At 45.5% G+C, this 226,684-nt stretch overlaps 5 protein-coding genes across 24 annotated transcripts; 4 read left to right on the top strand and 1 right to left on the bottom strand.

Moving 5' to 3' along the window:
* Positions 1-21,943: 21,943 nt before the first annotated feature.
* zranb3 (zinc finger, RAN-binding domain containing 3) lies at positions 21,944-85,121 on the bottom strand. 4 transcript variants are annotated; one of them, XM_035393575.1, is made up of 21 exons: positions 84,814-85,121; positions 82,769-82,956; positions 72,838-72,856; positions 71,760-71,938; positions 68,835-69,066; positions 66,700-66,785; positions 64,607-64,778; positions 62,279-62,413; positions 55,663-55,782; positions 53,425-53,544; positions 51,343-51,522; positions 49,541-49,705; positions 46,339-46,795; positions 40,852-41,115; positions 37,520-37,617; positions 35,407-35,508; positions 32,165-32,307; positions 30,878-31,015; positions 27,766-28,102; positions 23,308-23,439; positions 21,944-22,095 (listed from the first exon to the last, which is right to left on the bottom strand). In XM_035393575.1, exons 2-21 carry the CDS (start codon positions 82,915-82,917, stop codon positions 21,997-21,999), a joined length of 3,327 nt encoding a protein of 1,108 aa, XP_035249466.1. In that variant the 5' UTR covers positions 82,918-82,956; positions 84,814-85,121; the 3' UTR covers positions 21,944-21,996. The 4 variants fall into 4 exon arrangements, with proteins under 4 accessions (XP_035249466.1, XP_035249467.1, XP_035249465.1 ...); XM_035393576.1 differs by lacking the exon at positions 84,814-85,121 and adding an exon at positions 84,698-84,773; XM_035393574.1 differs by lacking the exon at positions 84,814-85,121 and adding an exon at positions 84,266-84,403.
* A 116-nt stretch (positions 85,122-85,237) lies between these two features.
* Positions 85,238-147,296, top strand: LOC118214077 (R3H domain-containing protein 1). 16 transcript variants are annotated; one of them, XM_035393562.1, is made up of 27 exons: positions 85,238-85,389; positions 111,648-111,862; positions 112,823-113,027; positions 114,275-114,307; positions 114,888-114,977; positions 117,309-117,441; positions 118,289-118,367; positions 118,628-118,687; positions 118,967-119,113; positions 119,308-119,416; positions 120,371-120,466; positions 120,720-120,802; positions 120,970-121,187; positions 123,816-124,091; positions 126,925-127,097; positions 127,742-127,843; positions 129,369-129,614; positions 130,073-130,196; positions 135,308-135,465; positions 136,266-136,417; positions 137,817-137,920; positions 138,202-138,243; positions 141,998-142,167; positions 143,730-143,874; positions 144,280-144,377; positions 144,627-144,711; positions 145,712-147,296. In XM_035393562.1, exons 3-27 carry the CDS (start codon positions 112,863-112,865, stop codon positions 146,086-146,088), a joined length of 3,465 nt encoding a protein of 1,154 aa, XP_035249453.1. In that variant the 5' UTR covers positions 85,238-85,389; positions 111,648-111,862; positions 112,823-112,862; the 3' UTR covers positions 146,089-147,296. The 16 variants fall into 16 exon arrangements, with proteins under 16 accessions (XP_035249453.1, XP_035249454.1, XP_035249452.1 ...); XM_035393563.1 differs by having other exon boundaries at positions 114,272-114,307; positions 118,973-119,113; XM_035393561.1 differs by having other exon boundaries at positions 114,272-114,307; positions 127,742-127,840.
* A 5,135-nt stretch (positions 147,297-152,431) lies between these two features.
* On the top strand, positions 152,432-160,920 carry LOC118214577 (UBX domain-containing protein 4-like). 2 transcript variants are annotated; one of them, XM_035394657.1, is made up of 13 exons: positions 152,432-152,615; positions 153,149-153,251; positions 153,433-153,461; positions 154,410-154,528; positions 155,212-155,407; positions 155,682-155,814; positions 156,166-156,220; positions 156,931-157,095; positions 157,833-157,960; positions 158,582-158,684; positions 159,019-159,150; positions 159,511-159,713; positions 160,249-160,920. In XM_035394657.1, the coding sequence occupies exons 1-13, from the start codon at positions 152,534-152,536 to the stop codon at positions 160,385-160,387; spliced, it is 1,587 nt and encodes a 528-aa protein (XP_035250548.1). In that variant the 5' UTR covers positions 152,432-152,533; the 3' UTR covers positions 160,388-160,920. The 2 variants fall into 2 exon arrangements, with proteins under 2 accessions (XP_035250548.1, XP_035250547.1); XM_035394656.1 differs by having other exon boundaries at positions 152,433-152,615; positions 159,508-159,713.
* Positions 160,921-164,653: 3,733 nt separating this feature from the next.
* Positions 164,654-169,278, top strand: nmi (N-myc (and STAT) interactor). The gene is made up of 10 exons (XM_035392660.1): positions 164,654-164,812; positions 164,963-165,007; positions 165,144-165,191; positions 165,300-165,458; positions 165,627-165,743; positions 166,223-166,385; positions 166,681-166,787; positions 167,325-167,511; positions 167,884-167,987; positions 168,170-169,278. The coding sequence occupies exons 2-10, from the start codon at positions 164,969-164,971 to the stop codon at positions 168,359-168,361; spliced, it is 1,116 nt and encodes a 371-aa protein (XP_035248551.1). The 5' UTR covers positions 164,654-164,812; positions 164,963-164,968; the 3' UTR covers positions 168,362-169,278.
* A 14,943-nt stretch (positions 169,279-184,221) lies between these two features.
* On the top strand, positions 184,222-196,586 carry LOC118213629 (rho-related GTP-binding protein RhoE-like). The gene is made up of 5 exons (XM_035392633.1): positions 184,222-184,511; positions 184,886-184,973; positions 194,156-194,265; positions 194,596-194,730; positions 196,196-196,586. Exons 1-5 carry the CDS (start codon positions 184,362-184,364, stop codon positions 196,445-196,447), a joined length of 735 nt encoding a protein of 244 aa, XP_035248524.1. The 5' UTR covers positions 184,222-184,361; the 3' UTR covers positions 196,448-196,586.
* The last annotated feature ends 30,098 nt before the right edge of the window (positions 196,587-226,684 follow it).

Below are 226,684 nucleotides of genomic sequence, written 5' to 3'. Positions count from 1 at the left end.
TATAATCCTTCCGTCCCTCCCCCCCTTTTCGCACCGTCTGTGACTATAGAATTCCCTTCAAAAAAAAAAACAAGAAGCTCCCCACGCAGGTCATCTTCCAGCATTCTGAAGAGATTCTCAAGTCAAAGTAGACTCTCATAAAACGGGGGGGCAGAGGGTCAGAGAGCTTCAGATAGCTTGAAGTACTGAGGCTGCGTGAAGTTGAAGGCGTTTCGTAATACTCCAGCTCCATTGTGAGGAATGATGTGCGTCTGGCAGATTGAAATTTGTCACCTTTTTTCTTTTTTTTTCCCCCCTTAAAGCGGCCTTTTTTAATGAGGGTGGAAATTAGCGGAAATGAGTAGATGCTTCAAAGCCAGTCTCTCTGTTGCCACGGATACCTTTTCTGCAATCGCGAAGTCATTACTGTCTGTCTTAAAGAGAGAACTTTCCTCTTTACTCTTTCAGTCTTCATTTTCTTTCAGGAAGATTGCGGGCTGTCAATGTTGAATTTACTGCTTTAATCTAACGACGTTCTCCTTAGATAATGCTATTAGTCAGATGATAATGCAGTTTCGCTGAGGTAACCTTCCGCTCCTTAATTGTGCCCGTGTTCACAATGCACACGAAAAGGAAATCCTATTGTGTTCTGAATAAGTTCTGAATGACATTTCAGGAGCATTTCAGAACTCTTTCAGATACGCCTGGCCATTGCTGTGGTTACTGAAACCTCCAAAGACTGACTTCAGTTTTGGAAGTGCTTACTAACAGTCGTGTGGATGTGTCTGTAGGGCAGTTCACCAAAGTCTGCCTCTTATCAGACCCCCCCCCCCAAAGGAAAACAGACTGTTTAGTGTGCTGACAGGGAGTCAGTGGGTGTGATGAAGAGTGCGCAGTTGCAAAACATCCTACTGGATCAGCACTATGTGAACTTTAGATGGTAAATGGACTGCATTTATATAGCGCTTTTATCCAAAGCGCTTTACAATTGATGCCTCTCATTCGCCAGAGCAGTTAGGGGTTTGGGGTTAGGTGTCTTGCTCAAGGACACTTCGACATGCCCAGGGCAGGGTTTGAACCGGCAACCCTCCGACTGCCAGATAATCGGTCTTACCTCCTATGTCGCCCCACCTTTAGGTTCTCCATTATACAGTGTAATGTGTTTTGTGTTGTTGGAAAGCCGATGTGATGGGGAGCAAGTTGGTGTCTTGGTGGTGGGGTGCTGACTGAAGATCTTGATGCCTAGGGGTCAGGGCCCAGCCAGATACAAAGGTTAGCCAGGTGTGATATGCGTACAGAGACAGTGCAAGCAGGATCGTTGATCTGCACTGTTTCGTCATGATTGTGTCTTTGTTTCATGATATTTTTTGCTTATATCTTTTAGGGTATATAACGGGAAACGTCAGCTCGTCAACGCGGTCTCCTACGCATATGGATCTAGCCATTCAGCGCCACACACTTTTGCACCATTGTATACTGCCATAATTAGCATGCTGTACAATAAATTGCATTCAGTTTAACATGGCATTCCTCTATGGCTCTCACCACTGCACACCTGGCAGGTTTAAGATCCTAACATGCACACAGAACTCGGGATATCTGCGCCGCACAGTCACTCGCGTGTACACTAGTGTCGTTTACATGTCCAGTGTACAGAAAAATGCAACGTTCCTGCCTCTTTTTTTGTAAGGCTGACAGACCTCACACACCCCACTATCTGTTTTTCTCACTCTCAAGACATGTTTCCCAAAGCTCGTGTGAATATATGACTATATTCAGTTTCAGGTGAATATATGACTATATTGAGTGTCAGGTGAATATATGATTTTCACTCAAAAAAAGATGAAGGTGACCACAACGTCTTTGCAAGAAAGAAGTCTATGTGAGATCAAAGCATCATCGCATTTTGTGAACGACGTTGTCCTAATAAATGCGGACTCCTAATGGAACATGGTATTAATGCTTCAGGAACACATTTGACTGGAGTTTTTAAAAAAAAACTGAATTTTAATTTATGCCAAATGATTGTAGGGGTGGGTTTGCCGGGAAATTGGAGTTCAGTGAACCATTGCATCTATTTCAGCTTTTGTCTCCCTAAATTAGCATTTAGTTCACAGAAAGCAATCTGTTTATTCATCGCACTTTTTAGTTTTTGTATTGTTTTACCTGCACTCATAAAACATTTCTGTGGAAGTTTAATGGAGGGAATGAATGAATGTAGGTATTTCTTCAGAAAATGTTTGTTTACAGTATGGGATTTATAAGTCTCTACCACACAAACCAGGTTTGACTGAACGGGCTGCTGTCACACACGCCTAAATGAGTAATTTTGGGTGTGATATCTTTATTCACCCAGATGCTCCACGCTGAGTACTCAGCCCAAAAGTGATTGGTCCAGACGCGCACACCGAGAGAGTGAATGGATTCTACTGAATGGGAAAATCACAACAGTCTGTTCCGGGTGTGACTGGATATTCTATGAGCCTGTGTGAACTCTTCAAACTGTGCTGTCATGAGACGCCTGGTAAAGCAAGAGCTTGGGAGAAGGAACGAGAAGAACGGCAAGCAGTGGGACAGTGATAAATAATTAGGGTCCAGTAGCACAGGGGAAAGCAATTGGCCCAAGGCAATGTGTTATCCAAACTGACAGCTCTGAATGGAGGCTGTGGTCCGGTTCTCCATGTCAGCCAGTGTGGTCCACATCTACAAGTGGAACCATCAACACTGCCATGGGGGGGGGGGGGATCTCCTTTCAGCAATGAAGTGTTGAGCGCCATCTGCTGTTCGGAGGTCCTCTATGCATCCTAGCTACATTGACGTATAGTATTGGACCCATGTTCGCTTTCCATGACTCTATTAAGCCCATATCCCATAGGTTTTCATTCAAAAATAGCATTTTATTAAATCTGAGTTTTTATGTGATACTTGCTCATCACATTATTTTTATGACTGTATTATGTGGTTTAATGGGTTTTCATGTCTGGTGCCTGTCGTACCATGTAATTTCCCTACTGGGGATCAATAAACTATTCTTTCATAAACATAAACATGACAATACATTTTGTGAATTGAGTTAGGTTTTTCTATATGATTACTGGGGAAGTGGTTTCTCTTCATCATTTCTGGGGCTGTTATATTATTGTGTCTGTACAAAGATGAAATATATACTTGTGCGATTTGCCTAATGGAAGCAGATATTGTAAATGTGGAATAGCTGGTGCAAATGCACATTAAGGTTAATGGAAACGTTTGCAACTCTTTGAAAGCATTTAAAAAAATCGGTTCATCTGCGCCCAGGTGATTCGATGCTCGCTTAAATCACATGGTTCCAATGGGCTGCAGGGTGGCTCACTCCGTTAAGGCACTGTTCCAGTGTGTGAACGGTGGTTCAGTGTTGAATGTGGACGGTGCAAGTGTTGACTCTGGCTGGCAGCCTTGGAAGGCGATGCACAGCTGGGTGTAGGGTTGCCCAGGAAAGGAAGCGTTTCAGTCAGTTGTGATGACAATGTCTCATTAGACACTAGTGACCCCCTGTTGGTGTGTCAGGTGCACACGGTCAGCCTATTTAGCTGAAGAGACGGCATCCTTGTCTGTGCTCTCCGAAATTGATAGCGATTATGAAGACATTTGGGAATTTGAAATCAGGAGAAATAAATATTTATTAAAAAATTGTACAGCCGTGTGATATTTTATTTTACAATTTAACTTAATTAAATTGTACTTTGTACTTAATTTAATTAACTCTGTACTGCACATAACAATAATGAGGATTAAATAATAACAAAAGATCATTAAAAAAAAAATTTTTTTCCCAAAATTCAGCAGGCAGAGGAATATTATCATAATAATACTGCGGTCTGAAAGCACGGTCAGCAATTTCTTGACAACTGTTGAGAATTTCGGCAGTTGGCGGAGCAGGGCTGAGAATGCTGACCGTGGCGGAAATGAGTGTGACGTGTGACAGGGATAATGGATGGAACGGGTCACCCTAAAATCAGAGCATTAAAATGACGCCCATGCACTCAGAAGCTAATGGTAAATGGTAAATGGACTGCATTTATATAGCGCTTTTATCCAAAGCGCTTTACAATTGATGCCTCACATTCGCCAGAGCAGTTAGGGGTGAGAGGTTAGGTATCTTGCTCAAGGACACTTCGACATGCCCAGGGCAGGGTTTGAACCGGCAACCCTCTGACTGCCAGACAATCGGTCTTACCTCCTGAGCTATGTCGCCCCTGACGCGCAGGTTCCACAGTGGCCGCTGTGAATGGGCGTGTGTTCACGCTTCAGGCACTAGCTCAGTGTTATCCGCCGAACAGCCCGGCAGCCGTGGACCGTCCACCGAAGAAGAAGAAGAAGAAACCAGGTCCATTTCTATCAAATCGTGAGATCTGAGAATATATGTGATGAATATTACTGGCTTGAGGAGAAAGATGGACAGGTGAGTGGGCCAGAATCCCGTGCTAGGTGCTTACCCGCTCAAGGTCTCTTCCCTAGCGAAGATAAAGCAGAGAGCCAGGCTGCTCAGTCGGGCTGTAGCTGCTCCTGATAAATATACTGTCAATCACTTTGTTGAGTTTATTCAACTGACAGAATGAATTGAAATTCAGATTATGAATTGAACGATCATCATAGAACACTAGAGGCACTTTTCAATTCATGAAATTGAAAAATATTTCGTTTTGTGAATTGACTGAACCAAGTTAACCCCAACATGTTATAAAAAACATTTATATTGGAAATAACTTTGTAAATCTGACAAAGTGTATGTACTTCTTTGCTATTAAATAATAACAAACATGGCATAATGGTGAAAAATGTTATTACTACTTTATAAAACATTAACTACAAAATATAAGGCAGGACTAAAAAAGGAAGAAAATTGTGGCTGTATATAACAGAATCCAAAAGTGGAGAGACAATTCACTCCAAAAATTCACTCTAAAAACACAGAAACTTTGATCGGTGAGGCAAAGCAAGTTTGTTTTAAGGAGGAGAAACTATTTAGATTTAATTACAGTTCTTCGTCCCCCGCCTCACTGGAGGAGAGAAAGATACAGCATCACTTTCCGTCTGGAAATGAGGAATGATGGAGTATGATTGAAACCCACTGTTGGGTGTTTTACAGGTTCCACATTAATGAGTGCCCCCTGGCTGCTGTAACTAAGTACTGCATCTGCTAAGCCTGTGACTGTAGTGCGCGCCCTTGTCTGTGTCCTGGCCAGCGGTGTCCACGGCAACGTCTTTCCCTCACAGACCGACAGGCATACAGTTTCACCTGTCAGCTGTTCCTCTGTTCTGCATTTGATTGCAGAGTAAATGACTGATCACAGGATGATTGCTTAATGGGCCAGTGTTGGGTAATGTCTCACTAATGTATTTTCAGTTTCCTCAAGAGTTGGCTATCGCCCGATGTAGCCTTAGGCTTCAGGTGATGTGGTCACTCTCCCCCAGCGGGGGTGCTACCCCACAGGGATTCCTCAAGTTGCCGTGTTCTTGCTGGGGGGTCTGGAAGGGGGGGGGGGGGATTGGGGGGGGGGCACTGAGTCAGCGTCTGCTGCAGGCAGTGCTCCGGGGCCTGCAGTCACTCATCCAATGCCGTGCCTCACCAGAGACACAGTGGCAATAAAGACAGAGCGGAAAGCAATATCTTCCGGAAGGAAAGGCAGGCAGGCAGGCAGGCAGGCGGCCTCTCTGCCCGAAACTGCTTTATTAAGAAGGAGCGTCGCCGTCGCGGAGGAGCTGCGGACGGCTGGAAGTTCGCAAACTGCGGCGGACGGATGCCCTCGGCCCTCCGGAGCCAAGTGTGTGAGAGAGGACCGGATCGAGAACCGAGCCGCGTTAAGACTGCTGCTACTAGCGCAGTAATACCAGATTAGGCTGGACGGCGGGAACCGTCCTCATGAATTATCATAAATGAAAAGCGGAAAGCGAGATGAGGGTTTTTAAAAAAATAATTTTTTTTTGATAGCCTTGTAATAAATCCACTTATTTTAGCGCATTTGAGATTTCAGTGTGGGAGCTCAGGCTGCCGAGCAGGCATTGTGCTGGGGCTTGGTGTCGCGTCTCTAAGCTCCCCGGGTACGCGCTCTTAAGAAAAAAAAGCCCCCCCCTTTCTTTTTTCCCGCGCTCATTTCTGCCGGGGAGACTGCCAGTAAGTGTCACGGTTCCCGGCTCAAAGATGAGTGACGCGTCTTCTCCGTGTCCAACCACCTATCGCTTTCAAACGCTAAGGCACTTCTCTGTGTCCAACTGTCTCTCGCTTTCACACGTTAAGGCACTTCTTCATGTCCCTTCTCCATGTCCAACCACCTATCGCTTTCAAACGTTAAGGCACTTCTCCATGTCCCTTCTCCATGTCCAACCACCTATCGCTTTCAAACGTTAAGGCACTTCTCCATGTCCCTTCTCCATGTCCAACCACCTATCGCTTTCAAACGTTAAGGCACTTCTCTGTGTCCATCCACCTATCGCTTTCAAACGTTAAGGCACTTCTCTGTGTCCATCCACCTATCGCTTTCAAACGTTAAGGCACTTCTCTGTGTCCAACCGTCAGTCTCTTTCAAACGTTAAGGCACTTCTCCATGTCCCTTCTCCATGTCCAACTGTCTCTCGCTTTCAAACGTTAAGGCACTTCTCCATGTCCCTTCTCCATGTCCAACCACCTATCGCTTTCAAACGTTAAGGCACTTCTCCATGTCCCTTCTCCATGTCCAACTGTCTCTCGCTTTCAAACGTTAAGGCACTTCTCCATGTCCCTTCTCCATGTCCAACTGTCTCTCGCTTTCAAACGTTAAGGCACTTCTCCATGTCCCTTCTCCATGTCCAACCACCTATCGCTTTCAAACGTTAAGGCACTTCTCCATGTCCCTTCTCCATGTCCAACTGTCTCTCGCTTTCAAACGTTAAGGCACTTCTCTGTGTCCAACCGTCTACCGCTTTCAAACGTTAAGGCACTTCTCCGTGTCCAACTGTCTCTCGCTTTCAAACGTTAAGGCACTTCTCTGTGTCCAACTGTCTCTCGCTTTCAAACGCTAAGGCACTTCTCTGTGTCCAACTGTCTCTCGCTTTCAAACGTTAAGGCACTTCTCTGTGTCCAACAGTCTCTCGCTTTCAAACGTTAAGGCACTTCTCCATGTCCCTTCTCCATGTCCAACCGTCTTATCGCTTTCAAACATTAAGGCACTTCTCCATGTCCCTTCTCCATGTCCAACCGTCTACCGCTTTCAAACGTTAAGGCACTTCTCCGTGTCCCTTCTCCATGTCCAACTGTCTATCGCTCTCAAACGTTAAGGCACTTCTCCGTGTCCAACCGTCAGTCGCTTTTCTAACTCAAGGCATTTGGAGCAGAGAGCAACCGGTGGTGAGGAGGCGACCGAGGAGGATGCTGCTCCTGGCCCCAGCGCCTCCTGTGCACCTCCTGTGCCGTGTGCCTCCAGCAGTGGGTCGTCTCCTCCCATGATGCAGAGTCACAGACCCAGGTGACAGCGTTTCCACAAAATTGAGAGACTCTAAGTCCATTATGGCAGAGATTTCCCTTAGTTTGAAAGAACGAACTCCTGGCAGCTCACTGTTTATTTCACAGACTACACGTACATCTCGTGATCACATCGCAGCTGCACTGGGGCAGCATCCGGTGGGTCAGGGTGTGGATCTGGGTCAGTAGGTACGGTAGTTCTAAATAAAAGTAACTAAATAAAAGTAAGTTCTTGTGCCAGTGCTGAATATTAGAATTCTGACCACAGCTGACGGCTTGTCAAACCATACGAGTTGTGATTTGCGAACTGGGGAACTGGAGAGGAAGGGGCAGGATTGTGCATGCAGACCAGCACAGGAGAATGCGAGCAGAGACTGATAGTGGAGAGATTGTGATTGGGGTGGGGGTGGGGGGTTGGAGTGCGATTGTGGACCCCCCTGTTGAAAGCCCATGAGTTACACTAATTGGGGCAAGCACCCAACGTGAATCAAGAGTTAAGGGATTCATGGGTGAACCCTTAAGACTCAGGGGTTGCCGCAGATGTTCAAACACGACTGATATCTTTGTCAGGGGAGCAGGCCGACGCATCGGGAAATGATGGATCAAGTTTTCTGCATTTTTTTCCCCCCGGAAATAATGAACGGTAGCGTTTCTGCGCTGACCGGGCCGCCTCGCACCATCTGTCTGTTTCCGCCACCGGCCCGCTCACCAACAGAGCGCCACACCTCTACCAATCAGAGCCCAAGCAACTCTCCACAGCCCCCAGTGTACTTAAAGCACACGTGTGTGTGTGTGTGTGTTTGCATGTATGTATGTGTGTGTGTGTGTGTGTGTATGTGTGCATATGTGCGTGTGTGCGTATGGGTGTGTGTGAGTGTGCATGTGTATGCGTGTGCACATGTTTGTGTGTGCATGTGCGCATGCATGTGTATGCGTGTGTGTGCATGTGTGTGAGAGTGTGCATGTATGTGTGTGTGCGTGCACGTTCGCGCGTGCGTGCATATGTGCGTCTGCACAGTGTGTGTAAGAGAGTGTGTGTGGCCAGGGGGAGGGTAAGGCGGGGGTGGGAGGGGGGCATTGTTTTAAATTCATGCCACTTTCACTTCATTTATAATGAGGCAGATAGCAGCGCAGTCTCACCCTCTCCCGCTTTAATTAGTCTGGTGCTAAAGTGCTGTTCGCCGAGCTGCCCGTCCTATTTATACTCTCTCCAGAGCGCAGATAACGGCTCTTTGGGCACCGGTGATTCTTTTTTTTTCTATTTCATTATAACTTTCTTACGAGCCATTTATTGTTTCGAGTGCATTTTATACATTAGAACAGCCCGAAATAAGAACCCGGGACACTTGAAGATGCTACTTTATTGCGGAGACCCCCATATGACACTACGTTTTTTTTTTTTTTTTTTGGGTTGTTTTTTTTTTTTATTTTTTTTTTTTTGCCGTAAGACACCGCGGAGTCGCAGCATGTGATCTCTGACGGATAATGGCGTCCTGGTTCGGCGCGGGGGTGGCACGCCGGCCTTCTCTCTGTTCATTAAGAGTAATGGGCTCCGCGGCCCAGCATGCACCTCTGCGGCCCCGTGCTCATTAGCGGGCTGAGGGGGGCGCAGGGGGCGTTCAGACGCCTGCCAGTCAGCCCAACGCTGAGCCCCCGTGATGTGCCCCCCCCCAACCGCGCCCCGCCGCGCTCCCCCCCCCCACCCCGCCCCCCGTCCCCATCCCCGGCCCCCCCGCTGTGTTTATTAGAGAGCTGGAGCCTGGCAGGGCCTTCACCACTGTCACCCCGTGATATTATTTACTTCACTTCTACGGTTCTTCAGCTGCGTCCACGACGGTCGCGCACACAGTACGGCAGTTTGTGACGACCGTACTCACAGACGAGCGTGAACAGAGGCGGGCGCTCGCTGTACGCTGCGCACGTTTAACGGCAGAGCGAGCTAACTCATTATTCAGGTATCGTACCTAAAGTAGCAGAAGTCCCTCTCCGCTCCCGCTCTCGCTCGAGAACGCACGTAACCATAGCAACGTTTACTTTGGACCAAGATGGTGGCCCCGTTTTTTTTTTGCAAGCAATTTAAATGTCTTTTGACAGGAGGGAGGAGGAGGAGGAGGAGGAGGAAGAAGCAGTGTAGGAGTGTAGGAGTGAGCACAGAGCCTATGTCACTCAAGAACTCATTGTCCAGTGCGGTTCTGGTGCACGCTGCAGGCTGTCTGCAATCTGATCACTGATGGACGTGCATGCAAGAGAGAGAGAGCTGTACGCACACACGTGCGTGGACGCTCGCACACAGCGAGGCTACAGGGACTGGGAGCGGACAGAAACCGGAGCCCTGACAGAAAGGCACACCAGGTGAGGACACTGTCACCCCTCCCTCTCCCACATTAACACACCGCACGGTTTGTGACAGCTGTGTGTTCCATCCCACCATCACATTCCGACAGTGACATCATTTCCCCACGCAGGCGGCGATCGACTGTAAGCTTCGGAATGTTCGCTGCGGATTTTTAAATAAAGTTTTTACATTTCTCATGCCCCTTATGGAAATAAAGCAGGACGACATCACTTAGAGGCTTACGTTATTTTTTTATGGGATTGGCAGAGGTATTTTAATGGCTTTTGGTACAACATGCGTCATAATTATTTATTTTTTTAAACGATCGAGTTGGCTTTCAATACACAAAGAGGACACATTCTATTTATGTTGACGGCTAATGCCCTTTATGGCTCCACGGATCCAAGGATTTGTTTAGCTTTGCCACATCACTCACTCATTAGTTCAATTAATCGTGAACGCGCTGATGGAAGATGTTTTCCCTTCCCTTCTAGGGCAGAGAGTGTGCTACCACACATGCTTTGCGCTGTAAAAATAAATAAATTAATAAAATGTGTCACCCCCAGTCTGAATCGACTGAAGTGGTAATAGAGCCACATGAATAAATCTCACCTCAAAATGGACGACAAAATTGCTAAATTTATATACATTTATCTGTCACAGATCGGCTTTGTGAATTATCTTAAGTACCTTATTCTGTTTTTTTTTCTCTCTCTCCGTTTCTGTAACTGTCAGAATTCCTTGCATTATGGACCCAAACGCAGCCAGTGTCAGGTAACGAGCAGGTTTTAGGTTTTAAAAAACCTAAAGACCACATTCCGCACCACTTCCACACAAACTTAAATTTTTGAAGAAAAAAAAAAACATTCCAAAAAACCCACGGCCCATCTGGTCCCTCGGTGAGAGCACGCTCTCTCCTTCCAACCACACTTTTTTTTCCTCTCTTCCTTTTGCTCTCACATCAGCAGGGAATAGGAGTGAAATATGAGCGGTTTTAAATTTAGGGAAATTGTGCATAGGCAGGTACCTGCGGTAAATACTCTGCTCCTCTGCATGAAGATGGCCTCTAAATCTAGCCCAAATCCCGTCTTTTTTAATTGTGCTTAGAGAAGCATAATCTGGCATTCTGATTCTAATTACCAGTCCCCTCTGGGTAGAGACCGGAGTGTGGATATGATGAATTATACGACTTAAGAATATGACAGCCACCCCCGAACCTCCCCCATTCCCCCCCCCCCCACCCCACCCCCCCACCCCTCCTCCTCCACCACTAGTGAAGTTACTGCAGTGTACTGGAGTGAAAATGGCAGCCAGACCATGTTATAATGGCCCAGACTGTGTTTAACTCACGCCCCTTAACCCCCCCAGCCTCCCCGACCGCCCCCCCCCCCTTACATCGCCACCATACATCTGCCCTGTCATGCTACAGCGCAAGAAATGAAATGCTGTTCTCTCTCTCTTTCTCTTTTTTTTTTTGGTTTGTTCTTCTTTTTAAGGGTTCTTTTTTCCCTCCCAAAGATCATTAGCTCTCTCTCTCTCTCTCTCTCTCTCCACCGCCACGCTAATTATCCTCTGTGAAGTTAACCAAAAAAAAAGATGTAGACGTAGAGGGAGAGACCGGTTTAAAAAAAAAAAAGTCACTCTTTGAACGTAATTGAGATTTAGAGAGATTCGTCACCCGGTTCGTTAGCGGGGGAAACGTCTGGCACGTTCCCGCCCGCTCCTCGCCGTGCGCGGCTGGTGTACTTCCTGCCGTCTCCGCGCGGTTTGATAATTTAAAACGCGGCGGCCGGGCTGACCCCGCTGCACTACCGGCGGTTATCTCGCGATGAAAGCGCGGCCCTGAGAGCGACCTGCGCGCTTAATAAAATTAAATCAGAGACGCTCAGAAAGGGGGGAACGCGCGTGACACGTGTGCAACACGCCTCCTGGTCCTGTACATTCAGGGAAGTCGTTTTCCCCTCCTCTTGGGGAGGAGGGGGGGTGTCGGAGAAGGGAGGGGTGGGGGGGGGGGGGAAGTGTGCTGAAAGATGGCCCAATGCCAATTGCTCTGTGGGTGAGGACTGTGTGTGGCGGCATTCCTCGTGGGTGAGCTTGTGGAGATCAGTCATCAGAGGAAACGTCAGGAAAGCGTCAGAATTTGAAGATCCCAGTGAAGGTGCAGAAAGACTGAGGCCTGGGGGTGTTGCCAGAGTCCACCCAGGCATGCCAGCAAGGTAACGTGACCTTTCCATCATCACCGCGGTTGGTGACGTGTACAGTAGGGCTGCCCAACCCTGCTCCTGGAGATCTACCACCCTGTAGGTTTTTACTCCAACCTGAACTGAGCACACCACCTTCAACAGCTAGAGATCTCATTGAGCTGCTAATTAGTGGCTTAATTACTGCTAATTACAGGACGATAGACACAAAATGGCTGCCATGTTCACTATATACTGTACACCAGTGCTGGGCAGCCCTGGTGTACAGTATACAGTGAACACGGCAGCCATTTTGTGTCTATTACCATGATTTTTTTTTCAGTTTTGACACAGGAGAAATTAGTATTTTTCCCTTTACATTTTAGGTATTTAGTTGACGCTCTTGTCCAGAGGCTTACAACCAGTGCACAAAGGCCTATATTCATAAATCACCAACACAGAAATCTGCTGTATGGCCTTTACACTCAAGTCTTCCCCGTACCCTGTTAAACATGGCTTTGGATTCAGTGGGGCTTCGCCTGCACGTTCCCGAAACTGCTCTCTTGCGAGCGCGAAGGAAAGGAGGTAGGTCAGAACAGGAGGCATTGAAAAGCTGCGTCCCCCCGCAAGATGAGTCTGATCCAAGCTCAGGGAAATCTCGCGCGGCCCTCAAGGTCAAATTTACCCGTGTCCTTCGTCAGGATGTCAACCTCTCTAGAGGAAGCTCCAGGTACAGGGTTAAGCACAAATTAATTTGCTGATCTTTTGGTCTTTTTTTTTTTCTTTCTTCTTGCTCCAATAAGTCAGCTTATGAGGTGACAGAAGCGCGTGCGTTTTCCAGTCCTCTGATTGCAGCCAAGGTCACGGCCGTAAGTAGGTCATTTGGCTGAAAAGGCGATTTCAATGGCTACGGCTACAGGAGCTCGAGACACTGAACTGGCACCAGGAGAAAATAATATTTGCAGCCACGCGTTTCGTTATATTTGAGGACGGCTTTAATTGTCTGGCAGTCTTGGGTTTCTTTACCCTCCATTACATACAGATTACTTTAAAGTTACTTGGTATGCACTTCTCTTCTGGCAGTCACTAATCCCATTTTTCTTTATCTTTTTTTTGCGGCAGACAGAGCCAAAGACAGCTTACTCAAGGGCTCAAGTGTTTTAGATATTAAAAAACCGCTGGGCTCCTAAGACCACTGAATAAGTAGCAGCGTTTTTGTAGCTTCGTTTCTCTTTCCCAGGAAAAAAAAAGACAGAAAAGGGATTTGTTTGTAAATGAAAGTAAAAACTGCTCATTACACGCAGTCCTCCTCCACACAGGTCTGTGCGACTTGGCTACGTGGAAGCCAGATGACCTCATCTGACCCCTCCTACCGGGGGCACTGCCAACCTCGCTGTGAAGGAGAAAGGTGACCACTGCCCCATGGCACAGCAGTGCGCCCCCCTGAGGGTACTGTCAGTATTACTACGCTAAACATTCAACTCAAAATGAGCTCATTTTTTTACGCTTGGGAATCTTGCTTGTTGCAAAATACACAAAGGATGAGTGTTCTTGTGTAATATCTAAGTATGTGAAAAGTACATGTAAAAACAACTGATAACATATAATATAATTTAAAAAGAGGATGTTGCATACAGAATGGCAGAAATGCCATTTTACTTTGTAAGAAATATTTTTATCAAACTGATTGAAGCCTCTTCTTGTGTTTTAGCACAGCACAACTCGATAAATGCCGAAAGCAAAACTGTATTGTCCTCAGAATCCCCCTGACTGAGCACTTCTCCCACCAAAGCCAGGAAGGACATTCTGACAGTGGGTGTGGCCATCCAGCAGGCCACACCCCCCACACACCCAAGCCCCGCCCACAGGGAGCCAGAGGGGAGTGAAGGACCCGGGTCCTCATGCATGCAAGAGGACTGGACTGGGGTACTTGCTCAGGGGGTCAGACAGGATAAAAATCTCCAGCATGGAGCAGTTGGAGGGCGGAAACCAGACTATTTTGGGGGAAGAGAGAAAGTAATTAGATGTTTTATTTGTGAAGCGCTTTGTCCTGCACACTCAAGGTCCTGAGCAGCGCAGTCAGAGAGGACGCCGAAGCAGCCAATAAATACGCAGAGTTATGAGGAACGCTCTGCAAGCTGATGTTGCAATATAACCAAATTACAAACAAGCTGCGCTAGTGAAAACAGCAACCGTGGAAAAAATGGCTGAAGCAAAAAAATATATACTACTTAAAAAATACAACAGTGTTTCTGTTAAAATGTCCACTTGTGAATGACGCATTGAGAATGAATGCATTTCATATTACTTAAGAAGAATCTGACAGCTCCCTTCCCGGTGTTAATGGCAACTTGATTTTGGGTACCGAAAACAGTTTGAATGGCCACAGTGCATTGTCTGTTCCCATGAAACCATCCAGACTTGAATAAAAACATCAGTGAAAACAAGAACCCGAGACAGTGTGATTCCAATATAAGCACCACACTGCCCACCTCTGGGAATGCACCAGTCTGCTAGAAGGACTTCAGTAATTATATACAATTTCAAGTCAGCTCCTACAAGCTGATGCTTATCCACAGTGCAGAGTATTAGGGCCCAGCGTGAAGTTCCATTAGTTCGCGAGCGATACCGGCAGTGCCCGAATTCGGCTCACTCTGAATTAGTCAAATGACAGACAGGAGGTTCAAATCCCAGACCCACCACATCCCTCAGCGTCCTCTCCCCCTCCCCCCCCCCCATTTCCCCTCCTTCGCCTTCTCTTTTATTAACAAACACACCTGCTTTTTTTCCCTTTCTTTCTTTTTCTTTCTTTCTTTGCCAGCTTCGAAAATGTTCATCAAATGGAGGTGGGGTGGGGGGGAAAGGAAAACAAATCTGAATCCAGTTCCGTTCCCTCAGGCTCCCCTGAAGTGTCTCTGTCGCCTCTCTCTGTCCAATCAATATCGCTCTGTTTTCCCCCCTACATTATTAAAGTTTCTTCTTCTTCTTCTTCTTGGTGGGTTTGGGGGGGGGGGGGGGGGGTCCTGTGTAATAACAGATTGCAGATGGGTCCGGGGAGGGGCCGTAGGGGCCACGGGTGCAGGTGTGGAGGGGCTGGCACGCGCTGACGGGTGCGGCGAGGGCATGTCAGGAAGCTGCCAGCGAGACATCCATCGCTCGCCGGGGCTCTTAGTGCAGACACGAGCGCTGCAGCCGCCTTATTAAAAGGAGACCTGGGCCAGCTGAAGGGGGGGAGGAGTCCTTGTTTTATTTTAACTGTTTTTCTCCAAACCTTTTCTTCCCACCCCCCCTCCCCCCCCTACAAGTTCAGCGGGGAGGCGGGTCGGGTTCCAGCCGAACTGAAGTAATCTGAAACTAATTGTCAGCCCCCTTGATGCAACTGCAGCTCTAAAAAAAGTTCGGATTTTTTTTTTTTTTTTGTGAGAAGCATTTATCAGTTCTAAAACAACAGAAGAGAAGTTCTGTTGACTGTCAGTGTTCAGACGAGACATCTGAAGACTCATACCTGCAGTTTCATGAACGGTTTTGAACGGCGTGAACATCAATAGCACTATGACTGGGTTTGACTGAGCTTAAAACTCACTACGGCTTATAAGGCTGTCACCCCAAGGCACCTTCTGCTTTTTCTGGAGTGTCTGAACTTGTATGTGAAGGTTGCCTGAGCCAGCATCACCGATGTGGCATTTGATAAAGTTCTCTTGAGCTACTTCTTCTCAGGTTTGGCATCAGCCAGATGGAGGAGTACCAGGTGGGGCGTTGGTTACTGGAGGTGGGAGGGGTTCCATAGGCCCCATACAAGGGTAAACACGTCTCCTCTCTGGACCTGCACATCGAGTTAAGCCATGTTCCCGACAGAGAAGTTGGCAAAATGTCCCAATAGCTGATCTAGAGGCGAAGTTTTGATCCCGTAAGTTTTGGCCAAAGTTTGGAGAGTATGAATATAAACCTCTTGCCTCCCCCCTCGGTAAAAATGCATCGATATCACCCCCCCCCCCTCTTGGTAATGTGAATGCCTTTTTAAATGTGTGTGCCATAGTTTCTCTTAAACTGCACCCATTCTTAAACAACTTCGCCTGCTAGCTTGCCACTGCTAGCTAAACACGGTTGCAGCAAAAATCCTGTCAAATGAGCTTAAGTGGCAATATTATTACTCAACTTGCAGATTAGCTTTACATTTAAAATACTTTTTTAAAAAGTACCAGAACAGAACAAACTGACTTTGGCATTGATTAATAGCTGTATGATGGATAGGAACTAATGTGCTGCTATAAAGTGTATTCTCAGAAGTACCGTGTCCCTAAAATGCAATTTTATGAACAGGAAAGTCAGTGCTTGAGCTGTCCATAACGCAGTGCCCTACCAATTTTGCAGGGCGCCATGGTTTCCGCAATGCAGAGAACATGGCAGAACTGAAGTTATTCACAGAACCTGAGTGTGTTGTCATAAAATATAGAGCAAAAAATGTATGGTTATGATCTGTTATTAAATTATGCCATTACCTATGGCGCAAATACGTGGTTGGAAGTATTTTTCTGGTGTCTTTTCACCCACAGTCCCGTATATTCTCAACTGCATGTGATGTTTCTGTTTTGTTATATTCACCTTCTCTCTTCCTTCTTTCGCTGCTTCCATCCCTCCCTTTTCACAATGTTGGCAGACTGCACTAGGTGCCCCCCCCCCCCCCCCCCCAACCCCAACCCATTCACCCTCATCCTCCAATATGTTGTATGTACCTGGGGCAAGGTTACAAAATGATTCATTTACAAAGGAAAGTCGTTTATACTCTGGAAACGGCTGGCATGGCTGATTTCAGGCAACTGTGGCCAAAAGGGAACGGGGGACCTTCAATCCCCCCGGCACTCTTACACAAGCTTTCCGTTTCCTGTCCCGAGTTTGAGCGTTTCGCTTCCATTTCTTATGGGCTGGAAATGTGATTGAGACGTGTTTTTATTGACGTGAAGACTGGTGTATGGTCTTTCAAGAGTTCTTACTGCAGGGTTCCAATCCAAAGAGTCTCATATTTCACAATATTCACCTGCCCTGAAAGCAGGTTTGTTCCAGTTGTTTGAAGCATCCCTTATGGTTACTTTTTACTGCTGACACAGTGTGATGTCACTCTCCTCCAAGGCCCTACCTCAGGGGACGTCCTGTGGCCTAGCGATGGAAGCATTATGACTGGCAAGGGCCATCTCCCCAGACACCACCTGCAGCTACACCGTGCGCAAAATCCTCCAGGATTTCCCAAGACTCTGCTCCTGCGCAGCCTTTGAAATCAAGTTAAACTCCTTTGAGTTACCCCATTGCCCTTTCTGTCACTAACATGTTGAAAATATCAGTCAGAACAGGAATAGTGCCAGTTTTGCTAGCACTACTCTTTTTCCAAAAACATAACTGAAGTTCTCTACATCTCCAACTCTCGCTTCCATCTACATTTTCTGTGGAAAAAAAAGTGTTTGCCCCACAGTTTCAGTCCCACATGAATTCTAATCAGCTTTATGTGGTATTTGTGTCTGGATTCTGGCTCTTGCGCAGCACAGAAACTGCCCTAGTTAAGGCAGTTAGCAGCCATCTTACAGCTGCAGACCATGTTTCCTCTGGCGTCCCACAGAGGTCATTTTTAGGGTACATCATGTTTCCAATTTACATGCTCCCCCTTTGGTTGGATATTGAAGTGGCATTGAACTCATTTTCCCTGCGATGCCGACGACACCCAGGTCTACTCTAAATCTTACATTCTGCCCATCTCCATGTGAACAACTGTTTTGAGGTAATAAGGCCCAACGCCTTTCGAACAACTGTAGTAAGACTGAGGCAATGTCCATTGGTACTGTTAGAGCAAAACATCAATGGACTTGCGTATGACGGCCAGTGGGAAAAAAACACGACAATGAGATTTGAATTATCACTATCATTTGACACATATTAAGAGCATTTCATTTTTTAACTTTTCAAAATAACTGCTCAGGAGGGACTTTCCAAGAATGTGGGATACAGGGAAACTCATTCATGCTTTTAAGTCCTCCAGACTTCATTAACTGGAATACGCTCGACTGGCCTTCTTGCTAAATCCCCATTGAACCACTACAATACATTAACAGAGGTGCCTGGATGCCAACCAAAATAATCCCATATTGCCCTATCCTGGCCTCCTTGTACCGACAGTGGGGGGATACAAATTCTAAACTTCCAAGTGCACCTTTACAGCTGGTCCCAAAGCTGTTGTTCTCTGCTGATGACTTGCACCGCGGGAGAAGATCCCGTAAACGCATTTTCCTCTGTGAAAAAGGTTCTCTCTGCAGTACCCCCCTGAACTACAGGAGAGCGCTTGCGCTGGCTGGAGGGGAGCCGACTGTCACGAATGGCAAATGGGAGCGCACGGGCAACGGGGCGTGTCACTCAGAGAAACTAGCGTGGCAGTAACCCCAAGGTAACCTTGAGAACGTGGAAATGCTCTCCATCAATCAAAAACATCACAGGTGAGCTGACAATAGGGCTAGATGTCAAAAAAATACAAACCATTTTAATGGCTTTAATGGATGTGCTAAACTACTTTTTGAGTTGAGTATTCGTTGCGACCTCTAAATGACCGTTCAAATTCCATAGTGTTGTCAAACAAAAACAATTGATTAATGAACACTGCACTAGTAAAACATGTTCTGCAGAAGACACATCATCATTTTGTTCAAGGGATAGTTTGGGTTTTTGCCATCAAGCTCTATTTTCAATTCACCCGTGATGGTTTCGATTGACAGAGAACATTTTCATCAGTCCAGCCAGTTTGCTGGGCGTATGTCTCTGCAGGAGTTTCTGTGTGCAGTAAAGTGATACTTGGCAGCTCAATAAAAAGATTTAGCAGTAATTAGACCCTAAAAATTGAAATCACGATTAGAGACTGCTGTGGGATTCCGTTGGCTGAAGGTGCACTGTGGACTACGTTTAAGTGGCTTTGGAGCTGCATGAAGGTTGCTGCTGTTGACCTCTACTACTACGTGCAGCTCACTAGCAGGGGCTGGATGTGCGTTATGGCGCAGACTGAAGTATGGGACTGAGGCGAACATGTTCTCCATCAATCGACATCACGGGCGAGTTGCAAATAGGGCCGGACGTTAAAAATTCCGAACTCTCTTGAAACCCAGTGGGTGCTGATTCTACAAGCCTGCGGTCAAGAGGACCAGACCCCCCCGCTACCTATCCGCCTTAGCGGCACCTTCATTCTCCCTCGTGTCGCCAGGAGAACACCTCGCAATGTGTCTGAGTATGAATAAGGTGTCATACAAAAAAAATATCTCTTCTTTATTAATATCGTCGCTGTCTCCTTCGCGAGGCCTAATCTCCGAGCTGGGCTGATAAGATCGGTGGAACATCTGATATTATTACTGTCTGCCAGCTCCTCCGGAGGACCGCAGTGTACACAGCGTCTCCTTCCTTAACAACCACCAGGTCTCGGGGTCTGATTAAATAAATCAGCGGTATATATTTAGAGCCTTCCAGTCCGACGCAAAACAAACGGTGGGGATATTACATTCCGCCGAATGTTTGCGAAAGGACGGCTTCATATCGAAGCAATAATGACTTAATCATCAGCTGAATTATGAAAAGCCCCAGATCTACAGGAACAGAGGTATGCTTCTCAGCAGTAATGCCTATAAACTGTTATATAAAAAGAGGTTGTATTTTAAAATGCAAATCATGCTATCATTCTACCATTTCATTGTTTGACGTACGGCTCTCTGAAACCTCCACTTCCTGATTACTGATCCAACCAGCTCACTAGGATATTATTTTGTGCCGTTTTCCTAATTAATGCACTTGGATTACTTTATCTTGATTTTGAATGTGTAAGCGGGCAAAGGTTTTTACGCGAACACTAGCCGGCTGCAAGAACTGCATGTGACAAGTCCGTCACATCCCATTAACCGAACAAGCACACAAATTTACAACAGTTTTTTTTCTAAAGAGGTTATAATAGTCTTCTACAGCGATAGCTGAGCATAGTTGAGCCGTACTGGTGCTGTCAGTGTTTAGAAAAAGAGATGAAGAAGGTGCAAGACAGGAGAGAATAAACAGCGAGATAGAGAAAGCATGAAAGAGACAGGGAGAAGGAATTAAACAGACGACGTGAGAATGTGAGCATATGCATCCCCTATTATTTCAATCTGCAGTCAATACAAATTTATACGTTTCTCTTCTGAGAATCTGAACCCAGATCTCTGTCAGGCAGACATTCAACAGAGAAAAAAAAAAAACAATAAAAGCCAAGAACAATTATTTCCTTTATTCTCTGTAGGATGTGATTTTTCCAGCAACAAGGCAGGCAGGTTTCAGCACAAAGTGTTTGTTGTTTCCCTTTGAACCATGGGGACAGAGTATTCTGCTTGAATCTGTCCAAGGCCTATTTGGTTGTTTGTTGTCTCAGGGAAAATAATGAAGCTCTTCAAAGTTTGTGGGAAGTGCGCCTAGAGTCTCTCCACGCTGGAGAAGCTTCAAGAGAGGTGGTCTGAGCCAATGTAGGCTGCTAACTTGGAAAAGAGTCCTTGAAATGACTTGGAAAGCGCACAGGATTACACATCAATCCACGAACACCGCAAGTTTATCAAGACTGCATGTCTTTAATCAAATCCCAATATTCCCACACCTATCACCATTCTAATTAAGCCACAGTTAAAACTGGAATAGGAAGTGGAGAAAATTATATATTTTTTTTTCTTCAAATGTTTATCATTGATACGATTCTGTCACTTCAGCCCCAGACTTTTTTGTAAAGGAGAGAAAGACGAGTTGGAGCGTTGGCGAGGTGACGGTGACGTCGGCGGGGTAGCGGAGCCCGCCGCGGGAGGGCTGCTCGCAGTCTGACTGGGGCGCCGCTAGCCCGTCCTGTAGCATCGCTATAAACAGAAAGCGAGCCGCGAAACGACTTAATATTCCGAGCACGGCTTATCGCTCAGGTCTGTTTCCATAGTAACTTTCGGCTCTTTCACCCGTCGTCCGCCCCCCTCCCCCCCTCACCCCCCCCCCCCCCACCCCCCATCTTGAGTTTACTTGAGAGAAACAAACGTCAAAGTGTAGACGGATGTGCTAAGACTTGGTGCGCGAGCTTAAAAAAAAAAAGTTGCGACAGAACAACCGCCCGCCCGCCCGCTTGCTTGCTTGCTGCCGGAGAGGGTGCTACCTCACGAACCAATAATAATCCTCCGCACGCGAACGTCTCCTCAGCCGAAAGGCGGCTGTCGCCTGAAAGCCGATAGGTTAGCGCGGCGCTAACGAGCGACGTTCGCGTTTTCGGGGTGTGAGCGGCGCCGTCATGACGACAGCGAGGCACACCTCCGCGTGGCACGAGGCTCGCGTTCGCCCCCGCGTCCGTGCTCCAGGCGTCGGTTGGAAGACCCTCTTCTCTTGTTTGCGTTTCCTCTCCTCGGGACAGGCGAAAGGATCGCCCATTTTTCACCGCCCCCCCCCCCGAGACCCCCCCCCCCCTCTCCCGCTCGGACGGGTAAGCCGCTCGTAAATCAAGGGCCTGCCACGAAGCCCGACGCTCAAACGAGGAAGATCTGATCGTGAGGAGGAGGAGGAGGAGGAGGAGGAGGAGGAGGAGGAGGAGGGCCGCGGATTACGGGCTTTAACGCCGTCCCGCTCAGCGCTGCCCCCTCTGTTAATATTGCGCGATGACCTTCAGAGAGAGAGGCGGTCTGTGCCAAAGCTCCTCCACTCTCGGACCGCAGGCTTAAATGAGACGTGCGTGTCGGGAGACGTCCTGGTGGGGGGCCTCCCGGTGCCTCTGGTGGGGGGGGGGGGGGGGGGGGGGGGGGGGGGGGGGGGAGTGTGGCTGATATGTTCTCATGTTTTTTTTGCAACATTGGTGAGCGGTGAATTGGGGGGGGGGGGGCATGACAGCGACAAATTCTGTACTGGTGACTTGCAGGACACGAGGGAGGGGGGACCACGGCGGTGGTGGCGGCGGTGGTGGTGGTTTGAGGCGGGGGGGATGGGGGGGGTGGTTGCCATACCGGGACCGTCTCCGGGAATCCTCACTTCCTGATGAAGAATCGGGTAATGTCCGAAGCCACCTTGGAGGCGGCCACGCCCTTCCTGATCTGGCTCCTCTCCTTGGCTTGATGGGAGGTCCTCTGTGAAGCAGACAAGACACTGACGTACTGCAGTAACATCTGGAACAAAGATGGTGTGTACTGTGCTACTGTATTTCCTGGACTGAGATGGATGTCATTGGTTGAGGTGTTTATATTGCATTACTGCATTGCATGAACTGCAATGGTTTATATTGTATTTTTTTTGTGGATCGTGATGTCCTACCACATATTACTGTATTTTCTGGATTTGAACAGTGAATATTATGTGACTGAATTTCATGGATTTAGATGTTTACGTACATAGCATAGCATTATTGGTTTTTTTATGGATTAATACGGTTTATATAGCACTTCCGTTGATTGTGATGGTGCATGTTGCATTGTTGTATTTTATGGACTGAGATTATAAACACTGAATTATTGCATTTCTGACTGAAATAAGTGTGGGTGGCTGTTCCTACCGCTTAAGGATCCTGCGCCTCCCACTGCACACCCTCAAGATAATCAATTTGTGATGATGAAATGTCAAATATTCTTGCACCATTGTGGGCTGCAGCCCACACATGGCACGCTCACACACTCGATGCCACTTCATTTCAGAATGTTGGATTAAAAGATTATTCCGGTTCCAAACCGGAATATTTAAAGGTTACCTCAGGTCTTAAAAGGCGTAAGACTCCGCTTCGTGGAAGAATCATTGCATCATAATAATAATAATAATAATAATAATAATAATAATAAATGTAATAGTAATAATAGAATAAGAGATTCACAGCATAATAAATAAAGAATTCATAAAGAATAAGGAACAAACAGTCAAATAAAATAATAAAATCAATACAAACCAAGAAAAAAGCGTGTAAAATTAACAATTACATATTAATCTTAAGCAAGAATGTTTTCAGCCTTAAATGGTTGAAGCTTCCTTTACTGGACGACTCTGGGATGCTGGCCTTATAGGCAAAGGATCAAATTAAAAGCCACTACTGAAAACTGGCTAAACAAGAAAAAAAAGGTTAAAATGAGCAAAACAATCCAAAGATCTGGTGGTAGATGATTAGAAAAGAGTATTATGGACTGCATCCCAGAGTCCTCATTTCAAAGGGGCTTTGCAATTATATGTAAAGACTGAATTAAAAAAAACAGTTATTTCAAACAGTAACAGTAGTTTGTAACATTTTCAATGTCTTGGCTGTATGTTTTTGGAAAGGTGAAGGCCGCACCCAGGTGCGTGCAGGCGTGGGTCCTCACCTGTCTATGGCAGACGGTGCAGAGAGTCTGCAGGTTGTCCAGAGAACACTGCCCCCCTCCACTGTATACTGGCCGGATGTGGTCCACCTGCCAAAACTGCCCCTCCACAGGGGTACGGATCATCTCATTGAGCTAGGACCCAAAAAAAAAGAACGGGGAAAAAAAACAAAACAACGTCTTCTTAAATTCATAGCGGTATTTAATCAATAACAGGCAGGGCGTGTCATGTATTGTAATTAGTCGTGTGTGTAAAAAAATGACAAAAATTACTTAAACTTTGTGCTCAATTATAGTTTGTAATTGGTTAACTAAGTCGCATAGCTTTAGAGTAGACATATTAAATAATTAGCTGGCTTCCCAAGCAGCTTTGCTTTTTATCTTTGTGTGTACGCCTGGGAAAACTTCGCTTGTAAGCTCTTCGGAAACTGTTGTTTAACCGTAATTGCTGTGTTGCTAATAATCAGAAAGCAGCCGCTCGCATCTTAACCAAAACCAAGAAGAAGCGCGAGCGCATTACCCCAGCGCTAGCATCCGTTCGCACGGGCTAGCGTTTCAGCGCTCCCACGCACACACACAGCGAGCGGAACGCAGCGCGCTCTCCCAGTCCCTTAACGGTCTCATTTCAACCCGCGGGGCATTCTGTACAAAAAACTTCGGTCTCCTCAGCTGACCCGGTTTAGCATAACTACGCTGCTTCAGCCCGTTGCCGAGGACGACGAGGACGACGGATCGCTGGCGCCGCGGCCGTCGTTAGCATTCCCGCCGCGCAGCCCGTTAGCGTTCCAAGCGGTCGGTGTGAAGAGGGGAAACCGGAACACTCTCCAGCCTACGGGATTTCGGTTACCGGGGGTCGGAGCGCCCGTCAGACTAACGCGGCGTGAGATACCGACCCCCCCCCCCCCCCCCCCCCCCCCCCCCCCCCCCCCCGTCGCTGGCACGGATTTCCTGTGCCATTTGAGCGAGGAATAAGAGCGCGTGGGCTAAGTGAGCCGGGTGGAGGGACAGGCCCACAGTGACTCAAAAGGCTAAAAAAACGGCAAATGGCATTTCCATTTTCAGGCGAAAAAGCCGTCAGGGCTTTTCTTTTGCCTTTTTAGCGGGCAGCACCCCGGGGGGAGAGTTTGGCGACAGAAATCAATTGCCACTCCGGGGGCACACCCCCCCCCCCCCCCCCCCCCCCGCCTTAATTAGTCCAGCGCCACTGAAAGTGAGGAGGCTGGGGGGTTGGGGGGGGAGGCTGGTATACCGCCACTTCGCCTGTCGAACCGATCCGCCCCTCCGGGTCGATACTTATAGAACCAGCCTGGCCCCCGTCGGGCTGGTCCCACCCCGGGCTCTTGCTGACGCTCGGTGCCAGGCGTGTTTTATCGGCCGCTCTGCCAGCCGCAGCGGGCGAGGGGGAAGGCCCGCTCGCTCCCAGCACCCCCATTGATTCTGTGAGAGGTTTGGCGTCCGAGGGCTTTTGCAGAAAAATGGCAAACGGTATTAAAATGGGCGGCCCTGCCTGCCGGGGTCCGGGCAGCATTAAAATCAATGAGGATCCTTTGGGGGGGCCGCTGGGCTCGGTTTCCTCTGAGTGTGTCTGGAGTTCTGGGGTATCTCTACCACCCCCCCTCGCCCACCCCCCCCCCCCCCCCCCCCCCCTTCCTGCCCCTACCCCCCAGGCACCCAGATGAGCCAGCATCTCCACATTGTCAGGAGCTTCCAGGGGGAGAGCGTCCCACGCAGCTTCAAAATCGTTTATCTTGTGCTCACACAAAGCTGCAGATCTCAGGGAAGGGAGTAGGTGTTACCATTCCTCTGCCCGCCCCCCGCCCTTCGTGCACCCCCCCCCCCCCAATCCCCTGCCCGCCCCCCCCCCCTGCTGTTTGTCAGCTACACAGACGCCTTCTCCTTCTCCTGGGTCTGAGGGAGCTGTGGTGAAAGAAATGATACTCTGGAACAGAACGGCTAAAATACACCCTTTGTCATCAAGGCGCATGAAAGGAAATTGTGAATGATTTGGGGGAAGGCAACTGCACCTTTTGTACATTATAGCAAAATGTCAATTTTTTTGTCAAAGTGTATTAATCCCTTTGCTGATATACATTGTTCTTTGCATCAAGGTTCATGTGAAGATCTTTGGCTATGCTTTGGGGTCTTACTTTTTGATCCAGCTTGTCTGAATCCAGTTATTCAAAGTAAAACAAACATACATTTGTAACATTATTGAAATGGAAAGAAAGAGCCATTAAGATTTTGAGAAAGACAAGGAGACATAGGGACTCTTAATCTGTGTAGCCAAAAGGAAAATGAATGTTGCTCAGTTGATGCGGCTTCTTATATTTTGCATTGTGTAACTGTGATTGTTTTTGGAAACCAGGCCAAATGAATTACCCAGAATGCAGTATGAAAGTATCACTTCCTTTCACTCTTTCCTTGTGTGATGGCAAGGGCTGGATTCAATCAGGCACACTCAGCCCCGTTTAAGGGCATACGCTATTCAATCAAACCCCACTGAAGTAGTTTTGTATTCAATCAAACAGCAAACAACACTTCATGCCCTTTAAGACCAAACATCCAAAAAACAGGAAGAAATGTGGGCTGGAAATTAAGGTGCCTGGGCAGGAGATGAGAGCACTTTTTTTTAAAAGAGCAAGTCAGCCAACTCACAAACAAATATATTTGTCTGACTCCAACTACATAATCCTCACTGTCTTAACACAATTAATAAAATATCGTCAAAGAAGGAAGATTTAAAATAATTGAGTGAACCACATTTTACATAATTTTACTGTAAAATTCACAGATGGTTTTTGAAGTTGCTTGTGCCTGGTTAAAATGTTAGCTCCATTCTGACAAGTGTTTGTTTAGCTTCTGGCGCTACATGTATGCTTTCATGCCCAACATAGGATTCTAATAAACATTCCTTTTTTTCTTCTGAACACAACTTAATTTCCATATTTCATTAAAGCAAAGCAAGCCATAACCCACTGACTTTGGATCAGCAAATGACTAGAATACTAACACATGATTTAACCTCAATGAAATGAATAAAACTGCAACCATAGGGCACCCTCAAGATGCAGTATTCTTATTTTTACCAGGGTAACTTTGTAGGAATGACAAAGAAACCTCAGTCTGTAGATTCAGCGACACAGATGATTAAAAATAGTTAAAAATCAATGGCCTACTGCAACAGGAACACATATATGATTGACTGATATATGTACTGTATGGTGCTTTGGGTTATGGTGTTATATGATACAGGGCTGTCAAAAACAAGATAGCTTTCTGGAAGGGAATGAAAACATTTTTAAAACTGTGAAAAGAAGTGAAAAGAAAATCTGACAAACTCTTGTTTCTTTAAGCCGTCATATATTAAAGCGAGAAGCTATATTTGAAATGACCCCAAGCAGAGTTGACCTTCTCCTGGTGATTTTAATTGTAATCAAATGAAACCAATTAAACAAAATGAACGAATCAACTGATTAATTAGAAAACATAGATTGCCAGGATGGTAGAAAGTCATCTTGAAGTAGCAACAGTCTGTGCTCCCAGTTTGGTATCTGACTGTGTCAGAGAAAACAGATTGAGCAGAATAGAATGCAACATGCTTGCAAGAATTTTTGCACAAAAAGACCCACATTTTCAAAAGCGGTTTGACCAATCACAGCAGGGACTGTCAATCACTTGCTGAAAACTCAAATTTTTAGCGACAGAGAACCTCTCACTTCAGTTCGCCAGAACTGAACAAAGACAGCGAAGCAGACTTCACTGAGCCACTGGGCCAGGTGACTCCTCAGAGCCCCACTGAACTGCACATGCCCTTAAACCCTCTCACTGTGCTGGACTGCATCCAACCCAAAGGCCCTGCAATGCCCTGGCAGGACGGGCACGGATGGCCGTCGTGTTTCTCACTGTTACCTGTTCTCTGTACACTGTTCTCACTGTTGGGGTGGGGGGTGGGGGGGGCAGTGTAGTATAATGGGTAAGGATAATGGGGCTTGTAACCTAAAGTTTGCAGGTTTGATTCCCAGACTAGGATTCTGCCGTTGTACCCTTGAGCAAGGTACTTAACCAGCATTGCTTCAGTATACATCCAGCTGTATAAATGGATGCAATGTAAAATGCTGTGTTTAGCATCTGCTAAAATGCCTGTAATGTAATGTAATGCCTGTAATGTAATGTAATGCTGGTAATGTAATGTAATGCCTGTAATGTAATGTAATGCCGGTAATGTAATGTAAGGTAATGTAAGGTAATGTCATGCCTGTAATGTAACGTACTGTAACATAATGTAATGTTATGCAATGCCTGTAATGTACTATAATATAATTTATGTAATGTAATGTAACGTACTGTAACGTAATGTAATGTACTGTAGTGTAATGTAATGTAATGCCTGTAATGTAATGTAATGTAATGCCTGTAATGTAATGTAATGTAATGTAATGCCTGTAATGTAATGTAACGTACCTGTTTGAGAGAGAGCTGGGACAGCCAGGTGTTCTCCAGAAGCTCCTTCCTGCTGGCGGGCGGGGCGTCGCGTACGGACTGGTACAGCTGGTGGGCGTTGAGCCCGCAGCCCTGGCACACGCCCTGCTCCGCCTCCAGCACCCGCGCGCGCATGTAGGCCTGGCTGGAGCGCACCTGGAACTCCTCCTGGCAGCCCCGCCCGCAGAAGCGCCCGTCCCAGGTGGCGCTGCCCGGCCCGCAGGGCGCCTGGCAGGACAGGCACAGGGGGTTGCCCTCGCTGTCCAGGGCCTGCAGGTACCCGGGCTCCTCAGAGCACCCAGAATCCTTCTCCTCTCCGCTGAGAGAGAGAGAGAGAGAGAGCGGAGAGAGAGAGAGAGAGGGGGGAGAGAGAGAGAGAGGGGGGAGGAGGGAGGGGGAGAGAGAGAGAGAGAGAGAGAGAGGGAGAGAGAGAGACAGAGAGAGGGGGGGGGGAGAGAGAGAGAGAGAGAGAGAGGGAGAGAGAGAGACAGAGAGAGAGAGGGGGGAGGGAGGGAGGGGAGAGAGAGGGAGAGAGAGAGGGGGGGGGGGGAGGAGGGAGGGGGAGAGAGAGAGAGAGAGAGAGAGAGGGAGAGAGAGAGACAGAGAGAGAGAAGGGGGGGGAGAGAGAGAGAGAGAGAGAGAGGGAGAGAGAGAGACAGAGAGAGAGAGGGGGGAGGGAGGGGGAGAGAGAGAGAGAGAGAGAGAGAGAGAGAGAGAGAGAGAGAGAGAGAGAGAGACCTGTTAGAAGCTTTGACGATGGCCTGGTAGTGCATTGAGGAAAAGAGGAGAATATGAATGTCTATCCAGTGTTTCTCCTGAGTTAGCGACTGCTTCTCGAGTCAGAGACTGATCTTAGCCCTGTTCCTGTCATTTAGCATGCTACACTTTAAGACCCTTAAACAAAAGAGAGAATTTTAAAAAGAGCATTTTCAATACTTAGGAAGTCATGCAAAATGCATTTGAAAGACTCGTGCACACACAGGCACTGGCACAGAGCTGGCCTGTGTGTCCGGGTGCGAGGGCATGATGAACCCGATCTAGCCGCCACGCTGTGCCAGTGGGAGGATGTTGACCCGCTTCGCTGCAGTGGGTCCCCCTGCCCTCCCAGAAGCCCCTGCTGCTATTCAGCCGGACCTTCTGGACCCGGCATCGCCCGTATCAGTTCCCATGGCAACGTGTATCATCAGCCAATGAGGCGTCGCTTGCCTTCACTGTATGGATTAAGACTTCATCCTCGGAGATAAATATTCACAGGTTCCAAAACCCCGCCTTTTTTAGACCCTGCAGGCTTAAAAAAGCACATAGTCTGAGGAGATATCTATACCTCTCAGACTCACTTGATTTTATATTTAACTGACTGGCAAAAACCTGTGAAACCATGTGAATGCTTCATCAAACGAAACATCGGAAACATTTAAATAAAATACATGCACATGCACACACACACGGTTCCATTCTACAGTACTTAGTCTCAGTTTTTATCTGCAAATCTTTTAAAATCTTCTCAGTTTCAAACCATCATGGGTCCACTCCATTTCAAGGGTAAGACAGGGCAGGGTGTAAAGATTAAAAGACAGGGCAGGGTGTAAAGAGACAGACTTGTACTTATGTAGGTCACAGGGGGTCAGTACCCTTATGAATCAGGAGAACATGGACTGCCTTGCACACCTTTGGGATTACACCCAATCAAACTGTCAAGTGTGGGCCAAGGATTCAGCCATAAGGCTGCTGGATCAGAATCAAGTAGATCAGCTCCAGTGGAGGTTTTTTCGCTAGTAGTTTTAGCTAGTAAAACAGTAAAGAATGGGGTGGAAAAAAAAAAACCCCAAGCCCTTACCAAACATGGCATTAGGCTGAGTCAGGGATCGATTCTGTACAGGGGTAACTTTTCTCTCGCGCAGTCCAGACCCATTAGCGCCAGCCTTCTCCAGTAAGAGGCACGCTGCGATAAAACGACTGTTAAAAGCATCCATTATAATCTCTTTATCCGCGACGGAGCCCGAAACAGACGCGATTGGTCGGGGCTGGAAAAGGGGAAGGGTCGCTGGTCCCGTTCTCCAAAATGTCGCTGTCAGCTCCCGCCGTTCAGGAAATAAAGAGATGCTACCTCTTACATGGGACATGTATAGGACGGAGTGTAGCACAGTGGGTAAGGAACTGCGCTTGTAACCGAAAGGTCGCAGGTTTGATTCCCGGGTAGGACACCGCCGTTGTACCCTTGAGCAAGGTACTTAACCGGAATTGCTTCAGTATATATCCAGCTGTATAAATGGATACAATGTAAAATGCTATGTAAAAGTTGTGTAAGTCGCTCTGGATAAGAGCGTCTGCTAAATGCCTGTAATGTAATGTAATGTAATGGACATCTTCTTCTGAGCTGCCTGAAACTAGGGCAGTTAGCAGCGCTATCAGTACACCTGGGTAAGATACACCTGGCTAACACATAGGCTGTTTTCTCTACTGCTCCAGGGCTCATCGTTAGCCTTGACTCTAAAGTCTTCTAAAGGGTGCATGTTTGTCAGCCACAGGTACACTAATGTTTAGGCTCAGGGAAAGGGCTGTACTTCCAAATATGGATCGCCCGTTATCAACGTAACCACCCTAAAATTAAAGCTAACAGTCTGCACCCTTAACCTCAATTTTCACTGTTTTAGTTCAAATCCAACGTGCTGGAGCATGAGAGCCAAAACAACACAAAGCTGTGTGACTGTCCTGGTAATGTTTCATTCAACCGTAGTTTTGTATCTCCAACATGAGCTCGAAGGGCAATGGTTAACTGATGTCACAGGCAAAAAAACACCTCCGAGAAGGTTTGTGTGTGGGGTGCAGACGCAAGGCTCTGGCCTTTAATATCCACAAACAGCGACTCAGAAAGGCCCTCGACAGCCTTCAGACCAGCCTGGGGCGCCACTATCAGAGTGGAAACTACCGCCTCGCAGTCACAGACAACCTGTGAGCGCTACGGATGCAAGGCCCTGGCCTTCGACGTTCACAGACAGCGACGCAAAAAGGCCCTCTACAGCCTTCAGACTTCAAGCCTGGAGCCCCAGTATCAGCGTCATCTCGGCTGTTAAAGAGAAGGAGGTGACCCCACCTGTCCGGCACGGAGTCGGCCATCTTGGCGGGGGTCCTCTTGGCGAAAAAGGTCTCCGTGGCGACCGTGCGGACGCTGCCCCCGTCCTTCTGGGCCCGGTCCAGGGACGCCTGCGCCACGTCCTCTTTGGTGAGGAACCTAAAAAACGTTCAGGTTTGGGGATAAAGGGATGAGATGTGAAAATATATAAAGGGGGTGGGGGCGGTGGGGGGGGGGGGTGGAAATGCTGCTTCCGAACATCTGCATAAAAGAGAAAAGCTCATCAAAGAGCAGCACGCAGGGTGGGCAGGATGAAAAAGGAAGACATGAAAGACGTGTCCCGCTGACAGACAGGTTGGGTGGGATGGGGTTTGGGGGGGGGGGGGGGCGGCGGGCGGATGGGAGGGGTTGGGGGGTTTGCATGGTGCAAATCGAATTCGAAGAGATCCCCCAGAACGATCCTCAGGGAACAGGAAGCAAGTCTACGAAAAATAAAAAATAAAAAAAAACAGGACAGGAAATTCTCCAATAATTAATTGGCACTCTTCTCCATCGCTACGAGCTGCAAACGCGGAGAGGAGCTACTCAGCCCAAAGAGCCAGGAAGCTGGCTACCTTTCTGCGTGGGAAGCGCTTAACAATTAATCGTGTCCAGTAATCACTTTCTGACTGATGAAGTGCCTATTTTTTTAAGGAGAGTGGACAGGCCTTGGCTTTATTCAGACAATTATAGCGTACAGAGGAACGGAAGAGGGGGGGAGGGGCCAGGGCGGCACAGAGGCGCAGAACTAGATTGGAAACGGCCTCCACTGTGCATGCTACCGTGCGTATGGGGAAAACACACACATTTATTTACAGTGGAACACACTGTACACATCTCACCCACATGAGGGTCTTCTAATTGTGCCAGAAAAGTAGCATAGCAGTCCCACAATTATAATATTTGGACAATAATAAACACTAATGTATGGGATAGATGACCCTGCCCCTGGACATAGACATGGTTCAGGTTTCTATTCCATCTGAGGGTCATTGCGGTCCATAAAAAAAAAAAACAGGTAGGCCATCCAGGAATCAATAATGACCTGGGGAATCAAATTAGAGTAGAGAATGCAAGGCACTGTAGTAGCTAATCAGATGTGAGTGGGATGATTGGGTGGCCGGATGCAGATAAGACAGTTTTGAGGTGATTTGGGGTTAACACGCATACTCTTCTGAAAAGTCAGTAAAGCCAAGTGAGTCAGAGCTTCGGTTTAAAGGCCGAAAGGATGCGGTGGCTGCCATGGAGATGGGTTAGCGGACGGCTTGCCTCTTGGTGATGCTCTGCCTGCGCTGGTTGCCAGTGATGTCATTCAAGGCCAGGATGGGGCTGCAGAACTGGCGTCCGCTCCGTCGGACCACCCTCTGCTTCGTAGACGTCAGGGAGCTCCACTCCCGCACAAACTGCAGCACCTGAAAAGGCAAGATAGTGTATCACCACCTGCCCTACTCCATCTACAGGGCCCCACTGCCCTACTCCATCTATAGGGCCTCACTGCACTGATCTCCCTACAGGGCCGCACTGCCCTACTCCATCTATAGGGCCTCACTGCCCTGATCTCCCTACAGGGCCCCACTGCCCTGATCTCGCTACAGGGCCCCACTGCCCTACTCCATCTATAGGGCCTCACTGCCCTGATTTCCCAACAGGGCCTCACTGCACTGATCTCTCTCTACAGGGCCCCACTGCCCTACTCCATCTATAGGGCCCCACTGCCCTACTCCATCTACAGGGCCCCACTGCCCTACTCCATCTATAGGGCCTCACTGCACTGATCTCCCTACAGGGCCGCACTGCCCTACTCCATCTATAGGGCCTCACTGCCCTGCTCTCTCCCTACAGGGCCGCACTGCCCTACTCCATCTATAGGGCCTCACTGCCCTGATCTCCCTACAGGGCCCCACTGCCCTGATCTCCCTACAGGGCCCCACTGCCCTACTCCATCTATAGGGCCTCACTGCCCTGATCTCCCTACAGGGCCCCACTGCCCTGATCTCGCTACAGGGCCCCACTGCCCTACTCCATCTATAGGGCCTCACTGCCCTGATTTCCCAACAGGGCCTCACTGCACTGATCTCTCTCTACAGGGCCCCACTGCCCTACTCCATCTATAGGGCCCCACTGCCCTACTCCATCTACAGGGCCCCACTGCCCTACTCCATCTATAGGGCCTCACTGCACTGATCTCCCTACAGGGCCGCACTGCCCTACTCCATCTATAGGGCCTCACTGCCCTGCTCTCTCCCTACAGGGCCGCACTGCCCTACTCCATCTATAGGGCCTCACTGCCCTGATCTCCCTACAGGGCCCCACTGCCCTGATCTCCCTACAGGGCCCCACTGCCCTACTCCATCTATAGGGCCTCACTGCCCTGATTTCCCAACAGGGCCTCACTGCACTGATCTCTCTCTACAGGGCCCCACTGCCCTACTCCATCTATAGGGCCCCACTGCCCTGCTCTCTCTCTACAGGGCCCCACTGCACTGTCCTGTGTGTCCAATAACTGATATTTCCCCAATATTTCCCCTTAAGGAATAATAAAGTATTGTACTTAGAGCTCTATGGGATTTTGAGACCAATAACAATACCCACACAGATTACTGTTATGGTGGCCAATATAGGGCACCTTTTTCTGTGTGGATTTGCACCGATCTTGCACTGATATGACTATACAAAAGGTCCTACTCAGAATTCTGCTTTCTTAAATAACTTAAAGAATATTTTGTTATTAACATTATTAATGAACTAATAAGGCTACAGCACTTCACAGGCACTACACTTCCACATGGGGCTCAGAAATCACAATGGAAAAAAGAGACAGAAGGCTTGCACAGCAGGCAACTGCATCACCAACACAATACAACTGTATTCCGTACGTCTTGAAAATGTCTGCAGACTGAAATGTCGACCAGTCACGGATACGATCACCTGCTAAGCAAGCCTCCCATGTCTTTCCCCCCCATTGTGAACACTGAGAACATTATGTCAATCAATTTTACACCTATGTAAACATGCGTGTGTTGAACACCAATCAATTACTGACCATCAATACAGCCAGTCAATTAGTGACATTCTAAAGCAAGAGGCTTCTAAAACGTCTCTGCATGGGCACCTGCCAGAGAGCTCCACTCATCCACATAGAGCAGGGCTGCCCAACCCTGTTCCTGGAGATCTACCGTCCTGTAGGTTTTCACTCCAACCCTAACAAAGCACACTTCATTCAACAGCTAGAGCAGGGCTGCTCAACCCTGTTCCTGGAGATCCACCGTCCTGTAGGTTTTCACTCCAACCCTAACAAAGCACTCCTCATTCAACAGCTAGAGCAGGGCTGCTCAACCCTGTTCCTGGAGATCTACTGTCCTGTAGGTTTTCACTACAACCCTAATTTAAAAACACCCGATTCTACTAATTAGCAACTCAATGATACCTGACCGTTTAATTAGGTGTGCTTTGTTCAGGTTGGTTTATTTTGGTCTCATTTGTATGTAAAACTTTGTTCCGGAACTCTCCCAGGGCATCTTCGTATCATGGTGAATTCTAAAATGGCCTCCGGACTCTTGCTGCCGATGTTGAGTGGTTTGGGTCTTGCAGTGCAGCCTCCATGATTCTGCTCTTGAAGTCGTGTGTGTACGGCGGCTGGTGATATTTCCTCCCCCTTAAAGCTCTGTTAACAGCACCATTTTGCATTGCATGCTGGGAGCAGACGTGCCTTTAACTGCTCAACTTGCAGTTCTCTTGCTCTTTCGGTGGCCTATTTTGGCAGGAGAACTCATGTCTTTTCAGGGTCCACATTAATTCTGAACAACATGTGATGTTTGAATTACAACTGGTCTAAAAACAAACACACACGCACGCTCTCCGTCTCTCTCTGTGATACATCCACGATGAGATGAAACGATTGTGTAGATTTCCCGATTCATTTATTAACACAACCAAAAAAAAACCTCCCTTTCTCTCGCTTTCTTTCTCATTCTCACTCCCACTCCCAGTCGTTCATTCTCACCAACTCACATTCCCTCTCATTCACACTCTGTCCTATATTCTCTCATTCTCACTCTCGCATAATATTCTCTCCCTCCCTCCCTCCCTCCCTCTCTCGCTCTCTCTCTTGCACTCTCTCCTTCCCTCCCTCCCTCTCTCTCTCCTCCCCACCCCCACCCTCTCTCTCAGACCCCCACTCCCACCCCCCATTCCACCACCCTCTCTCTCAGCCCCCCCCCCCTACCCCCCATTCCCCCACCCTCTCTCTCAGACCCCCACTCCCACCCCCCATTCCCCCACCCTCTCTCTCAGACCCCCACTCCCACCCCCCATTCCCCCACCCTCTCTCTCAGACCCCCACTCCCACCCCCCCATTCCCCCACCCTCTCTCTCAGACCCCCCCACCCCCCATTCCCCCACCCTCTCTCTCAGACCCCCCCCACCCCCCATTCCCCCACCCTCTCTCTCAGACCCCCCCCACCCCCCATTCCCCCACCCTCTCTCTCAGACCCCCCCCCCCCAACACTGACCTGCCGCCTGTTTTCCCGCCGTTGGAAGGCCTCGGGCAGGTCCTCCCAGCTGTCCAGTTTGATGTCCATGGGGATGAAGTTGCAGTTCAGTGGGCTGCCCTCCTAACAGCAGAGGAAGAGGAAGAGAAATGAAGGGGCCCTGAAGTGCATGTAAAATCCCTCCATCCATTATCTACACCCGCTTATCCTGGACAGGATCCATCCATTATCTACACCCGCTTATCCTGGGCAGGGTCCATCCATTATCTATACCCGCTTATCCTGGGCAGGTTCCATCCATTATCTACACCCGCTTATCCTGGGCAGTGTCTATCCATTATCTATACCCGCTTATCATGGACAGGGTCCATCCATTATCTACACCCGCTTATCATGGACAGGGTCCATCCATTATCTATACCCGCTTATCCTGGGCAGGTTCCATCCATTATCTATACCCACTTATCCTGGGCAGTGTCCATTCATTATCTACACTCGCTTATCCTGGGCAGTGTCTATCCATTATCTACACCCACTTATCCTGGACAGGGTCCATCCATTATCTATACCCGCTTATCCTGGGCAGGGTCCATTCATTATCTACACCCGCTTATCCTGGGCAGTGTCTATCCATTATCTACACCCACTTATCCTGGACAGGGTCCATTCATTATCTACACTCGCTTATCCTGTATCCATGTAAATTCCACATAGAAAGGCAAAGGCCGGATTCAAACCCAGGACCTCCTTGCTGTGAGGCGACAGCGCTACCCACTGCACCACCGTGCATTTAAAACACACATTCAACCCAGGAACCATCTTAACAGCACAAAACTGCCCTCCTCGCCTTTTAGGGACACTGCTCACATGCAGTCCTCTCACCCTCCACCAGTCCTTACTTTTCCCACACAATGGCTCTTCCAGTCAATCAACAGAGATTACGACCGGCAAACATCGCGAACGGGATAAAAACGGAAACAATCACCGGTCCAGGGGGAAACCGACAAACATCCACCGCCGCCGCCGTTTAAGGATTCTTAATTAGGCTCAGCGGTACATCCGCCACCCGCGATCTAATTAAAAAACCCCTTTTGTTGAGACTTAAACCAGTAAGAGGCCGGGAAAGGAAAAGCGGCGGCGTTGAGATAATCTGACACCCGGTTTAGTATAAATCGCTGGCCCTTTTGTGCTGCGCGTTCGGAGCGGGCGCTTCGAGCGCGATCTCTCTCTGAGACGGCAAAGACTCCTCTCACGCCGCTCGCCTGATTATCATCCAGGCTGTCATTGTGCTCCACTTTTAAACCTACCCCCAGACGCTTTTTCCATGGCTGTCTAGACCCGGCTACGTTCTTTTTTCTTCTCTTGTTCCCACACTTTCTCTTCTTCTTCTTGTCCTTTATACACCTCCCACCGTCCTCCCATGCAGTCAGAAGTCATGTTTCATCTCACGCTTTCCCGATTTCACAGAACTTCAGCGAAATTCCCACACGATAATTATTTCCAAATTGACCACGCGCGTAAATGTGCGACACGCAATTACAGCATTTTTTTTAATATAAAAAAAAGAAGCCTTTGCTTAAATCAAATCTAGTCTGAGCTGCATTCTTCATCTCAAGTCTCACCCCCCCCCCCCCGGTGTCGTTTCATTACTGGTTCCCCGAGAGCGGCGTTTTCTTTAACTCGAGTGAAAGGCCTTGTTCTGTTCCCGCAGTGTTACTGCGTGAGCGCCCAATCAGAGCCTAACGAGGGCAGGGTGGGGCGGGTGAAGCGCGGCGGCGGGGTTTTAATGCAGAGAGCGGGGCGCACGGCTTCTACTGAGGACGGGCGGCGTGAACCAGACATGGGCATGGCTGACCCGTACGGCACTGCCAGACAGGGGCACTGCAGACTGGCACAGGCAGACAGTGCCACAGTAGACAGGTACTGCCAGACAGTGGCACTGTAAACCCATATGGCACTGCCAGACACTGGCACGGCTGACCTGTACGGCACTGCAGACCCATACGGCACTGCCAGACAGTGGCACAGTAGACCCATATGGCACTGCCAGACAGTGGCACAGTAGACCCGTATGGCACAGCACACCCATATGGCACAGTCAGACAAGCAGGGCGAGACGGCAGCTCTTCCGTACCTTGGTGTAGAGGTAGATCCTGTCTGAGTTGCAGCTGGCGCAGAACCTGAGGCCCTCGTACAGAGGGAGGCTGCTGTGGGCGGGGTCACAGACGCTCTCTGTCAGGGCCGGGGGGGGGGGGGGGGTCAGAGAGAGAGAACATCAACTGTTAACAGTCAAATGCCTGAACAATCAGTGCTACCGTAACTGAACATCAAACACAATGACAAAGCGCTATTTAATATCTTCTGGCTTCGATCCGCGCCACCGGAAGGGGCCACGTACTGTATACACTGTGTGGGCCAAAAAAAAAAACCCTCTTCCACTCCATTATACGCACGTCAGACCAGGTGCTGCGCTGGGCGATAGCAGCCGACACTCGATACGCACCTTCATTAAACCGCATCACACTGCCGTCTCCTCGCACTGTCTCCAAGGTGTGTAAGCATTTTCAAACTTTTTCAAAAAGTTTTTTTTTTAGTGAGCGCAATTTCAGTTAATTCTCTCAGGCACTCTTTGTTATTGCTTGGCACAATAATAGGGGGGGTCTTTTGCCCAGAAAGTGTACTAAAGCATTCGGGTCACCCCGGCAGTGAGGCTACATAAGTTTTGGGCATGGACCAGACCAGATGGGCATAATCTTTAAGTCCTTAAATGTACGCTATGCAGGATTATTAACCTTGGAAATATTATAAAAATAACCATGCTAAGGGATATCTGTGATATCAATCTCTGTCTTTATGCACTTTCGCCAAATTTGTGCACCTTCACCTGCATGTTATTCGGGATGTGTTCGGGACATTTCTGGGCTTGGCGCTCTCTTCTGTGTGGGCAGGGGTGGGTGTGGCTACTGAGCGTGTGGTTTGTGATCGGTGTTGGGCTTTGCTAAAGAACTGGAGTTATCCTTGGAATTGCTTTTCCTCGTATGGCGTCAGCTGAAGTTTGGCACGGGGATGAAAAGTGATGCGGGGTAGGCTAGTTATATAACGTCCCATCGACAGAACGATAAAACCGCTATTATGTTTAACATAATGGAATTAAGCTGAATTAATCGAATCTGCCTTCTTACCTTCGCTCACGGTCACTAATTTAACGGTACTAACGTCACCTATAGCTATCCAGCTAGCTACCTTACTTGGGGTACTAACCAACTTAAACATCTTAGCTTTAGCATCGGCTCGTTGTCTTTTATTCACAGTGTGGGGCAGTTCAGTGGTGTGGGCAGGTGGTTTTTGTAGCAAGAAACCATGGTCTTTAAATTTCTAGACATTGGAATCACTGTTGGCAGCTATATTTATTAGTATTCAGATATGAATACTTGTTCCTGTCAGTATGATCAGCTACAAGATGCAAGGTCATCTCGTAAAAAAACAATATGTGTTTTGATGCACAGTTGTTTTTATTTCCCCAAAGGTGACAAACTCGATCAAACAGCCAAAGTACACAAACATTTACCCATTCACCTTCCCCAATACAACGCGAGGCTTTGCTTTTTTGTAACTAGACACTTGAGCTACAGAGAGTAAACACCTGAGAAATGTGTTCTTCGACCAAAAATAAAGGAAAAACATCAGACCGGTGTACACAAAGAAGGGAACACAATAACAAGCGGCTCGGCGTGCCAGATTTAATTGAGCAGATCAAGGGGTCAAATCGATAGCCAGACAGAAATGTACCGAAGAAAATCTCTCGGCCTCGACCCAGGAAACTGTCTGCAGACGGTAGGCGCTGGCTAACGGAGGCGTGCGTACGGGCTAATACATAATTTATAAAAAGCCATGTAACATCCGGAGGGGAGAGGTGCCAGAGAGGAAGTGACCGGTATTGTCATTTCTGCCGCGAGGGAGTGTACCCGCGCGCAGCCCCCCCGGAGCTAAAAACGGAAGCCCGGCGAGCCGCTCGCGGTCTTCCGCCAACGACGGGGGGGCCGAAGTGGAAGCAATCAGCGCGCGTTTGCTGCTGATGCATTGTGGGTCAATTTTATTGGCCGGCCCGGCTACGTTCTGCATTAACAGACAACAACCCCCCCCCCACCCCCCAGAGGATAAAGAAAGCGCTGTCTGATTATAGCCCGCGGGGGGGTGTCACGTCGAAGAAAAAAAATCACACAGCGCTATTGTGCGCCGTTAAGAGGACCTCTGAAAGACAAATGCGCCAGCACCGCGCCGCTGCGGAACGAGCGGTGGAGGTGGAGAAGGAGGGAGAGGAGGAGGAGGAGGATGAAGAGGGGGGGGGAAAGAATGAGACGGCTTGCGTCTCTCAGATCTCGCGCATTTGCGTTTCGCTCTGTTCAGCGAAGCAGGCGGCGGCTGGCTTTTGGTGGAACGGCTGTTTGAAAGCATCGACCCGCCTGCTCTGTGTTGGGGTGGGGTGGGGTGGGGGGGGCGGGGTGGGGGAGTAGGGGGTTGGGAGGGGGGGGGTTCAGAGGAGCTGCGGTGTTAATTGGAAACGCTGCCCCGTGTTAGCTGTGCCCTTCCTGCAGCCGATCCTGGGTGGAGGTGCTTCTCTAACATCGGCCTACTGACTGCGGCTCGGTGGCGAACACGCCGCGCGCGGCGCTCCTACGACACGGCTAACGGCTTAGCGTGCTAACGGCCCATCTCCCATTACCCACCATTTTAACCTACTGCTCATACTGGTGAACCCTGATAGACACCTCTGACTTATGGATTGCTGGTAAAAGAGAAATAGCAGAGTAAATACGAAGGAGTAATCCATTCTCAACAGAAATGATAAATTATGAGGTATTCTTCCAGGGATGGATAATAAAATAAAGGACAAAGCGGTTATGCTATGCAGCAAATATCAGTTACAGTATATAGATTTTCCGCTGTTTATACATTAAAAATAGACACGTAAAATGCATTCTTTTACTGCTCCGTTCTTGCAGAGGGACTCAAACCTGTGAGACATAATCCCACTAAAACAAAATAAAATAAAACGAAATTAGAACAGGCCGCAGAAGCAGAAATATATATTTCGGGCTTTTTTAAAAACTCAGAGGACCGAGGAGGGAAGCAAGGAAACTGGCAATATCCTCCCAAACGATAGCGATCCATAATCCTGGCCGTGCGGAATACTGATGCATTTATTAGCGGTGAGGGCGATACGCCACAGGGTGAGAACTCACGCTGGGCAGGGAGGTGCAATTCGACAAAAATAAAAAAATTAAAATTAACACGTGTGTTAGCATGCATGCGAGAACGCAGAAAACGCAGGAACGGTCCTCAGACAAAGGGCTGCTGGTAAGACCAGGGGATATCAGGAAGTAAAAAATGTTTTTTTTTTTTTTTTTTAAATATATCACTGGATTGACACACAGAGAGGACAGGTGAGATTAAGGGGGGGGTTACCGTCAGCCTGGCTGTGCGATGGGGCGCTCTCTCCTCCCGGCGAGTCCTTTCCCTCGCACCCGTCTTTCTCCGGCTTCGCCCCTCCCTCCGCTTCCGATTCCGACGCCCCCGGCCCGGGTGCTATGGCGGGGCGGGCTGGGAGGGCGGGGGTGGCGGGGGGGCCGGGGTCCGGCTCCTCGTCCGAGCTGGAGATCGCCACGCAGGGGCTCGCCGGTGCCGGGGGTCGGCCCGTCCCCGGACCTCCGCTGGAGCCGCCGCTGCCAGCTGACGGGAGGAGACGGAAAAAAACAAAATGTCCGCCAAAGCATCGCTGAGCTCGCTGCGCGTATAATTACAGCACGTAAAGGCACCTGAAGCACCTCTGCTCTCCGCGCTGCAATTCAAGCGACCGAATGCACCAGAAGCCTCGCTGGAGAGGGCCTTCAACTGAAGAGGGAAAATGGAGAAGCGTCAATTAATTACTGCGCCATTATGTCTATTATACCGCAGACCTTGGCGAAATTGTCATGGCTAGCCAGTCAGCGTTTAATAGCCTGCATCTCGGTTACAATAACATTCATATCCGCACGTACGCTATGACACGTTCAGCATAACACAAATTGAACATAAACTCTTTGCAGTGAAAAACGTCTGGTTAATTTTTTTTCTTTTTTTGTTGCTATTCCACCACTTTTAAAATCCAGACATGACCAAGCGTCACGTTTGACTGCACAGGTGGCACAAAGACACATCACTCAAATAATTTTTAAAAAATACACCGAATTGCTCAGGCAATACCATGTCTTAGCCTCGGTGAACACACATAAATATAGCACAGGAAAATCACGGCTTGATGTCATCTGATACTAGCAGACGATGCATAATTTATTCGTCTCTGATCCGTCGCGGCTGTAACACGCGGCACAAGAGGCCCCGAAAAAAAACACGTGAGACGCTTTTCAGCACACCTCGAAAACGCCATCTTTCAGCTCGCGGCGTCCAGAAGAACCGTTTCCTCAAAGGTCAGCCTCGCATGGATTTTTCTCAAAATGGACGTCTGAATTCTAACCCCCCGCCTGGCTCTCTCAGAGAAAGGAGAGGACTCCAGGCGGCTCGATCTCCCCCCCCCTTGTTTGTTTGAAAGATTCTGTCTGTGAAAAGGCTCCTTCGATACGTTCCACCAATTCATAAAGCGCTACGGAACATGCTATGCTTGTGAATGAAGGGCGAACACAATACTGGAAACGGTGGTGCCAATCATGTCGATGCCTATATTTCTGGGGAAATAAAATTATTACATGCAACAGAAACCTAGTTTAAAAAACTGAGCAATTAAAAAAAAAAAAAAGAACATAGTCTATCATATTTTTTGCATAAAGTGTAGTTAATTATCTGTGTTGCTCATCTTCATCAAAGACAGCAATCATATTGGAGGTGGGCACACGACCGTATATAATGGAATATACTCTGGAGATGCACGTCAGCACACGGCACAGTGTCCCCATCGTTCTAATATTGGGACATGAGATTCGTGGCAGGACTGGAGTTGTAACCAAAGGGAAGGTCATCCCAACACTGGCCTATCAATGCTTTATCAATCAACACCCCTTCTGCTCTCTCTGACAGCCCTCTGTCTCACAGGTCACTCTGAACTCTTAATCGATCCCTTTTGTTAGCATCGCGCTACACCAGCTCCTCTGTGAGATCAGTCTCACCCCACAGCCAGCAGATCTGCTTTCTGCTCTCTCTGCGCCACTGGAAATGTGGCAGGGTGTCAAATTCCATATCCTGTGCGCCGAGATGCTAACGTACAAAATGTACAATGTAGAGAGAGAGGGAGAGGGAGAGAGAGAGAGAGAGAGAGGGAGAGAAATAGGGAGAGGGAGAGAGAGCGAGCAAGAGACAGGGAGCATGAGAGAGAGAAAGTGAGAAAGTGCAAGAGAGAGGGAATGAGAGGGAGCGAGAGAGAGTGAGCAAGAGAGAGCGATGGAGAGCACGAGAGAGGGAGCGAGAGGGAGTGCGAGAGAGAGAGACACTATTGCATAAAAAGCTTCATTCTAACAAGGGGCACTACATTCTTCTGACACTGGTATTAAGACTTTATCTAACTTTTTAATTAAAATGCTGGTATTTATACACCTTTGCCATTTATTCATGTGATTCTTGTTTTTCCATTAATCTCAGCACAGTCCTAGTAGATGCATGGCTCAACTATGACATAGAGAGAGAACAGTAGGCACTGTAAGGGCAATGAAGAGGGTCAATGAGCGATAAACACATCGATGTGCTGGAGGGTCTGTATCAGTCATCCGTCTGCAATAAAAACAGCCGTCAGCGCGAAGGTCCAAACTACGCTGAGATGCTCATTTCATCCAGCTGAGCGCAGAAATGGACAGATGTCACTCAGCTGTGAAATTGTCCCCGAGGGCCCAAAACTGGGAAGTGTGCGCTGCCCACTCTATGACTCGTCCCCCCTCCCCTTCCACAGGTACACCCCCCCCCCCCCCCCCCCAAACGGTGTCCTCGCCTGGCTTTTAAATCCTCAGGGCTCCAGCGCATCGTCACGGGTTGCGCTACGGAGACACGCGTTTGATCTCTTAAAAGCAGGCCGGTCCCCTTTCAAAAAAGGTTTAGTGAGAGTCCTGAGAGAGTCCTCAGCAGGGAATGAAATGGAAAACGGCCTGGTCCAATCAAAAGACAGACAGCGGTCATGTGTCGAGTCGCTCAGCTGTAAGTGCAAGTTTCCCAGGGCGATCCTGGCGTGGGGTAGGGGGATGGGGGGGGGGGGGGGGGGCAGGAGGGATCTTCACGAGCGGCGGATATACCGCGAGGGGGCGGGACGACGACAGGGAGACGTCACCATGGCGACGGACGGCTGAAGGGACGGGTAAGACCTGCCCGCGCCTTCACGGCGGGCGGACAGACGGGCGGACGGAGGCTGACGCCGCCGGGCCGAGGCGGGAGAAGGAGAAAGGGACGTTCTCCCAGAGTCTTATTAGACGATATCACAGGAGCAGACAGTGTGACAGAACGCCACGCGGCTTCAGGCGAGGGTGTTCGTCAGCTCCATAAAAAACCCAGGGAGACCGGGACACACGCCAAAAATCACACCGTGGCACCGTCACGGGACGGCCTGGCAGAGCCCCCGTTTCCCCCCCCCCCCCCACCCCCCCCCCCCGCCCCCCCCCCCCCCCCCCCCCCCCCCCATCATCATCATTCAACTTTTCAAAGGGAGCGCTGCTTTGGCTCAAAACTTTGCAGCAGCTGAGGACGCGTAGGATTCGCAGATCAGATGCTCAGGCATGGGCTGCACTTCTGCACTTCCTGAAAGCCACTTCACTACGGGACACGAGTGCAAAAACATTTTTTTATAGAGATCGTTATTCTCAAGAGTTCTTACAGTTTTAAGAATTTCTTCTTAAATAATCCTTATAATTTTATTCCCAATTATCTCCTTTCATATTATTAAAAATAAAAAAGGGTCACTATATATATATATATATATATATATATATATATATATATATAAATATCATCTCTGATAGGGTGACTATACAATATCTCATATACATGCATTTAAAAAATTGCTCAAACTGAAAAAAGAAATTATGTCTAAATTCAACCATATGTAATTTATTTCAAGTGACAGTGAAGTATGGAAATGATATATAATTCATTAAATGCACCCTATATTTAATATATTACCCAGGCCCTGGTGGTTTGCAGTTCCAATCCCCTGGCAAATACAGTGAAAATCGCAGTTTATTCTTACCTTTAAAATTTCAAAATGTCAACATGTTATATCCCCCATATAATAATGACCTGTATATGAGCCATTTACAGGGTGCAATTATTTTACCTGATGATCTATTATAGGAAAGAGGACATTTTCTGCCCAAGAGTGACATTTTGACATGAAGACAAAAAGAAAGCTATACAAAGTGGCCTGGCAAGCAAACAGAGCTTATTGGCACAATGCTTTTCTACTTGGGTAACAACAGCTGTAGCCTGGTAGCTACTGCTGGACTGGCTATGCTACACCCTGCTAACAGTTCTCTTTCCACACACAGCACTGCGCGAGTCATTGTGGCCGTGCGATACAGTGTCAGCAAAACCATGCGAACCATCGGCTGTGTTTAAATCTAGCCTACTTCAACATTATTTCAGCAACGGCGGTTCAGACAAACAGCCCAAGCAGCGAGCTCACGCACGAGGCGGAGGGAAAGCGCTCTGGTTGCTCGTGTGTGAGAGCACCCGGCGATGTGCTCCTGAGCGGCTCCGTCAGCTCGACTAGCTCTGTGCTAAAAAACGTGGGAACACTTCCAACATGGAGCGCTCGTGACTGAGGCAAATTAACACATCTCTTCCACCTCGCAATTTGACTCCGTACAACCTCCGTACAATTTATTCCTACTCTGCCATTATTCCTTTGCAGTCCAGAGTAGAAATGAAGGGATAATCAGTCATTAGGAAAACTCGGGTAGTGAACTGAATTTAACCATTTAAAGTGTCTTATTCCTCACAAGAACCCGGACCAACTGGTTATTGTGAGACAGTGATTTTACAGAAGTGGTTCCCAAACGTGTGTGTGTGTGTGTGTGTGTGTGTTGGGGGGTATGGGGCTTTAAAAAAATTACTACTACCAATGGTAGGTCTGACAAAAAAAAGTTTGGGAACCACTGATTTACAGGATATAGCAGAAGCTACGTTCATTTTGCAGGTTAATGGAGCCCATGATTCTGGTCCATTACTCAGACCGTTAAATGCTGCCTGGCTTCCATGGTTCAGAGCTTCACATTAGTGTGTAGTATAACGTAATGTTATGCTTCAAAAGTAACACGATGCCATATGGTCACAATATGCTTACCCAAACACTGACGGATACCAAATGTTGATGTCTAAAATCAACAATAAATAGTAGTAGTAGCAGCAGCAGTAACAGTAGCAGTAGTAGCAGCAGTAACAGTAGCAGTAGTAACAGAAGCTGCAGCAGCAGTAGTAGTAGCAGCAGTAGCAGTAGTAACAATAGTAACAATAGCAGCAGTAGTGGCAGCAGTAGTAGTAGCAGCAGTAGTAGCAGTAGTAACAGTAGCAGTAGTAGTAACAGTAACAGTAGTAACAGTAGCAGCAGTAGTGGCAGCAGTAGCAGTAGTGGCAGCAGTAGCAGTAGTAGTAGTAGCAGTAACAGTATCAGTAACAGTAGCAGCAGCACTAGGGGTATCAGTAGCAGCAGTAGTAACAGTAGCAGTAGTAGTAGCAGTATGAGTAGTAGCAGTAGTAATAGTAGCAGCAGCACTAGGAGTATCAGTAGCAGCAGTAATAGTAGCAGCAGTAGTAACAGGAGCAGTAGCAGCAGTAGTAGCAGTATCAGCAGCAGCAGTAGTAACAGTAGCAGTAGTAATAGTAGCAGTAGTAGTAGCAGTATGAGTAGCAGCAGTAGTAATAGTAGCAGCAGCACTAGGGGCATCAGCAGCAGCAGTGTGGTGAGGGGTGCAGACTGATACCCACCTTTATCAGGGCGAGGGGTGGCACACATCTCACAGTAGGGCAGCAGGGTGCTGTTGGCGTAGGTGCAGGCTCCACAGCTCCACCCCTTCCCCACATTCGCTGGGGGGGTCCGGCCCCCCACCGACAGCCGACGGGAGGCCAGGAGGGACGCTGGGGAGGCCTTCCCCGCCCAGGACCTCCTCTTCCTCCCCGCGGGCAGCTGGGGGCTTGCAACCCGAATCTTTTTGTTCAGGGGGGCGAAGTCCTCGTCCTCTTCCGGTCCGTCGGGACCAGGGCTACGGTCCCCCCCCGGGCTCTGTCCCTCTCGCTTCTTCACCTCCACATCCCCATGCTCCTCCCCCATCTCAGAAATCGGGAGGGGGGAACCTTCCCCCTCTGTTCTCCTCCTCTTCATCTTCTCCTTGGACGAGTTCGGTGAGAAAAACGTGCGGATGTCGTGCTGCTTGTCCTTCTCAAACTGCATGGGGGGGGGGGGGGGGGGGCGGGGGAATGGGGGGAGGGGGTAATAGCAAAGACAAGAACAATGGCAGCCATGCAAATAAAAAAAAAAGGGTTTTGACAGAGGACACATTAGCATCGCGAGTGTATTATTACGGTCATTATCAATGTTTTTTTTTTTTTTCCTTTTTTCCCCCCCACTCTCTAATGCGGCGGTTTCTATAGGTTACAAAATGGCTTCATTAAAAATACGGCTGATGTAGCTCCTCGAGAAACATTACAGCACTCGATGCTGTTAGCCGCGGCACTGAACGGGGGATTCATTTAAACGAGTCGGGCAGGTCAGAGAGCCTTTCACAGCGTTCGGCTTTAACTAATCTGAATTAGCATAACTCCCACGAGCACACAGCCTCGTCCTCCGCAGTTAAAATCCACCGCTGAATGTACGAGGCACAGCACAGGCCACCTGTCCTTGTACAGACAGGTCAGAGACCGTCTTCAGAGCGATGCAAGAGCACACTGCGGCTGTAAATGATCTTCCAGCCCAAATGCTGATAAATTCATTCACTCTTTGTAACAGAAAATAACAAAGTTTACATATATATATACACACACACATATATACGTATATACACTACCAAACCACAGGTCAGCCCAATTTTCCAAAACAAGTTTAATATCAAATTATGATGCATGAGTCTAGAGACCTTCTGGAATCACTTCAATAATTTCTGAAATTCATACACAGCAGAGGTCAGGAAGCTTGGTCCCTGGGACTCAATGCGTTTGATGGCTTTTGTCACAACCGATAGCATGATGAATTAGGGTTGCTGAAAAAAATGGACTTAAATTCTAACATAATGCACAGTGCCATGAAAAAGCATTTTCCCCTTTCCCGATTTCCTCTATTACTGCATATTTGCAACCCTGAATGGTTTCAGATCTTTACCCATCTCACCTATATGAAAAAGTTTTTCACGGCACCATACATTCACTAATTCCAGCACAACAGCTTGTAGCCATTTGCTCTGTAAATTAACTCATGATTTTTCACATCTTTCATAGTTTTAGCTTCAGTGACCATGTGACCACACTCCCACCAGTACCCCTATGAGCTCATCTGTCAGTCTATAATGGAATCAATTGTTACAAAAATATAACCTCTTGCTCTAAAGGAATTACTTGTCATACAGCACATAACAGAAAATAGAAGTATTAGTTGATCTGACTGATTAAGAGTTCTGGGATGTGAATGTGGAATGTATATTCTTCGTGACCTACATGGCTATTTCTGTGATATAATACGTGACCTTAAGCATGCAAATCACCCCTTCAGTAGACTTTAAGCGTCTTAATTAAGAACAATTAACAGCTCGTTACTCAGCTGCAATTAGGCAGCAATGAAAAGCGGCGTACGTAGCGGTTCCCCTGTTTGACTGCGTCTGAAAATGCTTTGGATTTCAGAGAAATTCATTTATCTATTGTTTTCCTTCCACGTGCCCGGGGAATTAGCATGGAACAATCGGAAACATACATGTCAGATTTGTCACTTTCCAGAATTACTTACATACGTGAGCCGCAGCAAAGAGTCTAGTTCGCCACTCGAAATGAACAATTACAGATTATATGGAAATGTGAAAAGCAGAAGAAGGGATCGGAAAGAAGAATCTAAAGATGTAATTTGGCTTGGTTACAACAGCCGTTTTGATGAGATGATTCATGCTGAAATGAAGATCCTTTCATTACGATGGCAGGTTATTAAAGTCTGCTTACAAAGTTCTCCTGTTTGAGAATGCAGGGTATCGGAGCCCGTGCTTTTATAACATTACAGTCAGCATGCTTTTGCAAATGGGAAATCAAGAGAAAATCTAACAAAAATTGCTTCCTCTTGTAATGATTTCTCTGTCTACATTTTATAATTATTATATTGATGTTCAGCACAGTTTTCTTAAAAAAAAAACATGCACACAAGATGGTTATTAAAACCACACTGCATTGTGGGTATACACAAGCAAGGTTGCACTAGTATTCCACATAAATACAAACTGTATAGCAGATGTAATGGCAGCTTTTCAAAAAGAAAAAATCACTATTAACATTATCCATATAAATACCTAGGTTCAGTAATTAAAACATGTCCCTACTTGGAAACTGGATTGCAAAATGAAGGTCACTGTTTGATCAGTTTTATAAACTGATCCACTATTTGTAATATGTATAGGATTATAGTTTAGTGTTCACAGAGTGAACGGGTAGATTTATCACAGACCAATGGCCTGAATCAGATCTAGTTCTGCTTCTCTCTGGCAACAGGCACCATTTCTGCCAAACCTGTCTGAAAAAAGGCTTTTTTTAAGCATGCTTTAGTAAAGCCCCCATTATACCACGGTAAAGTTCATTTACTAATAACTGCATTCTGAATCATAAAAATTTATTGCAGCTCAGCCACTCAAACACATTCCAGCAGCGATTTCCAGCAGAGAGAACCGTGCGAAAAAATATTACAAGGATATGTTGCAAATTATAATTTATGCCACCGCCAAACCTCCCCCCCCCCCCGCCCCACTCGCCCCCCCCTCCCCCCCCAATATTGGCCTATCCTCAGACTTATTTATAGACCTGACGAAATGAAAATTTTCATACCCAACATATGCTTTAATTCATGCTGTTGCTAGGTTTCCAGAATCCCGTTTTTTATGGGTTTCAGAGGTTGGCGGTACAGCGCGCGCTGGATTCATTGCGGGCGGGGCGCGGTCGGACTCACATGGGAGAAGAACACCTCGTCGTGGTCCCCGCATGCTTCCCGCACCAGAGCCTCGCCGGGCGTCCACGCCTGGGCGAAATTCAAGAAGTCCCACTTCTCCTTGTCCCCGAGATCGGCCTTCAGGTACTCCTTCCTCCCGTTCAGGGTGCTGCCAGTGACCGTTTCCTGAAACCATATTATTTTCGACATAAAAAAATGCCACATATTTAAACTTAAAATTTAATTTTGAAATCCTCTAATTAAATAAAACAGTAAAACAGCGGCGGGCTACCACAGGGGGGTACAAAACAAACATGGAGTGGTTTCAAGGGAGAAAACAGACTAAATTTACACACTGAATATTTGTTTGGTTCCCCAATTAATTCCCAGCGAGCATTCTAAAACGATTATAACGATTCTTGAATTTTGTGCATTCATAAAAAAAAGTTAGCTGCTCTATGTCATTCACACACAGGGCATGTTGCAGTATTACACAATAATGGCTGTGTGAGAACAGCTGGCCGAATCTTCTGAAGAATACCATCCTGGCTATGGTGCTCTGCCTTTGTACTTCTGAAAAGTCGGTAATGGAAATACAGCTGTACAGGCGATTGTGCTACTCGAGGCATGTTATCCTGCTTTTCAGCCAAAAGAATAATCCAAGTATTACATTGAAAACTGAAAACATTTTTCAACTGAGCTGTCCTGCAGTAAATCCACATCACATTATATACGTATATAAACAGTCCTTAATAAAGCTGGATATGGATATATATAATGTTCAGTGGTATTTCCACCTGGGGTGTAACGAACAAAGACTGTTGCTAGGTTTCACATCTGAAACGACCGTCACCCACGCTCTCATTTCCTGAGTCGAACGCATTTCCTCCTATTAGTTCATTCGCGTTTGAAATGACCTCGGGCACCGCTCGTGTCAACACAGAAGCCTAACTGAACACGTAACGGATCCGACAGCGGCTGACAGACGTGGATACTGTCTCCGGCATCGCCGGGCCACGACCGTTGCCGTTCGCGCTGAAGTGGAGGCGCGAGAGTTCTGGAAATCTCGCTCTGAAATTCCATCTTGTAATTTGCGGAGACAAAAAAAAAAACAGCGCGGTAGGAAGGGAGAGCCATCTGCAGCATTCACACTGCACGCCGCAGCAGACCCCGAGAAAAGCACCCGCTGCACGATGTCAAATTCGCACAGCTCCCAGTGCCAATGACGACAGACATATGCCTGCTTTCAATTAACATCCACCCTTGACTTTGACGTATACTTACATGTTTCTGATTATTTATTTTTTTGCTTAAGAAACAGAATCATTTGTAAAGTGCAGGAAAAACGTTGCATTTTTGAATCCAGTGCACAGTTCCTCACATGGAGTGCTGACCTTGAGGTATTTTCCCATATGTAGTCATGTAAAAGGGATTCAATGCTGGATTTTTAGCCTGTGTTTACATACAATCAAAGAAGCCTTCAATCTAGCCCGCTCGCTCCTGAGTAACCGACCGAGTCACAGACACGCAAATTCATTAGAAACTACCAGTAAATTTCTCCCATCAGTTACTCCGACCAGACATTAGGCTACATTGTCTGGTTGGGACTACCAAACTGAACATGTACAAATAAGTTGAAAACACAGGTGCACAAATTTGGCATAATGTGCACAAAAAGACAGGGGTTGCCAGTGCATCATAGACACACCTTAGCATGGTATTATTTTAAGACATTTTCAAGTTAAAAATCCTGCCTAGTACTCCTTTAAGTTATGCAGTATACAGTTAAGGAAAGGTCACACAGCTGTTCAGCCCTTCCCCACCTTCCTGTTGAGCATGCCCCACATGATGGTGTCGAAGGTTCCCTTGGCGATGAGGTAGTGGACGTGCACGGAGCTGGTCTGCCCGATGCGGTGGGCGCGGTCCTCCGCCTGCTTGACGTGACCTGGGTTCCAGTAGAGCTCGGCGAACACCACGTGCGTGGCGGCGGTAAAGGTCAGGCCCTGTGACAGAGGGGGAGGAGTTATGCGGTTAATGTGGGCGGGGTTCCAGTAGAGCTTGGCGAACACCACGTGCCTGGCCGCTGTAGACGTCAGGCCCTGTGACAGAGGGGGAGGAGTTCCAGGTTAATGTGGGCGGAGTTGAGTTAATGTGGGCGGGGTTCCAGTAGAGCTCGGCGAACACCACGTGCGTGGCCGCTGTAGACGTCAGGCCCTGTGACACATGACAGAGGGGGAGGAGTCCCACGGTTAACGTGGGCGGGGTTAATGTAAGGCCCTGTAACACATGACAGAGGGGGAGGAGTCCCACGGTTAACGTGGGCGGGGTTAATGTAAGGCCCTGTGACACGCGACAGAGGGGGAGGAGTCCCACGGTTAACGTGGGCGGGGTTAATGTAAGGCCCTGTGACACGTGACAGAGGGGGAGGAGTCCTGCGGTTAATGTGGGCGGGGACTCACCACCCGAGCATGTGCTGAAGTCACGCGCAACGCGCTATGCATCCCGCTATCCTATCCTAACACCGAAGTCACGCGTCAAATAGTCACGGAGTGGAAAAATCAGGCTTATTTAAATGTTAACAGTTCTTTCTTCAGCTCCACATTTGTGAAGATTCCAAATATAAGATCCCGTGTGAAAGTTCAGTGACTGCAAGTTTGAGCTGGCAAAACAAGGTGAAGAGACTGAAGTGGGGTAAAATACTTTTGCAAACAGTCAATTTTGTGCGGGTGCACATGAGGTATATTTAAATATAATTAGACTGATGGTAAAATTTACATTTGAGGGAAAAAAAAAACTGATTTTGCTGGGGGAAATAAAGAGTACAGTTAGGCACAAAAAACGTGAACTAAGAACATGACCCTTGAATGCTGGACTGACAAAAAGCTTGAAATATCCAACCAAGCATTGCCCATACATTAATTTTTACCCAGAAAACACCTCTGTGACGCTTTAGTTCACATTACAGCAGTTCTGCAGTGCACATTTCCTTCAGTACCTTACACTCCATCCCGTTAAAATCAAGTGCTCATTCCGTGGGAAGTCATTACTGCCGACGCTGTGCAAACAGAACCTTAAGTCTTAGAGCTGAGCGATGCATTAGTGAGACCATTTACAGCTTCGGGGGCGGTGGTGGGGGGGGAGGGTGGGGGGGGCACCGAAATGCCAGCGCTGTGCAGAAGGGCCTGTTCCAGGACTCTGGGCTTCAGCTCGTTTCTTAGTTACCGTGCGAACGCGCACTGCAGTTACGCGGGAGGGAGAAGAGAAAAAGAAAAAAAAACACATTTTCTTTTTTTTTTTTTTTTAACTTCTATTCCAAAAAGTGCCAACAAGTTCTTGATTGGCTCGGTTGCTCTAAGTGGTCATGAAGGACCAGGACCGCCTGAAGCGATGTTTGGAGATGGAAACATGCAAAGGAAGGAAGAGGCTCATCTCTAAGTAATGACTGAGCATAGCAGCTCGCTGGGGAGACCGGATAAGGACACGAGCCCAACGTGTCACTGGATAGAGCCACGGCTCCTCGTCCTCCACATCCCCACAGCGGAGCAGTTATTCCTGATTTGTTTCAAACTTGGAGAGTACCTGCGAACGAAGTCCACTAATTACGGACTCGTTTGCATACATGGCAGCTCTCCAGATCCTGTACTCTCGTTTCATATCCCTCGTTCACTGCTTTTATTCTTGAGCCATTATTCAAATGCCCGTTTCAAATTCCCTTCTGTGCCTTTATTTTAATACGCATTTCCACAATTTCCTATTTTGACTCCATTTAATATATTTTATTTTGTATGATTTTTTATGTAAAGCACATTAAACCCCTTGTGTTAAAAGCACAGCGGAAGTGATAATTATCCTTATTATGATGATGACCATCATCATCATCATCTTCCTCTGAATTCAGCGCATACCTGTCCCGCAGCCTGAATGCTGAGGATGGCCACCCGCGTCTCCGGATCGTTCTGGAAGCGGTGGACCAGGTGCATTCGCTCGGACGACGGGACGCTCCCGTCGATTCGGATGTACTGCGCCTGAAAAACACCACCGGGCACGGCCCCAAAATGGAGGAGATGTTTCAGGTCAGACCGAAAGACTGAGCCCTAATCAAACTCCTTCTTCAACAGAAAATTCATGAAGCTTAACTATCTGGTATTCATTTTCAGGACGAATGTAAGGATGAACGTTGATTAATCCAGGACATCTTGGGACTTTACAATGAACCATCAATGCCAGCCACAACCCCACTATACTCTTCCACTGCAATCATCTCATTATGAGCAAACGTCTGGTGATTTGTCGGCCATTTTGAGGAAGTGGTAAATACACTGCTGTTAAGTGAACACTATTACCACAACAGCCTTGCACTCTAAGTGACAGAAACTCCACATATTAACAGCAACTCTCTAAAAATATATAACTGAATGTCATGAAATGTTGTGTTACTTAACCCCTCCGAGTATATCCAAGAGTAGACTTTTACGACTGCATGACCTTTCAAAGGGGGTCTGTTAGTCTCACCTTTTCCGTGTTCAGCTCCAAGACAAATTATTGTAGATCACTGCACCGTTGAGAATGTTCAAGGTTTCTGTTTTTAGTCCAATTTGTGTTAATTGGAGAGGATGAATCCGAAAGTGTGACAACGTTACATTCACATGACGGGGTGTGATCGTGGGCAATTTGCCAGACACCCCCCCCCCCCCGCCCCCCCCCCCCCCCCCCCCCCGCCCCCACCCCCTCTTTTAACATCCCTGGCTTACTTCTAATGTGGCACTGTGAAGATTCATTTCCCCCCGAGTTGAGGAACTGTCTCCAAACTAATCTCGGAACCACGTCAGTAAGTTTTAATGCAAGTACATTCTGTGCTGGAGGTATACGAGGAGTTGTCACTAGATATTGTTTTCTTTATTATTCACAATGAGTGAAATATATCCAAACAGTCTGAAAGGTGTTTAAAAGCACAACAAAACAATGGTCTTGTTTTCATGTGCAAGAAAAATGATTGCGAATACAAACAAACAGGCTGTGTGCCTGTGATTTGACATGCTAACGTGCTCACTGGCACCAGCGCAAGCTGTGTGCCATTGGGGTGATTTGACATGCTAACATGCTAACTGGCACCAGCGCAGGCTGTGTGCCATTGGGGTGACTTGACATGCTAACATGCTAACTGGCACCAGCGCAGGCTGTGTGCCATTGGGGTGACTTGACGTGCTAACTGGCACCAGCGCAGGTTGTGTGCCATTGGGGTGACTTGACATGCTAACGTGCTAACTGGCACCAGCCCAGGCTGTGTTTGGCGACTGTCGGCAGCGTGAAGCCCACTGACCTGGCCTGTCAATCACTGCGGAAGCAGAATCCCGTCTTTTCTCAAACCCGTCTGCACGGAGGACTGATCCTCTCTTCGCTGCCTCTTTCCCAGGCGGAGTTAAGAAATAAATCCCTCCATTATCCGCCACGGAGCGCCTTTTCTGGGCCCGGTTCGGGGGGGGTGGGGGGGCATCCTGCTTCCGAAAGCTCTGGAGCTCCGAAAGCAGGTGTCTCAGCCCGGTGATCCACCTCCCCAATGCCCCCCCCCCGTCAGGATCGAACCGCATTAACGAACTTCGCTCAGGCAGAAAAGCGCGGCTCTTTTAAGTTGAGGCGAAGGCCAGCGTTTCCCATCTATAATGCGGGTGACCTGTACAAATGCATTGTGGGGCCTATTTTTAACGGGCGACTGGGAAGCGAACGCGCGGGCAGGTGCTTTGACAGGTTTGCGCGGGCGATGCGGCCGGCCCCGTGTAAAAGGGAAGGAAATGGAAAGACAGCGAACACTCTCTCTCTCTCTCTCTCACCCTCTCTCACAGCGAGCGGCGCTCTCTCTCTCTCTCCCTCTCTCTGTCTCACAGTGAGCGAGCGGCTCTCTCTCTCGCTCACACAGCGAGCGGCACTCTCTCTCTCTCCCTCTCTCTCTCTCACAGTGAGCGAGCGGCACTCCCTCTCTCTCCCTCTCTCTCTCTCACAGTGAGCGAGCGGCGCTCTCTCTCTCTCTCTCTCTCTCTCTCTCTCTCTCTCTCTCACAGTGAGCGAGCGGCACTCTCTCTCTCGGGCCGGGGCGCTGCTGCTGCTGATGGGGGAGGGGGGGTGACGGGAGACGAGGCGGTAATTACCTTGGCCTGGATGACAGCCTCGGTGCAGGCCTGCAGCATGGCGAGGTGGTGCGCGAACACCAGGAACTTCAGCCGCTCGTTCTCCAGCAGCATGCGGATGTAGTCCTTCACGGCTCCCGCCTGCGGAGGGAGAGAGAGAGAGAGACCGGAGCTGAAAACCCATCCGACCGGCGGCCCAAATGGGCCCGCACCCCGTCCCCCGCGCGCGCCAGTCGCCAAAAATGCACGACGCGACAGGGCCGTCCTGCAGTCACCGGCTCGGTTTTGGGGTTTGGTAAGGGGGGGGGGGGGGGGGGGGGGGAGCACCTGCTGTAGCCTCAGGTCAAACAACCAATCCTGTACACACTTGTCACATGATGATACCAACACACGCTCTGTCATTTTTTTCTGCCTGTGTAGTCACTTTAACTGACAAACCTTGGTAAATGGTAAATGGACTGCATTTATATAGCGCTTTTATCCAAAGCGCTTTACAATTGATGCCTCACATTCGCCAGAGCAGTTAGGGGTTATGTGTCTTGCTCAAGGACACTTCGACACGCCCAGGGCAGGGTTTGAACCGGCAACTCTCTGACTGCCAGACAATCGGTCTTACCTCCTGAGCTGTGTCACCCCTTCAATATATATATATATTTGGCTTAAGGTAAAAAAAAAAAAAAAAGAGATGGTGTAAAAACAAGTAGGCTAACGTTGCGTCCATGTTCCAAAACTCTTGCCTCCATCTCTCTCTGCCCCACTTCAGAAAGAAAGCTGCAAAAAAAACTGGCTAAAGCTGCTTCCCTCTGCAGTTTTTACAGCTCGTTTTTTTATTTAAAAAAAAAAAAACGACAAACATGTATATGTAGGGCAGGACAGTTTGCATTTACAGCTGGACTAGCTCAGAGAGAGACAGCAGCACACTGCAACACCAACAGCCAAACTAGTACTTCTACAACAGACTTCTTTTCAATTCATATTCTATACAGCACATTTGCCCCCCAAACACAAAAAAGAAAGAAAAAAACATTTCCACCATTTCACACCATTTCACACACCGCCTTCCAGGAAAGACCGATGGCATCCCTATACCCACCCTTAAATAAGCAGGATCAAGAAAAGACTGACTTTTTCCCGCTTATTTCCCCCGTACTCCCATTTCACTAACCCTGGTACCGCCCTGGTTCTGCTTGCACGTGGGTTCTGGACCGTGTCTTCCCGTGCTGTACCAGGCACTGCTGGGAAACCTTCTCACTGACTGATCTGGTAGCGTAGGCTTTGTGCCACTGGGGTGACTTGACGTGCTAACGTGCTAACTGGCGCCAGCGCAGGCTGTGTGACTTTGGGGTGACTTGACACGCTAATGTGCTCACGGGCTCTAGCGCAGGCTGTGTGCCGTTGGGGTGATTTGACGTGCTAACGTGCTAACCAGCGCAGGCTGTGTTTGACGATTGTCGGCAGCGTGAAGCCCACTGACCTGGCCTGTCAATCACTGCGGAAGCAGAATCCTGTCTTTTCTCAAACCCGTCTGCACGGAGGACTGATCCTCTCTTCGCTGCCTCTTTCCCAGGCGGAGTTAAGAAATAAATCCCTCCATTATCCGCCACGGAGCGCCTTTCCTGGGCCCGGTTCAGGGGGGTGGGATCCTGGTTCTGAAAGCTCTGGAGCTCCAAAATGCTGGCACCTCAGCCCACTTCAAGCTCACACTGACCGTGTATTAGCTTCCACGGGTTTTTTTCAAACCCAGCGAATGAGAACAGTTAACCTACCGCAACCGTCTTTGCCGGGTAAGACAGGACAGGGGATTAACACACATACACGGTATACGCTGGGCCTTCCGTAATATCTCATATCTCGCACACACGCACGGGAAATCAGTCACATCAGTTAAGTAAGGCATTACATTACATTACATTAGAGGCATTTAGCGGACGCTCTTATCCAGAGCGACTTACGCAACTTCTTACATGGCATTTACATCGCATCCATTTATACAGCTGGCTATATATACTGAAGCAGCACTGGCCCTGCCTCCGGGTTTAGCAAACTCGTGAAACAGGACAGGGCATTAGCTGAAAAATCTGAAAATCAGCCACATCAGCCAGCGAGGCAGTTATGGCTAGAACAGGCCCCCGCCTGCGGGGTTTTCAGCAAACTCATGAAACTTGCAAACAGGCCAGCTCCTATTGGCTCCCGGGACAGCGCAGATCTCAGCTGAGCACGCGGTCACACGTCCGCCGCGCTCTCACCGTTTTCTAGGCCACCTGATCCAGGATTTAGGCCACCTCCAGCAGATAAACTGGGCTTCTTACCCGGGCTGCAGGCAGGCAGCACCCCAGTGTGCTCTCAGGCACGCCCAGTAAAACAAGGGCTACCACTGGCTACTCTCTCTGGCGTATATATCGAAATACACGGGCTTGCATTTCAATGAAAATCCACCCTTAAATCCACCCTTAACTTTTACTCACAAGTACATGAAAGACTTGTATACTTTTTCTTCACTAACTCAGTTTGGCCGGTTGCTATCAGCGTTGAATTCGCCAAACTGTCCGTGAAGAATAAAAAAATTAATTCTTGCTTTTGATTGTTAGTCAAAATTGTGGACAAATGCTGACTGAATCCCAGCCATGGATTGTGCTTTCAGTCTCTAACGTCCTGTGTTAGAATGATTTTTATTTTTTTTTTAAACTTTCATCTAATAGTCTTAACGTCGGGAACAATGTAAAATCTACACATATATTATGCTAAATGTGCAATGACTTAATTAAATAGTGTGCACCTGTGTGCCTCAGTTTAATTAATGGTATGTTTTACGATTTACTGAATGGCTGTTTTTCTGTTTTGGTTTATCTCTTTTACACTCCCCTGTTCAATTTTGAGTGGTACCACTATGTACCCTTCCTGAGTAGCACACTATATACCCTATCTGAGTGATCAACTACAATCTTCATTGAGTGGTACACTATGTCCCTCAATTGAGCAGCATGTACAAACATGCTTACTTTCTCTCTCTCTCATACATACACACACACACACACACACACACATACACACAAGCATGCACATGCATTCACACACACACACAGAAACACACTCACATACACATGCAAGGTGCTTAAGCGAAACAGAATTGTTCACCGCACAATTGCAGCAGCCGCAGAACGGACAGGGGGGGTTGGGCGGGGGCTGTTGGGGCGGGGGCTGGTGGGGGGGGGGGGGGGATAATGACATTATCCAAACTTCAGCGTTCTTTTCTTTTCCCCTCCATCAGCGATTCTCCTCAACGCGCCGCTGAACACCAACATCCCCGCAGCTGCCTCGCCGCCACCGCCGCCGCCGAGCGCTTACCTGTCACCGCCGGCAACGGGGACGCTGCCGCGCACGCCCCACGCCACCCCAGCCCGCCTGCCAGCCCGCCAACCCCTCGCCTCGACATGCCGCTGGCACCGCTCGCAGGCGGGCTCTCGGCGACGGTCCAGTGCTTCTAATTACCCAGCAGCCCCGGAAGGTGAAAGGCGCGACCCGTCCCCGTGTCTAAAGAGACGCACAGCTCAACGCTTTCATTAGCGCCAGCGCTAAGCTGCGCTAACGCTGCCCAAAGCTCGCAACATGTCCTCTCCTCTCAAACAGTTTTACCTGTTCTTTTTCTCTATCTTTATTTATTTTTTTTTTAAAGGGTCGCCCACACACACCCACACACACACACACCAACACACCCGCACATACATCCACACACACGCGCGCACACACACACACACGCACACACCCACACATACACCCACACACACGCGCACACACCCACACACACACACCCACACACACGTGCACACACACACACACACACACACACACCCACACACACACGCACACACCCACGCACACACACACCCACACACACAACCACACACCCACACATACACCCACACACATGCGCGCACGCGCACACACCCGCACACACACACAGGCACACACGCACACACACACACACAACCACACACCCACACATACACCCACACACACCCGCACACACACACAGGCACACACGCGCACACACCCACGCACACACACACCCACACACACACACACACACACAACCACACACCCACACATACACCCACACACACACCCGCACACACACACAGGCACACACGCACACAGGGCCTCTGGGTAATTGGAGACAGATGTTGAGCGTGGTAAAAATACATGCCCGCTTCGATTCGGTTGCTCGCGATTCTCACTTTTAGAAGTGACACTAGACGTGCGGGCCAGAGACTCAATGGTGTGTGCGAAACCTTTCTTCACAAGTTTTTTTTTTTTCCCCGAGCCCCCCTCCCACCCCCCCCATCCCCCAGATCTCCGCAGAGCATACCGAGTTAAGAAATCAGAAAAGAAATGAAACCCAAAGCTCCAAAATTAAATGAAACAACAAAAAAAAAAAGATTATTAGGGCAAAGACAAACTTCTTCCTTAACCTCCCACTCTGGGGCACGCAGAACAGAACACCTGCTTCCCCGCCTCTTGTTCGGCAAACCGTCTAATTCCAGAGCTTATTAACGAAAGGACATACCACAGAGCTCATACCCAAACAGCGGTCTTATTCCACTGTAGTAATAAAACTAGATTGTCCTTCATGAACTCAAAAAAAAAAACTGAAAATGATGTAAGCTGGTGCAGTTTCTAAAGCTGGACTTCTGTAATGCTTCACTACCTGGTTAAAAAAAAATTTTAAAGTTAAAGTTCTAGCACACCTGCTAGAAAACGTGAAAATATGAATCCAGTACTCGTGTCTCTTCTTTGGTTTCCAGATAAATTTTAAAGTAACTACAAGGTTCTTCTGCTAAGTTATAATGCTTTAAATGGTCTCGATGAAGAATATTTTAGTGAATTTACTCAATCCCTCGCTCTTCACCCAAATCGGTCCGTCTACAGGACGCTCGGTATGGGAAAGCTGCACGACTGCAGGTGAAGCAGAGCGGGGGAGATGGGTCTGGAGCTCGGAGCTCCCGGTGCTGTCGCTCCTGGGAACGCGGGTTAGCGGCTCTGAGAGCGTTGGGGTGCCGTGAGTGTTGGGGTGCCAGGCGGCATTGTAGCACAGTGGGTAAGGAGCTGGTCACACTGACGTCGCACCCTTGAGCAATGTACATAACCTGCATTGCTTCAGTATATGTCCAGCTGTATAAATGGATGCAGTGTAAATGCTATGTAAAAAAAAAAAAAAAAAAAATTAAAAATGAAAAAAAGTCATGTAAGGCACTCTGTATGATAGCCCCCGAATCTCTCCTGGTTCAGGTCGAAGCCACGATGCAACCTTGAGGCACAGATGTATTACCTCACACTTCTGAGCTGCATATTAATATACGCTTGCTTAGACCGTCTGTTTCTGAGTCATAATTGGTCCATTATCATTTAGCCTAACTTTTATGGACACCAGTCCAGCCAGTGGAGGATGAGCTTCACCTCTCAGCCGGGTTCATCCCAAGATTCCTTTTTATTTCGCTGGTTTTCTGGGGGGGGGGGGGGGCTCAGACGCTGTGTTTTCCGATTTATCTATTTTGCTCCAGACCTTGTGACAGTGCCTCTGTAAAAAAGCGGCATACAAACAGAAGTGAGACGAACTGAGAAAGAGCAGGTTATTTTCTCCTGTTTGAGCCCGGTGTCAGAGGTGGCGAAAAACACTTCATATTTTCCCCCGTTTCTGCGCCGCGTTCTTCGCTCGAGTGTTTTCTGAAAGCGCCGTTAAAGTAAAGTCGAGTTCTCGCAGTTACCATGGAAACCATTTCACCGGGGGGTGGGGGGGGGGGGGGGGGGGGCGGGAGGTAAAAAAAAAGTTTCACTGCAACCTGATCGTGCAGAGGAAAGTTTGAGGAAAAACTGAGGAAATGAGAAAAAGGTTGCAGTTGCGTCCGTTGACACCTTCGCGGTGTACCTGCGCAAGTACCCCTGGAGGCCGCGTCCATGGTGACAGCCCAGCGTTGGGCGGATCTGAAACAGGAGGCCCGTTGCCATGGTGAATTTTCCCTTCAAGGCGAGTTCAACACAGAGGCACCACAGTGCGGAAGAAGAAGTTGAAACTGTTTGCTTAACCGGGAGAGTAATATACTCAGGGCTGGCAACACACTGTCAGCAGACCTATCAGCAGCCACCACAATCTGTTTAAATCTGCTTTCCAAATCAACAAACAATTATCTGTATTTTTTTAAATGTCTCTCTCTACATCCCCCAACCTCTGCTCTTTGTTTATGAATAAGCAAATACACTGTCCAGATAAATTTCTTACAAAAGCCACAAAACTAATTAATTAAGGCTTTTACTTTTTTTCGTTTTTTTTTTTTTTTACCAATTGGCCTCTGCCTCCTTTGAGAAAAACACAGCGCCTTCGCATGGGAAAGTTCTCCATTCTGCATCGTGTATCTATTTGACTAATTAATACTTTTATAAATATGTCCTTACATAACCAGGATGCCAACTCAGCACCGGAGAGCAAAATGAAGAGAATCTCATCATCTCTCCGTCTCTTCGGCTGAGAGCGGTCCCTCCCTACAGAGTGACAAGCCCCTGAGAACCGGGCGCCATGCCGCGCAGGGATAGGCCGGGAGGTCACTGGAGCGGCGCACCCGATTGGCCGCCGTGGCGCGGGTACCTTGGCGATGGCCGTCTGCTTGTACATGCGCGTGACGAGCCCCATGACTTCGCCGAAGGGGTTGGCGTCCGGCCCGGCCCCCGAACCCAGCCTCCTCATCAGCCTCTCCCATTCCTCGAAGCTGGCGTGGGCTTCCTGCGAGGGGCGAAGAAGAGGAACCGTTTTTATCCCCCCTCCTCCAATTTTCTCTTTTTCGCTTTCTTTCTCTCTTTTTTTTGTTTTTTTTTGTTTGAGCTATAAAGGGCAGAACAATTAATGGAACCGTGAATGTTGGCCTACTTTCCCTCCGCTCGCTCGCGAAAGAAAGAAAGAAAGGAGGGAGGGAGGGAGGGAGGAGAAAAGGGAGAAAGAAAATTCCCAAAGACGCTCGTCCTCTCGCACCGCAAAGAAAAAAACAAAAAAAAAAACGTCTGGTAGGTCACATGGCCTGCCCAATTATAGAACGCTTGTGACAACCTGGGGGCGAAGATGGAAGCTCTCCGCACCAGCACCATAAATCACAGGCAGATAGTTCGCTCTCTCAAGGTGAAACGCGAGGAGTGCTTAGGGAAGTCAGAAAGTCAGGAATTACACAGGAGGAAGTAGGCCATGGAATACCCAGACTGCGCAGAAACCCACACTGTGGAGTGGGAAACAGAGGGGGGAAAAATGCGCCGTGTATCGATCTGAAGCTATCGTTACACCGACATTACATTTATGTGCATGCGCTTGATGTGCATAAACACCACCAAAGTTCTTCATTTATTAAAAAAAGAAATAAATAAAAAAAGAACAAAGGAAAACTACTTAAGGAAGTGTCACGTCATTAGGTTTCAAAAATGTGGTAAGAGCAAGTTATTGAGTTACTGCTTTTGTGTGTAATTATGGATGGGTCCATTAGCGCAACACAATTATGTTTCCCTATGACATTATGAAGAAGGGTGAATTTCTGCGTTTACGGATGCATGGCCGTATGTGCACACATGCACGTGTGTGTGTACGTGTTTCTGTGTATATGTGCAAATCTACAGTATGTGTGCACACATGCACGTGTGTGTGTACGTGTTTCTGTGTATATGTGCAAATCTACAGTATGTGTGCACACATGCACACGTGTGTGTACGTGTTTCTGTGTATATGTGCAAATCTACAGTATGTGTGCACACATGCACACGTGTGTGTACGTGTTTCTGTGTATGTGTTTGTGTTTCTGTGTGTGTTTGTATGTGCAAATCTACAGTATGTGTGCATGTACGTGTCCGTGTGTGCATACGTACGTGCGCGCATGTGTGTGTATGTACGTATGTACTGTATCTATGCCTGCATGTGCATAATTGTGTGTGTGCATGTGTGAGTGTGTGTTTCTGCATGTATGCACAAGAGTGTATTTTTGCGTGTATGTGTATGCACGCAGGTGTACGTGTGTGTGTGCTTGCGTGCATGTGCGCTCGTGCATGTGTGTGTGCGTGTATGATAGTGTGTGTGTGTGTGCGCGTGTGTGCATGTGAGCATGTGAAATGACAGGCTGTGATTTATGGCAGGGGGGAGGCAGGTGAGCAGTGTTTGAGGTGCTGGGGGGGGGGGGGGCTGCTCGTTACCGTCAGCACACAGAACAATGGGCCGGCTGAGACAATGCTCTGTGCCCCGAAATAAATCGCCCAAAACTGCGCCTCTTCAGCACAGACCTGCACATTTAGGAAACCTGCCTACCCGAGGTCTGTCTCAGTACCCACTCGTGTTTCATTTCTTTGTGGACACACATGGCCCAGTCTGTGGTTTATCTCTGCACTGGTGCTAAGCAAACCTGGGATCCTGCATATGAGGGGGCGGATCAGGGAAAAAATGCATTTCGTTTGTTTTAAACCGCATTCCGAAATCCTACATTTCTATTCTATCGCACCTTCTCCTCAGTGCCAAACAAAGGTTTTTTTTTTTTTTTTTAAATGAATACATATGTTGCATGCTTCAAATTACTCAAATCTACGAAAAAAAAATCAACCTGCCTGTCAAGCACTGTAATTATATCCAAACGTGAAAAGCAGTGCATTTCTGTGATATTTCACTGAACAGGCGGTGAGCCCACAGACAGGTATTCAATGCAAATGATGAAATTGACGTTTTTGGGCTTTGAAAGGGAAAGCGAGAAAATGTCAGGAGCAAAAAAAAAAAAAAAAAGTGTGATAAAATGATAATTAGTGTTAATCTGATACCATTGCCTAGCAACAGAGAGAGGGCAGTAACAATGAGGTAATGGGGATCTATATTTAGCTGGCCCCCCCTGGTGCCTGTACTCCCGGGCACCCCGTGGAGGGGTGGGGGAGGGTGAAGTGGGGGGGGGGGGGCGCGTACCTTGGCTCCGTCTTTGGGAAGGTCGAACGGGATGCGCTGGCGGATTTTGGGGGGGAGCTGAGTGAGGACCTGGGCTTTCAGCCTGCGAATCATGATCTCGCTCAGGCGCTGGTGCAGCTCCTCCAGGTGGGACGCGCCCCGACAGTCCCACTGCCGCCGGTTCCCGAAAAACCTGGGGGGGAGGGGGGGGTGCAAACATGACACAACATCACCACCGAAATGGCACATCGGTCATTCGAATGGTAATCATTCTGAAAGGCTCTCTCTTTTGCTGAATTTTTAAAAATGTCGAAATGAAAATCCTTTATCCGTTCAGAAGGTGTAATCTGAACAGAAATGCTTGTGAGCAGCTCACAATTCATAACTTCATATCAGAAAATCTGACTAACTGACCCATTTACTCCACACTCATCAGAAGTATTACGTTTATACAGCTACAAAAACAGATGACATTGGGAAGGGGTGCAAGGCAACATGACATATGTACAGCTGCTACAGCTACGGAACAGGTGCACACGCGTCAGAGAGATCAACAATTTACGTGCGATTCAATTAATTACAGGCGAATTGTCGATCTTCGTGCAGATTTGCACCTGTGTTGTAGGCGTGTCAGCTTTCTAAAGTCCATGTCGATTATGGCTAAAGGTATTTAATCTGATTCACATGATTCATGAGGAGGTGACCAAGCCAGGTCAGGACAGTCGCTCTTTCTATTAAGAGGCCAGTCCGCACCCCAGAGTTTAATCCAGGCAGGAGCACAGCTGTTTCTTCCATGTCTGGATAGCGTAGCTTCCTCTGCTGCAGAGAGAGTTCAGCGAAGGTACGATTTCATTCTGCGGCGATTTCTAACAAGCCTGCAATTTTAACTATAAAATTATTGATTTAAAATGCTTTCCAGTACATGAAACATCAAACTACACAAACGAGTGTGCTGCATAATTAATCATTACAACTGGCTTATAATATCAGGGGTTGAGCTAGATTCTTAGATGTAATATTATGCCAAGATACTGGGAACGAACACAGACCTCTAATTGCACAGCTTGAATTTATTTTTTTACAAGATATTTGTTTTTTTAATAGTCCATTGTGTCCTAGTGTTCCTATATGTTGGGTATGAGTAAGAATATTACTGAATTAGAATCTGTTGTTGCCCACTGAGGATATGCTCATAATGTAATTCAGTGCAATGTGGCCATTTCTACAGTCACTGTATGTAACTGCACACCACCCTTTAGAGTGTGCCTCAGGCCCTATATCATTAGAAACACAACTGTAGCTTAATCTCAAATACTTCATTAAACTGTGAATGTATACATATCTAAAAACGCATATGCGGTATACAGAATACATACGTATCCATGCATGTACGAAGAACATACTGGTATTATCATCCAACTTGCATTGGTGTCTTAATGATTATGCAAACAACCATTCTGAATGTATATTACTTAAAGATTATTTTTAAAAAAGGGTAACTTATTTGTGGGTTACCCTTTCATTTAAATTAACAAAAGGTTTTTATTCAAAAGTTCAAATTCCATTTACACTACTGAAATGTACTTTTTTTAACATACACAACTACGTCAAGGAAAGAAGGTATAAAAAATAAATCCAGGTGCTCTGATGCAAATGAAATTTTCAGCTTTTCAAATATCACAGATTAAATGCAATACCCAGGTGAATTTAATTACCAACAACTTTTAAATCTGTTATTGAGAAAGTTCATCCCTCAGAGTTTACAAGTTGAATCAACAACTGATTGATGAATTATAACATTTACGCTTAATTAAATCACTGATCTCTTGATGGATCACATTCATTAATACTTGCTTACAGTTACAAAACATACGGGAAATGTCAATCAGTTTAACAGGGCAATCAAGCAATTATCAGGTCTGGTATGATGTCAAGTAATTCGTCAAATGGAAAGACTCACTGTGAGCAAACCTAATTTTTATAATATATCTATCCTCCAGGCAAAAAACAAAAAACAAAGTCAAAAGCGAGTTATAAATAATAGCTGTGAGAATGACTGCACACCTGGATATAAGGGAATGCGACTCATTCAAAGATAACGAGGAAATGTGTACCTGTAATGAGCATTACAGTATTTTTTGGCATAGTCCGACCACGTTCCAAATCTTCTGGGATACAGAGCGTCGATCTGCATGAAAAGCTTTAGAGAGAAAGACAACAGAGAAGTGACTTTAGGAAAAACTAAGACACAGAGAGATGTTTCTGCTATGGCACCGTCACTGAATTAACTCCAAAGCCTGAAAGTCTCAAATAGAATAGAAAGAAAAAAAGTTCTCTCTTGAAAAGATAATCAGATATTGAGTCGGCTTCAAGCAGCCTGGAATATCAAATGCACTCCTCATTTCTGTTTTTCCTTTTTTTATGGGGGTGGGCATGTGCGTGAAGACCTGCAGCTCTCTCTCTCTCACACACACACACAGACACACAGAGACATACACACACACACAAACACACACACATGCACAGAGACATACACACACACAAACACACACATGCACACAGAGACATACACACACACACACAAACACACACATGCACAGAGACATACACACACACGCGCAGAGACACACACACACACACACATGCACAGAGACATACACACACACACTCCACACACTCGCCGTGTGAACGCGTTCGCCTCTTGCTGAATCGGCTCCTTAAAAGAAGAGCTTCTCATACCTGAGGAGGCCGATTCATTGGCCACGAGCATTACACCCCTTTCAGACGCTGCCAACGTCTGGACAAAAACCAGCATTTTTCATTCGCACGAACTGAATTTGTTTGCCAATCACATCCTTCTTCCGCAAAAATAACAGGTGAAATATTCTGCTATAGAATGACATCGACCCACAAATATATATATATATATATATACACATATATATACAAATGATGGCACTCCTATGGAGTGTCAGCACCCATGCAGATAGAGAGATACACTTGATAACACACATTGCCAATGAAGAAGGTATTAGAGCTTGTACAGTAAGAAAAATGAGAGAGTAACATCTTTCTCTATCTTGATGCTCTATGGCAGCTGTAATGCCTTTCAACACGGGTCTTAGCATAAAAACTGGACTAAAAATGGAAGATCGCTGCACTACAGAATTGCACCCGAGAGGTTCACAGAGGTTAAATATATATGCCTATAAAATATTAAGGGAGACAAAAACACACATTGCTCATTCAAAAAAAACAAAACTGCCAATTTTATCCCCCCCTCCTGGCAAGATGCAATTTAAAACAGGTTTGCAAAAGCATTTAAAAATTCAGTGAGTAAGACAGCTTTAAATTGCATGTGACAATTTGAATACAAATGCTTTAAATTAGAAGCACACTATTCCAAATGTCATATGACTGCTCACGGAATTCAAATTTTATTACACTTTCTAATGTCGCTGTATACTTGCAAATTGCATTGCTCTAAATATAGCGAATGCATATGAAGTGTTAATTATTTTTTTATAAAAGACTACGTCAATTCAGACTAAATATGAAGTTTGAATAAATTGGGTAAATCACAAGGTTTAGGTGTTCTTGCTCCCAGGGATGATTAGATTAATTTAAAATGTTAGAAACAAAACAGAACTGCCAATAGAACTTTTTTGTTTGTAATATATGAAGACTTTTGCAAGTACTGCAAATGATTTAAAACGGTATTAAAACATCCGTCTATTTTTTCACCCTCTTATATTCAGGAAATTTTTTTAGTGCCTCACAGAACAAGTGTGAAAAAGCAGCTATGAAGGTCCATGGGAATACGACTTTTTGTGGAAATTAACCAAATACTTAATATACATTTCTCTTATCCGAGTTTTACATTTCAAACAAGTATCTGAATATTCAGATATACATTTACATCCCCAGAGTCCATGAACCAGAACTCACCACACTGCTCAAGGGATAAGAACTGGAACTGGCTACTTTCATCCCCGAGTCATTACAATAGCCAAAAAAATTAATCAAATAAAAAAAAATTTTCAAAACCCTGCTGGTCTCACTGTATGATTTGCCCGCTCCACTTGCGCTGTGCTGTTGATGTCAGCTTCAGTGAGCATGAGATATGTAATAATGACCAAAAAAAAGGAAAAACAAGTTTTTGGATAAAAGCACTATATAAATGCAGTCCATTTACCATTTAAAGCATTTTTTTTATTTTAAAGGCATGCTAACGTAGCGTGAACGTTACCTCTTCGGGACGCCCGAGCGCCGGCGTGCCCGTCAGCAGTATCGCCCGCTGCGCCCGCTGGACCAGGGGCACCAGGATCCTGCTGCGGGCCGCGTTCCTCGACTTCAGGTAGTGGGACTCGTCCACCACCACCACCCGGAAGCTCTGCCTGGTGAGGGCGTCCACCAGGACCTGGGCATCGGTGGTGAGGAGCCCGTACCCCAAAATAGTGACCTTACTGCTGCTGATCCCCCTGTGGGACGTCCACACAGGATCAGTGCCCCTCCATGTTTAGAGGCTCACAGGTTAAACAACATTGTTTATTTGTAGGGAAACGTTGAGCACTAAGGTGCCCTTTAGTGGTAGGAAAACGGCGAGCATTGTTGGGCTGAATGGCTTGTTCACATTTATGTTACGTTACGTCATGTTATGTTAACATGTAATTTAAAAGCATTTTGGCAGGATTTACTGGCTGTGGAAGAATGCAAGCGATGGAGTTCTCGGCATAATGTATGGAACTGTTGAAATTACTGCGCTATCCATTCCAGCATACAACTGAGATCCAAACTAAAGGTTACCATGACAGCGATCAGCAGGTCAGCTGTATTCGATGCTGAAATTCAGAGGAAGGAAGATTTCTATGGCAACAACAACACTCCTCCAATTTGTGCGATTCTTTCTTTAGAACAAATACTAATGCTTTAGACGCTGTAATAATTTGGACCAATCAAAGACAAGCAGCCACCTGAGAGCTTCCACCCAATTAATTTTCCTTTAACTGGCAGTTTATACAGAAAACACACCAGCTTCTAGACCACTTCATAATGCGGACAGTCTTATATGAACGATTTACACATCCAAACTAGGGATGTAAACAATTGTCAGTGGCAAACATGGTGAACGTTAAATTAAAATAATTTTTTTTTTTTTAATTTATTCTCAAACCGTTCAAAACAAAAGATCACCGTATGTTACCTAGGCTACGGCTCTGAGTGGGTAATAGAGGGGGTGGGCGGGGCTTGTTGTCACTCACTTTACTTTACTGTCGGTTGAAAAGATGGCCGGAGCGCTGTGCCGAATGATTTTAAGAAGCTCACTGAAAACACTGCTCAGTGCGAAACACGCGCGGCCAAATTCGCACACCACACGTGGACACCTATGCTGATAACCCACTTCCGAGCCATGGGATCAGAGCAAACGAGCACCCGACTCTAGAGTGAGGCCCCAGGGAGGCAGCGGTCGAGCTGAATCCATCATTTTAACTGCTGAAATGAATGTGAAATGCATACTCCCAGTAAGCGCGGAAAGGGTTTCGGGACCCACTAGCGCTTTCTGAGCCCGAATATACTCTGAATGTGTACTGTGGCGCGAAGAACCATCACAGCTCACGGCGAAGCGGCCGCCTCTCTCCGTACCATTCTATCAAAGTCTGACAACATTGTGATAACCATCTATGTGTGGACAGCGCAGACTGCTCAGCCTTACACTCTGAGCCTTATACTGAGACTGTAACTTGCCACTTCACTGAAGACCTGTGCAGTCAGTGAAGAAGCATTCTCATCTTTTTGTAAAGAAATATAGCAATGCTTATTTTTATATTTGAATCTGCACTGTGATCTGCGCTGATTTAGGCAGTGGTGTGTTTTTATTAGCGGTGTCCTACATCAAACGGTTATAAAAACCGATCTGTCGGTTATTTCCCTTCTCAGACAGCAGCTAGTCCACGGTCAAAAACGAGCGTAGTTCGCGTCCCCGATTCAAACCCCGAAATTCACACGATACTCGAAACGGTACTTTTCACGCCATTGCAGTAACATTACATGGAATCATCCTTGAAATTATACCAAAGAAGGATGGCGTAAGTGCATATCATTAAGCGCTCTTACGCAGTTATACGTCCCAGGCCGGGGCTGTGCATCCGATGCCTCCAGACTGGCTTTCGCATCGCTGAGGCATCGAGGAGAGGAGAGAGGTGTCAGATAGTTTTTTTCGGGGTGTCTGAGGATTTGTCTCAGGCACCCGGTTTCTCCCCCGCCCTCCGCCCCCCCCGGACCCCACAAAACAATTTCCTCAAGTAGCCGAACACCGCGCCGCACAGGCCCGCACGCCTCAGAGTCATAAAAAATTTACCAACCCACGACAACAACAAGAGATCGGGCTCTCTCTCTCTCTCTCTCTCTCTCTCAAAGGAAATGGCATGAAAAAGGGGGGATGGTGGGGGGGGGGGGGGGTATGAATTTCACATGAGCCTCCTGCGCCAGCAGTTTCAATACTAATGTCGTGCTTATATTTGTGACGACAGGAGCTCGCGGCCACAACCGTTAACATATCGAGGACAGGGGCACGTGAATGAGGACGGGAGAGAGGTCCCTTCTCCACTTAACTCGCTGCCTGCCTTTCACTCTCCTTTACAGGAGCACACAGATCCCGTATCGTTTAGGACAGACGCGTTCCCGTCTCCGGGATCCTCACCAGTCAGGCGATGTGACAATCGCAATGACACGCGCTGCGCTGAGATGGAAATTCAGCTCGACGCCAACGCAGGCAATGCAGACTGTTACCCCCAGCTCTCTGCGCACCATTCCTCCCATACCACGTCGGATTCCAGCACAGTGTACTGTTAGTGCTGGGTAATACGCTTACACAATGATACGCAGTAGATGCATTACAGCATAGACAGGAATAGATTTCCATGTAGATCTACATTTGCACGCAATTCAGAAACAAAACTTAGGTAAGGAAGTCAGGTAAGGCCGATTAAAATGCATTCATAATGTATGTGTTTATACCTACAAACTCGCATTGCAACCACCTATAGGAAATAGGAAATATAGCTTAAAAATAATAATAATAATAAACTTCAAATATTGAATTGTTTTCCCAAGAATGTTATCAACCCCGGTAAGTGAAGGAGTGAAATCCTCCAGTTTAAATGGGGACACTTACGACACGTCCATCTTGTTCTCCACCAGGTGAATGTCCCCTGGGCTCAGCTCGGGGATCCACTTCTCCATCTCCTCGATCCAGGGGTATTTGAGAGAGGAAGGGACCACGATGAGCAGCGGCCACTCCTTCCTGTACAGGTAGGCCACGGAGATGGCCTGGACCGTCTTTCCGAGCCCCATCTGCGATAACACAAATCAGTCAACCAATCAAAGTCCCATCTGTGATAACACAAATCAGTCAACCAATCAGGACCGTCTTTCCGAGCCCCATCTGTGATAACACAAATCAGTCAACCAATCAGGACTGTCTTTCCGAGCCACATCTGCGATTACACAAATCAGTCAACCAAACAAAGTCCCATCTGCGATAACACAAATCAGTCAACCAATCAGGACCGTCTTTCCGAGCCCCATCTGTGATAACACAAATCAGTCAACCAATCAAAGCCCCATCTGTGATAACACAAATCAGTCAACCAATCAGGACCGTCTTTCCGAGCCCCATCTGTGATAACACAAATCAGTCAACCAATCAAAGCCCCATCTGTGATAACACAAATCAGTCAACCAATCAGGACCGTCTTTACGAGCCCCATCTGTGACAACACAAATCAGTCAACCAATCAAAGCCCCATCTGTGATAACACAAATCAGTCAACCAATCAGGACCGTCTTTACAAGCCCCATCTGTGACAACACAAATCAGTCAACCAATCAAAGCCCCATCTGTGATAACACAAATCAGTCAACCAATCAGGACCGTCTTTCCGAGCCCCATCTGCGATTACACAAATCAGTCAGCCAATCAAAGCCCCATCTGTGATAACACAAATCAGTCAACCAACCAAAGTCCCATCTGCGATAATACAAATCAGTCAGTCAGTCAACCAATCAATCAACAAGTCTATAAAAACATGATCAACAGCCTGTTTTTACAGCCATTTCCTCATGTGTTATTCAAGGGAAGTCATGTTAACAGAATGTAACCAATGAATGCTAGTAAACTATATATGATTTTACATTGGACAACTTTAATTATTCACAGACAAATAATGAATAACATTTTAGTATGATCTTACCTCATCTGCAATCATACACCTGAAGAAAAGAAAAATGCATTTTTAATGCATGTGTCACACAGTATATTATATATATATATTATACAAGTGTCCTACCATACAGACAAAAATAACTGAAATAATTAGTTTATGTCTGTATAAAGAATTATCATACTGCAGTCTTTTAAACATAATACTTTTTATTTTTAAAACTGGCTAACAATTATGTAGCTTTGTAGATCTATGTATAAACATGCATACTTTGAATTTGTTTACAAAATATATTATTTGGTATTGATAGTGAAATTGTATCGTAAGATCTTACGCATATCTGTACATTCACATATCAAAAAATTGATACATTCAAAATCTTCATTGAGCAAAGATGGCTATTAAGTCAGCAGCTAGCGAGCTATACCAACAACAACTGCACAGCAACAATCTCCATAGAAACATGTAGCCACAGGGCTGTACAGTGCTCCCATTTCAGGAGCATTTAATGTGTGTCAAACTAAACACATTATTTAGGAGCTCATGTACTAATTGGGATGCGTTACTGTCCTCCAAAATTTTTCCAACTTAGGAGCACGTGTTCCTTGGAAAAAATATATATATGCGTGGAGCCCTGAGCCTATATGCATATATAAATATTAAAAATATATTGTACATAAATGAAATATGTGCATTTGAAAGCAATTATAATTTATACATATCCTCCGTTTTCAAATAATATAAGTTTAAGTGTTTCCTAATGGGAAACAATAGTCGTTAAGCACTGTTTTATTGACCTTTATACAAATCAATTATTACACATTTATGTATGCTTTTACCAGTGGCAGATCAATGTATTCTAGACCACTGGAACAATTCACTGACCATATGAGGAAAGAGCAAAGCTTCATAACAAACTACCAGTGCAAAACTGATGTCACCAGCCTTGCAATGGAAGTTTGTTTTGAGGCTGTAAAGTTGGATGTTAAGTTGTGGTTCACGTTAAAAGGCAAACTGTTCGCTTACCGTTCACAGGCACAAGCCAACACTGACTTTAAATATCAAGGCGTATTATCCCTAATGCGTCACGAATAGATATTGGCAAATATTTCCCTGCGAGCTCCTTAACAAAGGAAATAACTTCTATACCTCCTCCCTTTCCGTCAGGCTAATGCCAAATAACTCTAATCCATGTTAAGGTTAATTAAATGACAGAGAAAGAAAGCAATCTTGAGTGAGATTTCCTTCCTGAACTTTGGAATCCAAACAGTACAGAATGGTAAATGTCATCTTGTTCTCATATTCGAGTGTGTTCTTGCTTTTTTTTTTCTTCTTCCCCTTCCCCCCCACACCAAACCTCATAATTTCAGATACTAATGAGAAACATCTGATCTTGATCAGGTTTTAACTTTCGTCGGTTCCAAGTCTGCTTTATTGCAGACATTTTTAATAAAGCGAGATTTACAGAATTGTGTTTGCCATCGAATAGAATCGCTCCGTGCGCACCATAAGCGAGCTCAAGACACCCCCAGAAGAGGAACCTGTCAGTGGAGTGTGGGTGAAATTTAAAATAACGGAAAACTTTCAAAACCCCCGGGGGAGACTCACTGACGCCACGTAACTGTGAATAATATCCACTGTCTTCAGGAAGTGTCCCGAGGACACAGGAGAACGTTTAAATATTCCTTTGCAAAATACGTGATTATGTGAGAGGAGAAAAAAAAAAAGTTCTTCCCGTTACATTTATTTAGTCCACAGTAATCATTAACAATTTAGAGTATACAACAATAGGAAAGAGTACAGTGTATTATTAATAGACAAAGTACACACTCACATTCATGGAAACCATAGGATAGGTAACGTAAAGGAATAATATCGGTAATTAATCAAATATAAATGATCTGTTGATCGGAAATGTGTCCATTTCGACTGCAGCAGACGTTCTCTGATGGCATGCTGCCATAGTCGCAAAAATGACACTTTTTGGGGGAAAACCGAGGCGACGTGTGCCTTTTCCCGAGCCTGTGGCGGACACCCCCCCCGCACCCCCCCCCCCCCCCTCAATTAATGGGATTGAAATGACTGCAGGAGGACCGGGGAACAGGGGGAACTGCAGACACGGGACCGGGAGCCAATGACAGCTGCCTGCCAGGCACGGCTCTCCACAGGAACCCGCGCCCATCCTCCCATTAACGCAGCCGCAGGCCCCTCTCCACAGCCTACGGAAGGTTCCGGTGCTTTCGGTACATTCTGTCCATTTCATGCTGATGAAGGCACCGCGCGAGGAACACGTCTTAGACGGTATTTACATACCGTCATGAGCGATTTACAGATTAGAGATAACGGAACGTTGAAAAATAAAACGCATTAATGTGTCAGTAATAAGTTGAGACTTTTATTACGTTTTTGTGTTCCCCTTTTAGATTTATTTACAGTCTAGTCTATTCATAGTCAGTAATGAAGTCAGTCACTGCATTAAGAAAGAAACACATTTGGTTGCACATATCCAGGGGAATCACACAGTGGGCTACGAAATGAATAATATCGGCACTTAAAGCTTAAAAATTGGGCGTTTAATTACAGTTCTAGAAATTTGAGGTTTGATGGCTTGCGTAACTCGAAGCATCCATTTCTTTAGGAGTTTTCCTCTGGACGGAAACTCATCTCTCTAGCGGACCCATGATGCATCTAGTTAAGAATCCGCACAAGAACTCTGCTGTTCAGAGAAACTGCTCTTCAGATAAATATAGCTGGTGGCGGATATACGCTGTCAAACACTCAATTATATGCAACACTTGACCTGACCCTCAATCGAAAACCTACCCCAGCAGATCAGGGCGTATCATTGACAGGTAAATCATTTTCAATTAATATCAACACCCGAAGCGTAGTCATTCACAAAATCCTTCAGCAAACAAATTACATCGACAAAGATCTTCATTACAATTAGTTTTTTTTTTTTTTCCTCCCTTTTCAGTTTTGCAATTACGTTTCTGGCAGGGATCGGAAAATCAGAGCTGACAGTTTTATTAACTCCCGTTGCCCAGGTTACAACCTTGGCCTGTTTCATTTTACTCTACAGGGCAGCAGTGCTTCCTTCACCCCCACCTTTAAAGTTGTCCCAAACACAGAGGTTGGGCTGGTTTGGTGGCCTGAGAGAGCGTGTGAGTGTGAGGGTGTGTGTGTGAGGGCGTGTGTGGGTTTGTTTGTGTTTGTGCGTGTGTGAGTGAGTGTGAGTAAGTGTGCATGCGAATGTGTGTGTGCATGTGCGAGTGTACGTGTGAGTGTGTGTGTGTGTGTGTGTGTGTGCGAGAGAGTGTATATATATAGTGTGTGTATGTGTGTGTGAGAGAGTGTGTGTATGTCTGTGCGTGTGTCTGTGAGTGTGTGAGTATGTGTGTGCGTGTGTGTGTGTGTGTGTGTGTGTGTGTGTGTATGTGAGTGTGTGAGTGAGTATGTGAGTGTGTGAGTGTGAGCGCGTGTGAGTATGTGTGTGCGTGTGAGTATGTAAGTGTGTGAGTGTGAGCGCGTGTGAGTATGTGTGTGTGTGTGTGTGTGTGTGTGAGTATGTGAGTGTGTGTGTGTATGTGTTTGTGAGTGAGTATGTGAGTGTGAGTATGTGAGTATGTGAGTGTGTGTATGTGTTTGTGAGTGAGTATGTGAGTGTGAGTATGTAAGTGTGTTTGGGGGGGGGGGGGGGTTCTCTCTGCTTGATGGATGTGATTAATGTCCTCCTTGCTGCTGATGTTGTTTAATTGCGCCGGCGTTCTCTCTCTCCCTCTCTCTCCTGTCGTATACTGCAGTGGCACACCGGGCGAGCCTCCGTCAGGCGCTGGCCGTTTCTCCGCTCGCATTAATCACTCCGTTCTCCGCGCGGCCCGGCCGACTCGCGCCAGACGGCTCGCTCGCTCGCTTCCCAGCGGAAGCCACTCCGCCGTTGCCTAACGACGGCACAGAAAACTTTTCCAGAACGCCGATCTTCCGACACCCCCCCGGAGTCCGGATGCGCAGGCAACTGCGTGCCGTTTCTCTGGAAGGATTTTCCTGCCGCAGATTATTACACAATAATCCACAAAGGGTCACTCTTCTTTTCTTGTATCTGTAGCCCTATTTTAGATAGAACTGTATTACACGGGGGGGGGGGGGGGGGGGGGGTCTGAGAGGTCAATATTGGAGCAGCGTACCCCATTATATAAAATTGGATATGCAGCAGGGTCTGGTTTGAGGGCAGTTTCATTGGAAGATGGACGCTGGATAACGGTGTTCAGCAGCAGCTCTCCAGAGCAGCTGGGGCAGTTGGCCGTTAGTCAGTTGTGGTTCAAATTCTGTTTGAATATTGCAGGGCTGTCAACAGCGGCCAAAAATAAATGACGTTTGAATGTTCCGATCGCCCCAAGGAACCAGGGATGAAATGTTAAGTGCACTTTCATTTTCAACAGATGAGGCGTTAAAATGCAAGGTATTTATTTTTGGCTCAACACAACCCAAGTTGAAAGAAACACAGCTGCAATATAGACACGCTACATTTTTTTCCCCCTTTCATATCTGAATTTTAACTTTCACACTAAAATGTAATTTGCTTTTACAATTTTAATATCTAACAATTGATCAACAGCCCTAGAGTGTTGTTTTTCTTGTTGTTGTTGTTCTCATCATCATAATCATTATTATTAGGGAAAAGCTAGGCTTTTGTGCAATTCATGAGATATCTATGGTGAATACACTTACTGTACCTACAGGAAATGACCAATCATTATATACAGAACACAGAAAGTAAAAAAAACAGGTAGCTCAGGGTGAAATGTAGTTTTGCTTAACAGTTTATGAACCTAATTTTAGTTCAAGCAGTTTCCTAATTTGCCCCCAAAAAGCCAACTGGTCAGTGACTACATCCGGTCGTAGCCTAACCCCCCCCCCCCCCCCCGTTAGGCCCAGCCTGAAATAAGCTACACTACGCACTCGCCTGAGAGACACAAAGCCCCGTCGGACGTCTTCACACGCGTCTGAGAACCTTAAGCGGTTTGCACGACCGCGCGATTGATACCGCCACCGAAGCCTCTGTAGAAACGTCCTCGCGTAGCGTAGCGCCGTGCTAATTACGACCCTTTATCGCTGCTGACCCCCCAGGTGCGAGACTCGCCGCTCAAATCAGGTGTTAGGGACACCTCCCATTAACCCGGGTAATTATGTCAACGCGCAGGGATCCCATCAGCACTCATACGGAGTTCCACGTGGCCCTGCTGCATGATGGATGAGTTTGGGCGCTTCTCTGTAATTGCAGTGCCCCCCCCCACAGGCCACTCCCCCACTCCCCTCAGGCCACTCCCCCACCCCCCTCCTTCTGCTTCTGTTGTTTGTATTAACGCACTAGCGTCGAACACCACTGCAGATCCCGCCCCCCCCCCCAGCACCTTTAAAAATGTAACTGCGCGCTAGAGTGGGGGAGGCATCATTAACACTATTATGGATGAAACTATAATGAACTGTCAATCATTGAATTGGTTTGAACCAATCAAAACACTCTGTCCTCTGGAGCACCGAATGTATATGGACTCTTTAACACCATCATAAACTCTTAAGAGGGTTTATACTGTTTAATAAGGGGTGCAATGGGCTGGAATAATCAGTAGTCCCAGTTAAGAACAGTTAGCTTGCTTTTGTGTGGGGTCAAGCCCACTGCATGTGCACAGGTACAGTACAAGAAAAGATACGCAGGGCTTTCTTCTGTAATGGCCTTTCCACACGGTCTCAAAGGGGAAATCACAGCAGGCCGGAGACAAATCGATGGTTTTGAAAAGGTAAGGGGGCGGCCGTGCTCCTGAAAAGGTTTACAGAGCGGCCTTAAAATGTCATACCCCGTTCCCGTTCCCACTCCCAGCCCAATCAGCCACGAGGCGCGTCCGATGGCATCGAGACTGCGGTCACACGGGCGATGGTGAGCTGACCGAGGGGCTCGCGCGTGCAACACGCCAGTCTCACAGGCGACGTGACGCAAACTGCAAGGTTCACCCTCGGGGGGGCACCGCTTACTCAAATAACCGAGTACTCATCGGCACGCTCTTAATGACAGAGAGAAAAAAAAACGTCATAGGAAAAGCAGATTTTTTTTTTTTTTGTCGAATGAAAGCAACAAGGCACAACCGATGTACAAAAATGCATAAATAAAAACAGCTGACATCACATTGTGTGTCTGCGTGAATGGTTTCAATGTTTTTAAAAAAAAAATAAACATACTCGCGTAATCGCATGGACAAATCTGCTTGTCATCATGAACAGAAAATAGTCTCACCTCTACTCTAAAATGTCTCGCCTCTAGTTCACACACACACACACACACACACAAAAACACACACACACACACCGCAGTGCGTCTGTCCCCAGTCACACTGGCCAACACTGACAAGCATCAAATCTGACTTCCTACATTTCTGACAACACCAACATCTTCGCCCCGATTTCTCCTGTTTCGAGGCCTGCGTGGAACAACCATGTGATGTCCCCCCCCCCCACTGTCAGACAGTAACAGGGCTCCTCCATCTCCCCAACCTCCCCCAGCCCCGCACACACACACACACACCCCCCCCCCCCCCCCATCTACTTCAAAAGCAAGTCTCCACAAAATGGCTGTCAATAATCCTGGCTTGCACCGACTCTCTGCTCCCACTCAGGCGGCTGGCTGCTGCTGCCGCCGTTAGCCTCCGCTAGCCGCAGCAGGAGTCAGTGCTAACGGCTTGGGGACCGTAAAAACGGGGCGTGGCGTTTAGCATTAAGGAGCACACACCGCGCTGGGAGAGCAGGGCTTTTATCATCCTCCTCCCCCCCCCCAAACCCCCCCCCACCCCTCCCCGTGCGGTACGACGGAAAGAAAGCCGGGGCAGGAGTGGGCGGAGGACGTGGGCGCGGCCCCGCGTTCTTCGGGCCCCGGACCGGCGGCGGCGCGGGTGAGTCAGCGAGGGGCCGCGCGCTCATAATACGCCGGGGCCCCGATGCGCCGGCTGCCTCCCACTCACCCAGCGCCAGAGCCGCCTGACTGCGCGATAAGCGCCTGCCTCTCCGCCCCGCTCTGCGCGCAGGCCCCCCCCTCGGGCCAGCGGCAACAAAAGGCCCTTCGTCTCCGCACCGCCCGCCCGTCCTCCGCCCCTCCCGTCCTCCCCGTGACGCGCGCGACGTACGCGCCCATTCAGTCGGGGGGACCGGCAGCGGGGGCCAGCCAGCCAGCGCAGCCCCTGCCATGGGACGCTTCTTTTCTTTCTTTTTTAAAATTTTTAAACAAATCCGCTTACACGCTCCGACATCAGTGCCTTTGAAAACAAAAGGTTCCGTCGCATCGCCAGGTCGGATAACGATTCTGACTTCTTAAAATGTGGAGGTGGTGGAGAGAGTGAGGGGGACAGCTGTGAGGGGGGGGGGGGGGGTGTATGCGCCACTTAACACGATCAAAGAAAATAAATATATAATGCCGGTATTCAGATGAACACCACTCACTAAAAAAAGAAAGAGAAATACTACCACTTAACTGATTTATCCGATTAGCCCGCTCAAACTCTTGAAGCACACTGAAGGATATTTACTAAGAAAGCCCTCCCACATACAGGCCAGCATTAAAAAAAAAAGGTAGAAATGGGCCCAGCGGCAATAGATGAGAAAAGAAAAAATAACCAGAGGTGAATACCCTGTAATATACAGTTTCTGGGGACCGATAACACAAAAAAATGTAAAAAAAAAAAAAATGAATAATGCAGCAGAAAGCATCGGAGAGGCGTTGAGCTTGAGAGCACGCTCAATGGGGAACAGATTGCTCCATTAGCCAGACTGAAGCCACTTCAAATAAGAGCGGCCTCACCCGGCTCCCCAATTTCACCGGGAGATGCGCAAAGGCAGACACCATCCCAGGAGGGTTACCGATCAATTTGCAAATAAATCACGGGTGCAGAGAGAGCACCAGAGGAATGGCGCAGCCCTCCCACGTCGGGAGAACATTAAAAAAAAAAGAAAGCATTTTTTTAAAAGCCCATGTTTACACACTCGCGCATCTGGGGTATATTTAAGGTCAGGCGGATCAGAAATCAGATGCTTCTGATTTGAGCCAGGGAAACAACAGCCTTGGCACTGGTGGCTTTAGATTTTTCTGGCCATTAGTAGATCAGGGGAAATACGTATGGTGTCAGTCCATTGCTCTGCCATAAAAAATATTATAATAATCATAAAAATAAATTAAAAATTTAAACGGTATAGCCGATGACCTCCAAGGTGAGCCAGAAGCACTAAACCATATAAAATCTAAACATACCTTTAGCAGTATACCAACAATATATTATTAAGAATTTACATTTAAAGAAATTCACTTTAAGTCAATAAAACGCAGCTTTAGTCTTAGTCTATAGTCTCTGCCCTATGCATCTAGTATTCTTGTATTTTTTAAGTCCAGCCATTTTGTTTTTTTTTTTTTTTTGCATCCTCTTCTCTTATTTATCCCACCCCATTTTGCTATAATGTTGTAAAGAATCTTTGAAAAGTATAAAAATTCAATGTATTATGTATTATTACAGCTCTTCAGAGGATGATTAAAATATGGACTAAAATAAGGCTCAATAATTCAAGCACACTGTTTGATTTAAGAACCAAAATTGAGATTCATTGTCGCAATTAAACATGATATATTGGCAAATTAAAGTGTGAGTTTGTGCTTAACTAAAGCCCTCCCCGTCCATTTCCAGATCCTATAATTACTTTGCATAATTCCACTGCTGTTAGCCAGAGAGAGTTTTCCTTTCAGAAGATGGCTGCACACCTGTCCAGGGTGTATTCCTGCCTCTTGCCCAATGCATGCTGGGACAGGCTCCAGCACCCACCGTGACCCTGCTCAGGATAAGTGGGGTGTAGATGATGGATGGATGGAAGATGGCTGCCCACACATTGCAGCAGCAGGGAAAGTCTGTTTCGCGGGAGCGGTCTGGACCATCCATGACTGCTGCAGACAGCCCACGCAGCAGCTACACAGAAATAGCGGGACGTCACGTTGGCCCTGTCGCTGCACCAGCGCACACATCAGGAACGGTTCCCTCACAAACAGCGTCAATCGCTGCTACCGGCAACCTCTGAATGACCTGGGTCAGTGTACTGCGCTTTAACCCAACTAGGACATTCTAGTGCCGGTTCTTACCCCAAACAGGCCGTCTCCGTTGACCAGTCGGAGAGACGTTACCTGTCCTGAGAAAGATAACGAACGCTACCTGATCCTCGCAAAGCATGCTTATTAGCTCTAAACTGTCTTTGGAGATTTACAGGAGACTGTGCTAATCTACACAGGACAAAAATAGATAATTATTGAAGTTTTGCCAGTGCATCCTGTTAAATTTATAGTGGCTGGAACACGCCGATGACGTCAGGCTCCTACGATCAATACCCACAACGCAGTGTGCCCAGATTGCCGATGGCTGCTTACAGCTTGCCTTACCGGCCTCCAGGGAGAGCCCTGCTCGAATTCCAGCCGCGGCGTTTGCGTCACGCCAATTTCTCCCACTAACGGACGGGGTGACCCTGTCCAAACGGAGCAGCTGTTCCCGTGTCCCCCTGGATTGACTGACTTCCTCACCGCAAGACCCTCATGAAGACTTCCCCTCACCTCCATGCTCCCAAAAAAAAAAAACTTCACCCCAATAGAGATGGGGTTCATTAACAAGTCGAAGATTCCCTTACCACTCGACTGCCAAAGGGCTCTGGGATTTAGACAGCCCAGATGTAAGGCGAGGATGGGACGATGGGAGGATGGGAGGGGGGGTGGTGGTGAAAGAATCAAAACTGTCAGCAGTTTTATGACATTCAGGGGAGAAAATGAGCCGGTGTTTAAATGTGGTATGCAAGTGAAACTTCATGACGTGATCCCACACTGCTGACAAAATTGCTCCGAATGCCAGCTTCTCGTTCGCGTTCCGGTTCCCGTTCAGAAATGACGACCTACCGTCCGTTTCTGGCCAGCGCGAATTCGACCCCCTCCCTCTGGAACGGCATCAGCCGTTGGCGCAGTTTCACCGGAAGGCCAAGCAGCTGGCTGTCCTGCAGATTTTCGGGGCCGGCCTCCTTCTCACCCACAACCGAACCGGAACTCATACCTTCGTCTTCGCGCGCGTTGTGTAGTGATGGCTGCGTCTGCAGACACAATCAATTCAAGAGCAAAAATAAATAAATAAGTAAAGAAAAAAATAAAAGAAAACAACACAAAAAAAGAAAGAGTAAAAACTCCACTCTGACATGTGACAAGCCACCGCTCCAGCGCGATGCAAGCAGCCAGCTCCGCCTGACTAAAGTTGCTACCTTAGTCACCGCTGGCAGCAGCCGGCAGATTCACTTCTTCCCTTGTCACCTAACAATGACACTTTGCTAATAAAGCCAGGCACAAGCTGACTAGCCAGTCACGGAAGCACAAAAGTATCACCGCGTTGACTCTGAAGGCGCTGGCATGTGCTGCATACGCTTGCACTTTCCTGTAGGAGGGCTTCGGGCAAAACAAAAATGCATTTCACTTTTCTCGCCAATTTATTGAAACGGAAGGTTTCATGAGCCAGGACGTATTTGAAGTGTTATCCTTACTGCATAGGTGCGCGTGTTAGAGATAGACAGCGGAGCCTGAATTTAACTTTATGACGACCAGGTGTAATTGTGTGGGGAAAGTTGCGGTCGATAAGATCTACATGGTAACTTATACTCAGTAAGTTAAATGTAGATGGGCCGCCGCTTTTCCGTACTTGGTTCTCACAACGTAAACTATGACCCTCGAGGACTTTTCCACGTGCTATGTGGACCAAATGTACCAATGGATAGGACTGAGTAACTTGTAAATACAAAAACAACAACAGTATCTAGCTATCGATGTGTAACGACAGCTTACTGCGATTCAAACTTTACAACCAAGTGTGGGAGCCATTAATGTTACCTCACTAACAATCTACTGTAGCAAGCTGTACACGTCCACTTAACACAAGTATGAGCTGGCTAACAAGTTACAGTAATATCTGCCAACTGACATTGCGTGTTGTAACCAAGTGCCTTCTGATATTTTTGTATCTAGATCGCTAGCGAGTTGTCTACTATGAATTTTAATTCCGCAGTGCCCTCAAAATGATGGTTCTCCATGCTACCATATTAGCTAGCGAGCTAATGCTCTTGTTAATAACCAGAGTTTACACAACCAACTAGCTAATACTAGCGTTTGAGTCTTTTTTTAATTGAGTTGCATTCATCTTCAATTCAGCCCTAAACCGTTAGCATCCAAAACATTCAGCTAGCTAGTTGAGTCGCTAACGTAGCCGCTAGGTCAGATAACACGTTCTGTTACAATGTGAAAGGGGCTACGGTCATTCCAGAGAACGATTATATTTACCTACCTGGCTATGGCTACATTCAATTACTGACATGCATAAAGCTGAAAATGGACGCTACCAAGCTCAGATACACTTACCACTATATTCATAATCTTAGGACTGTCACGTTTGCTTCTGCAACTTAACAAGCAGGCGTGTTTTTTACATTTCCCGCGATCACGTCACTGGACTTTGTGCCTTTACGTCAATAAGATGCGGCTGTCAGCTGACCAAGTACTTGGACAGTGGTATGCTATAATGAGATTCTCACGTTTTGTAAACCTTACTAGACAATTTGTCAAAACTAGCGAGACTAAACGTCGAATGATTTAGTTAGTGCTGTCAGCTAAACTTTCATCAATAATACTTTAAATTTTAATATCTAATAATAGATATTAAAATTGACTGACTTTCCTCACCCACCGTTTTCCTCAGTTGCTTTTGTATTGTTAGAATGTCTTTATTTTAAAATAACCAGAACTTCTTTATAAACTGCAGTGAACAATTATTTTTTTACTTAAACATTTTACCCGTCACATTACTTGCTTTGAGAAAGTTGCTCCCGAAACATCCATCCATTATTTTCTGAATTTGGACTGTTTTGTTAATCGGCGGAGTTATGTATTGCTCTGTGTAAAGCTGTTACCTTCTCAGAAATAATTTAATGAATTAATGCTTCAGGCCCTCCCAACTGCACATGATAGACTGCTGTAGCTCAATCCCGTATGGCTATGCACACACCGCCAATAATCGGTGTTCACTTTATGAGTAGAAAGCATTTGGCTTTCTAAACGATTTCGTTTTCTAAAAACAGAAGCCTAAATACAAACATACGCATTCTCTGCAACAGTTATATTGGGTAAAGTCATATGATGATGGAACACAGCTAAATGTTATGCGTCTTTTTCTGTCTGCCGTCTATAGAGCACTATAAACTCTACCAAATTTTACCGCTTAAAGCCCGCCTCTTTAAATGTAGTCGGTCGTCAATTAAACCTAAAGCGAGCTCGGAATGGGTCTTTATCTGTGATTGTCCGCTTTGATTGGCCAGAGTGTCTGTCAGTTATGTTTCTTGGTGCCCTTCCTCCCCTCTCATCGAGTCCCGGACTCACTGCCTCTCATCGTCAAGCTCAGTGTTACTGATAGGCTCTATATAACGAAATAAATATATAAAGCATCATTTCTATTTTAGATTACAGAAAATTGACACCCTTACGCACCGGTAAGGATATTTTTTACGTTTTATTGCTGTTATTCGTGCGATGTGTTTGAAAAGATCTACGAATTATTTGCGTACACTAGCTAGCTAGCCAGCTAGCTACTGTAAGACAAGCAGATCCAAATGCAATGTTGACCAAGGCCTAACATTAATTATAGCTAGCTTAGCTAGGTGCTAACTATACTGTAAATACATGTGCGATTTTCCTGAATTGCAGTGTTTTTAAGCTACGATTCTCTGTATTTTAAACAATAGTATACTGGTTTACCTCACTGTAACTATTCTGTTTTGTTCATTTTAAGGGAATGTTTTACATGAAAACGCTATGTGGCAAGCTTGATGGCTAATGTCTGAACATGTGAAGGCCTGCCATAATCTCATTTGGCATTGTGTGGGCTTGGTGTGTTCGTTCTCAGGTTTGCTAGATTTTGGCTAGCCTTCTAGCTAACTAACGAAGAAGCTAGCTAGCTAACCACCATACTTTTTCTTAAGGAAAATGCTCGTTTTGACTTATGTTACCGGTGTAGTGTTTATTTTGGCTTATATTTTGTGTGTATGTCTACGTCATGTGAATACCCAACGTTAACTGAAGAACATATTGTAAGCGCTAGCTAGCAACCGTTAGCCAAGTTAGCAGCTAAAATTTGGCTAGCTGTGTCTGGGCCGAGCTAATTTAGCTAGCTACTCTGATTGTTCTGTCTGTATAATATCTGTGTAATTTATCTAGTTAACGCTAGCTGGCCAATATATATATATTAATATAATAGCAGTACGATATTGCATTCTCGAACTGGCTTGTCAGGTATAGCACTAGCTTGGAAAATATATTATTATAGACGGGGATTAAGTAGCTAAATGTAATTAAATTACTCTGATAAAATGGATGTGGTAACCTTATTTAACTTTAGCTAGTTTTATTAGGCTAATCGTGCGTAAATCTAGCTAGATCTAGCTGCGTATCTATCCGACTGTCCAATTGTTAGCGATGCACAAAGCGCTAAGCAAGTGGTGTGTGTTAACCATCGTTTTCAACCATTACAGTTAGCTAACATTAACTATAAAACTAATTTAAACTGCCATGACATGCAGTATCTTGAAAATCAAATCGGTTAACTAGCGGACCAAGTCTGCGCAAACTTTCGAACATTTGGAAATGGGCACTTAGGAATTAGTTTCAATTAATCCGATTCTGAAATAAAAACCACAAATTGTTGCATATCACCTTGGACACACGGATGTTATAGGCTGTCAATTTCCATTTTCAGGAATATATCGGAGAGACTGAGTTAGTTTTGTGCTGAAGTCCATATTTCGTTAGTTAGCATCTTCTGGTCATATTGCTTTATTTCTCTGACCCCCTGCATTGAGACTATTGGTATCCCCTAAAAATAAATTTTATTCAGGGACATTTTTGTAACGTATGTCCTGTAAAATATTACAGTGTTGTGAAATATTTCGTTTGTAAGAAATTCATATTTCTGTTCTCACCATTTGCCATCACAAGTTGAAGGGTGTCAACTCTTTTTGAGTATTTCATCTAGGAAATGATCAAAGTTTTAAATGCCCTCTTTCTTGCTGCTTTTCTCAGAAAATGTAAAGATTTTAATGTTGACCTCTACTGTCATTATTTTTATCGGACCATTGTACAGAGTTTGTATCTATGTGTAAAAAAAGACCAACTGAAATTAGAGAGAGTGGTCAGGCAGGCCAGTAGGATTATAGTTGTCACTTAAAAATGTGTAGCTAGTCTCTATTTAAAGCTGATGCATTATAAAGTAAAATAAATCATGGTGGACCCTAGCCACCCCGTTCATGGTAGCCAGTGTAGGTGTTGTAGGAGATGGGCATGGATGGCTGCTCCAGCATAAGATCAGATCTGAACGGCTTTTGTAGATCTTCTCTACTGGCTGCAGTCAGAATGTATGATGAATCTTTTGGACTGACTGAGATTTTACTTTGCATTTTCTGGCACTTTCTATTAGTGAAATTCTGTTAGAGGGGGGAGGAGGGAAGTGGTGGGATGGGAAGTTTTGTCTCTGAGATTCACAATTTAACATGCCAAGACGTTTTATGTTTTTAAAAAAATTATTATTATTATTATTTATTTTGAGTTTGTTACCTGAATTTCCCTTTGGGCATATGAGCCTGAACTTGAACTCCACTCAGACCTCTTAAATCTCTAATTATTCTATCTATAGTTGTTGTTGTTATTATTATTAACATTATTATTTAAAAGCCAGACTTTCACACAATATATGAGATGGTTGGTAATTTCCTGGAATTACCTCAACTAATGGGGAGATATGCTTTAATATTAGTACTTTAGTTTTTAATTTCGTGTGAATCTGTGACTCAGATGAGATGTGATGCGTCTTCATGGTTGTGTCCTGCAGCCATCGAGCACTAAAACTGAAGCAGAAGAAACATCTTCCCTGAAGTTCCCTGTAATTTGACTTGATATAGGCTTGGAACGCCTTTGTTTTCATTTGGAAAAATATCAAAATGAAATTTCAGTGTCCTGCCAGGAAATGTGGAATTTGGCCACTAAAGGGGTCTTTAATCAAGACAGCTCTCCCTAGCCATACCTCTGAATCAGCCAAGACAAGGTTAACTGATCACAAAATTTAGCAAAATGCTCCAGATTTGTGCCCAATTGTGGATTTTAATTGAAGAAGGCAGTCCATAAGTACAGACTGAAGGGTCTTGCTAAATTCTGTATGGAGGAATAGCCAGTGACCCCCCCCCCCCCCCCCCAGCATTTTCACCAGTCTCTTAAAACACTACAGAAGGCAACTGAGTCAATCAAGTTATCCTTTGCAAATGGAGGGGGCACATATTTATCGAGGGTGTGAGTGCTTTTTGAGAGCACTGTATAAATTTCATGACACCTTAAAGCTGATGTTATAACAGGAATATGCGCTTAACCATCAGAATTTCTGCGTATAGATTACCCGCCATTTTATTTCGTGCTTCTCGGTTTGACACTAATTGGTCGGTCACATCCCCGTAAAACAAGCGCGATGGAAGCTAAAATAATTTGCCCGCTGCTGACCGCAGGGCAGCCGTCTCTCCACCCGCGTGCGAGTCCCTCAGAGTGGACGTGGTTTGATCGTCGCCAACCGCACTTTCAAAGCTGTGATCCCATCTCTATCTGGGGCCCTTTCTCTTTTTTCTTTTTTTTCTTTTTTACCTGTCAAAATAAAACACAAAATACAAGAAAGGAGGGGTGCTCTGTCCACTCTCCTCAAAGAAGAAAAGAAATGGAAAATAATAACTTGACCTTTGGCCCGTCCCTTTGGTGCTGTACGCACAGCTTCGTGTGCTTCTGTAAAGTGTTCTCCAGTGAAAATGGAGGGCGAATCACCGCTGTGGCTTTGCGCGTTTCTGTGCGGGTGACTCATCAGCGTGTGCTTTTCGGGAGAGGTTTGTGCGGTCGAGGTCTTTCCCACCTCACCGCGCAGCAGTTGCCCGTCCGGTCGGCGGGACTGGAGCCCTGCCTGGGCCCGGCCGCGCGTGAGCCTGGCAGAAACGGCCAATCGGGCGGCTCGGTTTGAGGCCTGCTGGGTCAGAACATGCGCCTGTCTGAGGACGCGTGCTCGTGCGTGCTCCCAAATTTCGTAAAAGCCGTGGTACACCCAGTCCTGTCGCTGCAGGAGCGCACCAGGCTTACAGAGGGCTATTGGCCGTTCCAAATTAGGGAACGAATGAAGGAGCGGATGAAAAGTTGTTTCAGAAAGTGAAGGGTATGTAGAAAAATTCCAATTTTATATTTATACGCATATTTACTGACCTTTCAATGCGCAGAGGAGAGGATTGGATTTATTTAATGCGGTGATTGCTGTTCTTAAATTAAGTCTTACTTGCACTCCAAATGATTCCGATTGACCAGCTTTTTTTGCAGCTGCCGACATGCTGGCTGCATATTTTGGTTTTCTTCCCCTTCAGCTGCAATATTTTAAACGCTTTTGACCTTGCAATTGTGTCCGCTAATAAAAGCTCTTCCCCGGTGACAGCACGGAGCGTGAGGTTATTGTGGACGAAGCTCTGCTTGTCGATACTGTGGTCTAGCAGTCCACATTTCCAGAGTTTCAAGGGCTGTTTTAAAGATTTATTGAAAACAGGATTGAAGTCCAAATGTGCCCATTAGTGTTTCCACTAAAACAGAAAACTGTGCAAGTACCGGTATGATACCGGAGCTGAAATATTTTATTTTCCTATATATTGTTTATGCGCTGTCTTTTGTTTAAGGGATCAAGTGCTGGTGAAGTCAGCAGTTTCAGCTGTGTAGTCATACTCCTCCAAAGCTGCTTTGGATATTTTGCATTGCCTTGCACTCCTACATTTATACTGAAGGTTGATAAGGGATGAAATATTAAAGTGAAATGAGAGATCATTCTAGAACTAGACCGTTTTCCGCCTTGTATTAGGCCTATTTGAAATATGGGTGACAACAAGCACTCAGAACACACCAGTCCCATCAGAAGGTGATGCAAGTCCCCACCATACCAAAAAAAAAAATCAAAAAACATTGCAAATGGAACTTTTTGGAAGTGGGCCTGTTTTTTCGGGAAACGTTTTGCCTGCTTCCCCTGTCCTCAGTTTCTGTGGGATTTGGGATGCATCTTTCGTGAATCACAGCGAGATTGTCAGTGTGATTTGAAATCTATCGCGCGGATCATGTCGGCTGGTTTATCCTTCCCTGCCGAAAAACCCCCGCAGTGTACAGACAGGTAATGTCCCCCCCGCCCCCCCCCCCCCCCCCTTGCCCCCCGCCCCACACACACAGCAGCATTAAGGTCGAGGAAGCAGCCGCTCGGTGCCTGGTGACGGCTGATCGGAGAAAGCGCCCCCCTTTCTGAGAACCAGACAGGAAAGAGGGGGGGCGAGCGTGCCGTTCTCCTGCAGATGCGCTACGCGGCGGCCGCTGGAGCACGTTTCTCCGGCGGTCTGATCGCATTACCGCTAATCTCACCTCAGCATTGTTTGGCAATCATCTCTTTTCGCTGCCCTGTATCTGTCAGGGGGGAATATTAATAGCGCAAACACAACAGCGGTGCAGGGGGGTGGGGGGGGGGGGGGGGGGGGGGGTGGTGGGGGGGTGGGGGGGGAATGATGCATGAGTTTGGGGCGCCATCGGAACGCGGCGGGAGCCAGCCGCCGAGCATGCTGGGCCGTCCTCATCACTCCGGGGAGTTCTCACCTGGGAATACGGGGGCCGGGCCGGGCCCAGCGTTGTGCCAGCGCAGCGCTTTCCTCCTCTTCCTCGCTGTCTCAGTAACCCCGCGACACTCAAACTCAAACTCGCACCCGTCAGCTGTTTGCCCCCCCCCCCCCCGATGCGGGACCTGTGCCACCGGCCAATCGGCTGCGTTTCACTCCCGTTCTCCTCAGATAACCTCTTCAGATTCATAGATAGATTGTGCGTTCGTTTGCCGGGCCTTTATCGTGACGCACGCACTGTCGCTTCGTTGGATTCATCGACCCGTTTCAGGCTGCTTTGTTTGAAAACACGGCTCGTTTCATGGGGAGGGACGTCGCGGTGCGTTAGTGGAGAACCGCGAGCTTGGCAGTGATGGGCTTGGGAGTATGCTCAAGGAAATGAGTGCTCCTTATTTGGAGAAGAGTTTGAAGGTTTTGTTTGGGTGATGATGTGGTCGGATGGGGTACTGGTGGCCTCCTAAAGTAAACCACAAGGGCTAGTGAGTATTTTTGAGTATAATAAGAATCGTTGTAGCCATGTGGCATATCTGCTTTCTTTCCATATTTTTTTTAATTTTGATTTAGATTTTTATTGTACCTGCTGCGTGGCCATTGAGGGTCCGTACAATCACAGAGTGCGCATCAGATGACCTCACAGAAGCTGCATCGCTTTGTTGCTGATTGGTCGCCACATCGCCACCGAATCGATATGAATGGTGATTTAGGCTGTTCTATATTATAGCTGTAGTCTTTTAAATAGGCTAAATGAAAGCGGGTGTGCCATTTGGTGGCGATGATTGTAGTTGCACTCAAAAAATATTAATTAACGATTTACCGTCAAACTCTGTCGATGTGTGAGCCTTAATTTCCTTGAACAGACTCGAGAGTTTCTCCGTTTATTCACACACTTTTTCCATTTAGGAATCAAGAGCTGTGAATTAGACTACTTAATAATGATGAATATTTCTCTAAATAAATGAAAGAGCATGTTCTCGAAGGAAGGTTTATCTGATAGTTTGCGTGTGTACATTCTCTTCTTTTTGCGGAAACATTTGTCAAAAGAGTATCTTGTTTCTTTCAGCGGCAGAACAAGAATGATAGTTTGGGAAAGGGCACAGGCCCAGACCGGACGGTTCTTCACTTGACAGAAGACAAACATGGGCTTAAGAATGACATTCTCGTGATGGTTTTCTGTAAGATAAAGCTAAACGATGTTCGGAGAGAAATATTCAGTATTCACCCCTCAAAGCTCGGTCTCGCCTGTTATTTACTGAAAACGGGTGTGAATATTTGTGACACTTAATTTTCTGGCAAATAATTTATGATTGATAAGTTATTTGTTTATGAAGGGTGTGAGTAATCTTGGAGGTCTGCGTATAATAAGCATGACTTCTGTCCATTTCATGTGGTTCACTTATTGCTGATCCGTGCAGTTTATAACTGGGATAATGAGAGAATGAAACTGAGAGAAGAGCAGAAAAGCAGTGTGGAGGATAGTCTTCGATTTGGAACGTGTTCATTGCTGGGTGAATTGGGAGTCCCCCCCCCCCCCCCCCCATTAAAACGAATTGTGAGAAATGTCCCTACCGTCCCAAGCCGACGAGTTGCATTTCCACATCAGGCTGACGTTGAAGTTTTTCCTTCCGCGAGAATCTTATGCCTTCACAGCTCCTCAACCGAAAAATCTGTTTCACTCTGTAGGTCAGGAAACAGACGCATCAGGGCAATCCCATGGTAACCGGTGGTAAAAATGCAGGATATTTACGTGGTGAAGTCCGATACGGTTACATAATCGAGACTGATACAGTTCTTTCCTCCTGATGCTTGTAAAAGCTGTATTCAAGTTCACAAGTATTGGCGGGGGGGGGGGGCAGAAACAAACAAACTGAGGACACAAAGTGAAACACTTACAGTATTTGGCTAAATTATCGAGTGGACGATAACGTACAGTATAACATCCTGTTTTACTGTGACAGTCTATTTTATAGTGGCAGTCAGTGCTTATTACATTGAACCAACCACAGTAAGCCTTCTACATGTACAGGCATCTGTGAAGTTAAAACAATGATGTCATTCCGAATGTGTCTTTGAAGCAACGGTTTCGTTCTACGCAGTGTGTGTTTCAAATACAAACAGAGCTTGCTTGTGAGGTAATGAAACAGAAAAAATGATATATTTTCATGCTAGACGCACATGTTCAATCTGCTTTATTAAGCCCTACAACAACAGAAATGACTTTTTTATGTTCAGCATACATTGAATACCCAATTAACAGGAAGTGCTCCTGCACACTGCAGTACATACTGACTAAGGGCTCAGCTGGAGCCTGCTTGTCACAATGTGTAATGAGAAAATTTACGGGAGAAAAACAAAATCTATATTTTACGTTCAAAGTTCACTGAATTCTCTTTAGAAAAGAAAATGTGTGAATTTGCTCTTTTTTTATTTTTTATTTATTTGTCTGCTGCTATAGCACCATGTACCCTGCTGCTGCTGCATGGCTGGAGCTGAGAGAGTGGAGGCTTGGTCAGTGCCTGGATGGACGACCTCAGTTTTGTTCCCATTTTGATTTGCCACTGTGCTCTAGAACCTTTCTTGATGTGGGAACCTTTACTATGACTTTGTCTGACAATATTGATTGATTGATCACTCGGTCAGTTCTTGTGAAAGGATGTTGTGGCAAATGAAAGCTGCACTTAAAGGGATGCAGCATTATAAAAAAATAAAATAAAATAATAATAATAAAATGAGGTGTTTCACAAATCTTGAAATTATCTGTATGAAGTTTTGTTGCCTGAAGTCTGTCAGCCCCACAGTCTGTGACCAGGCAGAACTGGCATTGACCTCACTGTATACGAGGATGCGTCTTCTAAATGCACAGCAGTCAGTGCATGTCTTTATCAGTCACTGCTGGCTGAAGTTGCATCTTTCTACCTTTTTGCTCTGCAGCCGTGCTCACTCTTCCTGTTTCTGATCTCCGATATTACCTGAAAGGCTCCTCTGATTGCTAGAAGCAGGTTTTAATGTGAAGAAGCTCTCTCTCTCTTTCACACACACACACACACCCTCTCTATCACTTCCCCCCCACTCCCCTCAGTCTCTCTCTCTCTCACACACACACTCTCACTCACCCCCCCACGCTTCCCTCAGTCTCTCTCTCTCTCTTTCTCACACACACTCTCTTACTTCCCCCCCACTCCCCTCAGTCTCTCTCTCTCTCTCTCTCTCTCTCACACACACTCTCTCAATCACTTCCCCCCCTGCTCCCCTCACACTCTCTCTCTCTCATTCACACACACACACACACCCCGCTCCCCTCAGTCTCTCTCTTCGTTCTCTCTTTGCAGGGAAAATGTTATCACTGGATGCTGAATTGAAAACATGTTGACAGTTCGCTGTCACCTCCTTTCACGTGATGCGCACACAGATGCTCTTCCCTTTTCTCCTTCTCTCCTTTTCTCCTTCTCTCCCGCACGTGAAGCCGCCCCACGCCTCCCATCCCTTTTTCCCCCTTTTCGCTCTGTCTCTCTGCTCTGATGGCAGGTGACAGTGCAGCACTGCGGTGGGGAGAGGTGTAGAAGTCGCTCCACTGCAGAGCACTGCATTTTAATGCCTCCGCTTGCCCACATCGGTGTAAAATCTAATATCAGTTCAGCAGGTTATGCTAAGCGTTTGGGATTGGAAAAAAACCGAAATCTGTCAAGACGTCAGTGACACATTCTCTGCATTATGAGTTTGCTATCGGAATTCATGCCACATTCCTATGAACTGTTTATTTTTATGATCTAGCCTTTTTTTTTTGTTAAGGCAATGGCCAAAGCTGTTTCCTTGTTGCTCGAACATTGGAGAACAGCTTTGCCTGTCTTGTAAGCTTTGTCTGCCCGGTAAAATATGTAGGAATTGAATGCACATTTTCCTTAACTCTGAAATGATTTCCCAAACTGGAGGTGTTATTTATTCATTGCTGTGACCACCCTCGAACATTGGCATCGGCAGACTGTATTCTGGAAACGCAGGTGCATTGTAGCATTCGCTTCCCTTTCGATCTGAGAAATGTCAGGATTGATTCGCGAAAAACCTGCACCGATTCTGAGTGCAACCCACAAGCAGCCGGGAGCAGATTGATTGAAATGGCGTGCGTAAACGTATCCTAAATGCAAAGCGTTTACAATACACGGCAGGCTGATTCTAGCCACCCACGTCAACTGCAGCGGTTACAGTGTTGATTGACAAGCTCACTTTTAATTGTCGCCGACGGCATTTTTTTTTTTTTTTTTTGCTTTTGTCTGTGAGTATGTGAAACGAAACGATCACCAATCAGATGAAAGCTGAACATTTGGGTAGCGCTAGTGGGGAATGCGATCTTATGATCTGATGCAGACAAAGGTTTTTTTTTTTTTTTTTTTTTTTTAATGCTGATATGAAAGCTAGTTCAACCTCAGTATGCTAATATGCGAACGTATTTAGACATATTATGCTCCCAACCTTTCCTTGTATTCTCTTTCATATCTTTTTAATTTAATGGGGAGTTTCGGCCCCTGAGGTGAAGCCAGCAGCTTTTGTTGCATGATAAACATCCCCTTCACCCAGCCACCAGGTCACATCGAGCAGTTTTCACTGCATTGTGTTTGAAAAAGCCTTTTTTTTTAAATAATAATTTAGCTTAATTAGCCTAGTTTGCTTCAGCTCATTTCACTTTCTGTTTCCGTGTCATAGTTTCTGTTTCGCGTGAAGTGTGTTTGCTGCCTGACGGCACAGTGCCACTTCATGACTGGTTTTGTCGGTGAACGAGGCGGAGCGCTCTGTGGTGGGTGGTTTGGGATGTTTTATTTGAGCTATAAAATTCTTCGCTCGACTGGCATGCAGGCATTTTCAGAGCGACAGGGGATTGCGAAGCATAGCTAGTGGCCGTGGTACGTGCAGGTGCCAGTATTTCCATATGGGGAATTTAATAAAATGACAAATTATTGTTTTAACCCTTAAAAATCTGTAGTGCATTTTCAGTACGCCTGGTTCATTTGTTAGTGATGTACGATGAGCACACACTGACAACCATTTAAATACAGTTAGTAGCCTGTACACTAATAGTGATACTCAAAGCAGTACGTTTCACTTCAGTACTTTAATAGCAATATGGCAAGAAATTTTTATCTGTAAGGGTCATGTGAATACAAATGCATGCCAAGCACTCAACAAAAGGGGGGTACTGTGAATTAAAGACGGTAGTCATATTGTTTGCTTAGAAGAGCGAGGGTTTTATTTTGTTTGTTTGTTTGTTTGCTTGCTAGCTGGCGCTCGGTGCAAACCCCAGCCCTTGCTCTGTTGTGTGTCATGCGCTTGTGTGTGCAGAGCAGAATTTAGCATCTCCTCCTCTGCAGGTATGAAGCGCAGAGCGATCGGTGTGCTGCCCCTGGCCTGGCCTGACCCTGTTCGGTTTGGCTCGGCTCGGCTCGGCCTGGCCCATTTTCGGCGTGTGCAGTCACTGTGTCTCTGCAGTCTGTGTTCAGTGACTGTGTGCAATGACTGTCTCTGCAGTCCGTGTGCAGTGGCTCTGTCTCTCTAGTTCGTGTGCAGTCTGTGTTCAGTGTCTGTGTGCAATGACTGTCTCTGCAGTCCGTGTGCAGTGGTTGTGTCTCTGCAGTCCGTGTGCAGTGGTTGTGTCTCTCTAGTCCGTGTGCAGTGGTTGTGTCTCTGCAGTCTGTGTGTAGTCCGTGTGCAGTGACTGTGTCTCTCTAGTCCGTGTGCAGTGGTTGTGTCTCTGCAGTCTGTGTGTAGTCCGTGTGCAGTGACTGTGTCTCTCTAGTCCGTGTGCAGTGACTGTGTCTCTGCAGTCTGTGTGTAGTCCGTGTGCAGTGACTGTGTCTCTCTAGTCCGTGTGCAGTGACTGTGTCTCTGCAGTCTGTGTGTAGTCCGTGTGCAGTGACTGTGTCTCTCTAGTCCGTGTGCAGTGACTGTGTCTCTGCAGTCTGTGTGTAGTCCGTGTGCAGTGACTGTGTCTCTCTAGTCCGTGTGCAGTCTGTCTGAAGTGCTTGTGTGTGTTTAATGGCGTCTGCTCTGTCTACTGCAGGTGCTTTTCACTAATTGCTGTGGATCTTTCTTGGGGCTTTGTGAAAACCACGTTGATTAATTATATCTGTAGAGATAATAAAAATATTATCATCTTACAGCGCAGTAACAATCATCACCGCCATGCGGCAAATCGGCTTATTTTGCCTCCTTGTTCTGTCGCTGAAACGCGTTTTAAAACACTATTTTTTGCCTAAAAATTTTTCCACACATTAAAGAGCTTGTACATACAAGTGCTTGCTATAAGATAATCCTTCCTTTGAGAATGTGCTCTTTCATTTATTTTAAAAGTAATCATTCCTATCAAGTGATTATTTTTTCTGCGCAAAACTATATTCTGTCATTATCTCTGGTTTATTGCCAAGCCCAAATGCGTCCCCACAAAGATGTAGTTGGCAGCATACATAGCTTTACTATAGTTTTTCCACCTCTTCTAATTCTGATAAACGTTGGTAATTGTATGAAGCCCTTAATCCTCATAGGGTACTGTTATATACCACCACCTTTCACCATTCACCAAGAAAATACTTTTTAGTTTTTCAGATTTTTTTTTAGTCAGCCCTTGAAGGAAGTTCACTCGATGCACGGTGCTGTGCATCTTGGGATTTGATGGCGAGCGCTGCCCCCTTATGTGTGAAAGTATTGTGTTAGTCACCTCATGGTGCTGTCTGAACTACATGTTTTAGGGATCTGTGTGGCTTCCTGGAACAAGGCAAAAAGTGTTCGGCGTCTGAATCTTTCAGTGCTTCGCCACAAACGGCCTCCTGTCCAAAGTCTTGGCAAGAAGTCCTGGCTTTGGATCATTACAGAATCGTTCTGGAAGGCTTTCTACAGAATGCAGCGGCAGGACTGGATTGGCTTTAAACTCGCATTTAAGTGGGCAGCGGCTTTGTGTGAGTTCAGTGGAGGTGCCTGCTTTCCTGCAGCACTGATACAGGCTGTATCATCATATTCAGTGAGATGCAAGTTATCCTCAGCTCTTAGTATAGTAGTTGTGGCAGGGCTCCAAGTTAAGATTTCAGGTGCAGCTGTTTCACGGAAGGTTAGGCACGATTGACTCTCGCACCCGTCGCCGCGGAAGGCACAGACCCGCTCGAGTCTGCGTCTAAACACCCTGAGCTCGAGTCTGCATCTAAACACTCTGAGCTCGAGTCTGAACACCTTAACCCCCACCCCTTAACACCTCGACCTGTTTCCGAACCTAAAACTTCGAGCCTATCGCGTCGCGGTAAATTCGGCTCGCTGTAGGCTTCGCCGCGTTGGCGCATGACGGCGCCTGCAGACCGCTCGCTCGCTCGCTCGCCCGCCCACCACCACGCGCACCCCACGCCACGTCGCCACGGTAATGGCGTCGCGGGAGCGCTGTCAGCCTCGACGCTGCGGGGAGACAGCGGCTCGTCCCCCAGCAGCCCCTGGGACCTCATTAGGGTTCCCCTCGTACCTTTTTCTTTTTTAGGGGGGGGGTGCATATCGCGCCGGACCGGGATGTCCTCGGGGGAAATGGTAAATTATGGTGTTTTGTCACTTTCCCTCAGAGCGGGTTGCATAGCCGGCCTTAATTATAAAGCAGAGGCCTTACGTCTGCTGTGTTATGCAGATGGGCCGGAGGTGTGTGTGTGTGTGTGTGTGTGTGTGTGTGTGTGGAGGCTTCGTAGCGGGTGTGTGTGTGTGTGTGTGTGTGTGTGTGTGGAGGCTTCGTAACGGGTGTGTGTGTGATGCGCGGTGTCGGCGGGTGAGGGGATGACGGTGCGAGTTAAAGAGGGCGTAGCTGAAAGCCTGACGGATTTTTAAAAGTCAGGTTTAAGTGCATTTCAGCACCCTACCATTCGCCTCCTAGGTGGCAGGGAGGGTGGCTCCCGCTCTCCCTGAGCTGTGCTGCTGCTCAGCCCCCAGTCTTCGGTGTCTGTCCCGGGCAGAGGGGCTCCGAGCCGGCAGCCCGTGGAGGGCGTCCCGCCCACGAGAGCGTCCCGCCCAGGAGAGCGTCCCGCGGAGGGGCCGGGTGTTGGGCGCTGATTAATCGCCGAAGCGCTGACTTCCAGAGCCTTTGGCTTCAGGTCAGCGGATGGGTGCTTTAGAGAGCTGGACCGCTGCCCCACTGCCCCATTGCCCTGCTACCCCTGTCACCCCGCTGCCCCACTGCCCCTGTCACCCCGCTGCCCCACTGCCCCTGTCACCCCGCTGCCCTGCTACCCCTGTCACCCCACTGCCCTGCTACCCCTGTCACCCCCGCTGCCCTGCTACCCCTGTCACCCCGCTGCCCTGCTACCCCTGTCACCCCGCTGCCCTGCTACCCCTGTCACCCCGCTGCCCTGCTGCCCCATCGCCTCGTCACCCCGCTGCCCTGCTACCCCTGTCGCCTCGTTGCCCCTCACCCCACGCGCGTTGTTCAATGTGACGGCGGGTGCCTGTCCGTCAGCAGCGGGGGTGGGCAGGAAAACGTCCCGGATTGGCTGCTGTGGAAGGGGGTGTGTTTAGGTTTTTTTTACAAAGGGAGGCTTTCGCACATCGTGAAACGCCACAAAACCTGCTCTACACCTGTACCTGCATCCTTACAGTGACGGGCTGTCAGGCGCTGTCGTAGCTGGGGTACAGGCTTGTGACAGTGCACTGCACAGTTTTATTACCCATTAGCCTGTGGATAGACCTGCATTCACAAATCAAAATGGCTCCCATTATAGAGACTTCCTCTCCCCCTCTCCCCCTACCCCCCACCACTCCCCACCCCGTACTCCCACAAATTGATGATTAAATGCAATATTTCAGCTCTGCGGTGTCTTTTCATTAATTTTTGTGACATATGCTTCCGCAACACGCTAAGTCTCTGAACCGAAGGCCTGTAATTAGCAGTGCAGTGACACCGCACCTGATTTATGCTCGGTTTCTGGTTGTAATTTGCGAATGCAGGATTGCCCGTGACACACATACTCTTTAGCTAATTGAATGACAAAAGGGACAGAGTTTCATTAGGGGAGGCTGGAGAACAGTTGGGGAGGGGGGGGTGGGGAGTGGGGAGTGGGGGGGGGGGGGTAGTTAGTTTTAATGCTGCTAATATTTTTTTCATAGCTGCGCTGTTGTTCTGGTATTTTTGTCACGGAGGGTCTCCTCGGTTACTTTCTTCTTTCCTGCTTTCCTCCAAATATAAATTACCCTTCCACTAGCCCACCTCATCCTGGCCAATCTGCATACGTTCCACCCAACATGGCTCCTCCCCCTGCTGGGATTTCAGTGGTCTGCTGTTTGCCACAGGCGATGCACAGGAGTGAGTTTTTTTAAATGTAACGAGATTAATGGGTAGATTTTTGGTGTTCGGCCTCAACGCCGTGCACTCCACAGAGCCCCGGCAGACCGTCAGGCTGATAGACTGAACACTCAGGTGCTGAACACGGACAGGTGATTATTCCCACCGCGGTTAATGCCCCTCTCTCGCTCGGCTCACCTTCACGCCTAACGCTGCTCCTGTAAGCCCGCACGCGAGTGCATCTCGGCACGCAAACAGGCTGCCGAGAATGGTTGGTCGTGTCATGTGACACGATCACCTGCGTTTCTGGGCCATCCGGGGTCACTGGATACCACACCCCCCCCCCCCCACCCCGCCAACTTTGCTGTGATTTTTGGCTGGGCGGTCAGTGCAGGAAGATCCTATCAAAATCGAGAAGCGTGAAGCACAAAAAAAAAAAGAAAAAATTGAAAGTCGCTTTTCTGCCTGGTGCCGCTGCCCGGCTTCAGGTTTTCTTAAAGGAGGCCCGTCTCAGCTGTGGCCTAATATTCTAATCGCTGTTGTGGGGGGGTGGGGGGGGGGGGGGAGCATGAGCTCTGTAATTTCAGCTATTTAAGGAGGCGTCATCAAATATTAACGACAGCCGAAATGCTCTGGGGAGGCTTTAATCTACGGTGCAATATCGGCAGAGCTGTTCGACGGTAACGTTGCGGGGGTATTTTCGGAAAGCGGGCAATTTGTCATTTCCTGGGACGCCCAAAATTGTGTTTGTCTTACCATTGCAGACCCGTGTGATTTTAGACGCGTGTTTTACCTGCCCACTAAGCTCATTTTCCATAGTGAGGTATTCCGTGTACACATGAAAGGGTGCTTTATCATATAAATGAGGGAATGAAAAATAATATTTATGAATTTTATATTGAAATACATTGGGTTGGAGTCCAATTTTAAAAAATTAAATAAACAGCTTGTGGCGAATGTTATATTTTTTAAATAGCCTAGATTTATTTATAGCCATATAGCATCTGGCTGTGTGTTTATATGTGTGTTCCTGCCTTCCACACATAGGCCTATATACAAATCTTTCTGTCTTGTCTCTATATGTCATATTTCCAAAAGATTAATCCCATAAAAAGGCCAATTTTGTGGAATGCAGATCCCTGTTCACAGAATTATGGTTTTGATAATGACTTTTGATAACGTCTTGTCTTTTAAAAGTTCTTAAAGGAATAGTTGTAGTATTTATTTATTTATTTTTCCCGTGGGCTATGCAAGACAAAATGTGGTCACTCACTCACTCAGTCACTCACAGACGACCTTTGAGGGACGTTTTGTGGGATGCATGCGCAGGTGGTGCTTCGTTTAGTAGGACGCATGCGCAGGCGGTGCCAGCTAAAATGTGTCTGCGGAAGTGAGTTGCGCCGTTGGTCTGGACGGTTCTGTGCTTGTTTGTTTATAGATCAGTAGATTACCCCCCTGTTTAATCTCCTCATCTAGTTTATACAATCTTTAAAACCTCCATTCTGTGTGGCTTGTTTAGTCCGTTCCTTTAATTAAAAGAGATGCGTTGTAGAGAATTTCACCAACGTTGGCCGCACGACAGAAATTGCAGATAGTCGTACAAATTTTCAGATCCTCATCCTTGTAATTTCAGCAAATCTTGATATCTGTTCAAAAAGTAATAACATCCAGAGCAAGGCATTATTAAAAATGTAAAATTTCCTTTGATTTTCATGCACCGACAAAGGTCATATCAGGTTAATGTGAATGTAACCGTTGTATTCTTTGTTACTGATGTTACTAAACTAGATTGCAGATGCATTGCTTTATCTTTTCTTGGCCTTTGTAAATTTGTAAATCCTTCACATTTCAAAGAATGCACTGCGCAGTCACTTCACATTTAATTTTTTCATTTCTTTTCATCTTGTGAAACTGAGGGGCTGATTTCTGTGTGGAACAAAAAAACGGCTGTTAACCGAAGTTTCAAGGTTCACTGCTAGCAGAGCCAAATCATTTTAGGCACAATTCTCTTCAGGCATTGTTTTTGAGTGTGTGTTATAGCACTGTGAATCACCTACTTTAAAACAGCCCTGGTCATCCACTGCAGACCCCCCCCCCCCCAGCGCCAGTGCAGCACCGACCATACCCCCCCTGTGCTGATTCCTTTTCCGTGCGCCGCGTTGCCCTGCGTTGGGGGGTCGTGCTCGCTGTCCGCCCTCCCGCATAGGAATGGAGGAGAGGAGGGAGGGGGGGTCTGCTTTAACAGCTCCCTTCCTCACCCCCCCCCCCCCCCCCCTCACCTCACTCCCTCTCTCTCCGGGCGGCAGGGCTGCTGAATCGCTAATGAAGAGCTCAATTTAGTCGCTGATGCGGTGCGACCAGCATGGCGCGCTGTGAGTGGCTGAGCCGCCGCTGACATCACGGAGCCCAGCTGTTGATTTGGCTCTGTCTCCGAGGCTCCGGCGAGTGCCTTGACGATGGGCTCCGGCAGGTAGGCTCAGACGAGCATGCGCCACAAAGAGGCTGCCGTCGGAGCGGCCGCGTCCTCAGCCAATGCCGCCTCTGATACTATGGAAACTAAACCTCTAACCAATGGACATAATGAAGGCTACTATGTGGCAGGTACGTTGCCCCCTCTCGCGGACAGAGCGGTTGGTAGCGCGCGCGTGGATCGGTTGTATTCGCTAGCCCGTTTTCTTGCAGCACACGGGCGAGCAGACTCGCGAGTCCAGTTGTTTCTGTCATCCGTCACGCTGCTGCGCATAACGTTAAACGGCAGGGCTGAATAGAAGCGCTTAAGAGCGTGGTCAATTGAGCACCTCGAGCTTACGCGTTTTAAAGTTTTTTTTTTTTTGTTTTTTGTTTTTTCCGGGAAAAGGAGAGGCTGAGTTGTAAAGGCACGGCGGATTGTGCATTTCTTTTAAAAGGGGATTTGCGCAATTTGGCATTCAGCCATCGTCTGGCCGCGGTCCATTAGTTCTCACATAAACATTATTATTTGCTGTGGGTTTGTGAATTACCTCGTGTTCAGGTTAAGAATGCGTAGTGGTGAAATCTGGCAGAGCGGTCCTCCCTGCACAGATGCTGATGAAATTTCCAGCATGTGCTCTGAATGACTGCAGTCACTCCATCGCTCTTGAAATTCACCAGCTCCAAAACTGGAGGGGGGGTGGTGGCACCTACAGCCCGCTGTAGTTTGTGTGATGTCTCTATTGGGTGTCTGTCGGGGGGAAAATGTGTCCTGGTCGGTTTTCTGCATATATTTACTGTGTTTATTGTCATACACGTTGTGCGTCTTGTATGTTACGTGTGTGTTTGGTGCACGACGGGTCAGAGCTGTCCACGTGCACATTATTAAAAAGAAGAGCAAACGCACTTATTCATATTTCAGCAAAATATGGTATGCTTTCATTTAAATAGTTTTTTTTTTCTTTTCTATTTCAGTCAGTTTTGTGCAAGCAGTGTTTCCAAAGAACCCTGACAGCCACTGGAAAGAGGTTTGGGAGCTACAGCAGTAACTGTTTTTTTTTTTTTTTGAGTCATGTTCTATGAAACACCTATGAAGATTGATGACAGGTCATCATGTGTCACAGTGCTGAGCTCCCTTTTTCTTTACACCGTTAAATTGCACACGGTTCTGCAGCCGAGCACGGTTTCCTCACTGATCCACGCTCCCTCGGTATCCCGACTTCCTTTTGTTGTTTATGGGCTAATTAGCGCTAATAATCCAGTAAGGAGCTGCAGTTGTGTTTGGCTGTCGCTGTTCCGGTCAGCAGTTTTATTTCCGTTTTACAGGTGTCTCAGCAAATGCGACTGCAATGGCTCCTCGCTGATGGTCTATGTGGGACCGTATATCACGCCTGCTCTGCTAGACCTTCATATATTTGCTAATAATTTGTCCGTAATTGCATCGACTCCTGTTCTCTGAACATACCTTGGGGGACCATTAGCAAATAATCTTCGCGCTAAGGACGCAGCGTGGAGTAATTTGCTGTGCATTGCCGGCTGTGTTCAGGCAATATTGTTTCCCGGAATCATTAATTAGATTTTTGCAAATAGGGCAATCAAGCCCTCGAAAGTAGGACAAGGTTAAAGTAGGTCTTTACCCAGCCTCTCGCCCAATAAAAAACAGGCACATAAGCTGCTGTCTGTTCCCTAAGTGCATAAACTGCCTGTTTTTACAGCCACGCAAGATTGTTACAGCACGCCGTAAATGCCGTTTTTAAATAATTAATTTCGAAGTGAAGCGGTACTCAGACGCGTCTGATTGCCAGTCAGATCCATCGGGCTGAAGTGATGGATCTTGATCGCATCGCATTTTTTTGTAATGCGCATTTTACTAAACCTTAATGATCAGCGCGAGGCTGAAGAGCAGTCCCGCTGCGAGCGCGAGAGAAGCATGCAGTGGAGCGCGCTTGATGCAACCGCGGAACGACGCAAATTACATTTGGATGGAAAGAAAGGCAGGGAATTATGGTCTCGTGAAGGCAATTAGGCTCCGATTCTGCAGTGCGAGCGTTTGAGTGGAGGTAATGACCCCGACAGGAAATTTTCCTTATCGGACAACAATTCAGCGCGCAGGAGCCTGCGGGGATGAGCGCCGCGCGTAAATTTATTCTTCATCTTGACCTCAACCTTTGCATCCCCCCTCTCTGGTTCCCTCATTTCACTTTCGTTTAACCCAAACGGGGTGCTTCCCTGAAGCGTTCAATTCCTTATAATTCGCAATTTCTAATATAGCATTTAGAATGTAGCGTTGGAAATGATTTTGAAATCGGCTCCTGTGCACATTGTGGAGAACATAGCCCCACAGCACGCTTTCCCGCTCCATCACTGTCTGCAGAAGGTGCTGAACTTTGCGGCGTGTGGCAGATGTTCCAGGCACCAGATGCGATACACCAAGAATCGCTTTGAAAACGAACTCTTTCGGCACGTTCCGCACTGTGTCAACCCAAGACCATTAGAAGCGCCGCTATCTGCGTTCTGTTCTAACGGCTACCATCTGTCAGTCATTCATAATTATAATTAGCTGTAAAATAATAACAGCCGGCTCCTCACGGATGGGGACTAAGCTACTTAATGCACTTTATTTTAGCCTCTTCTCCCCACTGTATCTGGTCCACAGATCACAGAGATAATTAATGCAGATCATGCTGTTTCTTCGCTGGGGGAATCGTGATGAATTATGATCTGAGTTTAATTAAAATGGTGTCCTCTTGCCACATCTTGGTATGTTTCTTCTGTCTCATGCACGGCTTTCTCATTGCTAATTCCGCTAATGTCGCATAGCTGTTTGTTTAAAAGGATTTGGTTGTAATTATTTTGGGAATAAGTCCTTTTCCCATATGTAGAAGAAATAATTTCACACTAGCAAACAAATGTAATAGCAAATGCGATAACAGCCTAAAAATCAATTTAAACTTTGGGGAGGATTGATGAACGTGGGTTGCGGGTTTAAGGAACAGTGCGTGAGTTTGGGCTGAATAACACTGTCTAAGGACCGCACGCAAAAAAAGCTAACGTTTGGCTAACATTTTTAAAAGTACTTCTTAATACTATTAGTATTTTAATGCTAACACTTGGGGAAAAAAATGTGTTCTGGAAGAGGGCGTTTGCTCCTTTAATTGCCCCAGAATAACAAGGCGTGAGCCAAAGTGGGAAATGATTACGGTGTCACGGCCAGACAAGCGCGTCTCTGTCACCTGTTAAACTCTTGTAATGGATGAACGTGCCGAGTAATAAATCTTTGCCTTTCGTTCGCCGGAGCCCGGGTAGCGCAAGCCAATTATTTGTTCAGGCCTGACAAGAATCGATAGCGCGGCGACGCTGCACGGTCGCGGGCGGACACGGCCGCGGGTATCTTATTTGTATCTTGAAGGATTCATGGCCAGCAGCGGCTCGGCCAGATTTACTTCTGTGCCGACGGTACTGTAGCACTTAAACGGGGCGGGGGGGTGGGAGGGGGGTGATGATGATAACTTATCCCGCGTTTGCGTATGGATTATCGATGCGAGAGGTCGATCCAGTACACGGTCGCTCCTGTTAAGTCGCTCGGGCGCGACGGCGGTTCTTCACGGAGAGGAAGTGAGGGCGCTGGAACGCCAGATGTGTTATCTCTCGAGCCTGCGTGCGTGCGCACTGGCTAATTAACGGTGAACATGGATCCGGGGGCACTGGGCCTAGCTTACAGCTGTTCGGTACGTACAGCAGCCTCGGCGCCTTGCGGCTCTGTCGCGTGGAGCTGTGAGAGAGGAAACGTTGGGTAGGGAGCGTGTGGCTTAGATCACCCTCTGTCCGGCTCCAAAACCACGCCGCTCTCGGATTTATGTCCTGGAGTCTCAGGCCGAGCGGCCCTGTCTCCCCGGAAACTCTGGGACATAAATCTGAGAGCGACGTGGTTTTCGGAGCCAGACAGAGGGCGATTGCAGTGCCCGCTTCCTTCCACGATGTCTCCTAGAGGTAACAAAATTTGGCGAGGGGTGAGAGGGGGTATGGGGCGTTCTTTGTGAAGTCCAAGTCGAAAGGATGTAGAAAAGTAACCTCACAATTTGAGGAAAGTGGATTGGTGTGAAATCCAGAGAGTGGTGCTGGACCGTGAGCCAGCTACCGCACAGGTGTACACGTAGAGATCGCCATGGTGAGCAGGACACCGCACAGGTGTACACGTAGAGATCGCCATGGTGAGCAGGAAACCGCACAGGTGTACACGTCGAGATCGCCATGGTGAGCAGGAAACCGTACAGGTGTACACGTAGAGATCGCCATGGTGAGCAGGAAACCGCACAGGTGTACACATACAGATCGCCATGGTGAGCAGGAAACCGCACAGGTGTACACGTAGAGATCGCCATGGTGAGCAGGAAACCGCACAGGTGTACAGGTAGAGATCGCCATGGTGAGCAGGAAACCGCACAGGTGTACAGGTAGAGATCGCCATGGTGAGCAGGAAACCGCACAGGTGTACACGTCGAGATCGCCATGGTGAGTAGGAAACCGCACAGCTGTGCACGTAGAGGTCGCCATGGAGAACAGGAAACCGGAAAGGGGTATGTATTGAGATCACCATGGTGAACAGGAAACTGCACAGGTGTACGGGTAGAGACCTCCACGGTGGCTCTGACCTTTCCCAGGTGTCCTCGCTGGAGCCCCTCTTGTCTGCCGCAGGGGAAAGGGTTTCTGGTCCCTGGCGGTCCTCCTGCCAGAGAGCGAGTGAATGTTCCGCGGCGCGGAGGCGTGGGCGGGAAAGGGCAGCTTCAGGAAGCGGGCGTCGGGCGTGGGCGGCCTCGCTCGCCCCACACCGGGACCTGAAAAGCGGCTCTTGTGCATTCCAGAGTGGCCATTTTCTCCTCCGTTTGAGAACGTAATTACGCTTGAGTGGTTCGCTTAGCGGCGGAGAAGCATGCATACGATTACCGCCACGGCGCAGCCGGCCGGCTCTCCGACCCCGCCGCAGATTTCACACGATTAACCGCGCGGCCGTGGGAGGGGCCCTGAAAGAGTCACTGCGCCGCACGGCTCTCTGACCCAGCGTAGGGCGCTAACAGCTCTCTGACCCAGCGTAGGACGCTAACGGCTCTCTGACCCAGCGTAGGACGCTAACGGCTCTCTGACCCAGCGTAGGACGCTAACGGCTCTCTGACCCAGCGTAGGGCGCTAACGGCTCTCTGACCCAGCGTAGGGCGCTAACGGCTAACGGCTCTCTGACCCAGCATAGGACGCTAACCGCTCTCTGACCCAGCGTAGGGCGCTAACGGCTAACGGCTCTCTGACCCAGCGTAGGGCGCTCACGGCTCTCTGACCCAGCGTAGGGCGCTAACGGCTCTCTGACCCAGCGTAGGGCACTAACCGCTCTCTGACCCAGCGTAGGGCGCTAACGGCTCTCTGACCCAGCGTAGGACGTTAACGGCTCTCTGACCCAGCGTAGGACGCTAACGGCTCTCTGACCCAGCGTAGGACGTTAACGGCTCTCTGACCCAGCGTAGGACGCTAACGGCTCTCTGACCCAGCGTAGGGCGCTAATGGCTCTCTGACCCAGCGTAGGGCGCTAACCGCTCTCTGACCCAGCGTAGGGCGCTAACGGCTCTCTGACCCAGCGTAGGGCGCTAACGGCTCTCTGACCCAGCGTAGGGCGCTAACGGCTAACGGCTCTCTGACCCAGCGTAGGGCGCTAACGGCTCTCTGACCCAGCGTAGGGCGCTAACCGCTCTCTGACCCAGCGTAGGGCGCTAACGGCTCTCTGATCCAGCGTGGAGCGCTAACGGCTCTCTGACCCAGCGTAGGGCGCTAACGGCTAACGGCTCTCTGACCCAGCGTAGGGCGCTAACAGCTCTCTGACCCAGCGTAGAGCACTAACGGCTCTCTGACCCAGCGTAGGGCGCTAACGGCTCTCTGACCCAGCGTAGGGCACTAACGGCTCTCTGACCCAGCGTAGGACGCAATCCGCTCTCTGACCCAGCGTAGGGCACTAACAGCTCTCTGACCCAGCGTAGGGCGCTAACGGCTCTCTGACCCAGCGTAGGGCGCTAACGGCTCTCTGACCCAGCGTAGGGCGCTAACGGCTCTCTGACCCAGCGTAGGACGCTAACGGCTCTCTGATCCAGCGTAGGGCGCTAACCGCTCTCTGACCCAGCGTAGGGCGCTAACGGCTCTCTGATCCAGCGTAGGGCGCTAACGGCTCTCTGACCCAGCGTAGGGCGCTAACCGCTCTCTGACCCAGCGTAGGGCGCTAACGGCTCTCTGATCCAGCGTAGGGCGCTAACGGCTCTCTGACCCAGCGTAGGGCGCTAACGGCTAACGGCTCTCTGACCCAGCGTAGGGCGCTAACGGCTCTCTGACCCAGCGTAGGGCGCTAACCGCTCTCTGACCCAGCGTAGGGCGCTAACGGCTCTCTGATCCAGCGTGGAGCGCTAACGGCTCTCTGACCCAGCGTAGGGCGCTAACGGCTAACGGCTCTCTGACCCAGCGTAGGGCGCTAACAGCTCTCTGACCCAGCGTAGAGCACTAACGGCTCTCTGACCCAGCGTAGGGCGCTAACGGCTCTCTGACCCAGCGTAGGGCACTAACGGCTCTCTGACCCAGCGTAGGACGCAATCCGCTCTCTGACCCAGCGTAGGGCACTAACAGCTCTCTGACCCAGCGTAGGGCGCTAACAGCTCTCTGACCCAGCGTAGGACACTAACAGCTCTCTGACCCAGCGTAGGGCACTAACGGCTCTCTGACCCAGCGTAGGGCGCTAACGGCTCTCTGACCCAGCGTAGGGCACTAACGGCTCTCCGCTTGGTCCAGTGCAGATTACATCATCACTAACTTCCACCAGAAATGATTTGTGCGTGTGTGAGACAAAAAATGCGCCTCATGAAAAGCATTTGAATTTTTTCGGCTTTTTTCGAATTCTCTCTAACGTTGTTGGCTCGGTCAAATCAAGCGCACCGTCTTTTCTCATGATATGCTGGGGAATGCACCTGCAGTGCAGCTAATTAAGGTCGACGCTTGTGAATGGGCATGCATTTCCATTTGAAAAGGCGGGAGAGCCACTCGAGAGCATTGTGATGGATGAAAATTGGCACACCGCTCCAGCCGAACCGTGTAATTAGTCATCGCTATAATGTCGATATTTCTATGCCTAAATATAGACACCTTATTTCAGCAACAACTGAAACATTCCCATGAGAAAGAGAGTACCAGGCTATATGGAGAAATGTTCGGAAGATTGTTATCCCAGAAGATTGTCAGAAGCATCCAGCAGAGGGCAATACGGTGTCACTAAAACGGCTACCTGTCACGAGACCATAGCTAATCATAGTCAATAAGTAATGAAAGAAGACTACTAGCGAGCTCTTTGATCAAATAAAAAACACACTGTATTAATGATTGAAAGTACACTCGTTGTGTAGCTAGCAACTTGGATTAGAGAAATGAGTTGCAGGAATAGCACTGTCTGAGATGAATATGACTTCTCTAAACCCCTGGGGTTGTCCTTTTCTCGTGAGGATAAGGTGTCCGTTCCCTTCTGTAAAAAGGTGACCCTGACATGTTCATAGCACAGGTATGCCACTTTGGTTTTGATCGCTCCTGTGTTTAGCTTCCTGATCTGTACGGTTTGGGGCGCGTGAGTGAAATGTTCACAGTGTACTGGTGTGCGATATGCAGGTGAAAGTGAAGAATTGTGATCACGATCAAAAATTCCTTCAAACCAAGTGGAATTATTTTCATTGAAAGGGAATGTGTATGTCGTGCACCTTATTGTTTATTTTTAGTGTGTACATAGTTCCTTTGTGTAATTATATTCCAGTAGATCTTGTGCTCTGTTTTAGTGTAGATGAACAGTTCTTGGTCACTCAGCATGAGTCTGTAGGGTGAAGATCAGACTGGGCAGGAGACAGCGGCAGTGTGTGTGTGTGTTTGTGACTTTTGTGTTTGTGTGTCTATGTTGTGTCTGTGCCTATGTATCTGCACGTGTATGTCTGCGTGCGTGCGTGTGTGTGTGTCTGCATGTGTATGTCTGCGTGCATGCACGTGTGTGTGTGTGTGTGTGTATGTCTGCGTGCGTGCGTGCGTGCGTGTGTGTGTGTGTGTCTGCAGGGTACACACCCCTATCCCCGTCTCTGCAGTGGGATCTGATAAACGCCAGTGAGCCGGGCCTCTCTGCAGTGTTAATAATGCACACTGCATTAGCGTGCTGCGCTAGCTCCATTAGCACCATAGACACGCTATGCTCAGAGCCCCGCCGCACAAGCGTTTATTTGGGTACGTGTGCCGTCACTGGGGTTGGATTTAAAGCCTTGGCTCGTACGTGGCGCTCGTGGAGCGGATGCTGTCCTTCTTTTAATAAAGTTCTCCAGCTGTGTTTGCCTCTGGTGTCTGCGGTTTTATTGATGGCAGGAGTGCATCCTGGCATTCCGGCACCAGAGCCTGCGTGTTTGATTGAGCTCTGTGGAAGCGCTGAGCGTCTGCCTCTGCTTCCTTCGTGTGCCGTGCTGAGTAACGAGCGAAGCTCTGCGCTTTCCCGTGCTTTGAGGCAGACAGGGGGTCCTGCAGGAGGGGATTATGAATGACCTGCCGTTCTCTGGTCTGTGGCCCCCCCAGGCAGGGCAGGGGAAGGAGCTGGGACCTGGAGCGTCAGGGTCGGGTTTTATAGTCAGGGAATGCAGTTCTGATAAAGAAGGGAGTTTGCTTATTGGTCACTATAATTTAAAATTTTTTTTATCCATATACTTTGAGCAGTACAAATAAATATAAGCAGTACAATAAATAACAGCAGTGCTAACTTTGTGTTTATAAAATGTGTGTGTGTGTTAAACGATTAAATGCGTCCAGTCTGGTAGCTGGATAAGTAGTTGCTATAATTATGATTGCCATAAATATTATAGATTCCATTAATGAAATATAGCCCAAAGTAGGTAGCTAACTATTTTAAATTGGAGTGTGTTCACAGCCAACAAATTAGTAGTGTTAAACTGATAACACATCGGAATGAAGTGCCCATTCCCTTTAAATTGTGATGTCATAATGACAAGGAGGAACTTATTTTTCATGACACCGTCTTTCGTTATAACAGCTGAATGGCCTGGGCTGGAGTGAACTTTGACCCCTAGGTTCATGGCCCACTGTCACATGTCTCTCACTAGACGTAGTCCAGGGTGACAAGAAACCTGTTGTGACAACTCTTTATTGGCCAGAATGGCAAAAGAATATTGTAACACCCCCCCCCCCCCGACCGCGCACTCTGACCACCTGACCGCGCACACCCTAACGACCCCCCCCTCTGTCCTTCCCTCAGCAGGTCTCTGAGGGGCATGACTGGCTTGTCGGGGGGCAGCGCTGTTGTGACCTGGAGCCAGTGCTGGTGACAGGGACATGGGACTCTTCCCCAGAGCGTCCAGCAGGCCTAACACGAGCAGCACCCCGGCCCACAGCACCCCGAGGGACCCGAGGCTCCTCCTCTTCCTCACCAGCGGGACGCCGCCACAGGCCCAGAGCCGCAAAGCACATTGGGTAATGAGCACAAAACGATAAATCACCTGTATGTTATCGCAGGCTCCAGATCTTAGGCCACACTAAGAGCAAACTAAGCCCGAGTTTGGTCCTGGTGTGTGATGGGCAGTAGTCTATGTGCTGCGTAGGGTTGTACAGGTTCTGAGGGGAGGTGTTGGAGGAGGTGTTACAGGAGGAGCACGGGGGGGGGGGGGGGGAGGGGAGGGTTGGGGGGCTCTGCCGTCCCCAAGGCAGAGGGAAGGGAGCGTTTGGGAAGTGGGGGAGCTTAAATGAGAAGTCCAGGTCCAGGCCCCAGGACCAAAATACCCTCGCAGGTAGAACATGTTTCGCCTCCAGACTGAGGTCCATCTCCCCTTATGCTCCTCACCCCCAAGCATTTCAGCACAGTCGCTGGAAGCGCAGGGAACACTTCTGCAGGACCGAAATGGGATGAGACGCGGTGGAATCCGTCGTGTGGCGGAGAGGACGGCGCTTGTCGAGGTTAATGGAAACGCGGTGGGGGGGACGGGGGGGGCGAGAGAAAGTGGAGAATGAAAGCATTTTCTCTCCTGGGTCTGCTCACACTCTCCGGTTTCTCCAGCGCACGGGCAACGTGTGAACAGGCCCATCAGACGTGCTGTGATCCAATTAGCACGTCTGTGTACATTTCGCCGCGTTTCGCAAACGGCCGTGGTGCCAGGTGCTGCCGGTCCCCTGGGCTCCAGGACTAGCGCAGGCTGTCCGCTAAGCTCGGGCGGGCTTGTGGAAAACCGAAGGCTCACGTTTAACGTGTTTTTTTTTTGTGTTGTAAGAAACACGTCTCCTGTCTGCATCCAGCCAGTGATAGTTATGAGAAATTCACTTCAGTGCCGAGTTTCATAATTTCTCCTTCTGTTCAGCTGTCCTGCTGCTGTAGGCTCTTCTGGAGGAGCACGGTCTGCGTTTGAAACACACCGTGCTGATCGCTCTCTCTTTCTCCAGGTTCCAGGCTTTTGGTAGAAGCTCCAAGTAACCTTCTCTGATGAGGATGTCGGATACTGTCGCCGTAAAGGAAACAAACGAGACCATGAGAGGGCTGGAGACGGAGGAGGCCGACTCGGCGCCCAGAGACGGCCTGAGCCAATCAGAGAGCCAGGAACAAACCGAGCCCGAGAAGGACGAGAGCGAGGGCAAGAACGAAGCGCAGGTAACCGACGGCCCGTCCGGCGCCCGCCGCCTCATTCGCCCGCCCGCTCGGTCATGTGACACCCGCGTGGATAGCCCACTAACACAGCCGCCGGAGTTCTACACTAGAGTCTTCTTCTGTGGTAGGATTAGCGTTCAGCTAGGGAAGTGGCAGAGCGTAATTGAGTTCAGGTGTGTGTCTGTGTCTGTGTGTGCGTGTGTGTTTGCGTGTGCGTGTGTGTGCGCGTGTGTGTGTGCCTGTGTGTGTGTGCGTGTGTGTGTGCGTGTGCGTGCGTGTGTGTGCGTGTGTCTGTGTGTGTGTGTGTGTGCGTGTGGTGGAGGTGTGGGTTAGCGTTCGGCTAGGGAAGTGGTAGACCGTAATTGAGTGCAGGTGTGTCTGTGTGCGTGTGCGGTGGAGGTGCTACAGGGGGTTTCTAGGCAGACGGTGAAACCTTTTGAAAGCCGCACGTCGCTCTTTTCTCAGTCTTAGATGCGAGGGTCTCACGTCTGCTCGAAAGGTTCGCGGGTCCAGCCTGTCTGGCGGTCTCTGGACTCGAGCAGCAGACTTCGCGGTAGCTGCGCCATTTGCCGAACGTCTTTTGAAAGAGCCCCCCCCGACTCTTTGGGACTCGCCCACGTTCCTTTCTCTGGAAATGTTTGGGGGATTTTTGTGAAAATTTTGCCTCATCCCAGAGGGAAGGACGATCAGCAGGGTAATAAAAGTGGGAGGGGAGGAGGAACCGGGGCCCAGCCTGATGATCTCATACCGCTAACTTCCTGCGTCGCGATGAGTGAGGGGGGGGGGGGGGGGAGTAACCGCTCCGCCACACCCCCCCCCACCTCCTCCACATCCCAGAGTTCAGAAACACGGGTGCAACAGATTCACCACTGCAATGTAGAGATGTGTGCGGGTTTAACTCATCACTCTGTACAGTGAGCTCCCGAAACCTCACACAGGCTCGTGTTCTTAAAGCTTATAGACTCCCACGCTCAGTTTAGGTAACCATGGTTTCAGACTCATAGTTTAACTGTTACTTTTAAATATTTGTACTCTGAATTAAGTTTAAAACCACTGAAGTTTTGGGGGGGGGGGGAAATGAGATAAATACGATTATTGCAGCTTCTGGAATGATAAGTTTTTGGTGTGTGTTCTTCACCGTGGTCAGTGATGTAGATGATTGTGTAAGAGTTGGTCTGAACGCTGACGGGCATCACGGTACTGCAGACCTGTCTTTTATGGTCTGTTCTGTCTTGCCTACTGCGCAGCAGCAAACGTCCGGACAAACTGCAAAGAGGTCGAAGGTACAGTAAAGCAGCATGTTTAGAATCATGTTTTTGCTTGATATGGTGCCTTGCTATTTCTATTCACTAGTTGTTTTAATAATAATGGAACCCGTTGTTTTATTATTAATATTTAATCTTGTCTCTTATAAACTGTAATGGTATGCATCTTACTGCAAATGGCATTTACATTTTCTGAAGTGCTTCATTTGAACTGGAAAGGAATGCGTGTATGTGCAGTAGTTACATTTTTTTATTGTTTTACACTTTGGTTTAGTCATGATTTTCAGATTTTCAAGAGCAGTATCAAATATCAAATCACCAATTAAGGATCGATTGCCAGTGCTTTAAGCAGCTGCATGAAGACAAATGGCCTTAGAGTGATAGTAAAAGATGGCGTCCATCTTGAGATCTGAAAATTGTCCGTCAGCTTTGCTTGTAGTGCACGGGATTGAGTCGTGGTTTGGTTTTTCTTTGTTTTTTCTTTTTTTCTTTTTGCGGAAGTGTCCGTGGCTCTTGGTTTGTGGTGAAGCTCTTACCTGCACTTTTTTTTTTCATTGATTGAACATGACTCTCTCTAACCATCAGTACTCTCCCCCAGTCTAACGCAAAGTTAAAGTTAGTTCGGAGCCTGGCCGTTTGCGAAGAATCCTCCTCTCCCCCTTTTACTGACCCGCCACGAGAACACCAGGTAATCCCCCAGAATGCTCCGCCGCGTAGTCACCGCCCTGGCCCATCGCACTAACGCCAGCGCGCCCGCCATTTCACTCAGCGACCGATAACCAATGAGAGCGCCTGCCATTTCACCCAACGACCAATAGCCAGTCAGAGCGCCTGCCATTTCACTCAGCGACCGATAACCAATGAGAGCGCCCGCCATGTCACCCAGCAACCGATAACCAATGAGAGCGCCTGCCATTTCACCCAACGACCAATAGCCAGTCAGAGCGCCTGCCATTTCACCATGCGACCAATAGCCAGCGAGAGCGCCTGCCATTTCAACCAGCAACCAATAGCCAGCGAGAGAGCCTGCCATTTCACCCAGCGACCAATAGTCAGTCAGAGCGCCTGCCATTTCACCCAGCAACCAGTAGGCAGTGAGAGCGCCTGCCATTTCACCCAGCAACCAGTAGCCAGCGAGAGAGCCTGCCATTTCACCCAGCAACCAGTAGCCAGCGAGAGAGCCTGCCATTTCAACCAGCGACCAATAGCCAGCGAGAGAGCCTGCCATATCACCAACCAACCGATAACCAATGAGAGCGCCTGCCATTTCACCATGCGACCAATAGCCAGTGAGAGAGCCTGCCATTTCACCCAGCGACCGATAACCAATGAGAGCGCCTGCCATTTCACCATGCGACCAATAGCCAGTCAGAGAGCCTGCCATTTCACCCAGCGACCGATAACCAATGAGAGCGCCTGCCATTTCACCATGCGACCAATAGCCAGTCAGAGAGCCTGCCATTTCACCCAGCGACCGATAACCAATGAGAGCGCCACTTCCATCGACTCATTCGGCTTTACCTCCACTCTCGTTCCGCACAGTGTCTTTCAAACTGTCACTGTGTGTTTGGCACGCTGTGATTAAATGCATCCATCACACCCAAACAGCACATTTTCAACATGGCAGCTCTAGAAAGGTTTGGACAGATTAAATTGCATTCTGGGTATGTTTTATAACCGACATGCGCCAGTTTTGGGAAAGGTAGTGCTCCGTCTTTGAAAGACAAATATTTGCTGACTATTTTTTTCTTATTGCAAGTCTAGGCAGCTCTGGGTTTGACAGGAAAAAAGATTGTCTTAATAGACTAAAACAGAACACTGCCGCATTTGACATTCTTATTTTATTCCCTGTGTTAGAACAGCGTTGTGTTTTTTTTTTTTTTGTTCAAAAAAATAATACAAATGTATTTTGACAAAGGGGGAAGCAAGCTGTGTTTGCAGTGGTGGCTATACAGTACGTGAAAACATCAAGGGGAGTTCAGAAGCGCAGGGTTAGATATTCCTTACCTTGTGAAAGAAAGACTGAGCGGCCGTAGCAGGGTGTAAAAGGAAAAGCATTCCACACGTGTGTCTTTGGGCCCCTGAAAGAGATTCCCCGCTCATTACATTACATCACAGGCATTTAACACACGCTCTTATCCAGAGCGACTTCTACATAGTTTGCATCCATTTATACAGCTGGCTTTGTACTGGAGCAGTGCAGGTTAAGTACCTTGCTCAAGGGTACAACAGCAGAACGTGTCCAACCCGGGAATCGAACCTGTGACCTTTATGTTACGAGACCAGCTCCTTACCCGCTACACTACACTGCCGCCCCTGACCTGCTCGGCCCCCGCCGCCTTCGCATGTCGCTCGGCTCGGTTTCCGAAGGCCGACGTTGTCTCCCGAGTTTTAGAAATGGTGGGGGAAGGGAAAGTCCGATTTGTCGAAAAAAGCAGCCAGACATTGTGCAAGGGAGGGGGGGAGGGAGGGGTGTAAAGCACGGCCGTGCTTTGAAGACCCGAGACTTGCGGTGGCCTTTGGTTCAGGGCCAAAGACGTTTTTTAAAAAAAGAACAAAAACGCTTTTCTTCTGAGTGAGTTTTTTTTCCCCAGTGGTGGACAGTGCTTTGAAAATGAATTGTGTTTTGTTCATCTTGTCTCAGATATAAATTTTAACCGCTGTGCAGTCAGTTTGATCATTGGGGTGGGTGGTAACCCTTTCAAAATAATTGCAAAAGTGTTTGTGCTCACAGGCTTTTTTTAATGGGAAGCACAGGGTTCTGATGATGCTGTTTTTTGAGACCAGGAAGCTTACTGTTGATAAACTGTACAGCTCCATGTTAGGTCTGCATATGGCCTGTTTTGCATAGCATGTAAACCCCTCTAATATCTTTTAATTAACTTTGAACCAAGTGAAGGAGACTGCTGGCTAAAATAGATGGGAATTCAACCGGTCTCTCATCCGTTGTGTAAAATGTCCTTTCACAATACAAAATACAGCAAAACCACTTTCTTTTTATTCCCCCCCCCCTCTGCAGGATAAAATTCAGATCCAGCTCTCCCAGTCCTTTGACAAAGAAGATCAGGCTGTGAAGAATGAGGACGAGAAGGAGAAAAGTGCTGACAAGCTGGAGAAGACTGACAAAATGCCGCGCAAGATGCTGTCTCGAGGTGAGCCTGAGTCTGTGCTCTTAGGCCCGTGGGACAGAGGGAGTTGTGGGGGATGTAGTCCTGGAGTGTGTGCTCTTCGGCCCGTGGGACAGAGGGAGTTGTGGGGGATGTAGTCCTGGAGCATGTGCTCTTCGGCCCGTGGGACAGAGGGAGTTGTGGGGGATGTAGTCCTGGAGCATGTGCTCTTAGGCTCGTGGGACAGAGGGAGTTGTGGGCGATGTAGTACTGGAGTATGTGCTCTTAAGCCCATGGGTTGTGGGTAATGTGGTCTTGGAGCATGTGCTCTTAGGCCCGTGGGACAGAGGGAGTTGTGGGGGATGTAGTCCTGGAGCATGTGCTCTTAGGCCCGTGGGACAGAGGGAGTTGAGGGCGATGTAGTACTGGAGTATGTGCTCTTAGGCCCATGGGTTGTGGGTGATGTGGTCTTGGAGCATGTGCTCTTAGGCCCGTGGTACAGAGGGAGTTGTGGGTGATGTGGTCTTGGACCATGTGCTCTTAGGCCCGTGGGACAGAGGAAGTTGTGGGTGATGTAGTATTGGAGCATGTGCTCCTAGGCCCATGGGATTGAGAGAGTTGTGGGGGATGTAGTACTGGAGCGTGAGCTCTTAGGCCCGTGGGACTGAGAGAACTATGGGTAATGTAGTACTGTAATACCCAAGGTCACTGATCTGATTCAAGGGGCTTTACCCTTCAGATCTGATCATGACTCAGGTAGAACAGCGCTGTAGTGCTAGAGTGAAACCTGCTGATCCTTTTCCCCCGTGCTTGTAGTGTGTGAAGACATGTTGGAGTGACACCTCCTTCTACACTGAAATATTTTTAAATGGCTTCTTTTTCCCCCCTCCAGATTCCAGTCAGGAATATACAGACTCTACTGGTATTGATCTCCATGAGTTCCTAGTTAACACTTTGAAAAACAACCCCAGGTGTGTACTATAAAATATAATACTGTAAATAAGTATTTATATCATTATATTTCATTCATTCATTTCATTTATGATTTACTAAGACAATTTAATTCTCTTTTTGGAAAGTTTTTTTTTTTTTTGTCTTTACCTACCCTGGCAGATGTTATCTGGACTTCAACAAATGCGATTAATCACAGTGTGAAATCTGTGAGAATGGGGGTCGGGCTGCAGTTCTTTATGGGCGGGCTGTAAATGAATTGCACCGTTTGTCATTTCAGGGACAGAATGATGCTGCTGAAACTGGAACAGGAGATCCTCGATTTTATCAGTAATAATGAGTAAGTGAATTCCTTCGTCGTCAGAATTTTGCCATCCGTGTCTTTCAGGGCTCAGGGTCAGTTCCATTTTCAGTTAAATAACTTCATGAATCAAAGTTAAAAATGGGTTTATGTTCTGTATGAGATTTTCTAAATTCACGAATTGAATTAAAGTTTAATTTGGCGAATTGACTTAAATTGAAAATGGAATCGCCCCCGGCCGTGATCTCATATGCATATAAATATGATATATCGCATGTAAATGCGTAAATTTAAATGGTTCTGTCCTTCTAATTACTGTCCCAGAAGCCAGAGGAGGAAGTTCCCGCCCATGACGTCGTACCACCGGATGCTGCTGCACAGGGTTGCCGCCTACTTCGGGCTCGATCACAACGTGGATCAGTCCGGGAAGTCTGTCATCATCAACAAAACTAGCAATACAAGAATGTGAGCGCTCTCTCCTTCCGCCCCGCTCAAAATTCAGCCCCCGAGCCGGCTCCATTTTAAAAACAAATCACCGTTGCCTCATCTTTCTGTGGACTGAATTTTGAGTAGCTTTATTATCCCCATGCTGTAATGCTGTGAATGCTCTATGTGGGGGAAAATGGAGATGATTGAAACGTCTTGTCGCCCGCCCACAGACCGGATCAGAAGTTCTCAGAGCACATTAAGGACGACAAGACGGACGATTTCCAGAAACGGTACATTCTCAAGAGGGACAACTCCAGCATGGACAAAGATGACAACATGGTAGGCGTCCGCCACCCCGCTTTGCATCAGGGAGTCTAGAAAGACTGGGGAGTCGCTGGAAAGTCCACAAATTTAGGAGACAAAAGAAATTACATACATTTTTTTGAAAATGATGACTGAGGTGCTTTAAAATGCCCAGTTTGTTGTTAATATTTTGCAGCCCTACATGTACATGTTTTATACATGTTATTATCTCTAGATACTGATCCTGGGTCAGAATCCAAGTTCTAATAAACATGGTTGGGAGTTTGGATTTGGTTTGAAACTAATCATGGGTCATGATTCTCTTAGTGATACTGAGCAGATTTAATATTTTTTTATTGACGATTGGAAACTCTTGTGGTAAAGCCTACTGTCGGGTCACTTGGAATTGATCAGAGTGGGGCAGCGATTGGTGATGAGAAGTGTTTGGAGGAGTGTGTTTGGAGCAGTGTTTGGAGAAGTTTTTGAAGGAATGTTTGGAGAGTTTGGTGAAGTGTTTGGAGAGTGTTTGGAGAAGTGTTTGGAGGAGTGTGGATAAATGTTTGTAGTGTTTGGTGAAGTGTTTGGAGAGTGTTTTGAAAAGTGTTTGTAGAGAAGGGTTTGGAGGAGTGTTTTGAGAGTCTTTGGAGAAATGTTTGGTGAAGTGTTTGGAGGAGTGTTTGGAGGAGTGTTTGGAGGAGTGTTTGGAGGAGTGTTTGGAGAAGTGTTTGGAGAAATATTTGGATAGTGTTTGGTGAAGTGTTTGGAGGAGTGTTTGGAGAAGTGTTTGGAGGAGTGTTTGGAGAAATGTTTGGAGAAGTGTTTGGAGAAGTGTTTGGATAGTGTTTGGAGGAGTGTTTGGAGGAGTGTTTGGTGAAGTGTTTGGAGGAGTGTTTGGAGAAATGTTTGGCCGAGTGTTTGGAGCAGTGTTTGGCTCGCTCAGGTGAGTGAGTAACCCCGCTGTTTTTCGGGACGGGGCGCCTGGTCTCTCAGATGCGGATGCGGCTGAAGGACGACCGCAGGAGCAAGTCGATAGAGGAGCGGGAGGAGGAGTACCAGCGGGCCCGCGAGAGGATCTTCGCCCAGGACGTGAGGCTCCCCTTAAATGCAGTCACCAGTGATAACTCTGACTAAACTTGGGCATCACTGTTGGGTTTAGCTCTTACAGCATCACCCAAGTATTGAGATGTCTTACAGGGAAAACCCTGCACAAGTGGGAATCTGTGAATTATGAAAGTGCTGCTGAACTCTTATTTCAGGCGATTGGCATTTTTGTGAGTTGTCAGCATCATGCACAGGTTATAATTGAATGTATAACTTTATTATTTTTTTTTTATTGCAGGGTCCTGACATTTTCCCGCTAGATAAGAGGATCCAGGAGGACGAGGCTTCCAACAGCACGCAACAGCGACGGCAGATTTTTAAGTACTGTCATGCACTCTTTTTTGTTAAAATACTTTTTTGACTGTGTTTGAATATCACTGATGTGTGTCGCGCCGTTTTCCCCACCGATGCCCAAAAGTCGGCGAAAAGTTCTGGAGAGGAGGGGGAAAACGTGCTAACGAGCTAACGTGCTAAAACCGTGTCGCCAGGCTGAAGGACGGCCGGTCCACGAACAGCCGGCAGAGCAGCTCGGAGAACGAGCCCAAGTGCTCGGAGCCGCGGCCCTGGAGCAGCACGGACTCGGACAGCTCGTACCGGAACCTGAAGCCCGCCATGACCAAGGCCAGCAGCTTCAGCGGCATCTCGGTGCTGATCCGCGGCGACAGCTCCGCCAGCAGCAAGAGCACGGGCAGGCTGTCCAAGACAGGCGAGTGGCTCCTCCCCCCCCCCCCGCGCCCGCACCGCACCCCGCCCCGCACCCCTCACATACCCCCCCACCCACCCCCAAACCGAATCCCATGCGCACATGGAAAAAGCAGCCCCAGGCATTCTGCTTTCTGAACACCACAGTGAAGCACCTGTTTCAGCACGCCTGGCCTCCGCTGTCCCGCTGCCTATCGGAATAGCTGTGCCATATCCTGTGATGGGTTGTGTTTTAAAGGTCCCCAATTATTCTGATTTCTGCTATTTTATATCTTTTCCACAAGGTCTATCAAACATGTTCTTTAGGTTTTTTAAAAATAAGAACAATTACAGAATTTTTTTTTGCAAAAAAAACTCATCCGGTGTGTCTCTCCTTTTCGAGCTGGCCGTTTTTAAGTGTGTGTTGCACATTGTTTTTTTATGTGTTTTTTTTTCTTTCCCCACATGCTCTGTCTTGATTGGTTATCTGACCGGTAATGACGGGAGTGCCCCTCCCATCTCCTGCCCGCACAACTCCTGTTGTAAAAGTGAACATGGCTTCCGAACGGTTCTCACAGGGATTACACCACAGAACTGTATAGGAACAGCTGAGTGGATTACACCCCACATTACACACACTGTAGAAGGATTGACAGGAACAGTTAGATGCCTCTGACACACTAACACACACACAGACAGTAGAGCAGTGCTTGCAGCATTGCCTGCTGCCACGCTGATTCTGCATCTCTCAACTACTTCATGTGAAACTGGTTTGAATTTTTTATGATTATGCTATTCTCGCTATCGCGAAAGACTGTTTGTGTGTAGGGAGCTTTGCGTAGGGAAATACGAAACAAACTGTGTTCCGTATTCAATAAGGGGTGCAACATGTTATTCTTCTCCATATTAGAAGGGATGGCTGGAAACTCTACATGTTCAAGCCAGAGTCGGACCCTTAAGTTGAGGGCAATCACAAACTAGTTTACCTGGTTTACCTGTAGCATACCAGGCTACTTAGCTAGAGAGTAAAGCACACTGAGAGGTTACATCCAGGCTCTTACTGTTGATTATACATGTAGCTGAAAAGATTTTTTAGAAAGTCCCATCAAAGTAATTATCCTCTAAATCAAACATGCATTTGTTTTGATTTGTGTGGTCGTTGGATTCATCTGTGAATCTGAACAGGTGCACCTGCGGCAATTTGTCCGAGAATTCCCGCCGAACAGGAAGGTGAACGTTGCTCAGAAAATCAAATGCTGATCAAAAACGATCAGCTGCTTTGATGGTAATCCAGAACCGACGTCAGATCTGGGGCTACATCTAACCGGAAAGTTTGTCTTGTGATGTGATTTTTTTGTTGGGGGCGTGGTGAAATGTCATGTTTTTACAGACGTCATATCATATTTTACCTGCTTAATTGGGACACATTAAGACCATGCGAGCGACCAAGCATTTCATACAACCTGTAGCAAATAAGTGGGGGCCTTTAAATCACGATCACTTTCACTTCGCTGCCGTCCTGGACTCTTACCAAAGCCCTTTGGGGCCATTTTTTAACTGTCGCAGGTCTTCGTCTGACGTTGAGTAACCGCGTGTTACCCCGAGTCTGTGGACGTTCTGCAGAGTGCACAGCGCTCCTGGGTCGGTGTTGGTGCAGGTCGAAAGCAGTGCTTCACTGTGTGTGCTCGTTCGCTCAGCGTCCCTGAACACGCGGCAGAGAGGGAGGAGTGTTCAGAGAGAGAGAGAGAGAGGAGTGTTCAGAACTTCCTTTGCTCGGGCGCTGGGCTTCCTCCTCTCCGCCTGCATCGTTCAGGGGGCCTTTGTTTGAGTACTGCCATCTGTACTTGCGCTCATGCCATTTCCACCGTGTCCAGTGCCCCCCCCCCCCCCCCAGGGATATCTTGTTTTTTTTTTGGGTTTCTCTTATTTTTATTTTATTTTTTTTTGTCGTTCTTTTTTTCTTTGCCCCTCCCCATTGTGCGATGGCACAAGATGGCCGTTGCTCGGCACGTGGCGACTTCGTGCTTGGACGTGTGACGCATTTTTGGTTCCGTCAGTCGTGTGTCCTGCTTGTGTTCCGTCTTCCGCCCACTCCCCCCCCCCCCCCTCGCATACCCTTGTACATCCGTCCATCTTTTTTGGCAACATTATTCAGATTATTTTCGTCCATCCCCGTCGTTTTAAGTGATCAGTTTCTACCGCTAGCAGAAACGTGAGCGGCCATCTTTGTTTGTTCCTTCGGTTTCTCCCTCTGAACGCGTCTGCACGTCTGAATTCAGCGGTCACGTGAGCTCGCTTTGGTTGCACAAACGCAAGCAAAGTCCAGATTCTGGCCCGACTTCGTCACCTCGGCGCACCGATTTGGTTTACAGTGCAGCAGGCGTAGACCGAAGCTTTGCTCCGCTGGGATTGGCCGTCCAGAACAGTCGTCCCGCTCGTAGCCAATGAATTCAGGCCGCGCCGGCTCTGCGCTGCCATTCACCACGGAATGAAAGTGGCTTTGCTTGGCTACCTGGCACCATAACTCCATAACCCCCCACCCACTCCCCAGCATGCAGGGTGTCCCCCCCGCCTCCCCCCCCCCATTTAGCATAAGGCGCATGGTGTCTCTCGCTGCCCGTGGGTAAAGACCTTCTCGTTGCTCCCTCCCCAGGTTCCGAGTCGTCTAGTAGTGTAGGGTCGTCCACGGGTTCGCTCTCGCGCTCCCAGCTGCCCCTCCCCGCCCCGGCTCTAACCCAGCCCGGCCACGGGCCGCCCGCCGCCGCCTACCCCGCCGCCAGCGCTAGTAGCTCCGCGCCCTACGAGGGGCCCCGCGGCGGCCCGTCCCCCGCCGCCGCCGCCGCCGCCACCGCTAACACTAGCTACTATTTGCTTCCGTTGGAAGTCACAGGGATACCGCCTGGCAGTATTCTGCTCAACCCACACACAGGTTGGTACCTTTTGACTAGGCTCACTCTGGCTAGGTCACACGTGTGTGTGTGTGTGTGTGTGTGTGTACTGTGTATCTGGCTCACTCTGGCTAGGTCACGTGTGTGTGTGTGTGTGTGTGTGTGTGTACTGTGTATCTGGCTCGCTCTGGCTAGGTCCTGTGTGTGTGTGTGTGTACTGTGTATCTGGCTCACTCTGGCTAGGTCACGTGTGTGTGTGTATGTGTGTGTGTGTGTGTGTACTGTGTATCTGGCTCACTCTGGCTAGGTCACACGTGTGTGTGTGTGTGTGTGTGTGTGTGTGTGTGTGTGTACTGTGTATCTGGCTCACTCTGGCTAGGTCACGTGTGTGTGTGTGTGTGTGTACTGTGTATCTGGCTCACTCTGGCTAGGTCCTGTGTGTGTACTGTGTATCTGTTGGCCTGCTCAGCCTTGGTATGTGTGTCTTTTTGGGGTTTTTTTGCGTATTTCTCCCCTGTGTTCTTCCCTGACTTTGGATGCTTAACAGGTTTTTTTAACACGATTCAGAAACTGGATTTTTTTTTTCCAGCTTCTTATGTGCAGCATTACAGTAAGTGATGGGGTTAGTTTTATTTTGGTGTTGGGGGGAGGGGGGGGGCAGCAGAAATTATGATATCACAGTTGTGGGAGACTGAAATGGCACAGTTGTGCAGTTTTTTGTGATGTGAATACATTTGAGTGTGAATGCGGTCGACTCATTTTTTTGTTGACAGATTATTAAGTTGTTTTGTTGTCTGATTGCTGTGCGAAACAGCTGGGGGAAGAGGCGCCCTGACACAGACGGATTTTACACCGTTTGCGCTGTCTGATGCTGCCGCTCGCATATGAATTGCGTTCCTTCCCCGACAGGAGCGAATGTCCTCGAAAACACAATAACCTTAAGTGCTAGGATGGCTAAATCCAGTCCCCCGTCAACACAAGCTCCCGTGTGTGAGCTGAAAAATGGATAAGGAAGCCGCGCTGTCTAGGAAAACAAATCTGAACAGCGGCGGAGTCTAGCCGCTGATTTCCAACGCGCGCCACTTCGGTCTGCCCGCTCTGCCGCTCCTTAAAATATGCATGAGGCCGATAAGAGGGCCGTACGGCTGCCGCTAACGCGTTCTGAGCACCAGCCCCAGTGTGTAATTGCTTATTGACCTTTTTTCACAGAGTTGGGAAAATTTGAATTTTTTTCCCTGTCATGGCGGAACACATTTAGGGATGGAATTCATTTAGGGGAAGGGGGGGGGGGGGGGGGGGCGCTCCGAGCGGGACAGGAGTTTTCGGGAGCGGCTAGCGGGTGGTCTGCGTGTGAGGTTAGACAGCTACTTCATGCCCCCCCCCACCCAGCAGACTCCCATCATGCCGTTCTGTTCCTCAGGAAAGCCAGTAGCGTTCATACACGAGCTCACACAATCAATAAAACAATCAGGCCGGGAACAGGTCTGTGCTGCTGTTGCTCTATTTCCTGTTTCACTAAATTATGTGACATTGACTCTTTCTTAACCCTTTGAATAGCTAGGGGTTGTTTTTTTTTTTTTGTTTCTTTTTTGGGGGGGTGGGGGGGGCGTGGGGGGTTTCCCCCCAAAATTCTTAGTCAGTGTTCTAGAACTCTTTGCTTTCAAAATGAATTACCACTAGTGGTTGTGACATCAGCATTAGAATGCTCAGTTTAGAACATTCTAGTCACACATTTGTGATGTTGCAGCTCAAAGGGTCCATGGAGTATGCCTGCTCAGGCGGCCATTTTAAACAGTCCTCCGTGAAGACTCTTTACACTGCATAAGAACTGAAGGTGTTCAGATCTACAGTGTAAGGCCTGTGTGTTCCTATCGCCTGCCTGTGCCCGGGTTTTACTGCTCACAGTCTGATGCCCAAACTCACGTACAGCCGCAGGGTGTAGTCTAGGACGGGTTATTGTGCCGGACTGACGGTGTGTAGAGAGGCGTAGCGGAAGGCCTCAGGTTTCCGTGTGAACACACGCCTGGCGTTGTGCGCTGAGGTTTCCGTGTGAACGCACGCCTGGCGGTGTGCGCTGAGGTTTCCGTGTGAACACACGCCTGGCGTTGTGCGCTGAGGTTTCCGTGTGAACGCACGCCTGGCGCTGTGCGCTCAGGTTTCCGTGTGAACACACGCCTGGCGTTGTGCGCTGAGGTTTCCGTGTGAACGCACGCCTGGCGGTGTGCGCTGAGGTTTCCGTGTGAACACACGCCTGGCGTTGTGCGCTGAGGTTTCCGTGTGAACACACGCCTGGCGCTGTGCGCTCAGGTTTCCGTGTGAACACACGCCTGGCGTTGTGCGCTCAGGTTTCCGTGTGAACACACGCCTGGCGTTGTGCGCTGAGGTTTCCGTGTGAACACACGCCTAGCGTTGTGCGCTGAGGTTTCCGTGTGAACACACGCCTGGCGTTGTGTGCCCAGGTTTCCGTGTGAACACACGCCTGGCGTTGTGCGCTCAGGTTTCCGTGTGAACACACGCCTAGCGTTGTGCGCTCAGGTTCCCATGTGAACACACGCCTAGCGTTGTGCGCTGAGGTTTCCGTGTGAACACACGCCTGGCGTTGTGTGCCCAGGTTTCCGTGTGAACACACGCCTGGCGTTGTGCGCTCAGGTTTCCGTGTGAACACACGCCTGGCGTTGTGCGCCCAGGTTTCCGTGTGAACACACGCCTGGCGTTGTGCGCCCAGGTTTCCGTGTGAACACACGCCTGGCGTTGTGTGCCCAGGTTTCCGTGTGAACGTGGTGGGCGGTAAGCGCCCAGGTTTCCGTGTGAACGCGGTGGGCGGTAAGCGTGCGACGTGTCTGCGTGTCTGACGGCCCACCTGTCCGCCCGCAGGCCAGCCCTTCGTGAATCCCGACGGCAGCGCCGTGGTCTACAACCCCGCGGTGGGCCAGCAGCAGGGCCGGACCCAGCAGCCCCTGCCCCCTCCTCCGCCCGCGCCCGCGCCCCACCAGCACCCGCACCCGCACCCGCACCCGCACCAGCCGGGCAACCACGTCCTCTCCCAGGTCAGTGCGCCTCCTCTCCGCCACTCCGCCGAGCCCAGAGCACGCTGCGGTTTAATGGACCCGCTCCTGAGACCAGGCCCAGGTGTGCTGCTGCCGTTTAGCCCTGCATTAGTACAGCCTCCACCTACAGAGAACAGCAGACAGAGGGGCGGGGCTAAGCTGCCTCAGTGCTGCGCGTGATTGGGTAATCGCCCTGACCAATCGAGCGCAGGTTCCATGCAGGGGCAGCCAAGACAGGGCGATGGGATGGGGCATGTGATCTGTAACTGCTTTCCCCTTTCATTTCCTCTATTTAACTTTCTCACATGACCTCTGTAGGAGACCCTCATTTCATGCTGTAATTAATCGCCTCTTATTGTCCAAATTAATATTTACACATTGCAGTCTGATTCCCCCCCATGTTATCTCTCCACCTTGTGAACTTTAACCTCCTCTCCCACCCCCCCACCCCCACCCCCACCCCCACCCCCCACCCCTAGCGTAGGGGAAGCCTTGTTCTGTGAAAGGACTGTCCTGTTACTCTCCCAGTCTTCCATGTTACTCTCATTTATTTCATTTTTTAACCTCCCTCTCTCTCTCTCTCTCTCTCTGGCGCCGTGGACCCCTCCCTCTCTCTGTCCCTGTCCCACCCGTTGCCTCTTCAGCCGATTCGGCCTCTGCAGCCCTCCGCCCAACCCCTGCAGTACTCCACGGCCTCTTACCCGTCCCAGCTCCTGCCCGTCTCCCCTAACCAACAGTACACTGTGGTACCGCCTCTTCTCTTCTCTCCCCCCTCCTCCCCCCTCCCCCCGCCGCCCCAGGGGTGCACAGCTCCGGTCCTGCTGGAGGGGGCCGGTCCGCATGCCGGATTTCTCCTCCAACCGGTTGCCTTGGTTTTGGTTCGCTGACAGCTCTAAAAACTACTAAGCTGGTTCTCTCCTGTGCTTGAGCTCAGTGAAATCTTTAGGATGCACTTGCAGCCTGTGGCTGTAGCTGTAGCTGGTGCTTTAACCAGATCGAGGTACGATTTGAGCTGATGAAATAATTAAGAGCAGAAGTTGGCACAAAATCCCGAAACGGACCGGCCCTTGTAGTGCACCCTTGGTTTAGGTGTGTGTCTCTGTGAACCTGCCTGTGGCTGTTTTCGTGGGTGGGAGGCGGGTGTGTGTGTGTGTGTGTGTGTGTGGGGGGGGGGGGGGGGGGGTCCTGTCTCTCCATTTCCCCGTGGCTCATCTCGTGACACCCCCTGCTACCCCTCCCGTGCCGGGCTGTCCGCCTCTCTGTGTTTTGCTTACAGCTGTCTGCCTGTTAGGCTTGTGCTGCTGGACGTGGGCTTGGTCCTTCAGATAAATCAGATGTGGGAGAGGTCCCCTGCCCAAGCCCTAAAGCTGTTTACATGTGTTCAGCCATCGACTTGGGTGAAAGGGATTAGCGATTCATTTAAACTGGGGGGGGGGGGGGGGTATATAGCGCTCAAACTCTTTCTGAGCTTCTTATTTTTAGATGTTAGAGAAATTACATACTGTAACAGTATTGGCTGAAATCAATACTTTGAAATGTCGGATGGCAACTGGAATTGGAGTGAAGCCCGCTAGATGTGGGGTAAACTCATAGGGGATGTTTGAAAGGTGATTCTGTTAATGGAAAGCAAAACATAGGCTGTAGCACTGGGCACTGCATGCATGCATAATTTATCACATTGTAATGCATAGCAGAAAAGTGGTTAATTTGCATGTGGACAGCATAAAACACGCTCAGACAGTGTGCCGCGCCAGACCAGTCGTTTGCTTAGTTCAGAGTTCAGCTTGCAGAGACGTGGCTCTCCTCAGGGACCAAGCTGCTGCTCCCCTTTATGAAGCCTGTTTTCCATAAGCAGCTTTAATTCCTGGCTTGTGGATGAGTCCATGGTTAATTACATTACTTTTTTGTGTGCCCTGTTTTTGCTCCCTTTGTCCACTGATGCAATTCAATCGCTCCTGACCTCCCCCTGCCCATAAAAATCCCTTAATGGCTAATTATATCTTGGGAAGACTGCTTTAAATGAAAAGACTTGGGCTTTAAATGATTAATTTTGCACCCAATATTAAATTTATCTGTGGCTATAAATTTAGAAGTTCCCCTACCCACCAACTCAGGAAAAAATTAAGTAATTCATGGTGAGCCAAATTAGCTGGGAGTGACCTTCAGGCTTGAGCTAGCTTTATGAAACGGGGTGATTCTGTGCACTGGGGGCCGGTGGTGAGGGGTTCTGGGGGGGTGTGACCGTTTTCCCCTATGGCCCCCCTCCTGCAGCAAGACAACCTGGGGGCCCAGTTCAGCCACATGAACCTGGTGCGGCAGGCCTCGGCAGAGGGGCCGGACGGCCACACCGCCCTGTACTCCTCCTCCATGGTGCTGCAGGCTCCCCAGCAGGCCGGCTACATGGTGGCCCCGCCCCCGGGCCAGCCCGGCCCCGCCCCCGCCTACGCCGGCTCCGCCCCCTCCGTCAGCCAGCCCATCATGCAGCAGCAGGGCTACATCCAGCAGCCCATGCAGCAGGTAAGGCTCGCGCGTCACTTCCTGTTCGCTCGGGGACGTCCGGCCCGTTTGCTACGGTTACTGACGCTGTCTAACTGACACTGGCAGTGGTCCGGTTCGCTGTTTCCCTCTTCACACTTCATTCCTTTGCTTTACGTGCCCGACCGATGTCCAGCCGACCTTTCCGAGATCGAAAGCAGTATTTCAAAGTTATCTGTTAAAACATGGTGAAATATTATTGGTAATTGTTTCTAATGCGATATTGAAATGTCAGTAGGTATTGCTGTGCACATAAAACATGGTGCTTGTGCGTCCTGTGCACCTCCCCCTTCATTTGAGCACCTTCAGCAGGCCCATTGCCTGTCAGGGTGTGTGATGCACTGCGTGTGATCATACAGTAATGGGGCAGTGTAGTAATGGCCCATATTTCACAGCCAGGAGACTAGAGGCTGTGACGGTGACTCTGCTTCCCCCTACAGATGCCTGCGTGTTACTGCGCCCCCGGCCAGTACCCACACTCCAGCCAGCAGTACCGACCGGTCACCCCAGTGCACTACAACAGCCCCCAGAACCAGCCGCTGCCCCAGCCCGCCCAGCAGTCAGGTAAACCCCGCGCCCAGGGGCATGCTGGGACACGCAGGGGGCGACGGGCTTTCTAACGTCACGTTCAACAGAAGGAAAAATGGCACTGAAGCTAGCTGGCTAGCACGTTCTGCTCAGTACGAACAGCACCACGCATATTAGCATCACGTACATTGGAACGACCCTTAGACGCTCAGGTGGGGCACTTCCACCTCCCCGACCTTAGGGGCCATTTGGAGTTTGGCCTAAATTATGAACTTTAAGGTATTGTTACCACCAGGTTTGCGTGCAGAACTTTTGCAGAACTTGCCCGGGTCAGTAAATGCAGGATAACACAGCTGGGTGACATTCATATCGTCACGCTCTGTAACAGACAGACAGGAATGTAACTGGGCTGTCCTTCAGCGTTCTCTAAACGTTCGCCTGCGGCCATCTTAGTACCTGCGGTCCCAGGTGGTCTGTGCTCATTAGCGGCAAGCGCCCGCCTTTCACGCCACTTTCCCCTCACCTTGCGCAGGTGGGGGGGGGGGGGGGGGGGGGGCAGGGTGCGCCGGGGAGGTGGGGGGGGGGGGAGGGGTGGGTGTTCTCTTTCTCCTACAGAGGACCCTCGATGTCCCACAGTTTTTGTCGGAGAACAGTATCAGGCTCTAATCAAACGCGCGGTTAGCATGGCTCCCCTCCCCGCTGGGTCCGTTGTGCTGCTTCGGTTTTTATTTTGATTGGCAGCGCGGTTCACGCATGTCATTGGTGGTCTGTGTGGCGGGGGCGGGAGGGAGGGGCCTCGGAGCGAATCGGAGGGGCAGAATTCGGGACCGGGGTGCTGTCTGAGAGGATTATGATTCTCACAGTGAACCGGTCTCTTTTTCAGCTTCTCACTGCTCTTCAGCTGCCGGCTTTGGACCTCCGCAAAATTACCGTCCGTCATGCCGACATCGTTCTTATTACGCTTTAAAAAACCCTAATATGTCCTAATATGCAATCATACACACGTATATGTCACTTGGACTCAGCCTAACGACCTAATTTACAAAGGCACGAACGAAGAGGGGTTTTTTTTTTTGTTGTTGTTTTTTTTAAAGGATAGCGGACAGGCCATTCGCCATCTTTTCTTGCTTTGTCACCTGTGAGAAAGCAGAGAGAGTAACAAGCAGAGGATGGCCCACAGCAGAGAGGGATTCACCATCATTCATTTCAGTCTCGTCATTTCACAAGGGTTTGGTGCACTCACAATGGCGCGTGAATGGTAATTACTAAAATAAAAGTAAAATAACTGTCGATCCTCAAATGAGATGATTGAATGACCATCAAACGGACCTTTTCAGTATTTCTTGCACAGTTTACTGAGCTCAGTCTAGTATTCATATTGTGCTTTTTCGAACGAATGATTTTAATTAAAGTAGCAGTGGGTTTTAAAACTGCGTTATTGCATTTCATGCCCCCCCCCCCTCCCTCCCCCCCATGGAAGATTATGCTGCTAGAACTGAGAAATCTCACAAATGTCACAGCATCCCAACACTAACAGGGAGAGGAAGGAAAGGGGGTGTTGAGGTTTTGTTCGCCTCAAAGCGGCTGCCTTTAAACCTCTCACATGGGGGGGGGGGGGGGGGGGGGGGGGCGGGGTGGGGGAGGGCTTGGGGGTGTGGGCGGTGAGGACGGTGGGGGGGGCGGGGGGGGGGCGGGGGGGGGCGCGTAGCGAGCGGTTAGAAGTGCCTTTGAAACGCATTCAGTGCTAGGGCACATTAGCGCACAAAGCATCCCCCTGCCTGTGTCCTCCCCCCTCATACCCCCCCCTCGCCCCCTGCACAGTCAGCTCGAATGGAGGGTGTTTAATATTGCATTCGCCTCAAGCTGGGCGTGTAAGTGCAGGTGAGAGAATGGGGCCTAAAATAGCCCCCGCCTCCCGCCCCGCGGGGAGCCCGCCCCGCCGCCCGGTCCTTTTGTCCCACTTCCACTCTCGTCCCCGGCCAAATTGATTACGGTCGCCACGGCGAAAAAGCAGGGAGAAATTGAAAAATCCCAGCCACCCCCCCCCCCCCAGTGCTGCTCTCCCGGTACATCTCCCGGCACTGGGTTTTTTTTTTGTTTCGTTTTTTTAAAACCGATCGTCAGCAATACGGTCTCCCCGGTAACCTTGAAACTGATGCACTCTCCCAGATAAGAGCCCCGTTTTAGTAAAAGGGGGACGCAGCTCCCGTAAAATAAGCCCTCGTTACGGTAAGCCTTTATTTGCCCATAAAAAAATACTTTTTTTCTTCTTTTTTCCCCCCTCTTTGTTTTCATTCCTTACCTTTAGGAGCCGAGGATCTCAGAACTTGACAGACTTACTGAGTGTTGATTCATTTTTTTGAATTTCAGGCTGTAAAAGGAAACTTTGACCTTTTCTATCGCTTTGCTGTAAATGGGATGTAATGAATACTCTTTGAAGCCTTTAGAACTGTGCTGTAAAGGAGGAGCTGAGAGGGGCTTTGGGGTTCGTGCTGTAAAGGAGGAGCTGAGAGAGGATTTGGGGTTTGTGCTGTAAAGGAGGAGCTGAGAGGGGCTTTGGGTTTGTGCTGTAAAGGAGGAGCTGAGAGAGGATTTGGGGTTTGTGCTGTAAAGGAGGAGCTGAGAGGGGCTTTGGGGTTTGTGCTGTAAAGGAGGAGCTGAGAGGGGCTTTGGGGTTTGTGCTGTAAAGGAGGAGCTGAGAGGGGCTTTGGGTTTGTGCTGTAAAGGAGGAGCTGAGAGAGGATTTGGGGTTTGTGCTGTAAAGGAGGAGCTGAGAGGGGCTTTGGGGTTTGTGCTGTAAAGGAGGAGCTGAGAGGGGCTTTGGGGTTTGTGCTGTAAAGGAGGAGCTGAGAGAGGCTTTGGGGTTTGTGCTGTAAAGGAGGAGCTGAGAGGGGCTTTGGGGTTTGTGCTGTAAAGGAGGAGCTGAGAGGGGCTTTGGGGTTTGTGCTGTAAAGGAGGAGCTGAGAGGGGCTTTGGGGTTTGTGCTGTAAAGGAGGAGCTGAGAGGGGCTTTGGGGTTTGTTCTGTAAAGGAGGAGCTGAGAGGGGCTTTGGGGTTTGTGCTGTAAAGGAGGAGCTGAGAGGGGCTTTGGGTTTGTGCTGTAAAGGAGGAGCTGAGAGGGGCTTTGGGGTTTGTGCTGTAAAGGAGGAGCTGAGAGAGGATTTGGGGTTTGTGCTGTAAAGGAGGAGCTGAGAGGGGCTTTGGGTTTGTGCTGTAAAGGAGGAGCTGAGAGAGGATTTGGGGTTTGTGCTGTAAAGGAGGAGCTGAGAGAGGCTTTGGGGTTTGTGCTGTAAAGGAGGAGCTGAGAGAGGATTTGGGGTTTGTGCTGTAAAGGAGGAGCTGAGAGGGGCTTTGGGGTTTGTGCTGTAAAGGAGGAGCTGAGAGGGGCTTTGGGGTTTGTGCTGTAAAGGAGGAGCTGAGAGGGGCTTTGGGTTTGTGCTGTAAAGGAGGAGCTGAGAGGGGCTTTGGGGTTTGTGCTGTAAAGGAGGAGCTGAGAGGGGCTTTGGGGTTTGTGCTGTAAAGGAGGAGCTGAGAGGGGCTTTGGGGTTTGTGCTGTAAAGGAGGAGCTGAGAGGGGCTTTGGGGTTTGTGCTGTAAAGGAGGAGCTGAGAGGGGCTTTGGGGTTTGTGCTGTAAAGGAGGAGCTGAGAGGGGCTTTGGGGTTTGTGCTGTAAAGGAGGAGCTGAGAGGGGCTTTGGGTTTGTGCTGTAAAGGAGGAGCTGAGAGAGGATTTGGGGTTTGTGCTGTAAAGGAGGAGCTGAGAGGGGCTTTGGGGTTTGTGCTGTAAAGGAGGAGCTGAGAGAGGATTTGGGGTTTGTGCTGTAAAGGAGGAGCTGAGAGGGGCTTTGGGGTTTGTGCTGTAAAGGAGGAGCTGAGAGGGGCTTTGGGGTTTGTGCTGTAAAGGAGGAGCTGAGAGGGGCTTTGGGGTTTGTGCTGTAAAGGAGGAGCTGAGAGGGGCTTTGGGGTTTGTGCTGTAAAGGAGGAGCTGAGAGGGGCTTTGGGGTTTGTGCTGTAAAGGAGGAGCTGAGAGGGGCTTTGGGGTTTGTGCTGTAAAGGAGGAGCTGAGAGGGGCTTTGGGGTTTGTGCTGTAAAGGAGGAGCTGAGAGGGGCTTTGGGTTTGTGCTGTAAAGGAGGAGCTGAGAGGGGCTTTGGGGTTTGTGCTGTAAAGGAGGAGCTGAGAGGGGCTTTGGGTTTGTGCAGTGCTGTCATGTTCCGTTAGGGTTTGATATTCAGTGCCATTAATTACACTCTGAAAGAAGCTCTTTCCAGTTTGTTTCTCTCAACTGTCCTTTTGATTTGTCTCATTTGTTCTTGCTCTGTTTATTTCTTTTTTTGGCTGACAGTGTGCGTAAACATTTTTGAAGCAACTGCCTTTCACCTGGCTATCTTCCTAATCATTTTTTCAGTATTTGTTTTCCTATTAATTGAACTAAAATACTTGCTAATTGTTAAAAATGGTAAATGAACTGCATTTATATATATATTAAAAGGTATGAATAGTGCTTGAAGTCATCATATTTCTGTGGCTGTAATGATGTATGAATATATCTGAAAGGGAAGCCCTCATTTTTTAACCCTAATTTTACTGTTTGATTTTCTTACATGGAGAAATGGCCTTCTGACCCAAAAATGGCAGCTGTCTCATTTCAAAGTAAATTATAATATATTTGTGGATGACGAAGAGCCATTTGGTTCTGTTTAAAATCCATTTAAGATGCTAACAATAATAAAACCAAATGGTATCATTTGCAAAAATAAGCCATTTGGCGGCTCTGTGCGTAATTGCGATTGTATCCACGGGAAAATAAGCTCTTAAATGACCCAGTCGTCTTTAGAAACTTTCTAACAAGCTGCAGCAGCTCGGGAGGGTGAATCATCTCTTTAAAGCCATTACATTTCAGCGGCTGCCATTTTGTGATGCCTATTTACGTTAATTATGCAATTACGTTAATGAGAATTTGAATCATACGCGATATCCTTTTTATTTTACGTTTCGTACATTTATTCCGGTTATTTTTTCATTTTATTTTTTTGTTAATTTGAATTCCTAATGGTCCCATTTTTCATCGGGACGCGGTGGTGTTGTTGACTGTGTGAGTATCGTGGGCCTCTGTGGACTTTAGCCGTGGTTCTGCTCTCTCTCTCTCCAGGTTATCAGACCGTGATGCCAAATCAGCCGCAGAGCTACCAGAGCCTGGTGGGGCTGCCGCAGCCCCAGAGCCAGAGCCTGCTCGGCAGCCAGCACGCCGGCATGGGGGCGCAGATGCAGGGCATGATGGTCCAGTACCCGACCGTGCCGTCTTATCAGGTACGCATGCTGGTGTGTGTGTGTGTGTGTGTGTGTGTGTGAGTGTGTGAGTGAGTGTGTGAGAGGGTGTGTTTGTGTGTGTGTGGGTGTGGATGTGCGTGTGCGTGTGTGTGTGTGTGTGACTGTGTGTGTGTGTGTGACTGTTTGAGAGTATTTGTGTGTGTGAGAGAGTGTGTGAGTGTGTGAGTGTGTGTGTGTGTGTGTGAGAGTGTGTGCATGTGACTGAGTGTGTGTGTGTTTGCATATGTGTGAGTGTGTGTGTGTGTGTGTGTGTGTGTGTGTGTGAGTGTGTGTGAGTGTGTGTGTGACTGTTTGAGAGTGTTTGTGTGTGTGAGAGAGTGTGTGAGTGCGTGAGTGCGTGTGAGAGTGTGTGCATGTGACTGAGTCTGTGTGTGTTTGCATATGTGTGTGTGTGTGTGTGAGAGTGTGTGAGTGTTTGCATATGTGTGTGTGTAGTCATTAGTTTCACTGCAAATAGAATGTCATTTGGGAACTCATTCCTCAATAGTGGTTTTATATTGAAACCTTTGAATGAACACTCTCACTTTTGAATCGGTGTTCTTTTTGAATGGTAATGATTTAGCTATAGGCTTGTCAACTTAAAATTAATAAACAAAAAATAATAATAATAAACGGACACTTTTCATTGGTGGAGCTGCGGATGTCTGTGCCCAACGGTGCTTTTCATTGGTGGAGCTGCGGATGTCTGTGCCCAGCGGTGCTTTTCATTGGTGGAGCTGTGGATGTCTGTGCCCAGCGGTGCTTTTCATTGGTGAAGCTGCTCCTCTCTGTGCGGGCAGGTATCCATGGCCCAGGGGTCCCAGGGCATGCCGCAGCAGACGTATCAGCAGCCCATGCTGATCCCCAGCCAGTCCAGCCAGGGCCCCGTCCCGGCCTCCAGCGTGCAGGTGTACTACAGTGTTATTCCTCCCGGCCAGCAGAGCACCATGAGGTGAGCTCCGCCCCCGTCCCGCCCCGCCCTGTCCCGTACCGCAGCGTCCTGTCCCGTCCCATCCCGTCCCGTCCGTAGCGGGCCCCGTTTCACGGCTCCAGGCTGTGAGAACACACTACCCAGGACGTCCTGTCGCTTAAAGGTGGCAGGGGGTGGGGGTGGGGGGTGGGGGGGAGCGGATCTCTAGCGGGCTGGGTCGACGGAAGACGAGGAGAGGTCGTTTTCAGCCTCTTCCCCTCCTCCCTGAAGAAGTGCCTCTCTTTTTAGTAGGTCGCTCACAAGATGATTTATGATGCAGGCGATTCGGCGGGTATTAATATAACTGCGCCCGTCCCGTTTGGAGACGCTCCTCTCCGCCCCATCCTTCATGCGCGCCCCAGTATAGAGGGCTGCTCCTCCTGGGGCCTACTGCCTGCCTCCTGCAGCTAGCCTGCTGCACATCCATACGGCCTATATCTGCCTATATCAGCTTATATCTGCTTATATCTGCTTATATCTGCTTATATCTGCCTATATCTACTTATATCTGCTTATATCAGCTTATATCTGCCTATATCTGCCTATATCAGCTTGTATCAGCTTGTATCAGCTTATATCAGCTTATATCTGCTTATATCTGCCTATATCAGCTTATATCTGCTTATATCAGCCTATATCAGCTTATATCAGCTTATATCTGCCTATGTCTGCTTATATCTGCCTATATCAGCTTATATCTGCCTATATCAGCTTATATCTGCTTATATCAGCCTATATCAGCTTGTATCTGCTTATATCTGCTTATATCTGCTTATATCAGCTTATATCTGCCTATATCTGCTTATATTTGCTTATATCTGCCTATATCAGCTTATATCTGCCTATATCTGCCTATATCTGCCTATATCTGCCTATATCAGCTTATATCTGCTTATATCTGCCTATATCAGCTTATATCTGCTTATATCTGCCTATATCAGCTTATATCTGCTTATATCTGCCTATATCAGCTTCCAGTGTATCACTATCAGACTGTCAGGAGAAAATTAATTAAATAAATTTTTTTTATTATTAATATGGTATTATGATAAATGCCTACGGGACTGCATTGTTTTGATTTCCGTGACAATTGATTTCAGAAACATATTTGCTCAGCTCACTGATGAATAATAACAAAATGATATTCACTGCTTTCAAAAGAGATAAAGAGAACCCCCCAGTATGTGTAGTATATATCTAGTTCAGCATTTCTTCCCAGTTTAAAGCAGTGTGCTGAATGTGTCAGGTCTGACTAGTCATCTGTGCTTTTGGGTATCTGCACTGGGCATGACCTGACTTCCTCTCTCTTTGTGTGTGTGGTTGTGTGTGTGTGTGTGTGTGTGGTTGTGTGGTTGTGTGTGTGTGTGTTGCATGCCCTCAGCTCCTCTGTGAGTTTCCTGCCTCCTCCGGGCTCAGAGCAGATGCAGTTCCCTCGGACGTCCTCCCCCTGCAGCTCCCAGCAGCTCCCCGGCCAGCAGTGTGCAGGTACCCAATCACAATCCACTCTGTTCTAGCAGAGACCAATCACATTCCACTCTGTTCTAACAGAGACCGGTCACAGTCCACACTGTTCTAAGAGAGACCAATCGCACTGCCAACATTTCACTTCTGTTCTAGAAGTATGTCATTACTGTAGCTGCCATACATGCAGATTTCATTTGATGCATTTTTATGATTTCAAAATGGTGTACAGGGCTGGCTTTCTGCACCATGGTGTCCAGAGGTAGCTCTCTCTCTCTCTTTCCATTCTTTTCCTGCGCCTCTAGCCTTCACTCCAAATCCTCACCTCTCCCGTCTTCACAATACGAGTGAGTCCATCCTGAGCTCGCACACAACAAAGGGAAGTGGTGTTAAATACATTTACTCCTTTTGGCAAATTACTCCTCACACAAATCAAAATGGAGGTGGAGGGCATTCACAGCTCTGAGAACCCCACCATATTACCCGGACAGCTATGAAGAACAGCCGTCCCAATGCCTGAAGACCCCTGTGACTCTGAGCTAATTCAGCCTGCTTTCCCCGTCTTTACAATCTAATTATTGGAGATATGGGCTGGTAATTAAAAAGTGATTCCTCTAGTGTTTGGTTCCCTATTATCGTGTCTTTAAAGAGGCCCTCGCAAGCCTCCGAAATCTAATTTGCTGTTTTATGTTTCTCGAGTTAATTCTGATTTCCCCGAACGTTTTCAACCGTCCTCCCGTCTTTTTAGGACCCATAAAAACTGCCTTTTAAATCCTGGAATTACATTTTTGCTCAGATTGGTGACAGAAATGTGTGTGTGTGTGTGTGTGTGTATATATATATATATATACATATATATAGAGAGAGAGGGATTAAGGAGAGATTGGATTTGGAAAAGCAGCAGAAGAAATTGTGTGCAAGGATTAATGTTCCCTTCCATATGTGATCAAATTAACAGTCGAGCACTACAGGAGAGTGGATTTGACCACAGAAAGAAAGGGTCTTAATGTTGTCCTCAGATCTGGTTCATGTCAGCTGAGCCTCTTTGTCTCCTTCTGAGGCCAAACGATTGTGCACTCTGTTAAAAAATCATTAGGAAACGGTCTTCTGTTGATTTTATTTTTAGAGGAGACTTTCAGAGTGGTTAAAAACCTCTGATCCTGTTTTTGGTTCCCCTTGAAACAATCGCTCACGTACCTTAAGCCAGAGGAAAGGATTAAGCCTTTCTTTAGTTTCTGCTGCTGTTGAAATAATCATAATGAAGAGAAGCCATTTTGTGGCAGGGGGGTGAAGAGAAGGTCCAGTAACACAGCCTCGCTCACAGAGCAAACGTATTTTAATTGGCTGCTTTGCGGACGGAAATTTTAACACGATTAAGTATTTATGTCTTCATCCTTGGAGCTCGATCTCGGTGCCCAGGCCCCTTTGAATAATGCATAAGTCAACATCACTGTACAAATGCTACGTTTAATTGCTGGTGACACAGTGCATATTAAGATTGTCATGGGTTTGTGTGCGCAATTAAATTTGCCAAAACTATTGGGGAAAATGAACAGGAGGTCCTATTTTTGTCTTTAATTGAGGAGGAGAAATTATGTACTAATGGGGGAAAAAAAACATTGCTTTTGTTTCTGTTAACTTTTGTCGCGTTTAATCCTGTATCTTGCAGCTGTACCTGTGTGTAGTAATGACCTCTCTGTGCCTGTGTGTAGTAATGACCTCTCTGTGCCTGTGTGTAGTAATGACCTCTCTGTGCCTGTGTGTAGTAATGACCTCTCTGTGCCTGTGTGTAGTAATGACCTCTCTGTGCCTGTGTGTAGTAATGGCCTCTCTGTGCCTGTGTGTAGTAATGACCTCTCTGTGCCTGTGTGTAGTAATGACCTCTCTGTGCCTGTGTGTAGTAATGACCTCTCTGTGCCTGTGTGTAGTAATGACCTCTCTGTGCCTGTGTGTAGTAATGACCTCTCTGTGCCTGTGTGTAGTAATGGCCTCTCTGTGCCTGTGTGTAGTAATGACCTCTCTGTGCCTGTGTGTAGTAATGGCCTCTCTGTGCCTGTGTGTAGTAATGGCCTCTCTGTGCCTGTGTGTAGTAATGACCTCTCTGTGCCTGTGTGTAGTAATGACCTCTCTGTGCCTGTGTGTAGTAATGACCTCTCTGTGCCTGTGTGTAGTAATGGCCTCTCTGTGCCTGTGTGTAGTAATGACCTCTCTGTGCCTGTGTGTAGTAATGACCTCTCTGTGCCTGTGTGTAGTAATGACCTCTCTGTGCCTGTGTGTAGTAATGACCTCTCTGTGCCTGTGTGTAGTAATGACCTCTCTGTGCCTGTGTGTAGTAATGGCCTCTCTGTGCCTGTGTGTAGTAATGACCTCTCTGTGCCTGTGTGTAGTAATGACCTCTCTGTGCCTGTGTGTAGTAATGGCCTCTCTGTGCCTGTGTGTAGTAATGACCTCTCTGTGCCTGTGTGTAGTAATGACCTCTCTGTGTCTGTGTGTAGTAATGACCTCTCTGTGCCTGTGTGTAGTAATGACCTCTCTGTGCCTGTGTGTAGTAATGACCTCTCTGTGCCTGTGTGTAGTAATGACCTCTCTGTGCCTGTGTGTAGTAATGACCTCTCTGTGCCTGTGTGTAGTAATGACCTCTCTGTGTCTGTGTGTAGTAATGACCTCTCTGTGCCTGTGTGTAGTAATGACCTCTCTGTGCCTGTGTGTAGTAATGACCTCTCTGTGCCTGTATGTAGTAATGACCTCTCTGTGCCTGTATGTAGTAATGACCTCTCTGTGCCTGTGTGTAGTAATGGCCTCTCTGTGCCTGTGTGTAGTAATGACCTCTCTGTGCCTGTGTGTAGTAATGACCTCTCTGTGTCTGTGTGTAGTAATGACCTCTCTGTGCCTGTGTGTAGTAATGACCTCTCTGTGCCTGTGTGTAGTAATGACCTCTCTGTGCCTGTGTGTAGTAATGACCTCTCTGTGCCTGTGTGTAGTAATGACCTCTCTGTGCCTGTGTGTAGTAATGACCTCTCTGTGCCTGTGTGTAGTAATGACCTCTCTGTGCCTGTGTGTAGTAATGACCTCTCTGTACCTGTGTGTGTAGTAATGGCCTCTCTGTGCCTGTGTGTAGTAATGACCTCTCTGTGCCTGTGTGTAGTAATGACCTCTCTGTGCCTGTGTGTAGTAATGACCTCTCTGTGCCTGTGTGTAGTAATGGCCTCTCTGTGCCTGTGTGTAGTAATGACCTCTCTGTGCCTGTGTGTAGTAATGACCTCTCTGTGCCTGTGTGTAGTAATGGCCTCTCTGTGCCTGTGTGTAGTAATGGCCTCTCTGTGCCTGTGTGTAGTAATGACCTCTCTGTGCCTGTGTGTAGTAATGACCTCTCTGTGTCTGTGTGTAGTAATGACCTCTCTGTGCCTGTGTGTAGTAATGACCTCTCTGTGCCTGTATGTAGTCATGACCTCTCTGTGCCTGTGTGTAGTAATGACCTCTCTGTGCCTGTGTGTAGTAATGACCTCTCTGTGCCTGTATGTAGTAATGACCTCTCTGTGCCTGTGTGTAGTAATGACCTCTCTGTGCCTGTGTGTAGTAATGACCTCTCTGTGCCTGTGTGTAGTAATGGCCTCTCTGTACCTGTGTGTAGTAATGACCTCTCTGTGCCTGTGTGTAGTAATGGCCTCTCTGTGCCTGTGTGTAGTAATGACCTCTCTGTGCCTGTGTGTAGTAATGACCTCTCTGTGCCTGTGTGTAGTAATGACCTCTCTGTGCCTGTGTGTAGTAATGGCCTCTCTGTGCCTGTGTGTAGTAATGACCTCTCTGTGCCTGTGTGTAGTAATGGCCTCTCTGTGCCTGTGTGTAGTAATGACCTCTCTGTGCCTGTGTGTAGTAATGACCTCTCTGTGCCTGTGTGTAGTAATGACCTCTCTGTGCCTGTGTGTAGTAATGACCTCTCTGTGCCTATGTGTAGTAATGGCCTCTCTGTGCCTGTGTGTAGTAATGGCTTCTCTGTGCCTTGTAGTCTGTGCCGGTGCTGGTGTGGTGAAGTGTGGCGTTTCGTGCGCACGCAGTTCAGGGAGTGGCCTGTGATGTCACAAGTTTTGTTTTTTCGTGCAGGTGTGCCCCCCCCACACGGCAGCGGCATGCTCATGATGCAGCTGACGTTACCCCCGAACCAGCAGCCCCGGGCGCACTCCCCCCCCCAGTGGAAGCACCACAAATACTACAGCCTGGACCACCAGAGGGGCCAGAAGTGTACAGACCTCCCCAGTCTCGACACATCGCAGGTAACTCCGCCCCCAGTTAGGACGGCTGTGTTGCCATGGTAACCCTGCTGTTTTACATTACATTACATTACATTACAGGCATTTAGCAGACGCTCTTATCCAGAGCGACATAAAACAGACTTTTTTTTTTAGGACAGGCTGTGGTGCTATGGTAACACTGCCCCTGTGTAGTACAAAATGGGGTGCCGTGGTAACAGTACCCCTATAGGACAGCATGTGAGGGTGTATAGGGACTGCTGGACTGTCAGTCTGAGGGTCATGGGCTCCAGTGTTTTCCTCAGATTCTACAGTGAAACTCAGTCTCTCTTTTTAGGCTCCCTCGTTCTCATCGGGTGTGCTTTAGCAGCTGGGGACGCCAGTTTTCTGATTATTTAAAATGAGTTTGAAGCGTTTTTTTACGCTGCTGTGTCACACCGAGCTCCTCGGGCACATCGCTGTTTTTAGGGGCCCATGGAGCTGAAAACGGGCCTATTTTTAAGTGTTCTGAGTCAAGAAAGCGCCCCACGTCACTGTCACTCTATTCTCTGCCGTCCAATCGCATGACAGTAGAGGCGGGCCTTGAGTATGCCGTTAGCTTCTTCTGTAAATAAAGGAGAAGATGAAAGAGAGGTTGGTCGTGACAGTTCCTGGCCACTGGCAGTTGTACGATTTCACAAATCGTAACTTCCATGACAAAAAATAATCGGTCCAAGGCACGACGACACATTAGTGCCGTGAGGACGTAGATGGGAAGTTATTTTCGGGTGAAATTAGGCAGCTAATGACATTAAATACGTTACGCAAACGATTGACAGGAGCAGAGTGCCGTTGCCGAGCAACAGCGCGAAAAAAAATAAAACGGCGCCTCCTGCGCATTTTTCAGAGTAGGCTTCAAAAAAACCACGACAGGAAGTGAGTCTCGCGTTTCCATGCCAATAAAACGCATCCGGTGTGAAAGCAGCCTTAGAATCCGCACCTGTTCAGACACCTAGCTATTGATTCACCTCAGTCTTTAACTTAATCGGTTAAATAATTCTGCTGTTTTTTTAATACAGTTTGCAGTATAGCACAATGCAGACATGAGAAGTTAATGGCATGCGCACCTATTCCTGACATAATGTGGCTGAAGAGGGTAAATAATCCCACTAAAGCATGAAAAGCACAAATATTTGAAAAATGAACAACTTTTTAACATTTGGGGATTGCAATTGGGGTTGAAACGAAAACCAGCATCAGCAGGGGCGGTCCCCAGGACTGAGGTAGAATACCAGCATCATAGAGGATTAATCATTTATGGAATGGTTTACCAGGACTCTTTGTGGAACCATCCACAGCCTTGACCTGACCTGACCTGACCTGACCTGACCTGACCTAACCTGACCTAACCTAACCTGACCTGTCCCTCAGATTGACGTAGCCCTGTCTGTGCGGCTTGATTGATTTTCTGTATTCTCGCCTGTTCAGTCACTGACTCAGAGCAGTGTGGTAAATGTGAACTTGATTTGTCCCGGATTCCGTGCGGTACAGCTATTGGTGCATAAATAGGCTTAACCCCCCCCCCCCCCTGTTCCCTGCCCCTGCAGAGCAGTCCCCAGCTAGGAAGCCCCAGCTCCTCCCCGGCCCAGTCCCCCGCCCCCGCCCACCTGACCAACATGAAGAACGTCCGCCCCGGCCTCGCCCCCATCTCCATCATGCCCCAGTTCTCCAGGCCGTTCGTCCCGGGACAAGGTGAGCCGCGGGGGGGGGATTGGGGAGGGGAGGGGAGGGAAGGGGGTAGGGTCCGGGCCGAGTGCCGTTTGTTCCTCTCAGCGGAGTTACTGTGTTATCCCACTGCGGCCAAACCGGCCAATCACAGCCTTGCGATGTGGACTCATCAGCAGTTTACAACTTTACTTTTTGGCTGATCTCTTAGGTTATGTGGTGCATTTTTTCTGCATTCATTTTCTGTTTGTAATCTTTTTAATGTCTGTCAGTGTAGTGAGCTTTTTTCATTTTAATTTATTTATTTTTTGCACATATGCCCATTGAGTTTGAGTGTGCAAAAAGCACTATATAAGGTGCATTATTATTATTATTATTATTGTTATTATTATTATTATTACGTGCGTGCCTGAGTGCGTTGTCCCTCCCCAGGTGACGCACGGTACCCCCTGCTGGGGCAGCCCCTCCAGTACACCCCTCCCATCCGTCCCCCTCTCATCCATGGACCTCACGTTGTCCCCAGCCACCAGGTGAGGACCAAACAGATGCACAGAAATGCACACACATATACACACGCGCTCACACAAACACACACACAGACACACACACACACACACACACACACATACATACACACGCGCTCACACACACACACACACACACACACCCACGCGTGCACGCACACATGCACGGAATGCCAAGAGAAAGAGCAGAATATTCGTTCGCTGAAATCAGACCCACTGTCTGAACGTTGCTGTGTTGTTGTTTTTTTTTCCCAGGGTCCTATGGGAATTCGACAGGTTGGCCGAGGGAGGAAACTGACGAGGAAAGCACTATCTACAGATCTCAGTGTAGGTGAAGCAGGTAATGGTAGGGCATCTCCCTCCACCATAGTGTAGGGGTCAGGAAACCGAAGGATTCTGCTTTACTGTGTAATTCTCCTGCCTGTCTCTGTGCTTCTTTACAAAAGTGTCATTGTAAGCTCCATAGTGCCTCATCAGAGAGCAAGGTATGGATGGTGTGTGTGTGTGTATGTGTGTGAGATTGTGTTTGCGTGTGTATCAGCAGTTATTCATTGTCGAAGCAGCAAAAAATGTTATGCTTTTAAAAAAGTACCCCTGTGAGTGAAAGTTGGAGTGCAGGAATGCTGAAGTGAAGTGAAAGAAACGCAGAGTGCCAGGTCGTTTAAAGCAACGCCCTGCGTCATCTGCTTTTCTGAAACGATGGCCGACAGCTTTCGGTGAGTCTGGAGGACGAACTCGGCCGTCCCGTCTCGGCTTGTGTGCGTTAGTGAAGGGAAGCGGCTGTGTTGGGGAGGGAGAACATTGACTGAAGCAGAATGCCGTTGTGTTGATGCGAGCGCTAACCGTGTTTCTTTATGGACGGCGCTGCCTCCCGCTGAAGCGCATGCTGTAAAGCCTGATTTATACTTTGTCGCACGACCCTTGTGACAAGTGTCACATGACAAAAATGACGTATTTTCAACGGAAAAAAGGTGTCGCGCAGCTCTAGAATTTTGTCGCAGAACTTGACGCTTTGTCGCGCAGTGCTGATTGGATAGCCAGATGGAACACTGAAATTTATTGTCATGGATACGTGTTATTTCACTGTCGAGTGCTGCCATATTTTCAGAAAGGTAACGTTAAACTGTCAAAAAAAAAAAAAAAACTGTCAGGAGTTTGGCGTATTGTTACCATAGAGACAATAGAACTCTCGTCAGAGCCCTTTGCGGAAGTATAAAACGCAAAACGTCGTGTGACGCTTGTCGAAATGGCCGTGCGAGGAAGTGTAAATCGGGCTTGCGGGCGTGTCGTTGCTCTGGGAGTGACGCGCCTCTCTCTCTCTCTCCCCCTCCACCGCACAGTAAGTGGGCGGATCCTGGAAGTGACTGACCTGCCGGAGGGGATGGGTCGTGTGGAAGCTGATTCGCTGCTCGGGGAGCTGTGCAAGGCGGGGGCCACCATCCGGTGGCTGCCAGAGCCCCCGCCGCCGCCGCCCCCGCCCCCGCCGCCGCCGCCGCCGAGACTGAACTGCGGAGCCGGGGACGGCGACACGAACTCTGACCCCTCGACACCGCCCCGGGACCCGGCCTCCGGCTACACCGTCCTGGCCGTGTTCCCCACCAAATACGCGGCACAGAGCGCCCTGGTCCGGCACAGCAGCCCCCCCGCCGCCTTCCGGCTCAGAACTAGCAAGAGACACTACGACTTCCACAACCTGGAGCGGGCCAGCTCCCAGTAGGGGGCGCCGAAGAGCAGGATCCCCGCAGCACCCCCCTCCTCCTCCACCCACTGCCACCATCACCACCACCACTACCAGTCACTTCCTGTCCTTGTCCCCTCCCCACTTCATGTTTTTCACTAAAGTTGGCTTGATGTAATGGGCTTTCACTTGAGTTGTAGAGACTTTTGGGAATATGTTGCCTTTGTAATGTTCTTAGCAATTCCATTATAAAATAAAAATTGGCCATTTATTATTTTTTATTTTGTGTGTGTGGGAGGGGAGTTCAGAATTGGCAGGAACATTTCAAATGGCAGCATGTACTTTTTTCTTTTTTTTTTTTTTTCTTTTTTGTTTTTTTAGTTAAGTTTTATATTTGTGAAATCTGGTGTCAGACCCAAAGCGTGGTTGTACAGCTGCATTCTTTTCTCCCGTCCCTCTGTTTCCCGACCTCTCTCAGCTTTATCCCCCTTTAAAGCAGAGAGCTCAGCAGGTGAGACACAGCAGGTAGGCCCAGGTAGGCCCTGCCCCCCCGCCCCCCCACAGCCTGTCCCTGGCCAGCCGCTCGCGGTTCAGCAGGGTTACTCCACCGTGGACATGTCCCGAGCGACACCATGAGTTTCTTTTTGTGCCTTCTATTAGGATTCCCCCGTTTTACTCCTTCACAAAATCTAGAAGGCACCTCAGTGTTGCTCGTAAAATGATCCACATCTTTGTAAATACTTTATATAGTACAGTAGATATATAATTCGATCCGGTTTTCCTCACTGCAAAATGTTATGCTGGTAACAGGCACGAATGAGCGCACTGTCTTTGGTTCAGTGTTCCTGGTCTGGTTTTAACTTAATTTAAAAAAAATAAGTCAAGAAATGCATATCTCACCGGTGGCATATTTTTAGCAATCCTCAAGCTTCATGTGTCTCAGCTATCCCCTCCTCTACTCCTCTCCTCACCTTTTCTTCACACTAGCCCAATCGTTTCAAATCTGTCATTTAAAAAAAGTTTTTTTTTTTTTGTTTTTGTTTTTTTCCTTTTTTTTTTTTTTCTTTTTTAAGTCCTTAGGTCACTGGAAAATCAGTTTGCACATTTATACAACTGAATTTTTTTTTTCTTTTACTGTTCTCCCAAATGTGTGGATTCTGAAAAGCTGTACAATGTTTGCTGGTGCAAGTCATTTTTATTTCAGTTTGAAACCAATAAATGTTTACACCAAATGATGTGCTTCGTCACAGATGAGGGGTTTTTTTTTTTCCAGTGCATCGAGATGCAGAGAAATCCTGACGATGCCACCTGCACTCGTCAACCGCTTTCCTCAGGATTCAAATCAGAGTGAAAATAATTTTGATGGAATGCCTCGGATTTGAACACCAAGTAGATATAAAACGATTTGGCTTTTGAAAATAATACCGCGCAGTTTATGTCTTTGTGCAGCTGATGCATTTTGACTGTTGAATTTCTATAAGGCAGGGGGCTTTGCTACATTAACCCCCGTGGAACCTCAGCCCCAGGCGAGTATCGCATTTCATGATGATTTATTCCTTTTTTTCATATTTTAAACGGAGTGATGGAAAAGCACCACGCTCCTGGGTTTCTGCTCAGACTCATGAAGGTTTTAACGGGCAAGTAATGGCTCAAAATGGATTTAATTTTGCGTTTCATTCAGCGAAGCCGAAATGTCCATAACATTTAGCGTCTCCATTCACTTTACAAGATCATTAACAGATAGGCCTAATTAACTTGACATTTGTGCAGACTTATCAAGGAAACTGCTCTCTGCTTAGCTGTGAAGACTTTTCTTCCCTAACAGCAACCACCCGCAGGTATCGTATTCGTCTTGTGTTATTGTTTTAAAACACACAATCCATTTTTGTTCCCGTCTGTGAATGTATTATGCAGTTATACGGAATGCACTATCAATCTTATTTGTTATTTTGTCTACAGAATTACCCTGATTACATTTAATACCCTAAAATATTGCACTCCATGTACTTGCAGACTGTTCTAGTGCAGCCGATTAACTTCTCCATTTAAGAGGAATGTGCTTCTGTTCCAAGTGAAACATGCTAAATGACAGAATTCAGCAAGCAAGACCCTGTGACAGGGAAACGGAACTATGTCAGAATTAATTGAAGGATCACTTGCTTAATTGAAGGTTGATTAGATTTGAGATCATCGATTGATCAAATGTCTGGGAGTCAGGGTTGAAGTCTGAACAGATTGGGTTTTAGTTGGTGTCGGAAAAGTGTTGGAATTCCAACAATTCTGAAAGATGCAAGTAATTAATTCCACCACTGATTGAGTTTTTGATTAAATACAGTTTCATGAATTTATTTATAAATGGAAAACATGGCAGGTTACTGAGTGGAGAGTTTGAATAAATGTGTTTTTAGTTTACACACTCAGTGGCCACTTTATTTGGTACCCCTTATCAAGTATCAGGTTAGGACCCCCTTTTATTTCTAGAACTGTCTGTGTTCTTCACGGGCAGCAAGTATTGGGGGCAGCAAGGTGCTGATAACATTCCTTAGGGATTTTGGTCCATGCTGACTCGATAGCATCACGCGGTTCCTGCAGATTTTTTTCTTTCCCGTTCCATTTCGTATCTAAGGTGCTCTATTGGACTGAGATCTGGGGACTGTGCAGGCCATTACAATAAACTTAAGTCACTGTCATGTCCATGGAAGCATGCAGTGACGTGTGCCTTGTGACCTTGTACATTGTCCTACTGAAAGTATTAATTTGAAAAAGGGTAGACTGTGGCCAAAAAGGGATGCACATGGTCAGCAACAATGCTTGCTGTGGCATTCGAATGATCCTCAATTGGTATTGAGAGTTAAGCCGCGTTTCCACCAAAATTACCCGGAACTTTCAGTCCCAGGAACTACTTTACCAGGAACTAAAAGGTTCCTTCAGCCAATGGTTGTCTGCGTTTCCACCGGGGTCAAAAGTCCCGCGAAGATTAGGCAAATTAGCCCACTGATGTAAGAAAAAGCGACGTTTCGTCGGTCCATCTGTCATATGATATCTTCTGTAACCCCATACTACTACCGAAGTAGCCTACATTATTTTCTAATAACCGGGACAGCCCGGAGGGGTTTATTCCACTTATATACAACGGGTTACCAACAATGACTATATATGGTTACTTTTGTATTTATTGATTTTCATATATCCTCTCAAACACATTCATTAACAGCAGAAAACATGCACACGGTGTAAACAATTTGCTGTTTTATTACTTTCTCGTCGTCAATTCCATATAGGCTAATCGCAAAATGACAAGAATAGAACGAAAACTCGGACTTGCGTGAAAATGTAAATTAGTAGTGGTACAGCCACCGTTTGCTTTCCTTCGAAGTTACTGCTAGCCGAGCAGCGAAGTGTGCCCTCCAGATGCGAACCATGCACATGGTCAGCAACAATGCTTGCTGTGGCATTCGAATGATCCTCAATTGGTATTGAGAGTTAAGCCGCGTTTCCACCAAAATTACCCGGAACTTTCAGTCCCAGGAACTACTTTACCAGGAACTAAAAGGTTCCTTCAGCCAATGGTTGTCTGCGTTTCCACCGGGGTCAAAAGTCCCGCGAAGATTAGGCAAATTAGCCCACTGATGTAAGAAAAAGCGACGTTTCGTCGGTCCATCTGTCATATGATATCTTCTGTAACCCCATACTACTACCGAAGTAGCCTACATTATTTTCTAATAACCGGGACAGCCCGGAGGGGTTTATTCCACTTATATACAACGGGTTACCAACAATGACTATATATGGTTACTTTTGTATTTATTGATTTTCATATATCCTCTCAAACACATTCATTAACAGCAGAAAACATGCACACGGTGTAAACAATTTGCTGTTTTATTACTTTCTCGTCGTCAATTCCATATAGGCTAATCGCAAAATGACAAGAATAGAACGAAAACTCGGACTTGCGTGAAAATGTAAATTAGTAGTGGTACAGCCACCGTTTGCTTTCCTTCGAAGTTACTGCTAGCCGAGCAGCGAAGTGTGCCCTCCAGATGCGAACCATGCACCATAAATGAGTCCATAGTCTTCCTGGTCTTTTCGTGGAATTGAAAAATGGCAGTAAAATTGAGTAAAATTACCGCAGTCTGAAAAAGCTAAAGGGAAGATTACTAGAATTAACCTGTTATTTTACCCGGATAAAAAGTGCGGAAGGTGATTTCCAGTTTGCTTGTACTGTATCACCAATGTTAATTATGCAGAACTACCGCATACCTCACATAACTGTATCAAACGTTTTGAGTCAATTACAACGGGCTAACAAAGAAAATCCGGAAGAAAATATTCAGCAACCGAATTAATCGGTTTGAATGTTTTGGCAGCCTACGTAGCTAATATGCTGTCCCAGCACGAATGCTTAGCATTTTATATATAAACGAATACTAAAGCAAGAAAAGAACAGAAGAGCACACGTTATAATTCCAAGACGTTGACAGGCTATAACCAAAAGTAGGCTACTGCGCCGCATAACATACAAGTTTGATTTGAAGTTATTATGAAAATAAATTGGTTTGCCGCTGCATATTTTCAAACATGGCGGGTAATGGCGGAAAATAAATACAACACAAATGCTACGAGTACTCGACCAATCAGAAATGTTCAGCGCTGCAAGCTCCACCCAAAAGGTTCCTGTACTTTCGGAAAGTACTACCCCCCGAGCAGGAACGTTTTGGGGGGTAAAACAAAGCCCCCAGAACTAAATTTAGACCCTAGTTCCTGCGGTGGAAACGCACTGAGTTCCTCAAAAGGTTCCTAGTTCCGGGGTATAGTTCCTGCGGTGGAAACGCGGCTTTATTTAAACACGACGATGACGATCTCCATTTAGATTTTTTGAATAAATAGAGTGTGTGGCCTTTAGACTTTAGGCTTCTGTGAGGGTTTTGTGTAATTGTATAATTCTGAATTGGCCTTGTTTAATGTGTGTTTGTGTGTCAGTTCTAAGACCTTTTCTGAAGGTGACAGAGGGGATATGTGCTGAGGAACACCTCACATCCTCCAAAATAATCGGCACGGTGCGTAAACTCCAGACACTGGCAGCAAGCATGGCCAAATGCTACATCCCAGTCTGTTGGTCAGTTCCCTAAACAGGTGCCTTAAATGGTGCCTGACTGAAAGGTATGGAGGCTATGAACCAACAAGATTGGTCTGGATCAATCTTACAATAATATAAAGCTACACACACTCACGCATCAACAACAGAAACATAGCTTGACGTGTGCACAATAAATCGTGAATATCTGGTAAATCATTAAATTCTTCATATAAATTGCTAATTATTTCCTGTTGTTTATGAAGTTAATTTGTTTAATGTTCTATTTTATCCATCTTTGATCCATATTTGAGCCCTTATACATATATTCCACCCTACTTCATCCCCATATAAAGAATGTCATATAAGAATGTTGCATAGGTCTACTGTAAGTAGGCTGGGACTGCAAACATAGCCCATACTACATGACATCATCTACATACAAATAACAACTGAAACTATGGACAAGCGCAGGGCGGAATGTTCATAGACCGGTCATAACAAGCTATCCTAATGAGAACATTGCAGTCAAAGGGCGCCACCTATTGGTTGTTTTTTTGGCATACAGTGAGTAAAATCTGTACTGATGCCTTTAATGTGGTTTGATTTTTTTTTTTAATTTTCAAAATTGATTTTGATATGGTATTACCTGCAGGCACAAATGTTTGTAAATAAATCAAATCATGATAATGTATGGCTTATAAAATAAAACGTGTCATAATTTAACAGTAAGTGCACTTACGAAACAATTTAATGGTTTCATCTTCTCTAATTTTATATATTTCATTGATAAATTACTTGTTAAAATGAGCTACGATCTCATTTTGTGGTAAATGCTGGGCTTAGTCGTAAATGCTGGGCATAGCCTTACTAGTAGTAATTACTTATACTTTGTGTATAAGTGAAAATAAAAATGTCAATTAACAAGACCAAGTTAAAACCTAGTATATGGCTGGACCGGCCGACCAATGGTGTGACGTCATAACTCACTCAGTGATTCAGTCAGTCACAGACATTCGCGTTTGTAGGGCTGGCCCCGCTGTTGCGGTCCAGTGAAATTTACAAAGAAAGACATTCTAGGTCTTTTAAGATCCGTAATTCGATCGTGAGCCACAAGCTTTCCAGACCCAAGTAACCAGGAGAAGGGAACTGACTGTGAAATCTACTACTTTAATTGCTTAATTAAGTGCCTAGGAACAACAAAACCAGCAGACCCCTACTACACGACAACGCAGCATTAAATGAACTACAGCTACCATAGCGCTCGTCGAAATCATATGGACTACAATTCCCTGTACACTTTGCATCCGTACAATCTTGTTGCATGACAGCGAATGTTTATGCGAGTCTGATGTGAGCAAGGACTACAACAGCGAGTGGGGGATTGATACGTATAATTTAGCAAAAATGCTCTGGTTTGATGGCTCGATCCCCGCTGCCATCGTCTCAGCCAAACAGGCGAACTCCATCTTCGTCGTCGTTATTACAGGTAGCTGTTCGCAAAGCGGTTAACAAGTTCTTGTCAGCATAGACTACAGACAGGGCCTAGCTAGCTAGTTAGCTGATGAGCTTGGAGAAATAAGCTCTGTCATTGTGTTTAGACGTAGCTAACTAGCGTGCTAGTTGTCTTCTAAAAAAGCCAATAGGCTAACGTTAGGAATCACAGTATTTCATGAACTGTGCAATGAACATTAAAATGTGACGTGGGTAGCTAACTGTTCACCTTAAAAACCTTTTTGTGTAAAATATCAACAGATTAACTAGCTAAGTCAAAAACTAAGATAACGTTTGTAACAGCAGAATGGTAGCTTACGCGCTAGCTTCTATACACATGATAAATTAGAACATGACATATTTTATATTGTTAAATGTCACCTTCTTATGGCAACAATTGCTACGGGCGGGGAAAATGCGTAAGATGACTGGACCTGATGGAGAGATCGCATGGTCTGGCATTTTCATGCCGTTTCTCTTACGTTCCAGTGTTGCCTGGGCACTGAAATTAACTGGGTTCTCTTTCAGGAGACGATGAGCAGTCTACACAGGTGATGTCCAGTTGGGAGGATGACAGAGTTGCTCAGGCCACAGAACGCTGCTTTGTCGCAATTAAGATAGATGCGGAAAGGTGTGTGCTGTTTAAATATGATTTTCCGTAAATACTAATTTAGAAGACAACAGTACAACCAATATTATGTTATTGTTTGTCGAGCTTGTGAGCTACTAGAAATACTACTGAGGTAGCGAATAGATTTCGTGACGCGTTACATTACATTTTAATCGTTCTTTTCCTTTTTTTTATCTTGCAGTGAAACCTGTGTTCAGTTTTCTCAAATCTGTATCCTTTTTGAACAAATATTACATTACATTACATTATAGGCATTTGGCAGACGCTCTTATCCAGAGCGACGTACAACAAAGTGTATAACCATAACCAGGAACAAGTAGGACGAAACCCCTAGAGAGAAGTACCGGTCCAACCGCATAGTTCAACTTGGACCCTGAGGGTTAAACTGATTAACATTAACACAACGAGAACATCAACAACGCAGTCTATGGAAAAAAATACAAGCAGTAGTTAGGACAGGTGCATTAACTAAGTCACCTACAAAACAGCTCCCTAGTTACAACCCTAAATTTACAGTCATTTAAGAGATTACAGGGAGGTATGGAGGGATGGGGAGAGGTGCAGCCCGAAGAGGTGAGTCTTCAGTCGTCGCTTGAAATGGGTCAGTGTCTCAGCTGTTCTGACCTCCACGGGGAGGTCATTCCACCATCGTGGGGCCAGAACAGACAGGAGACGTGTTCTGGAAGTGCAGGTGCGAAGAGGGGGAGGTGCCCGGCGTCCTGAGGTAGCAGAACGGAGGGGTCTGGCTGGCATGTAGGGTTTGAATATCTTGTGGAGGTATGCTGGGGCTGATCCCTTGACTGCCTGGTATGCTAGGACCAATGTTTTAAAATTGATGCGAGCTATAACAGGCAGCCAGTGGAGGGTAGTGAGCAGGGGAGTGACGTGGGAATGTCTGGGGAGGTTGAAGACCAGACGAGCTGCAGCATTCTGAATGAGTTGCAGGGGTCTTGAACTGGAGTACAGTAATAAAATGAAGTAATAGCCATTATAAAATAGCCTCTGATATAATAAGAGGAAGTGGGGTTTGCTACTGTCATCACCAAGGGTGTAAAGTATATTACCATATTAACCTCTTCCGCTGTGTTTAAAAATAAATCCCCACTCTTTGCCCCTAAGTGCTGTCCCATTGGTCCTTTCCTTGATGCTCTCTGAAAGATCCCGTAGTCTGCATCCCCTCCAGTTTCTTCATAGGAGAAAATGGCATTCCCTTGGAGGTGATTGCTGGCAGTCTCTCAGCTGAAGAACTCATGAAGCGGATCGACAAGGTCAAGCAGGTGAGATCAGATCGCAGCTATTCTGCCATCTCGTCCAAGGGAGCCTTCGCTGTTATTTGCATTTTCCCATTTTACTGGGGCCATTGCTTTCGCTCTTTTCAATACCCAGGCATTTTCATAGTAGTTGATTTGTCTGAAACAGAGGCAGTTCAGTGTAAATGCATTAATGTAAATCAAGGGCCAATAAAACCGTTGGATACTGAGAACAGTGCCCTTCGAGAAGGGAGATTTTTTGAGCCAGACGGCCTCCAATCCCAAATTGTGTTGAAAAAGTAAAGCAAACTGAAAAAAATAATTTTCAAAATGGGACCTATTCACCATTTTCTGCATTTGTGTTAATGTTTTTATTCAGTGGAAGTTTTGTTTAAACATCTCTGTACGTCACTTTGGATAAGACAGTCTGCTAAGTGACAGAAAAATAATGTCATTTAGTCGCATTGTGTACAGCTACCTAGTGGGAACACCAAGGCATTGATAAGGAAATTTCAACTAATGTGTGACACACTCACACACAACAAGTTTGTATCTGTGTTGGGTAGCTTTCATTCTTTCAGCTCATCCAAAGATCTATGAAGGTGCTGAGCAGGAAGCGAATGAATGTATCTGCTGCACCAGACGATAAATGTTTTGATGCGGTGAAGGGAAGTCTTTATCATGTGTTGTGTTCTCTGTGCGTTGGGTAGATGCACGCACAAGAGGCGGAGGTCTCAGACAGGGTCTTGAGTCAGGATGGAGAGCACATGGACACATCCCCACCACCTTCTATTGGCCCAGAGCCAGTCACTGAGCCGGCCTCCCCACCAGCCAACAGCCAGCCCACCAGCACAGTACCACCCAGCACCGCCTCAGAGAACGCCGCTACACCCGCCCCATCCAAAGGTGAGTTAGTCGGGCTGGAGAGGGGAAGAAGCGCCAAAGCTGTTCTTTCTTACTGCAGCAACTCCTGCTTTGGAAGGCTAGTTGTAAAATCTGGCTTTGCCAGTATTGTTTGAACGGTTTGTTGAGCACTGGTTTCTGTTGAATCACCTCTGCATTGTTATGGGTGCATCACCAAACACAAAATGAGAGCACCGTCACTGGGGGGTGTTAGGTTGAATGGGTGACGCCAGGCGGGACCTGTAAGCCCCTCCCCTTCTCCCCCCCCCCCGCCTAGAGTCGCTCTCCAGGCCCGCAGAGGAGGGCGGAGCCTCAGGTTACGTGACCCCGGCCGAGGACAGGAGCCTGTCGTCAGATGACCTGTCGCTCAGCTCCCAGCCCGACGAGGGCGTGGATGCCAAGGTGGAGAGGTGAGTCATAGCGAAGCAGGGGGTGAGTCATGGAGAAGCGGGGGTGAGTTTTCATGCCTAGGTGAGTCATGGAGAAGCAGGGATGAGTTTCGATGAGGAGAGGTGAGTTTAGGGAAAGCAGGGGTGAGTTTTGATGTCCAGGTAGAGAGGTGAGTCATGAAGAACCAGGGATGAGTTTCGATGGCAATTAGTGATGAGGCGGGGATGAGTTTTCATGCTAAGGTGGAGAGGTGAGTCATGGAGAAGCAGGGGTGAGTCGTGGTGAGACGGGGGTGAGTTTTACATTGCCATACTGCAGGCTCAGAGCCTGTCTCTGTGAGCAGCGTGTTCACGTGAAACTTTCTCACGCAGGCTAACAAAGAAGCTGGAGGAGAGACGAGAACGCAGAAAAAAAGGAGAAGAGGAGGTACTGCACTCCCAGAATGCATTGCAGGCAGCGCAAGAGACGCTGCAGCTCTGCAGGACTTTTTTAAAATTTTATTTATGATCGATATTCTAGTGAAGACGACAGAGTGATTGTACATGGGCTGCATACAAACAACTGGGGCTTGCATATCACACCTATATTACAGGCAATACACAGTGATGAATGGATGGTTGGAACAAAATAATCCAGGAAACCATTTTATTGAAGACAGGCCAGAGTGTATTTGACATATAGTGATCCTACATGAACTCTGTACTGACGTCCAAGGCTGGTGGATCACATCTGTCAGTATACATGTAGCAAATAAGTGTGATCTGAAGTAGTGATGGTAGAGGGGGGGAAATGGGTATATATAGTGATGTTAAAGTAATCCTTGAATCCAAGACAATTTTGAGATTGTTTGATAAGCAACTGTAAGTTATAAAACATTGACGTATTTCTTCTCATTTTTAGCGAGATGCCAGTGTTATTGGTTCTGGGCTTCACATATGCTGGTTTGGTATTGTCCAGCCTTGTTTCGATCCTGAAGAAAGCACTGTGACGGGAGGGGTGTTATTTCAGATGCATGCATCAGACAGACTTAAGAGGCCTTATTTCTGGGGCACACCGCAGACAGATTTGAGCTAGGTTTTCCCCGACCATACATTTGGCCGTTCGTACGCAATGACATCACCGGTGTTTGTGAGCAGCAGGAGATAAGGAAGGAGATGGATCGCAGGAGGCAGGGGAAGGAGATGCTGGACTACAGACGGCAGCAGGATGGGGATCGGACCAAGCGCATGCTGGAGGAGAGGAACAGAGAGAAGGCGGAGGAGAGGGCGGCGCGGGATCGCGTCAAGCAGCAGATCGCTCTGGTGAGCACGCTGCTGTCCGTGGCGCTGGCAGTGCTGCGGAGTGGGGGAGCTGACGAGAGAGAGAGAGAGAGAGACAGACAGACAGAGAGAAAGAGTGATGGGAGTGGGGGGGTCACAGTATTAATGGTTAATTAATGACACCTGCTCTGTAGCCTATGGAAAAGTATGAATGGGTTGGTGAATTTGGGCGAGTGGGACACTGCAGGAACCTGAAAGGGCTTTGGAGCTCAGGTACAGGCGAGTGTAAACCCTCTGTCTGCAGTTTAAACCCCGAGCAGCAGAGGGCGCAGTCTGGCTGCAGTGTAAACCCCGAGCAGCAGAGGGCGCAGTCTGGCTGCAGTGTAAACCCCGAGCAGCAGAGGGCGCAGTCTGGCTGCAGTGTACACCCTGAGCAGCAGAGGACGCACTCTGGCTGCAGTGTACACCCTGAGCAGCAGAGGGTGCAGTCTGGCTGCAGTGTACACCCTGAGCAGCAGAGGGCGCACTCTGGCTGCAGTGTACACCCTGAGCAGCAGAGGGTGCAGTCTGACTGCAGTGTAAACCCTGAGCAGCAGAGGGCACAGTCTGACTGCAGTGTACACCCTGAGCAGCAGAGGGCGCACTCTGGCTGCAGTGTAAACCCCGAGCAGCAGAGGGCGCTGCAGCAGCCTGGGCTGTGTGCCGTGCCGATAGTAGCGAGTGAACGGCGACTCCGGTGTCTCTCCCCCCCCCCCCCCCCCCCCCCCCCCCCCCCACAGGACCGGGCCGATCGGGCGGCCCGCTACGCCAAAAACCAGGAGGAGGTGGACGCGGCCAAGGCCGCGGCGCTGCAGGCCCGGCAAGCAGAGATGGAGGCCAGGAAGGAGGCGCTGCACAGAGAGAGGAGGTGCAGGCCGCTCACCAAACTGTCACACTATACCACACCACACGCCACAGGACCAAACCAGACTCTACCACATCCCCACACAGCCAAACCGAGTCCACACTGTCTGTCTCATCACACAAACAACAGTGCTGTTGTGCTTCAGTCATCCCATAGGCATTAGACTGTCTATTCCAGATTAGAAACTGCATGTGTACAGTATGGAAAAACTACGGTATTCACTTAAGTGATTAGGCTCCCCCTTGACCTGGTGCCTTAACAGTTGGATGTGATGTGATGTGATGTGATGTGATGTGATGTGATGTGATGTGATGTGATGTGATGTGATGTGGTGTGATGTGGTGTGATGGGCTGGGCTGGGATGGGATGGGATGGGATGTGGTGTGATGTGATGTAATGGGATGTGGTGTGATGGGCTGGGATGGGATGTGGTGTGATGTGATGTGATGGGATGTGGTTTGGTGTGGTGAGGTGTGATTGAATGGGATGGAGTGTGATGCGGTGTGATGGGATGTGATGGGATGTGGTTTGGTGTGATGTGGTGAGGTGTGATTGAACGGGATGGCGGGTGATGTAGCGGCTTTGCGTTTCTCCTCTCAGTGCAGCTTGTGTTTCCCTCCCCAGTGCCGTTGCCAGGATACAGTTCCGTCTGCCGGACGGCTCCTTCTTCACCAACCAGTTTCCCTCCGAGGCCCGGCTGCAGGACGCCCGAGACTTCGCCGCTCGGGTGGGTCGGGTCAGCTACCCAGTTTGGCAAAAAAAAAAAGACCTTTTTGATTTTAGAAAAGTTTCACGAACATTGTGCTGACGTATAGCTCTTTAAACATGCTTGGATAAGGTCCTGAGACTTGGTGTGGCTGTCAGTGGATGTCAGCTATTGCAGTACCTCTCCAAGGACTGCACAACTCAGTCCTTGGCTGCCGTTTGTTCGCAGTGTATTGTTACAATGCATCCATACAGCAGAGGGGGTCCTTTCTGGTTGCCTAATGTCTCTTCCAGGACCTTACCCAATGAATCCTTTCTTACCGGCGATTCATATCGTCATTTATCCCCCCGTGCAGGAAGTAGGCAACCGCTACGGAAATTTCTCTCTGGCCACCATGTTCCCCAGGAGAGAGTTCACCGGACAGGACCTGGACAAGACGCTGCTGGAGCTGGAGCTCGCTCCGAGCGCGTCCGTCGTGCTGCTGCCTGTGAGTGAGAGCTGAGGCGCCTGCCGACGCTAACGCTAACACGCGTTAGCACTACAAATCCCAGAATGCACCGAGAACAGCAGCTATGGCTGCTGGGTTTGGGAGCTGAGTGAGGAGATTGTCATCGTCTTGGTCAGTGTTTTTGTGTTTTCGGAAGGCTAGCGGGTTTCTGATGAAGGCTCTTTGCTGCTACACAAATGTACTTCCACTACCCTGGCTTTCAGTGTCTCTCTTGAGAATATCCCACCATAGTAATGGCCTTTTATTCTGTTGTATGTCATTTTTATAGTTGTAATCATAATCTTGAAATATCTTAGACTGTGGATTTTTATTTTTACCGTTTCCATGGTTCTGCAGCAGACGGGACGACCGACCAACACTGTGGTGCAGTCCTCAGGCGGGGGCTTCTGGGTGGTGCTGGGGACCGTCTTCTACCCCCTGCTGGCGGTTTGGAGGTTCATCAGCGGCTTCCTCTTCTGCAGCCCTCCGCCCACTGGCCCCGCCCCCAGGGCCCCGCCCCAGAGACCTGGCCCCGCCTCTGCCTCGTCCAGCCAACCAAACAGGTGGGTCCCTTGAGTCAAGCCGTCAAGTAGACGTTCTCACTTAACGATGGAACTCATTATCAAAAACGCATCTCTTTCCATAGTGGAAGAAGTACTGAGACCAAAGATATGGGTCACCCTCCCTGGTTGTGGTAATGGAAGTGAATAGGTCTAAAGAAAAAAAATTAAAATATTTATTAGAGAATTTATTGGAATTTAATGTTTCCGTATGGCAATCGGTTGTGGTGTCTTAATTACTCATTAATAGTAAAAACAGAAGAGAATGTGCAGGAAATGAGGGGAAAGTCATTGAGAGTTCTCTTGATCTGTTCTCCTGTTTGCACTTAGTAAAAAATATGCTGCATTTGCCCGTAGATTTCATCAGATTGAATGACTTTTTTTAATCGCAGTATGTGCGCATGTGAGGAGATGTGCCTGTCTTCTTGACTATTTCTGTTTGACTTGACGCAAATTGCATTTTTTTTTTAAAAAAGAGAACTTAAAACCCCTTTTTTATTTTTTATTTTGCCTGCTTTTCAACGTTCCTCTTCCTCAGAGAGTTTATCCGTAAGCGGGTTCTGGAGAAGCGGCCTGAGGACTTCAAAAAAGACGGGAAAATCTACAGGCTAAGGACTCAGGAAGACAGCGAGGACGAGAACAACACCTGGAACGGCAACTCCACCCAGCAGATGTAGCCGGGCCGACGCCCAGCACTGTGCAATAAGGTCCATCTCCTGTCTCTCACCAGGTTTTCTGTGCGCTGAGAACGCTCCGTTTTCATTGGCCGATTCAGCTTTTTCCCAGACTGCGGTATGTTCCTGCCGCAGTCCTGGTCCCGCTGTTCCCTTGCATGGTTAGCTGAGTATAATCAGTGCCCTCCCACTGGCCTGGACAACATTCTGTTTTTACTACTTCACTGTATTTCATGTTATCGTTTGATAACTGTTTTTCCCCCCTGGTACAACAGCAGGGCCAGAATCCAGAGGCGCTGGTTGTATTGGCTACCAGGAGGTTCTGGGCTCATCAAGTGCTTGAACTTATGGATGATTCTTTTTTTTCTTTTTTTTTGGCAACAATCTATTTTATTTAACAACGGCTTCATGAAGAAACTAGTCCGGCGAAAATGTGAAACGACTGACGTTTGCGTGTTTTATATTAAGGGATTTGTTCCTTAATGAGTGTATCGTCTGCGTAGATTGCGGAAGGCACTTTTAGTTGAAAACGGGAATACTTTACAGCTCTTGTTTAATAATGGAAATGAAAACAAGTTTTTTTCAAATAATGGCATTTTTTTCACCTGCTGTGGTTTTATTTGGTGATGCTGTATAGTTTTCTATAATCGCAAGGTTGTGCGATTTCATGCATGTTAAACTTGGGAATCAAAAGCATGACTTGATTGGTTCCATTGGTTCCTACGACAGGAGCTCTTAGAGAGTGAAGGTTTGTATACAGGTCAGGCATTTGGTACCAGATGGTAGTAATTATGGCTCACTGTGATGTCAGGTACTTTTTTTTATTTTATTTTTTTACTTTACCTACTGTAAGAGTCAGCTGCAATGTCTGAAACTAAACTCATACCCAACAGATGTTGCCAACCCCCTATGGAAAAAGAATATATTAAAAAAATATATTGAAATATACAATTAATATAATGCAACAATTAATAATATATTGGACAATCACCACCTGAAGCTCAACCCGGGAAAGACGGAGCTAATCTTTATTCCCGCTCTATCCTCTCCCCTCCTCGACTTTTCCATTTCCTTAGGGGACACCGTAGTGACATCATCACCCTGCGCCAAGAATCTCGGAGTGATGATGGACAACAGGCTGTCCCTCTCCAACAACATTGCAGCAGTAACCCGGGCATGCAGATTTTTCCTATACAACATCCGCAGAATCCGCCCCTTTCTCACCACCTACTCAACCCAGCTCCTGGTCCAAGCAATGGTTCTATCCCGCCTGGACTACTGCAACTCTCTTCTGGCTGGACTACCGGCATCTGCCACCAGACCCCTGCAGCTCATTCAGAATGCTGCGGCTCGTCTGGTCTTCAACCTCCCCAGACACTCCCACGTAACTCCCCTGCTCACTACCCTCCACTGGCTGCCTGTTATAGCTCGCATCAAATTCAAAACATTGGTTCTAGCATACCAGGCAGTCAAGGGATCAGCCCCAGCATACCTTCAAAAGATATTCAAACCCTACATGCCAGCCAGATCCCTCCGTTCTGCTACCTCAGGACGCCTAGCACCTCCCCCTCTTCGCACCTGCACTTCCAGAACACGTCTCCTCTCTGTTCTGGCCCCACGATGGTGGAATGACCTCCCTGTGGAGGTCAGAACAGCTGAGACTGTGACCCATTTCAAACGACGACTGAAGACCCACCTCTTCAGGCTGCACCTCTCCCCATCCCTTCCCCCCCTGTAAATGACTAAACTTAGGGTTGTAACTAGGCAGCTGTTTAATAGGTGACTTAGTTGATGCGCCAGTCTTAACGACTACTTGTATTTTTATTTATTTTTCCATAGATTGCGTTGTTGCCGTTCTCGTTGTTAGTGTTAATCAGTTTAACCACCAGGGTCCAGGTTGAACTATGCGGTTGTTCCCTGTACTTGGACCGGTACTTCTCTCTAGGGGTTTCGTCATACTTGTTCCTGGTTATGGTTATACACTTTGTTGTACGTCGCTCTGGATAAGAGCGTCTGCCAAATGCCTGTAATGTAAATGTAAATGTAAATATTGGCAAATATAGGCGTTGTCTATAGATTGCTTCTTTAAGATCGCAGTATCTCACAGTATATCACAACTGCTGTGAAATATTTGTCATTATATTTTCCAAAAATCTACATATTTACAATTTAGTGCATTTCCATAAGTATGTGAACTTGCTTGTACATGTGGAAAGGTTTTATGATGTGTTTAAAGGTCAAGTGTGTTTGGATGAACTTTCGTGATTTTTCTTTTTTTTTTTTTTTTGATTAACCGCAACCTGTACAAATGGATAACATTAAAAGATTTTGTCTAAAAAAGTTATGCTACTTGTCCTGGATACTCATCAGAAAGTAATGTAACGTTAAAAAAACTATACTGACATTATGCGCTATTGTTTATTTTTGTTATATTATGCCTATTTGATAGGGACTATGCACAGTCGGCAGTTCTGCCAGTAATTCTGTGCTAAAGTGCCTAAGTTAGGTAAACTAACTGGTTTTCATCTGCAGTCACTGAGCATATACAGAGAGAAGAAAACCAGGTAAAATCACAGGTAAACCAGGTAAAATCACAGGTAAACCAGGTTAAAAAGATTTTTGTATAAAGTCTCAACAGGCTTTAATGTAGTTATTCTGGCTTGTGACCAGCTTGTAAGGCAAATACCTCAGATGGGAAAAATCGCTGAGTTCAAAATGAGTTTATTTGTCAAGTTGAATTTTGCCATGTTGACCACCCTTTTGGAAAGAGAGATTGTCTGCAAAAATGCCAAGATAAGGATAAGGATTTTAGGATTTTTCTCTTGCACATCTGGTAAATAGGCTTCTGTTTTTTGTTATTAGTTTGAGCTTGCACTCAAAATATGATATAAATCAAACCTTTAATTGAAGTTAAATTGTTCAAAGAAAAACAAATATTCAAGAAATAATTAAATTTTTCTGAAATATATTGGCATATATTTATTGGCAATACAATAAAACCAGGCTGCCCCTCCCAGGAGTGTACAACTGGGTTAAATCATTCCTCCAAATGAAAAAAAGAAGGTCTTCTGAACACAAAATCAAGCTTTTGTAATGGTGGTCCTAGTCCCCTGGCCTAAATTAGGCCTACACTGGAAACCTGTGAATGAGCTGCAGAGAAGAGTCCACAAGCAAAACACCAAGGACATATCTGGAGACATACGACAAGGAGGAATGGTCTCGGATCCCTTGTTATGCGTTCTACCACCTCATCAAACATAGGTTTGTTAGCAAAACTCAGTTCTGTTACGGTAAGATTTTTATAATTTTCTCATATTGCGGAGAACAGATTTACTAAAGTAAATTCTATCCAGCATGTTAGCACATTGATATAAACAAACATGCTGGATAGAATAGATTTTAGTAAATAAAACAGAAAATAAACCACTGGGAAGCAGGTCGCGGTGTCCCCAGAACACAACATGAGGGTTAAGCCTGTATTTGTGTACAAAATGAATGAATTAATATTTTATTTTCATTTCATGCCACACGTGGGATTATATGGCACATCAATAATCAAACAAATTCAAACAATGGATAGTGCTTGGAGTGTCGAGCAACATCGTTCAACACAGGTGGAGAGACGCTATTCAGAAATTTAATTCTACATCCCTCCAGCCCGCGAGCCCATCCTTGCATATACAACATAAACTCAAGTAAAGCAATAAACTACCAATTGATGTTCAGCAGAAAGGGACGACCTGCGGGCAACATATGTAGAGAGGCCTGTCTAGTAGACTCCGTATCCACACCTGCAAAATGTGTCTTCATGTTCTTTCATTTCCTTTTTTTTCAAGTACTGGAAACCGATCATTACAAAGCAACCGTTTTGATCTGAAATACTTGTGAAACCGATCATTACAAAGCAACCGTTTTGATCTGAAATACTTGTGAAACCCAGGCTAACCTATAAGAAAGGGGTAGACTACTGCTTATACTGAAAACCTGTGGCCTCTGTAACTCGCGATGATAAGATTTCCGTCTGCAATACATCTCAATTTTCAGTAATAATACGATATAACCAAAGAGGTCGATTTGTTATTACCATAGATTAAAACAAATTAGGCTACATAAGTCGCATGAAAACAAAACAAAAAAAAACGCAAACAATAATTTTATATGTTGATTTAAGTATTGCTTTGCCATCATTTTTTATGTTTAGTTAACCCTTTAAATCTTTTTCGGTGTTTGAGCAAGTTGAACAGTAACACCGCGCGTGTGCATTTTTTATCCAGAAGTTTCGCTTTTGGTTCAGCATAATCGCAGTGGGTTGGACGAGAGAAGATAAGCGAGACTACTAACGCCGAAGCTTAATAACCTGGTTGTTCTGTGGACGATTAACTTGAGAAGTTTCGAAAAGGAACTCATTAAGAAAACCAATACAATACTGTAAGTAATGCGCATGTATGTTTATATTTTAACAATGTATATATTGTCTACAGAAATGTTCATTTGTGTAGGGCTGTAAGATTCTAAGCTTACTGCATGGACATAAAATTGGAAAACAATTTCAGATCTTTGGTTTAACTGTTCATTCAGGTCATCATGGCTTCCACCGAATATGTTATGCCCCAGAAGGAGACTGTAAGTAAATAAATATTGAAAGTTTATAGTGGACAGAGAATGTTTATGATGTATAATTCTTAAAAGCGAAACCGAAACTTAATAAACTGTGTGTTGAACTGGTTTTCGTATTTGGTAAAAGCAGCCTCTGTTTCAGGAAGAGCAAAGCCTAACTAAAGCCATGGACGAACTGGAGATGTGGAGGGTCGGTAATTCTCTTTTGCTTATAAATCTGTATGTTCTGACGTAATTTTCTCAGTCTTCCAGCGATGGGCGTTTGTCGTTGTTAAAATCAACTCTCAATTTTATTCAGAACAAAGTTGAGAAAGCCGAGACGGAGAAGTCCAGACTTCTCCTGGAGAAACTGAGTGCAGAGGAGACCAAAAAACAGGCCCAAAATGAAACGATGAAGCTCGTGGAGCAACAGAAAAAGTTGGAAGAAGCCTTTGAAAAAATGAATCAAGCAAAACAGGTGCGTCTGTTACGTTCAACTTTAATTGCGCCTCCACAAATGGCTGACTGATGGCAGTATGACAAGCTCATTGGGTGGCATCTCTCCAGAAGCTGGTTATGCTGGTCATACTGCTTTCGGTTATAAACAATATCCTCTCTCTTTAACGTATCCATCGTTGTCATGTAGGACAGTATCCTGCAACTTGAGAAAAGTAATCAGGTGCTGATGCAACAGCTGCAGAAATACGAAGACATGCTGAAAGCCAAGAAGGCTGAGTACTCATCTCTCCAGCAGCTCTCTAAGGTATTCACTTTACTCTTATTCTGCGAGTAATTCAACAGCCGTCCGGGCTCCTCCCAAGTTTTTTTTTTCTCACCACTGTTTGCCCTGCGATAGATTGGCGGCCTATCCAGGGTTTATTCCTGCCCCTTGCCCAATGAATGCTGGGATACGCTCCAGCACCCCCCACGACCCTGCCCAGGATAATTCAGCGGTTATAGATAATGGATGGATGGATGGATCTTTCTACTGGTGTTTTTTTTTTACCTCACTTGTGGGGTTTTTGGGTTTCAGGCCCGATCTTTCCAAATTTTCTTGTTTCATGTTTTCCCGTACAGCGTCTTTGCGGCATTTTTGGATAGCACTGTTAAAATTTTTTTTTTGAAATACACTAAAGTGAATTGATAAGAAATATTTCCAACTGTGGGTGCTTGGGCGTGACAAATACTTCATGCTCATGGTTGGCTGTGTCCCCCACCCCGCTCCCCCCCCCCTCCTCCCAGGTTAAAGCAGACATTCCCGAAACGAAGGTGACATTCACAGGGGTGGAGACAGAAGGGGAGGACAGAAACTATCAGGACATTGTGGGTGTCTTCACCATTACCCAGAAGCCCTCGCTACACCTGGCTGGTGGGGAGGCACTCATCACGTTTGAGGAGGAGAAAGGTAGAGCCATTACCATCACTGTACCTGTTCACCTGTCTGCATTTAGTTTTAAAGCCCTTTATGTGGCCTTATGGGAAATTAATCAACTCACCTGAGCAATCTTGGAATTACTTGTTTTCTAAAAAAAATATATATATATATTTTTTATTTAAAAAAATAGCTTTTTGGAAAGCCTGGATAATCTATAATTTGAACGTGGTTGGAAGATGGTATGATTGTGAATGTCATCATGTTAAAACCCCCATGCTAATGTGTAAATAATGTTGTGATTTGAGCTGTGCATCCTTTCTCAAAGTGGCAGAAAATATTCTGAGGCTGCCCAGGTGCTCCGTGGCTTTTGACAATAACAGAATGGACCTGAGTCCCTTCAAAGTGACGCTGGGCTCCTCCGTGAAGTTTGAGGTGAGCACACAACGTAACTCATTCGCCGGGTTTTGTGGAAGCTGAGCAGAAGCAGCACCTGCAGCACATTCCAAAGCGACGTACAATAAGGGCATATTGAAGGTCATGCGGACAATAAGTGGGCGGTAGTGTAGTATAATGGGTAAGGAGCTGGTCTTGTAACCGAAAGGTCGCAGGTTCAATTCCTGGGTAGGACGCATTCTGCCATTGTACCCTTGAGCAACGTACTTAACGTGCATTGCTCCAGTATATATCCAGCTGTATAAATGGATGCAATGTAAATGCTGTGTAAAACATTGTGTAAGTCACTCTGAGCGTCTGCTAAATGTAATGTAATGTAATGTGATGTAAAGTGCATATCGAAGGTCATGCGTACGATAAGTGCATACCGAAGGTCATGTGAAGGTCAGGCATACAGTAAATGCATACCGGAGGTCATGTGTACAAGCATACCAAGTGGCAGTACCCTTCAACGCCCACTCAGGCGCACATTAATAAGTGCGTACCGAATGACGGTACCCTTTAACGGCCTCTCAGGTGCACCTGAATGTGTCCAAGAGGAAGCTGCGCTTCTCCAACCTGTTCCCTCACCTGCCCGCGGAGCGCATGCGGGACCACCTGGAGATCGGGTTCTCCAAGCCCAGCCTCGGAGGAGGGGAGGTGGAGGAGGTGGCCTACAACATGGACACGGGCTCGGGCGAGATCACCTTCCTCAACACCGGAGGTCATTCTTATTCACGGCTGGGACGGCCCGTGCTTTTAAGACATTAAGGGACACGTTAGCACTTTCAGTTTAAAGAGAAATGCTCAGCTAGCCAAAATTCTGTTTCCAAATCCGTGGGAAGTTGTTAGACTCGTGTTCTCGTGAATTTTGTTGAACAGATGAACAGATTTGTGTGTTCTCGTGAATTTGTGAAACGGTTCAAACCAGCCTTTGAACGGTGTACTTGGGGACTACTTTTTAAATGCTTCTTTATTGCATCATTTTCATCACCAGTGTCATATTTAGCAGTTATATTGTATATTGTATTTCTATATATACATCACGCTACTTTATAAAACACAACCCTTGTATTTTATTTTATTTATTTTTCAGTTGCTGAGCGCTTGGCCCTCAAGAGGAAATACACCCTCGATGCCAGTCAGGAGGTTCATGTCTCTGTTCAGCCTTCTTTCGAATACCAGCTGAAAAAATTTCAGGTGAAAATCAAACGCCAATGACTCATTGTTCACTGTTGACATTTTCATTTTAGTGCGTTCTTTATGCGTTCTAATATCACCCCATGAAGTTGTGTCTTACATATTAGGCTTATTCACTCTCGAGTGTCTCCATTCGCTCACATCTTAATTATCAGACTCGTGTGCATCATATCTGGTTTCAGACTTACTGCGGGGTCTCCAAGCGTACGGTGCTGCTTCGCGGGATTGAGGACGTCGTGGACGAGGAGGATCTACAGGATCACCTGGAGATCCACTTCCAGAAGCCCAGCAACTACGGCGGGGAGGTGGAGAACATCAAGTACATCAGCAGACCCAAAAGCGCCGAAGCCTACTTCAGCGAGGACACCACATAAACTAAAGACATAGTACATATGGAAACGTCTGCTGCAGTCTCCTTCGTATAGCACGTTCTGCAAAAAGGGCATTGTCACACAGAGCAGCTTTACAATGATCCAGGCCTGAATCCCCCAATAACACGCCTTTGGGCAACAGTGGCAGAGGAGACAGTCTCTGACTGGTAACAGGAAGAAACCTTGAGCATAACTTTGCCCATCTGCCACAATGCCACTGTCTGGGAAAAAAAGCTAATTACGTGTAATCTATAAATCATCCGCTATAAGTGAAAACCTTGTTCCTTTTCATTATCTTGATAAGTATAAACTATCTTTTAGATAAGATTTTAAACTGAGGACTTGATTCACCTGACTTATTACAATGAGTGTGGGGGTATCTTGATGTTTTGTGTCAACCTGCCCACTTAATCATCCCTCACTTTTATTGGCTCAATGCTTTCCTCCCTCTCCGCCTAGTCTTATTTGCGTTACGGTGTTCTGATGCAAAATGGCTGCCAAGAATGTGGGTGCTACAACTTGGTTGTGGTTGAGGTGAGTTTCCCCCCTTCACTGTGAAGGGATTTGAGATCATGATTTGAAAAGCACTATGTCCATGATGATAATAATGATGATGATGATAATGCTACTAATAATAATATTAATTCTTCTTCTTCTTCTTCTTATTCTTCTTCTTCTTCTTCCTCTTCTTCTTCTTACTATTATATGCACCAAATGATAATCAAATAAGAGTTTTCACTGTGATAGCTTCAGTGAAGGCTTGTGGCACAGCCTGAAAATGCAAACGTCAACTCTTCAGCAAATTGTAATTCACCTGAAATCCACTATGTGTCTCTGTAGCAGTAATATGTAATGTCTGTATGTGACAATGAAATTGCTTATTCTTAGGCTGGGATTAATTAAAGGACTATTTGCGATTAGTGAGACTCTTAAATGTTATATGTTATAATGATTCCTTGGTGTCTTGATGAGAAGGCTGTATCAGCGTGTGGTATTTTTAGGTGAAATGCCAGGCTGCAGAAAACATATTGGCCTTAGTAACGGTCTTAGTAACACTATGTTGTACTTTGAGACCAAGATGAAATGAACTAAGAGTTTGTGTAGTTGGGCAGTCAATTTTAAAATGTAAAAGGGCTACTGTAAATCTGCACAGTACAAAAATATATTATTCATAACATTTTAGAAACGGTTACCACATCAGTGTATTTCAGTAGTAAAACAGTAATGGCAATGAACACTAGAGGGCGCTGCAGCTCTTTAAAAACTGATGGAAGCACACACACTGTACAAAGTCTGACATTGATCTTGCAGCACACACTTCAGTCAACCCTGTTTGACTTCAGGGTTAGTCTGGACTGAAGTGCAATTCAGAAGTTTTATCTGCCAGAATTGAGCTACTCTGAATAGGCTGACCTTCCCTGTGAGACATATGTTTTACTGAGTGTTGGGTGCATGAAGAGAAAACTTGAAAGAGTTGAAAGAATTATATAATGGTGGTAATGCACAGTGCATGCACATATATTTAACACTGTGCAGTAACAGTGCCATCATGACTATTATCTCTCGGTTGCTTCAAATAAAATTATTTTAAAACACGATGGGTCAGTTTCACGGACACAGATTAAATGGAGTTTTGCATGGATAATCTCCATCCAAAATTGAATTTAGTCCAGGGCTAGGCTCTAATCGGTGTCTGCGAAACTGTCTCTATATATACTACATATAGTACACTATTACACTGCGTGCTACCTCAGTGTATGTTCGTCTTGGTCAGCTCTCCAATGTAAAGTAGCACCTGACAGCAAGAAGCGTTCTGGGTTCGAATCCGACCTGGGGCTTCCTGTGTGGAGTTTTGCATGTTCTCCCCGTGTCCGCGTGGGTTTCCTCCGGGTACTCCGGTTTCCTCCCACAGTCCGAAGACATGCAGGTTAGGCTAATTGCCCATAGGAATTGTGTGAGTGAATGCTGTGCGAATGGTGTGCATGCCCTGCGATAGATTGGCGACCTGTCCAGGGTGTGTTCCTGCCTCTCGCCCGGTGCATGCTGGGATAGGCTCCAGCATGCCCCCATGAGCCTGACCAGGATAAGCGGTTATAGATAATGGATGGATGGATGTTGACTCTGGTGAAGAGACAGAATTACAGATTTAACCATCATCCATTTTGTGAAACCTACATCATTATGGTGCTTCCTTTAGGGATTAGCCCTACTTTGTGTGGTACACAGTACGTCAAATGGATTGACATTTTATTCTGTCAATACATTTCATGAATGAGCTTCATCACTCAGATTTGGCACTCAATGGCTAGTTTATATGCTGTGGCTCTGATGCTGTCTGACACATCCCAGTATTGTAACTGACAGCCCGTGCGGTTCCTGTCCAGTTCCCAGCTCCACGCAGCGCCGTACGGCAGAATTGTTTTGTTTAACGGTGCTCACAGCAGTCTGAAATAATGTGTACATAAAGCCATCGCTTACCGTAATTATAAATGATGAGCTGATCGGTTAATATCTGGCGGACCAATGGAGCGAGAGACAGGAGTGTGCGTGTGGCTCAGTCCCTGCAGTTCAATCGGGTATGCATTTTATTTTCCATCTGGAATGGAATCAAAATGTACTCTTATTCTGCGGGCTAAAGTGAAGAGGTTTGAATAAAAAGAAAGTTTACAATACGCGCTTGGTAATGCTTTTATTTGCCCCCCCCCTTCCCCCGCAGCCCCCATCTCCCCACTCCCAAGGTCACTAACCAAAGCCAGATGGGGGAACGCACCAGGAAGCCGTGGTTCCCCTTCAAGGTGCCCCATTTTGGGCTGTTGGACCTCCCCTGGGGGAAGGTGGGGTCTCACCGACACCCCCGACAGCACAGCTCTCTGTGCTCAGGAGCATTCCCCTGGTGGGAGTTGAGAGGGGTTGAGGTGGGTAACGTGGATAAAACTATTTTCTGTCTAACTTACGCATTCCAAATGCATTTGCACCAGTCAAATTAAACACTGCTCTACTTATATTTATATCCACTAAATCAGTGGATATGCATGCATGCTTCATGTGTTAAAAAAACATATGCATTTTACTAAGGTCACAAAAAAATATATTAATTCATGAAGTCGGTTTTGGGTGCTTCTGAATAAAATGCTTGTTGTTAATAACAGCGTTTATATGAGTTGAAGAGAGATCAAATGTGCTTAACATTTTACTGTGGGCCAGAATTTCAATGCAATGAAAGAGACAAAATAGGTCCCACATCACGTCAGGTGGTCCCAGCACCAACGCAAGTCCACATCGTCCTCCAGAATCGTTGCCATCCTTTGTAAAGATAAGAAAAAAGGCAATGATAAAATTTCGAAATATGAGAGAAATCTAGCCATTAGCCATCAATAAATTAACGTTATATTTAAGCAGATACTGTCTGTTCCCTTTCCCCTGCATTTGAACCAACGTTTGTCAAGGTGATGTGATATGATGTGAAAAGGCACTGGCGTTTACACAAACCCTTCTCTCTCTTACCGTGAACACGTTCTACAGCATACCACAGGTCCGAAACACATAGGTCCCCAAGGGCGTGCATTCACAGAGATTGTGTTTATCAATGAGATCATACGTCAGGCTGCCGTTTCACGTAACTGTAGCATTTCCAGCTAGGCCCCAGCTCCGTGTCCGTCTGCTTTCAGAGTTGATTTAGAATAACAGTGACCTCACCCTGCAGACTGGGGGGATGACAGTTTTCATTACGGAAACCATTTGGAAATGTTTCAAACATAAACAGGATTTCAAGTGAGGCTCCCCCACTGGAAATGAAAGAGAGGGACAATGTGAAAACTTCTTGGATGCCGCTGTTAAACTGCGATCCCGCATGAGTTTTTAGATATCAGTGAAAACAATGCTTCTAACCAAAAAACATTGTGAATCCTGTTTGTGAATGCAAAGGAGCTGTCTGTTCATGCATACACCTCTTATTTTATGTGTTCATGCATTTGCGTTTACAACAAAAACATTGTGAATCCTGTTTGTGAATGCGAAGGTGCTGTCTGTTCATGCATACACCTCTTATTTTATGTGTTTATGCATTTGCGTTTACAGTCGAGATACTCTGTACGCTTGTGCAACTTCCATTTCACGAGTGTCTGCATCTGGGATCACTTACAGTGTTTAGGCATACAGGCGAATTTGTAATTGTATTTTTTTTCATCCATATGTATGTGGAATTATCAAATTATTAAATCATCAAACAGTGTAATAGAGCTGCCAGTGTACGCTAAGTGTTTTCAGTCTTAGTTCATTTCAGTTAATTTCTCTACTTTTACCATGTGTTTTAAAATAAGATCCTTTTGTTACTTTTTTGCGAAAATTTTAGTTGATTGCAAATTAAACCTTGCTAGCTAACAAGACACCCGACCAATTTAGCACGCTAGCACTGATTAAAAATTTAGCCTTCATTTTTGAAATTTTTTAACTATAATATGATATTATAACATGTTGTGTCTCTATCTCTGAATGTGAACAGTAAACTTGCCGATGTAATACACGCATGCTAAAAAGCCTACTGCGGTCATCATCCTCAATCCTACCATGTTAAACCTATGATATCCTGCACTCTCCTGGTCTGCTAGTTAATAAACTGAACAGTATATTTTGTTTCTAAACAGACAGACTGTTCTGTCGTCTTGCAGAGCAAACCCCCTTGTCCTCTCATGCAAAGAAAATTTCAGCTTCCATGACCCCAGATGGCTTTTTGCAGCCTTCCGTCATGCCCATTGGGATTAAAAATGCACTGGCTGCATTCCTGAGACAGGTTCTGTCCAGGTTGTCAAGGTTACGAGGCCTATTTAAGGTGACACGGTTGTCTTTTGATGTAGAAATGAGATGCACGCATAGTTAGGATAATGTTATTATTGTTATGTAATACACGGTCTTTCATTCATAAAATGATAGTTTATTTAACTTTCCTGGCATTCGGGAAAATCTTTTAACAAATCGCACATCTTTTAACTCCATACACACATACCAAAGCAGACAGTGCTTGCCTGTTTTTTTTTCTGTAGAAGTAAACGATGCATGCAAAGTCCTTGAAAAATCATGACTACAGAGTTTATGCCTCCTCCCTGGAGTCATCCTTGCCAGCTCATTAGTCTGCATTAAAAGAGAAAGCGTCATTAACGGCGAGTACAGTTTAAAAACAACCAATCACGCCCTTCTCTGATGAATGAATCCATCCTTGAATATACGTCCCGATAGCTGGTGTGACACCCCTGGGAGGGACATGCGGCAGTTCCGGATGTGCGCCATTGGTTGCTGCATGGAGAGAGAGAGAGAGAGACACACACCCACACCAACACAAAACGAAATAAAAATGAACACCCTTCACCCTTCCCCCTCACAGATTCTGGGCAAAAACAATAAACTAAAACAACAAAAGTAAAACCCAGTGACAGCTCTTCAGCTCGCCGCAGGTCTAAGCTTTTCTGTTGCCAGTTTCTTTCTTTCTTCTGTCTTTCTTTCTCTGTCTGGGATGGACGAAACTCAAACAGTCTCGCTCTCTCTGTGTGTGTGCTCCCGGTCTCGGCCCCCCCTGTACCGTGGAGAGGAACACACCTTTTAAGCACCTGGGCTGGTTAGCTAACGCAACCCAGGTGCATGCGCTCTCTCTCCACCGGAAAGGCGAGGCTGAGACAAATTCGCTCTCCTGGACAAATGTGCCCGCGGATGAAAAGCTTTCTTTGAAGTCTGCTGCATTGTGCGACCCGTGCTGTGCATGATATCTCACTCAGAGGGACAAAGCTTGCGGTTCTTCGCCCTCGTATGCAAGCACTGTAAACATGCGCTTATGCCTGGCTGAGAAGGGGTTAAAGTGCTTACTTCTCATTCTAACTATAGACCAAACATTTTTCCAACCAGTACCTGTGCAGCGTGGGATCGGTATAAAATAAACGAATTGAGTTTGATGAGTTTCTGGCAGTTATTTATCAAGTGTAGAATTTTGACTATGTGCTAATCTATAGAGATCCTTTCAATATTATTGGCATTTGGCTAATAATCTCTATAGGAGAGTATCTGGAGCGATGCTAACCTATCTTCCCTTGCTTCCCTCCCTCCCCCTTACAGGTATCTACAGGTATCCACCCACTCTCGAAGCGGCACGCAGACGCGCAAGTAAAAATAAGTACACTGCTTTATTACAGTTCATTAAAAAAACTGTATGAATACGGCAGGCCAGTCACATGAGTTCACTGCCCTCCCTACTCCCAGCCAACCCGAGCCCCACCCCCCTTCTTGCCAGCACAGAAGACCTCCCACAGGTAAGCGTGCTCTCCTTACGCCTTTCCCCACAGCAACCCAGGTAGTCTCACCACTTCAGGGGCTCTGCAAACTCGCAAACAAGGACACTACACCTGTATCTACACACCGAAAAAATGTGAAATGCCACCTGCGAGCCAACCCTGCGGACAGCCCCCCCCCCCCCCCCCCCCCCGCCACACACACACACCCCCCCTCGCCACACACACACACCCCCTCGCCACACACACACACACCCCCTCGCCACACACACACACACCCTTGCCACACACACACACAGGGAACTTAATCTTTTTGGGCTCAGCCACACTATACGCATGAACATACACCCAATACCCTGAACGTGGAATATGGAACACAAACAGAAAAGCACATGAACTATAAATATATGTAACTGCTAAGTGTAAATGTCAAATATAAATATAAATACTAAATGTAAATTCCAAATGTAAATGTAAAAATGTAGAAATGTCTGGAATATATGCTAATTGGCCAAGCTTCCTATGTCTGTTTTTTTTTTTGCATGAAGGAGGGCGTTCTTAACCACACCCACGCAAACACAGCTGAAACATTGGCTGTCTCAAAATGGCTACCCCAGGCAAAATGGCTGAAGCCATAACTCATTAAGTCATGTGTGTGCATTAATTATATGCACTGAGGCTTCCCATGTCTTCCACCTTCAAATGAATAACACTGAGTTCCATTTTTCAAACTAGTCCCCATTATTTAAACATTTGGCCCCATTTAAGGAAGGAGGAAAGTATGTCTGTCTGTCAGACCATTTCCCCCTCTGTCATCAGGGGTCGGATAATAAACCTGGGCCTGGCAATGAAACAAGACTCTGGGAAAGAGGGGGAACAGAGGTTTTGGGGGGGGGGGGGTGCTGTGTCTCCATGTAGCGAATATGAGACCCATTGTCAATCTGACTCACTCTCAAAGCTGAGAGCGAATCCAAATCCAAATAAAATATTGGAAACAACTGAAGCATTCGCAGACCGTTTGAGAGAGCACCACCCAACGTGGATCAGAACTGAAGTTTCTCTGACGTTCTCTTTTTTGTGCCAGCTGGGTCAGCGCTACAGCACAGACTGAATCCACAGTGCGCTGTAGACTGGCGAGAGGCCAGGGTATAATATCTTTCCTTCCCTGGTGACTCATCATGCCCTGCCCTCCCTAGTGTATCCTGAAAATACCGACACACCTACATCCATTTGTAGATGTTTCAATGACCTTCGGAATGCACTTATTGTACGTCGCTTTGGATTCAAGCGTCCGCCAAATAAAAATGTAATGTAATGTAATCCTGGGGTGGGGATGGGGTACGAGTTCGGGTTTAGGGCGTACACTGCAAAACATTCAGTACTGATTCAATTTCAGACGAGGAGAAATGCGTTCTATTTAACTTTGAACGTTTTGCCCTGCACTTACATGTGTACCTACAAGTTTGAGGAAATAAGAAACCTCTACCTTTGTCTTTGAATTCTGTGGTATGTGTACATCAAGCCATGCTTCAAAGAAAAGACAAAAAAAATGGGGGGGGGGGGGGGGCAACTTTGCACCAATATGTGACTTAACACTCAAAATATGGACTCTGAGTACTACTGAGGAGTTAGCGCTACCTTTAACTGTATTCACAAAATCCATTGTAATCCTGTAAACATATTTATTTTTCGCTAGAATCATCATGCTTGCTCATGGATATTACTTTAGAAGAGAAGGTCTCTATACTACAGTACACTGATGTGTTAATCTAATCATCTGAATTCATTGCCAGCTCAGTGATACAATGATCTGTTTTTCTACAGGATCTGCCCTGAACTGATTCCATGAATGGGTAGGCCGTTTTTACAAGGAAGAACACCGGCCTTGTGAAAAGGTGTCTCCTTTTTTATTGTGCATTTTCAGGTAGTTACGTAACAGAGTGATGACATGTTGGACAAGGGGATGCAAGACAGGCAAAAAGGGGATGCAAGACAGGCAAAAAGGGGATGCAAGACAGGCAAAAAGTGGTTACAGACAGTATATGATACACTAACAAATTAGACCTGGGGAGAAAAGACAGACAGAACATATTGTAAAGTGTGTGTATATGTGTATGTGTGAGATAAAAGGTGTCTCCAATTACTAGCCAGTACAGGTTATTTGGTAAGGAGTTATTTGTCCTAGACTTGAACTGTTGTTGTTCATCATTGGTAATTGTGTCTGTAACAGAATACAGGCTCATATACCTTAGTCTCTCACTGTAAGGACTGCATTGCTTCGCTAATTACACATGATTGGTAGCCTTTGGTTAGCCCTGGTTCCTGAAGGCAATAATCATTTTGTAAGATAAGGTTTTTTGTTTTTTTTTTTTACAATTAAATTTGGTAAAAGGTACAGGCAAGTACTTCAAAAGCAATATACTGTAATGGCCAGACACAGTACCCTTACCACAACTCTTCTTCGCAAAGACAGATTCACTGTTTTGGCACTGCATTGACTGTATATTTTGTTAATGAGGCACTGAGCTCATGTCCAAAGTTGGTAATGAATTGATCATCATCACAATGCGTCCTTCACTGAAACCATCACCATGGCAACACGCTGGATGGGACAAGCCTGCTTCTCTTCCACTGCTCCCAGAGTCTGCTCTTATCTCATCTCTAATCACTGCATGCTTTTCATCATACATTAGCATGTATTATCACTAAGTAAGCATAATAAGCATACAGTCAGAGTATGAATAGGCTTAACCCCCCCGCCCCCCCCCCCACCACCCCCCGCTCTTCAGCAGAATTAAATGTGTGCTTTATGAAAGCATGACCAATATACTCTGATAGCCCATGTGCATGAATATCCTCCATATATGGCTCTCACTTGAACGCAGTGTTCACGCACACCTGTGTTACATGCATTGTGCATAATAATAATAGCATAATAATAATAATAATAATTTTTCAAAATGCACTAATACTGTCTTAGACCCATATGTAATGTCGGGACAGTAAGAATTGAATTAAAATGAGGTTGGCCAGAGCACACATGGTGGGGGGCTAAAGCACAAAAGGTGAGGCCAACCTGACTGTTGGTTGGATGACAGATTGCTCCCTCCTTTCTTCCTAGTTGCCCCGAGGTCAGAATGCGTTTCCGGTTCGGTCTGGGAACAGGGGGGGGGGGGGGGGCCTGCAATGGTTCAAGGGGGTGGGAAGCAGCCATGTCGCTGTGTGGTGGGGTGCGGTTGACTGATGACCCCCCCAAGGCTCGGGGAGAGGGGGTCTGGTGTTGGACTAAATGTGCCGACCTATGACAGGACACTTCATCAACAAACCTTGTTCAAAGACTGTTTCCCTAGAGACGTCTGGCTGAGGGGGTAATGGGGGGGGGGTTATTTTGGTGGGAGTGTTGGTGTTCCTGTGACCGTGTGGCGTTTGGGGGGCAGGGTGGGGGCTTGTGTGCCTGTGGGTAGATTTTGACAGCCACAGAGGTGGTCTGCGCAGAGGGAAAATGAAAGAGAAAATTTCATAACTTGAGGGAGGAATTGTTTTAGTGCTCGAGGCTGTAATGAATTTATATCTGTCATATGATTTTTTTTCCCAGATGAAATTGGTTTTCGTACCCAGCTCGATATCATTCAACCCATATTGCCCAGCAGAGCCCTCCGACAGGTAAGAAAGAAAAACAAAAGCAATGCTAGTGCTACGGTCTTTGCTGTTTTCTCTGTTTTGATTAAGCCTTTGCTGAAGCTAAATAGCTGACATCTTATTTTAGGGATAAATACCTGTAATTAGGCAGAGCTTCCCAGGTATAGTTTGAACCTGCACAAACCAGCCACCCACCCACTCATCACAAAGACAGAGGGGCTGCGTGGACATCAGCGAGAGCTGTTTAACCTTTGACCCACAGCAACGTTAGTCTGACGCGCGATGACGGCAGAGAAGAGGCGCTATTAGGTCATCTAACTCCTCCTCCCATTGCCGCCTCCCATTACCGCCTCCGTCCCCAACGCTGCGTTTCAGAGCTCATCCTGGCCCCAAAATGGCCGTTTCTGTTTCGCTGGGTTCCTTCATGTCCGAAACTCACCTCTCCCTCTCCACAAAAGGTGTTGGGATGTCAGGACTGGGTTTAAGCAGAGTGGTGGTGATCGGGGACTGATTTATATCAGACATCCCAGCTGCAGGCTGTCATGCTCCAGCTCTCAGTGAGATGCGAGTTTGAGACACTCAGTCAGTTCAGCAGCATCTCCTCTCTATGGTTTCCATGATCATTTCAGCGTATATTATATATTTTTTTATAATGTATCTCAACAATTCCAAAGTTCATATGAAGCTGTAAGGGTTTCAATTGAAATCCAAAAATTGTTGACTTAAAAAAGATTATGTCACATTATATGAACTATAAAGTAAGATGCTTTATAAAAGGTGTTCATCCAGCTGAATCTGCTTTAAGTGCATCTAGTATATCTTGATCTCGAATCAAGATGCTATATTATGGAACCCATATGTGTTTGCTTGTGTGATTAAGGTTTTCCTTGTCTAAATATAGGTTATCTGTCTTTGTCCTGCAACATTAACTATAGATGCCTTATGTGATTTCTCTTATTAGTACAACATCAAATCCAGCCAGTTTACGAAGTAGAAACACCTATTTCAGACCAGCCATGTTTGATGTTGTAATAATTTTCCAGGATATTAACTTAATGCCCTTTCCGAGGCAGCGGCCAGAATGGTGGGACTGGCTTGACTAACTTGTCAAAATTCCCAGCCTCCAGCAAGCCACAGTGGTTTCCGTTAATGATGGTCACTGCCCCGCTGTCCTCCTGCTTCTGTGTGGTCAAGGCGCCATTGTGAAAAAAGAGCCCTGTTCTCAACCGGCCTTCCCAGATTAAATAAATAAAGGTAATTGAATATGTTAAAAATATATCATCATAAAAAGTGGCAGACAGGAATGTAATTGAACGTTAAAACTTGCGGCCAAAGCGCAATATGATATTACCCCGCTGATGACATATGGCAAAACAAAGGATGTGGGTTTTTTTTTTTTTTAATTTTGTTGCCTTGCGATGTGTGTGCTCCTCTCTCACGCCAAATAAAATACAGCAAGTTCTCTCCGGCATCGTGATGTCATTTCAGGAATTTATTAAATTATATTTTACCCAGCGTGAACCCACTCCACTCGAAAGGGTTAAATTAGCCCATGTCACTGCTCTGGTTATATATGCTCTCAAAGCTCCCAGCAGTTGTGAACATTACTCATCTTTTTCTTTTTTCTTTTTTTTTGGTGGGGGGATGGGGCTGGCCTGTATAATTCATCTGAGAATTAGGAGTCAGGTATAGGTTTGGGATGTTACAGAATGCTGTCCGTCTAGCATGTCTGCTTCTTCTGAGTAGCAGAAGAGACGAAACCCTGAAAGCTGCAAGCATGGTTTTCTTTCATTTTATATCCACAATCTCTGCGTAGCCCCAATGGGAACTCATCAATCATCATACATTTGAATGTTTAATATAATCTCAATTTCCATTTTGCATAAAAAGCAGCTTCCAGTATTCCATCTCATTTTATGTGTCCCAAAAGCCTCATTAGAAAATGCATCATAATACAGGGAGCCATTATACACACAGTGTACCCGAGCCTGTGCCAGACAAGCATAGCGTTAAAAAAATAAAAAATAAAACAGCCAGTAAACAGTCCATATGTCTGCCATTAATATTTCACATTTCAATGCGTGCATCGTAGGGAGCCAAAAAAAATTCATGTAAAACAGATAATCCAATCAATTATTAATATTTTCTAATGCGCGAGGGAGAGGAAAGCTATCCCCGCGTATCCCGCATTTGAGTTAAAGCCGAATATGAAATTCATATGCCCTCGGGGAAATTTCCTGGCAAGCCCTTCCCTCTCTGGGTGTAGCCTGCGGCCTGTCACGCATTGATTTGCTCATTTAAAAAAAAAAAACTCGGCCAAAGAGGTTCGAAAGAATCCGCCCGGATCTGTTCGCAATTTTTCTCCGCGGGAGTCGCGGATAGGACTGTAGGTCACGCGCCCTGTACATTTTCACGCGGTCTTTTTGGGCTATAAATCAACCCCAATGTACGTTTTTGCAGCCCGGACATCAAAGGCTCGCATGGAATGCTGCATTCCTAAAAACCACCGGAAAGAATATCTTGCTGTGCTAAAATCTGATGCAATGCACTGTCGCAATAAATTTCTGAATTTATTATGCATATGGCCAGATTGACTAAATGGACTAGATAATTTACTTTTGGTTCAGATAATGTTAAAATAATTTTGCTTCATATAATTTCTGTGTTCTGAGGTAGGGATATTGATTGTATGAGTGACATATGGGAAACCCCAAGAGGGTTGGTGTAGATCTAATTCATCTCAGTCGTGTTGGGCAGTCGTGTTATGAATCTGTGTCTGCCTTAGACCCACAATTGCCATTGAGCCAAGCAGCCAGTTAAATCACATCTGTTAAATGGCATTAATGTAATGTTATATTGCCTGCATGTCAGGATCATACAAATACTTATACACACATACACACACACATACATGCGCTCACACACACACACACACACTCGTAATTATACAACCGCTTTACGTTTCTAGTGCACTACATTTAATACATTTTTGCATGTTTAAACTTGAATTTTGGGCCTTTTGTGCACACCAGTATCATAAGTGGGAACTGTTCATTTTCCTTTGATTTACCGTCACCTGAAACTGTAGCTGGGTTTGTTTACAATCAGGAGGAAAAAAAATTAAAAGACATCTGAAGCACTGCAGAATTCCAGTTCTGTGCCAGCTCCCCCAGCTACCTGCAGAACATTCCATCTATTTCACAAAGCATGTTTGACCTCCTCAGTGACATAATATTCCTGCAGTTTAAACTGAAAGGGAGTGTTTTTCTCCACCACCCTGAGCCGGAGCCTCCATATTAGTTATGGCTGTTATTGAGCACCTCACCCAGGCCTGGCTGCTGTTTCAGGTCCCTCAGGCTGGAAGTTGAAAAATTGAATTTTTTGTGCCCTGGACCTCTGAAACGCGTTCGTCATGCTGATATTAATGTTAAAAACCATTGCTATGGTTAGTCCTGTGCACACGATAGATGAAAACAATCACCTGCATTGATTAGGGGGAAGAAGTGCACATATCCAAGCTTGTACAAATTATTGTTTCATAAATAATATATTTAATTTTTACATTTTTCTTTTTTGTGGATTTTCATATTTCTCATGCAAAAATATCCGGGTCTGTAAATATTAGTAAATAAACACTGGTGTTTGGATTTGGGCATGATGATGAGTCATGGATTCTTTCAGATGATTCCATATCCCAGAATGCTTTGCCCACCCTTCTGTGAAGAACAAATCCTCCCTTCGGCAGCCCCAGTGCTCTGAGATAATTCGGCTGCTGTACTGAACCTTCTGTCTGGCGCATATTTTAGTTCACTGGGTTTATCCTTCATAAATGTGAATTGCTAGTTGAGGCTGTGTGCATCTCACCACCCATATACCACCTGATATGTGATCATTCAAATTCATCTTACAGTTATTGTGTTCATTGTCACTATACTAATTGCCATATGTATCATGCTCAGTCTCCATTTTTTAATTAAAAAACCATTTGGACCGAGTTATATTCAAATTCATCTTACAGTGCATGTGTTCATTGCCACAAACCAGGTGTTACACCATATGAGTGGCCCAAAGTGATTTACCCCTTTAAATGATGTCCTGAATATGTATGACTATACTAATTGCCATATTTATCATGCTCAGTCTCCATTTTGAAAATCAATTTGGGGCAGGCTATATTCAAATTTATCTTACGGTGCATGTGCTCATTGTCACATATCAGATGGTATATTGGTGGCCCAATGTGAGTTAAGTTCTCACAACAGCAACGAGCATTTAAAACAGACACTGCTGTCTAATAATCATTTTAAACAGACTGAGCAAAAATGGGATTATCTCTTTAGACGATGCCCTGAATGGACATGTTCCACTGTACTTAGTCTCCATTTTGAAATGGAAAGTCAAGTTGGGCTATGCTAAATTCAAATGTCATCCTCAAATCATAAGTAATAATAGTGGCCCAAAGGTGAGAATTAGTCTGTTTACAAATGAAAACAGGAAACCTGCGTCAGCTACAGTGGTTTAAGGTGGAACCAGAATTGTGACCATCAAGCTGTGAATATCAAACCAGCTTCAGCCTTGTGGTGTTCTGGACAATTCTAGCAAAAAGACTTTAAATTACCTTCCCCCTTTTAATAAGTCCTGGATCAAATACTGTACATTCCTGTTGTACTTCTGTTATTATACAGTTGGCCATCTGGCTGAGCAGCTAGCCCATAAATCAGAGCAGAGCTGTTTGTAAAAGCGCTACATGGAGAGAAACTGCAGGGACCTAGCCCAACCCCCCCTTCCCCCCTCCCCCCCTCCCCTCCTATCACATTCCACTGGAATGGGTGCCGTGGAGATAAATAATGATCAATTTGAAAGATCTGAAATAATCATTACAAAATTATCACTAGCGTCCGTAGCTAGCCGTTACTCAAGGGCTACAGTAATGGTGAATCAAGTTGTAATCATTTTGATTTAGCTGTGCTTGTGTTCACATTATTTATCTTCAAGCGCGTCTGGTTTCCACAGAGGGGAAGATTGTGTTTCCCAACACTAGATACATCACTTTAAAACTTGCAAGCACCCCCATTTTTGCTTGTTACGTGAAAAAAAATCCATCAGGATATGGAAGAATTTTGAGCTGTGTGACCCCATTCCCGTAAAGAAGACTGATTTATGGTGCTTGTGTAGTACTCCCTGACAGGGTGAGCATTAGCCTATCCTTAGCGAGTTCTTCGTCCTCACAGTAACTTTTCAACTGACTGGCTGTGACTCCATCATAACCCCTACAGTGAACCCAACTGAACCTCAATGTGACAGACAGATGAAATACATTACATAAATTATATTTCAGGCTTATTACCAGACCTGGGTCAAATATGTATTTGTTTTGGATTCAAATACTTTTCTGTGCTCTATTGATCTTGCCTTGTGTAATTGAGTGAAGCAACCGATCATTGATGATCAGCTGAACTGGTTCAACAGTATTTGTAAAAATAATTCTGGCCTCAGTAGCACCATTTGAATGTCAGACTAATTTGTCCACTGTCTTCTCCTCGCTGAATGGCCACAATTGCATTATTAAACAAGAACTAAGAAAAGCTGAACACAAATGGAAAACCTTTTTTATGAGATGATGAGAGATCTGCTCAGAAATGACAATACTGTAATTTCTGAGCAGATCCCTTAAAGATCCAAGAGTGGAATATTTCTCCACCCTGGTCACTGAAAACAGTCACAACTCATCTGTTTAACATTATCAAGCATGGTATTAGTGCCCCCATAACGTTGGCATGCTATTGGATTATATGCATTATAACAGAAACCGGTGGAGGGCGCCCTGTTTTACTCGGTGTGCCTTTCTAGCGTGTCTGTGTGGAAACGAGGGGCGTGTGCAACTTTTTCAAAGTAAGGTGATTGGTTCACGCGCTGCTATATAAGTGGAAAACTTGCTTTTTCTGAAGCAGATTGAGGTTATGTGTTGGTGGGTGTGCGCTGACGTCTATTCGCTGTCTCGTTTGACTTTGGAGCCGCTGTCCTGAATTTTTCGTTTTGGTTGTGCGTGTCTTTTTGAAGTCAGTACTCGGATTGCTCAAAAACAAAAATCAATGAAGGAGAGAAGAGCCAGTGAGAAATTAGTACTTAAATCCAGGATGGATCCCAATCAGAGTATGAAATGCAAAATAGTGGTCGTGGGGGACAGTCAATGTGGCAAAACAGCTTTGTTGCACGTATTCGCTAAGGACTGCTTTCCAGAGGTACGTTCATTGATTTCGGCAAATGTCGTGAGGGTTCATAGCCGAAGAAACCGGAGTGTGTTCGTGAGCTAGCAATATGAGATTGACATGTCTGAATTAGCAGGAAGGCGTATAGATTTTAGTGGAGGTTGTAATTGGTGGTATAACCGAGCTGTTTTTGTGAGAAACTTCGTTCAACTGTCTAATTTTTGCCTGTCACCGGGGAACCAAATCTAATTCAGAACAAACTTTGTGCGCTGCGTTTATAACCTGCCGCCCAGCCTAGCCTGCTTTTTTTTACTTGACTGTAAGGGATTTTCTAGTTCTTGCTGCGTTATGTTTGTTACCACCGCCTGCAGATGTTGTATGTAACACGTTTTACTGTTTCTGTTTAGAACTACGTCCCCACCGTCTTTGAAAATTACACGGCCAGTTTTGAAATCGACACGCAAAGAATCGAACTCAGTTTGTGGGATACTTCAGGTAAGACGATATAATAAGTTCATCATTCATTTAAAATAGCCTTGTGTCCCTGTGCTGTACAATTGCATCAGATGGTACAATATCTGGTTGTTTTTATTCCTGCAATATAGTTTCATAATATTGCGCAGGCACAATTAGTGCTCAGTGCATGCATATGGTCCTCTAAATGTATTACAGATGTAAAAGTTGATTAAATTGCGATGCCTCATTTTGTAAAGTTGGTGATCCAAGTTTCTTTTATTCTAACTTTTTGGTCTCAGTTATATCACTTGGTCTGTTCATGGCAAAGTAGAAACGATGAGTTGTGCCGTTCTTGGGCAATGTTTGGTCCTATATCTGCTTTGCATTTTTTTTTTTTTTTGGATTTCCAAAGTGCTTAAATATGTTTTATTATCATAATAACCTGTGCAGAATTTCACGAACAATATGGGCTTGTTGCGCGAGTGCTTATAGTTGGTCTGCACACATAATCACCTATATTTTTGTCCATAGACTGTTAACAATATAGCTAAATAAGGCTAATATAGTTTCCCCCCTCTATCTGCCTCTGGAACGTCCGTTATGCTGTGACCGACATCCTAGGGAATTTGCTGGTTAGGCGTGCAATCTAAATCTGAGGGGGGCCGCCCAGTTTTAAGCGAGTCCTTCCCTCGCCGTGTACGAAGAAACGGTCCGGGTTTGGCGAAGGGGTTGGCTTTGCCTCTACGGAATGTTAGGAACGAGCCGGCTGGACGAGCAGGCGGACGGGTATTAAATCTTTGTGCGCACCACCCGGGGCCCCCACCAGTCATCCACCCTCCTCAAAGCATGGAGTAAGGAGTATAAATAAACAATTTCGCACGCTAGTAGGGATGGGTCTGGTTATGGATTACACTGGGAGACCGAAGGCATTTCACCAGATGTGTGAAATTGGCCATACGGTATGCACACTTTGATGCAGGCCGGCTTTTTCTTTTTTTAACCGTTTTTCTCTCAACGGCCACATTACTAAACACATTTTCAGTGCTCACAAGTGATTGATTGTCCCCGTTTCCAATGGAAAAACAACCCAACAGAATCCCGTGTAGCGTACCTTACCCGCACTTCGAGTGCAGAGATGCATTGTCTTTGTATTTGGTTGGAAGGAGGTCGTTTCTTTTTTTGGAACACGGCCAAAGAAATGTTCCACATGCATTGCTCGGCACAGCTTTGCCTGTCTTACCTGTTTCATGTAAAGATTGTTTACAAGTGTGGCAGGAAAACCCCAGGGACTCCCAGTCTGGAGTCTGGAAGTAATTATGCACTGTTGCCAAACTCTTCCCCCAACCCTGTGATTGGGCACAGCTCTCCAGCAGCCTGCTGCCTTGCATTTGTTTGTATGGAAGGCGTTTGGGGTGGGGGGTGGGGGTGCTCCTGGGGGCTGTCTGCGTGACTGCCAGCTGATTTTAGAGGATTTGAGCCTTTCCAGGTTTAGTGGTGATTCTCCCCACCCCACCCCACCCCCCCACCCCCCACCCCTTCCGCCAGCTCTGAAAACCACCAGCTTCACCTTCAAATGTGCCTCTCAACAAGCAGGCTATTCCTACCAATAGCCCTTTAATACTATTGGATGCCTTGGACTTGGGAGCCTGTATTTAAGCATGTACGCACAAGCTTGGAGACATTTGGTCTAATCAATTAATACTTAGCATTTTCTGTTTGAAGCGAGAGACGTTGAAATTGTGCCGTTTGAATGTTTTGCTAACACGTTGCATCGTGGGATGTTAGTTGGGAAGGCTCTAGCCGACCCTATACCTGGCTCGAAGGGTTTCTGGAGTGGAGCGTGGTGGTCTTTGTGCTCTGGGTAGACAGCTGCCGCCTTCTTGGCATTGTGCTCATTCTACAGAGAGCAGTGGTCCGGTGGCAGCAAATCTGCTGGCCAATCAATCACTGCCCTGGCTCTGGCTGCCACGGCGACCGTGGTGCGGCGGGTCCTAATGATGCAGCTGTTGAAGGCTGTGATTACTGAAAGGCTGAGGAATTTCTGAAATGCGGAGTGGAACTTGCTGGTGTAAGTTGCTGGGCACAGGATAGAAACTGGCTGATCGAGAGGAGGGGGGCGTATAGGAGGTATAGACTTGGATTTGTTTTGTTTTTTTAAATAAAATTATTAAACCCCAGCAGACTGACTGTACCAGCATTAGCTGGTATATGTTGGTCGGATTTCACTAATACTCCATACCGTGGAGTCTGTTTTAATAGCTAAATTGTTTTTTTTTGTTTTTTTTATTAAAGCACCCCTCAATTACCATCAGGGGCTTGTCTTTGTCTGTTAAAGCAAGCAGACCACTTACCCATTGTAACCTCTGTTTGTCTGTGGTTTCAACTGTAAGCCAAACACCTGGAGCCTTTTGCCTCTCAGATCTCCTGGCTGAATCCAGAGGGGGCATTAAATACCCCCCCCCCCCCTCTTCAACTTACCCCCCCAACATTTTCACCCCCCTCCAGCGCCAGAGTAATTACTGCGGGACTGCCTGCAGGTCTGCAGCTGTTGGATTGGCTCCCTCTTTGAAGGCTCCCCGAAAAGCTGCATGGTCCAAATCGATATCCGTCCCCCAGATCTCAGCCTCGGAGGTGCAGAGGAAGGTGTCTGGGGAGACCTACTCTCATCTCACCCCCTCCCCCCCCACTGCCCCCTCCCCTGCTGGGCCAGTCCCCCCCTCCCACCCCCCTGCTGCCCCCTCCCCTGCTGGGCCAGTCCCCCCCTCCCACCCCCCCTGCTGCCCCCTCCCCTGCTGGGCCAGTCTCTTTTGTTCTCTGATTATCTCTGAAGGAGTTAATGAGCCTGCTCCATCAGTCAGCGGCTAATGACAAAATGAAGGTAATTAAGGAAATGCCTGGATGTCACGAGCTTCCGTTCACTCAGATTTGAACTAGCTGGTCACTGATTGGGGGGAGGTTAAACTAGCTGGTCACTGATTGGGGGGGAGGGGGTGGCACAATTCAGTCCCTTTAATCTCTTTTTTATTTTTTGTTTTTTTAAGGCCCCTTGAAATTTTAGGCCTGTGTACAGGTCGTAAGCTACAGGCCTCAATGGAGATGGGTTTTTACAAACTTATATTTGGACAACTCTTGTAGGCTTGAGATTGCAAGGCCCTGTGTGTTTCAGACAAATCTGGTCTCTGGTAGACAGTATGAATTCCTCCCTCCCATTAATCAAATATGAAACAATATGAGTCCTTTCTCTGTTTGGGCCGTAACGGGGAGGGTGACTGGTTTCTTTCGGTCGTTGGGACTTACCTGGACAGGAGCTGTACTGCCTGAGCCCAGACTCGCAAGATCAGGGTTCTCCTGTGGCATCATACTTGCAGGGTCAGGGTTCTCCTGTGGAATCAGACCTGTAGGATCAGGGTTCTCCCGTGGCATCAGACCTGCAGGATCAGGGTTCTCCTCTGGCATCAGACCTGTAGGATCAGGGTTCTCCTGTGGCATTGGGCTTGCAGGATCAGGGTTCTCCTGTGGCGTTGGGCTTGCAGGATCAGGGTTCTCCTGTGGCATCAGACTTACACGATCAGGGTTCTCCTGTGGCATCAGACTTACACGATCAGGGTTCTCCTGTGGCATCGGGCTTGCAGGATCAGGGTTCTCCTGTGGCGTTGGGCTTGTAGGATCAGGGTTCTCCTGCGGCATCAGATTCGCAGGATCAGGGTTCTCCTGTGGCATCAGACCTGCAGGATCAGGGTTCTCCTGTGGCATCGGCGGCCATTGTTGCAGGACTGTGCTTGTGCACGGAGTGAACTGGAGCCGCATGTTTCACATTCCTCCAATGAGAAGTCAAAGCTCTTTCTGCAGAAAGGCTCTATTGTGAGCTTGTCTGGCTGTTGGAATGAATGAATGCACCTTTTTTTTTTCCCCCAACCCCCCCAAGGAATTTTTATTTTGTTAGTACTGATGGAAATTAAATTAGAAATTTGACTTGATGCAGGATCAGTGACCTGTTGGTACAGGACTGTGCAGTGGCTTGTGACTGCCTCTGGTTTCTTAAGTTCTACTTCCACAAGGTGCATTTCATTCATCAATGGCTGTTTTTGTATTTGCTTTAGCTGCTGGTTTCCTAAATTTTTTCCCCCCTCATAAGTGGATCCGTTTCCTTCAGACCGTTTAATTGAATTTGTAATTGTGGAGAGACCATTCCAGTTGGCCATAGTAGCCCGGCCTTAATGCTGTGAGGGAATTCTGGTTCAGCTGAATGCTTTCCAAGTCTACGATCGTCCAGTAATGCCTGGATAATTACGGATGCTGAGATTCTGGCTACGCTTGCACAGTGATGAGGATTGCTTATTAAGGACGAAGTTTGGGCTGTATCTCTAGGTATGCCTGGGTCGCATGTAATGGTCAAGTGCAGGTCATGGATCATCTACGACCTGTATTTAATACACAAGTGCAGGTCATGGATCATTTATGACCTGTATTTAATACACAAGTGCAGGTCATAGATCATCTATGACCTGTATTTAATACACAAGTGCAGGTCATGGATCATCTACGACCTGTATTTAATACACAAGTGCAGGTCATGGATCATCTATGACCTTTAATTAATACACAAGTGCAGGTCATGGATCATCTATGACCTTTAATACACAAGTGCAGGTCATGGATCATCTATGACCTTTAATTAATACACAAGTGCAGGTCATGGATCATCTATGACCTTTAATACACAAGTGCAGGTCATGAATCATCTGTAGAGGGATCTCAGAGGGATTCCTACCTGGGATCCCTCTGTGAAGTATGTGTCTGTGACACTGGGCCTCATTTAAGGCAGGGTGGGGGACCCACTGCGCGTGTTTTAAATGCTCCTTGCAGTTGTGTTTGTGCAGGTGCCTCCAGACAAGGCTAGCCCTCGTAAATCACACCTGTCTGGAGGTGGTGGTGGTGGTGGGGTGGGGTGGGGGGGGGGGGGTGTGAGCTGCTTTCACTGGGCTCGTAGTTAGACCTGCCTACTTCCTGTCAGACTGATGGGAGCAACTGCCTCGTCTGCCCTGTCATTTAAGGGGCTCCAGTTTGTTTACATACAGACTGAGAGCCTGAGGGTGGGGCAGTAGGCAGGTGTTTTTGGTGTGAAGGAATGAAGAAGTTCACCCTACAAAGGGGGGGGGGGGGGGAAACCCATCCCATTTACATGTTTCCGTGTTCCGTTTCATCCAAGATTCAGTAAAATATTAGTCTTCTGATTTGATTTGCCAATAATGTTGCACAGTTTTATTGTAACAAGGGTTTTAATTGACCTTTAATTATAATTCAACATTAAAGAAATGTTGACCGATTCCAGATAAAGTAGACTGTTATTCAGATGGACAGTGCAGTTTCTGTGGGAGGTTAGAGTTAAATTTTTATTATGCTGATATGCACACAGGGCTGCTGTGACTGGCAATGAACATCAATAAGTTTATTTATTGCTTGATTATGCAAATTATCACACTTACAAAAGTATGAGAACAGTGAGCACTGCTAACCAGACCCGAAAGCATTTAATCTTTGTTTGGTATTTATAATGGATTGTTGCCAGAGGGATTAGGGAAGTTTGTCCCAATATTCTGTGAGAATAAAAAAAGGTTTTGTCTGGAAGTAGGCTATGACCCAAATTCTGACATTATGGCCATGGGTTTGAAGCTCTTTTGTCCTAGTTGATTTATTCTTATTATCATTATTATTGCTTTTTTATTATTAATGCTTATTTTATTAAACATATTGTATGTTCGTTTTAAGACTGAATTGTCTCAGAGGGGTGAATCCACTGGAGGGTGGCAGTAGCTAATTGTGTGCTCATTCAACCATTGCAAGTAGCAGAAAAAAGTTCTGTGCATTTCATAATGCACATGCAGTGGGTGGAGACTTCATATCTGCACCAGCAGGGAAATCTGCATACATTTACATTGAAATAAATGGCAGTGCCAAAATGAAAATCTTGACACAGGGTGTGTCTGATTGGACATGCAATAAGCATGGATTTTAAAAAACAACCTGAAACAATGTGCAGTATTTTTCAGTGCCATGGTATTCAGTGACCATGTCAAAGACAAACTATGACCTGTCAGAGTTGCCAAAGGAAGATGGCATGAGCATGCAAGAGAGCAGATCCTCAGTTCAAGGGTATCCCAGTTTGGATTAATGGGGGGAAATAGATTCTTACATGTAGAGTCATTTTATACTTTGATTTCTTGATGCGGAAGATGGCATTGACCTGCCACCTGGAATTTCTTTTCTGACATAATTTCAGCAGGCTCTTTCAAAGTATGGATACAAATAACATGGGTGGAGATTTTAATTTTATTTAATTTCTTAAATTTGTTCGTGAAATTTTTTCAATGAATATTGTGCAGGTCAATTTTTCTGGATAGTCATCAAGTTTCGCACGTAGCTCGGTGCATATTTTTGGCATTATTTTGCGCAGCATTATTTGTGTGCCAAATAAAAAACTAATAAAATATTAGTTTTGTAAAATGTTCAATAATATTCATTTGAAAATGGGGGGGGGGGGGGGCAATTTGCCATTTAATGGAATGGTAGAACCAACACGGCAGTGGAATGTGGATAGAGCTCAGTTTCAGACAGCTTCTGTGAACCCTGTCTGAACACAGTGGCAAAGGAATTCTCAGCTAGGCGTGTGCTGCTTTTGTGCTTTTGTGCAGTTAAATTTATTTGCATGAAAGTACTCCACTGAATTAGTCATTTTGTCTGGCACAGAGGACGTTCGCAACATGTTGAGCAACACTTTTTCTTTTTCTTTCTTCTTGGCGGATCTATCCCTGTTTGATTCTAGTTATTAGCATTAGCGAGACTTCCAGTTAGTCTGTGATGTAGAATGCTTGTGGTTGCGCAGTTGTTCCTGTTTGCTATCTATCCTTGTTTGATTCTAGTTATGAGCGTCAGTGAGATTTCCAGTAAGTGTGTGTTATAAAATGCTTGGTTGCTCAGTCATTCCTGTTGATTGCGCTCACTTCCCGCCAGGTTTTAGTACTGTAAATGACACTGACTTTTGTGTTCAGAAGAACGGTCTACTTGCCCGTGATAGGGTGGTGTTCCTGTAAAGATGCTGGATCCCTGTGCTCAGCACAGCGTCGGCCTTTGGACCTCTGAAGGCCAGGCTGCGTGTGTCGCCGGTTCAAGATGAAACGCTGCTCGCTTACAGTTTTGATTTAAATTTGCACAGTTATGAAGGGTTTGGGCGGGGGGGGAGCCAGAGACTTCTCACTCCGAATGTTCCGAGCTGAGCTTGCAAAAAAAAAAAAAAAAAAAGGCCTCCCGGAGGTAACGTAATTGTTGGGAAAACGAACTTCCCGGGATTCCGAGCAGCGGGGGGGGGGGGGGGGGAGGCTAATGTGCGGAAAGTTCCACAGCCCCACACCGCGGCCTATGCACCTTGTAACTCTTTACTCCCGTCACAACTTTGGGAACTTTGTTTTTGTTGGAATGATTCACCCCCCCCACCACCACCTATTCCCACACAAAAACATGCTATGTGCCATGTTGGATTGCTGCCGCTGTGTTCTTCTGCTGTTCAAACATTTGATAGCACTTTGTTGACTTTAAACCAGGGGGCTCAAACTTCGGTCCTGTAGTGCTGCAGTTCCTACTGGTTTTTTTTTTTTTGTTTTTTTTGTGTGTGATTTCCTTTTGGTATTCGTGACCAGTTTAGGCCCTTGGAAACCAGGTCTGCAGACTTAAATTAAGCATTTGGCCTGAGTGCTGAAATGCATCACATTCCAGCAGACACGGTGGCCCGACATGATTTGAGTACGATAATCCCTGCTTTCCACCAGTGACCATCAGCCTTAAAGTGTGTGACATTGTATTAACATAATTGCCGGATTCCCTGACCACGAAGGCTTTCCTCCATGCAAATTTGTATACCGCTGATTGGACATGGGCCAATCAGAGGTAGTTTAGCAGATGCTATCCATCCCCCACCCCCCACTCCCCCCCCCCCCCCCCCCCCCAACATATTAACGGTTTAATCTCAGTAATGTTTTCACCTCTAAAGCGCTTTCAGTTATGCACGCTCAGGACTTTGGCTGTCAGTGAAGAGGGATTGTAATCCTGAAACTAATAGAGTGCCCGATTCATTATTCTTTTGTGTCATGATGTTCCCAGCTGGAGTTCGACTTCACTGTGCATTGCTTTATTATCATGCACTTGTAGCTCACTTTCTGCAGTTTTTTTTATTTATTTTTTTTTATAAACGTTTTTTAACGTCATTTTTAGTGTAAAGATTTTTATCACCCCAGACAGGTTTTGCATGCAGTAATATTATGTGCAGGCTCTGGAAACATAACGTTACTGTACAAACTGCTTTGAACGTGGAAGTGTACGGTATTCTATTTCTGTTTCTAAAATATCGTTTGTTGCATCTGGGCCAATCGAAAACATGGTGACTGAAAGTGAGCCTTAAAGTCAGTACTCGGGCTGCTTGTGGCTATTGTATAATTATATAAAGGGCATGTATTGTTGCAGTCCTTTAAAAAATTAAATAAATCTGGTGCAAAGCTGTTGGAAATTCTTATGTCCCGGAACACAAATCTGAATTCAGAATGAAGTCTACATTAACAAAAGATTATTATTATTATTATTTTTTTTTAAATGAGACGAGAGATGAAGGGGTGTTCTGAGCGTATCTCTGCTTGCTCTCTGTTCTGGGGTCCAGATGTGCACTCGCATCTGCTATTGCAAGCAGTTGTGGGCGTTTAGTAAACAGAGCTTTGCGCATCTTTTCATTATCAAATTTTTTGAAGATATGCAGAGGCCTGCTTTAATGCATTTGCCAACCTTTTGTATCACTTTGGTTTACAGTTTTTTTTTTTTTTTTTTTTTTTTTTTTTTCCCTCCCCTCAGTGATTAAAATGGATTTTCCAATTCTGTTGTAGAGCTTTATAAGCTTTTAATTCCTACAGTTGGTTTGATAAGATGCATATGCATATTCTGTGGGTATGTCCTGTTTATCAGTATGATTTTTAAAAAGAGAATGCTTCATGTTGAAGTGACATTGCTTTTTGGCTGGCTCGCAGCAGCATGAATGTCTGTGACTGAGTGAGTGAAGTTACACCGCGCATGTCTGTGACTGAGTGACTGACTGATGAAGTTACGCCATTGGTCGGCCGGTTCGGTCCAGCCGTATACTAGGTTTTGACCTGGTCTTGTTTTTTTGTTTTTTTTGTGTTCAGGGTCACCGTATTATGACAACGTGAGACCGCTCTCCTACCCCGACTGCGATGCTGTTCTCATCTGCTTCGACATCAGCCGGCCAGAGACCTTGGACAGCATCCTGAAGAAGGTTAAAGACCCTTTTTATTCCCTCCGTTTCCTTTTCTCTCCCGCTGTTCTCATTCCCATTTCTGTGAACTCCTGCCGTCAGTTTGAGAGGCTGCACACTGGCAGTTTTCCCCATTCCACAAATTTTTTTTTCTTTCAGAAGATTGTGCTTAAATAAAAATCTATTTTTAGACAAGAAAAAATAATAATTTTATTTTTTAACTGGTACCAACTTGTTGTGAACAGCATTGTATTGGTATGATTGACAGCAACAGCAGACGTTGTTGACTGTGTGCAGCTGTGATAAAGACTGATACCCTGCCCCCTCCCTCCCTCCCTCTCTTCCGTACAGTGGAAAGGGGAGATCCAGGAGTTCTGTCCCAACACCAAGATGCTGCTGGTGGGGTGCAAGTCAGACCTGCGCACGGACCTCTCAACGCTGGTGGGGCTGTCCAATCACAGGCAGGCACCGGTGTCATATGATCAGGTTGGCCTCATGCTCGCTTTTCCCAGCAGCCTTTGCTCTTCAGCATGTAAGGGTTGAGGTTTATTGTGATTAACCCAAAATGGGGTGAAGCTAACACATACGATCAATGACAGATTTTTAATCAATCGTTGTGTTTTTTTGTGGAGAGCAAGAACTATTTCTTGATGCAAAGTGATTGACACCTCAATGTAGCTCCACTCACTATGGGGTTTAAAACTCTCATTCTGCTGTTACTTGTTAAAGCGATGTTGGCAAGCTTCCTTAAACACATATATGTTCTTTGGAACCTTGCTTGTGTACAACACTTGTGTACAACACAAGAAAAAAAACTTGTTCTTCCATAGTTGAAGGAATACTTAATGTATAAAACTGATGGTTGGAGGGGAAGATTTGTTTCATTTAAGGGTTTAATTCTGGCAGTTAAAACAGGCTTCATATTGGATATGCTGTAAGCTTTCTTGAGGATTTTTCTTTTTTTAAATCACTAAATCTTTATAAAAGAACATTTTTAAGCCTTTCTCATTAACATAGCCTACATTACCCTGGCAGTCATTTTTACAATCAGTTTATAATCTTTCTATATAGTCCATATTAATATTTCATTCACGCTATTGGCTGACTTGTTTGCAGGACCATTAAGTTTCTGAATTGGTAATTTAATTAGTTCCATACCCATTACTGTTCCTCTTGCATCAGCACCTTAATATGAAATGATCAAGTGAAATGTTTTCATTAAGCTCACTATGGATTACACGTCAAAGAACATTGCCTGGCTCTTACTTTTACATCCAGTGCCAAATAGCTGATTGAGCATTGACCTTCCACATAAAGGTTCAGTCATTTTATTTCTGCACTTTATAATTGCTGCTTGTGTGGCTGTATGCAGTAGCCTGTTGCCCTGGTCCTAGAGAGATGAACAGTGTTATGGGTCTTGTTTTCACTCCGAGCTTCCTTGATCAGTTGAAGCGGCTATTTTCTATGATAGAATTTGCCCGTTTTTGGTCTGAATTTGTTGCTGAAAAGTCGACACATGCCTCTAATAAAAAAATTCAGGAATGTAAATGTATCCAGGAATATCATCGTACACAAATATCTTTGCCTTCTGTTGATCGAGCTGTGTCCTGTAAAAAGTAATTCGAACATTGTCAGTTTAGAAAATGGCTGCCATCACTCTGATGTGGGCACGTCTGAATATGATTGGCTGAAATCTGGGGTGGGGCGAGTGGGGCGACATAGCTCAGGAGGTAAGACCGATTGTCTGGCAGTCGGAGGGTTGCCGGTTCAAACCCCGCCCTGGGCGTGTCGAAGTGTCCTTGAGCAAGACACCTAACCCCTAACCCCTAACTGCTCTGGCGAATGAGAGGCATCAATTGTAAAGTGCTTTGGATAAAAGCGCTATATAAATGCAGTCCATTTACAAATCTCCCAGTTTGAACTAAGGACCGCGATGCCTCTGCCCCGACAGGGTTCGCACATGGCCAAGCAGGTCTCCGCCCCCTACATCGAGTGCTCGGCCCTGCAGTCGGAGAACAGCGTGCGCGACATCTTCCACCTGGCCACGCTGGCCTGCGTCAGCAAGGGCAAGAAGACCGTGAAGCGCCACAAGTCCTCCCGCTCCACCGCCAAGCGCATCTCGCACATGTGCAGTCGCCCCGACCTGTCGTCCGTGGGGACGGACCTGCGCAAGGACAAGGCCAAGAGCTGCTCGGTCATGTGACGCGGGAACGCCCCCCCGACGCTTTGGGTTTTTGCGGACGCCCGGGGGAGACCGAGCGAGATGTTGAGGGGAACCCCCCTCAACGCACTCGAAGATGTGCTCAGCGGCAGTGACTGTGGCGGTGATGGGGGGGGGGGGGGCGGGGGGGGGGGTGCAGGGATGGGGATTTGGATTTGGGGGGGGCGGGGGGGGTGTCGTTTCTGCACTTTAAAAGCATTTGTGCTTCGCGTTGGGTTTGGGTTTACACACGCTGCGCAACCGGAAATGTGAGCCACTACACTGTGCCATGGGAAAAATATGAAGAAATGCGTAGAAGTGCCATGTCATGTTTGAGGTCCCAAGGGGGGGACCTCAAAGGCTTGTGAAACGGTTTGTCATGTGTCTGACTTGGGTCTCGCCTTCCTCCCCCACAACCTCGTGAGCGGTGGGGTGGGGTGGGGGGGGGGGGGGGTTTGAAGCCATCTGTCAGTGTGTCCAAGTGGTCTGGAGGAAGTCAAGGTCACGTGTGTGGAATACAAGGCAAGGAAACTGTCACCAAAAGTTTTATTTATAATATCTTCAGAGAAAATGTAAAAAAAAAAAAAAAAAAAACATTTAAAAAATGGCAGTGGCCTCCCCCCCCCCTTTTAAGGCTTGCTTTTTGGCGGGAGTGATGCTCTCTTCCTGGAAATGCTACAGCAGCTGATTTCTTGCAGTGAACCCCTGGTCCTTGCACTTCAGATGGGAGCGATGGATGGAAGTTTAAAAAAAAAACAAGCAAATCACTGTGGTTTTAAATCAGAAATTTTCTGGCTTTCCATTCACATGCCCTGTTGTTGTTGCTGCCAAAAACAATTTTGTCAGACAGAATTGGGGAGCTTCTCCTTTGCAACCAAAGCTGTTTGTGCAAGTCTGAAAGCCTTTTCATGTTTCTGAGCTTCTGCCGTTTTTCATGTACTGCTACAGCATCAAAGCATATCCTTCCCTCCTGATTTGTAACCAAAGAAAATCCTGACGGTGTTGTTGAAACCCCAGGACTTTGGCCGCTCTATGTTCGCATCTTCTATGGTTGCAGGGATCTTAAACAGGGTATTCTTTAATCACTTGGATTGTTCCCGTGTGTCGCCCCCACACACCCCCCCCCCCCCCCCACCCCGCCTGTCCCTGGGCATTTTTCGGCAGTGCTGTCGACACCAGTGCCTGACTAAACGCAGTTAACCCTTTGCGCTCAGTCTTACCTTAGTTTAGGAGGTCAAAGAGGACACCTGTACATAGAATGTGACGCGCCTCATAGACGGTACGGACCCGAAGGCCCCCGGTCACGTGATCGCTCGTGCTCCTTTGCGAGGATGGCTATGCAACGCATTCATTTTTTTTCCTTCTCTCCTGACAACCCCAGCAAGGGAATCGGAGAAAGAGAGAGAACCCAGGTCAGCTTAATTTACATTTCTATTTTTTTTTTTTCCGATGGAACCACATCATCATGCTGCACTGCTTTTTACAAACTGGTTTATTTAAAAAAAAAAAAAAAAACCTTGCAAGTTGAATGGGCTGGGTACTGAAATGCAAGAACAGGCTGTGCAGTTGGCCTTTGCAGGTGGTTTACTCCACGCTGCAGGAGATGTTTCTGCTCTGCTTTCAGAACGCGGTGTTGGTGTCCTCAAGGGCAGCATTATCAGCTAGCTGGCATATGCATCTGTATTTATTTTTTATCCATTAGAAATTTGTTACGACAACAGTGTTAACTATAGAACGTCTCCCCTTTTGAATGTTGAAGGCGTTTGTAAGTCTGTTCTGTTGATTTTTTTCAGCAGTATTTATTGAACAGTATATATTTTTTTCTCTTTTTTTTGGAATAAATGCAGAATAAAACGTCATTGTCTTGGCACTTCAGTCTCTTGGACTGTTTATTTATTTATTTTTGTTGAATAAGATTTGAGATTCACGCATCACCATAACATAGGACATCAGCGCTTGTCACAGGGTTCTGCTCTGCAATTATGTAAAAAAATAATAATAGGGCTGTAATTTGTACACAATTCACCCACTATGGATGGAAATATCTTGTTCAAATACTTATGGACTGGATATAGTTAACACCCTCATCAAAAAAGTACTGCGTATGGTTTTAATTTTAATTGCAGGAAAGAGCATCTGGCTTTGTTTTGGCACTTGGAGGTCAGTCTAAAAGTATGTGGCATACATACATAAATCAAAATGAATGATGGAAATTAATCATTTAAAAAATCCTATTTCAGACCGCGTTGGGGACAGCAGAATGTGAGAAATGGCACAGAAGGAACTACATCTCGTCCCGTCAGGTATTCTCCATAGCTGATTAATTGGCCTCTTTTTTTAAAATCTGGTTTACACCCAAGAGGGATCCATTCTTTTTCGCCCACAATCCCCATTTTTAATGCCACAAGAGGAGATGAATCACCAACGGTGACTGTACAAGTAGGGAGTGAAGACGTCATCCATTGCTAAGGCATAGAAATTTCTTTCTTCGGTCTGAACCATTGGGCGTGAGAACATATGGAATGGTAACAATGACAACGGACTGCCCTTTCAGGGCCAATGTAGCATTCTTATCTGTGTGATGCAACGACACACGTACACACTCGTTGCATTATAGGCATTAAGCAGACGCTCTTATACAACATTATGCATAGCATTTACATTGTATCCAGCTGTATGAATGGATGCTTTCTGAAGCAATGTACCTTGCTCAAGGGTACAACAGTGTCCAACCTGGGAATTGACCCTGTGACCATTAGGTGACAAGACCAGTTCCTTACCCATTATAGTACACTGCCAGTTGAGATGCAGTCAGCCTCCTCTCCACCCAAACAATTATCAGTGAAAACAAGCCGCCTGCCCCCTTTCCCCGCACTGCTGGCATCTCCCAAAGAAAGAAAGAAAAAAATTTCCCAGTACACCCTCTAATTTCCATAAGCAGTGCACAATATGGTGCCGAGTATCTTCCACAACAGTAAATCCATTCACCACAGATGTACTGTAGTGAATGCCTGAAAAAAGTAAATGTCATTAAATCAATGTAGATTGCATTTTACAAGGTAACATCAATGGAATTAGACCAAGGGTCTAATTAGAAGTTTGTTTGCCTTGCACTGTGAGACAATTAAGTGTGTGGGTAAATTGGGATAAAATGTGGATAAAAAATGCGCATGCACACTCCCCCGCCCCCCCCCCCCCCTTTCCCAAACTGCATAGCACAGGCTTAATGAAGGATCACAGGCTTTTGAGAGTCTTTCAGGGAGAAGGAATATCTTTTTTAATTTTGGAAGAGAAGTGGGCTGGTCTTTCAGAGTTCTTTCATGAGAAATAGTACGAATGGATCAGGACAAAGGAATTCCCCCCCTATTAAAACAAGGAATATCACAAGCAACATGAGAAAACATGCTGGAGAAAAGGGAAAGGGAAAATTAATCTGAAAAGAAGCTCCCGAAACTTCTAGGCCTTGCAATAACACGCAACTGTGCGGGAGTCAGAGTTTCAAGAATGCTTGAAATCCATCGAGGGAAAAACAACAAAGAAGAGGCTTATACTGTATTATCTTCAGGTATTAAGTCAGAGAATGTTAGATGTAAGAATTATTTATTATATAAAGTATTTTTATGAAAAAAGAAACAGACAGATGTGGCGATTTATTATACAGTAGCAAGGACAGTCGCTGTTTTATAACAGGTTTTTGGAGATATTTGTGCAGTTGGGAGTCCAGCTTCATACATTTGAGAATGGGATCTGTATTCCTCAGTGAATTCCTGTGAGAAAAGGTTCTTGCGTCAACGCCCAAGGGCGTGTTACTGAATGCAAGTTGGGATGGCGGGTATGCCATCCCGCCAAGGCACGGCTTGGCGAGGCAGCATGCCGCATACCCATACAGCACCGAGGGTTCGGCGCTTCCCGAGGTTTTCTACAGAAGCAACCGCAATGACGACAGACTCTCAGCCCTTAAGGACATTGACCTCTGTACCTTCTGACCTCATGTAAACAGACAGAGTTCACAAACAGCAGCGCGCGTTCACACAACAAAGCCCCAAACTTACGGGATTTTGTATTGTTTTCTTTCTTCTTTTCCCTGCCGATTGCATCATCGAAAATATTCCAGTACCACGATCAATAATTCTCCGCATTGGGCATTTAGCTGCATCTGCCAATTACAAAATGAAAGTAGCCAATTGCAGAGCACTAATACACAGGCACAATGACATTGTAAAACGTTGTAGTTGCTGTTTTGGTTCTGAGTGGAATGGAAGTTAGTTTGCTGGCTAACTAATAATAATTCAATTGCCCAAAAATTAAAAATGTTGTTTTTACACTAGCTACCTAGCTATTATTTGGATGTTTACAACAGTGCACTAACTAGCAACCTTCTGTGCTGGTAATTTATAATTGAAACTAAAAATACTGAACAATAGTTAGCTAGCTAGTGACATGAACTATAGCTGTTTTTATTTATTTATTTTGAGTTTCTGCCGCTACATTCTAATGCTACTACAAGCGATTCCACTTCTGCCGGCTTGCCAATTAGTAGGCCTACACAAAACACAATGGGACAGCAATGCCTTTATATCGAAGGACAAGTCGGATCTTGTCAGGAAGCTGGAATTCGAGTACAGCCTGTGTGACAGGTGACGCTTCTGGTAGGAGGAAGAAGACCTTCGAGGGTAAGACACATTTTATTTATATCATGGTGGTGGTATATTTTGCATAGTCTAATATGCTATTGGTGATGCTTTGCTGTGCCTTCGGTTTTGTCACTGAAAATGAGTAGGCCAGTCAGTGCATGTTTTAAGTAAGTCACCATGCTGTTGCTCGATTGGATAAAAATTAAGCTGGGCGGATCTAAGTGGATTTGTTTGTGCAAACCACGCTAATTATACATTGAGTCGTGGTTAATACAGCAGTCGAAAGGAATGTGCATCTCAGAGAATGACTACTGCACAACTAAAAAAAAAACTGTTCACTTCACCCATGTTTATTATTATTTTCGAAATGAACACGGTCACAAATAGGTTTTGAGACAGGCTACTAGTCTGGTTTTGATGTTTGCCAGGTGGGAGAAAATTAACCGTTTTTTTTTTTTTCATTTCGGTCAGCAGGTCAGTTTCTCACCGTTCCTCTTTTTCCACTTTAATGTCTATTTTCTACCCCGCCTCCCCAACCTGACTCAATAGCAGCACACCGCTTGTGACAGAAATGGGAATAAGGTATCCATTAAGTCCAGTGTCCTACAATGCCAATGCCCGTCAGTGCGTCAGTAGGTCAGACACCAGAGTCAGTAAAATGATGGGAGTTTTAGAGAGAGAGAGAGAGAGAGAGAGAGAGTGGGGTGTAAGAGGGCAGTGGTGAGGGCAGGCCTACTACAGCAGTGTCACATCCCAGAGGCCAGTCAACTCTGACACACATGACTGTCATGGAATGTAGTTCGGGCTTTTCCATGCCGCAACAATGCGATTCGTGATGCTGTGGAGGACAATGCAGGGAAAATCACCCATTCAATGGAGGACAAAGACACAGCCAATGGGCTGGGAGGGGAATACGGCGAATATGGAGGCGGGGCGACAAAAAACATTCCTGCGCTCATCAGGTAGTCAAACAAGGATGCTAATTTAAAAAAAAGAAAGAAAGATTAATTCCTTACGCTACAAATATTTTGAAAGATAGAATGACAAGCTGGGCTATATGGTAGGTTTTGGTATCCTGGAATTCTGAAGACTTCAAGCTCAGTCTGCTTTGCACTAATAAACTGCACGAGGAGAAAAAAAATGTTTTAAAGTCCAGGAATAAACGGTGTTTCTTAGCAACAGAATGATTATGAACAACTAAGAAGAAGAAAAAAATACGTTCATAGTCAGGAGGACCCTGACCTGTGAGAAACACGATTGTTAATTTACAAGCAGAAGCTTCCCCCTGGTCATTGTGTATTGATCTGCAGAAGAAAGAATAGGTTTCCAAATTCCACTTGTGCTCTTGGGAAATTAAAGCTGGTTGTCTTTGTTGATGGCCAAATAGACCTACTGAAGACCAGAAACTACACAAATGAGCTGTATAGAAGAACAGAGAACAATGTGTCTGTGTCATTTAAAAAAGAGTGCATTTCATTTGATCATAAATAATAACTTTCATAAATCAGCTACCCAGCTAGTACAAAAGCTACAACTGTCCAACTATGTTGTCAATGGGTCCAGATAATACATGCGTATACCTTTATACTTCTTTTCTTTTTTCTTTTTTCTAGGAACATATCATATTGTCAACAGCACTTACAATTTTGAGTATTTTCCAAAACAAAAAGCATTTTAAACTCCTTTTTGGTGATTTCAAGTTATTTAATTGCACAAAAATACAGCACAGCTCCCTGCTAAACATCTACCAGTCATGGCAAGAACAGAATCTTTGAAAGATACTGTCTTACTTCAGTAACTGTCTTACATTCCTCCTCCATGTCAATTTCATTCCTGAAAGTAACACAATGTAGTTTCGGTGTGATGCAACAGACCTGTTTAAGCAAGCTGAACTTCGGCTCACATGCATTCTTTGCGCTTCTGTGAATGCAGGTCATGAGTAATGCTCTCTCTGTGCAATAGGCAAGCCTCAACATAGAAACATTCGGAGGCTATCAACAAACACAGATACTGTATGATGGAGAATAATTGTTTAAATCAATCATTACGTATTAAAAGCAGAATATATATATATATAATTTAAAAAATATATATATTCTGCTGTTAATATGTAATGAGTGAATTAAACAATGATTCTCCATCATATATATATGTATGTATATATATATATATATATATATATATATATATATATATATAGCCCAAAATAATTTAAGCTTTTAAAAGTTTCTAAACTAGACTAGACTGACTTCAAGTCCTATCCAAAGCAGCTTTTACCTCCTCACTTCAGTCATCAATTATATACAGTGAGCTCCATAATGTTTGGGACAAAGACCCCAAATATTGGAAAGTTAAACTTGTTTAAATATTTTTCTTTATATATTTTTTGTGAGTGAAAGTTGGAGAGGGAGAAAGGTTAATTCAAAGAGTTTTTTATATGTATACGTGTTATGTTTTTGGAATGTTCTCATATGCCTGCACATAACTGAAAATAAATTCCTCTTCAAGTCAGACCATCTATCTTATCTTTCTGTCTTTTTCTGTGTCATGTGTAAGTAATGATTTTATTTTATAGATTCCGTATGTGTTGGTGGAGGGTTTGGATGGGTGGAAAGGTGGATAGGAGGGAAGGTGGTGCTGAGGTGTAGAGCAGTGAAGAAGAGCTTCTTCAGTCTTGTTCAGTTGGCATTCCTCAGCTGCACCCAGTACTCTGTAAAACACATTTACTGCACATTTATTATCATATGCATTTAGTTACGTGTCTAAAAACAGAACGTCTGTGATGTATTTAATTCAGGCAGTTCAATTATTTACAAGGGTTAATAAGAGTTGCATGCGGTTTAGTTAAGTTGATTAGACGTGATACTTTCATTCTTGTGCCCTCTTGAAAGTGACTAGGAGATATCTTGAATACATACAGAATAGAGAAACAACAAAGCCAGCTCTCGCAGGTGAGAATGAATGAGACTAACATGCGTCTGCATCTTCAATGCAAATAGCTGGCTCTGGTGGAACCAATTAACTTTTACAGCATAATATTTATTGTGTGGGTAGGCTGGGGTAGTGGCTGGGGAACGAATGTGATGTTTCCTTCAAGTGTGAAATTATGATTACTGAAATATTAAACTGATTTATTACCTTTATTTCTATCACAATATTTTCCTCAGAATGTCTTGCACTTGTTTCAGAATCGACAGCACGGGCTCTTGGGTGCAATTTCAAGCATCATTTGTTCCTACATTCACCTCAGGTTAATACTCCGTAGAACTGGTTAATGGGTCCTTGGCATCTCAGCTATAAAATTCCATCCATCCGTCATCTATACCAGCTTAACCTGAGCAGGGTCACCTGGGGGTGCTGGGGCCTATCCCAGCATGCATTGGGCGAGAGGCAGGAATACACCCTGGACAGGCCGCCAGTCTATCGCAGGGCACACGCACCATTCGCTCACCGTTCACTTACACAGGAGTCGGAGTCTCCAGTTAGCCTACCTGCATGTCTGTGGTCTGTGGGAGGGGACCAGAGTACCCGGAGGAAACTCACACAGATGCGGGGAGAACTTGCAAACTCCACACAGAAAGGCCCAGGCCCGGGATTTGAACCCGGGACAGTGCTACCCACTGCACCACAGTGCCGCCCTCTGTAAAATTCCTTATATAATAAAGCAGCAACGTAAAAACAACAACAACAAAGGCTCAAATACACTGCTATTAGTCTTGGCTTTGGAAAATTGTACACACATCCGTACGTACAGTTCGTCCGATTACCACAAAGCAAAACAGTTGTAAATTATTTGTGCTCTTGCGGCGTTTTAATTGGAGGACTCGGGGGGAGTACTCTGTATGGCCAGCATGGGATCAGTACGTCAGTTACTGTTACCGTGAAGTTTTCGGGAACCCACCTGCGGTTTTAAGGGTTAAAGCGAGTGGTACTGCAGCTGTGTGTGATGCCAGCCCTCGCCTCAAGGCCTGTGGCAGTCTTCAGCACGCTCAGTCTCCACAGCTGCACACCACTCTCGTTAGCTTATTAGCTTATTAGCGCTGCCTTTCATAATGCATTCCCAGGGTGTAGGACATCCGTGTGACACGTTCCGAGTCTCTTCCAAAAAAAAAAATCCTACCTCGGTTTATCTCGGGCCAAGGGGCCCGCCCGTTCCCAGAAGCACATTCTGTGGTTTTTCGCTTGGCGAAAGGACAGCTGCGAGCCGGAATTCACGTTTTTTTTTTTTTTTAAAAAGAAAGATCGAGTGTTTTTGTGGGATTCCTTGATTGCCCAGACTGTCTGGGAAGTCAGTGTGTGAAGCTGATTCACTTTGAAGGACTTTAACCTCTGCACTCAGTTAATATGGGGAAAACAGCAAACCGTAAATAGAATATATTATTCAGATTAGACTGGAAATGCACACTTTGTTTGACCCTTGAGTGTCAGAGGGCCAAATGCAGTGCGGTCACGTACTGACAGGTGGCATGTTTAAACAGAATTTAGGACATAGCAGAGAGCAAATATATGTATTAACTCAACTGTTTTAAAAATGTCAAAATAGGAATTTCTCACAATGACCTTAAATCATTGGCTGTTGAAATTTCAGTCACAGATCATGATTTCTCCCAGCATGTGAAGCACGGGGATACATTGATGGCCATTGCCTTGACCACCACTGCGTGCGTCAACTGATGTTCAGCCGTGCGATGACACACAAGGCCTACAGTGTTCGCAGAGACAAGTGATATTCACCTCTCAGTCACGTCCTACGGTTATGATCCTGTTACAGCTCTGTTCCGGTCTGTTCCGGTCTGTTCCGGTCTAGTATCAAATCCAGATCGTGCCAGTTCTGATACGTAAGTGGCAGCCACACTGCAGGGGATTGCCCGCAGTGCGCTTGCTCATGTCGAGTGAGAAGTGTTCTCCTGCAGTTCATGGCTGTATTGAGCCCGGCTTTGCTGACTGCAGTATGAAAAAGAAGCAATGTCATGACATCATATGTTTCCATGGAGATCATGCCTGCGCAGTTGATAGTGTTCACTGCAGGGGGTGGATACAGTTGGACTACAATTGGGCAATCCAAATTGGGAGCAATAAAAATTAAATTAAAATGAAATGATGCCCCATGGTGACGCATGGAAATGGTAATGTGTAAAACACAATAAGCAAAACTCAATTTCACTGCCTGTCCCAGGACCCTGGATCACACAACTGAAGTGTGAAGTAGGCAGCGGCAGGAGTCGCAGGTACCACACGCACAAAGATTGATCGCCAAGCGGATTTTTCAATTTATTTCAGGTTTTACTCGACCACGCCAAGTCGTCGCTCACCGACGTCAGGAGTCCCACCTCAACAAAATGAGCCTTTAGATCGCTCGCGTCGACGTCAAAGCGGCACGTCCTCTGCTCCTCCTTGCCCGTTTCGGCTACGTCGTAGCATAAAAACACGGGAAATACCCATTTCTGATTTGTTCAGTGCCATTAACTCCGCGCGCTCCCAGGACGGTGTCTGGAATCTGGGCTCAGCTGTGCATTTGCTGGGGCGAGCACAGAGACACGGGCAAAAGCGTGTCAGTCATGTGCCATCAGTCCCGTCGTCCATGTTTAACGGGGTTCGGGGGACAAAGCAGAGCTCGGTTAAGAGGCTCTGTTTGAATCCGTTTCTTATTTACTCACACGCGTGGTCTCCATGTTGTTCTGGGGTTACACTGAGACGGGGCATTTCAGTCCCGTTAGCATCCGGAAGCGTGCGGCTGTGCAGCTGTGTGTACGCACCCATTTATTTACAGCGGACTCCAGCTTCACTGTCACCGTGGTTACTGCTACATGCTAACACGCTAACTCCCTCTGCCGGGTCACTGAGAAGCCACGGCTTTCAGCTTCGGCTCAGATTTCACACTTAGACTGCAGACTCCATGACAGCGGTGGTCAGTATATTATTTTATGGTTAGGGCATGGTGGGTTAAGGAAGGGCCTTATCATGGCTTGGCTCACTTAAACAATCCCCTCACCCCCTCCTCTCCCTCTCCCCATCAAAAAATGCAATATTGAATATGACTGTTTGCTTCCTTAGGATCAAAGGTCTATATCCAAATGATTACTGCAACATGTCACTTTACCATGGCCTTAACGTTCAAAGTGCTTATTAATGTGCATGTAACAATAACGGTAGGACGGAGTGTAGCACAGTGGGTAAGGAACTGGGCTTGTAACCGAAAGGTCGCAGGTTCGATTCCTGGGTAGGACACTGCCGTTGTACCCTTGAGCAAGGTACCTAACCTGCATTGCTTCAGTACATATCCAGCTGTATAAATGGATACAATGTAAAAGTTGTGTAAGTCGCTCTGGATAAGAGCGTCTGCTAAATGCCTGTAATATAATATATAATATAATAAACACATGAAACATTTTTATGTACTGTAGGTGTGATTGTTTCATTGCAAGAGCATCAGAGAGCTGAGAATGTGGAAGTTGCAGATGGTTTCTATGGAGATTTTGAGGCGTGGGATATGCACAGTATGACTACCATCCTACCGCAGGCTAACCAGTACAAATCTTGAAGGAACTTCAGCGAAAGCCAAAATTCTCCACTGCTGAACGTAAGAGTTTAACAAAGGTGTGGGCGGACGCTTACTCAGTACATTTGGGAGAAATACATCCAGCAGAGCCTCTGTTTCTGAAACTGAGTTCCATCACAAATACATCGAACATTGTTATGGGTCGGCAAGAAGAGAAAACGTCTTCTCAGTGTGAGCAGCTCCAAGCTCTGTTCTAAAGCAATGCCACCCAGTGTTTCCTAAATTATTTTCCAGCAATGAGCTGCTGTGTGTTAAGATGGGGCCTCAGTGAACAGCAGTGTTTGACTGTGTGAGAACAGAGCACACCTAGATCAATGGAAATGGCCGGTGGGACTCTGTTCCTCTAAATCCTCGTGCTTGTGGGGAACCAGTCATGCACAGCTGTGCTACTGAGAGGAGCTGTGCAATGGGTTGTTTTTGGACAAACCCTTGAGCCCTTTTGCCAAAAAAAAGACATATTTAAAAAAATGTTCTTCCAGTACTTTTGTGGCTTGTTGATGGGGTGGAGTGTCAGGACTTAAATAAATAAATAAAGAACAGTGATTTGTGGGGGGCGACATAGCTCAGGAGGTAAGAGCGGTTGTTTGGCAGTCGGAGGGTTACTGGTTCGATCCCCCGCCTTGGGCCTGTTGAAGTGTCCCTGAGCAAGACACCTAACCCCTAATTGCTCCCAATGAGCTGATTGGTACCTTGCGTGGCAACCTTTCACCGTGAATGTGTGTGTGAATGGGTGAATTGAGGGGCATCAATTGTAAAGCACTTTGGATAAAAGCGCTATATAAATGCAGTCCATTTACCATTTTATTTTGATCTTGAGCAGATGCATTGTACAGCATGCATACCATGCATTCTTGGTACGTGGCGGATAAGGGCTACCTTTGTGTAACATGTCAATCAAAACACCAGCGTGTAACTGGCAATTCTCTCATCGTCTGATTCACACACAGTGGTGTAAGTTATTGTATGCAGCTAGGAAACAGGACATATGTTTTATGCAATGTTTTGGCGCATAGGTTCGGGCCCCTGTGGTGTAGTATCTTAGCAACCGGTTGTGATCTGATTAGACATGCTTCGCTAGGGAAAACGGTATTAAAGTACATTTGTGTGGAACAGTATATATATATATATGGGTGACAGTATCAGTATGTAGATCTTAGCATTTTTTTAAATGTTTCAGCTACATTATTTTATTTATTTGTTGTTTTGCTGTAAAGATGTCGTAAAACGTCGTAAAAAACAGTAGGCTTAATTATGGATGTAGCTTACAGGATGGGGTTCTTGCTTTTCATTAAAAGACACAGGCCACCGGGGAGAAGCGGTGACATACAGTAGCAGTGGCTTACGACAACCCAGCTGAGCTGCTCCTTGCGCTGTTAATTAATAAACGCGTCTGCCGGTCTGTCGAGAAATGCGTTAAAACGCGCGTTTCATTGTGCGCGAGAAATTACCCTTCATTGTGCTCCTCCGTTGGATCCCGCCGATTTTAAGTGGGACCCGGTTGGCGGTTATACCGCGAGGCAAGTATTTCCAGTTTTTCAACACTGGGAGGTGTGACTCATTCCTGTTTAATTTAATGCTCAACTTTTGGCAACGAACCACCAGCTTTTCCCTGTATTAACCTGGGGTTTTCCATGACATACCAACAACTGAAAAAAGAATCCTCTGAATGTTATATTATCAACTTCAAGAAGGATAACTATTTGTATACAATACAGTTATGCGTGGATTTCCAAATAGGGTATTCTGTTTTTTTTCCTCTTTTAAATCCATAGATATTGGTTGTTAATCTAATGAATGTACTCTCCTTACTGCATGGCAGTAGATCTGCTTAAAAAGATGAGGATTGATGGTTCCTTTTATATGAAGCTGCAGCCTATCCCAGCATTCACTGGGCGAGAGGCAGGAATACACCGTGGACCATCCCAGCAAAGCACACTTGAATTTGAATTTGAATTTGATTGTGAGAAAAGAATTATGTTTCTGACCTGCCATTTCTCAGAGGTGAACCTGCATTTAAAATAACTCCAGTGCCAGGCTCCCCGTGGGTAGCAATGCCAATTTGCTGAGCAGGGGGCCCCCCAATGCTGCCACTCTCCACCCCCCCCCACCCCACCCCACCCCACCCCCCCACCCCCATCTCCTCTCCTGTCACCATATGCTGTGCTCCTGTGCCGGCTCAGCCTGGCCCCTGGGCCCCGCTCCTCCACTGGCCATCTGGCCCCCAAGCATCGCCGCCGTCCCGCGGCACTCCTGTGCTAAGTAAAGGGGCACCAGCTCGTACCCTGTGTCTCCGGCAGCCCCTCAGACTTGGCCAGGCCTCTGGCTCCTAAAACAGAGCCAGACCCGTCAGATCTTGTCCACAGGGGCCCTTTTGTCTGTTTGTTTTGATGGCGCCACTGGAGAGGGGACACTGCTTGCCAATGACAGGAGATCCCCCCCAAGCCAAAAATCAAATTAGCCCACGGGCAGATTGGACCAAAGCCATGGACCCAAAAGCTGGCCCTATCACTGTCGCCCCCCCCCCCCCCCAATTTCTTTCATATTAGGAGCAATCCCCTTTACTACCTATCCTGTAGGTTCTCCCCCCCTCCCCAGTAGCCCAAAGCTACTGCTTTTTTGTAATAAATGTGATTTTCATAATTTTCATATAAAAAAAAATGTTTTAGAAGACATTTAAAAATGAACGACCTGCTTATTTCACATTGTCTGAAAACGAAAACATGTTCCTCACTTTTCTGTGCTGTAATTAATTAAAAATGAATCTGGGAGGACAAACAAACCTCAGGACCCCCCTCCCCCACCCCCCATAGCTGTAGCTATTCTAGGGGCCAGACCCTGCCGGGGCAGAGACACTGTACAATGAGGAAGGAGCAAGAGGTGGAACTGGGAGGACAAATATGTGATGTCTCCTCTTCTCCCTCAGCCTGTTGGGGAACACACAGGAATAATTATCTCTCCCACAGGCTTGCTGTATTTAAATCACTGACAATAAACGGCGAGCTCTATTGTATAAATCGCCATCTCTTATTTAACCGCGTGGGCCAGTCGGCTTAAACGAAGAATTTATAAAATAGGTCTTGTGTACTGTGTACTGTTTGGGGTCATTGTGTGCCCTCGTTTTTGAGAACGGAAAGAGATACGGACATTGAGGAGTCCTTTCTGACCGATAATATAAAGAATAGACTCCCTGTACATCCCTATACACTGGGTAAAAGTTAAATGGCCTTTGCTTCACCCCTTGTGGAGAAAGAATATCATTTTATTTTTCTGCAATGAATAAACTATTGCATTTATTTCATGTTGGATAAACAGCCTGTTGTTAAGAGCCGAGGAAATAATTAGATGTTATTCTGAGCACATTTTGTAGCTGACATTTGACATTTTTTTGCGACCGTTTTATGTCAGTACTCTCCTGTATCGACCTATTATCCTCTGTAGTTAGTTCGTGTTTTAAAATGATTAATTTCGGCGAGGTCGCGAAAATGAATGGAAGTGAACTGGGAACCGGAGAACCGTGGGAGGAACGACACTGCGGTTAACAGTCAACCGAGACGTCTGATGTTGCTGGTATTCATGCTACGCAAACGCAATGGGGGAAGCTCCACAAAATGACTCGTGTTATACCAAAGTGAAATATCCCTCTAATGAGTCATTATGATCATGAAGTGGCTGATTTCAACATGTTGTCATTTTCATTTGGCCCTAGTTGCATTATAAAATTTTGTTTGGTTTATTTATTTATTTATTTATTTTAAAGACAATGAAAAAATGTATTAAAAAGTGTATCACATACAGTGCCCTGCAAAATTATTCAGAGTCTTAATGAACGAAGAAGGATGAAGTAATTGAAGAAGGATGAAGTAATTTAAAATATTACTAGTACTGCGCCATATTGTAATTCTTAAATGTGGAATATATTTATACTTTAACAAGAATTCAAAAGGAATCAACTAAAATGAGAGGTTTCTCAAACTATAAATGTGTTTCCCCAGAAAGTTAACATCCCTGCTTTGTGTACCCTCTTTTACAAGGATCCTACTTCTAGAGATTCTAGATTCTTACTGCACGGAACACTGAGGGTGCAACAATGGTGGGGTTCTCTCATGTTAGCATTCCACTACCAGTTCATATCATTTGCTTACTCTGTCAGTTGTCAGGTCCTGTCACATTCGAAGACCTTCCATAGCCCTTGGTAGACTTAAGCCTCTAGTCCTGTATTGGTCCATAATTACATTTATTTGTATTTGTTTATTTAGATTTTTAAGGCCTTTAGACTGGAACATTTGCCCTCCTTGTTTTCTCCAATTAGTTAATGTGTATGAGGAAACATGTGGGTGTGAGTTCTTAGAAGGAAGTTGTTCTGTAAATCAAAATATTAAATTAACCAAGCGATTAAGCAAATTGACTTGCTCTTTTGATTGCTTTTTTTTGTTTTGTTTGGATATTAATGAGGTATGAAAGAGCAGATGTTGTCCGACGGAAATTATAGCAATCGAGGTAATGCAGCATTAGGAGGAAATTATCAAATGATCTGCTTATTTCTGTTCATCTCATGCAACAAAAAATATTTTATTGTGAGTGAGAGAGTGCAACATGAAAACATCTGAGTGTCCAGTAGAAATGCAGTGTAGTCTAATGGCTACAGAGTTGGGCTTGTAACCTAAAGGTTGCAGGTTCAATTCCCCGGTAGGACACTGCTGTTATACCCTTGAGCAAGATACTTAACCTGCATTGCTCCAGTATATATCCAGCTGTATATTTACAATGTATCTTGCTTGGGATAAGAGCGTCTGCTAAATGCCTGTAATGTAAATTAACAATATTTTTATTTTGTGCATTTCTATTGGTTTAACATTTCTATTGATGAATGCTTCAGAGGCTTTAGTTATTGTGATAACTAGTCTATGCCATTCATGGTGACTTTGTTCCCTCCAACTTGACATCTGGGGGATGAATAGGCCTTTTCTTGGTGTTGCAACCCGTAGTCTGATTGGAATTGCATCAGATTTGCATGATTCAAAATTCCATTCACTTCTGGTTTTGTCCAATCAGGACAGTCAGTGACGGAGGGCAGATAGTTATGTTGGGGTTTTTTTGAATGGGAAAATGTTCCTCCAGCCTGTCCAGGCTGTCTAAGTTTGCTAGCCAGGCACATAGACTAGGCTGTCTCATTTTCTAGGATGGCAGCTGGCTGGGCTGCCTGGTTAGTTAGTTATGTGTCTAGTTGGCTATCTCAACATCTGTTTAAACATCTGGACGGAGTATAGCACAGTGGGTAAGGAACTGGGCTTGTAACCGAAAGGTCGCAGGTTCGATTTCCGGGTAAGGACACTGCCGTTGTACCCTTGAGCAAGGTACTTAACCTGCATTGCTTCAGTACATATCCAGCTGTATAAATGGATGCAATGTAAAATGCTATGTAAGTCGCTCTGGATAAGAGCGTCTGCTAAATGCCTGTAATGTAATGTAATGTAATCTGGCAACCAAGGGTAGGGTAATGTAACATGGAAGGGCATTGTCGATAATCTGATAATGATAATTTCCAAATACAGGGTTTAGAGAGGGACGTAGGGCCAGCTCATGAGTACAGGGGGAGAAGGATGGAGGCTTGGCTGCCCAGAAAGACAGACAGGTTGTGAATCCAATGTAAGTAGTATTAGTAAGCCAGTGAAAGGTGACAAAGAGTGGCACCCTTCTGCGTGCAGCTCTGGGACCCCAGGCATGCAGGAACGATGCGGCGGCAGGGCGGTGTAATGTGTAAAGAACTGGTCTTGTAACCTAAAGGTCACAGGTTCGATTCCTGAGTTAGGACCCTTTTTTTTTTTGTTTTTTTGTTTGTTTGTACTCTTGAGCAAGGTACTTAACCTGCATTGCTATTCTTCAGTATATATCCAGCTGTATAAATAGATTCAATGTTAAATGCTATGTAAAAAGTTGTGTAAGTCGCTCAGGGTAAGAGCGTCATCTAAATGGCTGTAATGTGATGTAATGAACCTAAATGTGGGCTACTTACAGGGGCACAGGCCAAGAACTGGGAGGAAATTATTTGTATAATGTTGTTGAACAGCAAAAAAAACTGGACCATGTCACCACTGTGATGCTCTATACTATAGACTGCTCTTTACTGTAAATGGAAGGTTGTCATGTAATGGCAAAATTGTTTTATAGAACTTTGGTGACATCAAGTGGACAAAAGCCAGTGCACCATGCTTGAAGCATGATTATTCAAATAAAGGTTTTCATTGTTATTTCAAAAACTCTATTTTTTTGTACATGAGGAATCTTCTACAGTCTGATGTCCAAAATGTGAAAAAAATGGGAAAATTCCAAATATGATATTTTTTCATTGATATTGAAGCACAATCATGTTTATTCAAAGACCCTGCTGCTATAAATCAGTAAAAAAGTATTTGAAGGCATTTATAACAATAAAACATTTGAAATACAAAATCATAAAAATACATAGAACTATAGTCTTATGTCCAAAATGTGAAAAAAGAGGGAAAATTCCAATTATGATAATTCTTCATTGATATTGAAGCACAATCAAGTTTATTCAAATACCTTGTTGAAATAAATCAGTAAAAATGTATTTGAAGGCATTTATGATGAAAAACATTCTAAATGCAGAATCATAAAGATACATAAGACTATAGTCTTATGTCTAAAATGGGGAAAAAAATGGGAAAATTCCAATTATGATATTGTTTCATTGATATTGAAATACAATCATATTTACTCAAAGACCCTGGTGCAATAAATCAGTAAAAATGCATTTAAAGGCATTTATAACTTGTTTCGTTTGCGTTTGTGTTTTCTGTGTTCGTGTGCGTTGGTTATTTTTTCCCCCTTAGGTTCCTGGTTCCTGCCCACGCCCCGCCCCAGTCCCGCCTGTTACCTCATCATCAATCAAGCCTCCACAAGCCATCTTCACCTGCGTCCCATCATCCACTCATTACTGTTGCTATTTAGTTTCTGTTAGCAATTTAGTTTTTGGGCCAGATCGTGACTCTGTTCTTCTGAGTAGCCTTTCGAGCCTTTCTAGTGTGTTGTTTTTCCCCGGTTTCGACTTTTTGCCAATTCTGTATTTGACTACGAGATTAGCCTGCCTGCTCTGCCCTTAGATTTGGATTTTCGACTCTCGCCTGTATTTTCTGACCTGTTCCCGGCTCCTGTTTTGTACCTCTGCCTGATTGTGTTGATTTCCTGGATTTTGACCCTTGCCTGTACCCTGACTTCGAGACTGCCTCTGATTCTGTACTTTGGAAATAAATCGCCACGTCTTTTTATCTCTGGTCTGCTTCTGAGTCCTACCCCAGACCCTGACATATTGAAGCACAATCATATTTATTCAAAGACCCTGCTGCAATAAATCAGTAAAAATGTATTTGAAGACATTTATGATGAAAAACATTTTATATGGAGAATCATAAAAATACATAAGACTATAGTCTTATGTCAAAAATGTGAAAAAAATGGGAAAATTCTAAATATGATATTTTTTCATTGATATTGAAGCACAATCATGTTTATTCAAAGACCCTGCTGCTATAAATCAGTAAAAATGCATTTGCAGGCATTTATAACAATAAAACATTTTATATGGAGAATCATAAAAATACATAAGACTATAGTCTTATGTCCAAAATGGGAAAAAAATGGGAAAATTCTAAATATGATATTTTTTCATTGATATTGAAGCACAATCATGTTTATTCAAAGACCCTGCTGCTATAAATCAGTAAAAATGTATTTGAAGACATTTATGATGAAAAACATTTTATATGGAGAATCATAAAAATACATAAGACTATAGTCTTATGTCTAAAATGTGAAAAAAATGGGAAAATTCCAAATATGATATTTCTTCATTGATACTGAAGCACAATCATGTTTATTCAAAGACCCTGCTGCTATAAATCAGTAAAAATGCATTTGCAGGCATTTATAACAATAAAACATTTTATATGGAGAATCATAAAATACATAAGACTATAGTCTTATGTCCAAAATGTGAAAAAAATGGGAAAATTCCAAATATGATGTTTTTTCATTGATATTGAAGCACAATCATGTTTATTCAAAGACCCTCCTGCAATAAATCAGTAAAAATGTATTTGAAGACATTTATGACGAAAAACATTTTATATGGAGAATCATAAAAATACATAAGACTATAGTCTTATGTCCAAAATGTGAAAAAAATGGGAAAATTCCAAATATGATGTTTTTTCATTGATATTGAAGCCCAATCATGTTTATTCAAAGACCCTCCTGCAATAAATCAGTAAAAATGTATTTGAAGACATTTATGATGAAAAACATTTTATATGGAGAATCATAAAAATACATAAGACTATAGTCTTATGTCAAAAATGTGAAAAAAATGGGAAAATTCCAAATATGATGTTTTTTCATTGATATTGAAGCCCAATCATGTTTATTCAAAGACCCTCCTGCAATAAATCAGTAAAAATGCATTTGCAGGCATTTATAACAATAAAACATTTTATACGGAGAATCATAAAATACATAAGACTATAGTCTTATGTCCAAAATGTGAAAAAAATGGGAAAATTCCAAATATGATGTTTTTTCATTGATATTGAAGCCCAATCATGTTTATTCAAAGACCCTCCTGCAATAAATCAGTAAAAATGTATTTGAAGACATTTATGATGAAAAACATTTTATATGGAGAATCATAAAAATACATAAGACTATAGTCTTATGTCAAAAATGTGAAAAAAATGGGAAAATTCCAAATATGATATTTTTTCATTGATATTGAAGCACAATCATGTTTATTCAAAGACCCTGCTGCTATAAATCAGTAAAAATGCATTTGCAGGCATTTATAACAATAAAACATTTCATATGGAGAATCATAAAAATACATAAGACTATAGTCTTATGTCAAAAATGTGAAAAAAATGGGAAAATTCCAAATATGATATTTTTTCATTGATATTGAAGCACAATCATGTTTATTCAAAGACCCTGCTGCTATAAATCAGTAAAAATGCATTTGCAGGCATTTATAACAATAAAACATTTTATATGGAGAATCATAAAAATACATAAGACTATAGTCTTATGTCAAAAATGTGAAAAAAATGGGAAAATTCCAAATATGATGTTTTTTCATTGATATTGAAGCCCAATCATGTTTATTCAAAGACCCTCCTGCAATAAATCAGTAAAAATGTATTTGAAGACATTTATGATGAAAAACATTTTATATGGAGAATCATAAAAATACATAAGACTATAGTCTTATGTCAAAAATGTGAAAAAAATGGGAAAATTCCAAATATGATATTTTTTCATTGATATTGAAGCACAATCATGTTTATTCAAAGACCCTGCTGCTATAAATCAGTAAAAATGCATTTGCAGGCATTTATAACAATAAAACATTTCATATGGAGAATCATAAAAATACATAAGACTATAGTCTTATGTCCAAAATGTGAAAAAAATGGGAAAATTCCAAATATGATATTTCTTCATTGATACTGAATCACAATTAAGTTTATTCAAATACCTTGTTGAAATAAATCAGTAAAAATGTATTTGAAGACATTTATGATGAAAAACATTTTATATGGAGAATCATAAAAATACATAAGACTATAGTCTTATGTCTAAAATGTGAAAAAAATGGGAAAATTCCAAATATGATATTTTTTCATTGATACTGAAGCACAATCATGTTTATTCAAAGACCCTGCTGCAATAAATCAGTAAAAATGCATTTGCAGGCATTTATAACAATAAAACATTTTATATGGAGAATCATAAAAATACATAAGACTATAGCCTTATATCCAAAATGTGAAAAAAATGGGAAAATTCCAAATATGATATTTTTTCATTGATATTGAAGCACAATCATGTTTATTCAAAGACCCTGCTGCTATAAATCAGTAAAAATGTATTTGAAGACATTTATGATGAAAAACATTTTATATGGAGAATCATAAAAATACATAAGACTATAGTCTTATGTCCAAAATGTGAAAAAAATGGGAAAATTCCAAATATGATATTTTTCATTGATATTGAAGCACAATCATGTTTATTCAAAGACCCTGCTGCAATAAATCAGTAAAAATGTATTTGAAGACATTTATGAAGAAAAACATTTTATATGGAGAATCATAAAAATACATAAGACTATAGTCTTATGTCCAAAATGTGAAAAAAATGGGAAAATTCCAAATATGATATTTTTTCATTGATATTGAAGCACAATCATGTTTATTCAAAGACCCTGCTGCTATAAATCAGTAAAAATGCATTTGCAGGCATTTATAAAAATAAAACATTTTATATGGAGAATCATAAAAATACATAAGACTATAGTCTTATGTCTAAAATGTGAAAAAAATGGGAAAATAGCAAATATGATATTTTTTCATTGATACTGAAGCACAATCAAGTTTATTCAAATACCTTGTTGAAATAAATCAGTAAAAATGTATTTGAAGACATTTATGATGAAAAACATTTTATATGGAGAATCATAAAAATACATAAGACTATAGTCTTATGTCTAAAATGGGAAAAAAATGGGAAAATTCCAAATATGATATTTTTTCATTGATATTGAAGCACAATCATGTTTATTCAAAGACCCTGCTGCTATAAATCAGTAAAAATGCATTTGCAGGCATTTATAACAATAAAACATTTTATATGGAGAATCATAAAAATACATAGGACTATAGTCTTATGTCTAAAATGTGAAAAAAATGGGAAAATTCCAAATATGTTATTTCTTCATTGATACTGAAACACAATCAAGTTTATTCAAATACCTTGTTGAAATAAATCAGTAAAAATGCATTTGCAGGCATTTATAACAATAAAACATTTTATATGGAGAATCATAAAATACATAAGACTATAGTCTTATGTCCAAAATGGGAAAAAAATGGGAAAATTCCAAATATGATGTTTTTTCATTGATATTGAAGCACAATCATGTTTATTCAAAGACCCTCCTGCAATAAATCAGTAAAAATGTATTTGAAGACATTTATGATGAAAAACATTTTATATGGAGAATCATAAAAATACATAAGACTATAGTCTTATGTCTAAAATGTGAAAAAAATGGGAAAATTCCAAATATGATATTTCTTCATTGATACTGAAGCACAATCAAGTTTATTCAAATACCTTGTTGAAATAAATCAGTAAAAATGCATTTGCAGGCATTTATAACAATAAAACATTTTATATGGAGAATCATAAAATACATAAGACTATAGTCTTATGTCCAAAATGTGAAAAAAATGGGAAAATTCCAAATATGATGTTTTTTCATTGATATTGAAGCACAATCATGTTTATTCAAAGACCCTCCTGCAATAAATCAGTAAAAATGTATTTGAAGACATTTATGATGAAAAACATTTTATATGGAGAATCATAAAATACATAAGACTATAGTCTTATGTCCAAAATGTGAAAAAAATGGGAAAATTCCAAATATGATGTTTTTTCATTGATATTGAAGCACAATCATGTTTATTCAAAGACCCTCCTGCAATAAATCAGTAAAAATGTATTTGAAGACATTTATGATGAAAAACATTTTATATGGAGAATCATAAAAATACATAAGACTATAGTCTTATGTCAAAAATGTGAAAAAAATGGGAAAATTCCAAATATGATATTTTTTCATTGATATTGAAGCACAATCATGTTTATTCAAAGACCCTGCTGCTATAAATCAGTAAAAATGCATTTGCAGGCATTTATAACAATAAAACATTTTATATGGAGAATCATAAAAATACATAAGACTATAGTCTTATGTCAAAAATGGGAAAAAAATGGGAAAATTCCAAATATGATATTTTTTCATTGATATTGAAGCACAATCATGTTTATTCAAAGACCCTGCTGCTATAAATCAGTAAAAATGTATCTGAAGACATTTATAACAATAAAACATTTTATATGGAGAATCATAAAAATACATAAGACTATAGTCTTATGTCCAAAATGGGAAAAAAATGGGAAAATTCTAAATATGATATTTTTTCATTGATATTGAAGCACAATCATGTTTATTCAAAGACCCTGCTGCTATAAATCAGTAAAAATGTATTTGAAGACATTTATGATGAAAAACATTTTATATGGAGAATCATAAAAATACATAAGACTATAGTCTTATGTCTAAAATGTGAAAAAAATGGGAAAATTCCAAATATGATATTTCTTCATTGATACTGAAGCACAATCATGTTTATTCAAAGACCCTGCTGCTATAAATCAGTAAAAATGCATTTGCAGGCATTTATAACAATAAAACATTTTATATGGAGAATCATAAAATACATAAGACTATAGTCTTATGTCTAAAATGTGAAAAAAATGGGAAAATTCCAAATATGATGTTTTTTCATTGATATTGAAGCCCAATCATGTTTATTCAAAGACCCTCCTGCAATAAATCAGTAAAAATGTATTTGAAGACATTTTTGATGAAAAACATTTTATATGGAGAATCATAAAAATACATAAGACTATAGTCTTATGTCAAAAATGTGAAAAAAATGGGAAAATTCCAAATATGATATTTTTTCATTGATATTGAAGCACAATCATGTTTATTCAAAGACCCTGCTGCTATAAATCAGTAAAAATGTATCTGAAGACATTTATAACAATAAAACATTTCATATGGAGAATCATAAAAATACATAAGACTATAGTCTTATGTCTAAAATGTGAAAAAAATGGGAAAATTCCAAATATGATATTTTTTCATTGATACTGAAGCACAATCATGTTTATTCAAAGACCCTGCTGCAATAAATCAGTAAAAATGCATTTGCAGGCATTTATAACAATAAAACATTTTATATGGAGAATCATAAAAATACATAAGACTATAGCCTTATGTCCAAAATGGGAAAAAAATGGGAAAATTCCAAATATGATATTTTTTCATTGATATTGAAGCACAATCATGTTTATTCAAAGACCCTGCTGCTATAAATCAGTAAAAATGTATTTGAAGACATTTATGATGAAAAACATTTTATATGGAGAATCATAAAAATACATAAGACTATAGTCTTATGTCTAAAATGTGAAAAAAATGGGAAAATTCCAAATATGATATTTCTTCATTGATACTGAAGCACAATCATGTTTATTCAAAGACCCTGCTGCAATAAATCAGTAAAAATGCATTTGCAGGCATTTATAACAATAAAACATTTTATATGGAGAATCATAAAAATACATAAGACTATAGTCTTATGTCCAAAATGTGAAAAAAATGGGAAAATTCCAAATATGATGTTTTTTCATTGATATTGAAGCACAATCATGTTTATTCAAAGACCCTCCTGCAATAAATCAGTAAAATGTATTTGAAGACATTTATGATGAAAAACATTTTATATGGAGAATCATAAAATACATAAGACTATAGTCTTATGTCCAAAATGTGAAAAAAATGGGAAAATTCCAAATATGATGTTTTTTCATTGATATTGAAGCACAATCATGTTTATTCAAAGACCCTCCTGCAATAAATCAGTAAAAATGTATTTGAAGACATTTATGATGAAAAACATTTTATATGGAGAATCATAAAAATACATAAGACTATAGTCTTATGTCAAAAATGTGAAAAAAATGGGAAAATTCCAAATATGATATTTTTCATTGATATTGAAGCACAATCATGTTTATTCAAAGACCCTGCTGCTATAAATCAGTAAAAATGCATTTGCAGGCATTTATAACAATAAAACATTTTATATGGAGAATCATAAAAAGACATAAGACTATAGTCTTATGTCAAAAATGTGAAAAAAATGGGAAAATTCCAAATATGATATTTTTTCATTGATATTGAAGCACAATCATGTTTATTCAAAGACCCTGCTGCTATAAATCAGTAAAAATGTATCTGAAGACATTTATAACAATAAAACATTTTATATGGAGAATCATAAAAATACATAAGACTATAGTCTTATGTCCAAAATGGGAAAAAAATGGGAAAATTCTAAATATGATATTTTTTCATTGATATTGAAGCACAATCATGTTTATTCAAAGACCCTGCTGCTATAAATCAGTAAAAATGCATTTGCAGGCATTTATAACAATAAAACATTTTATATGGAGAATCATAAAAATACATAAGACTATAGTCTTATGTCAAAAATGTGAAAAAAATGGGAAAATTCCAAATATGATATTTTTTCATTGATATTGAAGCACAATCATGTTTATTCAAAGACCCTGCTGCTATAAATCAGTAAAAATGTATCTGAAGACATTTATAACAATAAAACATTTTATATGGAGAATCATAAAAATACATAAGACTATAGTCTTATGTCCAAAATGGGAAAAAAATGGGAAAATTCTAAATATGATATTTTTTCATTGATATTGAAGCACAATCATGTTTATTCAAAGACCCTGCTGCTATAAATCAGTAAAAATGTATTTGAAGACATTTATGATGAAAAACATTTTATATGGAGAATCATAAAAATACATAAGACTATAGTCTTATGTCTAAAATGTGAAAAAAATGGGAAAATTCCAAATATGATATTTCTTCATTGATACTGAAGCACAATCATGTTTATTCAAAGACCCTGCTGCTATAAATCAGTAAAAATGCATTTGCAGGCATTTATAACAATAAAACATTTTATATGGAGAATCATAAAATACATAAGACTATAGTCTTATGTCCAAAATGTGAAAAAAATGGGAAAATTCCAAATATGATGTTTTTTCATTGATATTGAAGCACAATCATGTTTATTCAAAGACCCTCCTGCAATAAATCAGTAAAAATGTATTTGAAGACATTTATGATGAAAAACATTTTATATGGAGAATCATAAAAATACATAAGACTATAGTCTTATGTCTAAAATGTGAAAAAAATGGGAAAATTCCAAATATGATATTTCTTCATTGATACTGAAGCACAATCAAGTTTATTCAAATACCTTGTTGAAATAAATCAGTAAAAATGCATTTGCAGGCATTTATAACAATAAAACATTTTATATGGAGAATCATAAAATACATAAGACTATAGTCTTATGTCCAAAATGTGAAAAAAATGGGAAAATTCCAAATATGATGTTTTTTCATTGATATTGAAGCACAATCATGTTTATTCAAAGACCCTCCTGCAATAAATCAGTAAAAATGTATTTGAAGACATTTATGATGAAAAACATTTTATATGGAGAATCATAAAAATACATAAGACTATAGTCTTATGTCAAAAATGTGAAAAAAAATGGGAAAATTCCAAATATGATATTTTTTCATTGATATTGAAGCACAATCATGTTTATTCAAAGACCCTGCTGCTATAAATCAGTAAAAATGCATTTGCAGGCATTTATAACAATAAAACATTTTATATGGAGAATCATAAAAATACATAAGACTATAGTCTTATGTCCAAAATGGGAAAAAAATGGGAAAATTCTAAATATGATATTTTTTCATTGATATTGAAGCACAATCATGTTTATTCAAAGACCCTGCTGCTATAAATCAGTAAAAATGTATTTGAAGACATTTATGATGAAAAACATTTTATATGGAGAATCATAAAAATACATAAGACTATAGTCTTATGTCTAAAATGTGAAAAAAATGGGAAAATTCCAAATATGATATTTCTTCATTGATACTGAAGCACAATCATGTTTATTCAAAGACCCTGCTGCTATAAATCAGTAAAAATGCATTTGCAGGCATTTATAACAATAAAACATTTTATATGGAGAATCATAAAATACATAAGACTATAGTCTTATGTCCAAAATGTGAAAAAAATGGGAAAATTCCAAATATGATGTTTTTTCATTGATATTGAAGCCCAATCATGTTTATTCAAAGACCCTCCTGCAATAAATCAGTAAAAATGTATTTGAAGACATTTTTGATGAAAAACATTTTATATGGAGAATCATAAAAATACATAAGACTATAGTCTTATGTCAAAAATGGGAAAAAAATGGGAAAATTCCAAATATGATATTTTTTCATTGATATTGAAGCACAATCATGTTTATTCAAAGACCCTGCTGCTATAAATCAGTAAAAATGTATCTGAAGACATTTATAACAATAAAACATTTCATATGGAGAATCATAAAAATACATAAGACTATAGTCTTATGTCTAAAATGTGAAAAAAATGGGAAAATTCCAAATATGATATTTTTTCATTGATACTGAAGCACAATCATGTTTATTCAAAGACCCTGCTGCAATAAATCAGTAAAAATGCATTTGCAGGCATTTATAACAATACAACATTTTATATGGAGAATCATAAAAATACATAAGACTATAGTCTTATGTCTAAAATGTGAAAAAAATGGGAAAATTCCAAATATGATATTTCTTCATTGATACTGAAGCACAATCAAGTTTATTCAAATACCTTGTTGAAATAAATCTGTAAAAATGTATTTGAAGACATTTATGATGAAAAACATTTTATATGGAGAATCATAAAAATACATAAGACTATAGTCTTATGTCTAAAATGTGAAAAAAATGGGAAAATTCCAAATATGATATTTCTTCATTGATACTGAAGCACAATCATGTTTATTCAAAGACCCTGCTGCTATAAATCAGTAAAAATGCATTTGCAGGCATTTATAACAATAAAACATTTTATATGGAGAATCATAAAAATACATAAGAATATAGCCTTATGTCTAAAATGTGAAAAAAATGGGAAAATTCCAAATATGATATTTTTTCATTGATATTGAAGCACAATCATGTTTATTAAAAGACCCTGCTGCTATAAATCAGTAAAAATGTATCTGAAGACATTTATAACAATAAAACATTTCATATGGAGAATCATAAAAATACATAAGACTATATAGTCTTATGTCTAAAACGTGAAAAAAATGGGAAAATTCCAAATATGATATTTTTTCATTGATATTGAAGCACAATCATGTTTATTCAAAGACCCTGCTGCTATAAATCAGTAAAAATGCATTTGCAGGCATTTATAACAATAAAACATTTTATATGGAGAATCATAAAAATACATAAGTCTATAGTCTTATGTCTAAAACGTGAAAAAAATGGGAAAATTCCAAATATGATATTTTTTCATTGATATTGAAGCACAATCATGTTTATTCAAAGACCCTGCTGCAATAAATCAGTAAAAATGTATTTGAAGTATTTGAATAATGGGTTCCTACCATGCACATGTCAGTATAACCAAACCGTAGACACCTTACCCTTCATCGTATGCATGCAGAAGGCCTATAATTTTTATCTGGCTACATGGTTATCGTTTCACCATTTCTACAGATGATCGGCAACTCTGATGGTCTCTTCACTGAGCCAAATTGCTCAGCTTAAGTTTCATTTTTGTTTTGGTCCTTTTTGTTCCGCTGGTATTGCTGCCAAATTCACAATGAAAATACTATTTAAAAAAAAAAAAAAATTTGTGGAAGAGCACAGTACTAATTGCAGAATAGGACTAACTTAGGAATTTATGTGTCTATCAATCGATTCCCAGGCTACACACCTCATGCTTATTAATTACTGGTGTTTCCTTTTTTGTATTCATAGACTTGGAATCTTCATTCTAGAACTCCAGAATAAAACAACCGTAAAAACATTTCTTTTGCCATTTCACTCTGATCGAATGTTTCAATCGACATTAAGTAACACGTGCTGTTTAAGTAGTCCATGAACTTAATTGCCCAAATCTGTCTCTCATCAGGCTTGAATTAGCTTCAGCTCTTGAGCCACAATCTAGCTTTGTGAAACTGACCTGATCTAGGGTATGTAATCTGGCTAATTCTAGTCAAGTTCATTTCAGTAAGCCCGGATTTTCTTATCCAGCTTTGCGAAATACCCCAATGTGTCTCCAGAAATCCAAATCCAAGGTCACCTACCCCAGGTACAGTAACACAGCTTCTCAATTATTACCATCCTCCTGTGATTCAATAAAAAAAGTTTAAGTATAATAATTTTTTTTTTTTTACACAATCTTGGATAAAAGAACATTGCAGTGAAAATATATATTTTTTTAGATATTTTCTTTTTATTGAATGTCCCTTGAATAACAGGTTTCAGCATAGTAGAACACATGGTTCATGAGATTAAGACCGGAGACATACCCCGTACTGGAGATGCTGGGTCTCATGAGGTTATAGAGAAGAAAAGGAAGAGAAGGTACTAATGTGAAGGTCCAGTAACTAATGTGCGAAATACTGCAACACAGCTTTTAAAATATACTTTATTTACATAAAGTATAAATTCCAAAAAAAAGAAATGGCAACATTTGGCAAATATAATATAATATGGCTACGCATTCAGGGGTGTGGCCTCTGAATTGAGGACATGTGAACATGATACTATGTACATGGAAAAATTCCTGCTCACAATTACAGTCTTTCCCTCAAACTTATTTCTGAACGTCAAATTAAGGTAGGTAATCTATCCTGGTCCCGGTTATATTTTACTTTGAAGTGAAACGGATTAGAAGTAAAATATTTTATACCTGTCAAAATATGGATTGAATCCCCCCCAACCAAAAAAAAAAAAAAACTTCAATTTCAATTTTAGCATAGATTAGTATGTTACACAACTAAAATGCCCATTCAGATATTTTGAAAATTAAAAAAAAAAAAAAAAAAAAAACAGCTTTCTGTTGCAGTTTTTTTGATCAAATCATTTCAATGACAGGTTCTAAGTTAATGTGTATTTTTTTTGTAAATAACTGAATATCAGAAATGACTTCAAGTATAATATTGAACAGTGTATCTTGCATATAGTTAGTTAAAAGGGGTTCATTTCTCATGGCATATATGTTCAGACCATATACATTTTTTAAAGTACAAAAATACATGAGTGGGAAAAACCATAAATAAAATTCAAAAAAACAAGGCATCTATGAATCTCCATGTCCCCTTACTGTCACTGTAATTCTGCCAAGCTATTTCCAAATAGAGAAAATTAAAATAGCGTAGT

Source organism: Anguilla anguilla, chromosome 15 (assembly GCF_013347855.1).
Source record: "Anguilla anguilla isolate fAngAng1 chromosome 15, fAngAng1.pri, whole genome shotgun sequence".
Classification (NCBI taxonomy): domain Eukaryota; kingdom Metazoa; phylum Chordata; class Actinopteri; order Anguilliformes; family Anguillidae; genus Anguilla; species Anguilla anguilla.
This window is presented reverse-complemented; position numbering and strand designations above follow the sequence as displayed.

Excerpts from the sequence above, each read along its gene's own strand:
- LOC118214077 (XM_035393557.1), top strand. The coding sequence starts at position 112,863 with ATGAGGATGTCGGATACTGTCGCCGTAAAGGAAACAAACGAGACCATG. Across the intron at positions 118,688-118,966 it reads GATTTTATCAGTAATAATGA|TCCCAGAAGCCAGAGGAGGA; the intron begins GTAAGTGAATTC and ends TTCTAATTACTG. Across the intron at positions 143,875-144,279 it reads GCCGTTCGTCCCGGGACAAG|GTGACGCACGGTACCCCCTG; the intron begins GTGAGCCGCGGG and ends GTCCCTCCCCAG.
- LOC118214577 (XM_035394656.1), top strand. The coding sequence starts at position 152,534 with ATGCTCTGGTTTGATGGCTCGATCCCCGCTGCCATCGTCTCAGCCAAA. Across the intron at positions 156,221-156,930 it reads GAAAAAAAGGAGAAGAGGAG|CAGGAGATAAGGAAGGAGAT; the intron begins GTACTGCACTCC and ends GTTTGTGAGCAG. Across the intron at positions 158,685-159,018 it reads CCCGAGACTTCGCCGCTCGG|GAAGTAGGCAACCGCTACGG; the intron begins GTGGGTCGGGTC and ends CCCCCCGTGCAG.
- zranb3 (XM_035393573.1), bottom strand. The coding sequence starts at position 84,221 with ATGTCAGTAATTGAATGTAGCCATAGCCAG. Across the intron at positions 69,067-71,759 it reads GAGAACAAGATGGACGTGTC|GGGGATCAGCAGCAGTAAGG; the intron begins GTAAGTGTCCCC and ends GACGTCCCACAG. Across the intron at positions 28,103-30,877 it reads GCCGACTCCGTGCCGGACAG|CGGAGAGGAGAAGGATTCTG; the intron begins GTGGGGTCACCT and ends TCTCTCTCTCAG.
- LOC118213629 (XM_035392633.1), top strand. The coding sequence starts at position 184,362 with ATGAAGGAGAGAAGAGCCAGTGAGAAATTAGTACTTAAATCCAGGATG. Across the intron at positions 184,512-184,885 it reads CTAAGGACTGCTTTCCAGAG|AACTACGTCCCCACCGTCTT; the intron begins GTACGTTCATTG and ends GTTTCTGTTTAG. Across the intron at positions 184,974-194,155 it reads CAGTTTGTGGGATACTTCAG|GGTCACCGTATTATGACAAC; the intron begins GTAAGACGATAT and ends TTTTGTGTTCAG.
- nmi (XM_035392660.1), top strand. The coding sequence starts at position 164,969 with ATGGCTTCCACCGAATATGTTATGCCCCAGAAGGAGACT. Across the intron at positions 165,459-165,626 it reads AAATGAATCAAGCAAAACAG|GACAGTATCCTGCAACTTGA; the intron begins GTGCGTCTGTTA and ends GTTGTCATGTAG. Across the intron at positions 167,512-167,883 it reads CACCTTCCTCAACACCGGAG|TTGCTGAGCGCTTGGCCCTC; the intron begins GTCATTCTTATT and ends TTTATTTTTCAG.